This window comes from Colletotrichum jinshuiense, chromosome 3 (genome assembly GCF_051148585.1).
Source record: "Colletotrichum jinshuiense chromosome 3, complete sequence".
In the NCBI taxonomy this organism is placed as follows: Eukaryota; Fungi; Ascomycota; class Sordariomycetes; order Glomerellales; family Glomerellaceae; genus Colletotrichum; species Colletotrichum jinshuiense.
The window spans coordinates 2719006-2954252 of record NC_139310.1 but is presented as its reverse complement, the minus strand read 5'-3'; the positions used below and the strand labels follow the sequence as shown (position 1 = coordinate 2954252).

Below are 235247 nucleotides of genomic sequence, written 5' to 3'. Positions count from 1 at the left end.
CAAGGGTGAAGCGCCGGAGGGCGTTCGGAAGAGACGAAGGTCGAGGGAGCCGGCGAACTAGTCTTGAAACTGTGGGGCTTTGGTGAACGGTTATCTAGTGTCTTTAGCAGGTTCTTTGGCAACACGCAAACGTGCAACGTGCAACACGCAACGTGTGCCCTGGGCTGTGGACAAAGAAACTTTGGCGTGCCTGCAGGCCCCGGCGCCCCGGCAGCTGCTAGTGGGAAAAGGGGTTGGACAGGGACCATGACGGATTAACGACCCAAGAGGCTTCTCGATCGGCGGCAGACTTCATACACGGGTAGCGCTGAGGCGCTTCATGCCCATTCTTCTGTGGCGGTAAGGGGGGCGCTGGTCGAACTGGTCGCCGAGATTGGACGGATGATGCTTTGGGAGTTCCCGCCGTTACTGGACGGGAGCCCAACGGGATGCCTGTATGTGTCTGAGTGGCGTTTGGAAAACCCGGTACTAGCTGGTTCACACGCAAACACCGAGGGGTTTCTGCTGGCAAGGCCTCAAGACCCGGTCGCCTTGTTGAATCGGTTGGGTCTTGAGCGAAGTAATCACGATCTGTCTGTAAGACCGTGATGTGCAATCCCCAACCGACATGATCTCTGGTATGTCCCTTCAAGTCCGGAAACACGGCTCCTTAGTCTTCCAGGCGCCTCTTCACACAATGCCAGTTAATCCACGAGAAACTTGTTTTGTGTGTGTGTGTGTGTGTGTGTGTGTGTGTGTGTGTGTGTGTGTGTGTGTGTGTGTGTGGGAGAAGAAAAGAAAATAACACTAAGGAGAGGGAAAGTCAGGACGATTAGGCCAGGCACCCACGGCTAGAGAGAGTGGAGGGGTCACCGCGAGAGTGTTCCTGCGTATCATGCTCCGCGGACAGAAAGACCGGGAGTCAATGGATGGGACGTATATATCTGCTATACTTTATGGTTTCTGATGCTGCGAGATTCATCCTAACCTAATCTTTGGGTTGAAGGAGTAAGGGTCGGTCGTCGGCCGCATGCAAGTGATTCTGGCTAGTCGCCGATTAGGTAAGGAGCGCGAACGCATTAGGGTGAACGGACTGCTAGCTGGACTGGGTGATGCAGAGCTCCTGTGCTAAAGGACGGAGGCGCAAGGTATCCCGATTGTTGGGCTCAATTGACTTCATGGTTGCGTCTTGCGTTGTATGTTGTGCGTCGTCGACGAGTCTATCGGTTAGACGTCGTGGACGGGACACCAAGACTACCTTGCGTTGTATTGTCGAATGGGCCGCTGTAACTGCCCAGAGCCCCGGTTCTCAGATGGACCAGATAGGCAGGACGCCTGCATAATGAGGCTTCGACTTGGGACCGGTTCCTCCAGTCATATCAAATCAAAAGGGTATTAGATGGGATGGATAGTTTGCCGGGTGCCGTGGTGCTTGTTTCCAAGTGGACACGGAACCTGCAATGGACACCTACTCACCACTTTAAGCAAGGAACTGTACCTTGGATACACACGGCACGGCACATGCCTCGTCCCTGGCCCATGTGTGCTGTTCCTGGTGTCCTCTTCCCTGTTCCTGGTTGCAATTGCCATGCTATACCATGCTACGCTGTGCCATTTGCAAGACGCTCAGTGTAGAGCACAGAGACCAGTGCCGGCCTGCGCAAACCTTGTCGAACTTGAACCTGAACTTCCGGCCCTTGCTTCTCCTGCCCATCCTCGCTGTCGCGTCTTGTTACTGGTTGCGAAGGCGGTTCGACGTTTCAGGGCGGTAAGATGTTCCCAGCAGACTTCTCTTGTTCCTGGGCGCCGTTGCCTTTGTCACCTGCCACTGTCGCATCATTCCACCGCCTGCCTGGGTCGGCTCTGGCCCAAAGTGGTCGCCGTTGCTCGCCGATTCAGAAGCGGCGCTTCTGGTCCGGCCCAGTGGCTCTAGCGCCCCCAATTGGTTTCCAACGCCAGTTCCAGCGTGTTCAGTGCACGTCTCCAAGGACGGCACGGACAGCCGTGAAGTGAGAGCGGCCGCAGGTTATGATCCTACCATACGGGCGCCGCTGCCGTTCTGTCATGGTAATCGACCTGCGGCTCCCTCATTCGCCCACATCTCCCCTGCCTTACCTTGCCTTACCTAAGCACACGTAGGAGATGGTCTCGCGGCAGTTACTGAGGCGATCCACGTCCCTGCTCACGTCCCGTCCGGTCAGTCTTCTCTGCCGGTCGTTACAGACCACAGAGTACATTCAATCCTGACTTCCCGTTCCGGTGACATTGGCCAATCAACGGCAGGCTTTCCTGCCCTGCTGTGCTTCAGACTTCGGATCAGAGGGCTCTCGACCGGGTTCCGATGCTCCCTTGCCTACTACCTCATGTTCCCCTTTTACAGTGCAGAGAGGAAAGTACCTAGAGCCGAGCTGATTTTAGCACATGTACATTGCCTTCGGATTGAGCAACGTTTTGTGTCGCGTCACTGTGGTGGTTCCGTCCCCTTCGTAATGATGTACATGTGCATAGTATCAGTGTCGCCAACTCGCGGCACGAGGTGAGATGGGATGAGATGCGGGTGATGGCTTATTATCCCTACTTTGCGCCACCGATTCGAATCTTCTCCTTCTCCTTTCTCTCTGCCGCCTCTCACTCGGTCGCCACCTTGTTGTGCCTTCACCACTCTTTGTCGACAACCTGCTGAATTCGTCTGTCGATTCAATCAGAGTTGCAAGAAACCCGAACTGCAGCAGTGGAACTTTGTCGCCAATTCGCTTGTCTGGAGCCTTGCGGCCGATTTGCGTCTTCTAATCTCGTCTCGACCCTGGTCGGCATTTGGAAGACCACACAAAGCTTCCCTTCGGCAGCTGCAAGCCAAGGGCATCTCTTACAGACAATCAAATCTCCCTCTCCCGTCATCTCGTCGCCTTTCCCAGCCCAGGCCGCCCCTCAATCATCGAATCCACCAAAGGGCGCTTTCATTGGTGAATCCCAAACGGCCCAAGCCACGTCTACACAGCCAAACAACGGTCGACCCCCGTGCCCCCCCCCCCGTCCTCGCACTTAAGGTACCGCCAACGGGGCTGCCCACTTCTGCCCCTCGTTGCTACATTAGGCACCGTCTCATTCCACTGAGCCAACCAACGACCGGCTAAGGCCCCAGAGTGTCTCTCGGCCACGTCCACCCCGACCCTGATTACCGACAAGGTACAGCGCCAGCAACATACGAGCGGCCATCCGACAGACTGGCTTGAACCGATATTTCGTCTTGACACCTTTCCGCCGCCGCGATTTGACCTTTGTCCATCTTTCTCTTCTGCTAACCACCCCCTCCACAATCCCTCACAATGGCCGCCAGACCCGCGCTCTTCACCCGTGGCCTCTCGAGTCTCTCCCAGAGCACCACAGACCCCAACTCGCCCAGCGTCAGCTCCCCGGCCGACCAGCGTGACGATGCGAAGCGCAATTTTCTGAAGGCCATGCGCCCTTTGCCGACACAACACTACTGGAACGTTTACTTTGACAAGTGAGTGTTTTCCTCGTCTTGCGGTCCCCCAACCCGGGCAACTACGCTTCACCTACCGTCCTATGCGCATTTAGCCACCCAACGAGCCCCCTGAATGAAGCCAGGCCGATCTAACCCGCAACTCTCTACAGGCAAAACAAGGAACAGAAGCCGGGCACCGATGAGGAGTACAAGGTGGAGCTGGAGCAGCTCGGTGCGCAGATAGAGTCCGTCCAGGACTTTTGGAAGTACAACAACAACACCCCCGTCGACCAAATCAAGATGCGCGAGTCCATCTACCTATTCAAGCAGGGCTTCAAGCCCATCTGGGAGGACCGCCGCAACATCAACGGCGGCGCCTGGACCTTCCGCGTGCCCAAGAATATTGGCCCGGATGTCTGGACCCGCGTGCAGCTGCTGGCCATCGGCGAGAAGCTGCAGAGCGTGCTGGACGACAGTAAGGATACCTACACCTGTCATGTGGACAACTACGCGCAGTGAATGCTGACAACCTTCCCCCTCTCCCTGCAGGCGACCAGATCTGCGGTGTCGGCCTCTCCGTCCGCTTCAACTCCCACCTCATCTCCATCTGGCACCGCGACGGCTCCAAGCAAAAGTCCATCGACGCCATCCTCGAGTGCGTCCTTGAGGAGCTCCCCGCCGAGCTGCGCCCCAAGGCCGACAACTACTTTTACAAGCGCCACCAGGACCACGCGGGCTTCAAGGCCCCTCCCGAGCTCCAGGTTGTCATCGACTCGCAAAAAGCGGCCGCCGAGAAGACCAAGGCGACCGCCGCCGCGGGAGGAGCGCCGGCTTAGAGGGCCGATGTCCCACCGCATTCCGCTCCCTTCTAGCAGAGTTCTCCCACCGGGTCTACCTGCCGAGAAGGGGGCCATGCGGCTTGATTCTTTTACTTTATTTTTCTGTTCTTGCACAAAGGAAAATCGATCAGCAGAGACACTGGAGAGAGAGACGCCCCTCCTAGCCATATTACATATACGGGAGAGGATTTGATTGGGGTTTCAGAGGGAGTAGGATAACCCGTCCTATCTCAAAGTCATGACACATGGCACCAAGGGAAAGTCGGAATATGCATATTTCAAGGGCGTTTTATGAGCATGGAATCCAACGGGGGTGATGGAATTCACACACCCACCGTCGACATTTGGGCTGCACCGAGATCAGATAGAATCATTATTGCATGCAGTATTCACCGAAGGCAGGTCCCCTGGGCTTCTAATGTTCTTGAACGCGGCAGCGTCCGCCGGGTTTGCCGTCGCCACTGTGTCGTGAGAGTGGTAGCAAGTAGCATCGACAGAAGCGAGCCCGGGTGCGCGAGCCGTAGAAGAACACGGACGACCGTGCCACGTCACCGAATTCCGTTCCCCTTTGCTTCCGTAACGCCAGGCTCCGTGGGTATAATGCCAGACAAGACCAAATCGCAAAAAAACAAAAAAAAACCTCCCCTCTTTCCCCCTCTCACACTCTGGCAGAAATTGTTGGCCGAAAGGAAACATAGCAAAAAAAAGGGAACAAGGGGATTCGTCGGCAGCCATCACCGCCAAACGCCGGCGCGACGCATGACCTCCTCAAACTCCTCCTTCTTGACCCCCTTGCCGACCCCGGCGCCGCCGTTGGCCTCGAGGACCATGTCCCGGAGCACCTCGTCCTTGATGTCCTCGCGCAGCACGCCCGCGACGCGCTTCAGGTCGGCGATGGTGATGACGTCGCGCGCGCCGGGGGCACCGGCGCCGGCGCCCGTGAAGAGGCGGAACGCCTCCTCGACCTCCCTGCGCCGCTCCTCGCCGCCGCCCTGCTCCCGCTGGTGGTACTTGAGGGCGCAGATGGCGAAGAAGGGCTCGTAGGCGACGAAGCCCTCGGCCTCGGGGTCGAGGATCTCGACGAACTCGGCCTGCTCCTTGCGGGACGACGGCGGGATGCCGAGGGCGACGAGCACGGAGCGCACGTCGGCCGTCGGGATCACGCCCTCCTTGGAGTAGCCGCGCATCGGCTCCGCGAAGAGGGAGAAGGCCTCGCGGATCTCGCGCTCCTCGTGCGCCGAGATGCCGTGCTCCTTTGCGAGCTTGGAGGCGCGCGGGCGGGGGACGTCGGCGGCGGCGCTGGCCGAGGCCGTTGGCGGTTTGCGTTTCGCGGGCTGCGGTTTCGTTGGATTGCCGTCAGTTTTTCTTCTTCTTCTTCTTCTGGGCGACTTTGGAGAGAGAGTTGGGAGGAGGGGGGTGTCTCACCATTATGTGTGTGTGTGTGTGTGGTTTAGAGAATGGTTCTGCTTGCTATTGCTTTTCCTGCTTGCTTGGCCGCGTGCTGCTGCTGTCGGTGGCCGACTTGTGTGTGTCCCCGGCGTAGGACTTTGCGTGTTCACAACCGGTCGGCGATCGCGGAAAGCTGAGGTTGCAGTGCTTCGAGGCGGAGGGATGGGTGGCGTGGGGAGGGGGGAGGGCGCAATGGGCGAGGCAGGCAGTTCGAGGTCGATGACGATGTATGGGTGCGTCGGAGAAACGCAAGGACGCGTTAATGGGTTTTTGGGACCCCGTTCGGTCGCAGCCGCGTGGTGATGGCGGTGGACAGTGCGCGAAAGCACGTGCTAGCACCGAACTAACACGGTCGGTCCTATGGGACCGACCCCATTCGTGGAGTAAGGAAGAGAAAAAAAAAAATGGATTTAAAAAGGTTTTGCAGGCCGCAGAATTCTTAACCTTCCTTCTTACATCTCTTTTATCCTATCATACCATGCTCGCGAACGGCGCCGACGACAACACATCGACGAGGGGAACGCAGAGCGAGCCTCTGGATTATTGACTTCAGAGGCCCCACGGCAATCCTCCAGATCGGATTCCGCTGCAGCCACCTTTCACGATTTGTCGCCGGGCCTGCACGACTTGATCGAGACCAGGCCAACCGCGCCCTTGTCATTTCCCCCCAACGGACGGTGCACCGTGAATTGGCTCCTGAAGCCCCGATCGCTCTCCCAAGTGGCAGGGCCCATGATGCACACCAAAACAAACAAACAAACCCCCATCATCGTCTCTCCGAAAAACCGGACCGAGACCAAACAACAGCTTCTAAAAATGCTAGAGCTTGCCGCTTTCATAAACCCAGAGCGAGCACGTGTGGACAGTGAAGCAAGATTAAACAAACGGGGGCGGTCGCAGGACGGCCGCCTCTTCCCTGGGCTACACCAGCTCGCCCGATCGACCTCGGTCGTCGGGCGCTTTGGGCCTGTTGGGAGACATATCATTGACCTTGACCTTGAGTGTGTGTGTGTACGCGTAGATGTTTGATGTGTTTAAACTCGGGCTGGGCCTCACGATGGACTCTAGCTGAGGACTCTTGAGCATAATCTGCCCTCGCAATGCGAGCACGGCGGGAGCGTCGGCTCGTATGATTTCACGAAGTACGACGTCTTCACGTTCCATGCCACTGAAAATCTGGCATCACCCTGCTCCGCTACCTCTCAAACTCCGCGACACTGTCCCCCCACTTCCTCGCATCAAATTTTCGACTCTGGTGGTGGACTTGGACGTGTCTTGTCAGCTCCGGCCACCCTACGCTGAAATGCTATCGGTCTCGCGTGGAGCAGGAACATTCTTATGCCCTGTTGCGGACCGGCTGGGTACGTACGGGGAGGAAAACTCTGTCACTTACTCACTTGAAGTTGTTCTTCATCTCGCGCAACTTGGCCATCACGGACACCGGGTCGTTCTCGCCCGTGACCTTTTGGATCTCGGGGTCCTGCGCGCAGCGTCAGTCTCTACGCACATAAAAAAAGTCTCTCGCTCGCCGGCACCGCAACTCACCTCAACGCGCATGAAGACGTTGTGTTTCTGTGAAAACCCCCCACGTCAGTCCTAAAGCGTCTCTTGCCTCGAGCGGTGTCCGCGGGGAGGGCCATACCTTCTCGTCGCCAATGGTGAACTTGCCCTGCGTCTCCTTGTTGTTCTCCGCAAAGGCCTGCAGCTTCTGGATGGCATCGTTCTGCAGCACCGACGCCGCGAACTTGACGTTGGACTTGGTGTACTCGTGACCGGGCTGCCTCTTCCGTTAGCATCCGTCATGTCTCCTCTCTCCGTCGCTCGGAGGGCCGTCTGCCAGGACTCACAAATACGAGGGTGTCGTCGGGCAAAGAAGCCAGCGTCTTGTTCAACGCAGTGTGCATCTCCTCGGCATTCCCCTCGAAGAACTTTCCGCAGCCTGGAGAAAGGTCCATCCGTCAGTATCGCCGCATTCAAGTACCTGCCTACCTGGGATGATCGGATTCGTGACGTTGAGGGAAAAAAGGGGGTGACCAACCGCTGATGAAGAGCGTGTCGCCCGTGAAGACAACCTTTTGATCCCCGTCCTGCATGAACCAGCAGATGCTGTCCTGAGTGTGGCACGGCGTGTGGAGGGCCTTGACGGCGATGTTGCCAATCTTGAACGACTCGCCGTGCGCCGGCGTCCTCGTCACGCCCTCGCTGTCCTTGCCGCCGATGATGGGCAGCTTGTCCAGGCCGAGTTCGCCTTGCTGCAGGCTCGCGTCAGCGTCACCGTTTCAACTGAATTGGCGGGCAACCCTGGTGGTCTGGCTTACGAGCTTCTTGTTTCCGCCCGCGTGGTCCCAGTGGCTGGCGATGGGTCAGATATGCGTTGCAACATGAAGCCGTAGGCGGAGGTGGGAAAGGGGGCGCGAGGACTCACTGGTGCGTGTTGACAATGGCCGTGAGGTTGATCTCGCCGCCCTTGATGGCCTTTTGCAGGATGGGAGACACCCTGTGTTCATGGAAATTAGCCATCGATCTCCTCCACAGACTCAAAACAACTCACTCGGGCGGGTTGGCAGGGTCGATGATGACGGCGTCGTTGGTCTTGTCGTCCTTGACCAGGTAGGCGTAGTTGTTACTACTGCCCACCCCTGCAACACGCGACAATCAGCACGATGCTCCCACATCTCCTCAGGAACCTGGGCCGCCTTTGGGGGCTCGCGACGTACACATGGGGATCGACTGGATGTGCATGGCGTTGGTGAATGTAAGCTGCGTTGATGTAAGCCACTCGTTCACTCTTCTTCTTTTCCTCCCCCTCTCAAGGTTCCGCAAACGCCAGGGGGGAGGGAGAAGGGGCAACTCACGGCAGCTGCAACGGTAACGAGTTTCTGTCTCAGTAATGGCCTCCTTGCGATGAGGGTATTCATGAAAGGCAACTATGCATGCGGTGGTTGTGAGAGTCCTCTGCGGTTGAAGCTTGGGGTTGGCCTGCAGCACACCCAGCAAGTAACTGTGACGTTATTACAAATCCGCGGGTTCCCCCCCCTGTTACCCCCCATCCACTCGGTATCGTCATACCTTACCCCACGTGATGCCGTACCTGCCAAGCGGGACCTCCCGCAACATCACCCAGCGATCACCTCACCCCAACAACCACACATCGCAGCGATAGAAAAACGAGGCAAAATCTACTCGGGTGGTATCAAATCGTAGGGTAAATATCGAATGCCGACCTTCGCGGCCGGGGCAAGGTGCCTCACGCTACGCCAATCGGACGCGGCTTCCAAGTGCCCTCGCACTTCGCCCAGCCCGTCCCGCCGCCCTCTTGAGCCTCCTCGGCCTCGAGGTCGTCGTCGACGAGATCCTCTTCTACGTCCCTTGCCTCCGACATGAGGGCGTCCCTCGACCGTGAAATCTCCTCCTTGATGCCGTCCACGTCCCTCCCCACCTCTCCCCCCCGGTCCTCTCCCGCCTCGCCCTTTTGCAGTATCTCCTTTGACAGCCGCAGAGCCCCAAGCCAAACTGCATTATTCGGCGGCGCCTCCGCAACCTGGGACAGCGCGGCGAGCAGCCGGCTCTCACCAAGCTCGTCGACCAGATTCCCCAGGCCAGCCCGCCGTTCCTCGTCGTCGCGCTCCCCCAGAAACGCCACGACGATGTTGCGGTCCGCGGCAGCCGCGGCGATGTCTCCCTGCGCATCGTCGCCGCCGGCCTCGTCCGCCCCCAGGTGCTGCCAGTAGTAGTCCCAGATCCAGACCAGCGCCTTCCGCGCAGCTGACCGCAGCTTCGCAAGGGACGGCAGCGTCTCGTGCGTCGCCTGGTGACGCAGCTCCACAAAGGTCGCCGGCAGCCCGATGGTCTTGGCCACAGAGTACATGCTCAGCTTCCGCTGCTTGTCCTGGTGGCCGTCTAGGAGCCCGGTTACGAACCTAAAAAAGAACAGTGAGCGAGCGAGGCCACCGACGGCACGAAAGATCAGCAAGGACGTGAACGGTAGCAAGGAATCATCCAAGGGACAGAGGGTAGCTGAGACGTAAGACGACTCCGGATGGTTTGGACGAGACACGCCCACCACCCTCACTGGCTCCGACTTCAGCTCCAGGGGGGAGGAGAGAGGATTGGCAGGTCTCGCCTAGGAAGACAGCCCCATAGGAGGTTGCATGCCTCGAGGGGAGGAAATCAAAAACCCGATCCCAGGAACGTCGGTCAGATCATGGTCAAAGTCACACTTGCGACCCGAACGAACTGAGACAAGAGCGAACCAAAGATGGGTTGCCGGGAACTGGGGGCGTGCTGATGTTTGGAGCGGCGTGTATATACGTCTGAGGAGGGCAGATCAGGCGATTGCGCCCTTCATCAGACGGACCGGCTTGCCTGAGTCTCGGGCGGGGACGCCTTCAACGCCCAGTATAGGACAGGGAGGGTGTCGCGGGGAATCAAAAGGGGGGGAGGGGTGTGCATGTCCGAATGGGTCTGCCTGGCAGTGACAAGAATACCAAAGACAGACAGATGTGAGATCCCAAATCCGCCGAAATCCAAAAGTAGAGCGGGAAAGGCACACGGATCCCTGGAGGATTAGAATGTTTCAAAGCCACCCAAGGGGAAGGGAAAGGGAAAAGGGGGGGCGCGCATGAGGAACGGAACGGAAAACGCGCCAAACGAATAGACTTTCTTTCACTGGCACTTGACACTTGGGAAACCAACAGCAGCAGTCCTTCGGCCATCATCCACTTGGACAAAGGGGGGGTGTGCACGAGGGGAGGAGGGCAAATTGAACCAGCACATAAAACAGGAAAAAAGTTAATGGTAATGGTGGTAATAATGATGATAATGAAAAAACCACCGTACCGACTAAAGGCCGCAGCGTACGCCGCACGCACGGCATAGGTGCCGGCGCTGCCCTTGCTCTCCCCGTCGCTCAGGATGGCAGCCGTCAGCAGAGCCGTCGACTCGACCATGTGAGGGCAATTCCCGCGCTGCATCCACATGGACACCCTGGCGACGGCGTGGTGCTGGGCGGCCAGCAGGCCGTCGTTGTGGCTGCTCGAGTAGCTGCTGCCGCTGATGGCGCTCGTGGTGGCCGTCCTGTCGTGGTGGTGCTGCGACGCTGATGCTGACGCTGACGGCGCGGTGGGCGCCGCTCGTATTGGCTGCGACGGTGTTGGTGCTGCTGCTCGCTGGGCCGCGGAAGCGGTACCGGTAGCGGGTGCGGATGCGGGCACTGTAGCTGCGACGCCTGCTGCAGATGCTGAGGCCGCGGGCGGCGGGGCGGCTGGGTAGAACTGCTGGCGAACCTTCAGCAGCTCGCGGCGATCGCGCCATGGCGTCAAAATGTACTGGACCATTTGTCGGTTTGGGCGAGTGTGTTTCTGGCGCGGGTACCTCCCTCTCTTCTATGTCTCCCTATCCCTCTCTCCCACTGTCTCTTCCTCTCTTTGTGCGCTTTGGTGACGGTGGGAGTGTGGGAGTGTGGTGTGTGTGCGCCTGTCTGGCTTTACTGGACCCAGCGTAGGTAGGTTAGGTATCCAGGCAGGCGAGTCGTGCAGGCTGGAAAAAGGTTGTTTCAGGGCGCTCCCAGAAATTCCTTCTCGGTGCTGGCGTGTGCGGCGTATGGGCTTGCGGCTCGATAATTGTTCAGATGGTACGGAACATGACTATTGTCTTGCTCGTCGATGTTTCTCCTGCCCGGCCTCAGGTCCCGTTTATTAGAGGGATAAGCACGGAGGCGTTGGAAAGGAGGATTGAACCAAAAAAAATTGAAAAAAAAGCATGTTAAAAAATTCCCAAGGAAAAAAAAAATCTGGATACCAAAGATATTCCCGACCGAGTAGTAGCGCACCCTTCAGGTCCAGTCAGATACACCGCCAAACAAAACCCGGCCGGACAGACATCTGGGACATCGAAAGCGCCACGCTCGAGCGAGAACACAAATCAGGGGCGGCGCGGCGGCCTGCTTCATTCTACGCGAGCTCGGCTTCGAAAAAGAGAAGACTGTGTTCAGGCACCCTGTGGCTTCCCCCCTCTCCGGTTATTGCACACATCAGACGGACGAGTCGTACCTCTCGGGAAATCCCCCCTCTCCCCATCTTCCCCCAAACTTTTTTTTGGTTCTTTTTGGGAAGGCCACCCTCGCCGTGCATCGTGACATGGCATCGATTCTGTCTCTGATCTCTCCCGGAGACATATCCGTCCCCACCCACGACTCACCCGTTCAGCTGAGATGAATCCTCAAAATCCACAGGCCAAAACGTCCCAAACCATTCTCGCTTTTTGCCCCAAAACACCCGACGGGTAGACCGAGTACCGAAGGAGGGGTTTGGTTGCAATCTTTGGGCTCAACACTACGAGATGAGAAGAAGAAGGGGGGGGGGACGAGGGTCGTGTGCACGTCAATGCAATATCCTGCGTCCCATGAACAGTGACTGAACCCGTGTTCCTTTGCCGTGTTATCGTCAAAGATGCCCTGCGTTGACACTTCCACCCTCTTTTCCGCGACGACCACCTACCCGGTAGGTAGGTCCGCGTTGCGAGGGACCCAGGCTCATGTCACGCCACGCCACACCACCCTGAGACATGCGTCTCTTGTCGATGAGGTAAATGGCTTACTTCCCTTTGAGCCCCTTCGTGATGTGGTCGATGATCTTGGAACTCATCGGCGCGAGGAAGCCCGTCGCCGAGGTATGCCCCCCGGGGGGGATGGGGAGATCACCACCGCACCACGAGAAGGACAGGAATCTTGCCGCCGTCGCCGTGGATCAGACTGATGGCAAGGTCATGCTTGGACGCCTCGGCGCCGGTGGCATCGAGGCGGATGGTGTTGGAGTTCCTGATGCGCGCCCTCGGACAGTTCCCAAGCCGGCTGGAGAGGGTTCTGGCAGGCTGCGTTACTTCCGAAGGGTCAGCTTCATCGAACGTCGGACGGCGGGCTGATGCCCGAGATTGAGACGGACGGCAAGGGAGGGGAGGGTGCTGCCTACCAACCGCAGTGATGGGAATGCCGGCATCGCAGAGGGGACTGATGTCCAGCATCGAACGGCCGGGCCACGAAGCCCCCTCCCCCGGCGCCGAGCAACAAAACACTTATGCCATGACGAGTGATTGGCAGAGATCGATCGACCTCCCAAACCCAGATCACCACCCAAAAGGATGCAACCCAGAGCCCGCGTGGGGTCAGCTGTGCCGGGATGCCATCTCGGAAACCAGACGAGCGCTTCTTGCAATGGGTATCAGTAGCGTGGTGTTTGGTTTGCAGCTTTGCGTCGTACGTTGGTGCGCGCGTGAGTCAATCAAGTCCGACGATTTAACGAGGGGAAGAGGGGGACGGCGAGGGACATATCCTGGCCCAAACCGGGCCCTGGTAATTGCTGTCCCAGCAGCGGCAGCAGCAGCAGCAGCAGCAACAGCATCAAACCTCCCTGCTGGAGCCCTGTGTCCCCTTCACCTCCCAAATGCTGTCGGTTTTGGTGACTCGACAGGGGGCGAGGTAAACATACCCCGAAGCGTCACATCAGTCCATGTTGAGGCATTCAGAAAAAGGGACAACTGAAAAAAAAGGGTGGGAATAAAATAAAATAAAATAAAATAAAACCATAAACTTCAATCAGATGGTGACGCCCTTGTTACCCCCCTCCTCCCTCTCGACATTCCCTCGCAGCGGAAACCAAACACCACCACCAACCGCACGCTTTTCGCTCACACCACACACACCACCCACCACAAACAGAGGCACCCCCCCCACCCAAAAGTAGGAAAGGAAAGCTGGCTGGTTTTTGGGGGTGGTCAGTGAGGTCACCGGCGCGCCAGAATTTTCCAGGGGCCACGGGCGGGGTGTTTCGCGACCTGGCAGGGCTGGGCCAGAACGGCGGGGGGGTTTGGTACATGGTGTGGGGTTGGGGAACCGCTTCGCACCGGATTGGCCGGCTGGCCAGAGTGCGACAGGGGGGAAGGTGAGGAGCAGAAAGAGCACTGGCCCACATGCAGCCACTTGCCATGCTCGACAGGGGTCCTTCTCGGGAGGCTCTTTCTCGCTTATTTTTAGTGTCCGTGTTGACGATTGAACCTCGATCCGCCGCCTCCTGCGTGCAGATACGTCCGCTGGGTGTGAGATGGGGTGGCGATTTGCTCTCGTGAATATCCGCGTCTGTCACGAGAAACTTGGGCGGGAGAGGTAACTCCATGGTTTGGTTATGCTGCGCTAGGTGCGGCTTTGATTATTCTATCTGAACAGTCCTTGCTTGTTGAACTGCTTCTTTGGGACGCTGGGGCCACTTGTTTGGCCCATGCTTCCTCTCTTTTTTGGCGCTTATCCACCCTGGGTATTTTGCCTCTTTTTTTTGGTCGTTTCTCGACCGGTCCCTCCCCGAGTACATGACGGGACTATCTTTTAGTCCCAGAGGCATCCCAATCCCCAAAATTCCACATCGGCGTTGATGTACATCTTGGAAGTCATACATAGTATACAAGTTTCGTCGTAAAAATCATGATCGCTTGCGCTGGTGTTGTACCATATCAGGTTTTCTTTCGTAGTGTCATTACTCTTGGTCCTCGCCATCGGCGTCGTCTTCCTCGTCAGCGTCCTCGTCGTCGCTCTCGGGAGGCTGCCACGACTCCTCGAGCTTCAGTCCCTTGCCGGTGCCTTCCTGAGGGCGACACGGCATGCCGAGCAGAGAGGACATGGCGGACCGGGAGGCGTCAAGTTGAGGGTCGTCTTCATACTTGTCGGGCGCGTCGTAAAGACCCATGCCAACCAAGATCTCGCCCTCCTCTTCCGGCTCGTCGAGAGGCTGGTACGGGATAGTATCCTCGTTGGGCACAATAGGTTGGGGCTGCTGGGCCAGCGGCAGCGTCTCAGGAGTAGGTGGGGAGGTGCTGGTGAAGCCGTCCATTGCGTACGAGCTCCAATGCGTGGAAGTGGATGACGGCGTGAGATCCGGCAAAGTGGTGGGGAGAGAAGGGAAAGGTTCCGCATACCCAGCAAGCTCCGAAGAGACGTAGGCTGGGGGCGCCTGCTGGGGGATGTTCCAACCCTCGACAGGCAGATACGCAGTGGTGTCGTAGGTGCCAAAGGGCAGAGAGAGGGGGGAGAAGGACGCAACGGGCGATGTGTTGCACGAGTATGCGGCTGGTGTTGGCGGGAACTTCTGGTAGGCGTAGTAGCTGTCCGATTCCTGGTATGCTGAGGTGGTAGGGGGGAATGGGTATTGTGCCATGTGCTGGGGAACCGTCATGTTGGGCTGTTGAAGTTGGAAGGTGGAAGGGTGCCAGCTGAGAGGGCGGCTCGGTCTGGGTTGAGTGCCATACTCGGGCATGGCGACGTGGTCCATGGGCTGCTGCCTCCGTCTTGCCAGGTTCCCATCGTTCACCACAGTCCTTCTCCTTGCCTGCAAAGCTGATGACGACCTCGGGCTGTTGTTGGCGCTGGTTGGCTTGACTACACGCATCGAAGTTCCTGTCCGTTGTCCACTTGAGCCCCGGGATAGTCTCCGTGACGCCTGGGAGAGAGCCATTTGCCTTGACAGGTCGTCGAAGAAAGCATCTGTGTGGTAGGTGGTGGGAACAGCCCCGGGGAGGGCGCCTCCCATGAGTGTGGGCATCATGTTGTGGATGTTGTTGTGGGTGATGGAAGAGAAGGGTGTTGTTGTTGTTCTTGTTGTTGATGATGATGATAGTAAGGGGTGGTGAGGGTTGCAAGTTATATGTGTTGGCTAGACGGACTAGACAGAGCAAGATGCGGCGGATGGTGGTGATATACACGATGTGGAAAGGACGGGCTCAACCCGGGCTATGTATGTATGGAAAAAGAGACGTTGCTCCGAAGGGTTCTAAGGGAGTAGCGAGGAGACATGGGTGATACTAGATTGGTATTGAAGAAGGATAAAATCAAACCTTAGCTCCAGCGGAGGAGCAACTACCTACTCACTCGCCATGGGTACGGAGTGGGCCGAGAAAGACAACAAGTAATTAAGACTATGAACGGTTTGGCATGTGTGTACGAAAAGGCTGCGAGCACGGGTTGTGTGCATGGGGATGGGATGTTGATGAGAGGTATCCGCGCAGTGCAGGCGTCCCAGGCGTGGCTGGACAGGGGTGGTACGTACCGCGTCCGTCCCTTTTTGTGCGTGTCTGGGTGCTGGGTGTGTCGTAGGGGCGGCCAGCAGGCTGCGTCATCTGGGTTGGGCAGGGATTCCACAACGGAGCGTCGTGCATTTCGGAGTCGAAGTGGACGAGGCGGCTGCTTCCCTTTGGGTTGTAGGGCCCGGGGGGGAGGGGTCTAGGGGGGAGGGGACCAGAAGGGGGGAAAGCATGGGACGGACTTGTCGATAGCGCTGGTGTGCGAGTGAGCGAGGCGGTGGTGGTAGGTGTGGAGGGCTCGGTTCATTGCTTTGCTTGCTTTGCTCTGCTCTGCTTTGCTTTGCTTTGCTATGGTACGGAGTGGGGGTGGGATGGATGGATGGGGATTGGGAAGGGATGGTCGGCGGTGGATGGTGGATGGGTTGTGGAGCGAGCCAGGTTGCGGTGCCAATTCTACGCCGTGTGTGGTGCCTCCATTGTATGGGTAGCAGGCATGTACAGTTAGCGTGTGCATGTACCTTTGGCAAACTGCCACTGCCACTGCACTTGCGATGCCATGGCGGGATGCAAGGCTCCCAAAGTCGAGAATGCCTGCGCAAAAAGAAGAAGAAAAGAAGAGGTACGTACCAGCCTGGCAGGCGGGTGGGCGGTGGGCAGTGGCAGGACAGGGCAGGCTGGAACAAGCGGGCGACGGGCGGTCAAGGAGTCAAGGAAAGAAAAAAGAACATGGATGGAATGTCAGTGGTCCAAAAAGCCCAAAAGAACCGCTCGGCCCAAGCGCTCACGCCGCCAGGTCGGAGTCTGGAGATGCTACCCCCTGCTTGCGTCTCGTGCAGCAGCGCAGCAGAGCGCCACGGGCAGCCCCAGGGGCCAGATGTTAGAAGGGGTCCAAGGGGAACGACTCTCACCATGCCCTGACCCAGAGGGTGGGTTTAATTGCATTGAGCCGACAAGGTCCAGTCACCTTCCGGCCAGTCGTAGGCCGTCATCGAGAACTAAAGATCCCCGGCAAGCTTAGTTCGAACTGACGGGCCACGCGAGAGGGGGCGTTGTAGTATCAGGCGGCCGGGGATCTAAAGAACCCTAGGGAAGACATCCGCTCTTGGGACCACGAATCCATGACCCGTCATCCCTCCAAGCCCGCCCCTCAAGCCTACCCCCCCACCTAGCACTAGCAGATGGGGATGTGCATCTTGCCTTGCATGCTTTGGTGGTTTCCTCCAAAGTGCCACCCACCTGGAGGCGCACCATACCATGTACTGGCAGTACTGCAATTATGACCATTCTGTGACCGACAGATGGTCTGTCGGGCAGGACGGAAAGTGGAGCCTCCAAGTTGACGACTAAGTGAGCGTCCGAATCTGAGACTAAGGACCAGCATCGTTTGTGAAGACTAGGCAATGGCCCTTTCCATCTCCGCGTATTCACTTGAAGGGAACGCAGAGAAATCAAAATGAAAGAAAGGTTGGCGGTCGTCGGGTGCCGGTATCTGAGCCCTCTTCCCCTCCCCGGCCCGGGCTAAGTGGGTGAAGGACAAAGTACCAAGATAGAAGGGCAAAGAAAAAGCCGATGCCAAAGCACAGACGCAGGATTACCCACGATCTCCATCGGGCTCTTGGTCTCAAGGCACGAAAGAATTTCCAGAGAAGCACGGAGATGGCCCCCGCTCGAAGGAAGTCCCTGGTCACAGGGTACGTATCTTTTCGAGAAACCATGGCGCTTGTTGGCCAGCAGCAACTTTGCGAAGAGCACGGTACGACGCACGCTTCTGTCGGTACTCCCAGGCGAAGGGCGGCCAAGCAGCGATAACCCGCTTCGAGCTCAGTAATATTACACGTCAGAGGAGGCGGAATCCAGTACGTGGTACTGTTTGGACCCATCTATCGACTGCGGCATTGGTGTCGAAACGGGAAGAAATGTAGCTTCTTGTGCGTCGCCCTTCTCATTGACAATGTAGGCGGAACTGTGTCTGGGTGTGCCCTGCGTCCCTGGCCACTCTGGGGGCCATTTTGCTGTATTCGACCTTGCTGAGCGGCAGCTCAAGGTACGAAACGGAACGTTGATTGTTTGCAGGGAAGCCAAACGGGGCGTGCGCAGTGGAGGTGTGAGAGCATCGAATGACAAGCCGCTTTCCAAAAGGATGGTAGGTGGGACGGATGAGAGCGGATCACAGATCTCGACCGGTGTTGGTTTGCAATTCTGCCACACACACCCCCCGCCTGGGAGAGTGTGATTTGCGGAGACTGCGGCGAGAAGCATGTACGTACACACATGCAGCATGTGTGTGAGTCGCGACTTGGGCTGTGGGTTGGTGTGGGTAGCAAGTCGCTTCTCGTCCCTCGGTGGTTTGTGTGTGTGGTGGATGCGGGTAGGATGAGGTTGTGAGTACTACCTTACACTATTTGAGGTCTTTGAAGTGAACGGGCCAAGGTCAAGGGCCGATTAGCAAAGTTGCCGCGAGCTACCTCACATCGTGAGGAGACAAGCGTCGTGTCATGCCGCTGGGCCGACAGCCTAACATAGAAGCTGACCAGTGGGTTGTGGTTTGCTGTCTCGCCTCGCTTACCCGCTCAGACTTGGGAGGTGGCTTTGGGTTGCACCTGCTTCGATGCTGGGGTGGTGCAGAGGGCAATGAATCAAACGGAGGCGGTGGATGCGCATATCCCGGACAAGAATGGAGTAGACGCCGGCCTTGGTAGGAAGTGGATTGTTGGTGATGATGCTTTGGTGATATCCGGATACGCAGGGCTCGTCCACTCCATCGTCCCATGGCGTCCGGCCCAAATCGTGACCATGGCCTAGTCATGCAAGCATACGCTTGAGTCGTAAAAATGAGAGTCATCCGCCATGGAAAGAGAGGTGCGTACACCGGTCGATCAAGGTATCCGTATCGCGAGGCTCGACCAGTGAGGTGTCGAGGCGGCAGGCTTCGTCTTCCATCCACAATTGGTTCCCTCCATAATCAAACCCAGATGAGGCAGGGCGTGGGCAGTCACTGCAGGTCGGTCAGGGAATCGAGATTCTGGGGGGGGCGTTGCTCTGGTCGGAAAGGGCAGATTGCGGCAGGTTGGAATGTGGGAATGCGAAACCTCCGATATGGATCATGGATATGGATGGATGGCTGTGACTGATGTTCACGCGAATAACCGCAGCTGGGCTTGATGGGCCGAGTGACAAAGGAAGTTGGTCAATGGGGGTGGGTGGTTGGGTCTGGCTGCATCCCAGAACTGCGAGACATAGGGGTACCGTATACCCGATGGGTCGGTGGAGAGAGCAGAGCGTAAGATGTACCACGGTACATTCCTCCCTCCGTCTCTTGCTTGTTTTGGCCCCTTCACCATTCAGTTGAACAAGAGTCAGCTGTTACCCAGGATGTGGCTAGCCTGGTCGATGCTCAGTCCCAGCACCCACTGCCATGCTTGAGAGAATTTAAACAGATAATTATGTATGCAGCGTGGGAATAAACCCCGGCAGGGACATTGTAATTAATAACCCCGTAAGCCGACAAAACCCCATAACGGTCAGAGAGAATACCGGTAATAATAAAATAAGAATAAAAATGAGAATCTAAATCAAAAAAGAGCGGAGGACGAGGGAAAGAGAAGGCAAGGCAGGTCGGGGAGGGACAAGGGAAGGAACGAACAGAACAAGCGGGTACTGGGTACCTGTATAAGGGTGGCGTCTGCCGCAAATATTGAGTATGCAGTACCATGACGGTTCCGGAGGGGGCATCATGACCCCATGCCACTTTGGCCTCGGGGATATGCAATTTGCAATCAGCCGAATCCGCAACAATAAATAGCATCGGCCAAGGCCCTTGCTGCGCAGCTTGAGGCGGCATCGCGGCATAGGCAAACTGGGGAGGGCGGTTGGGGAGTAGTGGCCTAGTCCTGACAAAGGAGAGACAAGGCGAGAAACACATGGAGCAAGGTACAATGCTCAAAGCAGGAGGTGGGCGTGAGGGAGGTGAGGGAGCGCTCTAGGACCTAGACAGGGGCCAGTCAAGTCGGGGCACGGGTAGTGTCCTGTGGTTTAGCTGACTTGCCATGATGGTCTAGCGGCCCCAAGATACAAGTTCCACAACGTCGGGCGGGGGGGATATCGAGAAACCACAGACTTGTCCATCCGTTCCCCCTCTGGGCAGAAGACGGGGGAGAAAGAATAATGCGACCGTGACGGTTTGGCGAATGGCCCCCACCCCGTGAACTGAAGGAAAAAGAATGCCTGCCCAATAAGTCAGAGATGGAACAGAAAACACGAGCCGGTCATCTAACCATAACAGGCAACCTGTTGCCAGCTACTCCGGTCTAGCGAAAGAGTGGGATGGAAGGAGGTGAAGGGATGCCTCAAACTCGGAGGGCTAGTGGAGGCATGATGGATTTGGATGGGTTGAAGCCGACCGATCTTCACAACATGGCACTGGGTAGCCCAAGGACGGACTTTACCAAGGTAGGCACGTACCGCCGAGACTCCGCAAAAAAAAAAAAAAAAAAAAGTTAGACAATAGATGGGCGCGGACAACAACAAGTTTCAAGCCAAGGCACAGAGAAGACAAGGTGTCTGCTTCTAAAGCCTGAGATTTCTGGCAAGAACAAGACAGGAAGGCAAAGGCAGCGACATGGGTACCTCAGGCACTACACCATAGCACTATACCAATTTTGGCCACTTACTGGTAGTGCCGACTTCAGCCAACTCGGCACCGCACCATGCAGCACCTCGGGCAAAGTGCACCTCGCCAACTGCATGCCCGTCACTTGCGTATCCATGCCACAGGTGGAGACACCATTCACTCGAGGCGAGCCCGCGATTGGAGCGAATGGACCCGTCCGTACCACCACATCTCAGCATCTTGTCCCAGGCCCCCAGGCCCCAGCACATCATATCTCACTTCAGGTCGGATTCCAACTTCCAGCGCTTCTTCAGCCCCTGTCCACACCTGTCCGCGTCCTCGTTCACGCCCACATTTCAGTTCAGCCCGCCCAGTAGCAGGGTGTCAGGTGCGTATCCGGCTTCCCTCTCAGTTCTGTGGCCCCTTTCCCCCTGAGCTTCCCTTGAGAGGGGTGGGAATGTACCCTTTGATGGTGTGAATAACAGTCAACACCGAGGTCATCACTGACACTTGCAACAACGCCCTGTTCCCTTCACCTTGGCTCCCTGTAAGAAGCAAATATGGGTCTATAACAGCGCTGGAAACTGGGCCGTCGCCGATTTATCAGAGGCCTCGATTAACCCCTGGACAACCTACTCTCCCCCCCCCCCCATCAAAAAAAAAAAAAGGGTTGAAGAGCAGCCCTGTCCAGCTGTCTTGAAGCGAGCGACAATTGAAGGAGTCAAAACCGTCCCACCTCTAGTTCTCATGGAGGACTGGGTAGCGGGGCCGCGTGATTGCCTTTTTTTTCGCATGCCTGGGGTGGCTCTTACTTTACAAGATCGCTGTACAACTCTTTGGTCCACGGAGGATGGTACACCAGCATACCGAGTACTGGATCAGTCCCATCACCGGGTTGTCAAATCCTTAGAGGAAGGCGAAGGCCATGGTGGAAACCACTTATCTCCAACCAAACTACTTTGCAGACTAGCAGCTCAGATGGCGGCAGGCGTCCACCAGCTGGCTGTGCAGATGGTGCGGCCCAGTTTATCGAGTTCCCTGCACAGCCGCCTGCGAGCCTGACAAGCATGATCAACCTCAACATTACTACGTACGAAGCACGCGCTGCATGATCAAGGTCACTTTAGCAGTGTGCCAGGCAGCTTCACGGACATTCCACTACAGGCAAAATCGGCGCTCTAGGTCACTCTAGCTCTTGGATCAGCGTGGCTTCGAGCCTTGTTCCCAAGCAGCTTCTCGAAGCTTGGAGTGGGCAGGTAATCCTTGACGAAAACGAGGGCGGGCCATATCCGCGCAAGGGGACGAGAATCTAATCAAAGGTGTCCAGGGTAGCGGTAAAAGCATAGCGGGGGGAGGGGGGGGCACGCTTCAGCAAAACCATCCCAGGGCAAATTTCCACGTCACTCCTCCCTTTGGGTTGCGACCACTGACTGGGGATCAGCTCCCGCAGGTATCTTGCAGGCTTGCAGCCGTCGTCCTTGGGCAGGCGGTGAATCAAACCAACTCCCATGGGAATGCATAGGAGGAGCAGACTGGCGAGACATGACGGATCAAGATTCAACACCCGAGCCTCGTCGGGTGGTCCCCGCAGCTCATTCGCTCCCCTCCTTTCCGTTCCTGTGCTCCCCTTCTCGGCCACCTCCGCCGCCGCCGGTTTTTTTTTTTTTTTTTTTTTTCATATTTCACCCCCACCATCTTCCATCGGGTGTCCAGCTCCCACGTCCAGAATCCAGTGTTCGTCTCCATACGAATACTTGCCTGCCTGAACCCTCAGGTACCCACCCACTGCTGTGCCAGGGCCTTCCCAACCGCGCTGCGCCTTCTTACCTTGCTGGGTGGGTGGGCGGGCTGGACTGTTCCATTCAGTCACTCAGGTGCTCATCTCCTGGCGTACCGCACCACGAAACCCGTCCGCCGTCATCAAGTCATCAGTCCGTCCAGTCTCACCCACCCAGCCATCGGTCATCCACAGTCCACGTTCGTCGTCGTTAGGAGTACAGTACGTACTTTGCAGAAGGTGGGGACTCGGGCCTTAGCGTGGAGCTTCGTACAGTTGGCCTTCGCGACTACATAGTATTATTGCGCTGCACAACGACGGATGCCTCGCCTCGTCGGGCCCATTCCTCACGTCTCCCTATACTACACTACACCACACAACGCTCCCTCCACCGCCCGTCCATCTTGCAACCCATGAATCCTTGGAGATTGACGCCGCAGACGTGGCCACGACACTCATCACCACGGTCACACTGACCCTAGCCCAAAGCCAATCCGCTTCCTCTCCACTTTTACTGGTTGCAGCCGCCAGCCGGGCTGAAGCTGGAGCATTGCATTTCTTTCCGACCTGATTACCGAAGGCGCATATCCGTACCCGTTTGGCCCCTCTTGCCATGTATGTGCATGCCATGCCATGCCATGTTCTCAAGTCTCGGCCCAGGTCTTGCGAGCGTTGCTGGCCACCTCGGCCTGCCTCTACGCTACGCTGTTATGTATGTACTCTGCGTACCCCACGGCCTTGACACGTCCCTCGGCAGGCGCCATTCGCGGCAACAGCAGCACCACAAGCACCACCACCACCGCCGCCGCCACCACTCTGTGCATGGGCCTTGTACCTGGCAAGCAGGACCACTACTCTGCTCCATCAGGATCAAAGTCGAGTACATTGGACAGCGGGCCAAGGGTCCTCTTCCTCGTGTCCTGCGGCTGCAAATGCTGCAGCGTGCAGTCAGGCTGCACCTGCACCTGCGCATGCACCCACTTTGCCGCAAACTTTTGCAGACTGTAACGAAGAATCAGCCCCCGTTGATTCAACTTTCCCCCCATGCGCATACATCCGCTTGGCGCGGTTTTCGGCTTCTGGGTGGCCCACCGCACGGCACGAGGCCGCGGAGCGCGCACGTGATGCTTTCCTTCCTCCTCTCTCCTTTCGTCCCTCCCCTCGCTTGGCCTCCTTCCATATTCGTTTCATCCTAATGCCAAGGCAAGGTACGGCGAGTAGTACCTTCCCTTCACCGTCGTTGGTGATGACAGATCCCTCCCGTCTCCCGGTTGCAAATCCTTCCCTCATCCACCCCATCAGACGAAATCTTGTCCGCATGTCCGCCGACCAAATGTTGCGGCGACTGTTTCCTGCAGCAACACCACCCGTCGATACTGACTGCAACGCCCCCAAGCTTTACTTCCGCCTCCGTCATTTGCTGTCTCGTCGCCCTCACACCCCTCTTACTCGCATCTTGACCTTGGCTTTCAATGCACCTTAACACAGACATTTGCTGCCAACCATCACAAACGTCACTCAGCCCAACGTTTTGGCTGACGCTGTGTCTTTGCCGAATTTCCATCCGCTTGATTGGCTGCACCAAAATGCCAACAGACTGTGATTCAGAGTTTCGACCCTTTCGTTCATTTCTTCTCCGGATCCTTTGCGCCGTACGGAGCGCCTCATGCCACTTCGTCCCATTCACGCTTCGTCGACTCAGACACCCAGTATCCCTGATCCCGCACACCACTCTCCGCCTCCACGACATAACCTCCGCAACGCAGCTGTTAGTCAGTCAGCACCGGCCTGGCATACCAAAACATGGTCGAACATCAACTTGCTTCTTGTCTATGGCACTGGCGATGCTTGTTGTCCTGCAAACACCCCTGCCTTTCCAAGCTTGCCATCAATCTATGCACGCATCACCGCTGCAACCCATCCGCGTAACCCGTAACCCGTAACTCACACTCAGTTAAATCTGGCCTCCACCGGGTGCACAGCACATTTCGTACCGTGCCAGTTACCGAAGTCGGCCATCCTTCGTTGTGGGCTGGTCCAGGACACGCCCGCTCATTCTCACTGAGTGAGCATATGCACGGGAATTTTGACGGCTTCCCTGCCAACAACAGAATAGGCGTCACCCTGCTCAGTCCCTGCGCCGTCTATCTTACATGCATCTCAGAGGTGGCTGCACATCGCTCGCTCTCCAAGCACCTTTCCAGACATGAAAAACAGCCAAAGTCTGCTCTCGGCTTGGCTTACCAGAGCGGCGCAATGAGCAATCATCCGCCTCCCAAGGGTGAGATTCTGCCGGTCAATGATAACCTCTAAAACCTAGTCTTGTGCGTTGGTGTTCCTCTTCGACAAAGCAACCGGCTTCAACGCATACGATGAGCCCTGGCTGTTTGCGTCGATATACCACCCCAGATACATCAATAACAACCTGCCGCTTACATAGTGACTTTGCCAGTACACCTACCTGCCTTAGCTGGAAGTACTTGGAGGTCATCTGGCTTGCTTATTACGACACGCTGGCGCTATCCATGGGATATTATGCGCCGACTTTTCAGGGCCCGTGACGAGCCAACGGTGCCAGACCACACAACCTTGCACCACTGCAGTGGACATTTGTGCGGAGATGGCTGATCAGTTAGGCCTGACTACCCTTCTGCCACCCCCCTCCCCTCCGATGTCTGCACCACTCCCACCTGGTCGGGCTACGGGGGTACGCTGAGCCTCGGGGTCTTGAAATCTAATGCCACACTCTCCGCCGCCTGCCGCCTAGGACGGCGTGATCTTCGTTAGAAAAGAACCGAGAGAAACAGTCGATCCCTGGAAGGTTCCAGCCCTGCACTTCGGTTTTCTCTCAGACCAAAGCTAACTTGGCCAAGACTTTCCACTCCATTTCATCATTCAGGTCCGCAGTGAAACCTGACTTCGCCAAAGCCTGAGCCCTGCCGCTCCTGGGTCGGAACACACGGCTAATTCCCGTGGGTTGTTGATGGGTGACACAGATGCCCATCTTCCAAGACAAGGCTTCGGCATCTGTCTGGTGCATCAACTTACAACACGACTACCTGGGTCTGCTGGACAATCTTGAAAAGTCTTGACTCACGGGCGAATCACGGATTTTACCCTTGCACAATCCGCACTACCCCTTGGTCATTCTTTGGTGGCATGAAGTTGCCCGAGGCGTAAACGGCAAGCTCTATACCCACTATTCCCATCGCTCCTCAGGATCGAACCCCTTTGCATCGCTGGAAACATGCGTGCCCGACCCGACGTATGGGCGATGATTACTGCTCTTCCACATCATCCCTCGCTATTGCTCAACATTAAGACTGCTGGCCGGCCGAAAGTGCCGGTTTAATAGACATTGGTGGTGGTTCACGGCTGGCATTTGCAAGCGCCTTCGACACACCCGCTCGCCGTATGAAGATGGATCTCAGATGCTCTATACGCCCTGAACAATCGAACCTGGCTGCGACTGCGCCAGAGGACGCGTGGCTGGTTATCAGCTGCTCCAGGTATTCCCAAAGACAAACGCATCGGGCGACACAAATTCAATCAAACACGACAGCACCCATGCTATCGGGCGTCTCGGTGCCCATCTGTCATGATTCGTTGCATCTTCGATGCAAACGACGTGTCGCTCGCCAGTAGGGGACCCTTTACCAGGACGGCCAACTCTGGCGATCCTGTCCCTTGTCAGCGGGAGCCTGTCTGACCACACTTTGTGTTACTCACCGCGAACGAGGGTGTGGCTGGATGGGCAGAATCCAGGCAGCGAAAGCCAAAATTGCTTCCGCAGATTGATCAACCTGCATGTTTCCTCTTGCACGCTGGCGGCGTGCACCGGGGACCGAGTGCCTAACTTATCCTGCTCTAGCTAGCTGCCCGTCTTGGTTCACCAACGCACCAGTGTAGAGAGCGAAAGCTGCGCACGCAGCATCGGCGCGAATTAGACAATATCACGGGTACCCTTGACTGGCCGACCCCGAGCGCAAAGATGGTGTACTTGCCGACTGTTCAGAGAGGTTCCACCTCCACCCCCTAACCCCATTCATCTCATCTTTTCGATACCACAACGCGCTCTCAGTTATGACGCAAATGCAAATCCCCCTGGTATTCTCCGGATGGAAGTATCGGTTGGCCGGCGGGAGGTTTCCCCCCGTCAACTCAACTGCCTCCAAGCCCTCGGCTACCAGTCTTCAACGGACAGCTCTTTCTGATGAAGCGCGGCCACAAAGTACGAGAACGCTGGATGCCGCTTGTTCATGTCCACCATCGTATATACACTACATATCAACCGACATGCACAAAGGCATGTCGGTTTGTTGCTCCAAACGGGGGCATCGGATACACGTTCCCGACGAAACCAGGCCCCACTGACAGGTTGCAAGCCGAATGCTGCAAATCACTGACGTCTGTCAAGCCAGTAGGCCACCGGGCGCGCCCTTTAGGTCTCATCGTTATGCTCTTCTTTTCCTCGAGTCTCTTGAGCTAAATAAAGCCGGTGTCTACGCTCGGCCGGTTGCTTTACGAAGCAGGGTGTAAAGGTGGTGTGGTGTGCCTTGTTTGGCAATCCTTGGAGGAACACTACATGGTAGAGGCAAAGGCAGCAGAGCCGTCAGGGCCTCGGTGAAACCGGGGCCTACCGACAAAAACACTTTAATGCGCATGCTGTCATGCCGGCTAGCCAGGCTCAAAAGTCAGGGATCCTAGACGGCCCTTGGCGGACTAGCCTAGTGAGCAGTCACGTCCATCCTGCGGTCTGCAAGAGATGAGAATGAAACATGGCAGGGAGTGGTGCCTTTGCAAGGTCTCGTAGAGGGTGCACTCGAACCGACCCCGGTCAGTATTGCTCCACCTGACGATCTACTTTACACTACTATACAGAGTGCACCACTACGTACTGTTGACGCGCGGGCCATCCAGAGATCCCCTGACAACTCATTGGGCGCGCTGCATGGATGCGAGGGCTTGATTGAGAGCACCAACCGTCGGGACGATGCAACGGGGGGCACGACGGCAACGTCTTCCACTTTTCTTTCATCAGGTCCTCGGACTCAGACCACGAAAGATAGTACGCGGCTGGGAAAGCTCAACAGACGACGGGCCAATCTCCCTCTCCTTGAGCCCTTTGAGGAATGCCATTGACTTCCACCTCTGCACAAGCGTCCAGCCACGGCACCACTGCAATGGGCATATTGGGTGTCCAGGTTACAAGTGCATCTAGCCCAGGTACGGATAGACAACCCACGCCACCATGCGCGGCAATTGCAGTTGCTCGCGACGATCTAGTCCGACTGAATGCGGGAAACAGTACATTCAAGACACTGGGCGTGATAGGGCCATGGCTTGTCACCAACACGGCCCAGATCCCCCCTGGCCCCAGAGAACCCAACGTGCTGCCGTGTCAGGGATTGGCTCGGAGATGATGAGGCCCCCTGGTCAAAAAGCAGAGAGGTCAGTCACTTGGCGTGGCCCAGCAGTCCTTTGAGGTGTACCAGAAAGGAAAAAAAGCATCCGGTCGGGTGCCACTCCTTAACCAGTGCCATGGACCCAGCACCTCTGGTGTTTTTTTAGCGGATGTCTGTTTGGCCGGGTAATGGCAATCGAGGCGTTCTTTAGAGTGGAGAGGGCTGGGGCCAGGGATGGTCGGGCAGCCGGACTCTCTCCGTCGTGCCTGTCAGCGTCTCACGCTCCTAGACCGTCACATCGTGCACTCCGTCCAGCCCGAGAAGGGAAAATACCTGAAAGGAGATTCTGTTGCAGGATTCTGGCACAGGAGGGCAAAGCATATCGAGACACTCCTCGCCCGCACATCACGCTGCCGCCCGAACAAGGCTTCAGAACAAGGGCATGCCACATGTTGTGTTGACGGCGACAAGAGGGCAAGCGTGTGATTTGACAATGTGCGAGATGCCATCCCATGCTGAAGCCGCCTGGTTGACTGATTTCAAGAGGTACACATTTTGTTTTGGAGTAAGAACTCCGACCATGGCATATTCTAAGGGCCAACTTGAGCAGCCCTGGAAATTGGCACATGAATTCCAAGGCCTAGTTGGAGGCTGGAGCAGCATGATGGATGATTTAGGTGCTCAACAAGTTTAAGCTGCAGATCATGACTCGTCGCAGAGAGAGATGGCATGGCCCTCTCTCGCAGTTCGGACACAAGCAGAGTCACGACCAGATATCCCTGGGGGACTCAGACTCGCTCGCATTCTATTTGTAGGTGGTGGTAGTGGTAGCGGCGCGCCAGTATGTGAAAGGTACCTTACTCCGCACCGCACCTCGCTGGCCGCAGTACTCTGCCGGGGGAGGCATGATACAAAATCAACGGGCGACGACGGGTCGACGACCTGCAGGTAGAGACGACTAGGCAGGGCAATGGAGAATTGGACCTTAGCGATCTCAGTGAGGGCGGGCGGGACGGGTGTCTGAGAGAGGGAGGGGGGTAAAAGGGTGTGGGCGCGCAACGTCGATGAGGCAAGCATGAGGCAGTGAAGGGCGGTGGGGAATGGCTTCTTCTCTAACCTCTCTATGCTCTTCGTACAGTACCTCTCCGCCTTCTCTTCGTCCGGACGTAGGACGCTAACGAGACCAGTCTCACCCTTGCCGGCTGCCGCCGCCGCTAGCAAACGAGCCATCACTGCCTTTGCGTGTCCAATAGGTACCACCATGGCGACTCGTTCTCGCTCGGCATTCACTTTTAGCACACACACCCCGCGCGGACAGACCTCTGCACGCCCCTGCCCAATGTCCTGTCCACCACACTACCAAGTACACTTCGCCGACTGTGGGCGGCAGCGTCGATTTCAACGTACTAGGTAACCACACTTTTGCTGGCCTTGCCTTGCCCTGCCCCCACATCTTCGCTCATCCCGCCTGTGCCTCTCCCCACGAGCGCGCCATGGGGGGTGACATGACGCTGTTACGGATACAACTCACTAGCAACAACCAACGTTACCGTCGGATTTGCTTCCCACCCGCTATGCCACCCATGCCCTCGCTCCAGCACCCAAGCCAAGCCTAGTAGTCGAGGGCACTAAAAGCGGGCGTCCATCGCTCGACGCTCCGGTACCAGATACCCAGCCCACGCGCCATGATCGCTCAGTGTAACCTGGTAGCCGTGACTAGAACATCAATCCAGAGGCGCCGTTGCATTCCACTCGTTTGGTTTTGCTTTTTCCCCTTCTGCTAGGTTCTCTCGATGAGGCGCCTGCCTTGCCGAATGGGGCACTCTATGGACTCTTCCGCACTTCGCGTGACGTCCTTTACAGAGACACCCCCCCTTCCAAGCCATTCTTTCTTCACACCCAGCAACCTGGCCTGTCCGCACCACCTAACACCTGCCATATTACATTACTACTATAGTATCCGTATGGTGCTATGTATGTAGTGTAATATAGTGTGCAGGCTGCGAAGATGGAAACGGCAGTGCCAAGTTTCCCCATACAAACCCCGAGAAAGGCGGCGTGCAGTCCGCCTACCCTGCTTGGTCTTACCTTACAGATGCGGTTGCAGGCTCGGCTTTTTCTCAACTCGCAACCCAGCTTCGTTGGCTCAGAGCCATGTTTCTGAACCTGCAGACGCCTAACATGCGCACTCAAAGCCTCGATCATCCCTTCATGTCATCGCCGTCCCCTCGCTGTCCCGCTCGGCGCCCGCAGCATTGCTTGTTGATGAGGGCAACAGCCAGCGCGCCGCGTGCACAACTGAGCAAGGCTGGTTTGTCAGATTCCTCCGCACCATAACTCTGACGCCCCAGGGCTGCGGACGATTCGCTACACGACATCATTTGGAGTCGCAGAGGATCCGCCATTTTGCCACCAGGCACCGCCCACTGGACCTTGACGATCGACCTCATTTTTTCCCCTCCCCCTGCCGGATGAACAACAACAATATTCGCTCGCTTCCGTCAGGGGCCGCAATTCCGTGGCACCGCTTGCGACGAGGCACCCGTCCATTACCCGTCTCACCTGTTCCTACGAGTTGTCGTCGTTGGGATACGCTCCTCCCGATGATGTATATGCTTTTCTCCCACTGATCTCGACGTCGCTCTAGCCCGTAAGCATGCCGAGTACTGTTCTCTGCTCCCCCGTACGACGTGGTGCACCACTGTCCATAGATACACCTCGCCTCAAGGTCCGTTGCGATCCGCCCAATCGCGCCATAAATGAAGGCGGAATGAGCTGCGGCAAAGAGCCCCAGCCCCTTGCGAGCACCGTTCTATCACGGATGTGAAGATCAAGGGGCTAGCTCACCACCAGCTGCTCCTCCGAGGCATTGCCGCACACATACCCGCTCGATATTCCACACTAACATGTGCAACATGTGGGCGTCACCGTGTTGTGTGTGTGTGTGTGTGTGTGTGTGTGTGTTGATGCTGATGAACAGACTAATGGGCAGAGCCCGCCGGCGGCATCGGCTTCGTCGGATAGCAGAAGAAGCCCGAAACCAGCAAATGCAGCACCTGGACCGTCGACTTACGTGCCTTACCCGCTGCGTCAATTACGCAGAGTGCCTTTATTATACGAATATGCCCGACAGTCAACCCACTCGTTTCGCGACAACTGGCCGCAGCAAATGGGATGGACCAGGGACAAGTGATGGGAGAAGAAGTACGGGAAAGAAGATTGGGACTCGGCCCCACCGCTGGACTGGACTGGTTGGCAGACGGAGCAGGCAAGGCGCAACAACAACAATAAGGCGAGGCTCCTGAGTCGCTGCAGACTCGCGGTCAGGCCATCTCCGTCCGTCGTCTAGACGTCCGTCCGACCATCCGTTCCTTTGGTCAAAAAATTTCCCCTTCTCATTCCCTCACCCATGCTCCGCAGTCGATTCCTCCCAGAGTCACACGAAGAAGTCACATTTGCGACCCCCTTTTTTCCCGATGGAGGACCCCGCTCCATCTTAACAGACCTGGTCTGTTTCTAGCACCAAGTGCTTCATGTCTCGCATATCCACTCTTCCTCTGGTCTGCGCGGTTTTTGCCAGAGAGGCCGCTTGGGTTCTTCTCCGGCAAGATGCATCGCAATGTTGCCAAGCAGGCACTCGCAACCACGTACGGGTGGACTACCCCCCCCCCCCCCCCCCCCCCGCCTCCAAATTGGCCGTCAGAATCGAAATTCCCGCGACAACCCTTCGTTGCAATCCGGCACGCGTCTCATTTGCGGTGTTGCAAAGTCTTTACACTCTCTGTCGGCTGTCCCCCGATTAAGTCTGGGAGCCCATGCACATGCCACTATCAGCTAGCTGCAGGAGGCCTTCCTTAGTATGCAGCCTTGTTCGCCTTTCGTGGGCCCCGCGTGAGGTGCGCCATCGTCGACCTGCATGAGCAGATGCTTCGATGCAGGTTGCCCCGACCTGTCCCCCCTCCTTCTACCCCTTGAGCGAGGTGCGATGAGGGTGAAGGAGACGCGGCACATGCTGGCTGTTGGCACATTGGCATGGCCCGACTCCGCCCGCTCACCAACCACTTTCTGCTTCGTAACAGGTTGTCTCCTCACTTGCCCACCGTGTACACCGCCTATTGCACCCCACAGAGACCCTCCGTCTTTCACTCTTACACAACAGGCGCGACCGCCGAAAGGCGACCCATCGGTCCGCTGGCGGGCGACATTCGGCTTTTTCGCCATGCTCTTCAGCGCGCATGCCCGAATCCTTACGATTGCGGGCACAACATGCCTTGCCCGTTCCTAGTCCACGGCCGAAGCATCCATCTACGGCACCGGGGGGGAACCCGGAGAGCCCGCGGCGACAAGTCTAGCTTCTAACGCCTGGCCTTGACCCGATACGGGCGGCCCACCGCCAGCGCGACTTTGCATGTCATCTCCTAGTCCACCAAACCCCTCCCGCTGGACTTTGAGGGTGGCCAGTTCAACAGCAAAGCCCAACTTGTCGCCTATGCCCCAACGGTCGGCTTGGCAGATCAGTCCGTAGAGCATGCCGGCGACAAACGTGTCTCCCGCACCTACTGAGCTGCAGCCCTTGGTTAGTCAAACCCGCACAAGTTTCCAGAAATGAGCATGGTTTGTATGGGCGGTGTGTTTGGGTGGCCGGGCCAAGAGGGGAATCCATCGGAAAGGGTCTTCTTACTCAACAACACGTTCTACCGGTGTCCTGACGGGACTTTCAAACAGTCGTCCGTCCTTGACTGATAGGCACGATGCTCCATCGGCACCCCAGGTAATCAAGGCCAAGGAGCTGTGTATCTTGCCGTCAGCCCAGTGTTTTCGTCCCGAGAGGCTTCCAGTAGACAACTCACGCTCGCGGCAGGCTTTCATTCTTCAAGCAAGCTTCAGCGGATGTATAGCCGCAGTCCTTAGGTTGTCAGCGGTGTTGCGGCTATGTGTGACCCTGCAAGGGCAGAGCATCATCTCACGCACCTCGGCCCAACTCTTGGAGTAGAAGACCACGTCCGCCTCGGCAGCGAGCTCCCTCAGCCCCGACCGCCCGGGTTTCTCGACCTCGACGCTGACAGTGACACTGTCGTCGCCGTTGTCCAGCACTCGCCTCAGAATCTGAACGCACTCCAGCGTCGTGTCGGGCATCCGCCCCTCGAAATGCCACCACATCCGCCCTCGGCCCCGAAATGACTCTGCGACGCGCAGGAACTCCTGCGCCGTCATCTCGGGGAGGTCGTTGTGGTTGATGATGGTCCGGCTGCCCGTCGCCTCGCTGCGAAGGATGTAGCTGCTCGCCGGCTCTAGGTGGCCCTCACGGAAGAGGCAATGATCAAAGTCGATTGCGGGCACCTCTGCCCCTTGGGCGGCATCCCGTGTCGTCGACGGGAACGAGGAAATGATCTGCGCCGTTGCCTGCGATTGTCGTCCCGGCAGGGGGGAGACGAGGTGCATTTGCATGGGCGGTGTGGCGGGTGAGGATTTAGGAAGATCGCCGAGGAGGAGCTGCTGGAGGACTTCGATCGTGTTGGGGCAGTTCCCTCCTCGGCGGACGCGTAGGCTCGTGGCTCGTAGTTTTGAATCCTCGTCGGGGAAGTGAGGGATGCTGGAAATGCCCTTGTGTTAGTTGGAGGTCTACTTCATGCATACTCGCTTTAACACGGACGGGGCTGCGCCTTGCCTCAGGATTGTGTCGAGGTAGCATGCCCCGAGGAGGACGAGATGCTGCATCCCGCCGTTGTGATGTCCAGGCGCCCCTTTTCCAATCTGTGAAGTTTGTATCCCCCGGCGCAATACCTTGCCGCCCCCTAAAGCGCCTTGACAATCACAGTCACTGGCATACGACGCCCGACAGTGAAAGTTACACGCCAAGATGATCCAGGTCCCGAGTGTAGCAAACCCTCCCCCAACGAAACACTGGTTTTAAACGCTATCGCTTGGGATCCTCGCGCACCGGGCTGCCAAATGGTGATTTTCTTGGTGGGAGTCGTAAGGCGGAGTGAGAAATACGTCATGTCTCCGACGTGCCCTTCATTTTCCGGACGGAGGGGATCCCGACCTGGAAAGGCAGGCGTGGGGAAATGATCGGCCCTTTGTTTCGCCGCAAACACCCACCAGTGCCGCCAGGCCGATGGGCGAGTCTCGACGCCGAGGCCCCTCCCAAGTGAGAAATAATGTATACATAATTTTTTTAGAAAAGAATTTATAACCCTTGATTTGAACTTGAGGGAGGGTGGTATGAGGAAGAAGAGGATGAGGTTGACTCTTATGCTTGAAAATCAAATAAAAGGGGGAGGGGGGGTTGAAATGAAATTATATAAATCCCCCTTTTCATATTAAGTAACTCAGTGAACTCGAGACAATTGTTTTTGTGGCTTCTCCTTCCTTTTACGAAGAGACAACGGAGCTAACTGGGTAGAGTGAGATAAATTTTCCCGTTTACTTCCCGCCTGTTGTTGGCAGTCCCTCTCTTTCTCTTGTTGCTCCTTGACGATTGATTCATCCTCCACCAGAAATAGAAAAAGGGGGGAAGTGAGGGAAGCAAAGGATGACGGCAAGTGTAAGAGGTATGGCCAACGTTTCTTTTGGATCAGAGGGAGGGGAGAAGGCAGATGTGTTCACAGGCTTATAATGCCATGTCCCCTGGGACTGTTGACGACGAGGGGGGGACGAGGAGAAGACCCTCGCGCACTTTGATGTCAGCCTTGGGTTAGTCAGGCTATTGATCTCGAGCCGGCCCGAACTGCGATGAGTCTAAGGAGAGTGACGGACGTCAAGTCTTGTGCCGCGCTTGCTTGGCCTCACTCCTCTCTTGTCAGTCGCCGTGTTGTACCCCGCGCAGGAACCCGGAGCCGGAGGGGCGGGCTGCTCGACGCCCACGGCACGAAATCCACCGGGACGCACTCGTATACCGTACAGCGGGTGTCTGTGAAGCAAAATCCCACGGGGTCTTTTCTCCAGGGTTCAGGTTGTCTCCTCCGCCGCCGAAGCCCGGTTGCTGCATTGTATTGTATTTGGACCCAATGTGGTTCTCACGGTTGGGCGGCCTTGGGATATGGCACGTAGAGGACCGAATCCCCCAAGGGACACCAGTCGAGGAGTTGGGATGAAGACAAGACAGCGACTTGAATGGACCTGGCTGACGGCTCGGCATGTTACAATGGCAACCTCCGCACCCCTCCCAGCCCCCCAAATGACAGCCACAGCAGCAACCGAAGTGCTCCAATGGTTGATGAGAAGGGGCACATATCGATCAAACAGTAGGTTTTGGCACAACCCGACAGCATTGGATGGGCGGGGCGTCCCCGTGACTGCTCTAGTCTAGAATATGCCTATATAGCAACACGCTCGATACAACGACTGTATCTTTAGCTATGCCCCCCACCCCCGTAAGCCTGCCACGGCAGTAGGCCTTTGCAGCTATCGCCAACTCCTGATCCAGCGCAACAAACCAGATTCACGTGAATGGATGTACATATGTGCATCGGATGTGTCTCTGTACCGCATGGTAGTCTCGCTTGAAATTGCACGCTTGATGCTGATGCTCGAGGTCAAGAATGCGAATTACACCAGTTGGAGCTCAGGAGTACTTGGGACACCCCACAGAAAGAAGACTAGGCTGGCCACGAGATATCAAGACATGCACGAGTGGCCCATTAACCAATCCCGCGAAGGCCTCAGACGGACCCCCTCACTCGTCCCTCTCCGGGGCACGAGGCGCCTTGGGGATCAACCACCAACAAACGCCCCCGGCGACAATCAACCCCGTGATGACGGGCTGCAGCACCCCGACACCGGCCTTCTGCGCCACGATGCCCGTCAAGGACGGGAAGAAGGTGGCGCCGGCCTGCGCGAGCACGAACACGAAGCCCAGCGCCGCGGACCGGATCTTCCTCGGGAAGAGCCGGCTCGCAACGCTCACGCCGGCCGGGAAGAACGGGCCCGAGACGAAGCCCATCAGGCCCAGCGCCGCGGCCGACCCGACGATGCTGGGCACCAGCCAGAAGACGAGCTGCAGGGCCAGCAGCAGGACGGTGTAGACGAGGACCATGCGCTGCTCGCCGAGGCGGTGCGTCGGCTCCGCGAGGAGGAGCCGGCCCAGCAGCGTGCCGCCGTAGAAGCCCATGGGCACGTAGCCCATCTTGGAGAGGTCGCCGCCGCGGACGGTGGTGAGGTATTCGACGACCCAGCCTACGAGAGCCGAGTCAGCCGAGAACAAAAAAGAAGCAGGAGAAGAAGAAAAAGGAGAAGAGAGAGGGGCGGGATTTGAACGTACCTCCTGCCGTGAAGGTGGCCCCGAGCTGGAGAAAGTACGCCAGCGAAAGCAGCCACAAGGCCTTGGACTTGACCGTCTCCTTCAGCTCCAGCATGGCAGCCCTGCCCCTTCCACCGGAGCCGGAGTCGCCGCTCCCCTGACGCGTCCCCTTCTGCCAGAGGGAGTCCCTGAAGCCCACGACCACCCCGGCGACGTTGACGAAGGCGATTCCAACGAGGGTGAAGTACACCGCCCGCCAGCTCTGCACCCCGCCCATGGTGCCGCCCTTGGAGGCGATGGACGTGGCAATGAGGGGGCCTTTTACCCAGGTTAGCATACTTTGGTGTCAGGGAGTCGAGGGGGTTGAAGCGGGCGGTAGCGAGAGGGAAGGGGACACCTCACCGACGAGAAGGCCCGCGGCGTAGCTGGCGTGGATGAAGCCGAGCCACCTGTGCGCGAGGCCCACGCTGCTCACAAAGGTGTTGGAATGCGAGTCCTGCAACGCCATGCCCACGGCCTGCACGAAGAAGGAGAGGCAGTACAGGGGGAAGGGCCCCCAGGGCCTCATGCAATGCGAGACGAGCTGCAGGAGGGCGCCGGCGGCGAGGATGAAACCGAGCGGGAAGTACTTTGCGAACATCGGGTTGAAGACGGCGGCGAGGGCCCAGCCGGCGAAGGTGCAGGCATACCTGGGGACACGGAGAGTCAATGGCGTTTACTCTTTTCTTCTTTAACTTTTTACTTCAGTTCTTTTAACTCACACGGCCAGACAAGGGCGTGGAGGACACGAGAGGCGCGAGGGAAGGGGAGTGAGACGGACATGATGGCGACCTCGGCCGTGCCAATGCCGAAGCCCGTCAAGATATACGGGATCAAAGGGCCCAGGGTGCCGTCGTTTACGCCCGAGATGAAGAACGAGTACCCGCTGACGACAATCTTCAGAATCGGTGCCGGGGCCGCGGCCTCCATGTTCTCGGTCGCCGGCGCATCTTGACCGGCGGAGGGCGGGCCGGGCACCGTCTGGCGCAGGTCCCGGAGCTCGTAGCTCTGCGGGGCCGGCGAACGCGGCGCCGCTTCTAGTGTGACGGTCTGGGTCGTAGCCATGGCACAGGTGCTATCTTGTTGTCCGTCTCAATGGACTATTGCAGAGGGAGAGAAACGACACCAAACCATATTTTACAGGCCCCTCCGGCATCTTTATGCGATTCGAAAGTCGCGAGACCTCCCATGTGATGTGCGGAGAGCCGATCGATGTTGGAGTGTTCGGTCCGCTATCCCCGGGGCGCCGTCAGCTGGCCAGGGGTTGATACAACTTCCCCCGAAGTTTACCCAAGTTGCCACCCACCCCCCTCCCAAACAACTTTTAGTACACCCTTCCGCTCGCGAGAGTTGTCGTGCATGGTCCATTGTGTCCCGAGTATCCGATATCAAAGTATCTAAGCTCGGTAGCAATTACGATGCCGTGGGGAACCAATGAATATGGGCGACGAGGTGTTGCCAGCTGAGGAACACTATATCATATCCTCAAACCGACCCCGAGTGGTTCATTATCTAGCAGTCTCGATTCACCAGACGCACAAAGCCACAAGTATTCATATAGACACAGACGTGTCTTTGTATATATTAAACAATGGCCGTAATATATAAACGGCGAAATAGGTATCAATCATGATTGCTTCCGACCGGCCAAGCTCCACCCCGGACCCCCAGACCCAACCGAGTTACCCAAGGCCATAGCTCATTAAAATTTAAAAGATTAGAATTTTATCACCTCTCCCGCCTGTTCGGAGATTCCATTACTTCTTGTACACCGACAAGCGGTTACCGTTGCCGCAGTACTCTGTGCTAGATCCCGTGCAGAGCATACTGCAGTCTGCTGCTGGCGCCTCAAGGGACGTCGTTGGCAACGTGTTCCCACAGTAGCACTCGCCACCGTATTCCGTGCCGAAGTAGTTGTAGCCATCGCAGAATGCCGCGCACACCTCGTTCGTCATCTTATCTGAAGCCGTGCCTTTGAGGTCCAGGGCACGTCCGCCCTGTGCGGGCTCTGTACGGCAGCCTAGGAAAGTGTAATTCCCGACGGTGACCGGCTGGCTGGGACCAATTACTTGTTTGTTGGTTTGGTACAGCGTCAGCCTGTTGCCTCCACCGCAGTATTCGTACTTGTTGCCACTGCAAGTCATACTGCAGTCGGCCAGAGAGGCCTCGGAGCTAGACGAGGCGAGGATATCGCCGCAGTAGCACTCGCTGCTATATTCCGTCCCGAAGTACTTGTAGTCCGAACAGTAAGAAGCGCAGTACTCAAGTGTCATGTTGTCGCCGGAAGCGTAGCTCTTTTGGCCCAAGGCACGCACGCCATTGCCTTCCGTCCAGCAGCCCACCAGGGCGAAGGGTGACACGGTAGGTTTATGTGCTAGCGTGGGAACGGTGCTTGTGGAGCTCGAGGTTGTGGTGGTGCTGGAAGCCACGCTGCTAGTGGAAGAAACAGCGTTGCTGCTCGATGACGGGTGATTGCTGCTAGAGGAAACAATGCTGCTGCTGCTCGTTGATGGGTGCTCCGACGGGGTAGATGACCCTGATGTGCTCGTGGTTGGCGCACTAGAGGAGGTGGGCGATGCATTGTTTGGCGGTACGCTGGAAGTGCTGGTAGGAACCGGAGAGCTGCTAGATGAAGCAGAAGTGCTCAATGACGCGGAGACACTGCTGGATGAGGTTGTGGCAGGTGCAGTCGCTGTGGCCAGGATGGACAGAGAGCTGCTGACTTTGTAGAGCTCCAAGCGGTTACCTTCGCCACAGTACTGGTACGGGTTGCCGGCGCACTTCATGCTGCATTCGCTCAGAGAAACAGACTTGCTGGTGGCATGTAGACTATTGCCACAGTAGCCTATGCACAAGTTAGCGTCATTCCGCCGAGGAGATGTCTATTGTTCACTTACATTCGCGACCATACTCGGTACCGAAATAGGTGTAGTCGGAGCAGAAAGCGGCACACTTGTCGAGAGTCATGTCATCCGCAGCAGTTGATGTGGCTCCCAGAGCGCGGGCGCCGTCACCCTCGGTTTGACAACCCACGAGTGAGAACTTGCCGATGGTGTTGATATGGGCAAGAGTTGCCGTGGGCGCGGCAGTCGAGCTGCTTGTGCGAGTGGCGGTGGTGGAGTACAGTTCGATCCGGTTGCCTGCACCGCAGTACTGCGTCGAATCACCGGAGCATTGCATGTTGCACTCACCCAAAGGTGCAGAAGAGCTGGATGCCGCCAGTGAGTTGCCGCAGTAACACTCACGACCATACTCGGTACCCCAGTAGTCGAAACCGGTGCAGTTCGCCATGCAACTGTCCAAAGTCATTCCGTCGTAGGCGAAAGCGGCGCCGGCGAGAGCTCGGCCACCGGTGCCCTCAGTCTGGCAAGATACGAGTTTGTAACCGCCCATGGTTTCCCTGTGGTAAAGGGTAGCGGTTGGAACTGTGCTGGAGGTTCGAGTCGCCGAAGCCGTCGTTGATGATGCGATCGAGGAAACGGTAACGCTGTTGCAGGTGCCAGCTGCCCCTGACCAGGCTTGGCATGTGCCTCCAATGGGGTCGACCTTCTTGAAAGATTCGGTCATGGCAGAGGCACCCTCCCCACTGATAATGTCCACGGTTGACTGAGCGCTGAGACCGCCCGTAATATTGGCTTTGGCGGAGAAGAAGGTATAGGCGCCATAGCAGTTTCCCTTCGTCATATCGAGAGTCATCTTATCCAGAGAAGGCACCACACTGTTTGTACGCTTTGATTTGTACGTAATCTCCAGCTTGACTGGAAGAGACGCTCGGTCGTTGCGGACTGCGGCCACGAAGGTACCATCGCCGGAGGCCTGTGTCAAGCAGCTCTGGGGCGTCTGGAGAAAGACGCCATCCTGCATAGGGTAGCCATTGCCGTTGTTATCATACAGTGTGCTTGAGCCGTCTTGCTTGGTGACAGTGACAGTGAAGGACGAGATACCGGTGCTGACGGGAATAGTCTGGGAGATGGGGTACCAGGAAAAGCTGTCCTCCAACCCTCTGGTGATACCTGTGACGGTCATGGTGAAGACGCAGCTGCCAGATCCACAGGTGGATCCGCCGTTGCGGTTCTTGTAGTTGATGGTCACACTCGCAACGCCGTTGGTCGATGAGAAATCGGTGGTTCGGACGCGGATGTAGCCTGCGAAAAGGTAGGCCGAGGCCGAGGTGAGAGTGAGCTGCAGCGCGACTGGCTTGACTTGATAGGGCTTGACGGCGTCGGTGAGGGTGACGCTGGGTTGTACGGTATTGATCATCTTCTCAAAGACAGTCTTGCAGACGGATTTGAAGGCAGTAGCGTCGGCCATGGCGCGCATCGTTGCATTGTCGGAGTTGAAGACCACGAAGTCGGAGTTTTTGCCTTTGGCGGTACCAGGCACCCTGACAAGAGGGTTCTTGGTCGTACCGTCGAGATATTCGGTGACAATCTTGCTGTCGAAGGCACCGTTGGTCGAGTCGAGGGGTGCTGAGCCGTTTGTATTGGGGTCGAGAGGGACGATGTCGGAATTATCAGCCGAGTGAACACCGCCGATGGTGTGGCCGCACGCTGTCACCTGAACCATTTCTTGGGGCGTAAAACCCATACGCTCGAACTGGACCCTGAAGATGCTAATGGCGTTTCCAGGCTGCGGAACACCGGTGCCGCCGGCGACGGTTGCATCGACGCGGCCAGTACGGAGCGCAACGGATGGGCCGCCGCAAGACAGCACGGAAGCATACACACCGAGGGCGATTAAATCCGACATGCTGCTTTTGCGAGTCAAATAAGGAGCCATGAAAGTCAATGTCGATGCAAATGCCGGACCGGCATTCTCTCCGCCGACTGAAAGCTCGTATTGCAATGACGCATCCAAGCCTCCGGTGCCTCTGACCGTGTTCGCCGTCGCCATGTCGTGAAAGGCAGTTCTCAGCCACTCGGCAGCATTTTGGCGACCCACACCCGAAGCCTCCTTGGAGCAGGGATAAATGTTATCGGCAAACTTGCGTGCTCTGAAGCTGAAAGACTGATACATGATCTCCTCCAACTCGTCGATTGCCGACGGCCATGTCGGGTCAGCCCGGGCCTGAGAGGCCAGGCCCAGAAGGCCCAGCAATAAAGATGAGTTCACCTTCATGGTGTTGACGTACTGAACCCCGGCCCCAAGGATAGACAGTATAAACAGAGTATGTTAAGGAGTGCAAGCGAGTGACTAGGTCGTCCGCGGACAGACGGGTCGACCTTTGAATTAGGGTACTGGAAAGGCGAATGTGCCTGAAGAGAGTGGAAGGGGCGCGGGTAGAAGATGATACGAGGGAGGGCAGAGAGAGAAGAAGAGAGACGAGATGGCCGCCGGCCATTAGATATGAGAGGCATGGTGCAGGAGACGCCAGGATTACGAGGGACTAGACCAAAGGACCTCGACCTCGAGGGTGCCATGCGGCAACAACTTTGCGCCTACACGTAAGAAAAGACCGGCACGGCGGAACCGTAGGGACCAGGTCGAGAGAACGTGGCACTGACCGCGTGGGATAGCGTCAAGACGGGTGATCTGGGCAATTTGGGCGGGGTCTGGGCAGAGATGGGAAGCCTCCATCGTCAGCCAGGGTAGTAGTCGCCGTGGAAATCTAGCGGGAAAGGAAAAGGCGGAGCAGCTTAAGCTCGGCCCATGGCCATCGTGGATTAGAGAAAGTGTGAGTGAGTGTGAGTGTGTGAGAGAGATACAGAGTAGATGAGAGTGAGTCTTCGTATTTTTTGGTCAAGTCGCCAGGGGGGCAAGTCCTCTCTTCCCCCTTCAGGCTAGCGCAATCCTTTGCATTGGATGAAAGAAGGCACAATGGGCAACGCGACTGTTCTGGTTGGCTGCGGGCATTTTGTGGCTGCTGTCGGTGCCAGCCGCAATGTGGAAATCGTCCAGGGGTATGGGGGGGACGCCCAGGGCCCCCTTCCCCTGAACGACACTGACCTTATCTTACCTTGCGTTGGCTCAAGATACCCCCCCCAACGCGTCAATCAATAAATTGCAACCCCGATCTTTGGGGGGGCCCACGTAGCTGCGAGAGGCACGGGGCCGTGTCCAATTCAGTGATGTTCGCGTCGGGGAGGGACTCTTTCAGGCAGAGTCAGCAACCACTCGCAGAAGGGCGAACATGACTTCTGCCATCTCATTTGCCCGCCTGGCGTGGTCCACCTTGGGCCAGCCCTGCCCTACCGGCGACGAACTATCGATGCCATGTCGACGATGGCGCTTCAGCTGATGCTATGCTGCCGAAGGCCTGCATCTGCTATCTATATCGCAGCTTGCGTAACCCACTCGATATCAAAGTCCTCGACCCATGTGCCTATCTGTACCAACCTGAAGCAGAGGAAAACTCATGCCGAGCCCATGAAGCCTGCTGACGGCATAATCGACGATACTACGGCAGCATCGGCTCTGACGGCATCTAGAGGGAGGGCAACAAAGATCCGTGCCGTGGACTCCAGACCGCGAATGCACGGATACACGCCGAATCCCATCATTCGCCCCCTGCCGCCCAGCCAACAACCCATATCTTCGCCATTTACCGGCCTTGCTGGACAAGTCGACCGCCATTTGCAAATCGTACCCATGTACCAAAGACTAGATATTGATCCTGGTAGGTAGGTATGCCGATTCCTGCCTTGGCGCTCTGTCAGCATACGCTGCATCTCCTCTGCCGCTGTCATCGACCGTGAAAACATCGCCAAGCCGCCCTTGCGTTGTCAAGTACTTTCCGTCCTTTCTCTCCACCCCGAAAAAGCCTCGAACGGGTCAAGCTCGAAAGAATCGCTGCTTGGCCTTTCTGCCCGAGTTGCTGTCAGAAGCAGAATCGGACGAAGCAACAGTCAAATTGCGAGGGGCACGCCGCCGCAGAGGCCGCAGAGGCCATGGCGGCCCAGAGTGGCTTTGGCTAGTGGGATCAACTATTGGTTTTCGTCGCATTAGGGGAAAGGGGCAAAACGTCGTCTACTAGTGACTAGCAAATTGCGCCTCGTGTACTGGGATAGCCACAAACCCAGAGACGCGCGGTTTTCGATTCACCAACGGTCAATCTCCTTCAAGATGCATAGCGGCCGACGGAACAAAGAACAGGTCCTGCTACAATTGAAACCCCCCACAGTCCGATGGCTCGGCCGGGTGATCAAATGTATGGCAAAATGTACGGCAAGGCTGGACAAAGACAAGCCATGCCGTGTCGCTCGGGACAACTGACGGCCAGGGACAAAAGAGGATCCGGCGGCCTGGTTTCACCGTCCAGTCGCACTGGAAACCGATCTTCACACTAGAGGGAAGAGTTTTCGTTCCGAGGTTCTACATTGTGCGGCAAGCTGGTCGGCTCTAGGATACGGAGTGGCCTGACTCCTCAGAGGATGGTGGGGTCATCAGTGCTACCTACCTACCTAAGAGGCTCAGGCAGGTTGGCAGGGTATTGGGCATTCTCGGTCGTACGTCTGACGGCGGCTACTTGTGTCTTCCCATAGACGGGCGACCCATTTTTATGTACAGAGTCTGCCTACAGTACGGCATTCCCCGGGAGCTGCGAAGAAGACCGCCGCTTCGGCTCTTCAGGCTTGGGGTGTCTTCCGAATCCATTGATACCCGGGCTCCGCAATGCCGGCTGCCTAAAACACCGGGACATCGGTGCTCCGCCGTTTCTTGCTCCACTCTGGATTCTCTTCTCGCCCCAACCCCGATCACCCGTACGCGATGCCCGCCCAGGCTCCGAAGAAACGGAAATCCACCAGATGCAAGAAATAAAACATTGATTTATATACGGGATTTCTTCTATCCGTGAGCAACCTGTCCAGCGACTCAGCTTACAAGTCCATCCAAGAGACGTTTGATCCGAGGGGCGTGCTCGGGGAGGCTTCCAATTTACGACATGGCACGTTTGAAGGTGGCAATTGGTCTTGGAAGTAATTTCTTGTACTACAAACAAATATAGTAAGCATCCGCTACTCAACCTGGCAATTAAACTAGTTGAAAAGAGCCTCGCGATCCAGAAGCCCTTGGCGGTTCGACGATCCCGAGCGGCTCGCATGGATGCCAGTGTTTGCAATGTACGAATACAGACAAGCTACTGGGGAAACGCTTCCATAAACGGGACGAAATTACCTTGCGATATACCTATTTCCTACACTGTACCTCGGGCCCTGGTGTCGGATTGAGTTTCTGGTTTCTCTTCCATCGAATCGTCCGATCAGTGACCACTGTCGACTGGCTCTGGTTTGCGGGCTGCGACGCTACCTACCTGACTCGGGAAAAGCACTGGAAACATCCATCACGTATTATGACTGGCTCTTGGAAACGTGCAGCTGTCACTTGAAGTCGGGGCTTAACCGTAACGACAGTGCAACCAGGTTCCAGCCCGAAGCTTGGCACAGGCGGCTTGACCGGGGGCAAGCCTTGACAGCACTCACTCTCTTGAAGGTTTATTTTCTTTTTCTTTCTCTATTTTCCCTTTCATTTCTTTTCACAAGAGAGCTGTTGGTTTCAACTGTTGCCCTATGCTAGGACCCATGTGCTATTAAGCGAGGCCCAGACGTGAATCAATCAATTCCCCGGGGTATGATCCGGGGAGCACCTAGAGAGCCAAGCGGGAACGCTTAGGCCGGAAGAATCTGGAGAAACAATTCTAGACGAAACCTGGCGAGGTGAATGCCAACCTTACGCATCGATTATCTCATGATCGGGACGGACCTTGCAATTGGGCACTAGCCCGCCAATGATCTTCACCGACCCGGACCCAACCATAAAACCGAGACATGCTAGACGACGCGTACACTTTGCGCTGGCCAGACACGGCCCAAACCGGATCCAGCGGGCCGACTCAGTCTCAAATTGAGAATCAGATCCAAGGCTTGACAACACATCTCTGAATGTGGGCAATTATCCAGGACTACCTCAAAGCTCGTCCTCAAAAGACTCGAAGCTGTCAGAAACGACACACAGCTCACGGCATTTGCTGGTGGGCGGCCCACTTCTCGACTATGTTGGACCGACTGCCTAGAGAAGACGTCGTCCAGAGCGGGAAAAAGCCGAAACCGAAAAACCCTGCCACTTTACCTTTGGCTACTTGCAAGTGTGTTCTTGGTTTCCGGCCCTAATTTTTTTCCTTCGGTTCTTGTTTTCAATCTTTAGTCATGAACACCACCCACAGCGTCCCAGCATGGGGCCTGGCCTGTTTGGCTTCCCGTGTGTGCCGTGAGAAGCCCACTCTCGAAGACCTGGCCAGTGGAGTAAAGGCAAATAGGAAGACCCTGGGGCCGCCCGATCCCGATCCATCACCCCGCCCCGCAAAGCCACACTGCACCACCGTGACCGTGCCGAGTCGGTGGAGAAGCCGCACCCTGTCCGGCCCAATCACACCGTCGACTGCCCCTCCAAGATGTCTGACATCATAGCCCACCACCCCCGCCGAGGGCCCATTCAGCCACAACGCTCGTCATCAACCCGCAAACAGAGCCCCATGCCAAGACCTGACGCCCATGCTCCGTCACTCCCATCTGTGCCGTATCAGCTGCCAGAGTTGAAGGAGGAGGGTGAATGAACCGGGTCCGTGAAGAAAGGAACTGGCCAAGAGAAAGACCCTTGGGGCCAGGGTGCACCTTGCCACGATCTACGCAATGCTGGGGGCCCGGCAGACGCAGTTACCGGCAGCGGGAGGCAACCTTTTTTTAGTTTTTTAGTTTTAAGGGTTTGACTTCCCCCCCATTCGCTCACCTCTTGGATCTTCTTCCCGATTCACTCACCCTTCCTGCCGGAACGAACACACACCTTACCCAGGGCTGAACTGGAAGAAAACAAGAAATAAAGACCACGTTCAATCTTTGCTCGGCTTATATCATCGAGCAAGCCCCCCTCACCGAACCCATTAAACAAGCTCGAGTGACAAACAACCACAACTTTGCTCGCCCAACCCACACGCACACGGATACAACGAACACCGTCACCATGGCCGTCGTTCTAAAGTTCTTCCAGTGGTTCATCCGCGGCGTCCAGCTCGGCTCTTCGGTCCTCATTCTCGCAATCTTCTCCTATTTCCTCGCCACCCTCCACAACCACTCCCTACCGATATCCAACTCCATCCGCGCAGTAGAGGGCATCTCGGGCGCCGCGGCGCTCTACACCCTCACGGGCCTCTTGCTCCTCTGCTGTCTCGCCGGCCACTCCTTCGCCTCCTTCATCGCCATCGTCCTCGACGTCGCCTTCATCGGCGCCTTCATCTACGTCGCCGTCGCGAACCGTAACGGCGCGAGCTCCTGCTCCGGCGATGTCAGCACGCCCTTCGGTGATGGCCCCGCCGACGGCGAGCCCACCAACACCGGCAGCGACGGCTGGACCCATCTCCCCAGTCTCCGGACCGCCTGCAAGCTCCAGACCGCATGCTTCGCCGTCTCCATTGTCGCAATGTAAGCTACCCCCTCTCGTTCACACACGTATTCCGTAGAGATATGACGCTAACACCCCCGCCCAGCATCTTCTTCATCATCTCCATCCTGGTAGAGGTCGCTCTTGCCCGCCACCACCGCAAGGAGAAGCGCTTCGGCCCCAGCCCCAAGAACAACTACACCTCGGGCTCGGGCTCCAAGCCCGGCTTCTTCAGCAGCTTCCGCCGCGGCGGCCGCGCCGCCGCCCCCGTGACTAACGACAACGCCCTGCCCATGCACACCAGCCCCGACCAGGTCCGCACCAGCTATGCCACCGAGACCACGGCTGTCGGCCAGGATGGCGGGTACCCCAAGTACGAGGGCGGGTACGGCAACGCCAACAACACCCACGACTACGGATACGGCCACGGCCAGGAGACTGGTACCACCGGCGCCAACGGCACCACCACCACCCAGCCGGGTGGCAACAACTACCACTACAACGACGGTGTCTACGACAGAGTCTAAAACAGTGTTGTAGAGGAGGCCGGATAGGTGGTAAACATGAAACATGAAAAATCCAACCAAAGCAAAATGAAAAATAAAACGAGCAGACGAAGAAGAACAATTAACAACACCCACCCTAATGAAACTGTACAACAAAGGGAACGAGACTGGTCAAGGATGGCAAATATACCCAGGGTTTGGAGGAGTCTAGCATGTCGTCAAAGAGAGTCGACAAAACCTCCCTTTTTTTTTGTTTTTTGTTTTTTTGTGCGAGATCTTTTTTGTAGTCAAGAATTAATCAATTCATCAAATCGGATTGACAGGTACTTTGTCGTTACGAACGTGAGCCGTGGGTGAAAAACAATTATTTCTGCAAAGTTGTCAGCGCAGCGAATGTGGAGCGTTGTTCCAATCGACAAATGCACACGTGGTTGGTCCTTGTTTCAATCATCTCATCGACAGTTTCATTCTTCATTGCGAACAGTGGTATTTTCGTGCACGTCATAACAACGCGTTTCCGCTAAGACTGGCCTCAATGTGGTACATGTATGAGATATGGACCTAGCCAGTCCACGTCTCCCGCTCATCTCGAGTCCCCGTGTCAAGGGCGTGCGCTGCATACAACCCGGCGCTGTCAATAACCTAGACCCGACGCTCGGCCAAGTGTCAGCAACCTCGTCGAAAGTAAACCTTAGGGCAATATCATGGCCATCCGGCCGCCTCGTGTTCCCACTCACTGTTTGCGCCATCGTCGGCCCCGACATCCGCCCAGTTCATATCCAGCTTCTCCAGCTCCCTCGTGAAGAAGTCCTGCTCCTCACGCAGGGCAGCCCGGAGTTCAACGGCAATCTTGTCCGGATGCCTCCGCACATTGAACCAATGCGTCAGGCTGCGCAGTGCCTGCTCCAGCGGTAGCGCCGAGTCGACTTCGGCGTCGACGTCGCTGCCGGCCAGCCACTCGTCGCGCAGCTCGGGCCTACAGTGCAGGTAGACCGCCGTGATGACGCGCATGTTGCTCTGCCGCCACTTACGGCCGCAGTAGGGGACTTGGTTCTTGAACAGCTTCAAGGTGTAGAGTCGGAGTTCCGGCTGAGGAATCTTGAGAGACTTGCGAAGGATGTTGGCAGATTTGTACTGAACCAAGAGGAGGTTTCTGTGGGCCTTGTGTTTGCAAATCTTTTGCATAATTCGCAGGTAGTTGATCAGGGAGAAGAAGTTTCGTCTCGAGAAGTCGGTGATGGGCTCGGCCGGCAGGTCATTGACTGGGTATCCGAGCTCGTCGACTTCGGGTCGCGCCGCAGTCTGCCCCTCAAGCCTGCCATTGCCATCACCGTCGTGAGCAGCGGCCGTGGTCGCTCGGGGCGGCGACCGTCTTCTCTTAATGGGCGGTGGCGCCGCTTCGTCTTCGCTCTCCTCCTCCGGCTCTTCCTCGGCAGGCGGCTTGTCCTTGTGTTTCGAGCGCAGATTGCAGAAGTGGAAGAAGCTAGACGGTCAGCTTTGTCCTGTTTGGCCTTTTGAAGTCCTACGCACCTGTTTTCTAGCCGATCCGTCTTGCTGTCCACGACCTGCTGTACATCCTGATGCGCGAACAGCTTGAGGACCAGCGGAAGGTAGTTGGAATCGAGCAGGAGTTGTGTCATGTACTCGAATTTCAAAACATCTAGTATCCTCGTCAGCAGGCGCCTCGATGTTTCAAATGGTGTTGCTCACGAGAGACTCTGAGCCACTTCAAGAGAAGGAGCAGAATGCCTGTTATGGCCTTCGTGGTGATTTCTCTTGACCGTGCCGCATCCACTTCCTCCGGTGACATCTCAGGAAGCTCAGATGGGCCAGAGACCGCCGAGGATGGGTCCTGGGGCTGCTGTTGTCTGTTAGGTCCAGGGCCGCCGTTGATACCCCCGTTGGCACCCCTGCCGGTCATGCCCGGGTGTTGCTGAGATGCAGCAGGCTGTGACAAGACAGCAGTGACATTCATGAGAATCGGCCGCAAAAGTACGATCACGAGCGACTGTAAATGAGGAAGAGACTCTTTCTGTCAAGAAGTTAGTCAGGTTCTGCCGGTGGCTTGAATATGCTCACGTAGAAGCTTTCAACGGCAAGCAGACGCCGCTTGACCTCGTCGTTCACTTTCTCTGACGAAGGCCCACAGTCGATCTCTGGCTCCCGCATCGTATATTGAGCCGCCCTCCGCTCCTCGGCCCTCGTCTCTGCTTTCAACGCAGCAATTTCCTCTTTCTCTTCGAGGCTCAGTCCATCGAGGTCGAGGTCGTCAATGTCGCTGTCGCTGCCGTCCGTTTCCCATCCTCTCTCAAATTTGAGGAAGCTTTCGCGTTCCTCCCACAACTGCCGTGTGGCGCGTGTCATACGGACTCTCCTTGCAAACAATTCTCCCGCCTCTAAAATCGACGCGGGGATATCACTGCCTTCCCATTTGCGACCAACAAGCTGCTCCTGTAGGCCCGCACCGCCCTTTCCACCGGCACTATTGCTGGTGGCGTCCAGAGGCGGGTACATGAATGGAAAATTCTGGTTCGTCTGGTAGTTCTGCTTCTTTCCGCCTTTGCCGCCGACGCCAGGAGATGGCGGTGGCGAAGGAGCAGGCGTTGCGATGTGCACGGGTTGGTGTAAAATGGAAGCGCCACCGCTTTGTGAGTTGGGCGGTACGGGGATAATCCCATTTGCAGCACTGTTCCTGGTGGGCTGGTTCGGCAGGGGTGGCAGGAGGGTCGTGTTCTCGGGCTCGAGAGGAATCAGGGTTCGCGGCGGGACATATGAGGGATACTTGGAAGTAAGCTCCTGTCTGAACACGTGATAGTCCAGAGGTGACGCTGTGATGATGTCCTTGAACTTTGCATTCGGCGACTCGCTAGTTGCCTTCTTGGCCTCGTCTATTTCTTGGGTGCCACCCATGACCAGGAGAATGGATTTCCAAAGCAGCAAGAAGATCTAGAAAGAATTAGCCCGGACCACCAGCACGCGTCAATAACCGTACCTGGCTTGATGGCATCAGATTACCATCATCCCAACGCAACTTGGCGGTTGCCATGGACATGAAATCGACCAAGCCCGGCTTCAGAGAGACTGGAGACTGTCAGATCGGGTCTTTAGGAGAAGTGGCACGCGGTTCATGCTTACGAAGTTCGGATCTGGTGGCCTCGAGGTCCTTGGGGAAGCTCAGTGCCTCTTGAATGATGATGTACATGATGGTCATCAGGTTGATAAGTTCGTCTTGGGCCTCCTGGGCGCCGCCAGGCTGAACGAGTCGAGGGTCGTCCGACCTAGTCAAATTAGCCCACGACATAGAAACGAATACCACTGCCAAACGTACCAAAAGACGTCAAAGCAAGCCTGCAGGGCTGCCCATACGGTCGCGATGCCATCCAGGGACGTCAAAAATGTAATGCTTGACCTGATAGCTTCTAGCTGCGTCGCACTCGCAGCCGATCTCCGGTCGCCGACGGTGGCAGGAGTTGACGTGTCGCCCCATCGACCTAGCACCAGATACAGCACCTTGCCAATGGAAGCTGAGCGATGAGCGGGGTCCTTGACTTGAAGGCCGTCCATGGCGTCCTGGACGAATCTGGCTCTTGTCCGAGGTTCCGTCTCTTCCCAGCCCGTCTGGATATCGTACTCGTGCTCCCACTGCCACTCGAATGCTCTTTGAGCAGCGTTGAGCCGTACCCACTGCCAAAACTGGTACACAAACCACTCGTCGATCTCCTCATCATGCGACCCCATGTCGTTGTAGACGAAGTCGTAGGCGACGGGTTCCCCACGGCTGAACTCGGCGACAATGCGCCTGAGCTGCATCAGAGAGAGCGAGTCGGTCGGCTGCTGGGATTCGGGGGGCGCAGGAGGCATCGGAGCAGGGGGGGCCGGAGCTGGTGCCGAAACGGGTACGGGATCGGGCGAAGGCGAAGGCGCAGACGAGTTCCTCTGCAGGGCCGGTCGTGACGGAGGCGGAGGGGCCTGGTTGTTCATTTCGGGGCCAATTTCGGTGACGACGGCATCTGCGACGTCGCCAGTCTGGGGCGGCTCCTTTGCGGCGGCTGCGCCATCGTTGGCAGCCCGCGATGACCACAGAGAGTTCATCCTGGAAGGAGGTGGAGGTTGGTCGGAGGGTATATCATGCTCTGAAAGGCTGTTGGGAGACGGGCAGCCTTCGGAAGTGCTTCGTCCGAGGTGGTTAATCGAGCGACATGAGGATACTACGTGTCGAGAACATATGGAATCGCGTTGCGAGGGGCAGGCTCATGGTTGAGCGCGAAAGGAGGTTGAGAGTGACGCGGTGAAGATGCAGCCTCGAGCGGGATGCAGTTTGCGCTGCAGCTTGTGATTGGTTGCAGGGCAGCTGCTTAAGGTGGTTTGGCGGGGTGTGTTAGGTGTGGCTGGAATTAAGACCCCCCAGCTTCAGCCTTCTGGAGTGGACAGCGCTGCCCGTACCCTGATTTTGTGCACAGGTGTTTTAATCTATTACTCTACACATGTTGTCGATTGCCTTATCCTTACAGTACACCAATAAGCATCACGATCTCGCCTTGCAAGGAAACCTTTTGAGCAAGCTCGCCCAAGACCCTGGAATGGTCGTCCCGTGTTTGGAACGTTGAAACGCACGAGGAGCATCAGCCGACGTGGCCCAATGCGTACGATAGACACAGTCTGGATTTCTGAGCAGACGGCCAGTTTTCCCAGAGTCGAAGGTTCCAGTCATGCAGACAGACAGACAGACACCCGCCAACGCAGACACGCAGGGTAGCAGTAGGTACTATGTAGGCATTTCCAGTGCACCTGCTTGAGTGGGGCCCTTGGCCAACACTACCTAGGTAGGTACCTAGAGCGGCAGAAAGATGCCAACGCCCAGACCCGGTTGGCAGTCCTTGAGTGCATCGTCCGGTATTTTGTGGTGCTGCCGAGTACGCACAGTTGCCTTTTGCGGGAGAGACGACGACGTCAGCGACTTGTCACGGGTTCTTCGGGGCCACGAGCAAGCCACAGCGGGCAGACTACTAATCATTCGGTGGATAGCTCGATCCACCCCGGTGAATAAGCACTCAAGTCTGCAATCGTCACTACACTAATACATGGCCCCGCCAGAATTGAAGAAGTCGGAGACTGAAGCTGGGCCGCTCTCACCTCACGTATCTATCTCACGTAAGGGTACCTAATTATCCACAGAACCACCTATTTTGTTACTTTCCCTCCCTTCTCGTCTGTACCACCGTCTTGCAGTAGTCTGGATCCCGCATCCTGGCTCTTACTCATACCATTTAGGTACGGGCCTCGGGAGGTACGCTGCGAGGACGATTGATTACTCTACACGCCCAGTTCTAATTGCCTCGCTGCTACTGAATCCGGAAACTGCACGACACAACTCACATCGTTGACAACCCTCCCAACGAGGGCGAAATTGTGATAGAATTTCGGCCTGCCTTTGCTTTCGTCTCGCATGCTGCGTCTCTCAACTGCAAACTTTTCAAGCATCGGACCTATCTCGCGAGACTGCCCTCGCGCCGTTCGCAAGCACACACTTAGGCGCTTTCGACCTACCCCGCGCCTCGTCGAGGCTTTTCAAACGTACAAGGACTCCTTCGTCGCCGCAACGCCCCTCTGTTTTTGAAGATGGGCGCAGGGAATGCGGACGACGAGAATGTGAAGCATGTTGGCTTCGCGAATGACGAGGACGCTCATTCAAGTGGAAGCGATGACGATTACCAAAAGGCCGTTGAGGTACATGAGCTTGAGCTAGCTGGCTCTCCTATGGGGCGCTTTGCCAAGAGAACTGCTCAATGTTTGCTAACCCACTCTTTAGGTCACCTTCGATCCTGGCAATCCCTATCGCCGTAAGAGTTCTCTGGTAACTTCTGAGACGTCGCGGCCTCTGCCACAGCACCCAAGCAAGAGAACCGAGTGTATCGTACACCAGTTCCTCGAGAGCCAAAGGAAGGCTCGCGACGCTGTTGCCTCCGCTAGCAACCATGGCTCCAGGTCTAACTCGGTATCAAGTGGTACAAAACCCTCCACAGACCACTTTCATCACGGCCATCCCACCTACCAGAGTCCTCGTCGACAATCGGGCGCCAGGGACGTGTCCGGGGAGACGGGTATGTCCAAGACTGTCGAACCCAAAGGGCGCACCGCCAAGCAGAGAGCCTCAGTTCTGGCGGCCGACAGCCCCGAGAACAGTGATGTTGGACAGACTGACGAAAGGTCCTGGCGGACCGAAATCATGAAGTCTGCATCACAGGTCGACCTTGCGCATTCCGAAGACGACGACGAGCTCCATAGCCGGCTCCTCACCAAGAAACAGTTGAGCGAAATGGCTTGGGGCGTCCGCGAGCTTAGTAGACGACTCAGTAGCATGCGCATTAGATTCCGCGTCAAGACCATTTTCCTCCTGACCAAGATTCACGATGCAGACTTAATCATTCGAACCAGGAACTTGACCAAGTGGCTCTTGTCGCATGAGCGGGACGTTGAGTACACCGTCTATGTGGAGCAGAACTTCAGGGGCAACAAAAAGTTCAATGCAGCGGGTATGGTTGATGAGCTTAAGGGGGACGCTGTTGATGCCGGCAGACTGCAAGCCGAGGACAGCAGCGATGGTATCTCCAAGCGCCTTCGGTACTGGGACGAAGACATGTGCAGGAATCGGCCGCACATGTTCGACTTTGTCATCACATTAGGAGGCGACGGTACTGTGCTTTATGCCAGCTGGCTATTCCAGCGCATCGTTCCCCCGGTACTGAGTTTCTCCCTCGGCAGTCTCGGCTTCCTGACAAAATTCGATTTTGAGGAGCACAGAACCATTCTCGAGAGCGCATTCAACAAAGGTGTCACGGTAAGCTTACGCCTGCGTTTTGAGGGAACGATCATGAGGAGCCAAAAGAGGAAGCAGTTGGCCGATATCGAGGAAAGCAGCTCCAGCCAGGACGACGATGGACGGCGGCCCGATCTCGTCGAAGAACTCATAGGCGAGGAGAGGGAAGACGAACACACCCATAAACCGGACGGGACCTTTGAGATCTTGAATGAAATCGTGGTGGACCGTGGCCCAAATCCAAGTAAGCACCCAGTAACACTTCCCTATTGCCTGATCTCGGGCCACTGACCCACGGGACCCGGATAGCAATGTCATACACGGAAATCTTCGGCGACGATGAGCACTTCACTTCCGTCTTGGCGGACGGCATCTGCGTTTCGACCCCAACAGGTTCGACCGCCTATAACCTGGCGGCCGGCGGCTCTCTCTGCCACCCGGAAAACCCTGTCATGCTCGTCACAGCCATCTGCGCCCATACACTCTCTTTCCGCCCAATCATCCTCCCGGATACCATTGTGCTTCGTGTAGGGGTCCCCTATGATGCGAGGACGAACTCATGGGCCAGCTTCGACGGTCGCGAGCGTGTGGAGCTGTTCCCCGGAGATTACGTTACCATTAGCGCAAGCCGGTATCCGTTTGCAAGCGTTCAGGCGCAGGGCCGCCGCAGCGAAGACTGGGTCAACAGCATCAGCGGCAAGCTTGGGTGGAACACGCGGCAGAAGCAGAAGGAATACAAAGAATGGGATAAATAGTTCCGTTCGTCGATGGTGCCAATGAAAGACCAGAAAATACCACCGCACACCCAAAGGAAGGGTTCGGGTAACAGCGTTCCGAATGGCTGTCCGCCGTGCCTGTCAACATCATGAAGTCACGTGGCCATACGTCGCCATCATGGGATGGGCGCTTGGCATATTTCAAATCATGTCTCGTGACCGATCAGGGAGACTGTTACTTTCCATCCCTCCTGGCACTGCAGGTCTGGGCGCCGGCCTCCGGGGACGGTTGACGCGTCTTTGGAACCGCCGACGGTAGCCTTGCAAGGTTCAACTCCCATCATGAGGACTTGGCGCCGAGAAACGAAGATCAGCCAGGTTTACGAACACATCCAAGCCTTCCAGCTAAGCTTCGGGACTACAAAGTGTTTTTGGAGGATGGGGAGTTTGAAGAAGAAACACAAACAAGCATGCTTGGCGGTGTCCGGCCACTCCGTCCGTCCCGAAAAGCTTCGTTGTTGTCGTATCCGGACCAGAAGATTGCAGCTCTACACCTGTTTACACCTACGCACCCGTGTAGAAGACAAGGATGCGTACAAGAAACATAATGATCACGAACCCCCCTTGGGCTGGGTGCGGGAGGTGGATATGAATGGGAACTGTGCGGGAGGGAGGCAGCCTCTTTCCCGCCTCCCTCATCCCCCCCGGGAACGCGGGCAGGCTCAAGCCGTCTTTACGAATAACTTGCAAGGAGAGGCGCGGGTTGATTACTTTCCCTCGGGGATGCACCTCTGGGCAAACCGCGGCAAAGAGGGACGTCCCCCAAAAACGAACCGGCAGGCTAAAACACCGGCCGGTGCTGCCCACCCTGGCCCTACCATACCAAGGGTGACCGACGCAGCGACGCAGCTATTGCCTGCTTGGTTAGCCGCGGGTTGTCTTGGACGCGGGCTGCCCGTCCATCCCACCGCTTGCGGAACCGGGATGGACCCTGGCGTCGCCACGGAAGGAAAAGCTAATTTCCTCCCCATTGGCCTACTTGAGGCGCGGTGGGGGCCGGGGGCGACCAAACAGAGATGCGGCTCTGGGGACTTGCGACGATGCTGCGACGTCCGAGGACGGAGGAGCGGTCCGATGTTGTTGTCGGCGGCAGGGACGAGAGGGAGATGGGGGGTTGGGGGAGGGTCTCACAGCCTATCAAGACAAACTCGGAACTGATCACCATACATGCATGCATGCGCATCAACGGTCTCTTTTAGCTGCAGCGTTTACGCCACTGTGCCTTTTTTCTTCATGCAGGAACGTCCACGCGGACCGGGGGGCCTGGCGATTTCTCGCTTTGGAGGGAACAAAGCATGATTGCCTTTGGTCAATTCTATATTGGATGCTAAGAAAGCGCAGAAGGAAAGGAAAAAGAAAATAATCAAATTGGGGAAATGGGAGGGATAGGGGACTAGGCATAGAGAGATCATAGATATCGAGGTCGCTGGGCAATGGATAATAGAGGTATTTTTTTGAGGTAGAAAAAAAAAGTCAGGTTACACAGTCTCAAACTCGATACGCCCGCCCGTTGTTTTTATAGAAAAAAAAATGGATAATAAATAAAAATGCAACAAAAATCCAAGTCGTTCCACTCTTCGATGATGTTACACGCCGCCGCATGCCGAGGATTTGTCTAAGACGAACGAACAACACCACACCCGCACTCCCGAAATGTTTGATATCATGGCGCAAAAATAGACGCAAATGCGAGCGGGCCCCATGAGGGAGAGCGTGAGGCCGAGTGTGTTTTGATGACTCCCGTCGTCACTCAGCGGAGTTTTGGGTTTGGAGGGGGAGGGGAGGGATTAGGGCTGAGGCCGGGGAGTCGTAGAATGTGAATGAGCAAGAGAAGAAACCATTTGGCTTGCGTGTGTGTTGTCAACTTTTTCTCAATTTTTTTTCTCCTTGCTTCCTTTCTTTTTCTTTTTCTGGAACAAAAAGGCCTGCGGTCCGAGCAGGGAGGGCAGGGCAGAGCAGCATTCATCATCTATTGCTCGTCCTCCAAATCCTCCGCCTCGGTCTCGACAAAGGTCATGGTGACGCCCTCGCCGCTGACGTTGAGGTTGACGGTGTCGATGGCACCACCGACGGCGCGGGTGTTCAGCTCGTCTTCCGCGCGCTTGACGATGCTGTTGGTGGAGGGGGCGCCCAGGGGGGTAGGGTCGCGGGCAACGAGTCTCTCGGGGCTCATCTCAACGCCTGTCCTCGGATGATTAGCACGTATCCTTTCGTTGCCCATGTGATTGCCATTTTTTACTTACCAGCAGGAACGCCGGAGCGGACGTACATGGTGGTGACCTTCGCGCGGCGGCGGGGCTGCTGGGACTCCTCGGAGCGAGCCCTGACCTTCTGCTGAGCAACAATGGTGCCCGCGGGACGCGCAAGGCCCTCGGCCGCCGGCTGCTTGGGAGCGCCCGCGGCACCACCGGCAGCGGCACCAGCACCAGCACCAGCTCCAGCTCCGACATTGGGGTCAACGATCATACCGACGCCAGAGCCTTCTGCGCCAGTGCCAAGCTGGACCTTGGGGCCCTTGGTGAGGGCAGCCTCGGCATACTTCAGGGCGCGGTCGAAGCCGGAGAGGTCTCGCTTCTGGGCCGGAACGCGGGCCCTGGTGAGCTGGACTCGGGGAGCGATCTCCTTGCCCATTCCCTGGAGAGCGGCGATGGCTTGGGCCTAGACGTGGGTGGTGTTATGTTAGCCGATATTGGCCCGATGAAATGCAGATGCCCGGGTCGTGTGCCGCCCACACAGACATGGAACTGCACCAACGTTAAACAGGGTTACTAACCTCGTTGATCTGGTTGTCCGCGGAAGTGGCAGCGACGGGCGTGGCGCCGATCGAGGCAGCGGCAGGCTGCTTCGGGGCAGCAGGAGCGGCAGGAGCGGCAGGGGCGGCCGGGGCGGCCGGAGCGGCGGCCGGCTGGGTAGCAGCACCTTGGGCGGCATTAACAGCCGCACCCTCCAGCACGTTCATCAACTGAGAAACATCGCTTTTACCCCCGAATGAAATTTCACCATCACCCACCACCAAGGCAGGAGAGTAAGCGCCAAGGTTGATGTTCAAGGGGAGGGCGTTGATGTGAGCGGCCAGGCCGGCAAGGGCAAAGATATATCGGTTGACCATCTTGTCGGTTTGTTCGGGAAATCGGTATCTCTTTGTGTAATTCGGATGAGCGGCGTCGAGAAGGAGTGGGGGAATAGTCCACGGGTGTTGACACTAAATAATAGGCGTAAAGTTTTTGTATAATAGAGACACGGCCAGCGGAAGAAGTGAAGAAGACTTTGTGGTCTTTGGAAAGGAAAGAAGAGAACCGAGAAGAGACAGGATACCAGTCGAGCACAGCTAAGGAGGAAGTAGAAGAGAACTGGTGAGAAGGTGCACGAGGTTTAGCTTTCATATATTTCCCCACGAGCCAAGATGAACGAGTAGAGGGCACGACTGGCCACATGCTTGAGACATGGTTGCCAAGTTGCCAAGAGATAGGGTCCCGTAGAAAGCCTCACGTTGGCCGTGGGCCCTCAGACATCAGCAGAGGGGGGTGAGTGCTGTCTGGGGTAGGCTCTCGATCGAGTCGGTACGGAGGCGCAGGGTTGTGCCGTCGGTGAGGTGGGACTGCCCAGTTGGAAGGCTTCGAACAGTGTCCGCAGATGGAGGACTGGGTCGATGGACGACCAACCTAGCTACCAGCCAGCGGGACTGGAGAGGTTGAGTGTGAGGTCCAAGCAGCAACCGAAGCAGTCGAGGCATGAAACGCAGGTGACACCAGAGATAGGCGGCGGGGGCCAATTGGGCATCCCAGGTCGGGATATTCATCTGGACGGTGCCTGCGTGAGAGGGTGCAACGTGAGGGCCATTCGAGACCACGCTTGAGGGAGACCTGACTAGAGAGTCTTGGCATCGTCGCCGTGCCTCTATGCAATGGCCGGGAGATGTCAGGTAGGATGCCAATTTTGGCCCAGAGATCCACGCTCAGATGCTGCCGGTACGGGGGTGGCCCCCCTTGGACGCGCAGCGAGATCCGACTCGGCCCTCTGGCAGTTGGTCCAGGGCCGCGGTACTTCAGGTGTGGGTCAGTCGCTTTTGAGACCATGCCAAGGAATTTCTGCGATGTAAGCTGGGACGTGCACATCAGCGATATTGCCCAGCCTTTCTTAATCCTCCTCGTTCCGATCCGTTGGGACGAAGTAGCGTACGGGCGCGGATTTGAGAGTAGAGAGACTCAGGAGCATCATCTCAGTGCCAAGGGGCAGATTTCGCTCTTGGCGCATGGCGGGTCGCTGTGTGGCCGGTGTCGTCTTCTGTTTGGTAGGCGGCTGCAACATGCTTCCCATCCCTCATCCCCTCCGCCCCCTAGCGAGGGTGCAATAGCCAAGATGCACAAGAGATCTTCCCGCGTATTGGCATTGTAGGATGCAGCGGCGGCTGGAGCACCAAGCCCGCCAAGGGCCATCATCGAGTTCCCGCGGCCGTGTATCGGCGTTTTGGTGTGCGGACAGTGCAGTGACAGCGCCAAACAATGAGTAAGCCGGTCCGTCGGTTTCCCTCCCGAGTCGTGCGAAGCCAAGTAAGCGCACACTAGTACCGGTAGTTGCTGGGATGGCGTTGCTCTAGAACGTTTCCCCAGTTCTTGGTTGCGGCTGGTGGAAAGCCGCCTAGTGGTCAACGGATGGACAAACGCATGACAGTCGTGCCCCGTTGGTTTGCCAATTGTCAAGTGTCAGGAGGAGCCCCAAGAACCCCGTGGGACGGCGCAAAACGAGGGATCCGATTTGCGCCACACAGTTTTTGGGACCGAATGGGTGGGCTGGGATGCAATACAGAGAAAAAAGGGGGGCAAAAGAAAGAGACGACGGACGAGTTCGACTGGCGGAGCAGGGGCGTCTGTGGTCGAGTGCGGTGGTGCTGGATTCTTCCTGGTGCGACACAGTTCCATACCTTCCGCCCGTGTCTGAGACCTCGGGGCTGCGTGATAGTCGCCGTTGTAAGATGCCCACCCTTCCTAGCGCCTGTTTTCCTGCCTCGTTGCTTGGGCTCTGTCGAGTAGCCAATTTTAGCATCGCGAGCCGTCGACATCAGACTAGCCCCTGTTTTCTTAGCGCTGGACCGCAAAGAGTTTGTTTTGCGGTTCTTCGGTTTTGCCCCTGACACACCTTGGTGAGTCTCAATGCATCCTGCAGGGTAGTTACGATATGACTTGAGGCGAACATGCACGTACGCAGTACCTGACGCATCCCGTTTCTGGTGAGGATACTTGCATGTACCAGGGGCGAGCCTGGATGCTTCCGAAGTCGATGAGTGGTCGGTGGTCAAGCCGGTGTCGTCGCTTCTAGGCACCATGCCCGGGAGAAGGTGGGGGGCTCTCTTTTTCGGTTTTGCTGTGAAAAAACGAGTACTGCATTCTGGCCGAGAGCGTGGACGAGAGAGAGAGAGAGAGTTAGTGAGAGGGGAATTAGCATCTTGTGTGTGTGTCTCTCTGGGCTGCAGGTGAAGACTCTACCAACCCCCTCCCATTTTCCGTTCCTAGGTAGTCAAGATTCGGTACCTTGCAGAGAAGTTTCCAAGATTCCTTAGGGCGAGCTTTCATTTGACTAGGCCTGCTGGCAGAAAGTCTAAGTCGCTGCCACCATCTTTAGTGCGCTGTCTGTGATCAACTGTTGCTACTTCTGCCGTGTGGTCCAATGTTAGTGGATGAAAGGGCAAATAAGCCTCGTGCGGGACAGGCGGCGCGGAATGGCAGGTCTTGGGAGTCTTGGTAGGCGCCTGACATCGCAATCAAGCCTTCTGCGTTACTGATTATCCTGCCAGCAGCCCCATTTCTTCACTACGCAACTCCATTTCCTGGGGAAGCCGTCTCTCTCTATCATTGGGCCCGGAGGCCAATGGTCGTGTCAAGGTTCGACCAAGACCATCCATCGGCGCTCTTGGCTGCGTCTGGTCTTGCCATGTCGTCCGCCATCCATGCATGCGACCTCGATCTCGGCCTCACTTTGGGGGCCATAGAAAAACAATACAGACCGGCTGCGGATTTCATCGGATATTTTGTTTCGAGAATCGGGACCTCGCCACACAAGCTTACTTGGCTACACAAACCACCAACTAGGCCTGGCCAGAGTCGCAGTTGAACCCCCTGGACGAGTCCATGCACCATCCACAATCCCTCTCACTTGCAACATCCGCTGTCGACTATTGTTGCCTTTTACAAGTGCCACGCTGGAGGAAGGGGGCGGCTTGACCAACAGGCACCACCACCACTCGGCAAAAACGTATTCTCATATCGGGCAGGGTCTTTCTCAGGGTTGCATCCGCTGTTTTTCCCTTGTATTCTCCTTCTGATATCCCTCACCTTCCCCCCCTTGCTACGCAGAGCCTTCTTGTACCCCTTCAGACGGACGCGGAATTGTCACTTCACCCTGCTGTCACCCAACCCACCACGTTGGTTGCATTCCTCGGTGCCTTCAGGTCAGCCAAGCCGGCCATACGGCTACAGGATGCAACTACAACAATTGTGACGGCAGCAACACGGCGATCAATTGACAATGGAACGGCCGTTGACCAAGACTCGCCACATACTCCGTGCTATAGCTAACGTGCTATTCTCTCGCTCCGGAAATAGACTCCTGACGCCGGTGACCTGAGACGTCCACGAGCCTCCAGCACTAGCTGATTGAACCCTTAGACGAACCCGTCTCTATCGGTGCTCCATTCATGCGTTCGGTCTGGCCAGCAATCCGGAACCCATTGCGAATGTTGGGCCAACTTCTAAAAAAAGATTTTCTTCTTGTGGCGCCATTGTGTGACTGGGGCTGACATGCCAGCACAAAGCTTTGTTCAGGATGATGGATATACCCGCCGTTTCTCAACCGCCGCACCCTCCCTCGTTTTTGTTTGCTGGCTGGGCTGAGATGGTGGTGAGCCAGAGCCGTGCTGTGGGCCCCGTCCCAAAACGCACCCAAAACGGCGAAACATTGCGGGATATCCCCCCCTGGCACTTGCTCGTCGCTAATCGCACACGCCAAGGCCAACCCTCAGACGTGTCAAATGGTCGAGCCGGTCTGGAAAAGAAGGAGGTCATCGTGGATCGTTCTGGAGTCTTGAACTACACGTGGAAGGAAGCCTGACTCGCCTCCGCGTTTCCACCAACGAAGCTGTCACCGCTAGTGCTGCCGCAAGCTGCCGCAGCTGCCCTATATTGCAGTCGGAATATTCCATCGACCGACTTAGAGTCCGCCACAGAGCTCTTGGCGCAGCAGACCTCGCCCCCCCAAACGTCTCCGAACTTGAACGCCCGGGCTTGTGCTTGTCGCTTACCGCACGCTCACCGCGCACACACCGAAACTCACGCTTGAAGGAATCCAGAGACATGTACGCGTCCTGCACCTCAATTACTCGATGAGACGTACCGAGCTGAGCGGATTGCTTGGCCGAGGCGAGGCGTCGAATGAGAAAATGAAGATCCGCCAAGCTTATCTCCTCACTGGCTAGCGCGATTCCCCGTGCCGCCCAGTTGCAGCAGCCGCGTCTCACTGTCGCCTCCCCAGCCGTCGCCGCAGGCAGCCGTCCTGACCCAACGTCAACTCCAACGTCAACGTAATCGTCGGCGCGTTTCTCCATCTGTGGCCTATCTACCTGACTTGGTCTTGGGGGCTGTTTTCTGAATCTTGCCCAATATCGCATTGCTATTATCGTTCTCAATCATGTCGGCGAAGAGCTTCGCCGAGTCAAGCACATTTCCTCGGCCCGCTCACTCGCAGCAGCCGAGGAAATGGACAAGGTCTCTCGTCTTTGCATTCGTCCTCTTCGCCGTTTGGGCGTGGAAACTAAGTGATTGGTTTTACGACCGCAATGCCATCCTTCATTCGAACCCCCAACACTCGTTCCCGATCTTCACCGACTGGGCGGACATCCCGCCCAGCGAGAAGTTGCTTTGGGTGCGCTGCTCCCTCCCTGGCATGATCCCAGCCGGCTACATGTGTGCCCGCTTCACTGTGCCGATGGATTACCAGCGGCCCCTGAATCAGTCATCCGACAATCCCAAGGTCCACGTCGCCATGGTCCTGCTCCCCGCCCCCGGCCACGGCCTGTCAACCGGTCGCTTTTCCGAGTCCCCGCTTCTCCTCAACCCCGGCGGGCCCGGCGGGTCCGGCACCGCCTTCGCTTCCCCGCCCTTTGGCCCCGCTATTCAGGCCGCCGCCGGGGGCAACCTCGACATCATCGGCTTCGACCCTCGTGGCATCGGTGCCACCACGCCCAATGCCGATTGCTTCGTCGACACCAAGCCTGGCGAGGAGCCCTCCATCGGAGCGAAGAACCTCGCCACCATGCACCGGCTCACGTGGACGGTGATGGCCCACGACATTGGCCTGCCCAACACTACCGCCGGCTCCTTGGAACAGTACGCTCAGCGATCCAGGGCCGTATCGAAGCTGTGTCTTCAGAAGGACGGCGATGCGGGCGGCTTCAGGTACATGGCTACGCCGAATGTGGCGGCAGACATGAAGAGCATCATCGACGCCCATGCCGCCTGGCTTGAAGAGAATATCTTCGAGACCGTTCCGCTTGGTGCCGGCGTGCTGTCGCCAAGCGAGGCCGCCCCGCCTTCTACCAAGGGCAAGCTTGTGTACTGGGGCTTCAGCTATGGTACCTTGTTGGGGCAGACCTTTGCGGCCATGTATCGTACGTGACCCCTTCTCCCATTTTTTCTTCACTGGTGACATGGCTAACATCACTCCCATTCCGTAGCCGACTCTGTGGGCCGAATGATACTCGATGGCGTTGTGAACTCCAGATCATACAACGAGCCCGTAAGCGCATCTTTTTATTATTATTGTTTACATCCAGATTGGACCAAAAGCTCACCGTTCAAACAGGAATGGATCTCGGCCATGCAAGACGCAGATGCAGTCCTCGAGAAATTCTTCTACTACTGCCACCTCGCCCAGGATGCATGCGCCCTCTTCCGCGAGGGAGACGACGGCCCAGAGCCCATCAAGGAGCGTTACGAGCAGGTCATGACCAAGCTGCGGGCCGAACCACTCACCGTCGTCTCTGCCTTGGGCCACATGCCCATTGTTCTGTTGGAAGCCGACATCAAGAAGACGCTCTTCACCGCGCTATATTCCCCCGTCAAGATATTCCCTCTGGTAGCTGACTTTTTGAACCGGTTGTATAACGGCGACGACATATCTGATATGGTCATTGCGCCTGACTTGGGCTTCATGTGCGACGCAAAGTTCAAGTTGCTTATTTATCCTGGCGAGAGCTCCTCGGCCATTGGCTGCAGTGACCAGCGGTACAAGGTAGGTCGCAAACATTGGAACGAAGTCGGAGAGACCCCATCGCTGACGAGGCGACCTTTCTGGCAGCGCAACGAGACTTTGGAGGAGGTCTTCGGCAAGGTATACGAGTACACCAAATCGTTCGCGGACGTCGTAAGTTGTACCTGCACTCCAACGTGAGCATACTTGTTCTAAATTACTTGACCAGTGGACGTCCCTCATGATTTCGTGTGAGGACTGGGCCATCGAAGCCAAGTTCCCCAGTCCCGACTGGGACGCGAATCTCCAGGGTTCGGATCCGGTCAATACCTCCTTCCCCATCCTCTTCGCGGGTAACACGCACGACCCCGTCACGCCCCTCTCCTCGGCCCTCAAGATGTCCCAGAACTTTGTCAACGCCAGCGTGTTCGAGCTCGAGGCCGAGGGACACTGCACCCTGGCCGCCGTGTCACTCTGCGCCATCCAGAAGATACAGGATTACCTCCAGAAAGGCATCGTCCCCCCGCAGCCTACTGTTGCGACCGACGGGTCCCTGTCGGGATGGGACAAGTGCAAGAGCAACGAGCGCCCTTGGAAGCCATTCCTGGGCGGTTACGACGGTGCGGCGATGGATAACACCGCCGGTATGCGCGCAGAGGACCTGCATATCTTGCAAGGGTTGAGAGACGTGCATGCGAAGATCGTCGATCGGCTGACACCGCCATTGAAGCTGCGCTTGTATGATGCCTGATTCACGGAGAGGATCAGAAGGAAAGTGCCGGTCTCCGCCGTTCTCGTGCTTGGGAATAAGGGAGCTGCGGCTTGATGCCAGCCGTATTGCCGCTGGCCGAGGCACTTTTGAGTCACATTTTTGCATGTGGATTTGGATACGCATCGCATTGCTGGCTGGATGCAGTTTTCGTGATTCCGCATTCTCGTCAGCAACCGGCGAGTCCAGCGGCTGTTCCTGGTTCCAACCTGGATGGGGAGGGCCGCCCAGAAGGTTCGACTAGACGGAATGGATGATATGAGATCGTAGCATCTCTGTGCGATCAAGGTTTCCCCGCCAAGGTAACTAAGCAGCTAAGGTCGTTGATGGCCAATCTCGATACCTAATGGGTGGAATGATGAATGGGAGTCACTCTGTCTGCGGCCATGTAAGGAATCCCTCCACATTGAGGCTTTTGCCTGGCACTTTGTGATGACGTCTTTCGTCTCGAAGCGTTCTCGTGCGCGGTAGAGACAAAACAAAAGCAAGTCGCCGAAGCCAGATTTTACCCCTCAATCAAGAGACCGAGCGGCGCGCCGAGCGGTCTGCCCATCGGCCGCCAAGGCTTGTGCCAGATGGCCCCGTCCGCGCCGCCGAGCGGGCTTGGAATATCCGCCGATGCGGTCGATGCCCAACTGTAGCATCGATCATCAGGGGCTATGGGAATCGCTGCACGAAAAAGGTTGGAAGGCGGGGCACGCCAGGCGTGCCTTAGCGTCCACGATCGACGCATCGTTCCGCAGTCCGGTGTTGCTTCTCAATGTGTTTCCTGCACGGGCCAGACGAGGGGACGCGTTCCACGTTCCCCCAAGTTTGGAGAAGCAGTTTGTACGTAAATACATGCCTAGCTTGGGGAATGGAAAGCGGCTTGGATCTCATGACCAGGTCCGCCCCCCTGGCAGCAGGAGAGTCGGATAGGCGTCCAAGATGCCAAAGGCGACGATGCTAGGGCTGTCGACAACATTGGCAACGACAAAGACAAAGTTGCCAGCTCAACAAAAGCTTGACGACATAGCTTATGCTTTGGTGGGGGCCGGACGAGACGCCGAGGCTCAGTTCCTGGAGACGCTAGGCCCCGCTGATTGCCACTTACCTTATTGAGTGGGATGCAGATATGATGTAGTCTACGGTATGGACGTCTTGGAACAAGAGGAATGCGCAATTGAGGGGCAGAAGAGGGGTAGAATATGGCCGCTCAATGCCTGCGGCGGCATGATCGCTGGAGCACAAGTTACCTAGCCCCGAGGAAGGGGACCACTGACGTGTTTGTGTATGTCGTTTTGGTGACGTATTTTACGTGGGATGTTTTCGGCTTCTGGAAATGGCATCGCGGAGATGGTACCGAGCGAACCGGGAAGAGGCAAACCTTGCAAGAGCCCACAAGACCAGCAGCTGTTGGTACCGGCGAATATCTGAACGAGTGGACGAGGCCGGAGGAAGTGGGACCTAGCCCTGCCAACGCGAAAAATCGGCATGCTGTGATGTACATATTCTGTCAAACGGGTCGATAGGCAGTTGAGACAATACCACCAGATTGGCCACATCCCATTGAGCGGGAAAGTACCTACTCTGTTGGGAAATTCGTCGGCAGTTTCCTCGCATCGTATTCGTCCGCCTGGGGGCAAAGCTGGCCAACTATGGCCCATCACATGAGACGCAGCGGGGAACACCCCCTTGTCCAGGCCCTTCAGCCGCTCTGCGCCGGAGCAGAACGTCCGAGCGGAAGCTGACAGCGTAATTATGAGACTACGGCTGTTTGTGTGTCGATTGTCGCAGTGGTCGTAAGCCAAGGGAAGGGATCTCGATGGCGTACAGGTGTTGCTTGACGAGAGGGCGAATCGGGCAACGTTATGTCACTACTGGGATTTGCCGGACAGCACAAGTGCACGTTGAAACCCGCATCTTGCCGCATCCAGATGGCGAGGGGCGGGCGCGGACGCGGACGCAACGGACGGGGAGCTAGGACCCCAAAGCTTTAGAGCTCAGCAGTAAGGGCTATCGAGCACTTTGAGCGGTCCAGAACGGTCCCCCCCATACTCATAGCACGGAGCTACTTTTCAATGCCGTCATCATGCGTTTATCACCAATCAGGAGCACGACTATAGTTGTTGCTGCCGTGGTCCCAGAAAGGCCCTTGGCCCGCGTCCACCCGGGGAGGAGATGAGGTCGTGGTCGATGCTTGCTTGGATTGCTTGGATTGCTTGGATTGCTTGGATTGCTTGGATTGCTTGGATTAATTGCTTGCTCTGCTTGTCTTTGCTTTGCTTTCGGCGCGGTGGTCCACTGTGGCTGCCTCCGTGAGGCTGCTTGGCTCCGTGGCAAAAGTGTGGAGGTGCTCCGATGATGGGAGTGCAGTATGGTGTCCCAGAAGGGTGGGGAAGTCATGATGACAAGATCGAGATTTGCAAAAATGCCATCCTCCTGACGGATGTATGGGTTGGCTGGTTGGCTAGCCACCGGGTGCAATCGACAAGCTGACGTATTTTGCCGGCCAGTGTTATGCGATTGTCTGTCCTGTGCAGCGTAGCACGCGAGCCTGCCATTGCCCTTTGCATGTGCCATGTCTTTGCTGCAAACGCGAAGGACCAACTAGGTGGAGACGTGGAATTTTGGCAGCCAAACGTATCCGTACATGGTAAGGTGCCTTACCCCGCCAGCCTGCCTCAGTTGGCCGGGGGCGGGCCACTATGACGTCGGCGTTTGCCCGTTCCTGCCTCAGTGGTTCTCGTGACGTCATTTGCGAGGTAGGAGCTCACCCAGAAGCTCATGCAAGAGCTAGAGCTCGAGCTCCGTTTTGTGGCTGGTGAGACGGTATCCACCCAAAATGCAGTTCCGTATGTGGCCATTTTTTCGTCCTTTCTGGTAGACATGTCCCCCAGGTTCCTGGTCGGTTCCATGCGATCGGAACATAGCTCCCACTAACTGGAGTAACCGCGAAGAAGGCCCAGGCAGAGCCGTAGTCTATGACGCCATTTCTTCAATTCACATGATAGACCCTGAGCGTCTTTGCCAGATGGGGTGAAACTACGCTACAGCCGCGAGTAGGCTAGCCCAGGAGGCAACACACGTGCAGGGAGAGACACACACATTGAGTTCGAGAGGACTAAACGAGGGGGAGGGGCAGAGTGTGGAGGGGCAGAGCCGGGAACGTACTCTCTCTAGTTGTGCCAGGCGGAAGGTACATTCCTTCCCTTGGCTTCTTCTCTGAATGAACTCGGGCAAGGCCAGCGGGCCACGCAGCGCAAGGAAGCCACCACGACCGCAGAAGACAGCCGCCGCCTTCCTTCCTCACGGCTTCGAGCCTGCCCACCACTTCTTATATAAACCTCGTCTTCCCACCACCTCTCCCCGACTTTCTTTTCTCCTCATCACACACAACAAGCAAACAAACAAACCAACTACCAACACAACCACACTCAACCCAACAACCAATAACCCAATCTTCAAAATGGATCAAATCAAGAACGCCGCCAACTACGTCGCTGAGTCCGTTCAGCAGGCTGGTGCCACCGCCTCCAAGGAGACCAACAAGCAGGTCGCCAAGGACGGCAACGTCTCCATCGGCAACCGGTAAGCTATAATCACCATTTCCATATAGTCTTGGATCAGAACTAACATCTCTCTTTACAGTGCCTCCGCTGCCAAGGATGCCGTTGGCGACAAGGTCGACGAGCAGAAGCACGACTTCAAGGGCGAGGGCTACAAGGAGGCTGCCAAGCACTAAATTTCTCCCACGATACCCCAACATTCGGGAGATTCAGCGGAATGGCGTTTGGAATGGGAACGGACATGCAATGAGGCAATGACTACTGGGGATGACTATGGATCTTAATACCTAGAATAGCTCATAATGCCACTGCATTGCCAAACTACTATTTTCCCATGGCTTGTGATTCTATATTAACAGTTTGAACAGGTGTATATTCACTTTATTCATCAATATAGTCATAATAACACTACAGATTTGCAGATACAGCTTCGTCATCTGTAAGTAAATATAAGATTCTGATATCATTATGATGTTACACTATCTTTACAACGTTTATCCTTGCACAAAGCTTCGTGCTCCACCACCCAGATCTAGCGCCGTTCTCCACAACCGGGTTTATTGTCCCGGCGCACGGATCATTAGTTTCAACGTCGCGAATATTCGTGCCCGCAACGCCAGATGATGGATTGAGCCGTAGTGTTCAAATTGTCCATTTGAACTTGAGCACATCAATCCTCCAACTCCAAACTATCAGCAAATAAACTTGCCCGCCATGTCAACCGAATCTTCAACTCTGCCTCCCGACCTGTTCGACCAGACAACCCTCATCTCCCTTGGCGCCACACTCGTCCTCCTCTCCGTCGCCATCGCTGTCTCTCGCCGCGTGCTCCACCCCACGACCTCGACAAGCTACCGCGTACTTTTCATCTGGCACGCTTTCGACGCCCTAATCCACTTCTTTCTCGAGGGCAGCTTCCTGTATCACTGCTTCTTCTCCTACATCCCCATCGCCGACGTCCCCGAGGCAGACCTCGGCGGTTTCCACCCATCGCCCGCCAACTTTCTGGGCCACTCGGACCGCATCAATGGCGTCCAGGCAGGCGGGAATAACCCCTTTGCGCAGCTGTGGATGGTGTATGCGCGGGCTGATAAGAGATGGGCCGGTGCGGACTTGGTATGTTGTCCCGTGGGGAGCTGCAATGGGGGGGGGAATCGTAAGGGACTGGGACTGATTTGAAGTATAGGGCGTGATTTCGCTGGAGCTGTTGACAGTGTTCGGCACCGGGCCTCTGGCCGTCTGGATTTGCTACAGCATTGCCAAGCGCGACCCCAAGGTCAACATCTGGATGATCATCATCGCAACGGCGGAACTCTACGGTGGTGAGTCGACAATGGGTTCTCTGACGTCCGACTTGGGACCGGCGCGACTGACGTGGCCTAGGCTTCATGACTTTTTGCCCCGAGTGGCTGACTGGCAACATCAATCTTGACACCAGCAACTTTATGTACCTGTGGGTGTACCTGGTCTTTTTCAACATGCTGTGGGTCTTCATCCCCCTCTACGCCATCTACGTCGCCTTTGGGGAGATCTCCGCTGCCTTCAAGGCCCAGGGTGCCAAGAAGAACCTATGATCCAGTATGCATTTCGTAATATAGGGAGGATCAAGGTCCCCGTGTACCATATATCCTTGTGAACGTCTTACGAAGACATGGTTCAGTAAGCGGGCTGAGGATGCTCAGTAGCTGTCGTGAAGTCGGGCACCAATATACATTAGGTCGCCTTGACCTTCAGCCAGTGTGCATCAGATGCTGCAGGCACCAGCATGACGGTTAAAATGCTCGAGGGCCAACTGGAAATATCATATCGTGGGGCGGTAAGATAGACAAGAGCAAGATGCCGAGCACGACAAGAGCTTCGAGCACGTCTGAATGCCAAGCCTGTGTCTCATCTACTCGTCAATTCCACCGCTTTATACCACCGCGCAAACTTTCTTCTGCTCAAACAATGTTTTGGATCCTGTCACATGGCTTAGATTGCCGGCTGAGCTTCGAGCTTGAATCTTACTTGGGCCCCCAGCCTCGCCTCACTGTACGGTACTTTGTGACCCCCTTTTTTTGGTCTCATCTAGTTGTTCCGGGCCAGCGATGATTCCTCGTTCTATCCGGGAGTACTGAAACTATACGCTTGGAGTAAAAAGAAACAACAGTAAGGCCACCGAATTATTAAAGAAGTAGGGGGGACCATTGGCAGGTACCAAGACATGTACAGCACGATACAATTCAAGGCTAGATGATGGTACACAGCGATTTGCTGAGTATTGGCTGCATTTGACGCTGTTTTTATGTGAACATTGCTAAATTATTGTGGCATGGTTTATCTCTTAGAAGACGGCTTGATACCCAAACGTCAACACAAGCTAAAATACCGAAATGTATCGCTTGCTTCAGACATGCGGATGATTGTTTCTGTGTATGAATGCAGCATCATTTCCCCCTGTGCTGCTAATGTGACATGATCAATATATGACTACAGGCCTAGTAATTGTAATCAAGCAGTTAAGAATAAAAAGCTCTATTGAATTAGCACTACAAAGGTATATGTATCATTGATCCAACGCCCAGAAGGTGCCCAGAGGTGTAATTGAAGCTGATTCAATAAAGAACAAACCCAGTCATGGCGAAAGCCATAAAAATCAGAATGGAGTGGCCTGCGACAAGAGGCATTATGGACGGGGAGTCAGCGGTTACTATAGTAGTTTGGTTCGATCCCGGGGCAGGAGAAACTCCATTGGAACCGGCATCGGCACCCTTGACCCCAAGCGGCGAGTTCGACACAGCAGTGCCCTGAGTGGCGCCCTCGATCGGGCGTGTGATGGTAGCAGTGACGGGCGTCGGGCCACAAGTCGTACAGACCTCGACATCCCGGGTGAAGCCGAGCGGAACATCGGCGGCGGGGATAGTGGGTTTGGCGGCCACGCCACTGTAAGTCTCTGTGACCGCGTACTCCTGCTTATAGAGCCCGGTGGAGCAGAAGGCGTCGTACGCAGTGGTGTACGAGATGGTCTGGACGCAAGTGTCACAGCCGCAATTCCTGCAGTTCGGTGCCTGAATCTCGACACAGATTGGCGCCCCCGCAGCGGCCGGCCTGCGGATCACCGGCGTAGGTGCACAGTCGTTGAAGACTGGGGGGAGGCCGGTAGCCGTGAAGCACTGGGTAATGGTGGCCGTACGGTACGTCAGAACCACTTGCTGGGTCGCGGCTCTGGTGCCAAAGGAGAGGACAGCCGCCAGGATGGCAGAAGATTGATGCATGATTATACTGGGTAAGGACCGTGTGATTCTGAAAAGAATAAGCAAGAGTGGTAGATACTTTGAGGATAGTTTAATCCGAAGCAGTAATTTAACTCTCCTTTCTTATCAAGGGTTCTCAAATAGGCGTCTTAATAAACAAGCGGAGGGTATGGTATGTGACACACATACCAGTTAAGGCGTGTCATGACAACCAAACCAACTTAGCAACCTTGCATAATTCAGAGTTAAGAATAATTCTGAACCAAGTGATAGAAAACAGACAAGAAATGTCTTAGAGAGACTAGGTGATTGGCTGAGACTTAATTTAGACTGTGACTTTTACAGGGCGCCGTTTCTCGGGGAGCCTGTTAGGAATATAGGTGTAATGTTGTGTATCATAAGTCCAGCCCTCAAGCCTGCTCTTTAAAGGCTCTTTCTCTTTCCTCTCTCTCTACTGAGCGAATTATAAATACAATCGCCCGTTAGTCTTAGTGTCCCTTTCGTTGTTTGAAGTAGTAAATTTTTGAACAGAATGTGCTATTAACAGGCTTTCCTACTCATGTTTAACATTATGGTATCGACCATTAGACGCTTCTCCTTTGTGGGACCCAGCTTCACCAAGCATTCTTACAACGAGTAAAAATCCGTACAGACGAACGTTTGAACAGTTGGCAGTTGAATGCAGGTAGTGATAATCTGGAGGTTTGACGCAATAGCGTGGGCCATATCGACCCCAGCGACCATACCGTGCACTTCCGACGCAAGTACAATACGTGTAACCCTTTTGCTCTATGTGGGGCTGAAGTAGACAGTATCACTAGTGATAGTGAATTCGTTGCTGCTGCTGATAGGTCCTTATGCTAATAGATGACCGCAGTTGACTTAGGACGCCCACAGACGTGGGCGCTGGATTGAAAATGCAAAGCTGGCATTCCTCGACGTCTAGGCAGGCACTGAGTAGCTGGTTGCGAAGTAGTTCGTCAGACATGTAGAGGGCCCCTTGGATCTTGGTGAGCTTGTCAAAAAGTAGCTCGAGGCACTCGGTCTTGGGCTTGTCAGGATTCTCACGAATAATCCGAGTTAACGTCGCATTATGCCACTCGGAGAGATACACGTTGCGAATTTCTTCTGTCTCAAAGTACTGCTTCATGAGGCTGACCATGGTCTGGAAGTCGATTGGAGGGTTGACGTTAACTTCCCATAGGCGGTCAAAGTAAAAGCTCAAGGCTTGATCCTTCAACATGATGGGGAAGACGCCAGCAAAGTGGGATTGTGGAATTCTTGCTTTGTGGCAGCTGTCGCGGAAGATACGCAACTTGTATTCAAGGGCGTCATACATGCCCCCGCCGTACTTCATATCGTCGTTGGCGTACAGGCAATTTAGAAATTCAAGCTGAGTCGGCGAGAGCATGTGGTCTGGAACGGTCTGAGAGACAGTTGGTGGAACAGTTGGTGTGGTAGTAGTAGATGATGAGAGGGAGGTCCGTTGCTGCCACTGGCCTGCAAGAAGCTCCACCACCGTTGGTGGTGGATTCCGTATATTGTCAAGGAAGTCCGGATTTTTGATGTGCTGGTGGAACGTCTTACTCCTTGCTGCGTTTCGTTCAATCTCAGTATCAGACCACAAGCGAAAAGTATCGCGGTTGACGACGTTAAAGATGTTCCTTCCAACACAACTGCCACTTGCTTCAACATAGACGCCATAGGCCAGGAGGTGGTCACGGAACTTCTTGATAATATACGGTGGAGCTGCAAGGAACGTTTCCTCGGGCCAATCTTCGAAGTCGATCTTGAACTCGTACCAAAGGCTGTTGCCTGTAAGGTTTCGTTCTCGATAGCGCTCGATAAAAAAGACGATTACAGAAGCGATTTGCTCTTTTGTATTGTCGTTTGCGGTTGGGTCAAACTTTGCCCACTTGCCCCAAGTTGCTTGATCGACGTAGCTTAGGAACTTCAATGGGATCGGAAAGATCAATCGATCGTCGCTGCTGGTGGAGGAGAAGGACATCGTGAATTTCATAGAGGTACGCTTTAGATCTGACAGACGTGGAAGTCGGTGGAAGGAAGCAAACGGAAGTCGTCCAGCGGTGAGATCTTGTGGGCGTTAGCTAGAAGAGGATGAAATCGGCGATGTGAAGAGAAGAAAGTAGGCGGTGAGTCCGTTCGAGGCGAAAGTTGAATATCGCTGGAAGGGTGGGTCGTAGATGGGCAGGTTGGTCGCTGTCGTAAAGGCCGCTACCAAAGCGGTTGCTGCCGTCGTAGAGCTCGCTGCTGTCGCCGGGAAATTTGGAAGACGAAGAAGGTGAAGGTGAAAAATGTGTAGATGTGAAGATTCTACTCGCGCAAGTGCCGCAAATAACCTCTTTTCTGCGTGATGGACGTTCTGCCAGCTAGTCGGGCTCTGCGGACCCGTTCCTTCTGGAGATTAGAAGGTATGGCGAGATTCCTCAGCAGGCTGGTCGGAACAGATTAGATAAGAGTCGCGATAGCTTCGATAGCACGATTTATTGATTCTGCTTGATTCGGCCGAATGGATGAGGGGAAGCGAGATTGCCGTCTTATCTGTAGAAAAAGAAAGCATTGCTGATTTGCGGTATCGTGAACATCGAATCTCCGAACTCCGCTGCTGCCGCTCTCCGCCGCCGACCACCTGCCCGTATTCTGACCGGGCAATCCGGCAGCTAGATCACCACCATACATAACCAAAAACGCTACTATACAGGCATTTAATTGGGCAAATGTTTCTAGGTATTTCCGCGAAATGGATCTGAATTGCTCTACCCCGACCTTGGCGAAAATGGGGCTAGTTGGCACTCAATGGGATATAAGGGGTTTGGTATTGAAAACTACCTAGGTAGTACTTACACCCAACGAGATTTTGGACCTGGCCCTAGTGCTACAAAGATTCAAATGGTCGGTAACATGGACTCTTGAAGCCGGCACCAGTGAGATGAGGGGGCTTTGTGAGATCGAGTGTTGTAGTGCATCCGAGTCAACACTCCTTAGGCCGTTTTGAAGTTTTATCCTTTGTTAAGGGTGTATGTATAACCTGGCCTCTTCGCGGCCGAATAAAATGTCTCCTGGTCTTGTTAGGCTTGGTGTCCAATACACCACCCACTTGCATGCTTCCAAGCTCCCGTATGCGTAGACAGGATTCGGGGAGCATCTACGATTTACTCTTGGCCCCAGGCCTCGGGCTGGAAACCAAAAGGTAGTTCTTTCTATTATATTGTCATATCGACACCTCCCCTTTTCTAGTACTTCTGTAGGCATCTAACTTGGATTCTGCTACTGGCAAACGAGTTGACTACTCTCTTGTGCAAGCATTTGAATGTTTTCGGGAACCTGAAATTGCTCTCCCGATTGCAATCGTTCTACACTCTTTTGTATGTGACTGTGGGATCTTCTTTCTGTCGGTAGAATCATCTCTTTCTTACTGTTGATTAGTTGCTACCTAGTCGATGTGTAATGTATGTCAGTATAGCCAGTCGATGGCGTGTCTAATACGCCCCCAAAAAGCAATGTTTCATTCCATTTCTAATATCTTAATGTTGTTGACACTTTCGGCATCCGAAAGTTTGGGGGAGTGACAAATAGTCAAAGGATGGTAAAGAATCATCTGAACCAGCATCCTGTTCAGTATCGCCAGTCGTCTGGTGGATGGTCTCGGGAGAGGACAGCGATTCTGAGCCGCTGAGGTTAATTCAACTATTTTCGAAACGAAGTCGAGATTGGACGATTACTAAATGATGTGATATTTGAGTGATTGGACTAATCGCCCTATGAGAATTCAGATATCGGGATCGTCTTCCATCCGGGCGTCGATGGAGCGAAGACCATGGCCCCCAACACCAATTCTGGTACACCTAAAGCTGAGCCCGGCAAGATGGCGGCTAGCCGCCGTTGCAAAAGGCGCCCCGGTATGGAACCGCATGCGAGGTCCAAAATCGGTAAAAGCCTGGAGCGGGACCGGGCGCGGGCCACCGGGACTTTGACGCTTCTACGGCAGCCCAGCCAGAAACGCGTATCGTCGCGGCTCGCTCTCCCGGCAATAATCAGATGTGGCTAATTTTTCGGACGCTTGTGGCGTGCAAAAAAAGCCTGCGAGGCAAGCGATGCAATGGGGCTAGACTCAAAAAATCACTTTTGAGGGCATGCGTGATTGATCTTCGGGCCGTCTGCCTCATTGGCAATCAATATGCGACAACCATACCCGGCGTTATCGTCATGGATAGCACCTTGACTCGCTCAATCCATTGAGACATAGACAAAGCGGATGGGCCCGGTGATATAGTTTGGGGGTTGTGGTAGAGGTGATGTAGATTGGCGACGCGTCAACCACTCAGAGCATTGAGCGAGATATTGTGCGGGGTTCCGTCTTTAGTAGATGTTGGGGAACAGCATAGATTGCGTTTGTTTGATGGCAAGGCCACTCATCTGTTCACCGGAACTTTGCGCCAGCTATATCAAAAGGCATACCCGGCGCAATTCGGGCGGGGAGGGGGGAGGGGAAAAGTTCAAGCCGGCAGACGATGAGGAAACGATCGGGGTATTGCCGAGGAATCTGCAGGCTCAATCTCTAACCGGCGACTTGACTTCTCTGAGTCAGCTGCTCCGATACGGGGCGAAATCCGTTGGCAGTCTATCTCAGCATTGTCTGCGAAAGAGCTTTTCCGCCAAGGCCGCCTCGGAATCCTCTTTACATTGGTCGGCTGTATGGGAGAATTCTAGATAAATTGGTTCCAATATGATCGCGGCGGTGGCGGCGATACCGATTGATCAAGCCCAGTTCTGTGCCGCCATCGCCATTACCATTACCATGGCCGGGCCGTTCTGCCTTTCACGAACGGGACGTGCTCCTGTTGGTGAACTGCCCGGCCAAGCTCGCGCGATGACAGAACTCGAGTAAGCACACCGGCTGTGTATTGTGAGTCAGTTGGTGGCCTCTTTCGTTCTCGCAACCCCATCTGACAGCACTATATATGCTCCATCATCTGATCGAGGAAAAATGGATATTCAAGGACACTGCCGAAAAGAGCCATCTTCCGACGACGAGAAAGATCCGTTGTATAAGCACAGTTTAGTAGAGCGTCTATGCCACCTCCCCAAGGTGGACATCCCGACCGGGGAAGAACATATCATCTCAACTTCCGTTTTGCATCCCCGGCATCTGCCCAGGGACGCCGCGTGTCGCGACGACTGAGTCGCCGCCGGGACAGGCGTGATGATGCGGCTCCCGCAGGCCCAACACTTGCCAGCCAGAGCCCGGACAAGCACCGAGAATGCGTGTCAGGCAAGCTGTAAGATGGGTGCTCGAATCATTCATCGTCCGGTCTCTGCTTTTGATCGTCACTGCACAGCTTACAATGAGGGATAAAATGCACATGAGTGACGACGACAACCTGGGACCCTGAGTCGCTTGATTGGATTGATGAGCTCAATTCTTGAACCATTAGGAAGAGGGGGTTCTGGAAGAGGAGAGCAAAATGAAAGCCCTCCTCCCACTTTCCGGGAGCTGATGGCTGCTGGAGTGGATGTTGAGGCATGCCATGGTGGTTGGGATGAAACACTACGTGGCCAGAATGGTGAATTGTAACCGCTCTCACACTTATTTCAGACGAGTCTATAAACAATCATTGTGGTAAGACATTGGACGAATTGACCGTAAGCTGCGGATTTTAGGAAAAATAACTGTTGGGGGCGAAAATGCAAGGGGACGAGGAGAGGTTTGGAGATAGGACGACAGCCAACATGTCGACTTCCTGGTTCGCCCTCTTCAAGACCCCATTCCACGAGCACTGCTTTGAGGCGTGGACGTGGCAACTCCGCCAAGGAGGTTGTGTTGGTGATCCTCGGTGATAACCCTCGGAGGGCCTTGGAAAAGGCCATCTGTGACGTGGGTCACGACAGACCGAGCCATCCGCTGCAGCTTTTCGCCCTATGAACTCAGCAGCCCTGTTACCGACCACTTAGTGAGGCCCGGAGGAAGCGACAGGCAGCGCCGAGATCCGTTGAATCGAACAACTGGGGTTCTGGAAGCGGTAAGCGAGTTCAGGCGAGACTCGGTTCTGTCCGCTATAATTGGGCATCGTAAGATGGCGACGGCAGAGGGATGGTTGAGATGCCCTGACCTTGGCTGTACGTCAGTCTGAAGGTCTGTTTGATCGGCCGCGAGGACCGGATCAGCAGTCAACGTGGGTCTCCCCGGACGGGCGGGAGGCTGGCGAGCCCAATGATGTGGGAGGGCAGGTCGCAGTAAGGGCCACGAACCAGCGTGGTCCCTCATCTCGGAGCAACCATCTTCCATCGGGGGCATGGTTACCACGCGCACCTTCGCGGTGGGGGCGACGCAGCCAAGATACGGCTCAGGTTTGTGACTAGTGCCAGGCTAGCAACGCCCTCAATATCTGTAGGGTTGACATGTTGGAGATATATTAAAGTGTTTGACGGCCAGTGGCACCATATGCGGGTTGGCGCCATTCTTGTCTTCGGAGGAATATGTCGCACTACTGACTAGTCTATAAGCTTGACTGCCTCGTGTCCGCTACTCCGGGAGTCGGAATGCCGGCAAGTCGACTCTCGATGACTGCTTTCATAGACCTCGGGTAGCGAGTTGGGCGAGCGATAGTGAATGCCATGATCGTCAAAACTGCCACGGACGCGCCATCTTCTCCGGGAGTCTCGTAGCGGAAGCGATGGGATCGCCCTTCCCCGCTCCCAGGCGACGGTGCTCGTGTGTTTCGGTCTCGATGGTTCGCGCAAGGTGCATGCACTTCTCTCCATATGTCGCCGGGCCTGCCAGGCGTCGACTCGCGCTGCCGTCACATTTCGTACGGGGCCAACGAGTCTGACGTGCTGGGCAGATCTGGGCTGGGAGCCGTCAAAGCAGGGCTCCCTAGCCATGAACGGACTAGGCTGATGTAAGTGTGGAGAATAGAAAGTGTCTGTTCGCACCTCAAGAGGGCTGCAAAGGATCCCAACCCCTGCCGTCGACTCCCGTCCGAGCCTCCTTGCAAGCCATCTTAGCTCAGATGACACAGCATCTGCCTCATCGCTCGACAATCTGTGGAAAAGGACGAACTTGATCAACCATGGCCGCGATTCAATTCGCCCATCAAGGGCTTGTCGACTACCAGACGGTCAGGGAAACAGCGATGGCGTATTATCCGTAGCCCTCGCCCCGGGTCCAAAGACGTCTTCGAGGGTGGGAGAATCAGCAACGAATGCCCTGGCACGCCGAGACCCCCTGGCTGAGTAAGACACGTGCAAGACGAAGATAGCTGCTACAGCCCACGCTCCCCGACTGGCAGAAACATCGAGTGAGTAGGGTCGGTGGGCCGGCGCAAGAGGCCTGGGGAGGAACCAGGATCCAATCCCACCCGCTGTGTTGGTCCTTATCCGACTGGCCAGGCGCCTTCGCCCTTCTCCGTTCGCTTCATGACCGCAAAGACTCCCGTGCGGCATAATTTGCAATTGCAGTGCTGACTCGATGCACCGTGGCGCCGACCTGCGCCTCTGGGACAAAGCTGGGCAAAACTCGGATGCCGCGCCGCGCGAGCATTGGCACCTGCGTGCCAGATATAGAATACGGCCGAAGCTTTTGTGCTGATGGGATGAGGCGATTCCCAACCACACCTCGCAAGCTAACAACAGACAACACCAGCACGCCTACCCGTTCCCCTACACACAGAACTGGAATAAAGTAATATTCAAAAGAAGAAGAAAAATTGGATGGAGATGGAGAGACCGGGGACGATTGGGCCAGCAGGCAAGGAGGAGAAGGGAGAAAGAAAGGTTTCGGCATCGCCAACAACCGCCCCTTCCACAATCCCTGCGGCGGTTTGATCCACCGACTCGGCAACGCTACGCTAGTCCCAAAGCAGGCTAGAACAGAAGGTTTTCTCCTAGTGCCCCCCAGATTTGGGGCTCAAGTCCAACGTCAAACCCTGTCACGTTCAACCTCACAAGCAGGGGCTCGGGCATTTTGAGTGACACTGCGAAACCAGGACGTGTTACAGCACTGCTTCACCTCATTGCCACTCAATGCCACACCTCGAGCCCTCAGGTCTCTCGAGTCTCTGCGCCGCGTCCGAACTAGTCGCATTCTGCCGGATCATTGCGACAGACAATTGCACGAAGCCCAGTTCCTCCCCCCCCCCCTTCCCCTCGGCCCCTCCCTCTGGTTCTCGTGTCCTTGAGTGCCTGGCCCGTTGGAGGGTGGGCAAGGGGGCCCAAGAGGCGGACGGCGAGGTATCAGCCCAGCCAAAGTTGGCGGGGTTCTGACAATGGGCAGGGTTGCCATCCCGCGCCGAGCCCTGTCTTGAGCCCTCTCGACGAGGATCAAGACCAGAGAATACGCCGTATCGCGCGGCCCCCTCGAGGCCATCTTCTAACCAGCAACATGCACGTCTTCGAGAGACGTTCGCCCCATCTGAGCCCCTCACTGGCCACCGTCCAGTCGTGGGCCGGGCTGAGGTACAGACTGCGTCTCATTCGCCCAGTCCCCATCGCCCCTCGTCTGGATGGGCCGTCTTCCCATCCTTGTCTGGCCACTCTGGTAGGCCATCCATCGGCCGTGTTACCCTGGCCCAGCGTTGGACTTGGGCCCAATTTAGCGGTTTGGCTAACTCTCCGGACTTCACCTGGCCCGCGCGGGGGCCCTTCCCGAGCCTCTCCCTTGCTCGCCCCCTACTGAGGTGGGACTCTGGCCTATGCCACGCTTCTGTGATCGCCTTTTGACCTCTTCATGCGGCCTTCCCTTCGCCGTCCGACTTTTGGAACTGGTCTTTCCCTCCTCCAGGCCGGTCCCTTTTCTTTCTCTTGAGTGGCTGGTCCTATTGCTCCTTGTTTCTATTCGTAGGTCCCTACTTCGCCTAGTGTCTGTTTCGTCTGGTCCGCCCTCATCGTCCAAGAGCGGCAGTCCATTACAATCCATCCTGTCTTTTCACTTACTCTTTTCACTTGACCATCCCATCCCCACGATCTCCGTCTCCTCTCTTTCCCTCTCTCTCTCTCCATCCTCACACACACCTTCCAACTCTCCTCTCCTTCTTCAACAAGGACGCCTTCGACTGGTCTATGGAATAGATGGTTCGGACGGCGAACTAATATCTGGCACCACTGCGGCTAGACGCCTGCAATCATCTCTTCGACCAGTGCCAGGTGAACAATCGACGAGATGGATAGCTGGGGCTGGACGGATCCCCATGGCGATAACCTGTGGACGCGGGCTGATGCCGACGGCGTAACAACTGGTAGCGTTAATGGTGCGGTGGACTCTTCACTACGGGGGCCTTTCAAGGCCCAGAACGGCTCGACGTCGGCTCTCATCAACCAGTTCCGTTTCCAGGCGGCGAAATCGATCCGAAGCTCGACCATCATCCTCGCCGTCTTCAACGTTATTGCCGCCTTCGCCACCGCAGTTGGAATCTTCTGGGACGGATACGCAACCTCCAAGAGGAACAACCAAAAGTTCAGCTTCAGGTACGCCTAGTGCTATTGATGCGGAGGGGTGAGCTCGACTGACAAGCAGTTCTAGAACACACGGTTTCACCTTCGTAGGACCTGCCGAGTCCTTCCCTTTGGTTCTGTCCGTCGGGATTGTCGTCCAGGGAATTGTATTTGCCGTTGCACAGTCGACTGGACTCGACCACCTTCTTACCCTTGGTTGCACCATCACCTCACAACTGATGCTTCCAGGTATGTACTCGCTGCGCAACCAGAACACTTCGAGCGTTCGCTAACGGAAATACACAGCCGTCTTTATTGTTCCTTACATCCAACTTGTTTTCGCCCTCGAGGTGGCCATTCGGTCTCTGCGAAAGAACCCGTTGCCCCCTCGTGGCAAGTGGAACGTTACGATTTGCCTCGCCATCGTCGGCACCTTTCTACTCATTACTTATCTCGTATCCCTTTTCGTCCGTCCTCCCAACTTCTGCTTCGCCTCGCTCTTCTGGTTCGTCCAGCGATGGAAGGAGGGATGCTTCGTGATCCTCACCCTTATTTCGGCGGCACTGCTCGCCTCGACCATCATCATCTTCCTCAGGCTCCACAACAACATCAGAATCGAAGAAGAGGAACGCGTTGCCGCTTCGAGAATGGTTTACTTCCTGGCCGTCGCCTTCATCTCGACCGTAAGTGCATCGGCCTCATCTCGTACAGGTGCAGAACTGACCCCCACTCCAGACTCTCCTCATCCCCTTCTTCTTCAACCTGTCGTTCGTAGAACAGAGCGGTGCCACTGGACAGGCCCTGACGCTCTCTATGATCGCCTCTGTCGTTGCCAACGTATCAGGCCTAATGACTGGCGGTCTGCACGTATTTCTGCGTTCCAAGACCTTGTCTACCATCGGCCCCCGCCAGAAGTGGGAGTCCGAGCGTAATAAGCTCAAGGCCGGAATCCGTGTCTATAATGGCGACGATGACTACGAAAACCACATGATGAACCCCGTCGGCCGGGCCCAATCTCTTCGGCGGTTGGGCAGCACCGACAACTTGGTGCCGGAGAAGGGGGAGGAGGAACGCATTGAGAGCCCCTCGGGCTCACCCACCTATGCCAACCCTCTGCGATCGAATGCCGTGTGGCAACAGTCGATGCGTTCCCCGTTGAGAGCGCCCGAACCCGTACAGGTCTCCACTTACCAGACGCCAAAGACACATGCCCGCAAGAGATCTTACTCTTTGTTCCCGTCCGAGAACAACGGCAACACCAAGTCGATCACCTTGCTTCCCGCCACCACCTACGCCCCTGGCTCAAGGATTGCAGACGACGACGACATGATGTTCCTCAGACCTCCTCCATCAATCCACCCCCAGGGAATCCGCCATCGTCGCGATTCCTCCCTTGCTTCATCGGCAACTGTGCAGATTGGCCTGCGGCTGTCAAATGTTGACGACATGCCCCCGCTCAACTCGCAGTACTTCCAGAACAATGCCAGCGTGAGCAGCCTCGACTGCCCCCTTGAAAGGGACGCTCAAGATTCAAAGCGCCCTAGTCCTTTGACGCAGGTCGATCGTGCCAGCGACAGTGGCATGTCCGACTCCGAGGAAGACGAAACCTTGGTGTCGTCCCCCGTCCGACCCGAGAAGGATGTGCGCATGAAGACTCTGCCCTCCGTCCCGAAGCTTGCAATGCCCAGGCAGTCGCAGCTGAAGGACCGAGAGTCGGAGCAGCTTACACTAAGCCCGGCTGTCTACCGCCCTGAGAGTCCTCAAAAGACGAGGGTGACCAGCCCCCAGGGCGTTGGGTTCAACAACCCGGCGCAGCGAAAGAAGGCGCCTTTTAAATGCCTCAAGCAGAATTGCCAATGCGATGGTCAACATGACAAGCGCGACTGGATCTAAAGCAACCCAGCGCACACTGTACCACGCCCGGCAATGTCTTTATTGCTCGGAAAGCGACAAAATAGACGTGCTATCTACACCCAGCGGTAAAAGCGTTTGGTCCGACCTTTCGGTCACAGGACGGAGTTGACGGCGAACTGCATTTTCACTTCTTATATTTACTATTTTATTGGACGGCGTTTCATTTGCGGAGATACCTGTATGACAGATAATGTCTACATATTGTTTGTTTTTCTTTATATCTCTGTCGATGTGTCCTCGCGACGCATCATGTAAAATCTGTAGCAGGGGGGGCGGGCCGTGTGGAAGGGCTTTCATTGGAAGGCATGGGTGCCTAGGAATGAAGGCCTGGACAGTTTTAGACTCGGAGATGGAAATGACGGCATGAACTAGTTACGAGACGGACATTTTGAACAGTGCAGAGGGCGAAAGCCACGAGATGGAGATGGGGGGGTGTTAAGACTACCTTTCAGAAGACATGATAGCTCAATGGATCACAGAGCTCATAAAGAGCTTAAACAAGCAGCAAAAACGGCCCTATCTACCTTTTGTGTGATGCGCAGAAACCCGTCAAGCAAAGTGCGGCAGTGTCATGTGATGTTTGTGCAACCCGGTTGAATTTATTCATCGTCATCTCATCTGCTCTTCTGCTTGTCCGCCTCGACGCGTCTCTCCTCCCACTTGTCCCAGCCAGCTTGGCACGGGTCCTCTTCCACCACAAGATCCCGGAACCTGAACAGCCGCGCGATGGGCGTCTGCAAGCCCCAGTTCAGGAGCCCAAAGTCCCTCGCAGCAGCCGTGACGATGAACCAGCCCACAGCGCTCACCGTGCCGGCCAGGCACCCTACCAAGACCTGCTTGACGGTGTGGTAGTTGAGGTATATCCGGCTCCACGCCACGGCAGCGCCGATGACAAGCGCGCCCACACTGACTACGACACGCTCGATGAGCGAGTAGGGCCGGTGGTGCCGCCGCGCGGGCGAGGGCCGGTGCCTGACCAGCAGAAACAGGGCGAGGAAGACGGACCAGTAGGCGACGAACTGGGCGTGGGAGCTGGGCATGCCGTAGCCCTTGCCGTGGATGCGGCGGGGACGCTCCTCCTTGATGAGCCGCTTGAGGGCGAAGTTCATGGCCTCGCATCCCAGCTGGCCGGCGAACATGAGGGCAATCTCGGCCTCGCGGGTGGACCAGATCAGGGTCACGTAGACGATGCAGAGGGCTTGCGGGAGCAGGGCGAGCCATGCGCAAAGGAGGGAGAGGTAGTCATCGGGGTCCTGGATTCAAAAAATGTCTGTTAGCCGTCTGCGAGCGTGGGGGTGATGGTGATGCGGGCGGAGGTGGTCTCACATAGTAGACGTGTGTGAGGGAGAGAGAGGCTAGAGGTCTCGTGTCTTGGTCCATAACTTCGGCTTCAGAGCTTCGGCTGCATTCCCGGCCTCGGCTCAAGTTCGATGGCAGTCACTCTGGGAGACGTAGGGTTTTAAAGGACTCGAGAAGAAAATTCTCCATGTGCTTCGGCAAAGGGAGATGGTTGAGCGCGAAGCAAGCTAGATTCCGACTCTTCCCAGGGGGCTGGTAAAGTTCGAGCTGATGTCGCGGATCGTGGTGCACAGCACCCTAGAAATGTCAAAGTGTTGTGCTGGCGCACCGGGCTTCCAGCTACTTCTTCTCCGTATTTGCATAACTACGTCAGGTTGCATAGCTACCAGCTCAGGCCAATCGTGAGCTCCGCATTCTGTGGCTTGTGGCTTAGTCTGGACCCTTGCCGGTTCGTCTCTCTTTCGTCAGCCGGCAAGAGCTAACTAAACAACACCCCCCCCCCCTCTCTTTTTTTCTTTGCCCCGCGATCCGTCGCGGCAAAGAGTCATCATTTCATTGTTAAGTTTCCGGCCAGCAGTTTTTGAACCGGACTCTTGGAGTTGCGATATTCGCATTCTCACTGAACCCCTACCCTTTTGCCCGAGAGACCAATATGGTCCTACCATAGCCAGTCGCACTTCTCGCGGGTTCCGCGACCGTCTCCATTATTCTGAATAAATACCACAACCGTTTGCGACTCGCCACTAGTTCCTCGCTGCTCTTCTCAAGATCCATCTCCATGCCCGTCGCTAATCCATAGGAGCGCGAAACTTTCTCAAACCCCGACCCTCCCGATAGCGTCAAGGGGCTCTGATTACTTTTTGTTTTTATTTTTTTGGGCGTCGGAAAGCATGAAATACGCCCTCGTCACCCGGTAGCCATGGACGCCGACAGCGATGACCCGCGCCGCGACGAGCTCAGCGCTCTGCAGGCCATCTTCCCCGAAATCGAGCCCGATGACAAGAACCCGTTTTGCTTCACCATCGAGCTCCCAGTGCATCCCGCAAATCCCGTGACCGTCGCGTTTCCGGCTGCTTCCAACGCCGACGTACCTGCCGCCTCCCAGCTCCCGGGCATCGAGCCCCGGGTCGACTCCCATGAGCTCTCCCATCTCCCCGCCGTCGCCGTCCGCATAGACCTGCCCAAGGGCTACCCTTCGGAGAAGCCGCCCAGAGTTAGCATTTCAACATCGCCGCCGTGGCTGTCCAAGGTTGTTACCACAAAGTTGGAGGATGACGGCCCGCGATTATGGGAGGAGATGGGCCGCGATATGGTCGCCTTCACGTACATCGACCACGTGCAGCAGGCCGCGGACGACGTGTTTGGCATGGTTGACGGAACCGGCGCGCTGGAGATCGACCCTTTGCACAAAATAGCCATATTGGACTACGACATTGAGGCAGCCCGGGCCTCTTTTGAAAAGGAGACGTTTGACTGCGGCGTCTGTCTAGGTATGCGGTTCTTCTTGCGCACGGCCAAACGAACAAAACTGCTAACCCGGCATGCAGACCCCAAGAAAGGCTCAGTGTGTCACAAGATGCTCGATTGCGGGCACATCTTCTGCACCCAGTGCTTGCAGGAATTCTACAACAATGCCATTACGGAAGGAGACCTGGCAACCGTCCGCTGCCTGGCTCCGAACTGTTCCAAGGACCGCGCCGAAAAGGGATCAAGCTCGGGCAAGGGCAAGAAGCGAAAGGTCAAAACATCCGTCAGTCCCAGTGAACTGCTGCAGATGGGCCTGTCCCAAGAAATGGTGACACGTTACGTGACGCTCAAGTACAAGAACGAGCTCGAGTCCGACAAGAACACAATCTACTGCCCCCGATCCTGGTGCAACGGCGCTGCGAGGTCGAAGAAGCACAGGAAACCAGAGGGCTTGGAGGCCGTCGGTGAGAGTTCGGGCGAGGACACGGACGAGGAGGAGAACGGCGCCGAGGGGCAGAACGGCGCAAACGGCAAGCAAAAGTCGATAAAGGGCTTTGACGTCGGGGATCTCCTGGCCATCTGCGAAGACTGCGGCCTTGCCTTTTGCAGCCGCTGCTACCAGTCATGGCACGGCGAGTTCTTCCGCTGCACTCCCAAGCGAGACAAGGGCGAGATTTCGGCCGAGGAGCAGGCCTCGATCGACTATATCAACCTACACACAACACCGTGCCCTACGTGCGGCGTACCGGCGCAGAAGACCCACGGATGCAACCACATGATCTGCTTCCGGTGCGCCTCACACTTTTGTTATTTATGTTCTGCCTGGCTTGACCCCAGGAACCCTTACGCCCACTTCAACGAGCAGCCCAACGGCAAGTTCACGTCCTGCTACATGCGCCTGTGGGAGCTCGAAGGCGGAGACGGCGATAACGTCGACAACGGCTTCGCCGGCGGCCAGCGGCAGGCGCAAAACGCAGATCCCGAGCCCGTCGAGGTTATCGACCTGGTCCCCGAGATCGAGGAGCCAGACGACAGCGATTCGGAAACGGAGGCGAACGACGGCGCCCAGGAAGCGCGCCCCCCGGCGGGTGGCTTTGCGAGAGAGGGACCCCTTGTTCTACGAATAGGGGCCGAGCCAGTTCCTCGGGGCGGCCGAGGAGGAGCAGGAGCAGGAGCAGCCCATGGCCCTATTCCGCCCGCAGCGCCGCCAGCGCCAGCACCTCCGGCGAGAAGAGGAGGGCCTCCCATGCGAGGTGGCCGTGGCGGACGCGGTAACAGGGGCGCGGACGCTCGGGGTGGTCGGCGGCAGAACCAACAGAGGAATCAGGCACAACGGGTGCCCGTGGTCGGCGGCGGAAACGGGCAGAACGGTCACGGCGGTGCCGGGGCCGATGGCGGCGAGCTCGACGCGCAACAGGAAGCTTGGATCAGGCACTTTGTCCAGATGGCTCTAATTGATCAGGAAGGTGATAGCGACGACGAATGACCTTTAGCTCAGCTGGATGACAGTCAGCTTGGTATGATCCAAGGACATGAAGGGAGGAGAGAGGGGGGGCTAGGGACCTGAGGCGTCCGCCCGAACTCTAGACATGGACGAAACGATGATGACCAGAGAAGCGAAATGAATACAACACGTTATAGAGCTTGGTTGGATACTGCATAACGCATCGTGACAATGCCGCATCGGCTGTGGGACGCACGTCGCACAGCATCGAGCCCGGCCGGCCCAGCCAAACAATCCGCGACCCTTGCCGCCGCGCCTCTCCCCCCCCGTCCCCTTCCTCTCTCCCCCTATTTCTCAACAACGGTAGTTCATTTCCAAAAGGCCAAAGAATTTCATGGGCACCACAAACCCCCCCCCCTCCCCATCGCGCCGGGGGACGACGGAGTGCCCCGGAACCGCGATCTCTGGTCTTCAACCTCCGCCCCCTCCAATCTGCTCTCTCCTGAACTGATTGCGTCGTTTTACAGAGACCACGATCCCGCCGTGGCGTAAAGCGACGATCAAGGACGACGACGACGACGCCGCGCGCGCGGAGACGGTCCCTTTTCGTCCCCTGCCTGGCGGGCACTGCACTCCAGCTCGGAGCCAGAGCCCCCGGCCGAACAATGAAAGTCCTGTCCGCGGCGGCGGCCGCCGCCTCGCTTCTTCCCACTCGCGCGGCATCCGGCAATGGCATCCCGCCTGCCGTTTGGCAATACCATCAGGCCGGGCAAGCCGCACGCTGCCAAAGGGGAGGAGACGAGATTGTGCGCGTTGGGGAAGGGGGCGGGACGATATGGCGAGGCCATGGAGACGCAGAAGTCGGGGCCGCGATGGAGGGGGGCGCCTCTGTTCGTGGTCCAGTAGGTCCCACGCCGCTCATATGAACAGATGGAGAGAGGGAGGGAGAGATAGAAGAGATAGATAGAGAAAGAGGATTCCCCCGTCTCTCTCTCTCTCGCTGATCATCAGGATAACTTCCGTCCGCCCATGCTTGACGTCGCAGTTCGTTGCCACCACGCACACATGCATCCCATATCTATCCTACTCGCGCGCGCATATGATGGATGGGCCCCAAAGAAAACTCGCCGTATCCCCTCTCGAGCCCGTCCTCCTTGAACTCTGCTCCCCCTGGTTCATCCTCCCCGCCTTGTGGTCCGGAGGATTGTCTTGACATGACAACCACGCAGGGTGCAGAGCAAACAGCGAGAACGTCGAGGCGGGCAGAGAAAGAGGCATCCCCTCCTGGAATGCTACGAGAGAACGGCTGCTTACCTCTGCCCAAGATGGCGCTTTCACCTCGAAAGCAGCGGACGGGGCGGACGGAGGCGGACGGGCGGGCAGCGGGCTAGCTGTTGTCGTGTCTAGGAGGAAACTCGGAGGGGGGTTGCCTGCCGCCCGCCCGCCCCCCTCCCAACTCCCCCTTCATGAAGCGTCAGGCTAGCTAGTCGCCCTAGCTAGCGTTCTTGCCAGGCTGTTCTGTTTGCGCATAATGCTGCAGCCCATCGCCAGTGGCATGCTCATTTGCGAGAAGACGCAGAACCCAATGCAGATCAGAGCGATGGCCAAGGGGGGGGGAGAGGGGGGCTCTCGCCAAAAGACATGGCAACCCGCCGCCACCCAGTAAAGAAACATCCGAAGTCTAGCCCTGCTGTACTAACACAGTTCGCTACAGTACACTGTGAACACCGTTGCAGAACCAAGGAAGGGGCGTGGGCAGGAGGGGATTGGGAGGTGGGAGAAGGGGAGGGGGGGTACAAGCCCAAGTGAGAGAGGTCCAAGATCCAAAGTCATACTATAGAGCGCAAGGTTCCTAGGTCCAAGGCAGGAAAACCATGAAGCAGGGACAGATGCTACTAGGAATTCTTGCAGGGCAGAGGATGTGGAGGAAGGGGGGGTGGCGGGTGTGTAGCCCATCAAGCTCTGATCGGCCGCTGCGTGTGCAACCCGCAAACACACCCTCTCTGCCAGATTTGAACAGTGGCGTGCAGAAATGATGGCTCTTCATTCCGGCAGCCGCTACTGCTACATACGTAAGGAAAAAACTATCGGCTGGAGTAAGTTAAAGGAATTCTTTTTTAGAGCCGACTAGAGCCTACGTATCACGCACGCCTCGAGATTTCTCGGTGTTTCGGCCCCGTGCGGCGGTGACCGTCTGTCTCCCGCCTGGCTCTTTTACGCCTACCCTCTCCTTACTTCTTCGGGCTATTACTACTCATGGATCATGGACCCGGGGAAGTCTGAACCGGATGAGGATCAGGCACGTAGACGACGCGGACGAGGAAGTGGAGAAGGGGTCCAAGTGCCGTAAGTTCTGTGCAGTCATGGAAGGAACCCACGTCGCAATATTGCTAATAGGCTCTCGCCAGATTCACACTTTTTCCCGGCTTTGCTCAAGGCAGGTGGAGTGTGGCCAAGAGCGGGCGAGGCAATAATAGGTAGCATAGAAGTGGAGGATGAGAGAAAGTAAAAGCTCCGTACGCATAGTACGCACGCCCGCGAGACGACTGACGACGGCGGCGTCGCAGCGTCCAGTGTTGTGGACACAAACACCAAACACTCGGATAACACGAATAGAAGTCCAGCCAGACGCCCGACCAGCTATTGCGGGCAGAGGGTAAGGGATGAGGGGGGGAAAGGTCTCCTGGGCTTGCGACTATAGCTCCACTTTTTACTTCGGAGAGAACATTGCGATTCAATGCGACTCTGCTGAATGGAGGAGGGTGGGAGGGTTTCAAGAGCACCTTGCTCTGACAGTCGCGCGAGTCGACCCGGCATGAGAAGCTGAGGCCCGATCGCCATAATCGTACGAAAGCTGCCCAGATGTCACCTTTCCGTGATACGTTTGTCGTCACTTTGGTTTCTGTCGATGACAGTCGTTGACGACGCAGATCGACGTAGTGATCGAGGCGGGGAGGAGCTTGCGGCATGGATCTAGGGGTTGATAGACACAAGGGCCTCGAGGACGGCGCCGGATGGACGGCGACGACGAAACAGAACACGACACCACTAACCCGTCTGTCCTTGTTGCCTTGGTCGGGGGACGAACGAGGCGAATCCGGTCACCCTGCCAGCACGCGGTCTGCCACGTACCGTAGCACTTGACCTGCTTTGCCGCACCGCCGATGGCAGCTACGTATGCTTGGTTGCCCATCGATGATACTTAAGCATATGTGTACGTGCTCCCGAAAGTTGACTTGCCCATGCCCCGTCTTGAGGCAGCGCCGTATGACTGCGGCCGCAGATTGTTGCAACGCCAGCTAGGTAGGTGCCTGCGGTATGTCTCAAGCAGGGCCTTGGGGTGGACAAAAGGACCGGAGTGGCAGGTGATGGCTCGACTGGGCCAGGCATAAGACGGCACTCGAGCCGGGGAATACTCTCCAGCCTGGAGGAGACCTGGGATCGGGAGCGTGGCGGGCGCTCTGTGTCGTCTCGGTCAATACCAGGCCACCCGTGGTCGCCTGCTGGCCGGAACAATGCTCTGCTCTCGCGGATGAACGCTGAAATCGTGGAGGCCATCGAACCAGCGCCGGGAGAATTATACAGATTTCGAGGGCTTAGGAGCGATGTTATCACCATAGAACCTCTGCGGAAGACCTCGAACCTCCACTGCAAGCCTGCCCTTGAATGCGACCCTGTTGATCGCTAACTCCTAAGCCGTAGTTCGGAGGTCAACACAGGAGACAGGCGACAGGCGGTAGGGCAGTGTAGGAACCGCTCGAGTGGGGTTAGGATTGCACTAAAGACGCCACGATCAGAAGCAGCCGCACTTTGTTTCTACTGTCAACCTCTCCCCAAGGAGCTACGCTGGACGAGGAGGGCCGAATATACCAATTGGCTAAGAAGATTGGTCGGAAAAATGCAAGGCTTTGTATTCGGCCCTTCCAGGCTAAATCGAGGTCGCTGAAAGAAAGAGGGGGGGGATCACGGTGCCGGTCAAGTTCCCCCATGCCTTGCTCCTAGTCCTCGACCGGGGGGAACGGGGATCAGAATGCAGAAACAAGCAATGGCCGGGGCCGGGAAACAAAAGCTCCCTGAAGCTCTCGCAAAAACAATCTCATCTCGGGATCTCGCAAAAGGAGATGATGCGAGCGGGACAAAGGGGGGTTAGCGGATGGGCATTGTGGGTTGGATAATTCGCGTTGCGCGTTGCGGGGTACATATTCCATCCAGCATGGACTCGAGAAACAAATCGCGTGTTTTGTTTCCCACCACCTTGTTGCATTTGCCGATAGGCGTCCAAGGCTCTTCCACACCCACTTGGCAGGTCCGAAGTTGTCGTCCGTCTAAATTTTCAATATTCCCCATCGGCCAATATCCGCACCCTCAGAATGGTTCGTTTGTGCATGATCGGCAGGTCGGAAATTTCGTAGTTCGCAAGGGGCACTACATAGCCTCAATAGTTGTTGCGGAATTTTTTTTTCCCCTGCAAAGGAACGGAGATGACGGCGCCTAGGGGAGCCGAATATTTCCAATCGTAAAGCAAGTTTTAAACAAAGCCGTTTAAAGATAGGGCTGCACCGCCACACGTCGACAGCGATGATAATTGTTTCTGCTCTATAGTCGGTCGGGTAATAAGAATATTGCGACCAACTTCGGCTGAGACTTCCTTGTTGCGCTTTCGCCCTGCTGTGCTCATGTAGGCAATCTCGGGTGATACTGCAGCATCGATCGTCATTTTCCGAGGCTGGCACTCCACCATTATCACTGGGGGCATGTTTAATGGTCGTCAGAGTATTGCCGTCGGTGCATTTGCCTCGTGATCGAAGGTGTAGGTAGGATGGCCTCGGTCGCCGTGCCTGTGCTCCATGTGCTTGAAGGCCCCGACCGATACATGCGTTAATGTTTGGGTGATTTGGTCTGAACTCTGCGGCAGGGTTCAACCCTCCCCGGTAAAGAGAATGAGATCAAAACATAGCCAGAGCAGCAAGCGCGCCAGTGCGAGGCCCCTGCGAGCGACTGGAGGTATTCATCGGTCGTCCAGCCAAACATCGCCGACTGCAGAGAATGTGCTAGCCCCGGACCATATGTAGGTTGTTCGGGCCAAGTGCTTCTCTAGGCCCTGAGGGCGTTTCTGACCGTCTTAATCATTTGTCAGTCATATACACCCCAGCTTACTTTCGGAACGCGAGGCCGATTTGGAAGGCCAATCGGCGCGGCGGTTGCAATTGCTGAACGGTCAAATCTTTCGCTGGCTGCACTGCGGCACTCCGCTCAGGCCTCCCTGGGCATGTCGGCGCCAAGTCCGACATGCTATCCGGCACACGCGCCACAAGATCGCTTCCATCTTCTGACCCAGATGCTCGCTTGCGACGCCTCGGGTTCGATCGCGATTGCGAGTCAACAACCGGCCCCTTTCCTGCCTGGGACAATAATGGCTTCCGGAATTGGACCCATACACGAACTGTATGCTGGGCGCAAAAAGAAGCAGGGCTTGCCATGCTGCGCTTCTCACGGGATATTCCTATCGCGCTTGTTGTCGAGTTCGTCTGATATGCGGCCAGACTGCTCGGGTGTTGCATGCAATTCATCGGCAAAACCTTCCCTGAAAGAGGCGCGACCTAACGGACGACTGACGACAAACTAAACTTTCCCGACAAGCCCACACGTGCGGCGGCTTGCGCCCGTCAGTGCGCCTGTGACGACTGACCTGCGAGTCAACGGCGGTGTCAATTGGGGGTAAGGGGCCGTTAACATTTGCCGGGGGGATCAGCGCCGGGGCCGTGATGGTTGGCCGTGCTGACTCAACACTGACAACCTTCATCTATCGGCCCATCACTTGAAGATTGGGCATTCAGAGCCAGGGTGCGCCGGACATCTCCTGGGGGACTTTACTAAACCTGGAATTTGTTGGCCAATCCAGCGAGGCGATGAGGCGGCAACTTTCTTGGGCCTTGAGGGTGTGAATTTCGGGAGATGGGGGAGGAAAAGTATGCGTTTCTCAATCGAGCAGCAGATTCCTTACCGGGACGGGGATCACCGTCCCAAAGGAGTCTGTTGTACCGGAAACGTGCCTCGAAGGAGCTTAGATTCTAGTGGAGGTCAGATTAATCTGTTCATGGCCGGAGAAATGTGGATGACAATTGCAGGGGGCGGCCCTCTTCGGTAAAGACGGTTTGCAACTGTGACAAGGTCCAGACAAGATGCTTGGCTAAGAGAATCAGGGGAGGGGAGTCTTGCGCCATTCTTGTGTCCCCCATTCCCATCCCCCCCCCCAAGTCCCCTGAGCATGTTTCTTGCTTGTTTAGGTGTGAGATGGCGTGTATGTCGCCTAGCAATGGCACCAAGAGCCGACTGCCGCGCGAGAGTGAGCCATGGCCCTTGAGGCTCTCATCCTGTCCCCGCCCGTCCCTGTGGCTCTCAGGTTGTTGCTCTGTCGATCCATCAAAGTCACATGGCTTGTTGGTGCTTGTCTCCAGGCTCCATGCCGTTGGAGCGACCCAAGTCGGAGAATTCATGGCCTTGGACTCTTGACATGTTGGGTTGCAACATGAAATCCATAAATTGTAGAGAGCCGACTGCCTGGAGCCGATTCTTTGTGCCTCGTAGCTGCCGAAAATGTTTCATTCCCTGGTACTTGACGGTCTAAGCCCCTGGGTTTGCGACTACCAACTAGTCATGACCCAGGGCCGTTGAAGGCGGTTGGGGTTGTGCAAGTTGCCGTGACATGCGGTGCGGCTCGAAAATAATGAATGCATGTTTTGTTCAACTGGCAAGTAGTGCATCGGCATAATGTAGGCGTTGTGAATGCTTTGGTAATAAGGGGGGACTATTCAGAGTTGGAGGGATATAATAGATTGCGCATATAGCCCCTAGCTCGCTGTATATTGCCATGGGTGAGAAGGGATAATCTCAGTCCGCAGTACTCTGCACACGCAAACAAGAGCTGCAAGCTGTCGTTTCCTCAAAATCCTCGACCACTCGTGTAACAATAATAGGGGCTTGGCATTTGGCCCATGAATTGCCGTACCGAACGGCGACCCCGTAGTGCAGGGGACGATTTCGAGGCCGGTGTTGGCCGAGTCTCTAATTGTGGCTGTTGATGGTTTTGTTGTTTATCTGATGTAAATTCGTGTTTCCCATGCCTACACAGCCCGGTTGAGCCCTGTCAAGTGTTTCGATCTCGAAACACAGACCACCACCAAATCAGTCACTAATCGGGAGGGTCTCAACAGCGCCATCGAGTGCCGTGGTCCCCCATTTGAGAACCATCTCCACCATCCTAGAAAGATGACGAGAACTCTGGGCAACGGTCGGCAGTAGTTAGTCGGGTCGGCCAATCAGAGGTGCATTGAGCAGCAAGAGAACCAAGGCGTGACAGGGCCCGTAAGGACTGTTAGGGGCCTCAAGGTGGACGGACAAGGACGGGGGTTAGTCGGACAAGCCACCTGCACAAGGAACCCGCCTTGACGAGAGGCGTGACGGGCCCCGTGCCCGCGCGATCTCACAAGAAATTCGCCGTGAGCCCCTTGGACCCCCCGGACCGTTACATCTAGCAAGGGATGCTTCCGCAACGAACGTTGGTCTGTGACGAAGTCTGCGACCTGGACGGGGCGCTCTATAGGTGAGGCGCGTCAAAAATAGCGCCAAGTTGTACCATCTCCAGACAAGGTCCGTGGAGCGCGGATTGGATTTGAAGGATCCGCGAAGTCTTGCAAGAGACCGATAATACCAGGGGAGGAGAAGCTCAGCGTCTGAAGCCCTGACACATGACTGGGTGAGCGGGTAGTATACGGCAGTCAGGTGGTAGACACCGTGAATTTCGGTGGTGTACCTCTAGACGCTTCTCTAGCGGCGGTACAGGAGCAACCGTGATCGACCTTGTAGCCGCGCCGCCGGGGACTGCCAGTAAAGGTCGTTTCCAACTGAGGGAACTCGTACGACTATCATCTTGCAGGATCCCAATGGAGCTTTTCGTAGAGGTACTTGGATAGTTCAGGTAGTCGTCACCATGGTTTGTCCGTTGCCAGGTTCGGTAACGGAGATTGAGAGGCGATTTTTATTCCGGAGCGTGTGGGTTTACAAAGTGGTTCCTTAAAAGCGAATACATAAGCCTTTTCCGACTTGCTTGCCCACAGGCATACGCCTTAATGCCGCGTGCTGGTAGCTGCAAAGGAGACGGGAGGAAGACCGAGTTTGTACCTGCCCATCTTCTCCTGCCGGCCGGTCGGGTGAGCTCTCGGCAGCAGATGGATTCAATTGCACCTCATGGCTTCCTCTGGTAATCTATCGAGGGCTTCGGGAATGGATGGGTGTTGCAGACACCACTCCAAAGGTGCGGTCTGTGACAGCGAAGCGAGGTGGTCTGAAGTGGACGTGGTTCCATCGTGCTAGTCGACAGTGCGTTTATTAGCGCCGTCACTTGCATGCATAGCTCAACGGCTTGGATTGTCAGTGCAGAGAGCGCAGACCAGCAGTGCCCACACTGACTGACACCTGCTGTCAGGTACTGACTGTCACTTGTTGAGGGGCGTGAGGGGTGCCATCCTGCTTGTGTGCTGGGGCCATGTCGAAGAATTGAGAGAATAGAAGCTTGGATGGAAGTGGGTTAGCAATTCGAGGCAAAGAGACGGGCATTGGCCTTGGTTGAACGGATGAAGAGATGCGCAAGGTTTTGGAGAAGAGCGCGTTGCCGCGGCAAAGCAACCCAAAATTTACATAAGGTAAGACATGAGGACGGGGCAGGGGATGGCATGACAAGGCATCGCAGTCGGGAGGTGTGATGTGAAGTGTAGTAACGAAGCTTGGAGACGAGGCCGTGGTGATTTGCTTGACTGGTCTACCTTGACTTAGCCTTGGAATTGGGGTTGCTGTACCATGGGACTCGAAGGCGCAGAAGAGCAGGGAAGCTAATATGGTAGGGCGTATGGATAAGGATACAAAGACTAGGGAGAAGGAGCCGAATGCAACGGCGCTGGCGACGGTCGCGATTAAGTTTGTTTTGGGTCGGTCCAAACGGAGGAGGGAGCAGGCGTACCTGAGAAGGAAACACTGGCGTTTGTCCCCTCTATCCTCTCTGGCCCAAGTAGTTGTGGGGGACGTGGAGAAGGTGACGGTGATGTGCCCTCGATGAGGTGACTTGCGTGGGTTGTTGACGAGGGTCACGGACGACGGGGGTCTGCGTGCCGGTCCAGGGTCCTGATCATGATGTCGAAGTTCCCGGCTGCAAAAGGGGGGGGGGGTTGGAATGGAGGGGAGCGGCAGGAGAAAAGGAGGAGTTGTTCTGCGTGGTAAAGAGGAGCCACGGTCCACAGAGGTTGCTGTCAGTAGTCGATAGTGCGGTGCAACGGCAGGGAGGTACGTAGTTGCGCAGATGTCGGAAGCAAGAGATGGCCGAGTTGGTTGCTAAGTAAAGTAAGAAGAGGGTCCATCAGTTTAAAGTGGACAGAAGAAAACCGACGAGAGAACTGGAGAATCCCATTGACCATTGACAAGAGACGTGGGAGCGGACAGGCGTCAAGTGGAAGGACCACGATGACGGCAGGCATGGGCCATGCCATTGCCATCCAGAGTCCACGGTGGATTTAGGCACGGCCAGAGGAGGGGAGGGGGCACGGCAAAGCACTTGCCAGCCAGTCCAGCGCAGGTGCAAGACTGCAAGAGCAACAGCCAATGGAAGGACCACCTGAGCAGAAAAGAGCAGGAGCATGGGCGAGAAGCAGAGCAGGAGCAGCCTTTCTTTCCCTTCTCATGGAGCAAGGGGCAGGAGGTGGGGTAGGCAGGAGGACCCGTGCAAGGCCAGGGGACGGACTCTGAGGTACGTACCTGGCTGGGCAGAAATGTGAATGTGGGAGACAGGGCACGACGCGGACGGGGCAACAAACAGGAGAAAGTGGGAGGTGGGGCCTGGGCCATAGGGAATGGGCGACGCTGATTGCTTAACTTGGTGACGGGATTGAATCAGTCCCCCGGCTCTTAAGGCACCTTTAGCCTGGGCAACCCTGCCTGGTATAATTTTGAGTTTTCCGTTAGGCGGCGCAGGTTAACAACGATCCCTCACACGGTGGGGGGCACTGTATTTCTCCAGCGAGAGCCTGCAAGCAACCCACTGGGCGACGGGGACATGGCCCTAAACAAGAGGGTCGAAGCGCTGCTGGAGTCTCTGGCATGCTGGATTAGGCGCTGGAAAACTTGCAGACCTTGTCCGGACGCGCATGGAGACCTGGGTAAGGGTCGGTGAGGAAGAGGCCATAGTGGTGGTGGGTGGTGGGTGGTGGTACACGGGGGGAGCACGACCGTTGTGGACGGGGGACGGGACGGGGGATGAGAGGACACGAGGTTGGCACGAGGCATCAACGATGGAGAGTGCCCTCATTAACCAGGCTCCAAAATGGGAAACATGGGAACGTCTTCCTCCGGTCGCCGGGGCGGTACATTGGTTCTTTCCCCGTCTTTTCCCCCGACCCCCCGATGGAGCAAGGGCAAGAGCCATCAGCCGTGAGCTAGGTATGACATGAGGTGGGTGAGGTGAACCAAGAGCAGGACCGAAGCCTGCACGGGAAGGAGAGAGAGAGGGGCTAGTATGAGAGAGAGTTGGGAGGTGCAGGTGCAGACGCAGGTGTCAGTGTCAGTCAGTGTCGGTGTCAGTCAAGGCATCTCTTTCTTTCTATCGTCCTTTCTTCCCATTGATCCCGAGGCCCCTGCCCCCAAGATAAAGTATGGCAGGAAGTTAGGTAGGCAGGTGTTCTGACCAGAGCTCTTGCAAGGTTGCTCGTGTGTTGACCGTTTCTTGCTCTTGCTATTCTGTCTGGTCTTGTTGTTGCTCTGGGAATTTTGTTTTCATTCTTTTCCCTTCTGTCTTGGGCTTGCCACGGACCGGACTGTTCCGTTTCTCTCGACTTTGACCTTGACCTTGACCTTGCAGGACCACGAGCATAAGCATGAGCCTAAGCATGGCCCTGATTACGGCCTTGCCGCAACTTGGAACCCGGCCTTTACCTGAGGCGCGCCTTTTCTTTACTTATATTGCCAGGCGAATATCTGTATAAGCTGTGTCCGTCTCTTATTCTTCTCCCTGGACGACTCAGCGCGCCCTCGAGGTCTGTTCCTTGTCGACTTATGTAAAGGCCCGACTCCAAACTGCGAATTTCTTGGAACAGCGAAATTTGGTATTGAAAGTATTGCCATCGGGGAACCCGCACCTCATCATCCGTAAGCAGCACCGGATTGTATAGCATCAGCGGATATGACTTACCCAACCCTGGATTAATATGTATCGGCCTATTGGTATTGGGCAATTCGATATGAAGCCCGCAAGGTAGCAAAGCACCTTCCCAGAAGATGCTTAGACGGTGTACGTGAGCTACCCGAGCCATCTTAGCCCAAGGCCTTGCAAGTCTTGCCTCCCGCCTCGTGTCCGCTTCTTGCCTCCACCTTCCGAGCTGTCCCCTCGTGCCCCTCAAATCCGTCGGACGACTCTCCGATCGCATCTCGCTCGGGAGGCGGCGCGAGCGACTCTTCCCTTTCCGCATCAGCATGCAGGCAATCGCATCGGTCGTCCTGCTTATCCCTCGGCACCCGTCTGCGTCTGATAATGGCTGCTTTCATAGGTTCGCAGCGCAGTCAGTTGCTTGGCCCATGTGGCCACCGCTCCGGCCAGACCCCAGCCCGCCGACGCTTCTCAACAGCTACATTCGGCCGCCTCTGCAGCCGTGGCTCGAAGCTTCTGCGACTACTGCAGCTACTGCATCCTCTCTGCATGCACCCGGCCGTGATCCCCTCCCTCGCGCCCCCAGCACCAAGGCCGTGACCGAGACCAAGAAGCAGACAAAGTCCAGGCCGGGATCCACCTCGAAGGCGCGCCGTTGTTGGCGACTGCATAGTGCCTTGAATACTCTGTACCTTGCCTTGCCTCTCGATGAGGTGCCGTGAGGTCAGGAAGGCAGGCGGTCAGCCGCCATCACCCACCCGCCCCGGCCCTCCACCATACAACGGCCTCCTCATCCATGTCGGTACATCAAAGCAGCTCAGGTACCTTGCACAACCGTCCAAAAGCCTGCGAATAGGAACACGGGACACCCTCCTTGCCTTGCCTTGACTGTTGCTGCTTGTGCATCTGCTGCTGCCACTGCCTCTTGTTCCTGTACTGCTACGCTACGTTGCCTCAATTTCGAGAGGCAATCGAAGCTCCTCGGGAGCCGCTGCTACTGTCCCCGGAGCTATGCGTGATAAAGCTCTCCCGTCAGAACAGCCAGACCAATGCCGAATGTGTTTATTCAGGGCGGCCTTTTTCATTTCTTTCCCATGATCCCTTCCCCGTCTCGCCTTGCCCGTGACGACCTTTTCCCGTTGATTGCCCCAATGCATGGTAGCTAAAGATTACGCGTTTCTCCAGTTTTGATTGATGAGCCGGGCTGCCTCTTTTTCTCCTCTGTCCCAGGGACCCCTTTCTTCGTTTGGGAGGGGAGCCAGGCATCCGAGCGCCCAATCTCGCCTTCCAGACGAACGCTCGAGAGAAAAGAAGGGAGGGGAGAGAAACAACCACGAGCAATCGCCATCTCGGATATTCCACGCACAATTGTCGAGTACCTTGGCAGCGCCGCGGCAGCACGATGCCAAAGGTGCGATGCGACTGGTTCGTGGGATTCTGGACACGGCACCTCGACTTGCGTGTGGGTTGCGCACCTGCGCGGGCGGCGGGACTACGGGGCCTGCGGTACGTACTGCCCCGTCACAGCCCGGGTTCCATCAACTGCCATGATGAGGACCGACCCTAAACCCTGCGCTTTTTGCGGACCCCTGGCCCGGGTGCGGGCACAGACTGCTAGCTTCCCTTTCAGGAACTCGTCCCACGAACATGCCTGGACACCTCCGCATTTGTGCCTCGCTGTTTTTTTCCCTCTCCATTTCGAATTGTGTTTTCCCTCCTTCTCGCCCCATTTTTCTCCTGTGGCTGGTCGGTTGCCACTCTTTCACTTCGTCTCTGTTCTTGATGGACGACGTTGTCTCCAGTCGGTCAACCATGAACCCTCACTTTGTCGCAATATCATAACAGCCCGCGCAAGAGCCGGACACGAGGGGGGAAAGGAGGAGCCAGGAGATTACGCCTGGCCCGTAAGGTCACTAGCGCCCATGTATGTAAGTCATAACGGATCCCCATATGAGTCTAATCATGCGCAGTGAGGCCTTGAGAGATGCAACCGCCAGCATCGCGAGTCGTGGGACGCATTCGATGCCATGGCATCTTGACCGACCGGCTCAATTACCTTCCTCTTCCTTCCGATGTCCAGGACCTCTCTGGTCTCATCCTCGGTCTGCGTTTTCCATCCACACCCCTCTCGACCGACTCAACCGGCATGTGCTAGCTGGGGTGCGTCTTGTCCATAAGAGAGTCATGACACTTGACGGCAGAGCCCGAAGGAAAAAACAAAAAAACAAACCAAACCAGAGTTGTGACGCCTGAATGCTTGAACGAACCGCGCCGTTGCCAGTCTTGCTTTTTGGGGGACCACCCCTCCCCTCCCCTCCATCGCCGAACAACGGCGAAAAAAATAGCAGAGACACTGCCTCTTGTCTGACCAGTCGGCCAGCAAAAGCCTCAGTCAGGCGCCTGTGTCTATTATATTAACGCTCTCCTAATATTGCCTGTCCACTCCACCATACCCGGACAGGGATGTCTGAACTGGATGTGTGCCCCAAGCGTGTTCAACTCGGCCCCTGGTCTCTAGCAATCTCGTGAACCGATTCTCCCCTCCCCCCCTCCTCTCCCACACCCCCTAGCCCACACACCTTTCCGTTTTCTGCCCTTCATTGGCATCTCTGCCCAACGGCCTTCTAGAAAAATTGCGGGTCGGTGGCCTACGAGAGCCGTCGGAGGATTCTCTGTCTAGTCTTCTCATCGACCTACCCCCTCCTAGACCCCTGGGCATTTCGCCATGGATCTTCTATTGGTCAAGGTGAGGGGATTGGGGCCTTCCCAGCCCGCGATTTCTCCTCGAGATGGCCCCCCAGTGCCTCCGTACGATCCATGCCAGGTTCTTCTCCGTCCCTCCATCTCGACGGAGCTACTTACCGCACATGCTACCCTGCTCACCAGGGTCAGTAGTGCCAACCCTGAAGGCTTGCCGTTAACTCTCTTCCATGACTTTTGCTGCTAGCGATGTCAGTTTGTGCAAGGGGCTCGCTCTCGCCTCCGGCAGAAGCGGGGGGGTGCGTTGAGAGAGAATGAGAGAACGGAAAGGAAAGAGGGGGGGGAGAGACCGTATCTGCGTGTGTGTCTGCGATGCGAGAGAGGAGTGAGAGAAAGAGAGAGAGAGAGAGACAGAGTAGAAAGAGAGAGAGAGAGAGCGAGTGTGCGTGTGTGTGTCTGTGTGCGTACGGGTGTGTGTGTATGTGTGTGTGTGTGTGTGTGTGTGTCCAACTGGGGCTATTCGACCCGCGTGTGTCTGATACCTACGTAGCCTGTCCTGAGTTTATGTGTGGGTGCGGGTATGGATATGTATGTAGACTGGTTCTCTGTATGTAGGTATGGGCGAATAGGCGTGTGTGGTGCGCTGTTTCCGTCCCGGAGCTCACCCTCTTCACCTGCTGTCATGTATGCAATTTCATAACCCAGAGCTACTGCACTCGAACTCCCTGGACCTGGCTGGTATCCTGAACTGTGCTCGTTTGCTCTTATCAAACCGTTTCAGTGCTGCCCCTCGCCCTGGACCTCGACTTGTCTCCTCTCCCCGTCCCCTTCCCCATAACGCCGCCTTCTAAGAAGGGTATTTCCCTAAACCTGGTCGCCGCTCTGCAGGGCGCATCCATACTCCATCTTCGTAGCTCCATTGCGTGCCTTGTTCTTCCGCTCACCAGATCGCCCGCTGCTCCCTTCTCCTTCCCAGTATGGTTGCATGCACTGACCGTCCTGTCCAAGAAACCCCCCGTTGCGTTGTACTCGTGACCTTGCATTCGCCGCTGCCGCTGAAGACACAAGTCGGTGCCAGCATAGGAGCATTCCGCAAGCCATCGACTCGACTCGACACAAACTCGACCTTGGCTGGCCTCCCCCAGCCCTGCCCCATCAGAGTATCCACCCCAGGACAGTGCCGAAGATTTCATCAGACACCCCCCTCCAGCATCTACCGTCTCCTGCTACCCATCCACCCCATCAGATACAAGTATACAACTCTCCCTGCAACCTTAAACATGATTGTCCGCCGTTGAACTTCAACTTCATCTCTGCATCTTCTGCATCTTTCGGGTCTTCGCCATCACTGCGCTCGCCAACAACAAACCAAAAGCAGTTGCACTTCCATCATCTCACAGCTTGCCCCTTGGCCAAGACGACGGACACCATACATGCCTTGTTGATCACCCAGCAAGGGCCGCATATCTATCTTTGTGTGAAGGAGAGGCGCGCTTGGGTCTGCAACAGGACTGCGGCGCTCTAGAAAGGCATGCTCTAATGTCAACCACGGTGACCTACCCCGTCATGGCAGAGCTGAAAGAGCCGGCGCATTCCAATCTTTGGTCCAACTATGGAAGCCCTGTCCAAATGTCGTCTCGATTCAATAACAGCCTCGATTCCGGCCTCGGAGGCCACTCCGCCAACTCGCCACACGCGGGACGCCCAAGAAGCACCCACCCGAGTGTAGACCATGGATCTTACCCCTACGGTCGCTACCCACAGGACGAGTCGGATGCGTACGACAGACACGCGCATTCCAGCCTGACATCCCACCACAGCTTTCCCAACCTCAAGAGGCCCTACTCGCAGACCGAACAGCCTCCTTACCAGGAGATTGTTCAGGATCTGAGGGACGATGGCTCCAAATTAACCGTCAACCATGACCACAAGTTGCTGTCGTTCAAGAGGGTGCAGGACAAGCACACGATTCTCGATCAGCATGGCCGGATGCAGCAGTTGGAGCTGTCCGCGCAGCTTCACGGCATGTTCTTCCTTTCCGAGATGCCCGCCAACACCACCGACGGCTCAATCCTTCAGCCTGAGCTGACCTGCTACCGACGAAACCTCTTTCAGATCAGCGGCTCTCTGATCACCCCACGAGGCCAGCTCTCGGTCGTCACCGAGACGGGCGAGACAGTCCCTGTCAGCAACACTGACGTGACCATCTCTGCGATCGAGTCGGTCGACGGCCACCCCGTCCGACTCATCGTCATTCCCTGGAAGACCCCGCCACCCAACTCTCCGGAGATCACTCAAACTCCTGACCAAGAGCCGGCATCGCTCCCTTTGATCCCTTTCCAAGACGACGGGTCGGATGCCGACGGGGAGTACGCTGTGTACCCTATCGGATGGCGCCGGTTGCAGTTTAGAATGTGAGTAACCCTCGCGCACTTGCTGGTGGGGGTGGACTTGGACTAACTTGACGAAGCGCAACAGCAAACAACGGGCGGCGGAAGGAGCTCCAGCAACACTTTGTTCTTCACCTCAAGGTAGTGGCGACTTTGGCCAACGGCAGCAAGATAGTGCTTACCGAGTCGACAACTGCGCCCATCGTTGTACGTGGACGCAGCCCTCGCAACTTCCAGGCGAGAAAGGAGATCCCCCTGTTGGGATCCAGCGCTGGATCGAGGGGCCAAGCTTTGGTAGAAACCGGACTGGGGATTGTGGCAGGGCCGTTGGCAGCCAAGCCGCAAGAAGCCAAAGCAAGAGGATTGGACATCCAAATGCCTCGGTCCGCGTTCACTTTCAACGCGGGAGGTCCTAAGATGCCAGGCGCTCCTATGGGAGCCATGAGATCCAAGTAAGTTGTCTCTCCAGCTCTCCCCTTTTCACACTCAAGCCAATCACTTGATTGGAAGGATGAATATTGCCCGACGAGCCTCGACGACAACAACCCAAAGCACACTCGCTAACAAATGGCAGTTCGTATCCCACTTGGACTTCTTCGAACCCTGTGTCGATGTCGCAGCTGCCTCCATCAGGTGCGGGAAGCTACCCGGCGACCACAATGGGGGCAGAACCCTACCACAAAGTTCCCCTGTCGGGCGGAACAAGCTTCAGCGGAGAGCCCCAAGACATGCCCTTGCAAACGTCGATGCCATCGGTCCAGCTTTCGTTGGTGGCGAACGACCAGCAGCAGCCTCCCGTCAGGACGCAGTACGCCTACGTACAGAACACCACTGCCCCGCCGTCCCTGTCTGTGTCGGCAACCGCGATGGCAACGAGCTCGGACAACGCGCTGAACGTGCCGAGGTATGTCGACAGCCACCGGCCGGCCAAGAGCCCTAGGCACGCAAGCCAGCCGTCGATTGGTTCCATCGCCCACCACGAGGCCTCTCCCGAATACCGATACGGCTCCTCATACGGGGCGGTCGGCAACAACCCCAGCGACCTTGCGCCACCATCCTACAAGGCGGAGCCTTCCGCGTCGCACTCCGGCCCCCCTCGAGACTACTACCCGCCTGCGAGCTCCTGGACAACAACAGCCGGCGAGACCGCTTCAACGGTGGCATATGCCAGCAGCGAGGGAAGGCAATACGCCTTCCATGACCAATACTCGAGCGGGGGCTCTGCGTCCACGCAGAAGCAGGAGCACGGCCCTACCCCGCCAGCTCCTGCGGCATACAGCAGCGCCCACCGGGGTTCTTTTGACGGCATGAACCATTATTCCTGGAATACTAATTAGCTGCGCGAATAATATTTGGCTGCTGGGTCATGCCATATGTCTCCGAATTCGAGGAACCATAATAAGTCCGGGGTTACCTGCACCTAGGCCGAGAGAAACATGACTTGGGCCAAAGCTGTTTCCGGCCTGGTGACAACCCCGACCGTGTACCAATATACCTTCGATTCAAGGCCAGAGGAGCGATTGCGGTTCGGGTTTGATTTTAGGCTCGTCCAGTGGGAACGAGGTTTCTTTTCTGATGCCCTGCCGAAGCGTGGACTTCAAATCGCCTGGGCCCTCGCAGACCACGGTGAAGGACGCCGACCTTCACGGGCGGCGAAGCTCCTTACGCTCGGCATTGGCATGTTTTTATGTTTCATGACAACCGGATCCGAGCATAATTTGGGCAGGCGCAGCGACGAGATGGTCGAGATCGGCGTCAAGAGACGGGCGTTGTCTGGTGGCTGGGCTTCACGATACCACAAGGAGGATAGTACTGACATCGGATGCAAAGGTATCCGAGGGGGGAGAGGGGGAGGTGATAACTGGGAGGGGAGCCTGGGATAGCTCAGCCTTGAGGATAGGATGACGTCCGGCTTGGGAAGGTTTTGGCAAAGAGCCTCATCCCGTCCGAGCGGTTAAGCCCCGCCACTCAGTCCCAAGAAGGGCAATGAGTTTGGCCGATAAACCTGGGACGAAACCCAGCCCATCGGTAACTCTAACGGGGCAACTCTAGTCGAGTGGTGTTTGGCTGCCGCAACGGCGGTGAAGAATTGGTGGTTGGTTTTTGTTTGTTGGTCGACTGTCTTCTCGGCGGTGCCAACGTCCACACAAAGTGCGGCGTTCCTTTTGTGCGCAAATTTCCCGACATTGGATGAAGTTTTGGTTAGTTAGAGATGGAGGAAATACAGGGACAAAGTGAGAGAGAGAGACGAGAAAATAGGCCAGAAAATGCGCAAGCAAGCAAATAGGCAGTGAATAAGCATCCATTCCAGCCCCAACCCACATGGCTCACCGTTCCGATGGGGATCCAATCTCGTATTTGGTTGTCAAGTTGTACGTGAGGACGGGTACGGGCACACGGGTTATTTATGATTTGTTTGTTGGTACGCACTCATAAGCCCAGCATGCGCAACACACCCACTCACACACACGCATAAGGTGAAGTCCATTTAGGCTTGGCTGGGTTTCCTGTTGTCTGACCATCTCTTCCATCAAGCTATCGCCGCAGCGGCGTCACATTTCCGCCTTGGTGTCCCACACACACGCACACACACTTGCACGTTTCCATGTACGCCCGTCCAGCCGGGTTTCCAATAGCGTGTCGGAGCTAGTGTTGTGTTGGCGTTGGCGGCTGCACGGCTGCAACGAAGATCATCTTGTTTTGTCTCGCCCTGTCCCTTCTTGCATGTTGCATGTTGCATGAGGGAGAAGGGCGAAGCAGGCGGGAGGAAACGTCACGATGGTCACGGTGTTATTGGCCCAGTGCTACCCTTCCCCGATCCTTCGGCGGTTGGGAAACCCACTTGGGCCCATACGTTTTGACGTTCAGAGGGGGGGAACTATTGAGGGCCGGAGAGGAAGAGCTGGTTTTAGTTGGAGTCGCATTGGCAAGCCAGACCAGTAGAGGGCGGATTGGCAAGCCACCAACGGACCCTCACGCAACCCCGAGTGAGCGGGATGCCCGTTTCGGGCTTTCGACAGGGTAGGAATACTACCGCCGGGCGTGGGATCGAGGTGTACACGGTATGTATGGACGCGGCACGTAAACCAGCAGGTTGTTAGGGGAGGAGGAGGAGGAACAAGAAAGAGGAGATTAGGGGGGGTGAAGGGAGAGAGGGAGGGGGAGGAGAATCCCGAGTGGCTGGATAGGATCCGTCAATGATGATGATCACCCAAGAGGGAACCCCCTCCCCCCTCCCCTCCCAGAAATGAGGTTTGGGATAGCGGACTGCCCACGTTGTTTGGATCCCGGCGGCCCGTTTCCACACCCCCTCGCATCCCCTTGCCTTCCCACATTCTCTGCCCAACTCCACACCTCCATGATTGCTTTCGTTGGGAGCTGGCGCCGAGGACGCGGGATGCCAAGTTTGGCATTGAGGCAGTATTTAACAATAATGAAAACTCGGGCGTCGGGGGGAGGGGGCGCATTTGACTAACGAGTTACCAACCGGACGGAGCCACACCGTCGAGACGGAGCTGGACAGATAAACGCCCGAGTTGGAGTTGCAGTGCAGGTATTGATTGACAGGTTGACAACGAAATGGAGGGTGGGAGGGCAATGAGGGGGGAGTGAACCATTTGGGAACCCGGCTGGACGGCAAGAGAGGCCTCTGGCTCTTATCGGCCGGCAAGATCACATTAGTTGTCCGCCATCCATTCCATTTCCCACCATGATTCAGGTGGGTAATTACGTGGAAAGACAAGTTCCGCTACATCGAGGGGCAGACTGCCGCAGGCACTCTTGCACTGGTGACATTCTTTTCGTGGGCGACCTACGTAGCGGCGTGATAAGATAAGGCTCGACGCTCCCACTTTTAGCGAGCGAAAAATCTCAATCGGAACCCTTTCGCACCGCCGACCGCCGCCCGCCGCCCCCGATTTTAGCGGTCGGGGGAAATTCCGCAGCCAGGCGCACCTCGTTGCCGCCTCTCCCCCCCAAGCGCCAGAAACTCCACAAGCACGGCCGTCTTGCGAATTGCCAACGCCGATTTCTTGCGGCGGAAAACCAACGATCGAAAATACGAGCGTGCAGATTGCGACGGGTCTTTGCGCAATCCACCACGACCACGACGACCACTCCGGAACGTCGAGGACAACCGGCGACACACAATGTTTGAGCTCCCGGACGCAAAGAGGTGAAGCTCGCAGCCTCCGATCCTGTCTTGGCCTGTCCCGCAAAGCTGACCGACGCATCACCACAGAGTCCGGCGAGAAGACCTCGAGGCCTCGTCGGAGGACGAGGCGGCGGGCCATGGCGACCAGCAGGATGCGGAGCTCCTCGCGAAGCTCCACGCCCGCATGGCAGGCATGCTCGACCTGAGCAGCACCCAGACCGCGCCTGCGGCGACAAAAGGCAGCGCGCCGACGACAGAAGACCCGAGCCCCGAGGCCAAGGACGCAGACGACGGGCCCGAAGAGTTTGAGTTCCGGCTGTTCACCACGACGGACCCGGCGACCAAGATCGCGCTGGTCGACGAGGACGAGCTTGCGATGCAGGGCGACGGTGACATGCTGCGGAAGAGGCCCATGTCGTACTACATCGCCGAGGCGCCGACCTCGGAGGAGAAGGCGGAGTTCGCCTTCGCGGCGGTGTCGGGCGAGGACGTGCTGGGGCGCGCGCAGCAGCGGTGGTGGGGGATGGAGATGCCGTGGCGGGTGACGCGGGTCACGGCGGGGGCGCCCAAGAAGGGCGCGAAGCCGACACAGGAGGACGGCGAGGAGGCGGGCGCCGCGGCGAGGAGGAGACGGCCCGGGAAGAAGAAGCGCGTGGCGCTGCGGATGAAGGAGCGCGAGAGGAAGAAGAAGTCCGAGGAGCAGGAGAAGGCCAAGATGGGCAAGGAGGAGGCGCTCAAGGAGAAGAAGAAGAGGCTCAACCGGCTGAAGAAGCTGAGGAAGCGCGCCAAGGCGAAGGAAGGGAAGAAGGGAGAGGATGGCGCGGACGGGGGAGATTCTGGGTCCGACTCTGGCGAGGGTGACGAGTGAGCTGCCCTGCCTGCTGCAATTTGTCGGTAAACTACTATTGGTGAGATGATTTGCGTGCGGCAGCTGAGAAAATCTCGTCGGGATTCGATCGGGATGGGGGTTTCAGCTGTTAATGCGAGAAAAAGGGAGTTGGAGCGCGGCTTTGAGAGACGGCGAGGCCGGGGCGAATAGCCTCATCTGAGCCTAGATGCATTCGACTTTGGGTTATCAGGTCCATTGAGAGAAGCATGCTTATACATGTCTTGCCCCTTTCCATCCGTGATGCCACTCACATTGACAGGCACCTAGGACGGAAGCGCGGGGTTTCGCTGACGGACCTCCGCTTTTGATCTCACGACTCGATACTCGGAATCACAAGCTGATGCTGTCTGGAAATTTCTCAGGGGCTGTACAATTGAAAACATTGTGTGTTCTAACATCGTGCGCAGCCTAGCGATCTCATCAGGGGAGGCAAGAGATCCCGGTTTCTAGCTCGGGGCTCGATCATGTTTCTTGCATCGACGAGAACGTCAACTGAAGCAACTCAATTTATTTTCATATATAAATAATGGCGCTCTCGGAACATAATTCACCACAATTGTTCATTTGTATTTGGCCCCGGGATGCTCTCGCAGCTCAATCCCCCATGACGTGCAAGACCTCGACATGCCACAGCCAGTCATCTCCCGCCTATTAGCAGCACTCAAGGGAGGCAACGCGACCTCACGTGAATGGCTCGCGTAGTGGGGACCGATGGCAGCACTGACATACCGGCCCGCCAATGGACGTAAGAAGCTCCAGCAGAGCTCCCCCGTCCCCTTGGCCGAAAAGGAATCCCGGCAGCAAAAAAATTTCGAGGACTCTGGCTCCCATCGGACGATACCTACCTACCTCCCCCATACCCTCCTCCACCACCACAAGCCGTTGTCGACGACGAGCATCTCACTGTCCATCTCGTCTCTGTCCCTTCTTCTCTCCTTCTTCTGTACTATTTAATATTCGCAGCCAAACACACAATGTCCGCCTCTCTCAGATCTGTTGCGCCGTTCCTGCGGACGGCGCGCGCCTCGCTGCGCCAGGGCAACGTTAGCCCCCTTCAGGCCGCCCTGAAGAGACAGAACGTCTCCCCCATCCTCAACGTCTACCGCACATACGCCGTCTACGAGCGTTCAAAGCCTCACGTCAACATTGGTAAGGGCATCCGCCGGCGGCTGCAACGGATGATGTGGCTAACCAGAGCGTCGGATAGGTACTATTGGCCACGTTGATCACGGAAAGGTACACATCGAGACTTGCATCGGCGCCGTTGCGCGATAAAGGCTAACCGTCTCCAGACCACCCTTTCCGCCGCCATCACCAAGAGACAAGCAGACAAGGGCCTTGCCAACTTCCTCGAGTATGGTGCCATTGACAAGGCTCCTGAGGAGCGCAAGCGTGGTATCACCATTTCCACCGCCCACATCGAGTACTCGACCGACAACCGCCACTACTCCCACGTCGACTGCCCCGGTCACGCCGATTACATCAAGAACATGATTACCGGTGCCGCCAACATGGACGGTGCCATCATCGTCGTCGCCGCCTCCGATGGTCAGATGCCCCAGACCCGTGAGCACTTGCTGCTCGCCCGCCAGGTCGGTGTCCAGAAGATTGTCGTCTTCGTCAACAAGGTCGACGCCATTGACGACCCCGAGATGTTGGAGCTCGTCGAGATGGAGATGCGCGAGCTTCTGAGCACCTACGGCTTCGAGGGTGACGAGACCCCCGTCATCATGGGTTCCGCCCTCATGGCCCTCCAGAACCAGAGAAACGAGATTGGTGTCGACAAGATCGACGAGCTGCTCAAGGCCGTCGACGAGTGGATCCCCACCCCTACCCGTGACCTGGAGAAGCCCTTCCTCATGTCCGTCGAGGACGTCTTCTCCATCTCCGGCCGTGGTACCGTCGTCAGCGGCCGTGTCGAGCGTGGTCTCCTGAAGAAGGACACCGAGATCGAGATCGTCGGCAAGGGCGACGAGATCATCAAGTCCAAGGTCACCGACATCGAGACCTTCAAGAAGTCCTGCGACGAGTCCCGTGCCGGTGACAACTCCGGTCTCCTCCTCCGTGGTGTCAAGCGTGAGGACATCCGCCGCGGTATGGTCGTCTGCAAGCCCGGTACCGTCAAGGCCCACTCCAGCTTCCTCGTCTCCCTCTACGTCCTCTCCAAGGAGGAGGGTGGTCGCCACACCGGCTTCCACGAGAACTACAAGCCCCAGATGTACCTCCGCACTGCCGACGAGTCCGTCACCCTTACCTTCCCTGAGGGCACCGAGGACCCCAAGAACAAGATGATCATGCCCGGTGACAACGTCGAGATGGTCGCCACCCTGCACCACCCCAGTGCCGTCGAGGTCGGCCAGCGCTTCAACGTCCGTGAGGGCGGTCGCACTGTCGCCACCGGTCTCATCACCCGTATCCTGAAATAAGGGGCTCCCGCCGAAGAAATTGGCCTTCAAACCCCTGAGTTGGCACACTCAGCACACTGCTTCCCAGATATGACATGGGAACGACACCGGAACCCGGATGGGGAGGAAAATTTGGGATTGTACAAAAGGAGTTGGCTGCTTCACGATTTCATGTACAACTGACCCAGAGTTTTTCCGCTTTGAGCCCTCGTGCTCGTGTATATTGTCGGGTCTTGGGCTCAAAGATCTCCGCTCTACTTCACACCCTTGTCTTGAATCATGTACTTTTAGACGATGGACAATAGAACAACAACAAAGTGCTTTGTGCCACATGAACATCATCATATTATATCGCTTCTGCTCATTGTACGTGCCATTGAAACGCTAAGTGAACCTCGAGTCATCTTCACATCCCCTGGACTCATGGATGGAGGTGGCTTGCTTGCGTGGGGGTTGCTAGGCGTCGCGCGATCTCACGAACTAATGGACGTCGCGCTGTTACGCGCGGCTGAGTCTTGGCTTGAATGTAGGCCCCAAAAATAGGATGGTGGTAGGTTCAATGTCGTGGTATTCGTCTATCCTCGACGGATGTCCGACGGAGTGCACTTATTCTTCCGTTAAGCCAGCCATAAGAACTCCATGCCCTTGGAAGCCTCCCTCTGTCTGAATGCATTTTCCACGGGCCGTCATGCCCAACCACCTTCAAGTCCCATCCTTCGTCTCGAATCTCGACGTTTAGCGGTACTGTTTCGCGCCTCCGATTAGCGATCGCGCTCCCTGTGGCCCGGGTCTCCTCCCCCCGTCGGGGGGATCGTAAATCGCATACCTTGTTGAAGCCGATGTCCTTGGCCTTCTCACGGAAGCACTGACGGCAGAGGTTGAGGTCGTACTTGCGGATAAGACCGGCCGTGTGCTTGCAAACTCGGCTGGAGAGAGAAGGGGGAAAATGTCAGCACTTCGTTCCCCACGCTTTCCCAGTATCCAAAAAAAACTCGTTTCCACCCAGAAGGAGGGGGGGGGTATTTTGTCCGTACCAGCTGCGAGAGCCCTTGCCGTAGTTGCGGGGGCGGGAGTTCCAGACAGACTCGTGAGACATGATGTCGGTTGTCGAGGGGGCGGTGTCGTCGAGAGGGTGTCGGCGAAGAACTCGAGATGGGTTGACTGGGTGGTAGTTTGACGCTTTTCGCTCGCGACGGAAATTTTGTGTGGGATGCGATTTTTGGACGGGGCTTGGTCATTGGAGGGTCTGCCAGCCCCAGCTAGGCGAAAGGAAGAGGCCCGTGCTGAGTAATCACGTGATCCGTCCGGTGCTTTCTGATAAGGATACGATAAGACTTAGCGCCAGAGGTACCCTTGTCGATTTGGCCGTGGGAAACCGCCACTTTGCTGGAGACAAGGGGCCAAGCTCTTCTGTGACGTTAGGAGCCGACCCGACCTGCAAAGTGGCTTCTTTATCAACACCTGGAACAGCTGATTTCAAAGCATCTCGGCTTACACCACCAGCATCCTCAACTGCTGTATTCTTTCAGCAGCTTGCTATTCAACCGCGTCGCCAAGGCTATCAACAACCCTTTTCTAATTATCCTTATTTGAGCCGATCAAACAACAATGGTTGTCCTCAAGAGCTTCGTGCTCGGCGCTTTGGCAGCCACCGTTGCCGCCAAGTCTGCCGTGCTTGACCTCATTCCCTCCAACTTTGATGAGGTCGTCCTCAAGTCTGGCAAGCCCACCCTCGTCGAGTTCTTCGCCCCCTGGTGCGGCCACTGCAAGACCCTTGCCCCCGTGTACGAGGAGCTCGCCAGCGCTTTCGAGTTCTCCAAGGACGTACAGATCGCAAAGGTGGACGCCGACGCCGAGAGAGACCTGGGCAAGAGATTCGGGGTTCAGGGATTCCCTACTCTCAAGTTCTTCGACGGCAAGAGCGACAAGCCCGCCGACTACAATGGCGGTCGTGACCTCGAGAGCCTGAGCAACTTCATCACCGACAAGACCAGCGTCAGGCCCCGCAAGAAGTACACACCGCCCAGCGCGGTCAACATGCTCTCCGACGAGACCTTCAACGCCATCATCGGCAGCGACAAGGCCCTTTTTGTTGCCTTCACTGCTCCTTGGTGCGGACGTGCGTATTCACCGTCACATATGCTTTGTTCCAGTTCGCCGGCGCTAACCATGTTGTGCAACAGACTGCAAGACCCTCGCCCCCGTCTGGGAGACTTTGGCCCAGGACTTCTCTCTTGACGAGGGTGTCGTGATTGGCAAGATCGATGTCGAGGCCGAGAACAGCAAGGCCACTGCCGGTGCCCAGGGCGTCTCTTCCTACCCGACCATCAAGTTCTTCCCCAAGGGCTCCAAGGAGGGCGAGATCTACTCCGGCGGCCGCAGCGAGGAGGACTTTGTCAAGTTCGTCAACGAGAAGACCGGCACTAACCGCACCCCCGGCGGCGGTCTCAACGCCATTGCTGGCACCATTGCTGCCCTTGACAAGATCGTTGCCAAGTTCACCGGAGGTGCCAGCCTCTCGGACGCTGCCGCCGAGGCCAAGAAGGAGGCCGAGACTCTTAAGGAGCAGGCCCAGTACAAGTACGCCGAGTACTACGTTCGTGTCTTCGACAAGCTGAGCAAGAGCGACGGCTACGCCCAGAAGGAGCTCACCCGCCTGGACGGCATCCTCTCCAAGGGCGGTCTTGCCCCCACCAAGCGTGACGAGATCACCAGCAAGACCAACATCCTTCGCAAGTTCCTCGAGAAGGTCGAGGAGAAGGTCGCTGGCGAGAAGGAGGAGTTGTAGAGAATTCCATCAACTAATTTTCGGATGCATCTCGAACTCTGGGTATAGGTGTATAGGGGTATAGGGGGTTGAAAAAGCAACATGCAACTGGGCGGTTCAGCTCAAGTTGATGATTTGGTAGCCTAGGATACCGACGATGAATTGACAACGACAATTATACTCAAACCTGCCCTTGAATCTTGAACCCGGTCATCAAATTTAGCTATAGTGAAGTCCTATAAACCCTGAACGCCATTGGCACGCGGACCGCGTTGCCTCCCAATACCTGCGACTGAAGCCCGTAGCTAAGAGGACTTTGACGAGCCCGCGTCCTTCTCCTTGTTGGCCAGCAAAGCCGCCTCCAGGTTGTCCAGGCGGCGAGACATCTCATCCACTGCATGCAAGTATTAGCATTCACGCCTCGGAGAAGATCTCCCCGTCCTTGGTCGGGGCTTACTCTTTGCAAATATCTCACTGGACACTCCAGCAAACTTGTTAGAGATGGTGTTCAGGAGCTCCTCAACGGCGGCATTGACGTCGGTCTTGGGGTCTTCCGAGGCCTACACGTCGCACAGAGTCAGTCCCCGGCGGTCAACATTGGTGAGATCTGCAGTTGAATGTGCGCAGGCACGATGTTGCGGTGGCAGGCCGTTGGGTTGGAGGGCGTGTTTCACTCACGCCAGACTGGTTTGCGCTCGAGTCGGGGTTGTTAGAGGCCATATTCAATGAAGGTTTGCTGGAGTCGCTGACGATCTGGTGTTGATTTTCGGTGAGTTTGGACAAAGTTAAACGTGCACGGAATGGTCGAGGTCGAGTTGTCGCTCCGGGATTGACTTCGGACTCGATTGTGTGAATGCTCGTTGTGTAACGATTACGGCGGCGAAATGATGGCGGGGTACTGTTGCGCGCCGTTGCTTCCAACAATCACTTCAGATCTCGCGGTCGGGTACCTGAGGGGAGCACCAAGGCCAAACATCCGGCGAGGCAGGGAGTTGCCGCAGCGCTAACAGCGGAGAGTCCAACTGGCCAACAGCGAGGTGCAGCGCCTCGGTGGAGCCGGCCGAAGGGGCCTCTTGGAAGCTCTGGGTGCCCCGGAATGCTTTGCCTGCCGCGTCGGTCCGCTTTCAGCACTTTAAGCCCACTTCAGCTAATGCCGTCATCCGCCTTCAAACATCTTTCGGCTTTCAACGTTCATCCGTACATTCTCATCCTCGTCCTCGTCCTCGTCCTCCCTCCGTCGTAAGATAGATTTGACGAAACAAACAGCGAATCGACAAGCACTTGCCACCAACACCATCCGCCGGCCAGTGCAGCATAACGATGGCCACGAGCTAAGAGGCACCAGGCACGTCGGCCAACATGCCCTACCCTCACGAAGACCCGCGCCTCGTCGTCATCGGCCTCGCCCTCATCGGCGTCCTCTGGATCCTCCTAGCTCCCGGTAATGGCGGCGCGTCCCTCTTCTCTGCCTCTGACCTGGCAATCCAGCGCCTCCAGAGGCACCAGTACGCGCTCGGCCTACTGAATACGTCGGAATGGGCCGATTTCTCCCCCCGCCAGAACGGCACGTCCACCGAACCTTTGCCTAGATCTCTCAACCTCACCGGTTTCCGCGCCGAGGACGGGTTTGCTTGGGACGACCTGGAACATTTCCAAGAGCGCTGTCTGGAGTGGAGTCACAATGCGATACCTCCCGTCGGGGGAGTGAACCTGTGGGATATAGGAGAAGGCGAGGCCGTTTGGCAGAACGCCACGGGCGCCGTCAAGGGGACCTGGGTGCGCAGGGAGACGATCTCGAAGCGGGAATGGACCAGCTACAACCTGAGCGCGATCACGCCGAGCTTGCATTGGAGCGGCTCGCAGTCGGAGTGGGCTAGAAACATCACAGGCAACGAGGGCAGGATCTTGTTGGACCTGGTCGATACCGGTAAACACGGGAGAGAGATTGTATACCAGGGCGTTGTCGAGGACGGTGTTGCCGCATCTGGAGGTAAGGTTCGCAGTGCCAAGGCCTCTCTTAATATTGAGGACGTCAATGGCAGCGGCATCAACTGGGAAATGAGGCTGCACGGCGTTCACTGGCCACGTCAGGGGGCTCTGCTGCTAACCACGACGAGCGAGAAGTTCGACGGCATCTTTGGCCTCCCCCACCTCACGCCTAGCTCCGACTTCTTCCAGTCGAGCCAGCGGCTTCTCAACGACACCCTCGCCGAGGTGTTGCGGAGGAAAGAGAAGGAGGTGTTCAACGACGGCGTCATGCCATGGACGTCGGATCTGTCCAACCCTCCGGATACCCTCAATCCGGCACCCCATTGCGAATATGTAATGTATGCCCAGGTACACCCCCCGGACAGGACCCGCTTGAACATGAAGGGCTTTCACCCAAGCAGAGAAGGCATGGCGAGGATCATCAGCGACATTGAGCAGGAGCTCCGGTTTCCAGATGGGGCCCCCATACGAGGCGTTCCAGAACTGCAGCTGTCCGCAGTCATCTGGTCGCCTGACTGTGCCTTCTTTCTCGAGACAAAGGGGCCACCGGACTTCGCGTCCGTTGACGGGCAACACCTGCAGGGCATGAAAACGGAAATCATCTACTACAAAATCAGGGTTTGGATCCTTGCTTTTGCTGGCGTGATTCTTACCCAGGCGCTGCTGCTGAAGCATCAGATGAAGGAATCGGCAACGCCATCGACCATGGGTCGCATTAGCTACTCGACCATCAGCATGATGGTCATGGTGGATGGCGGCATCTTCGCCGCCGCGTCCATGTGGGCGTTGGACGCCAGCATTACGTATCTGGAGTCCCTCTCGCTCCTCTTTGCCGCGTTCCTGTCCATGTCCATGGGCGGCTTCTTTCTGGCAGAAATCCACAAGGTGCAGGAGCCGGAGAACAGGAGACGGGCCGAGAGAGAGCAAAACTCCAACAATGACACGCCGCGCACGCAAGCGACGCCTGCGCAGAGCATCGATGGGGACTCGCTTCCGCGGCCCGCCACCGCAGGGTCTCGCAGGAGAGCCCCCTCGCCCCCGATCATTGTGCCTTTCGACCAGGACATTGACGCGGAGATAGCGGACGTCGCCAGTGGCGCCGCAGCCGTCCAGACAGCGGGCACCGGAGCAGGCGGCGGCAATCGCGTCGGGTCCGAGGTCACCTTCCAGGCGGTCATCTTCCGCTTCGCCATGATAGTGTCCCTCATTCTCCTCGTCTCCATCGCGTCTACCTCCTGGTACCCGCGAGTGCGCAACTTCTTCGTCAACAGCGTGGCCATGGCGTACTTCTCGTTCTGGGTACCTCAGATCTACCGCAACATTCTGCGAAACTGCCGGCGCGCGCTGACCTGGCGCTTCGTGATCGGCCAATCGATCCTGCGGCTGCTTCCGTTCGCCTACTTCTACGTGTACGAGGACAACTTCCTCTTTGCCGAGACGGACCGTCGAGCCTTCCTCGTATTCTGCACCTGGCTCTGGATCCAGCTTTGGATCCTCGCCTTCCAGTTCGCCCTGGGCCCGCGCTTCGGCATCCCAAAGAGCTGGACCCCGGACGCGTGGGACTACCATCCCGTCTTGCGCGAGGACGGCGTCGAGGCCGGCGGGCTGCCGATTGGCCTCCTTTCCGAGCCCGGCTCGCCGTCGCTGGACCGGGTCAGGTCGGGCGAAGACAAGGACAAGAGGAGCAGCAACATACGGGCGATCGACTGCGCCATCTGCCGCGAGGTGCTCGAGGTGCCCGTCATGCGGGCCGGGGAGGAAGACCCCACCGCCGGCGGCGTCGTGGGCGTCTTCACGCGTCGGAATTACATGGTGACGCCGTGCCGGCACATCTTCCACAGCGCCTGTCTGGAGGGGTGGATGCGGTTCAGGCTGCAGTGTCCGATTTGTAGGGAAGAGTTGCCCCCCCTGTAACAGTATTGTAGCTCCCCCCAAATGATAGACTTGATACCAAAGTACGATGAGTATATGATAGACGCACCCCGTCGAGCATCGGGCTTCTTTCTCGTGTGCCTCTCGGTGAGACGTGGCATCGAGTGGACGGGCATGGCCGGGTCGCCGGATCGCTGTCACCTAGTCGTCTTTGAGCCGGCCACGGCATCGACGTGCATTATTCCCGTCAACTGGGGCTCGAATCACGAATAGCCACACACGTACATACATACATACATACATACATGCCTCCACATGCAACGCACATCGATTTGCTAAGCAGCCCTGACATGATGATTTCCCCGGCCCAATCGGTCCCTCCCCCCCTTCCCTCTCCCCTGGGCACAGCTAGCCACAGACCCCGACGTAGCGATTGCGCACCTCTCTCTTTCTCTCTCTCTCTCTTTCTGTCTTTCTCTGGTTTTTTTTCTTCTCCCACCATCCCCTTCCCCCCCCCGGCGACGGCGCACACTGCATGTTTCAAAGGCAGCCCGGTCCAAGGTTTGCGTACCTGCAGCCAAGGCACCTCGAAAGCCACCGATTCACTGATTCATCCACTCATTCACATGGGAAACTCGAGGGCGTCGCGTTCTGTTGGCATGTGGCATGTGGCATGAGGAGGCACACGCGGAGATAAGAAGCGGTGCATGCTGTGTCTCCTCCCCCGGAGATGAACCTCAACCCCCGGGCCCGCTGTGCCGCTTCGTGGCTCGCTTCTTTTTTTCATGTTTGTCACGAAAGATTAAGCAGCCCCCCAACCCAACCCAACCCAACTCAACCCAAAGGGACATCGGCCTCGGCTGCTGGGATTAGACCGCGCCGACTCCGACTCCGATGTCCCAGCCTTATCCTCTCACGCAGAAGGCTTGCTGTGGCTGAACGGACCGGCAACTCAAAGGAAGGCTGCGACATGCCCCTGGCCGGTCCTGGCTCTGCGCCCATGCGGCACGGTAGGAACGACCTTCTAAACTCATCTCGTTTCCCCTGCCTCCTGCACACTTCCAATCACATCTCGCTTAGGATGCCAACTTCGACGTCATGTCAGATACGTGCAGACCCTTCTCTTTACCTCGTCACCGGTAATCTCCGAATTAGCTCCAGGAGAGGGAGGCAGCTGTTGCGGGTTTGGCAACTGTGAGCAGCCTGGGCTCGTTTGGCAAACAACGGAGTGCGCCTGCCTAAAACTCGTCGCGTTGTTCCCCAGTATCGTGGTTGGAATCATGCCGTGGAAAGCGCGCCATGAGCATCCTGCCGGGTGATGGCTGCCGAGAGGCTCCGGTGCGACCTTGGGACATCGCGGGCTTCCAGCACGGCGTTTCGCGGTGGGGCCCAGGAGCTAGCCCCCGCCCCGGGAATTCGGGACGGATTTCGGGGTAATCCGATCAACGAATGATCGAATGCAAGTGACTCCCGGACTGACGTGCCGCACCATCAGCGTCATGGGCCGCAGCCGAGCCGGGGGGTGAGGGGAGGGGTATCACGAGGTCGAGACGTCAGTCCCTGGTCTTCTCGACGTGTTCGTTTCCCAGGCATCTTTTGAAGAGCGGGCCCGTAAGGCAAGAGAGGCTGTGCCAGACGTTGTGACTAGCCCGCCGGTTTGCTTGTGACGCAAGGTAATTGGCCAGTGGGTGTGCTCGATCATCTTCGTGGGGTTCTCCACGATGGGCATACCCGCCAGTCAGATGTTTGGGCGTATCCAGATACTCGGTCGCCATGTCATTGCCGTGTAATGTATGAGGTTGTGTTGGCTAGCGTGCCGAATTTCAAGAAAGGCCCGAGAAGGGGGTTGGACGGTCGTTCAGTGGGACCAGCATCAAATGTGGTGTGGTGGCCCCTGGTAGCAGTAAGCACAGCCTGCCATCCTGTGGAACTTTGGGGCAGTGACGATGCCAGCGCTTTTTTGCTTCTTTTCTGACATGCATCTTAGCTGCATTGGCCTGTCTTGCGGGATTGGCCTGTTGCTTCTCCCTAATTTCGCAGTGCTAGAAAGTGGGACAAGGCATTTCGCGAGGCAGGACGCCCATGCCGCTTGACCACCCTTAGACTCGGAGCTCGCGATGTCGGTACCTGGCAGAAAGGATTACCAGACAGCTGCGGTCGCTGATGCATCAAACCCACGATGCAGGTGTTGGTGTATGGGGTCTCGTCCCCAGAGAACTCCCTACCTACCCCACGTCAATTATCGCCAACGGACATGTCCGAGAGACATATGATGCCTAATGACGTTCAGGCCAAGGGGGGGCAGCGAACTCGAGCCACGGCGACGTTCCTCAAGCAACCACATCTAACAATTGCCGGGATGCTCACATATTCCAATCGCCAGACATAATCGGCCGTGCTCGCAGGTGCTTGGCGTTGGGCCATCGAGACCGCAGAGCAATGAGATACCAGAGGGAGGCATGTAACTGGCGCGGTCCACGGTCTGGCTATCGTACCAAGCATTCGAGAAAGTCTCACTCCCCCAAAATAAGGAAGCGGTCCGCAAATGTCTCAGACTATTGTCGGAGGTCTTGGAATTGAACCATGTGTCCGGAACCGGTAGCATGTCCGCAGTGTCGGGGCCCTTGGTTGGAGTCAACAGACTTGCATCCCTCCCGTGCCAACGCAGCAGGCGAATGCGTGTTGAAGGCGGCACGATACGTGTGCGAGGGATCCGGTGAGCCACCAATTGGCGCCTGTTCCAAAGTGAAGGGACAGTCAAACGGAGCTTCACGTCCCAGACCCTTGAAGGGGCTGGTGAGCTGCCAAGAGTACTCTATTGGACGTCAGAGGGCGGCGTCGCGATGGGCGACTGGCATGAGATCATGAGATGGGCTATCAAGCAGCCCGGATCCAATCAGGCGGTGGAGCCCATGGGCGATAGGGCTGAAGACGATGCAGAGAAGGTGTGCGTAGATGCAGCGAAGGTCGCGGTGGAAAGAGGTCGATGCAGTCAATCACACAAAGAGACATGGCCTCCCTCCACCTAGGGCAGCAGTACGTGACCGATAGCTGGTAGCTGGTGGCTGAGCTGAGCGGGAGGCACTAAGGCAGACGAAATGCAGGCGCACCCGAGGAGGCTCAGGCGGTGTTATTGGATGCGGGAGAGAGGCCGCCCTGGTCAAAAGCCCTGGAAACATGTTCCTTCCCTTGACGACGCAGGACCCTTCTGATGGTCTCTCGCGCCGTAGGGCTGAGATGGGGGGTGGTAGGGAGATTGTTGCGAGGGGCTCGCATGGGGTGATGACTGATGAATGCGTTTGATTCCAGCGGAAGCGGGCCGGTAGGATGGGATTGCATGTGGCGCAGCTGACACGGCGGAAGCGGTGAACAAGGCCGAGACACTTCAAGCCCTGGCCGACAGACCATTCCTCGGGCGAGCAACAGATGAAATATGAAGAGGTGATGTAGTGGGACTTGGCGATACTTGGAATTGAACACCCGCCCGGCCCATGGCTACGAGAGGCACTTCCCAAAACAACGGCCGCAACAGGTAGTGAAGTCTCCGTGGGCACTCGGGAGTTGGCGTCCATGTGAGACCCGGGGGGGCTTCCTGATTGAGGTCTGCCCCGGCGTATTGAATGTTGCAAGTGAACACAATACAGTCTTGTGTAATCTGTACCCGAGAGCACGGTGTGAAACTCTGGCGAACAGAGACTGGGCATCGGCAGGTGGCAGGCAAGTTGACACTCGAGCTCCCGGTTGTGGATTTGGATTTGCAGCCCGGGGGTGGGGGGTGGTTCTCGCCCGAGTTCAGCAAGAACGGAGAGCCAAGGGCAGTTGCGGGTTATCAAGAAGGCCGTCGCCTAAAGGACCTGCTTGGTTCCTCCGAGGCTGGAGCGACTCGTCTGGCACAACGCCGTCTAAACGGGCCGCTCGGGTCCGTTTACCGTTTACCTGCGAGCCGTCCTGGTCGAGTAGCTCTGCCAATGGCGATACGAAGGAAAGATGCAGATACAATGCTGCCATCTGCATGCTCTTGCATGCCAAGGCTGAACTAGGCTACTCTAGTAACTTTCTTGTCCTTAAAGTACGTAGTAGTTACAAGGATCGGTCAATCAATGAGAGCAAGCGAGCCCTTGGCCATCCTCCACAGACAAGGCCCATATTCGCAAGCGGTACAGGGCTAGGAGGGCAAAAGCCAATTTCTGCTGGTTTCTCGGGTGTTTTCTTGGTATACGAGAAAAGTCGCAAAGAGGTGATGGTGGAGAGGAACGACGGTTCGCAGGCCGTTATCCATGGGGTACCCATACTTTCCTGCTTTATCCAGGGTTCAGTCACGATAACGCTGCTCTCATATGGGGCCCTTTGAACCGCGAACGACTCTGCCTCCATTACCGATGCTTCCTTTAGCTTCCCCCCGAGAAAATCCAAGGCTGTGCCGTTGTAATTGTGTTGTCAAATGACGATTGTATCGCAACATGCCTCTTCAGGAAACAACCCCGCCTGGTACGACTTGCTCGCTGTATAACGACGTTGCATTCGCTTTAAGAAACTCAACTCCCCTCCCCCAATCCCCCGCAGACGTCGTTTTTGCCATGGCGAGCACGACGGCGGAATTATTACCAAGAATGTGCCGATGGCATCATCGAGATCCGACAGAGACTTGTACATAGCGCAAACATGAACGCTTTTTCTTTTCGTTTCACTTCTGTGTAAACCCTCGTTAGGATAGTAGTAAACCGTTGGTGGACGCGTCGTTCCTGGCGCTCGGCCTCCGGGCTCTGGCCGCCGGCGGCCCGAGCGCCGCGCCGGACGAGGTCATCATCGGCGAGTACGCTGTGAGCCTGAATCCCGAACTCCAACCGTCAGGGGTACGGCTCGCAGCCACAGTAGGGGGCACGGCAAGCATGTCGCGGGCGTCGTAGGGTCTCAATCCTACGGCGCGGTGAAGAAGGCGGCGATTACAGATGCGAAGGCTCCTACTGGGTTTGTACGTGCCTGGTACATGTAGCCTGTCTAAAGAACCATTAATAAATGGTGACGACTCGACCCCATCGCGCCGCCAGGGTTTCGGTTCTGTTGCAACGGTTCTTGGCGGATACAACTGGGCCCTCGACGACAATACGGAAACCCCCTGGCCTGGCCGCCTTGCAGAGTCTGTCGTCGGCTTGAGCCTCGGCAAGAGAGGATGACTTCAATGTGCGCCAGTTTCCAGAGACTCCCCCCCACCCCGGTTGTTGTTGTTGTTGGCGAATCTGTCCTAGGTCTTCCCGTCGGCAACATTACCTCCGCTCTTGACGAGGCGGTCAACGCAGCGTACGACCTGGGTGTGATACCCGTGGTGTTGGTCGGCAGCTTGAACCAGGATGCCCGTCGGCGATCGCCTACGAGAGCGGAGCACGCGGTGGCGGTAGCAGCCGCAGGCTGGAACCGAAGCCGCGCATCTTGTTCCAGCCTCGGGTCCCTCGTCGACATCTCTGCGGCCGGGAGCCCGCGACCGAATCTCTCGAGCCTCGACAGCTGGACGGCCACGCTGCCCGGCACGTCCAATGCCGCCCCCCACATCACCGGCCTCATGGCGCACCTGAGGGCTAAGGAGGACCTCGGCACGCCGGACGTAGGTAGTGTTTGCTGTGGTGGGGGGCCCTCAGGGCACTGCGGACCTGGTGGCCATCAGCGGCGCTGCTTCCGCCAAAAGTGTCGTATCCCGCAGAGCTAAGGGAGTGGTGGTGTAATTAGGCCAGGGGGGAGGGGAGGGGGGCATCTGCCAAATGTGGAGTTTGGCTTGGATAAAGGGCCACGAGAGAGGTACAGTGCTGGCGGAAATCACCCGCATTTGGTGAAGAGGCTTCGGTGGGAACCCTTCCATCGGCTTCGTGCAGCGCTCGCTCCCTCCTCTTCTTGGAGGAGGTCTCGGGACAAAGCCATATGCGGCCGTTTCTTTACTTTGTTTCAACAAAGTACAATTGCAGATGCACAGGTCACGTTTGGCAGTCTACCAAAGTCTACATACCTAGAGACGGTATTACATCCGTCTACCCTGTTTCCGACGACTCATGCAACAGCCATGCGGCGATGGATTGGCGCTCTTGCCTCTTACTAGGCTACAATATTGATTTGGTAATATGGCTTTATTTAGAGAGTCGGGCTTTGTAAGCCCGTCCGTGGACGGGGTTGGTCTGTTGCTGATAGCGAGCGGCGCGCATCTGCCATCTACAGCACAGACGCACCCACTGAAGGGTTGCCGTCTGGCGGCAGCAGCGGCGGCCGCCGTCACCCACTGTCATCCGCAGGGCCACTGGACTGACTGACTGACGGGTGGGAGGACTGGCTGGGCCGAGACCTGGACCGCCAGAGGAATATTGCGAAGGGAAGGGAAGGGGCCCCGCCCAACAACCCAGAGATGTGCACGTGTGTGTCGGCGGGTCCACCATGATTGCGGTGCCCCATGTCCATCTCCACTTGCCGTTTCCCTCGCACCCCTGGTTCAGGAAGCAGCATATGCGAATTGTGACGATGCTCTCTGCCCATCGCCTGCAGGGCTTAGCCGCCCACCAAACCCACCACCACCACCTGCACGTACTATGTGCGGCACAGCCACAAAAAGAAAGCAAAAAACCAAGCATTGCAGCGTGCCGCTACGTCGTTGGACAACCATGATTCGAGGAGTGGTGGAAGGCGTGGCCGGGTCCAAGACATGCGGGAAAAACGTAAACCAGGGAGGCCGATATGAAGGGATCGGGCAAGTGTGGGACAGTGACGGCAGAGACACGGGCAGATAGAGACGGAGGGAGGGAGAGGGAAAGCGGGAGAAGGAGTGGGGATGCAAAGCTAGACATCTGTGAGGGCAAGCGAGCGAGAGACTGCGAGAGAGAGAGAGAGAGAGGGACAAAGAGAAAGGGAAGCAGGCGGGCCATGATGCGTGTGCAGACAGGCGTATCTGCACATGTCGTACCGAGTACTGTACGTGCATAGAGTACGTAGTATCTATGCCCTTACAATGTGGTCGGCGAGGATGCGCACCAGTATCGTGAGGTACCACTGGCAGTACCTATTTTTCTCATCCCCGCCTACATAGTACTGGCAACTGCAAATGCAGCAAATGCAGATTCAAATGTCGCGTCAATGCCGTAAGTAGTGTAGCTTGCTGAAATCTGTAGTAGGGTTACGTAAGGTTGTTCGCATCGCTCTTGTCCAAAAGATCTCGTCGTGTTGGCTGCAGCTTCCCACCCCCCCTCCGCCTCTGATAGTCACATTGCTTCTCTGTTTTCCGTCCATCTCCCCTCTTCTGGCCGAGAAAGCAAATGTACCATTGAACGGCTCTTCGAACAGTCGGTCGCACAGAAAGCAAAGCACGGCGACGAGAGCGGAAGGACTTGGCCTCACCAATTGGGATAGGTCGACCGCCAATATCAATGGCCAGGCACTTGATCCCTGCACCCCGTGTACTTCATCTGGGGCCAGCAGGTACTAGCCGATGGTCAAAAAACGGGTCATGACTGTGGAGGACGGCCGATGTCGCGTTGCACAGAATATGTGCGACAGGGAAATCCCTTCTTGTGAGAGTCAACTTCCCCTCGTGTGCATCTCCCGTCTGGCAATCCAGAGAGGGTACACTACTGCGTGTCGCCAGACTCAACGGCCACCAAGTCACATACAGATAGATACCTGATTTGCCCGAAGTGGTTCTAGTTGGCTGGCTGGCTTGAGGCCAAGCCGCGGCACGGTACGGACATTGTACACAGTACAGGCGGGCGGCCCAGACGCCTTGTCTTGGCTGCCCTGGAGGACTTCATCCAAAATGTTTGCTTCGTTCTGGTGTTCCCCCTTGTCTCTTTTTGCCCACCACCTACGACAACACAGTACGTTACCTTGGGGCATGCCAGTCTCCCGACCCCCGATCCCCGACCTCGTCTCCATCGTGCCCCCGTCCTCTTCCCCCTTCTCCTGCTCTTGGCCAGCTTGGTGTGGTCTCCCATCTATCTGTTGGACGCTGTGTTGTCGACACGCATTTGTGCTCTCCGCAACATCATTTTGCGCCCATTATCACCACTGCCTCGCCCGGGGCCCTGATTCCACATCATCCCCCAACCCTCACATTCGAGCATTTACCTATACTTGCGCCTTCATCGCCATCACGAGCTGCATCGCCAGATAGCCGGCCACCGTGACCCGTCCGCAGCAGTTTGATACTCCCCACGTCAGCCCCCCCTCCCTCCTCCGGTACATGCCAAACCGGCGCTGGAGGTCTGCATGCAGTGCAGTGCAGCGCAGTGCAGCGCAGCGCAGCGACGTCTTCCCAGTTCCTGCCTATAAACTGTGGGCGTTTCCCTCCACCATCACCGCCGCACCGCACCACTCCACACCACACCACTGTCGAAAAATCATCCCGGTTCGAGTCTGCCTCTTGTTCTGCTCGGTGCAGCCCCCTCTAGCCTCACAGGCCTCCGCATCGCGACTTGTCCCATCGGTTGGCTTCTTTTGCGGACCTCAGTCTCCCCTACTCGGCTCGCCCTCGCCCCTGGTCCCTGTGCACACCAAGCTACTGCTTGCTGCCCCATCCACGGCCAGTGGCTTGTATGTAGCGTCAAGACGCTAGCTACGGATGCCCAGGTCCACGCCCACACACCATCCGCCAGCCCTATATTACTCCATCCTCCGTCTCTGGCGGCCCCCAACCCTCTTCCCGCCGTGAACCTTCCAACAGGCCCTGTCATTGCATTGCGCATTGCACCAGCAATCCGACCCAAGAGCATTATAACACCCCAGTCGAGTCGGCATACAATCGCCAACATTGTTCCCAGCTTGCTTGGCCTTCGATCGACACCCCCGAGAATCCTCTTACCGACTATTGTGGCCCGTCCCCCGCCTGCTTTCTTCTTCGCGTTTACATACACTACTTTAGTCATATAAGTGAGTGCTAAGCAGACCCGTACCGAGGGATTACCCCCGTCTCTCAGCAGATCGCCCCTCCGCCGGACCTGTTCCCCGAATCTACACTAGGCTTGCCTGGTCTAACCGCCGACTTCACAGACCACCCGTCATCGCGCCGACCCTTACTTAGCCTGCCCTGGGTACCCTCTCCGCCCTTGTCTTCTACCCCCTAGAGCTTCGCGTCCCCTGTGTTCCGTCCAATTTTTCTTGCACCGATCCTTCAGCTCCGTCGACGCCAGCAGCACCTTTGCTGTGACAGAAAGCGCAACAACTTGAGCGATCAAAAAGCCACGGGCGATGAATGCGCGTGCGTTATCGCCTCGGCCATAGACTTCGACCCCTCACACCTCGACAATGTCGCCCTACAGCCCCGCCGATTCCAACTCGGCACCCACAGCCAACTCGGCCAGTCCCGCCTCTTCCGACTCTCAGCAGAAACCCAAGCGGGCGAGGACCAGCAAACCGAAAGTCAAGACAGGATGTAACAACTGCAAGTACGTGATGTGCCCTCGCCGCGATTCTGTGCCAGTCAGAGCCTAATGTGCCTCTCGTAGACAACGGCGCATCAAGTGCGACGAGAAACGCCCCTCATGCTCCCAGTGTGTCCGCTCCAAGAAGATCTGCACCGGCTATCCGCCTCCCAGCCGCAGCGCACGACCTCACGAGGTCCTCGCTATTGCCCCGAAGCCCCTGGCCGCCCAGAACGGCTCAGCACCCGCGCGGTCCTCAATCGAATTGCCCCCCAGGAGGACCCAAAAGCTACAGGCTCGCCGTATGACACCCCCGCAGACCCCGAATATCGCTTCTTCCATCACCATGTACCGCCTCGGTGACAATCTTCAGCTGTCCCCGCAAGAAGGTCTCTACTTTCAACTGTTCCGCTCCCACACAGCAAGCGAGCTGTCCGGCTACTTCGACTCGGTCTTCTGGACTCGGACGGTCCTGCAGGAATGTCACTCTGAGAATGCCATTCGCCACGCCGTCGTTGCGCTCGGGGCTCTGTACAAGACCCTTGAGCAGACCTGCGAGTCACCGCCGAGTTCGCCTTCCGATGCGATGAGCGTCATGGATGGGGCGTACCGGCACTGGGAAGTTGCAGTGAAGCAGTACTCGGAAGCCATCAATGCACTCGTTCATCTCCACAGGGACCAGGAGTCGCATCGGACCCTGCTCATGGCCAGTGTTCTCCTCGCTTGCTTCGATTCCTTTGTTGGCGATCACAAGCAGGCAATCCGACAGATCCAGACCGGCGTCGGCCTGCTGGAGAAGCTCCGCGCCGAGCGGAGGAGGTCCTTTTTACCCGTGCCAGAGGAGCCCGTCGAACAGGAGCTCGTAACCATGTTCACCAGGCTCGCAATCCAAGCCAAGTCGTACGACATGGCATTCCACTTTCCCGAACCCTACGTGATTCGGCTCACTCCCCAAAACCCCGAGTTCCCTCAGTCGCCACCGTCAGACGCCGGTAGCTCGCCGGCATCCATAAGCTCATCCTCGATGCCGGAGCAGTTCTTTAACTTGATGGAGGCACGCATCGCCTGGGACAGGCTTCTCGAGAAGATGCTTCGCTTCACCGAGACCTTGTTCGTTTACCAGAAATCGACTGGCGCAAACGGGCCAATGGGCATCCTTCCGAAGTCGATGAAGCAGTATGGTATGAGCTTCAAGGGACAGCTGGACGCCTGGTCAGAGGCATTTGAATACCTCCTCGAATCCCGCACCGCCCCTGGCGTCAGTCATCAGGAAAAGGCGGGTATTGCCGTGCTGAAGATGTTCCAAATCATGAGCCAAATTCTGTTTCTCATGACGTATAGCGACAACGAGTCGCAGTTCGACTTTTTCCAACCCCACTTCAAGGCCATTGTGGACTACGCCTCGGAGGTGGTGGGCGACGAAGAGAGGCGAGCGGCTGCCAAGAGGTGTCCCGACCCGAATCAGTGCCCCCATCGGCACAATCACACCCCAGATATCTTTGGTGGCCACGAGTACAACACGTATCACATCAAGCCCAGCTTCAGCGCCGACCTGGGCATTGTACCACCCTTGTTCGTGGTCGCTACGAAATGCCGTCACCCCGTTATCCGACGACAGGCTATTCAGCTTTTGAGAAGCAGCGCCCGCCGAGAAGGCATGTGGGATAGTGAGCTCACAGCACGCATCGGACAATGGGTCGCGACGATTGAGGAAGAAGAGGACAAGCCGTCGTCGCCCGATCTGCGAACAAATCACACCAACGGCAACGCGAGACATTCGTCGGTCGATTTTGGCGAAAACGTTCCGCTGGGGCCCGGTGGCAACGCTCGTTGGGATGCTCGTCGGGAGGACGGCATCATGGGTGGCCACATCAAGTCAAAACGGTCTGTCCCAGAGGAAAAGCGCGTCATGGTCCGGGCGGTGGACTTCGACCTCAGGGCTAGGTTCGCCAACTTGCAGGTCGGCACCCGTGGCATCATAACTGGCGTGCCAGACATGCGGTCCCGCGTTACTCAGATAACGTGGTAGTCAAGCCTGCATGAAGGAACGGCCGTCGTGGCGTTTTGGGAGAGGCATTTCTACTTGCTTCTGCGTACTTCGCTTCTTTGATATACCCCGGCGATTTGCAAAAGTACAGAGGCTGCTGGCTCTTTTTGGATTTCCCCCTCTCCACTTCCCCATTCACCCACTACTACGGTCTACATCAAAATTCACGAATTACGATCTGAGGAAATCTTTGCGAAGCGCTGTCGGCAACTGGCGGATAGATGGCCGGGACGGAGGAGTATTTTGACTGGCTGGCTGGCCAGTCTAGCTTTGACGCAAGGCGACCATTGTCGCTCCTCCGGGGGGAGGAGGTACTGCATTTCAGAGGAGTTGTATGGCTGTGAAAAACAAGGGATCAAAACCTGGACTGCGCAAGCAATAATAGTCAATCTCATTTGGGTAATAGTAACGACGCCATAGGCGATAGGATGGCTTGTACGAGACAGCAAATTCACTACTACTTCAACTGGGTGGCCCTGTTTTCAAGCGACGTACGTCTTTGACATCCACAACTGCATGTATCTGTGGGCGCGCACAACCCGTGGCTGCCGTATGCCCGGAAGTGCTGCGGGCTTCTATGGAGGGTAGCACAGGCTCTCAACATCTCTCCGCTCAGTGGAGGGCTGACGTGACAGTCCCGTCTTCTCGAGCACCCACCCGGCTTGGCCTTGCAGAGTGGGTGGTCCGGGGCGGGTTCCGGCGCACAGGGGCGGTAGCCGGCTGACCATGTCGAATCCCACTGCAGTTGATTTACCACTAGCCAGTCTTCCACGCGGCTCCTCCTTCGTCGCTCGCCGTCGTTGGGGCAAAATTCTATCCTCGCTTGACTGAAGCGATGCGGCTTGCTGCAGAAACGTAGTGGAGTGCTTTGCGTTTTGCCTCAACGCGCACACGGAAATGTCAAAATGTCCCGAACCGCCCCCTCCCCCGTGCCGGGACAGTAGCTGGATATCCGGCCCCGCACGCGAAAACCGTCGTCGCGGAATTGATACACATTACGCCTTACGCCGCCCGAAACCGACCTGCAGAATTTCTTCCGACTGAGGGGAATTGCAGGGACGTCGCCTCAGCCGGCATCGGGTCCGGACGACAGTGGGTCCGATCCGGTACCGATGGGTCACGTGGTTCCAGTTTACTCCGGAGATAGGTCGGGGCTGGTCCCGGCGCCGGGTCCCGAGACGCGCGCCCACTTGCGCTTTCTTCAGCTTGCCACATCACTCTCTTCACCGTCCGCGAATATGCGTATACTTCTGTATTAAGCCTCCATTGATTTTTGATCTTGTTTGTTTGTTTTGTTTTATTCTAACATGAACATGATCATTCCCCGACGCTGGGGAGGGCCATTCGGCTTTTGCCCGACGAACTTCGGATCGTCCGGCAGAACGCCGACTTATTGGAAGGGGAGAGACACGAACTGGCCGGATCAAAGATTTTATTACCAGCGGGCTTTCAAGACGCTTCCGAACAGCACCTGCGGTCAATTTTTTTAACCTCCACGAGAAACAGGAGCGAATAAGACATCCCCCGTTTGCAGGACGGTGGCAGGCGTCTCCCGGCAACGAAACTGCCGGGATCTTGCCGGCAGAGCCAGGGCATGGTGACATGCCGCGAGCGAGAGAGGCGGGCGATGCAACAAACAACATCCCTCCTCCCCTCCCCTCCCCCCCCTCGGGAGAGTGTCGCGGGCGAGGGCCAATGGGACCGCAATCATCCCGGGACCTGGAGATTGAGCAATCTCGACGCAAATAGTGCCGTCTTGTCTTATTTAGACGCGTCCGAGCCAGACCGCCCCGCCAGTTTGTTTACACTACTTTGTCCTTCACCGTGGCTAAAAGGCAGAGCGGGGCGGCATGTGATTTTTACGCATACGGCACGGATTCGGGTGACGGCACTTGCCTTGGCCACCTGCTGTGCCTACCCGGGTAATGATTATCGGGGCAAACAGTCTGAAGTTCATCCGTGAGACTGGTGAGAAGCTGTCTAGAGCAGCCGAGAGCAGCCTGGGACTTGGGTGGGAAGGGGGAAAGGCCTCGTACGTACATAGAATATGGAGAGGGGTAAACAACAACACGGCATGGAGAAAAACAATGGAAGCTGGTGAGTTGGAGGGGAGATGAACTTGGCCCCTCTGTGGATCGTGGTTATTTCTTGTTATTGGGATAGGAGGGGGAAAAAAGTAACTTGGGGAAGGATGAAGAAGAAGGAGATGAAAAAAATAAAAATAAAAAACCCCCCCTCAAAAAAACAACACGATGGGGTGTGTGTGTGTGTATGTGAGCGTGTTAGTGGCGGGCTGCAGAGATTGAAGAGAAGCTGCATGACAAAAGTTGACAGCGGTTTCCCAGCCTAGCGGTGCGGATACCGAACATTTGCCGCTTTTAGCTTGGGAGGCGATGGAAAATCTTCGTTCGGGCCCCGTCCGAGCTGGCAAGACGCCGACGATCTAGAAGGCACCAGTTGGAAATTGAATGTGGGGGACGGGGAGGAGTCTGTTTTTCTGCTTGGGATTTTCCGAACCTTGGATGATGGCGGCTGTGGCTCCAGGCGTGGGTTCCACCGCAGACGGAGGCTTGATGGGACCCCGCCAAGTGGTCCCTCCTTCCATTTGTCGTAGGACCCTTGAATTTCTTCAGCGACGAGCGGGAGCTTAACAGAACGTGGTTCAGACGCCGCGCAAGAGACGCCATGATTCGGAGCGGGCGGTGTTAGTGAGAAGCACAACGTTCCAGGCATGCCAGGGGCAGCGGCTCCCGGTGAGCGAACGAGTGCTTTGACACTTGAGAGACATTCCTGATTGGGTTTGGGGGACTTAAAGGCCGCAGAAAGAATTTAAATAAAAATAATAAAAAACACCCCCAACCCATGCACCAGGGCGAACAGCAAGTCACTGCCCCGCCAAAATTCTCCGTCTGGTTGCCAATTGTTGCTCCAATGTGATGCTACTGCTTGCCTTCTGCAGGCTCGATTGGACTGGCGCAGACCAGGCTTCTGAAAAGTTCGAGATCAACAGGGACGTGGGGACGATCCAATGACATCAGTCACCGCTACTCACCCAATGTACCATTGAGCTGGCACAGGCAGCCCGCAGCTTGCGCAAGTTTGGAAATTTTTGCCAATTTTTTTTCTCCCTCCCCCTCTGTTTGTATCCTTCCTGTCTGGGCCAGTCAGTCGGTCCCCCATGTACACGGCACCACAGTTCGTTCCCCTTTGGATCCTCTTCACAGATTTTTTTTTTCATGTCCCCTCCCCCCTCCCCCTCCTCCTCAAGTAGTAAAATAAAAATAATAAAAAACAAGTTGTAAAGATTTGCTAAGCAGTACAAGCCTCGTAACGCATATTTAAGAAGCCTCCCCTTGGTGAGGCGACCCCTCGCTCTTGTTGTTGTTCTTCCATCTTTTGCGATTCCAAGCTAAATTCAACCCCGCCATTTAATCAGTACCCCGCCACGAAGACGTGAACTCTCGGAAACTTTTCTGAGATTCCTTTCTTCGACTTAATCACTTTTTTCACAACCCCATTCCAAGCTTTCGCTAGCTTTTTTTAAAACACATAACCGCCAAAATGGTTGAGATGGTTGAGACTGGCGTCACCTACGAGGAGCTCGCCGACCTCGAGCGCGAGTTCGAGCAGGTTGAGAATGAAATCGGTACGTTTTGTCACCGCCGTCGCCCTTTCCTTCCCTCGCCCGTCTCCCTTCCCCCGCTTCACTGCCCCTCCAACCGCACAGGAAGAAGATGAAAAAAAACCTCTCCAAATTGCTAACGAATTCGTCCAGTCCGCAAGCAGTACGAGCTCTCCAAGCCTCTGTACGAGAAGCGCGCGGCCGTCGTCTCCAAGATCCCCAACTTCTGGGCCCTCGTCTTCGAGCAGTCCCCGCCCGAGGTTGACGAGTACATCCAGCCCTCCGACGCCGCCCTGCTGCTGTCCTCCCTCAAGAACGTCTCCGTCTCGCGCCCCGAGCTGGAGAACGGCCAGAACGGCGACCCCCGCAGTCTGACCATCCGCTTCGAGTTCGACGACAACGAGTACTTTGAGAACAAGGTCATTGAGAAGACCTTCTGGTTCCGCCACTCCAAGAACTACACCGGCCTCGTCTCCGAGCCCGTCGACATCAAGTGGAAGGACGGCAAGGACCTGACCGAGGGCCTCCTCTCCCAGGCCAAGAAGGTCTGGGACCAGGGCCCCATCACCCCCGGCAAGCTGACCGCCGAGGCCGAGGCCCTCCGCACCAAGATCGAGGAGACCGGCCTCGGTGGCGTTTCCTTCTTCAGCTTCTTCGGCTACGTCGGCAAGCGCATCTCCCCCGAGGAGAGCACCTCCACCCTCGCCAAGGAGCTTGAGGAACTCCGCCTCCGCAAGGAGGGCAAGAAGACCTCCGAGGAGGAGGAGGATGACGACGAGGACGATGCCGAGTTCGAGCTCGAGATCTTCCCCGACGGCGACGACGTTGCCGTCGCCATCGCCACGGACCTCTGGCCCGAGGCCCTCCACTACTTCAGTAAGTTCCTCCGCTCGCACAACGACAATGACGGAGACTTACTGTCGATGATAGCGCAAGCGCAGGAGGCGGCTGAGCTCTCGGACGCCGACTTCGAGTCCGACGACGAGGACGACGAGGATGAGGACGAGGAGATGGGCGAGGCCGGCGAGACCACCCCCAACAAGAAGAGGAAGCACTAGACGATGACATGATGATGAACGTTTTTCCTTTTCTCTAGACAACAACCTGGTGATACCAATGATCATCCCTTAATGAAGGGGAACTCAAAAATTCAAAAAGTTTTCCGTTTGTATTCAACCACTGTTCACTACCAATGCTGCTATTGATGTTGCCCCTTGATGAACGTGACCGCCCCCTTGGTGCGAATGAAGGCCGAGATACCCCCCTTGTGCTTTCTGTGAGCTTCTCTCATCTTTTCATTCACGGGTGGTGGGGGTGGTGAAGATGATGATGCGTTATCCTGCCACCAGTATACCCCTCTGGCCGATGTCCTATCTGGCCGTGCCAGGGGCTCAACTTGGCGGCCCCATGGGCCGCTGGCCGCTCGATGTGGTAATAGTGGTTACCTTGCACCTCGTGAGTAGCGGTCCCGATCGAGTCCTTGGGCCCCTGCTACTCTGAGCCAGACCTCTCGTGCACTGAGGTCGTAGCCAACTCACCGGGCTACTGCTGCGGGGCCGCCGCGTGGCGCTTTCTGCGCATCAGTAACACTGCGAGGCCAACTGCAACAGCAACTGCGAGGGCGAGGCCGGCAACGCCACCAACACCGCCGCCTACGGTTGCGCCGACGGGCGTGTGGGATCCTTGGGACTCCTGCGCTTCGGAGTTTTGGCTGGGCTGGTCGAATCGGGCTGTCCACTAGGGGTGGGATCTGAGTTGGCGTTGCATGTTGCTTTGGGTCGATCTCTTGTCCCCACCACCATCACCACCAACACCACGCCGGGGTTCAACTCACATTTCCGCAAACAAGACCTTGGCCTCGTTACTCGACCAACTATGATATTCCAGACCTCCTTGGCTGTACCACTGTTTAACCACATCGGGCGACCCATGCGTCGGGGCCTGCGCGTCATACCCGTCCGCCCACCGCATCTGCGTCATGTCAAAAACGTCGAGCCTAGGCCTCCAGTGGCCCCAGTCAGTGGGTGACTTTGGGGAACAGAGATTCCCATCCGCGCCCCCCGGATGGAGAACATCTGGGCGGCCGCCCGCCACGACGCAGGCGTGGTCCCGCCCTACGGGTGGACGACCCGGCCGCCCTGGAGAAGACGGAAGGCAGGGAGGCCCAGGACGCAGGACCTCATCGGAGGATATGCTGGTCTGGGTGCCCATGCCGCCGCAGAGGAAGCTGAGTAACGCACCGGCATTAGCTCGCGCCAGGGGTTCGCGGCGGGCATGGGACGACACTCGGACGACACTTACATCTCGTACGAGTTGTTGGGCCTGGAGACGCCCACCGCGCGGAAGTGCTTCCGTCTCGTTGGCCGGGACCCTGTTGTTTGTTGGGTGTGCCATTTGTCGGCTGAGTAAGTGGCAAGTGTCACTGTTTCATCTCGAAGCAGCCGTTGGGAAAGGGGGGTATCGGTATTGTTGGGATCATACAATGCCATCTCGTCAAAGTCCATATCTGTCCAGCCATTCCAGGATATCGCATTAGGCCCCGGGCTTCCACCCAAGAATAGAAACAGGCCGCCAGGCCCGAAGGGCACGAACTGTGCGGAGCCCCCGATCAGGGTCCCCGTGGCCGCCGAATTCGGTCGTGGGCGTGTTCTTAAACTCCCTAAAGGCCATGTTGTATGAGATGAGCCCTGGGGGCGCAAGATATCCACTTCTGGAGACGGACATGTCGGTCTACGAGTTTGCAAAACCGCCAAAAAATGGTATTCCGCGCCTTTGCTCTGGGCGAAGGATGGCTCTATCGAGCGGACGAATGGCGTAAAAGCCACCGCATTGGCCGGCGTCAATTACGACCAGGACCCGCCGCTGCTGCCATCTGCCTTGAGGCGTCGGATCTCATTCAGCGGCGGCTAGGAAGAGTAGGACATCACGCCACCTAAGATCTAGAGCGAGTCCGGGGAGTAATCGCGTCAGATGGCTTGCTTGTTGAACTTGGGGTGGTCCTTGGGCGTAGATGTCACCATGACGGCCAAGTTGCTCATGATGATTTGATGGTTATGGAGATTGTAGAGTTGACTGCAGGACATTACAGTCAGAGCCATGTTCCAATGAAGGGGGTGCTTATGAGAGAGCCATTACGTCCCGGCGGCCCACGAGGGCTTATCAACGGCGGACCCGTTCATCCCGTTGTAGAGCTGGAAGGCCTCACCGCCGGCTATGTACATGTAGTCACTGATTACAACAGCCGACGAGGTTGGGGTCAGGAATCTCGGGCTGGACGACACATTAAAGAGACGTCTATAGAATTTTATGGGGAAGCTCGCCGAAGAAAGTCGGATGCGGATAAGGCATCATCACGCAGTATGAGTCTCGTTGTCCCAAATATGCCCAAGCACTGCGCCCAAGCTGCCAACCAGGGCGAAAGGAAAAGGGTCGAATGACACATTGATGAGGGATCCCGCAGTTACGATGTACCATGAGTGGGCACGGAGATGTAGGGTTTTAGGAGTATGAGTCAGATGTATAAAGGTGTGATTGGTGAATGGACCGAACGAGTTTCTTCCCTCGTACGAAAGGAAGTGGTGTCACCTCGAGCGACCTTCAACCCCCACAGGCAGCGTCAGGGTTGCGTGTTCTGCACGTGTCTGCCTTGACTATGAATTTGGTGCAACTCGTCCTAGAGAGCTTGATAACTGTGCTTGTTTTCTTCAGTGTCACATTCTGGGCCTCTTTGGGGCAATACCTGAAGCCTATTAGCAGAAACAGTAGTCAGGGGGTTGCCAGCAAACAGAAGTGAGTGTCTTGCCTCAGCCTCGAGCCAAGGGTGTTGTTACAGCTTCATTCGGGCATAGGAGGCACAGTATACCGCTCCAGGCGAGTCTATATGAGCGTGCCGTTACGATCCTGTCATTTAGGGCTGCAACTGGCGACACGCACAAGGTATCCCAATATAGACGTAATAAGACTCCCGGCATCGACCAGCAAGCTTGGTCCTATCGATTCTTTGTTCCCGCATTTCCAGGTGTGAAATTATCTGCAACGCGTTCGCTCTATCTTAGTCTCCACGTCTTTTGAAGATTCGAGACTACAAGTCAGTTGATTTAAGTGTCTAGCCATGTGTTTCATTACTTTTGTCTATCGTCCGGGTTAGGGTAGTTCGACATAGAGAGAATGAAAAAGGAAGCAAGAAGGGTGCAAAGTGAATCAACCATATTAACCCCCATGTGGGAATGTTTCGTCGTTTGGCAAAGAAAATCAAACAGGTAAACGAAGTTGTTGATAATCATCAAAGCAGGCAAAGCTAACGAATGTTTACCCCTACTGCCTTAATTCTGACAGTGAATTGGGACGATATACACTGCTCCTACTTCGTACTACGTCGAACCTGTCACTCATGAGCGATGGCCTGCTTTTTAGTCATACTTTCATACCCAAAATGACGCAGGTATCTTGCTCCGACTCGGAATGTATTATTTACGGCCCACGTAGGTTCTTCACTGCTTCGTAAGCTTGGTCGGCCTTCGCGCTGAGCCTTCAAGGCCGAGTATCCATCGCCACCTCTCCACAGCTAGAGCTCCACTAGTCCCCGCAGTATAGAAGTGGTACGCAGACTCCAAGCTTGGCTTTAGCATAGAATTGCAACCTCTCAATTCGATCAACTTAGACCTTCTTTATCGGTCTAGCCTTGCAGGTATATTTATGGTCCTCGGAGCGGGCGGCTCAACTTTCGCGCAAGAAGCTGTTCGGGCCGGCGCCGTTGCTGTAGCGGACTCGCATTGAGCGGCGGGGATATCGGCCGGAAGTCGTTGCAGTCTTGATTGGATCTATACGTAATTACCTGTCGCCCGCCTCCAAAAGCACCGAGTAAAGGATTGCATATGCATGATACTCAATTCGCACTGAGCGTACCATTGCCCTCTGTATTCGGGAGACGCACAGGAGTGGTAGTGCCATGCACGCCAAATCTGCATCGTTGTGATGACGTCAAAAGTCTGGGGAAGTGATGGATTAGGGTTTAGCGACAGGCATCTCAGACCCCACGCTGCTCCGCGGGCAATCATCCACCCATCTTACCCGCATCTAGCCACCCTATGGGATGTCGTCCGATTCTCATCACCATTCGCTCTCGCGCTTTCGTGTGCGCCTCATTTGTAAGCCGGTGGTGGCCATGCTTGCGGACGGTCTCATGCCTGTGGTGCTTAATTAGTTTCCGCCACGGCCTGCACCGCCGCGATGTCATTCCAATGTTTCTCCCTAGGTAAAATGAGGTTCTCACTCGCCTCTAGAAGAATCCCAAAGCACATCACCATCAGTGGAAAACGCACTTATTCGTTCAACCAAACGAGAACCATCAACATGGCGACTGCACACAATATCAAGATCCCGGTGACGAATACGGGACTGTGGAAATTCAATCAACAGGACGCATCGGCGAACAAAGCCTCTGAGCTTCTGCAAAGGGACCTGGAGGTGCGGCTGAACCGCTGGCAGACCCCCCTCACAGTATGAGTAGCATGCTAAACGCTGTAACAGAAACATCACGTCTTCTTCAATCAAGACGGATTCCACAACCACGTGAGCTTATTTGAAAACAATTGAATGGAACACGGCACCTCTAATCATGAATCAGATCCCTCATCATGTACTGGCTCTCTTCGGTACCGGCGCGGGCCCAGATGCCATCCAAAAGGCATACAAGGAGAACGAAAGCTATCAGAGACCGGCGCAAAGCTCACACAACGACATTGCAGATGACCTGAAAGACTGGGAAAAGGCGAAGAAGTATCTGGGCAAGGAGAAGCACTACTCGGATTTTCTCCTTTTCTACCAGCGCGAGATCGAGAGGTTGGGCTGGGAGAAGGTTCTCAACGAGTACCTTTTCAAGGGCGACGAGCGGGCGGAAGACATGTTCCAGCGCATGTTCGCCGGCTTCCTGCACCCAATCATCCAACTCATGTACGGCGTCGAGTGGGAGCAGCCGGCCATCGTCGCCGAGGGCCTGGCGCAGGCCGCCGTCCACAAGAACCAACTCAAGGACTTTTTCGAAGCAACGGAGAAGCGCGCCAACGAGACTGCGAAGACGCCAATGCCGCAGATCGCGGATCTCATCGAGGAGATCCGCCAGGACCAGAAGCTCGCCAACGCGGCGGAGATGAAGGACTCGAACAAGATCTTCGACGGCGTCTTTGCGCGCGCGCACGAGGAGATGCTCAGGATTGCGAGCAAGGTGAAGATTCGTCCCGAGGAACTGGACGAAAGGACGGCGGAGATGTTCCACAACTCTTTCTACGTTGCCGGCGGCGCAGCCCTTCGCCCGGGCAAAGAGGCCAAGTGGGACTTCTTCTTCATGTGAGTGCCCCGAGCCTGTGGCCGAGGCTGGAAGGGCAAACCACTGACGCGTGGGCAGCCATCATACGAACTCGGCGCCCATCTTCCTCAGTTTCAACTCCAAGCCATGGATATCGGCGGAAAACAAGGCCCGCATGCTCGAATACAAGATCCGCATGGATCTCGTCCAGTATGCGGCTCGCGGCTGCCCGGCACTCAGCGTGGACGAAATCAAGTCATACAGACCAAAGGACAAGGACCAGGGCAAAGCTCTGGTCTCCAAGCCCACCGGTAAGTTTCTCACCGGGAGTTTTGAACAGGAAGACTGACCATGCAGACCTCCTCCCGAGGTTCCACAACATCCCGGACGACGGCCATACCATCAAGGTGGTTCGGGCCCTTGGGATCTGCCACGACCTGTCCGCCAAGTACGGCGAAAAGCCCTGGATCAAGATCAGGGGCGATGACGAGTGGCTCAACCTCTACTACATGCTCTTAGATGGGACGGAGCACGCCGAGATGAGATGGGTACGCGCGGCCGGCTTCGAAGAGGCATGGAAGGTAAGCGGAACGCCAAGCAGCGGAACGCCAAGCTATGTCACTAATACCTCCTAGGATGTGCCTGCTCGCGACTGACTAGCCGGTGAGGCGAAGGGTTCGAGGCTTTAATGTGAAAGGGATGACGAGCCGAGTCCATTCAAGGCATGTAAATTAGTGTGAGACGCTAGGAGGCGCGAGGCAGGTTGACAAAACGGGGTATACATTGTAATAATATCTAGTCCAGCCCAATCCACCCATCCTCATCAGAGTCGCCCTGGCCCTCGTCAGCGTCTCCAACAGCCAGCGTCTTGGCAGGAGCGTCAAACGCGGCCAGGTCCAGCATTTTTACACCGTTTGTCTCCTGCTCGCTGGCCTGGCCGAGCAGGTAGTCGACCATGTACACGTTGTCGTCCGCGAGCCTCCTGATCTCGTCGCGCATCCTGGAGACCGCCCTCGCCACGATTCTCAGCTCCACATCCACCTTGCCCCTGTGCTGGGTGAGCCAAGCGCCGTGCTTGTCCACCAGCGCCTTGACCCAGAGAAGGCAGAACTCGATGTGCGGCGTCTCTTCCGTCTGGGCTGCGACGAAGCGCAGCAACCTGGGAACGTAGACGATGGGCATATCCCCGACGACGAGTGCGATATCTGTGTGCGGTATTGACAGGAAGACGCGCTTGATGAGGCCAGCCTCGTTGAGGCGGAAGGCCATCACCAGAGCCTTGAGGTAGTCCTTCTCGTTCTCGAGAACGGCGAGCGTGGACGCGGGAGTGATCTCCATGTTGAGATCAAAGGGGTCGAACTGCAGCAGGTTGTCGAGGCTGTAGATGAGCAGACCTTCCGTGGACGCGGCGCAGAAGGCGGTGCCGGTGGGCGAGAAGGCCACGCCCGACACGCGGACGTCCGGAAGCTTTTTCCTCGCAGAGGGGTCGCCGCGCTTGGAGCCCGGCAACGTGTTGTCTCTCCTGTCCTCGGGATCCGAGGCGTCGCCTTGGTCGTCGATCAAGCCATCAGGACCGGCCTCGGTAAGGAGCTTGCTGTTGAGGAACTCTTGCGTGCCGGACAGAGACAGGTTGACGCTGACCGTGTACTTCTTCAGGAGAACCATTGTGTGAACCGAGTACAAGCAGATGTACTTGCTGTTGCCACCGGCAAGCAGGCAGCTTCCGTCTGTGCTATATCTGATCGTGTTGAAGCTCTTCGTTCCTGAAACGTTGGCAGCCGTCCTCCGGTCAGTGATCTTACGCCCGCCAGACACGTCGCGGCGGCCGTCCAGTCCGGACACCTGCTCCGCATCCGTGATCGACCAGAAAGACAACTGGCCGTCAAGCGTTGAGATGGCCAGCTGCAACGAGTCGGGCCGCACGGCGATGTCGAGAACGTCAGCCTGAAGCTGCAGAGGCTCGCTGGTTTGTGTTCTGTTGAAGATGGACCATACTCTTGCGGTACGGTCCCAGCTACCACTGATGAGAGAGTCTCCGTTTGGTGTGAAGGCCAGCGCCGAGACAGGTCCCTCGTGTCCAGTAAGCTGATCCAAGAGCTGTCCAGTTTGCACAGACCAGATGTGAATGTCAAAGGAGTCCAGAGATCCGGCGGCGACGACCTCGCCACTAGGGTCGACAGCCATGCATGACCAGGATAGTCTGGTCGGCGCAGTGAATGTCCTGAAGTTTCTGTATCTGATGAGATCCCACGCTCTTACTGAACCGTCCAGACTGGATGTAAAGAGGACGTTGCCCTTTTTCGAAAACTCGCAGGCCGTGACACCGCTCGTGTGCTCCGTAAAGGTAACAATACAGAACCCAGACTCAACGTCCCACACCTTGATCTTGCCGTCGTCGGCGATCGTGACGATCCGCTGTCCGTCGGGCGAGTAGACCAGGTGGTTCATGGAGTCAAAGTGGCCTTGCTGCTTCAGGATGTACGACTCGGACTGCCACTCCCACACCAACAGTTGCCCGAGCTTGGATGCGCCGAATGCCAACCACTCTCCGGTCTTGTTGATTGTCACAAAGTCAATCTCGTTTTGCGAGATGTTCAACGTGTGGATCATGTTGAAGTCGGGCATTTCGTACAGGCCAAAGGTACCGTTGGAAAAGCCGGCGACAAGGAGATTGGACTCGGCGTGGAAGGTTGCACACCGAACATGCGCGTTGTTCTGCATGAAGTAGTGCCGATCGACAATTCTCCAGCGCATGTCGTCCTCGTCGACATCGACCATCTCGTCCTCGTCTCGGACCGGCTTTCCAACGTACTTCCAGTCAAATACAGCACCGTCCTTGCTCACGGTGTAAATAGTCTCTTGGTCGTCGGAGAACCAGGCGCCGACCACGGCTTGCTTGTGGCCCGAGAGCACTGTCGGGACGAAGCCCTCCTCCTGATCCAAGCTCCATATCCTCGCGGTCAAGTCCTTGGAAGTGCTAAGGAAGAAGCGCGAGTCGCTGGACCACTCAATGCTCCGCACATCGTCAAAATGTTGGGTGTGTGTGTGGTATTTTACGAATGGGGCGAACTCGAGCTCGCCCTCGGCATTCGCGTCTGGTGTCGATGGGACATGCCAGACCTCGATTTTTCTACCCAAGCCTACGGCGAAATGACGTCCAGAGGGAGAGAAGGAGAGGGCGGTGACGGAGGAGCGGAACGAGAATCGGTATATGGCGATTCGGCGGAGGACGTTGGTCAAGATAGCCTGGCCGTCTTCGTCGATGGACAGCAGCAGGTTTCCTCGAGGAGTAAGGCCGATTCGCGAAATGTTCTTTCGATGCGCAAAGGGCAGAGTGTGTGACTTGTTGCTTCAAGGGCAAGTTAGCAAACTAAACTCTCCGTCGCCGTAGTTTTGCAGGACTGGACATACTTCACAAGGTCGAAGACAGTGACCCTGTTCCCCACGGGCGAGAAGAGATGGGTTCCATCTGGGCTGAAGAGCAGATTGCCCTGGCAGTATACTGTGCCGAGCAAGTTGGAGAACTAAAAACCGATCCCGTAGTTAGAAATGAATGCGCCCAAGGGGAAAAAGAGCGAGACGTACCTTGAAATCGGTCTTCATTGTCAATTGGCACCCATTTCCTCACCTTGACGCTACGGAAATTCTCTCCAAAATTCTTATCGATTGAAGGTCTGGAAATTTTTGGCGGGGTCGGGGAATCATTCATCCTAATCTCCGTGCTTTAGTCCAGTTTTGGTAAGGCTCGTTGCTGCTGAATGTGCCAGGGGGAAAAAGGGACTGATTGGCAGGAAAAGGGGGTCCTCATTAGTCCCCTGCGACCTGCCCAATGAATGTGCACCAGTCAACCCCAGAAGGCCGTAAGGGAAATTTGGAGGTGGCACCTTTCGATTCCCCTGAAGCACAAGCTCAAACCTCCCCAACTCAACCGTCAACACGCCCACATCACAACCACTCCACGAAAACAATCGCGTGTTCAATTGCGATACTTGCGGCCGACCAGCTGTCCACAGGCATCAACACAGTCTTTTGAGTTGCTCAGTCACCAATACCGCCCAAAATGGCTCCTGCCGCCGCCGAGAGCGCTTCACCGATTGGTATCGCCAACCTCCCTAACCAGCGACACAAGATTGTCGCTAAGCGAGGTGCTGCCTTCACTATTATGGTGAGTTGACGGTTTTTTTTTTGTTGCAATTTAACCCAGGGTATGTCTGGCAAGGAAAGGCTAACGAGGAACACCAGGTTGCGGGCGAGTCTGGCCTGGGAAAGACTACCTTCATCAACACTCTGTTCTCTACGACCATCAAGAACTATGCCGACCACAAGCGTCGACACCAGAAGCAGGTCGACAAGACCGTCGAGATCGAGATCACCAAGGCTGAGTTGGAGGAGAAGTTCTTCAAGGGTAAGGCCCCGTTCGGATGTCCATCGTCTGTATCATTCGATTGACTCGGCTTATAGTCCGCCTGACTGTTATCGATACCCCCGGTTTCGGCGACTATGTCAACAACCGCGACTCGTGGATGCCCATCATCGAGTTCCTCGACGACCAGCATGAATCCTACATGCTCCAGGAGCAGCAGCCTCGCCGCCAGGACAAGATCGATCTCCGTGTCCACACCTGCTTGTACTTCATCCGCCCCACCGGTCACACCCTGAAGCCCCTCGACATTGAGGTCATGAAGAGACTCTGCTCGAGAGTGAACTTGATTCCAGTCATCGCCAAGGCTGATACTCTTAGCCCTGCGGACTTGGCCAGGTTCAAGCAGCGCGTAAGTGACAGAATTTAAGCCGTGTAAAAGCCAAACGCTAATATTATACTCCTACAGATTCGTGCTGTCATCGAGGCCCAGAGCATCAAGATCTACCAGCCCCCCGTTGAGGAGGATGACGAGCCTGCTGCCCAGCACGCCCGCAGCTTGATGGCTGCTATGCCCTTTGCCGTCATCGGTTCCGAGAAGGACGTCAAGACGGGCGATGGCCGCATTGTCAAGGGCCGTCAGTACTCTTGGGGTGTTGCCGAGGTTGAGAACGAGGACCACTGTGACTTCAAGAAGCTCCGATCGATCCTCATCCGCACCCACATGCTCGACCTCATTCACACCACTGAGGAGCTTCACTATGAGGCCTACCGCGCCCAGCAAATGGAGACCCGCAAGTTCGGCGAGGCCCGCCCCCGGAAGTTGGACAACCCCAAGTTCAAGGAGGAGGAGGAGGCGCTGCGCAAGCGCTTTACCGAGCAGGTCAAGATCGAGGAGCAGCGCTTCCGCCAGTGGGAGCAGAAGCTCATTGCCGAGCGCGACCGCCTCAACAAGGATCTCGAGCAGACCCACGCCCAGATCAAGCAGCTGGAAACCGAGCTGGAGCAGATGCAAGGAAGTGCCGTCCGCAGTCACGGTCGCCGCTAAGGCTATTCGGACGTGAGGGTTTCCCTCGGTTTTTGAGCGGTTTATTACTGGGCAAATTGGTGCTTGCTGGATTCTCGACACTTACTTCTTCTCTTACCATTCGGGGATCAGAGGCACCAAGACACTGCAATATCCTCATCTTCTCGCCGCTTCATAATGGATATGCTAGTTCTTAGCCATTCTCAATGGGGCCGACTCATTGGTTGATTGCGTCGATACTAGCATGAGTTTCACCGCAAGTCGAAAAAAAAAAGAAAAGCAACATGTCTCTGGACATGGTACGAGATGGACGTCGCGTTCGGAGCTTTCTTCTTCCAATACCTGTTACCCCCCTTTTTTTTCTCATTTAGTTATCCCCTGTTTCTTAGTCACGATGTAATCCAGCTCACCTTTTCATGATACCAAAATTAATGAGAAAGGCGTCTATAATCCTAAATGTTTCATGCGTGTTCGTAACGAAGTGCTAGCTGTGTGCCCGTCTTACAATATCCCATCTTCGTTCCCGTTGGTATCTTAATATTTGCGCCGCCGCCTTGTCCCACATGGTTTGATTCTATACTATATGGCATCCATGGTGGCCCTAGTAGTCAGTTGTTCGTTCTTGTTGCCCAGCTTCGAGATTTGAAGAAAGGCGTCTACGCCGTAGCCCTCGAGGCTATGCAGCTCCAGGTTACCGGCCCAGTACTCGGCATAGACTCTGCTTAGGGGGAGCCCCATGCCCAACCGCAAATTGGGCGGCCGGCTGGTCATGGACGACAGAGAGCTCGCGTAGTTGGGGGTCTTCAGATCCGCGCGCCCCAGCTCGTCCGAGACGTGCAGCTCCTGCATGGTGGCAGCCAGCTTGGGCACCCGGCCCAAGTTCTCCAGCCGACGCTGGCTCTGCGGTCCCTTGCTGAACGACCAGAGGTACGGCAATTCCTCCCTCGGGATGCCCCCGCCTTGGTCGGAGATCCTGATAATAACGTGTTGCTGTGCCTCGCAGATGGTCACCTCGATGGGCGGGACCGGCGCGTCCTTGTCCTTACTCTGTTGCTGCCGTTCTATGACGGCCTGGACGGAGTTGCGGAGCAGCTCGCCGATGATATACTCGAGGTGGCTGAGGATGTAGGGGAAGCTCGCCTCCAGATGGCCCTCGACCTTGATCTCGGGGACTACTACGTCTTGGCCATATGTCGAGCGAGCAAGGCTCGTGACGGCGCGCGTACAGCGCTCGATGACGTCCTTGGCGATGCACTTGATGAAGACCTCGCCTATGAACTCGGACTCGGACAGCTTCGCACCCGGTGAAAACCATGGGGAGTGGTACGTCTCTGTCAGGGCCAGGTGTTGCTCGGCGATGACTCTACGGGATATTCTCTGATGTTTGCATTAGAGCTACAGAAGCGAGCGACGGGCTGACGGGCCGGCGACGGGACTTACAGATCTCAGAATGGTGTTCATGAACTTGTCAAGGTCCTTGGCATCCATGCGGCCTCTGCTTTCTAAGATGCCCATGGATAGCTTGGGGATCACTGTGAGATGCGCCTTTAGCATCCCACTGATTTTATGACAGAATTTCTCGTTGTCCTCCAGCGTCTTGATCTCCTTGATCTTACGAAATGTTTCAAAGGCATTATTGTATAGTTCGTAGACCTCTTTTATGTGGGGGTTCGTAACTACGACGTAGGGCAGTTGTTGCATATCTCGGATGCGATGCGCTATCCTATGGCGACGATGACAGTCAGTTCTAGACCGCTTTCAGGACTAAGAAAAAAAACCGATGCGACGCGGAGGGGTGACGCTACCGGGCTGGCAGCTCAGTTCGAACATAGTTCGCAGAGCTCAAAAGCCGTGACTCGGTAAGGGAGCGGCCGAAAACCATGAGCTGTCGCAAGCTGATCGGGCGGGCTTCTTTTACGACCCATCTGGGCAGCGATGATTCTTGTTTAGCATGTGACAATACGCATAGGTTTCGCAGGGCGGGAGGCGCACTCGTCCAGGACCGATACCGGTCTCCAGTTGGAACTGCTCATCGAACGCCATGGCGACGGCGACGGCGAGGCGCCGAGATCACGCAGCGTCCCAGCCGTGGGCCGCGGTGCCCTTCTCGAGGTTGATGTCAATCCGCATCGTCTACTGGCATTCCGCAATGCGATGGAAACCATGCCGTCGATTCCATGCGAGGGGTGGTGAGAAAGTGTGAGTGTGAGACCAAGGTGTCGAGGAGCAAAAGTTTTGCGGCGGGTGGGAGCTGCGGGAGGGAGAGGCGAAGGGATATATGAGCGAATTTCGGGGATTCGCGCCGGTTGGGCAGCTGTTGAAGCTCTCTCGAGGAGTGACCGGTCGACAGATTGGATGACTCTCGCAGCAAGAACGGCTGGCGGTTGCTACCTCGCAGGGTCTGGAACTAACTACCCCACACTGCGGAATCGGCGCACCATGCTGCGGACTGCCGTAACGGGCAACCCTGGCTCCCTCCACAGTCTCCAGCGCCATTCAGACGTGGTGTGATTGGGCCCCTGCGTCTCCCGCCTGCCAAGTTGCGAGCCAGATTTCCCTGGATGAGAGACCTCGGTCAGCATCAAGTGGACGAGGAGGTCATGCTTGGGCGCATGCGGTTTTTTGAAATGGTTCGCAGTTCGCGGGAAAATAGGCACTTTCCCTGCATCTGCGCCTTTGCCACCGTGGCCGGCACAGAAGAGGGGTCAAAGGCAAACCAACAACAGCAATCTACATTGAGCTGATAACTAACTAGGCTTTAGACTCTAGAATACCCACAATCCAACTTGACGTCGAACCATCGTGTTTTGAAGGTGCTGGCATGAGACCTTACAGGAGGGAGTTTGGTTGCTAGGTATGCACTTGTTCCCAGGTTTACATCAGCAGCCGTGGTTTCGACCAGTGAAAAAAACAAAAAAACAAAAAATCGAGGGCTCAACTAGGCTTCCAAGAGCCCATTATGGGCAGATGTTTGTTTTGTTGTGACAGGGCTCAACCTTGCGCTGCGACAAAGCCGCAACAACAAACACAAGTCCCGCAATCTTTGTAGAGTAGTGCTGTCAGATGTCGCTCAATGAGGCCGATTTCTTACGGATCACACCACCGGCCAGAAGGAAAGATTGCAGGAGAGCGGCTGGGACAGTCTCTGGGCGCGGTACGAATGACAGGACTGAGGGTGTGGTGTGGTATTAATGCCTCGGAAGCTCTACTCGCCTGTGTCGCCAATCAAGTCACAGTATGGGGTTGGGTGTCACCACCGGGCCAGTTGACAGGTTTGAGCGCGGTTCGCGGTTCGCCGTTGGCCATCGCAGTGTTCTGTGGGGTATCTAGGAACGGTATGTACGATGGCTGGCTCTCTTCGGTTCAGTTGGTGCGGTTGAATTCCCGCTTGTGTCATCAAGCTTGCGTATCCTCTTGAGCAGATGGCAGCCAAAACGCAAGCCTGGGGTTGGTGTTTCTACTGTAGGCGCTCCGGAAGAATCCACAGTCTCCCGGCCATGGAACTAACCGCTGTCTGCTATCGGTGTTAAGGAACCGAGCACACACCTAAAGTGCAACTTCATTTCCCAAAGCATTGGTATCAGCCGAATTGGAATTGGGTTGGCAGTGACAGCCGTTGCGCCAAATTACCTTGGACCAGAAGCAGGCAGTGCTCCCTAGTCAGGGAGTGGCAACACGATTCGTCCGCGCATCTTATCAGCCTGGCTCTTACGGTGTGCTAGGACATGTCTGCAAGGCGGGGCATCATTTTCATCGGATACGTTGAACATCAAGTATGTATTTATTTTAGTCCATCGGAATCCCTTTCGTACGGAAAATGTCCAGTTGTCCGGAGCCCAAGTAGCTCGGTTTGGTCTCCATGCCAGATGTCTGGATCTAGGTTTCAGGCTAGGCAGGAAGCCAGCCGGATACTTATAATAACACCTGTTTCTTTGCCTGTTTGAAGTTTTCAGTCTTGTTTGCTGTGCTGCTTGATGTCATGGGTGCCATACAAGGCTAAAAGAACGAGACCCATCAGCTGTTTAAAGGCAGATGCCATCACCAGTGCTAGGTCTCGGGAACACAGGTGAGATGGCACGGGTGAGATGGCACAGGGAGGTGAAGGGCGTGGCTTGCAGAGGTGAAAGGAATGAACCAGCTCAGTTGGCGGTCACGGCAACGTCATTGGAGGGAGGTGGGGGTGTACACCCCAATGGGAGGAGGGGACAAGCAAGTGCAGCATGTCCCACACAGCAACTATGGTTGCACTAATGAAAGCAGGTGCAGTGCCTGACATAGTATAGTACAGCACACGCAAGCCCACCTAGCCCCAGCTGGCCGGGCATAAAAAGGTGCTGGGTTCTTCATAGCGGGGCTTGCCATCGAAACAGATTCATGTGATATCCACTTTTGCTAAGGTCCAAGCCCCATTAATGCAGCCTGCACTAACACACGATACTTTGCCTGAAGCCCCGCCGCCCGCCAATCCTCCCCCCATTGTGCTGTTTCTCACCTCAGAGGCCCCCATCCAGTCACTGTCCGCCCGGCCGGCTGTCTGTCTGGTCACTGCTGCACTGCGCCTCACCTCTCCAACTATTTTCTCCACGACGGCTGGATTTGCCTGCACTGCTTGTTGCATTACACTGCTCTGCACTCGCCTTCACTGGACGTGGACAGGCGGCTGACTGTTGACTTTCAATTGACTGCCTCGTGCCCACCACCCCCCCGAGGCTCGACCCCCCTCCATTTGTGCAGCACCTGTACTGTACCTTGCCTTTACCGACCCGACTACCTCACCTTACATACGCCTCTAGGTTCTGCTCCTGCTCGGGCCTGCCCACCTCCACCTTCTTGGCCTTGCCTTTCCTTCATGCAAGTTCTCTACTTGCCTCACCAACTTTTGCTACCTTCCATCCTCAAGGCACCATTGCTCGTTGCACCCACAGTTTTTGGGTCCTAAACGTAGCCTGCCGCTTCAGCTTTCACCACCTGCCGCTTGTCTGCCTCTGCGGCTCCTACTTCGTCATCGAAGCAGCACTGGCGCAAATCGTCTTTTTGCTGCAGTTTCCTGGTCCTGGCACTGGCACTGGCATCGGCACTCGCAGCATTTTCTTTCACGCCACTTGCGGTAGACCATGGTAAGCCACCTCACGGGAGCGACTGCCCCTCTGCCGGCACACGCTCTCGCCCTCTTTGAGATTCTTCGTCACCGCATCCTCAACCTCACCTCGCTTTGCGGCCGCCTCGCCCTGCTTTTCCATTACCCCACCACCATCTAGCTTAGCCAAGCTCTCTGCTGCTGTGGCCTCTACCTCTCTACCTCTACCTACGCATTCCTTCTCTCCGTCGCCCTTCTCTACTACCGCGCCAGCATAGCGTGACCTTGGCTAATTCTATTCACTACCGTCGCAGAGCTACAACGATATAAACTCGCCGAACGAGATGGTGGTGGACACCGACGAATACGTCGGCGTCGCCGACTCGGAGAAGGAGCCGATTGCCATCATCAACCCAGACAACCTCGACAATGAGGCCGAACAGCTGCAGGACCTGCCTCTGGCAAACGACTGTAAGAGACTGCCAAACCCTCCCCAGACCATACCCCCGGCTAACTCGGGACAGTCGATGCCATGAAGGATGTCATCTTCCCACATCTCCACGAAGAGCCCGGCGTGGTCGAAGATGTGGTCAACACATGGACGGTCGAGGCTTGGAGGTCAATGTCGAAGAAGGAACACGGTCCCGTATTCCAGGCCGGTGGCTACCCATGGTAACCTTCATCCCGCTCGTCGGCCGCACTCGGCGGTCGGTGACATACGACCTTGCTTACATTCTCTCCAGGCGCATTCTTCTGTTCCCACACGGCAACAATGTCGACCAGTGCTCCATTTACCTTGAACATGGATTCGAGCCGACGAACATACCCGAGAACTGGAGCTGCTGCGTGCAGTTCGCCCTCGTCCTGTGGAACCCGAATGACCCGAGCCTATATACCCACCACACCGCTCACCATCGATTCACCAAGGAGGAGTCTGACTGGGGGTTCACCAGGTTCCTCGAGCTCAGAAAGATGTTCAATGTGCCTTGGGAAGGCGGAAGCCGACCGCTGTGCGAGAACGAGACCGCCAACATCACGGCCTACCTCCGCATTGTCGAAGACGAGACGGGCGTCCTCTGGCACAACTTCAACAACTACGACTCGAAGAAGGAAACGGGCTATGTTGGCCTGCGCAACCAAGGCGCCACTTGCTATCTCAACTCTCTCCTTCAGTCCTTGTATTTTACCAACGCTTTCCGAAAAGTACAGCTGCGCCGACCCCCCCTACGCAAGCGACGTGACGAAGTGCTAACCTGCCGCAGGCCATTTACGAAATCCCCACACAGCAGGATGAGAGCATGGGCAACAGCGCATACACCTTGCAACGCCTCTTTTACCAACTGCAGACCTCCGAGGCGGCCGTTGGCACCAACGAGCTGACCAAGTCCTTTGGCTGGGAAACACGACACATTTTCGAGCAACAGGACGTCCAGGAATTGTCGCGGAAGCTGATGGAGCGCATGGAGGAGAAGATGAAGGGCACACCAGCTGAACTCGTACTCCCCCAGATGTTCAGCGGTAAGATAAAGACTTACATCTCTTGCGTCAACGTCGACTACGAATCCAGCCGCATCGAAGACTTTTGGGACATTCAGCTCAACGTTAGTGGCAACAAGAACCTCTTGGAAAGTTTCAAGGACTATGTTCAGGTCGAGAAAATGGACGGCGAGAACCAATACTATGCCGGCGACGAGTTTAAGCTGCAGGATGCCAACAAGGGTGTCATCTTTCAAAGTTTCCCCAACGTTCTGCACTTGCAGCTGAAGCGGTTCGAGTACGACATCCAACGAGACACGATGATGAAGATCAACGACCGATACGAGTTTCCCGAGTTTTTCGATGCGGCGCCGTACCTGTCCGAGGACGCTGACAAGTCGCAATCATGGACGTACCAACTTCACGGCGTCCTTGTCCACAGCGGTGATCTGAACGCCGGCCACTACTATGCATTCCTCAAGCCCGAAAAGGACGGTTGGTTCTACAAGTATGATGATGATAAGGTCACCAGGGCCACGATGCGCGAAGTGCTCGAAGAGAACTTCGGCGGAGAGTACAAAACGCACCCTGCCAACCACCTTCGGGCACCTCTCCAGAAGAAGACGCCGGTTGTGCGCCAGAACAGCGCCTACATGCTGGTCTACATCCGCCAGTCGCGTCTGGACGACATCCTTTGCCCCGTTACCAAAGACGATATCCCCATCCATCTGCGATCGAAAATTGAGGAGGAGACTGCTCTCAGAGATTTGAAGCGCAGGGAGAAGGAGGAGCAGCATCTCTACATCGGCGTCAAGGTCATTACTGAGCAAACCTTCAAGAACCACGGAGGCACAGACCTCACCTCGTTCGACACCGACCAACCCGAAGCCGACGATGCGCCTCGCTCATACCGCGTGCTGCGTTCCTCGACAATGGAGGAGCTTGTGGCGACCATTGCGAAGGATCTCGAACAGGATCCTCGCAAAGTGCGACTCTGGATCATGGTTAACCGTCAGAACAAAACGATCCGCCCCGACCAACCGATCATGGATCTGCGACCAACCGTCGAGGAATGTTTCCAACGGGCGGCAGCACACCGAGATCAGTTTTTGAGAGTGTGGGCTGAGGTTGCGGAGGAGACGACACCCGAAGGCGAGGCGGTCTGGCCGACTTACCAAGGGCAGCTGAACGGCGTGGTTGTGAAGAACGACCTCATTCTGCTTTTCCTCAAGCACTTCGACGTCGACGCGCAGGCTCTCAACGGCATCGGCCATGTCTACATCAGCAAGGAGAAAAAGGTTGAGGATTTGGTCCCGACCATTATGAAGAAGATGGGCTGGGGCGACAAGCTGCCGTCGGACGAGAAGATTTCTCTCTGGGAGGTGAGCACATTGATCTGCATATGCGGCGTCTCCCACCAGGCCTTACTGACTCTCCATAGGAAATCAAGCCGACCATGATTGAGGCCCTGAAGGCCAAGCAGTCTCTGAAGGCCGCAGAGCTGCAGGATGGTGACATCATTTGCTTCCAACGGACGACAGAGCGTAAGGGTGATAGAAATATCCTTGAGAAGCGCCTGGGTCTGGGCGACAAGCAAACGCCGGAAGAACCATCAAAGAAGGCAGACCACTTCGAAGACGCGCGAGAGTATTACGACTTCCTCCACAACAAGAAGACCGTAAAGTTCCACGCGCACCCCACCCGTTGCAACGCCGAGAAATACCCTCCGTTCGAGCTCGTCCTGAACTCCAAGATCAGCTACGATGTGCTTGCGGAGCGCGTTGCTGACAGAATAGGCGTTCCGCCCACCCACATCCGCTTCTGGACCGTCAACTCGGCCACCGGCAACCCCAAGACGACGGTCAAGCGCGGAGTCAACCAAAGTCTGCAACTCATTCTCAACCCCTCTGGATACAACCAATTGAGCACAAGTCAACGAACAGACGCCTTCTACTTCGAAGTTTTGGACATGAGCTTGGCTGAGCTGGACACTAAGAAGAGCGTTAAGATCACTTGGCTTAGCGAGGGCATCACGAAAGAGGTGAGCTGCGGTGTGCTTGGCATCAAAGTTGCGCGTTACTAATCAGAACTAGGAACACTTTGACCTTCTCGTCGCGAAGAACGGCAACATCGAGGACCTCATTCAAGTTTTGGTCAAGAAAGCCGGCATTCCTGATGAGGCCGAGGGGGGCCGAATCCGAGTGTACGAAACTAGCAGTCATAAGTTCTACCGCGAACTCGCGCGCGAGTACCCGGTCATCAGCATGAATGACTACACCAATGTCTTCGCGGAGCGAGTTCCCGAAGAGGAGCTGAACGAGGACGAGTCGAGCAACTTTATCCAGGTTTTCCATTTCCAGAACGAGCCGAGCAGGGTGCACGGCGTACCGTTCAAGTTCATCCTCGTTGAGGTACGTGCCGTGATTGTCAACATTCCAAAGAGGACACGCTAACATCGGCCAGGGTGAGAAATTCGCGGATACCAAGAAGCGTCTGGAAAAGCGAACCGGTCTGAAGGGCAAGAGCTTTGAGAAGATCAAGTTTGCAGTGGTTAAGAGGTCCCACTTCTCAAAGCCACAGTACTTGAACGACGGTAAGGTCTCCAAAAGCCATCGAGGTCCTGCGTTGCTAACTCCCGGTCAGACGACGAGCTGTGGAACGTTGCTACGAACGATGATGATTATCTCGGCCTCGACCATGTTGACCGGACGAGAACCCTGAGGAACGGCGTTGGTGACCTGTTTTTGCGGTAATTCCAGGCCGCTACGTTTCGCCAGCCTTGGATGCACAGGGGACAGGTTGAGAGGTTTTAGATTTTTTATCCGACGCTGCATCCAGAACCGCTATTTGTACACGGCGGTGACATTGGGGACGGGCATGAAGTTTCACGGTTCTTGGGTCTACGGCGGGCAGGTTTGGTCTCGACTCTTACTCTTCATGACAACAAAAGGCATTCCCATGACAGGCCAAACGAGGATCGCTGCTTGCCCATTACCCTTGTGCTCTCACGATAGAGAACAGACTTTCAGGTAGCACACTTTTAAGAGAGATGTAAAGATTTAAAATGGGATCAAACCCAGCTGGCTGCAGATATTGCGTCGATACGTCAATGGGATACGTGGAGATGTGACCAGCGGTGGCGATGTTCATATTTATTGCCGAGAAACACCGTAATGGAATCACCAAATTCCACCGAAACCGGTTAGAGAGGCCCCGGAGAAGACGCGGCATTAAGCCCCACTAGAGGTCGGGGTGGGCCGCTCGGCGGTCGGTCGGACCCAAGGGTAGCACGTGCCTCCATATCGACTGATAAGATAACAAGAAAATTCCATTCTTTTTACGCGTCCAGGGACCGGTACACCTGCATAGTTACAGGGCGGTCTTTTCTGGCAGAAATATTCCAAGCTCCGTCAGCTCCCGCGAACTCTTTCCTTTGCGCGTCGCAAATCGCATCATTGAGCCAAAGCCCTCCACTGCTACCTGTCCCACACCCCTCCGCCCCCGTCCCCCTCCTCCATCTAAACGCCTCCCGGCAAAAAATAAATAAACGATGGCTTTCCCCGGCGGCGATCAGATGCCCCCGCAAGCGCCGCAAGGCGACGTCGCAGGCGCCATGGGACCTCCGGACCCTCAGATGAAGGCGGTACGTCGCAGAAGAAACCCACGAGCCCGCCGCTGCCGCTGCCGCCACCTCGGCGGCAGTGCGCGGGAGCTCGGCCGGAGTAGGAAGAATACGTTGCTAACGAGACGGCCAATCAGATGACCAACTTTATGGAGAACTGCTTCACCAAGAGCATCATGTCCGGTGTCATGGGTTTCGGTATGGGTGGATTGTTCGGCATGTTCATGGCATCTGTAAGTTGCTCGTCCCCCCACCTCATTCCCCCTCTGAGTAGAAGGAGAGAGAAGGAGATGGGGAAGAGGAATCCAAAAATAGGGGGAGAACAGTAACTGACTTATCTCCTTCCCTTTTGTGCAGATGTCCTACGACACCCCCTTCCACACGGCGACGGTCGCCGGCCAGACGACGACAACGCCCATCTCGGACCTGCCGCTGCGGCAGCAGCTCAAGGTGGGCTTCAAGGACATGGGCACGCGGTCGTACGGCATGGCCAAGAACTTTGGAAAGGTGGGCGCGCTGTTCGCGGGCATCGAGTGCGGCATCGAGGGCCTGCGGGCCAAGAACGACCTGAGCAACGGCGTCGCGGCGGGGTGCCTCACGGGCGGCATCCTGGCCAAGAACGCCGGCCCGCAGGCCGCGCTGGGCGGGTGCGTCGCGTTTGCGGCCTTCAGCGCCGCCATCGATGCGTACATGCGGCAGCCTAAGGACGAGTAGGCGCGGATGGGTGGAGAGCGGCGAGCGGTGTACGAAAAAAGGAGAAGCAATAGGGGGTTGGCGGTGAGGGAAGGGCATACAGAGGCCTTTGGAGTGACCCCGGATAGGGGAAAGCATTTCTGGGCCGGCTGGGCCCTCTCCGAGTCGAGGGGTGAACCACAAAACCACCTCTTGCAGTAGGACCAACACACACGCACGCAAGTTCTGTACAAAAGGAGATGGGGGCAAGCTATTTTTGTTTTTTTTTGCATTGCACGGCGTTACGGACCGGGGAGCGGCCCCCGTCTCGGGATTTGGGGCTGCCCCCGGAGGGGGATATATAGACCACAATCTCTCCACTTCTGGTATGGTTTGTGACAGAGGTAGAGGCAGAGGCAGAGGCGGATGAGGAGAGGAGATCGGGGATACAGAGGGGGGCTTCTGTTGTAGAATCACGCATGTACACATACAACTCTCTCTACCTACCTACTACGTCGGCTGACGGGCGGCGGGGAGCCGTCCCCTGCGCGGGTTTTCAGTCACGACGCGGCGCCCCCGCCTCGCCCTCCACCCGTCCCCGTCTTCAGCCGAAAATAAAATTGTAATATAGACGGACCGAAACTTTTCTGGAGCATGAAGAGTACTCGGCCGTTGACGCCCAACACTCACTTCTCAGACTAACCGTGAATCGTTCTCAATCGCCCTCGCCCGTTTAGTCGAAAGAAACGAGAATCTCAACCGTAAACTTTTATTTCGTAGAAGAGAAAAAAAACCTTCAATAATCGTGAAATGTCCTTCTCCCGACGAGAATCAAAATCAAAGTAAAGGCTCGCTGGCTCTATGAAGTCAAAATTCATGGATCGGTCCGTAGCGATCCTAGCCACACCGGTTCCTGCCTTGGTGGCAACCTTTGTTCATCTCATGTCATATACACAGCCCTGTCCTTCTCATTTCCCAAAAACCCTGTCCTTTTCTCCGTCTAGCTCTACGACCAAGATAGAATAAAAAATTTAGAAACGAAAAAGAAAAGGGGCTTACGAGGCCGTGTAAAAGTTGAAGGCCCCGAATTCCCAGTACGCCGTCTTGAAGGCGTCCGGGTTGTTGGCCTGGAAGTCGGAGCAGCTCGTCCCTCCGCATCCCGAATCGGCGTACTTGGCCTCGACGAGCGAGCCGCACACGTCAATGTTGATGATGAGCGACTGGTTCTTGAAGTGCGAGCTCATGTCGCACGCCGTGTTGGGGAAGTCGGCCATGGCGGTGCCCCAGCCGCTCGGGTCGGGCGCCTTGTTGGTGATGTCGGACGGCACGGAGCTCCGCGCGAACTGCCACACCCGAATCCCCTCGTCGCGCCACTCCATCGCCATGTACCCGCCGCCGCCGTCGTTGAAGCTCGTGCCGTACGTCGACTCGGTGCCCTCGACGCCGCACCCGGCGTTGCCGTTTGTCGAGTTCTTGCAGTCCGTCTGCAGCGTCGTGCCTGTCTGCTTGCGCTTCACGTCCATCGTGCAGCCCGAGGTCGTGTGCAGCGTCATCGCGTTGCCGTCGGTGCCCTGGTTGATGGCCTCCATCACGTCAATCTCGCCGGCGTCGGGCCAGTTGTTGGGGTCGGAGAACCACAGGGCCGGCCAGCTCGCGCAGCCGTAAGGGGTGTGCTTCACGTCAAAGATGAAGAGGCCCTTGTCGTACTGCGTCTTGGACTCGACGCGGACGGAGAACCGGCCCGTCGAGGCGTCGGGGGTCGAGGTGTTGCCGGTGGTGTGGTCAACCCTCAAGATGGCCGTGTCCGAGGTGGCGTAGGTGAGGTTCTTTCACGAGCTGCACTCAGCTGGTGTTTCTGGACATTAAAAAAGACGGGAGATATGTACCCTGGTTGCGGCCTCAGCGCTGCCGACGTAGTGCACCATTCCCCCCGCTGTCCGGCCCGGTTAGTATACTGCGCCAGGCAGTTGATTGCGAACGAGACACACTTGGATCATATGTGTTGAAGTAGTCAAACTTGTCGAAGAAGTCCTCTCCAGAGTCTGGTCATCATCAGCCGGGGGCTCGTGCGACGGGGGACGACCCTGAGCACGGTTCCGTACATGTGTCACTCAGCGTGTATGACAGCTTCGAGTAGTCGGGGTACTTGTTCTTGTTGTTCTGCGTGACGACGACGGCAACGACGATGACAATGATAACGACGACGGCGCCTCCGACACCCGCCCAGATGCGCTTCGTCCATCCTCGCGGATCCCACCACGCCATCTTCTGGCCGAGGCGCTCGTTGGAAAATCCGTAGTCGCCCATATTGTCGTTATAATCAAAGTCTTTCATGGAATCGGGATACGGAGAAAATGCCATGGGCCAGTCTGGGGTCTTTATCTCGTCTCGGAAAAGTGGGTGGACTAACACCTTTGGCGGCACGACCAGAATCTCCGCAAAGGGTGTCTTGCCATTATTGGGCAATACGGTAAAGGTGCCTGGCTGCGCCACGAAGACGCCTGCAGGAGGTCGCTGGCCGGGCCATGTCACGGCAGCGCCAGTCTTCGGTGCCGGGGTGGGGGTGGGAAGCAGCGGCTCTAGATCGAGGGCGATGGCTCTTGATCTGCGCTTTGGTCTGGGAATGACAGGCTTCGGACCCTTCCAGTACTCAAACGGAGTGTAGCCGAGCGAAGTAGTTGGCCCCAGATTTGGAACCATCTTCTCCAAGCTGATACGCCCCCCGATTTAGCAGAGTGACGACTACGCCTATCATACGTGGTATGTACGCGTATGCGGGTGGACCACAAAACCCGGTCCAATTGCGACTAGCGGAGCAGAGGTAGCCCGACTTGGTCTGCAGGGTATTGCAATGCGTTTTTCCCCCCTTTCAGAGTGACGAATGCAAGTGTAGGGCGCGGATTCTTCGTATTATTGTGCCAACCTCGGGCTAATGTGGCGTGGTGTGCTGATTTACGAACGGTTGCTCCAGGGGCAAGGCGAGGGCCAGTTCAGTTGGTAGAGCCGGCGTGTGAAAAAGCGGCGCAGTCCTCTCAGAGGGTATGAAGTGAAATTAAAGAGAGATATTAAAAGGAAGGTAGTAGCAAACGCCAAGGGCAGCCGACAGACGATAGGGAAGAGATGAAGGAAGAAAGAGAGGGAGGGCAGGAGTGTCCCGGCCAGAGAGGTGGGAAACCTGGAGAAATAAGCATCGATCGTGGTTCCTCATGAACAGCTTCGGCGACAAGGCCGGCGAGACATGATACATCATGCTGCTCGACGTCCAACTGCCAACTGCCAACTTTGGCATTTGAACTCTAGAGGTGCGTCCGAGCTATGGAGGATCCCCTGGAATCACATAAGTCAGGGGTTGGGTATAGGAAACAAGAGAACGATTGGCACTTCCACCTCATGCCAAGTGCGGGCTCGGATGCACATGGATGACGGCGCCGAAGGAGGCGGCAGATGCTAGCAAACAGGGCAAAGCAAGGGCGGGTCCGACTCAGACCTGAGGTGCATCGCAAAAGTCAAGTTCTGTCAATGCTGTCTCTGATGGCTGGCCGGTGCGTCCGGGGATGTGGTGTCTGGGAAGATTCTTGCTGTTCATGCTCTGGGGGCGGAGGCACCACTCGGGCATGAAGGAAGTGCCAAAAGGGAACGACGACGGAACATCTGAAGTGGGCGCGCAGTGTGCCGTCGCGACTTGCAGGGTCGAGGAGACGAGAAACATTGATGGGACGGATGGGTTGGGCCAGGGTCATCGGCACTGCGTCCAGAGTTCAGAGTCAGAGTTAGTTAGTCAGGGTCAGAATCCAGAACAGGGCTCAGCAGAGAGCAGCTGATGGGGACCAGATGCCAGGCAAGGGGGAAGATGGGTTGAACGAATGCGAGCGAGTTCAAACCACCGCCCTCGGCTCTCAAACGGCGTCTTGTCTTGATTTTCGGCGATGTTGGCAGGTGTCTGCAGCAAAAAGAAATAATCCAAAGTCACAGGATAAAGAAAGGGTGAGGTTGATGTCGGACGAAGCAGCCGCCTCTAGTCGGCCAACACTAACACTTCGCTCCGCCTCCTCTTCATAGCGGCTGGGGGCATCTGGCGGCGGGAGGCTGCCCGCCTTGGCCGCGCGTACCGTATCAGAGAAGGGGCACGGCTTGGGGGATCGAGTACTCGCACTCGCACTAAAGGGCTTGGCAGCAGAAGCCAAGTTGGACGCCCTGATGCCCTGAAGTGCATTGGCTTTGCTGGGGAATGCAATACCTCGAAAGCACTGCCTGGCATAATGCACACTCCCCGATTAGACAATCCGATCTCTTTTCCTGCGTTATGCTTCGGCCGAGATGGGGCCCGGTTACTGTAAAGGCCAACCCTCTCGTGTTGATTTGTGCTTTAACGTGCTCGGAATCCTAACCGTGTTCGATGTGTTTCCCTATGCAATCAGCAACTCAATGGAAATGGGCATGACTGACGTAATCGACAACTTCCACCGAGTCGCATTGGAACTGCTTGTGAACAGGACGAGAAAGCATAGATACGAGCCTGACACTTTGCGTTTGTGTGTGTGCGTTGTGCGTGTTTGGTACGATAACCCCTTGCAGACTCGTGTCGTTGGATCAGAAAAGTGTACCGATTTGCCGTATAAAAATAAGTTACTCTCGTGGAACTCACGATGCTTCAAATACCAACTCTCTTCGCACCTCCGTTCTTCTCCTTCTCCACCCCTCCCCACCGCCCTTTTTCAAGCAGCAATCATCGCATTGTCATCGCATCACAACGTCCCCGGCACTGACTGGCCCCTTGGCTAAAGGTATGGCAAGTCCCCGGCTCAGAGCTTAACCAAAAAAACGTTCGCTGCAACTGTTTCAACAACCCATCAACCAAGGCTATGGGTCCATAAATATAGGCCCGAACGTCCAATGCCTTCCAGCTCCCATGTTTCCCACCCTGCCTGATCTTCCGTCTCAACTTTTCCTTCCCACACCATCCCTTGCTTGCTCCGCCCGATGTCTTCAAAATTCCTGCTCTCGAACAAGAGCGCCAATAGCAGCCCGCGGCGGGCCCCTTGGCGACCTCGACTGTCACGTCGCCGACACGCACTCTGACAACTTTTACCGACCCCAAGCCTGTCAAAGCCAGCCGTCGCCCGTATGCCAAATGTCCGCCTCGTCCGGTTCTCGGCCTTGGCTTGGTGGGCGTACAGGCAGAGGAACCAAGACCGCATGAATCTCGAGCCTCTGAAACCGTGAGCGTCGCTGCGAATTCACGAGTCGGTTGTCAGCTCTCACGGCCTGCCCTGAAAAGCTGCCGAGACTACGCAATCATCCGAAATATTCCCATGAACTTCGCACCAACTTCTGTACAGAGCTCGTCGAATTACTTTTCTGCATTATGCCCTGCATTGCAATACCTGAGCGTTTGCATTCTTGTTTGTTGCGCTGTTTCTAATGCCATGGATGGAGTCGCCATCTCGATGCCAGCCAAAAGCCCCGCCCCGTCTTGCAACGAACCTAACCTTCCCAGTGTCGGATGGGGCTCTTTAGTCTTCGTCCTCCTCTACTCGAGCCCGCTTTGGCTGCCTGGAGTCCTCGTCGTTAAGTCCGTATCCTCTCTTGGTCGACGAACTCTGCTCTACCTCGGATAAAAATTTGTCAACGTTGAAAGGGTCACCCGCATCCTTTTCAAACTGAACAGGGCCCTCTCTTGCCTGTGTGATAAACCTGTCAGCGTGACTCTTCGCTTTCATCCGAGCTGTTGTGCTTACCTCGACATCCTCTGTGCCCTTGAACGTCCCTCTGCCGAGAGCCTCGCCGAATCGGCTGGTCTTCTGGATCTTGGCCATCTCCTTGTCACCCGCGGCCTCGTCTTCTTCGTCGTCCGCATTGGCACGCGGCCGGTATATGCTGCTGATGGCGTCTTGCGCCGCAAAAAGCGGCTTGTCGTAGTGGTTGTCCTCGTTGAACCCACTGTCGAAGCCGCTAGTCTGGTTAAACAGTCTCGAGTCGTACATGGTCTCCTTGGACTGGGTGGGTTTCGCGAGGCCGAGCGCAATCTTTTCCGAGATGTCTCGGTTTTGCTCTCTCGCCATGACTTGAACCCTCCTCTCGGCTCCCATGCGTGACTGCCGAAGCTTCCTTTCCTCTTCGCGCATCCTCTCCTTCCTTGCCTTTTCTCTTTCCCGGATCTCGGAGTCCTCTGAACCCTCGGAGTCTTCCGAGTCGGAGCCGCTGTAGCTGCCTGACCGTGACCGCGATCGCGACCTCGAGTCTCGTCTGCCGGCGCCCGCCCGCTCTTCGCGAGCCTTTTGGGCCAGCATTCTGAGGTTCTCCTCCTTTTGTGCCTTCTCCTTGTCTGCCAGACGCTGCTGCATAAGGGCGCGCTGCTTGACTTCTTCGCGAGCGTGCCTATCTGCGACGTACAACGCCTCGGAAAACTGAGCAAACTTGTCGTTGATGGCCACGTCTTGAAGGCCGCGGCCGTCGGCTGCTAGTCTCTTATCCAGAGGTACAGTAAAGCCCTTGGGGTTCTTCCAGTTGGAGACCGGCGGGGGGATGCGCCAGTCCTCTTGGTCCTTGGCCGTCAACTTCCGTGGCGGCGACCTCAAGACTGGAGGAGGTGGGCTCGGCGGTCCGCGAGGAATCTTCTTGTGCTTGAACTTGGGGGGCTCCATCGGGTCTCTTTGTCTCTCGACAATCTTCATGATACGGTCTTGCTTCTTGGAGCTGTCCCCCATCTGATTCGCCGGCGTGTATCGCACGAAGGTGGGATCCTTGCGCTGCCCAACGCTGAGAGTTTTCGGCTTCTGGGCGGCGACGGCGCCGCTGACCAGCGCTGCCAGAGCATTCTTCGTCTTTTCCGCGGTCGCTTCCACCTCGTCTTGACTCGGCCGGCTCAAATCAATCTCGCCCGCGTCGGCGCGCTGGCGAAGGGGGATCAGATCCTTGAACGAAGTGTGGACGATTCGGGTTTCGTTGTGGCCCTGACGCGCAATGGCGCCGTAGTCAAGCTTGCCTTCGCCGTCGACCTGGATGGCAAGCGCGTTGCTCGTTGTCGCGGACTTCTTCCCCATATCTAGCGGATACTGGGCAATCGGGATCTCGGGAAACGCGCCGCCGTCTCCAAAGTCCTCGGGCCCTCGCGGTCGCCATCCCGATCGCTGTTGGTACGGAGGAGGGCCGGATCTCTTCAGCACGATCTGCGTCTCGTCCAGCTGGCCCGCTCCGACGATACGCGGACCGCGTTGTTGTGCGCGCGAGGGAATCTCTTCATCTTCGCCGGTGTATTTGGGTTTCGGGAGGGCCGACGCCAGAGATGCCGCGATCGAGGCCATGATGGATAGCTGCTTGGTGAAGCTGTGTTTGGATAGAATTTGGGAAATGTCACCTTGAAATTCGCAAGGCAGGTTATGCGCCTGTTCCGTTCCGGCTTAGCGCGGAGCTCAAAGCGGGTCCCGCGAAAATACCAGTACGTACCTCTACGCCTTCTCGCAGCCGCGACTTTCGCACTGACTTAGCTTCTTAGTGCTGGCCCAATCTGAACTTGGATTGGCAACATCAAGGGGAACCACACTGTAAGCATAACCGAGCCTTCGCATCTTTTGCCCATCCCCTCCACAAACCCATAGCCTCTCAATTTGTCTGGACGATCAATCCAACACTCTACGGGCTTTTGACATAATGTTGTCGAGCTTCTTAGCAGCTGACGAGACTCAATTCGTACACGTTACGGGGTCATCCCACACGCCAACATGAGCAGTCAACCCGTCCTCCATCTATTTTGTAGCGGGCAGAGATGGGACAAGGCTGATATTCTGGCGCAGAAGCGTAGTCACTTTTCCTCGGCATCACATTGTTCGTTCCATAAGTTGAAAGTCCCAGTATTGTATGTATATTAGGAAGTAAAAACTCGCTATTCTGATGCATCGTGAGATCGTCTAATGATCATCTACGTTTTAGGATATAGTTGGTACACAACACCGGCCACTCTATGTACAGCGGCAATATATACAGCGAAGCTAAAAGACACCAGACTTGGTATCGTAGACGGTCCAATTACAAAACAACTCCCTACTGCTTGCGGCACAACTTGCTGTTCTGGGAGGGCAGGTTACCCAGGATCATCTCCGACATCTCCCAGTTCTCAGAGCCGACACCGTTCTGGGCGTAGAAGACGTCGTTGGGGTCGTACTTCTTCTTGAGCTGGAGAGCCTTCTCGTACTTGGTACCCCAGAAAGCCTGGGTGAAGTTGGGCTCGATGTAGTCCGACTCGGACATGTACGCACCAGCACCGGGGGAAACGTCACGCCAGCGCTGGGTCCAGTCGAAGGTGAGCTTGTCGCTAGCGGCCTTGATGACGGACTCCTCGGCGGTAGGGTCCCAGAAGGTGGCGCTGATGCAGTGCATAACAGTCTCACGCCATGCCGGGTTAACGGCATTGTCAGGGTAGCCGGTCTTGGGCGCAGCCATCATGTTGAAGGCAACGATGTAGCCACCATCCTCGACGACGTACTTGATGGCATCGAAGGTGGCGTTGAGCTTGGCCTCGTCCTCCCAGTTAGACTTGGGGAAGAGACGGCTGGCCTGGCGGATGGCGTTCGATCCCCAGGGCTCCAAGGGGAAAGAGTTGGCCCAAGCATCATAAAAGTTGTCATACTCGGTGAAAACGGGCTCGACGTTGACGCCGATCTCGGCCCACTTGGCGAACAGGGGTGCGGTAATCTCACGAAGCTGAGCCTCGGTCATGTTGGGAGCAAGCCAAGGACCCATGTCAGTGGCGTACGTGCCGCCCAGGTTCTGGATACGGAAGTATCCGTAGTGGGCGTTGTCAACGGCGTACTCGATGAAGCCATCGAAGTAGTAGCGGAGGGCGGCCCAGAACTGGTCGTTGGTGATGTTGCCACCGGAGGAGAAGGCGTATGTCAAGGTGGTGACCTTGAGCTTGGGGTGCACCTTGACGACGGCAGAGGTGACGACACCGTACGTCGAGCCACCGCCACCGCGGATAGCCCAGAACAGGTCAGGGTTCGAAGACTCGCTGGCAGTCACGAAGCGGCCATCGGCAGTGACGACTTCGAAGGAAAGGACATTGTCGGCAGCCATGCCGTACAGGCCACTCAGCGGGCTGTGTCCGCCACCCTGAACATAGCCTCCCATGACACCCACGGTCTGGCCCTCTCCACCAACAGCAGTAACGCCGTACCTGTTGGCGGCCTCGTAGATCTCGAAGGCCTGGACACCAGCGCCGAGCTTGAAGGCAGGTCCGTTGTACGAGCCCTGCTTGTAGGTCTTGAAGAACTCAATGTTCTTGAACTTGTGGGTCCAGATGGACAGAGCGCCAGCACCGGTAGACTTGGCACCGAAGTCGTGGCCGGTGTTCTTGACGACGAGGCGGAGGTTGAGGTTGCGGGCGAAGTTGACAGCCAGCTGGACGTGGGCGACGGTGGTGGCCTCGACAACGTACGAAGGCAGGCCGCCAACCTTGCAGCTGGTCTCGCCGACGTTGATCGAAGGGGGGACGCAGTTCAGTCCCTCGAAGAGGATGGCGTTGATGGCCGTGGGGTCGGCGGTGTGGTAGTACGAGCCGTTGACCCAGTTGGCGGTCAAGAAGTCGCACTTGGCCTGGTCAAAGTTGCCAAAGTCATCGTAGCACACCGAGGCCTCGGGGATGGTCTTGGTAAGAGCACCACCGAGCAGGAGGTCGAAGATGTTCCAGACCAGACCGATGGGGTACAGGAAGTCTCCGGGATACGTCTTGCATCGGCCAAAGATGGATCGCTTCTCAACAGAAGAAGACGAGTCCTCGAAACCGAACAGAGAGATGTTGGACAGCTCAAGGGCGGTGAGGTTGGCGAGAACAGCATCAGTCAGCTGGACCTTCTCCTGCTCGAAGAGACCCGCGGCGGTGCTGGCGACAGAGACGTCAGCGACCTCGGCGGCCGGGGCAACGGTCGAGGCGTTGGCAGCTAGAGAATTGGTTGGTCAGTCAAGGCAGAGAGGAAAAGTGCCGATTTCGAGGCGCACTCACCAACTTCCTCGCCGTCGACATTGATGGTCTGGGCCGCAACCAAGTGGCCGACGGACAGCAGAGCCGCCGTGAACAAAGAACGCGTCGAAGACATGGTTGCCACGTGGAATCAGACGCGAGTGATGCTGCTGATGGACGGATGGGGAGAGAAGGTCGATCACAGAGTCGGGGAGAGGCGCTTCAAATATATGTAAAACCTGCCAAAGTCGATGGTCGCCAACAGCGGCAGCGGGGGTGGCGGCGTGGAGACGGAGATGAGCTATGGACCGTTGGACGGCTAGACGGCGGCAGGACAACCCGGAGCAGTGGGCACAACACAACCAACACGGAAATGGGCTCGCTATGCCAACTACGGAATCGAACGATGGGACAGCGAGGATAGTGGCGGGCAGTGGGGGCTGAATGGCAATAGTGCTGTTCTACGACCGGGAGGTATTACCTTAATACGGGTTGTCGTAGGGCAAAGCATCCACGGCCGAGAAGCAATGTTTGCAGGGCTCTTCCAAAACCATACCTCTCACAGAAACCAGACGAGGGTCAAAGACGAAGAGGGTTAACTATCGACGGGCGAGGCCCCCAAAGCAACAGATAGCGGCGGGTACGCCGCAGGCATCTTCCGCCAGGGCCCCAGAATGATCAGAGTGTCTGATTGCGGGCATTGAGCAATGCCCGCAGAGACCCTCCGAGAGGGAGATGAACAATGCTTACGGATACCTCGTGGGAAATGATGGGTCGGGGGGTGGGAGGTAAGAAGGAGAGCAGAATCCAGAGGCGAGGTTGCAGTGCCCAGCGCCCAGGACCGTTGTGATGGCAGAGTCTTACAAGCCCAGACAAGCAGAGAGAACAAGGAGGAGGGCATACGCCAGATCTGGTGACCCTCGCTCTCCCCCCATCGACGGCTCCACCAACGACGTGCAGCTTCATCTCCACTTATGGTCGGTACGGGCAAGGGTTCAGTACAGACAGACGCCCGTTGAGTGGCTGGACGTTGACTGTCGGGGCCTGGAGCTTGAAGCCTTGGCCGCTGAGATGGCAGGCCCGGCACCCCAGGGGGGCAACAGTCCCAACCCTTGCATGTCGCTACAGTCTCGGCCGACTTCTGGGGCTTCTGGGAGAGGTGGAGAGGATGCTCTGGCCGGTGCGAGGTGCCCGGTCAGTCGGTTCCTCGGTTTGCTCGCCGGCCGCGGCGTCAGTGCGCTGGAGGGCGGCCGGTGGAGTAAGTCCAGCTTTGGAAATTCGCACCCGAATGCGTCGTATCGAAGGTTGGTGGGCAAGATATCAGCTGATGCTGGACACTGGATGAACCGTCTGTGCTTCGTAGTAGGTGTGCAGAGAGAGTGTGTGTGTTCGACCGAGTCAAGCTATTCCGAGCGGCGCTGGGCCGGTCAGGTTTTCCTGCTTTTTTCGCGCAAGACTTGTTGGTTCTGCAACACACATTTCTTTTTCCTTCCTCTTCCTACTCCACGAGGTCCACTTGGTCGTTTTGTTATTCGCCTCCCGATCCACAGGGCCAACACTAACTAGCAATGCCAACCAGGTATCTACTCGCCTACACTACGTGACTACGGACTAGTGTATAGTATGGGAGATTTGCATACGCAATATATTCTTCGTTGCAGGGGTGATGATCACTTGCCCACGGTATCCCGGCCATTTGCCAGATGCGGCCTCTAGCAAGCATGGTGGCATGGTTCTGGCGGCCTTACCCAAAGTCCCCGAATCCTTTTCGCACGACACACACAGCACAGCCCGCTGGGAGACGAGGCACCCTGTGACCAAGGCATCACCACTCCCTGCTGGAGAAAGATACGGCCAGGTGGGAATCGCACTAGCGATTCAGTCGTGTCCCAAGGGGAGGCGAGGCGGGTCGCCTGCTGTCTTGAGAATGGGATTGTCCATGTTGCGGGCGCGAACCGGCTGTTTCGTTTTGCTCCAGTTGTACGGATATACGCAGTAGGTTTTATGAAAGAGCGCGTCATCCCTTTTCTCCTTGGGATGAAAGCTTAAGCCTGTCCCGACTACACTGCATCCACGAGTTACGTTTCGGCTGTGCCCACTTGCCGAACCCAAGCTCCTGACCACAGAAAAGCTTAGTGAGCGTCTGTCTCGACGACACGACACCACACCTCTGTTGTCTGGTATGCGTTGTTGTGGGCAGGGACAAGGAAGGATTCGAGAACGATAGTTCTTCAGCGAGGTAGCATCGACTGCAGGCCGAAACCCCTCTTCTCTCACGCTAATTACCCAGTCGTCGCACTCCTCCTGCACGTCGGTTGGCCGGCATGGGAAAGACTGACCCGGGTGCTGCAAACCCCTGTCCCGCGCATGATGGATAAGGAGCGTATGGTTACACGCGTGCTAATTTCTGCCTCAGTGGGCTTGCAAATCCTGTCGGACCATCGGGCGCCGCACATGTCCCCGCGGGAGTGGCCATCCAGTCCAGTGCAAAGGCCAACCGATCGGCCTCATCGTTTGCCCGGTTGGGGTTTCGGGTGGGCTATGGGTTCGAAACCTTTTATCTTCTCTGGGGTAATGGGCGGTGCTGCCGCAATAGAGTTGTCGATGCACTGACTTACTTGGTTGTGCTACACGCCCAGGCCCTCACTCGAGCCACAAAACGAGAAGGAAAACAAAGTTGCGTCAAGCCCGATTTGACGTCCAACTTGAGGTGCACTTGGCAGCCGCTGCGGCGAACCAGAAAGAAGGCTAATGGTGTGACAGCACGGCAGTCGCTTAATTTCCGACTGCCCGACAAGACCTGCATCGTATTTTTCTGCGTGTCAACGTGGGAGACATGGTCTCTACTCAAGCGTTGGCGCAATCGGCGGCGGCGTGACCAGCACTTTTGCACACATGAAATTTTCCGAGAGGAAATTCGCGAGAGACACTCGAATATGGCACGACCGCCGACCCTGTTTGAGTTGAACCAGCCCTCCCCCATTTCCACCAATCTCGGGCTCGCTCATCGCCCTTCCATCCTTCGATTTCGGTAATGTCGACGAGTACGGCGAAACCCCCTATTCGTCTTGTGCGTTGCGGTGCGATATGCCCTGGGCAGGAACTCTCGTCGCTGGCCGCAGCTGCGCTAGTGATAGCCACTAGTGTGGAATGGGTTTCACCTGGTCCGAACCTGCTGCGGAACCCCGGTGTACCTGCGTCCCGGGATCCGGCCTGGAAACGTGGGTTATCGGCCATACTTCCACCAAGGTATCCGCATGTGTGCAGTCCGGATTATACGAGTACAGGATCCATGTACACCTACCTGAAGCCCCCGGCTTGGCCCCACGAATGACTGGACTACAGCCCTCGCTCGCCAGATGGGATGGCGCCCGCGATCGAAATACAACCCTCGGGCCTCCGCCCTGCAGGCCGCCTGCAGAGACAGTTAATTTGTTGCCATCCTCCAGGCAGCACATAACAGATACAGAGATGGCCAGATGCGAAGTGATTCGGCTTCTTTTCCTTGTTAGGAATGTCGGCATCCCGCATACTCACGCCCCCCCTCCTCCCCCCCTCCTCCTCAAGCTGGATAACTTGACCCCCAATCTTTCAAGTAAGCTTGTTGACGGGAACTCACAGACATGAGGCCATTTCCCACCCATTGGCAGCTGTCAAAGCAGAGCAGAGGGGGAAGAGTGGGATGGACGGGACGGTTCCTCCCTTCTTTACGCCACTGGTGTTCAGTAGTTTCAACGGCTGCAAGTGCTCTCTCTCTCACTCACACAAACACACACACTTTTTCTCTCGTGGGAGGAAGAGCGAGTCTTCTTCCACGCCACGATGCGCCGATAGATCGACGCCAGAATGTGTGGAGGAAGCCCAAACTTCTGGGTCTGCTCTCCTTCATCCACGCAGGGCTGGGCCGCCCTCTTTCGCCTGCTGCTCGGGTCAAGGACATAACTCTCGTCCGAGTGAACGGAATCCTTGCCAAAATGCATAGCAGGGGGTGTATGTCCGTGGTGTAGGGTTACCACCGCCACCACGTCCTCCCGAGCTCCAGTTCTTCCATGGCCACACCCACATGAGTGGTACAGGAGCTGTTTTGGAAACCGGCGCCACAGCTCGTTGTGCAGAGGTAGAGGTCACCGAGGGACCTGCCTCTACAGCCGCTATTCCGTTTCTCTTCCCTCCGTCCCTGTCGATGCAAGAGTGCGAGGGAAGGTTGACCTTTCCTGTTAGATCTTTGCCAATCTCTCTCCCCGTACAAGCCAGCAGCATCGTTCCCGTCCCATTACGAGAAAGGGTCTTCCCCTTCTAGCATCCTGCAGGCTCTCGCGCTAGAGGCGATGGCATATAGAACCTTCTCTTGTCCCCAACCTATCTTCTTGAACCGTTTTCCGCGCCCCCGTGTTAAGTAGCCGACCCCACCGCTAGTCAACCAAGGCTCTCTTGAGCGTGGAAAAACATCACCTCTCTTGACGCAAGAAGACGACGACAACCGACCGACCGGCGGTCGAGGGAGACTCCAACATGTCACAGGCCATCGCGGCTTTGGTTCACGCGGCGCAGTTGAATCTGCAGAGTGAGGAGGATGTTACTACTAGAGTGCCCGTGTCGCTGCCGCCCATCTCCAACGACTATGAATACCCGTACTCGTCTCTTCAGCACATCGGGTTCTTTATACTCTTCTTCTTCCCCGCCATCGCCCTCATGGTGGTTCTCCTGCGGGTTTACAGTCGAGTCAGTACGAAGCAGTTTGGCTGGGGTGAGTGATCCGCAAAATCTGACTTGTCAGAGAGAGGCCCCGACACGGGTCGATCCCTTTCCAGATCGAAAAGATGGCTAACAGGCGTCCCGACAGACGATGGCTTGATTTGTTTTGCAATGGTAAGCTTGTGCCTCGATTTCAATGTCCGTTGGGGGCGTTTGCTGATCGTGTCGCTTATAGGCAGAGTCCATCGCCGAGACGGTGGCATCGTACTATGGCATGCGATATGCGTTCCTCGGCGTCCATGTCTACGATATCCCGCTGGAGGCTGACAGCCGGCTGGGTAGCCTGTGGAACTACATCCTCCAGCTCCTGTACAATCCTATTCTGGCACTAGTCAAGACGTCAGTGTTGATGTTTTTGCTGCGGCTGAGCGGCCAGAAAAGGTCGATCCGATATACAATCATCGGGCTCAACGTCTTCAACATTGCACTCATGATTGCAATCTTCGTCACCGTCATCTTTCAGTGCCAGCCCATCAGCTACTTCTGGGAGAAGGCGGGCCGTAACCCCCCGACGGAGGGGTCGTGCATCGACATGCCGGCCTTCTACGTTAGCACCGCCTCGTTGACAATCTTTACCGACGTCCTGGCCCTGGCCCTACCTTTCTGGATCTTCCTCGGGCTCAAGATGCCTACGAGGGTGAAGATGGCTCTTCTTGCCGTCTTCGCTTTGGGCGCTGTGTAAGTCAACCCCGCTTGGTATCACCAAACGCTCTGGATTGTTTCGTTTTTGCTCACGCCCGCCCTAGCGTCACCGTCATCAGCATCCTCCGCCTCGTCTGGCTGATCGAGGTCTCGTACCACCTCAACCTCGAGGACCCGACGTACGACATCCGCTTCACCTACTCGGCCGCCGAGACGAACCTCGCCATCATCACGGCCTCGGCACCGGCGCTGCGAGGCCTGTTCCTGCGCTGGTTCCCCAAGTTCTTCGCCTCCCTCAAGAGCTCCTCCAACGGCCGCTACGGCTACGGACACAGCGGAGACCCGACCAAGAACAACACAAAGTCGCGCACGACGGCGACGGCGACGCGCGGCCGCCCGACGACGCACCACGCCGACACGTTCCAGCTCAAGAGCATGAAGGGCCGGTCCGAGATCCGGTCGCACTCGCCGACGACGAGCGAGGAGGAGATCATGACGTACGACGGCATCATGCGCACCACCGAGGTCAACATTGTCTACGACGACAAACGGGACTCCACGCCCAAGGGCGGAAGGGACACGGATCGGGACAGGGACGCGCAGAGCAGCCGAAGCAATTACGACGCAAAGCTATATTCGACCACCAGCACGGGAAGCTTCTAAGCCGAAAATATGATTATAAGCATTTTATTTTAGAGCGGGCGCTCCTTTTGTCTGGTTTCTTGACGCCTGCCTCCCTTTTATTCGTTTTGTTTTCTTTTTTTCTTTACGATTTTTTCTTCCGTGTTGCCCTGTCTCCTTTTTTATTGATTTTCTATTTATATGATGATTCGATACACATGTACAGATGGACACAGACACACACACATAGCGACAAAAGCGTTGTTGGTTGATATTGGGCCGGATGTGGGGAAGTTGCTCACGAGCAACCCGAAAAAGACCAGAGAGGAAATACACACACGCGACCCCTTCGCCGGGGGTTCGCATGTATTAGAACGCAGTGTGGTATTATAGCGGCCGGATGTCACCATGGTCCCAAGTAAATAGAAATCCGGAGAGAGGAGCCGACGATACCCCACCCCTCGAAACGGGGCAATCTACGCGACACTTGGGCAAAACCCATCGTCCATCCCCACGGCATCAAACAGCCGTGGGCTCGTTTTTAAAACCAAGTGCACTCCCGTATCCGCATCTTAATTTACCGCGAGCCACGTCGAAGGGCACGAAGAATAAGGGCGTTTCACGATGGGCTATATTAGCACCCGCGCAGGTTATCCGCTGTGGATTCGCCGGGCGATGAATAAAAAGGGGGGAAGGGTGCGTGTGTATACAGTATGTGTGTGCGCGTGCTCTCGTGCAGCTATTGGCTGGCTCCGTGGCTCTGTGGCTGCATGCCACTTTCAAATTTGACATCATCCCGCCCACCTCGTGAACGGCGGGCGTTCGCCAGTGTGCAGTGCATCAACTTGCAAACTCGGCCCCGAGTCGCACAAGTACGGACGGTTCGTAAATTGCCTTGATCAATTGCCGGGGGGCAACGAGTCCATTCGGGGCGGAGAAATCTGGGTGGCAGTGGAAGAGAGTAATTCCAGCGATACGTACCACGCAAGGCGGGTGAGTCGGGGGGCGGTGCGCTATTTTCCACCGAGCCGGATTGCACCCCCGAATCATTTTTTTTCTCTTGTTGGTGCTTCGTAAGGCCCCCTATGTAACTCTATGGTAACGATTGCAACCACCCCGGGTCTGGGGACGGTGCGGCGGCTGAACGAGATGCTCGCCCAGGGTGGCCCGGCGTCCAGGATCTTCTGCCTCCCCTGGCCCAAAGTCCTTCCCTTTGGTTCTCGGGGGAAAATTTGCTCATGCTCCTTTCGTCGGGGGGCCCACCGCGCAAGCTTTGCTCGAGAGAGGATGGCTCTGTTGATCCTGTGCGCCTTGGCGAGGCCCTCCCTGTGCATTCCACACATGCTTCGAGATAAGGCGCCCTAACCTCGAGCAGATCCTTGGCAGCCTGGAAATCCGCAGACCGCAGAGGGAGGGGCCTGGCAGCGTACTATGTGAACTATGTGAGCACTCTGGATTCGGCGGCGGGTGACGGGGAGCGTGGATCGTTTTGTGCGATAGAGGCGCCGGGCCAGATTATCCGCTCTTGGCGGTCCCAGTTCGCTCGGAACTTCCGTACTCGACGAAGAAATGGAAGCGTTCTGGATTGGCCATGCATATGTCCGGACAATTTTTCGGTAGAAGGTGAACGGGAAGTAACGGTGCCCTGGACGCAATATCCTACGCTCATTAAAGGGGGCCTGGCAACGGCTGCAGAACCCTACAAGGACGCCGATATCGTGAGTCGCCCATGACTCGACCTGCTAGATACACAGAGAATTACGGATTCCCAGCCCCCAACCAAATGGACCATAGGTCCCTGGCGAGCCTGCGAACAAATTCGTTGTGCACAGTTAATTCACGTGTCGCTAAAAGTGCCGAGTTCCGTCGGTCGCTCTGCGAGAGTGTGTGGATGGGATGTTCCGCCGCTGCATATTTGTTGAGCGACGTCAAATTGGTACAATTCCAGAAGTCAGCTTGCCCTCCTTGGGCGATCGACCTGTGCTGGAACGTAGCCCCTGGCTGGGATACACAAGCCGTGGCTTGGCTAGATAGGGATAGGAATATCGCGGTTCCAAACGAGCTCGTCGGAACTATCCATGCTGCCGCCGCGTTTCTTCGACATGTTCAACTGAAAGTCAAATGGTCGCGTGCCCTTGCTCTGCGATGCTTGGCTTCCCTACCAAGCCGTGAGAGGGACGGAAGAAGCTCGGGTATACGTGACCTGTTGTGCCTTACCGGATATTTCGTATGCATTGGGTGAGCATGATGTAACTATCCGAAAGCTGGCCCAATTGAGTTCCCGTACACGGAGGAAACCCCCACCGCGGGGTAGCTGAGGCGAGAGCTTTGCAGTATCGTATCTTAGCAAGATTCATCCGTAACAGTGTTGGTAGTACGCCTGCATTTTCCCGCCATTGTCTGAAGAACCCCCCATCCCACACCCAGTATCCCTGAATTCCTTGATAAATCGCATCGAGAATCAAACGCCTCCGAAAATGGCGGGCAAGGACGTCATTGTCACCGGTGCGACTGGTCTCCTCGGAAGACAGGTTGCGAGAGCTTTCGATCTCCGAAGTTGGAACGTCAAGGGTACCGGATACTCCCGTGCCGATGGAGTCTCCGTGTTCAAGGTCGACCTGGGAAACACCTCGGAAGTCGAGAGGTTCCTTGACGAATCCAAGTAGGTCGGCTCCTGTCCGTACTGAGTAGTAGACAATGACTAATAGGCCGTTCTAGGCCGCAAGCAGTTGTACACTGTGTGTCTCAACCCTTGGTTTTTTTTTCTTGATCTTTATTATTGGACATATTGACTTATTGGCAATGGCCAACAGGCGCGGCGCAGAGATTCCCTGACAAGGTAGACAGCGACCCAGATGCCGCCAGAGCTCTCAATGTCGCTGCCACCAAGTCGCTTGCAAACCTTTGTGCTGCTCGATCCGTGCTGCTCATCTATATTTCCACCGACTACGTCTTCTCCGGAAAGCCCGGTGAAGCTCCTTACGAGGCCGATGCCCAGACAGGACCTACCAATCTCTATGGCCAGACTAAGCTGGACGGAGAGCACGCCGTTTTAGATGAGTACAAGGCGGCCGGCCGCGAAGGCCTCGGTCTTGTCCTTCGAGTTCCTGTTCTTTACGGAAAGGCGGAGACGCCGGCTGAGAGTGCCACGAACGTTCTCATGGACACCTTGTGGAAGACACAGGATGGCAAGTCTCAGGTGAAGATGGACCACTGGGCCATCCGATACCCCACGAATACTGAAGATGTCGGGCGCGTCTGCCACGGTATGCATGCATGGCCCTTCAGAGTCTCAGATGCAGTGGCTAACAGAGCGCTAGATATCGCCGTAAAATACCTCGGGGTCAGTGATCGAAGCTCGCTGCCCAAGGTTCTTCAGTTCTCCAGCGAGGACAAGATGACGAAGTACGAGATCTGCCAGAAGTTCGCAGACATCATGGATCTGTCCATGGATGGCATCATAGCAAACACTGAAGGAAACGACCCGAACGCGAGTGTTCAGCGTCCGTATGACTGCCATCTCAGCACCAGAGCCCTTAAGGACCTGGGCATCGATGTGTCCACGAGCGACTTCATCGGCTGGTGGAGACGCGAGGTGCACGCTTTCCGACATTAATCTGGATCAGTGCCATCGCGCGTATTTGAACCGATGATTTTGGCAGTCTAGAGATGCCTGAAACATAGCATATATAGCAGAAAGACTGACTGTCAAGTACCGAGAAGAGGCTATCATGTTTGCGGGCATGGTGTGCTCTCTGCTGCTTTTCTTGGCACAGGCTGCAAATTCAGCAATGCAATTATGCGTTTCGTGCTGGTGAAGACTTCTCAGACCCAGGTCGTACGTACACGTCGGTTCTAGGCAAGCAATCCGTTGAGTTTGGTCAGATGGATCGTAATCAGCTAAGGGGGGAGGCGGGCGGTATGGTACTGAGAGCTCAGGAACGGAGCCATTCCAAATTACGAATTGATCTCTGGAACTGAAATGCATCTCGTCACACGCCCGTGGGGCCTTTGTACAGACAGCCGTCGCGTCGCTCGTCCTAGAAGAGGGTAAACACAACACGTCCAAGTCGGATGTCGGGATCCTGGGCGGAATGCAGTGTCGAAGAGCAAACGATGGCACAATTGAAGGGTGCAAATTAAACATGGCGGACTGGCATTCGGCACACGGGGTGCAGTCGCGCCTCATTGTGCTGCATGCCTCGACAGGTCATGGCTCTGGACCGACGCGTTTGTGAATAGGTGGCCCTTTTCCTGTCAGAGAAATGTGCGGTTTGGAGAGATGTAAAAGCCTCCCTTACCGCCTGTCCTGGCGGACCTGACTTATGGGAAAGAAGCCTCGCCACTTTTTTTCCTTTCTTTTCCCCCCTCGCCTTTCCTTACCCCTGATTTTGCATCCTGTCGTGCGACACGACAATCGACTAATTATCTCCTTGCTTGTTTCCAGTGCTGCGATTGCGGCTATCCTAATCTAATCAGTGCTTTTGTCGAGGATTTTCTAGCCGGGAACCGAGAGAGACAGTTTGGTCCTGCCCTATCTCAACGTCGTTATCTATCACTTGCATGATCTGCAGGGTCCTGGGCCAAAAACTGCAGAGAGACGCAAAATAACGTTCAAGTGTTCCCTGCTTGGCTGGGGGATCAGCGGACTGGGCCGCCGCCGCCGCTACCATCGACGCCATCGGGCCAGGATCTGTGGGGGAATCTTGTTTGCCTGGCGCCTCTCCAGCTCCTATCGCCTCGGCCGACACGATCGAATTCGAGAATTAGTACCGAATTACCATCAAGTCGACGCATAATTTGATTGAGCCACTCCGTGCTTTGACGGGAACACACAAACTGCGCAATGGAAGGGAATCCGCGCATTAGCAGGATCATGTCGGCAGGCCCAGGGCCACCGAAATCTCCTGCGCCGCACCCACCCCGACGGGGCCACAGCGTTACCGCCGGGAGGCTGCCCCGGTACATGAGTTTGCGGGAGCACAAGAGTGTACTGGACTTCGGCCGAGACTGGCGGGACTGGGATGTGGACGTTTTCCGGGATGACGAGACAATGTCGAATGCCACGACGGATACGGAAATGGCGACAAGCATTGGCGATTGCATTGGCATTGCCGTTGACGAGGAGGATGACGACGCGCAAATGACGCAACGGCGGCATCAGCAGCAGCAGCAGCCGCAACAGCAACAGCAACAGCACACACCGCCGTCACCGACAAGGAGAAGAAGCTACACCGCTCCGTTCCAATCGGCACCGCAAATACAGCTGGACGCACAATCGCCATCGCAATGGGAATGGCCCGATCTGATGGCCGCCATTAGCAACGTTGCCTCCAGCGAAGGGTCCCCCATCAGCCGTGGAAATGGCGCAGGGTTGGCAGATGGGGCTGGCGCAGGTGCAGGTGCTGCAAATGTCGTCCCAGCACCCCCAGATTCCCCTGTTCGCTTCAGCTACCCCAACCGACGGCGTCCCAAGACCGCCCCCAATGCAGCCGACAGCCCCCTGTATGGTCGGTTTCCTTGCTCTTTTTCTCCCACACACAGGCCCCCAAGTGAACCGGGCTCCCTTTTCTCCCTAGCGCGGACCCCTTCCGGATCCAGGTCCCCAGCCACAGGGGTTTCCTCCACTAAGACCCCTTTAAATTCCCTTGGCCTGCAGCCCGCCCCATCTGCAGGATCAGCGTTATTACCACCAGCGTCAGCCGCTGATGCAGCACCACACAATGCACCAACGCCAGCGCCAGGAGGTGCGCCTGGAACGGCGCCGGTTGCTGCACCATTCCCACCAGACGCACAGGCACCGGCACGCGACCTACGACCTCCTGTCCCTGCTTTGCGGCCTCGTTCGCACAACCCCGTTTTGATTTCTTCACGCTCATCATGCGCCGACGTTAAGCTCTCTGCCAGAGCCGACCACGCTCGTTCCCAAATCATCACCAAACTCGCCTCTCAACCGCCCCCCAACGACGACGTCGTCCGGTCCGCCCAGTGGGAGTATCACCTAGCCCGCGGAGAGGAACAGCACCACCCCTGGCACCACCGACAAACCGAGGCCGAAGAGAAAGAGAAGGAGAAGGAGAAAGAAAAGGAGGGAGAGGAAGACGAAGAGGACCGTCGTCGTCGCAAGGAGCAAGAAGAGGACGACGCCGCCCACTGGGCCCAAGAACTTACTCGTCTCGAGGAGGAGACCGACCGCATCTTGGAAGAACAAAAGAGGAAGGACCTTGTCCGACTGCAGGCTCAATTGGCTGCCGTTCCCGACCCCCCGCCCCGGATTCGAAGTCCCATCGTCGACAAGTTCACCTTTTTCCTCAGGAAAAGTCGCAAGTCCGACCCTGCCAGCCTCGCCAAGTCCCCGTCTACATACTTCCAGCCTCTTTCTGCGCCCGACATGGACCCTTCACGCTTCATCCAGGCTGGCGGCGGCGGCATCGTCCCCCAGACCGACGCTCCGACCTCTGCAAGCAATGCTGGAGAACGAGTAAGTCTTGGCCGACCCAACCCATTCTTCCCCCCAATGAGCCTGTGCTGATCCCGTCACCAGCGAGTCACGGTGCGCTGTCTGCAGTCGTCAATCAGTCTCCCCGTAACACCGGATACGACACCAAGTGAAATTCTGTACTCGTCTGCCAATCTCATGACCCAGGACATCAACCCGAAAACCAGTGTCGTTGTCGAGTGCTATTTTGCCTTCGGGCTTGAGAGGCGCCTTCGGCGCTACGAGCGTGTCAGAGATGTCATGAACTCCTGGGATCGCGATACTCAACATTGTCTCCTCATCGTCCCGGGTGATTCTGTCGACAAGAACGTCGACTTGAACCTCGAATGTGTACCCCGCACCCTTGATCCGCCCACTGGCTTTGTCAACCTCGCGCTATACCACTCTCAACGTCCAGGAAAATGGAGTAAGCGCTACATCAACTTCCTGGAAAACGGACAAGTATTTGCCGCAAAGAAGAAGGATGCCAAACTGTCAGACAAGGACGCCAATTCACTCTGCCATATCTCGGATTTCGACCTCTACTCAGTAACCGAGAAAGACATATTGAAGCAGATCAAATCCCCAAAGAAGAACTGCTTTGCCGTCAAAAGTCAGCAAAAATTAAGTGTATTCCAAAACACCGAAAACTTTGTCCACTTCTTCGCCACGGACGATATTCGGCTCGCGGAAGACTTCCAAAAAGTCATTCATGGGTGGCGCAGCTGGTACTTGGCCAACAAGAAGGTCGATCTGACCAAGAATAAAAAGTACCATCACAGCGGCAGTGACCATTCCGCATCAACCATTGGCATTGCAAGGAGCAGCCCCACGCACCGACTCAAGGCGTCCGTTGATGAGACGCCCTACACCATCGGAACATTCTCTCCGCTCCTGGACATGGATAGGTTCGAGAAGCCAATGGATGATTTTGGTCAAGACTCTGCGGCGGCTGCCCGACCGGCGGACCAGCTCTCCGTGCCCAAGCACAAGGTCGTCTCCCGGTCACGGACCGCGCCCAACCTGCCATCATCACAGCCTGTCGCGAAGAAACACATTGACCTTTTCGGCAAGGACCAGGAGTTCAGGGCCGGTGGGCTGCTGGGCCGCGCCTACGAAGGGCGCAAGCAACAGGCAGAGAAGTCTGTCGAGGAGCAGCAACATCATACACCAGAAAGCCCATTCACGGGCGGGCAGTCCCTGCTGAACAAATTCTCGGACCCCGATAGGCAGTTACCAGAGAGAAGAGGTACAGTGCGGGCATCCCGCTCGGCAGCAGAGACAACGCCACAGCCGCGGAGCCGGTCGCGTCCGCCCGGCTTACGCCATCTCCTACCGTCCCGGCCGAGAACATCGGACGGGCCTGTTCAGGGGAAACGAGAGATGCCGCAGCCTCTCGTTGACCTGACACCTAGAGTTCCCGACCTACCCGCAGCCTGGCGAGACGCCCAAGGCCGCGGGATCAAGGCGCCCAATGGCACGCCTCTGATTCAGATGGCGACGGGCTGGGAAAACCAGCCAGACACTGTCATGGGACCACAGTTGCCAACAGTCACACGCATGGGCACCGCAAAAGCGTACCCTCCACAGCGTATGGCATCGCAGTCTGCCACTTCAAGACCGCGAAGCCGCTCCTCGGCAGGGGCAGCTCCTGTCCGCCGCGTTGTTTCCAACGAGCAGCCTCCCCTGCCATCGGTGCCGAAACTATCATCGAAACATGATGACGAGGACGTTCCCTTGATCAACTTTGTAGAGCGTGAAAGAGGTCGCGACACGAGACCCGGCGTATCACAAGGCGTTGGCCGGAGTGGTACCGTCAGGCACTAGAAGGCTGACAACCCCACCTCATTTGATGGAAGGGTTCTGTGTCTCGGTGTCGTGGAAAACACAGAAAAAGAAAGAAAAAGGAAGAAGAAAAAAAACTGGTAAAAAGTAAAATCTAAAAATGATGGGGTTTAATGGAACAGGAAGATGCAGAGCCTCGAGAGACAAAAGGAGAGCAGTGCACGCGAATTAGGCGTAATGGGGGACCATTTGACATGTAAGATACCCGGTTGTCGACGATATATGTCAAGTCACGCGAGCAAAAAAATCAAGGGGTGGGAAAACCTGGAAATCTAGTTGGGAATATTCTCTTTGTTAGTTAATATGGATATGCATGAATCTAACGGTCTATTGTCGTTGTCATCATCATCAATCAATTGGACTCAGGTATCTCTTTTCGTTGTCTTCGATGCCACAGGCAAACCACCCGCCCAGGCCAGGATGATGCCGCCACATTAGGTATTTACTTGCTGCGCTTGTAGATCTTGGCCAGGAAGGCGTCGAAGATGCCCTTCTTGAGACCCTCGCTCTCGTCAATGTTGTTGATCATGTCCTTGATCTCGTTGGCGCGCTTCTCCTCGAACTCCTCGAAGCGCTGCTTCAGCTTCATGTCGTCGAACAGCTTCTTGATGACGGCCTCCTTCTCCTTGTCCTTCTGGCCGTAGTTCTCTTCAAGGATCTTCCTTTGCTCCGGGGTGGCGATCTGCAGGGCCTGGTTGACGAGCCAGCTGCACTTGTTGTCCATGATGTCGGTGCCGATCTTGCCAATGTGCTCGGGCAGGCCAAAGTTGTCGAGGTAGTCGTCCTGGATCTGGAAGTACTCACCCAGGGGGATGAGGATGTCCTCGGCCTGCTTCAGGTTCTTGGGGGTGGCGATGTTGAGGCAGTGGAGGGCAAGGGCGACGGGCAGGTAGAAGGAGTAGTAGGCCGTCTTGTAGATGACGATGAACTGGTACTTCTCCATGCTGAAGTTGTCAAGGTTGACCTGCTCCTCGGGGGCGGTGAGGAGGTCGCACAGCTGGCCGAGCTCGGTCTGGAAGGTGACCTCGTGGAAGAGCTCGAGCAGGTCGACGTAGCTGGCGTGCTCGCGGAAGAACTTGCGCAGCAGGGTGTAGATGGCGGCCTCGAGCATGAAGGCGTCGTTGATGGCGACCATGCCGACGCCGTCCTGGCGGTACCAGCAGGGCTTGCCGCGGCGCGTGATGCTGCTGTCCATGATGTCGTCCGAAACGAGGAAGAAGGCCTGCAGGAGCTCCGTCATCCAGCCGAGCGTGGCGGCCTGGAAGTATTCCTCCTCGTTCAGGGGCTTGCCGAGGAGAAGCGACACGGAGTCGGGGACGGACATGCCGCGGTTACATTTTCCGCCGAGGGTGTTGATCTCGAGACTCTGTTGGGGCGCAAAAATTTGAACAGTCAATCTTGGGTATTCTCCCCCTATTTTCCATACGACACAGCTCAAGCACGCACACACCGATGTCGGTGGTGGTGATGGCGGTCTTATGGTTGGTGTAGCAGCATGCTTGCCTTCTTGTACCACGCCAGCTCCTCCTTGGGGAGCTTGTACTTTTGCGCCTGCTCGACGAGGACCTCCTCGAGCTTGGGGAAGACGGATTCGAACTCGGCGAGAGTCGTTTTCTTTGCCATCTTGTCTGATGTGCCGGGTCGGTGGGGCTATGGCTGAATGAGCTATGAGGCGTTCGCGGGTCAGCAAACGAATGCGTAGAGTCTAGGGTGAAAGCGGCGAGGGAAAACTGGCTCTGGGGAAGACAAGGAGACGGGGAGGACGAACAATGGGGGATGGGATGTAGCGAAATTTCCGCAGTGTTATCGCAATGGAAATTAATGCGCCGGTGTCAATTTGTTTTACACCGAAAGTGCGGGCAGATACGTACAAGTGTACCCCTCATCCGATCTTCAGGCACGGTTTTGGCAGGCGGTGGGAGGTTTTCCAATGGTTTCCCCTGGTCCCAAATAAGCGGGGACTAAGGGATGGCAGGCGCCCCAGGCGCCAACAGTTCCCCCAATCGACTCCCCGTCTTGGGCGATTCCTAGTGGCCGCTCACCCTGGCGAGGGGCAAGCGGTCAGGCACGCCTTGGGCTAGCGTCGTCGCGCCCAGCGCGTGGTGGGAACTTGTGGATTGTTTTCTGCCGTTAAGCCTTACTACGTCAGGTAAAAGAAATACAATACTTACATCGCCAACTCAACCAACCTTGATACTATTCCCGACCCATCCTCGCATACGCGGCGCAGACGTAATTCTTGTTCAGACAAAGAGACCGTCTGCACATTGCTTGGCCGCCTACACGCTGCGAACGCGCGCGACGGTAAACGAGCAACCAACCCACTTGTTTGGCACCCCGGCCGAGGATGCGCAGAGATGTCACTCAATGAGACCGAGCTGTCGCAGCTCCGAGAGTCCCTCCAAGATGCAGTCGTGAAGTGCTCCGAGCGGTGTCTGTACTCATCTGCAAAATGGCAAGCTCCGCACCCGTCCATCGAGTGGATCATCCGCGCAAGACTCTTTGGCTGACCTGATCCAGGGCAGCTGAGCTCCTTAACGCGATTCCCGAACCTTCGAACGATGCCAACATTGGCAATGCCGACAGCCGATACGTCCCGACGGTCTTGACGCCGAATGCCGACCCAGAAGAGGCTCTTTTAGAGGCCAGGGAAATCAACAAATACCTGCTGGCCAAAGCCCTGTTCGACTCGAGGGAGTTTGACCGCTGCGCCGCCGTCTTCCTCCCTGACGCTGTGCTGTCCGGCGTTTTAAGTTCCAAGCCGGAGAGTGCGTCGGGGACACCCAAGGGGAAAGGAAAATCGAGAGGGGAAACCAACACGGCGAGGGGCATCGGCGGTAGCGAACTGCCCAGGCTCAGCCAGAAGAGCTTGTTCCTGGCCCTATACGCGAAGTTCATGTCCGGAGAGAAGCGCAAGGATGAGGACTCCGAGATGGTCATGGGCCCGCAAGATCTCGGAAACGTCATCAACAAGCAGCTGAACACCGTCAGCCGGTTTCTCAGCAATTGGTTCGACGAGCGGACGACTGATGACGGCGAGGTCGTTGGCAGCCAAGGCTGGTTGGAATACCTGTGAGCAGACACGACGTCGCCCGTGGTTGCGTGCAGCTATTGACTATAGAAAAGGTACGGCATGATCCTCGCAAAGGAGAAAAACGAAGACAAAGCGATGGACTACTTCGTGCGAAGCGTCCACTTGTACCCCATGAATTGGGGCTGCTGGCTAGAGATGACCCAGCTCATCTCTCGAGTCGACGATGTAAGATCTTCAGCTAACCCGACGTGACGATAACTTCCAGGCAGCTAATGACTTTTGTTTTTTCTTGATAGTTGAGCCGCATAGCAGAGCATCTCCCGCAAAACATCGTCTCCTTCATCTGGCATCTTTTCACCTCACTCGAGCTCTACCAGGCAACCCCGGAACTCGCCAACTCCCTGGACTCGCTAATCAACATTTTCCCCAACTCATCCTTCCTCCTCACCTGCAACGCCATGCTGTCGTACCACTCAAAAGATTTGGTCGCAGCCGAACAGCATTTTAGTCGTTTGTTGTCGCTGCACCCCCACAGGCTCGACTCGCTGGATCACTACTCCAACATCCTCTACGTCATGAACCTGAGGCCGAAGCTCGCATTCCTTGCGCATCTATGCTCGAGTATCGACAAGTTCCGACCAGAGTCCTGCGTGGTGGTAGGCAACTACTATTCCTTGCTGTCGATGCACGAGAAAGCAGTTCAATACTTCCGCCGAGCCTTGACCCTCGACCGAACTTGCCTCTCTGCATGGACGCTGATGGGACACGAGTACGTGGAGTTGAAGAACACGCATGCGGCAATTGAATCATACCGTCGCGCGGTCGACGTCAACCGCCGAGATTATCGGGCCTGGTACGGTCTTGGCCAGACGTACGAAATGTTGGAGATGCATACCTACAGTCTCTGGTACTACAAAAAAGCAGCCGGCCTGAGGCCGTGGGACGGCAAGATGTGGTTGGCCGTCGGCTCATGCCTGCAAAAAATGGGCCGCGACCATGACGGCATCAAAGCTCTGAAGCGAGCCCTGCTAGCAGACGCATACTACGATGTTGGAAGCAGCTTTGGAAGCGGGGGGGATTTCCTCAACGGCCGTGGTGCCACTGGCCACCTTGACCCAGAGCTACTCTTCCAGATTGCAAGCATGTACGACCAACTCGGCGAGGAGGAAGAGTCAAAGGCCTACATGGAGCTATGCCTCGCGCAAGAGGGCGGGGAAGCCGCCGACAACGCATTGGGCGAGTCAATCGCGATACACAATGATTCCCCGGGCGCTTCTGACGACGAAGGGAATGGAGACGGCGCAAGGGAAGGCGGAAACGAGGGGACGGGCGTGACTGCTTCGACAAGCAGGGCTCGTATGTGGCTCGCGAAGCACGCCATGCGAACGGCAGATTTCACGACAGCTAACCGCCTGGGAACTGAACTGACGCAAGATGGCTTCGAGGTGGAGGAGGCCAAGGCCTTGGTGAGAGAAGCCAGAGCTCGAATGCGGAATGCCGAGGTGGGACTCACTCCTTGATTCATTTTCGGTGATCAAGACGTGAGATCTGGCAGAGCTGCCCGGGCAGTTGTGGCCCAAATGAAGTGCAGGGCGGTTTAGCATCGTCGGTGTCGGCAAAAAGGTTACGGGCACGTATCTACATCAGCCGACCCCAACGACTGGCGAACCATGTTCTGGTATCCCTATTACACAGGATTTCGAACGAAGAAGCCTAGGTCTGTCCAATAAGGCAGAGGTCCTCGTATCGGTCCGGATTGAAATGGCCGCCATACCCAGACGGCGAATGCCCTGCCTGGGGGTAACGCCACCGCAGGGGGGCGGTTATCAAGGCAGTGAGGCGATTGAGGGGTCATGAATATCGTTGCAGTACCGGAGTTTGTTGGAACACATCGGCTTTCGATCATGACAGGCGTCCGGTAGGGGAAAAGGGGAGCGCAAAGTAACTCCGGTCTTGGTACCAAGCATTCGGGAATATAGTAATGAGATATCACACGTTCCTTGGGCTTGAATTTTTATTCTGTTATTTTGTTCCAACTCGGCGCACTCTCGCGACCTCGGTCGACCTAGCTGCCATGCTCAACGGCTGATATATAGCACAGATGGATGGGACCACAAATAAGTAACAAGGTGGTCAACTTTACCTTGGGTAGGACAGATCTCTGTGCACACACACGCGCATGCGGGGACCAGGTCCGGCGAGCTCTCGACGCAGCGTCGCATGCCCACCCCACCCCCCACCCCCGGCGGCGCACCCCGCCTCCGCACTCGCCTTGGCTCGCAACTCTCCCGGGCGGCCGTGCGATGGGATCGCCAGTTCCGGCCAACCACTGGACGATGCAACGTTCCCCCGTTCAAGCGACATCACGTGGCCGCGGGGAGCCGACCGACTGGCGGTTCACCCGTGCCACGAGGACGAAGGCGACTCACCGACTTCTGCCGCCCTGCGAGATCAAGTGACGCAGAAAAAAAAAGGGAAAGAAAGAGAGAGAGTGAGAAAAAAACCACAACCCACCCCCCACCCCAGGAATACGAGATCCCAACGCATCGTTTCCGCTCATTCGTCCACGACGATGACCCCCCCTGTCTTTTTTGTTTTTCGTACACGAGCGAACGTCTAGTTCGACGAACCACACGCTTGGCTCGTGGCAGGGACCTCTCACCTCTAGGCGTCCAACCTCCCTCCAGGTAAGCCCACCGGGCCACACCCAACCCACGGAGCTAGTCTGTCTCTCTTTGGGCTTATCGGCGGCAGCCGGCTGGGCAAGCGAGGCGGGAAAGAGGATGGGACGGGTGAAAAGGCTATGCGAACCACGCAATTTGCATCCGTAATAGAGAGATGGGGAGAAGAGATAAGGCGGGCGAGAGCCTCTCTGGAGGAGAGGGGTTCGGACAGGGTTGCATTAGGCACTGAAGAAGCTGCGGCACGTTTTGCTGGCCTAACGGGATTCGAATACGAACAGGTAGGTAGGTAGCTGCATGGCGGAGAACCGACCTCGTTAAAACTGGCGACTCAATATTTCGGTTCCTCTCGGCGGGGGGGGGGGGGGGGGGAGAGTGTTGAGGGTTTATTTCTCGTTGTTGCTGGTGGGTAGCAAGTGGCCTTCCCGTGGCGGTCGACCCTCCTCGCCCGGCGCAGCAGCGAAATCTTTTACCGGCCCTGGTTTGTATGGTACGCTACGTTGGGTTTTGGTTGGGTGGTTCGGAGGTGGAGGAGGAGGAGGCGAGCGAGGCGAGGTTTGGATATGTTATGCGGTCAGCTGCAACAGACAATATTGGGCTTGGCGCTTGCGATGATAGATAACACTGTGCCATTGATGGTTGGTTTGTTTTCGACTACAATTTTTTTTTCTCTCCATTTTACTTCTGTCACTCAGTCAACGGCATTATCAGATCCACACGGCCGAGGCATAAAAAAAGTGACTGTTGTCTCGGGCAATATCCAAGGATCGTTTTGGTGAAGCTCCCCGCCGAGCAACCCCCGTTTGTATTATTATCATGGGTTGTAGTAGTAGTAATGACCGTACGTGTGTGTGTTCTCGTGTGTGTTCGTATGTGTGTGTTCCAACATGGCAAAACTCCGATTCCTCCCCCCTCCATACTCCTGTAGATGGTCCCTCCCCCAAGTTTCCGAGATATATCAAACATAAAAATGCCATTTGGTATCCATGTAATAAAATAAAAAAAAGGCTCATCCGGTTAACCCACTTTTGCCGGCCGTGTAAAGGAAGGTGTAGAATATATATAAAAGTCGTTTCGCTAGATTTTGAAAGCCAGAACTACCCTCTCCGGGGCCCTGGAAGCCAGGGCCCGCCATTACAATGCATAATAGAAATTAGATTAGTAGCGCGAAGAATCCGGCGACGACGATGGCACCCGCGCTGGCACCCAGCTTCCCGGCTGCGTTGGGGGAGACCACGACGGGCCGGGTGGTTGAAGGGCCGACGGGCGTGTTGGTGGGTAGGTGAGTGACGGGGGTGGTGCTGCCGATGATGGTCTCCGGGGGAGGCGTGACGACGATGACGGTCGTCGAGGTGCCGTTGTGGTGGTGGCTGGGCTTGGGAGGATGGCCCGTCGGCCCAGGAGGCTTGGGGGTGTGCGCAACGGACGTGGTGTTGTGGTAGGTTGGCTTAGGGGGCGGGAGGGTCTTGGTGGTCTTGATAGTCTTGATGGTCGTGCTGAGCTCCGGCGGCGGCAACGTTGTGTTCGCGTGTGGCGGGTAGATCGTCTTGGTCGTGGTGTACGTAGGAGGCCTGTGGGTGGTGATGGTGCAAGGGCAGTCTAGTTTTGTGTTAGTCATGTTTGCCTAAGACCGGGCGATGGCATCAACTTACTCGTGATGGTGAGAGTGGTCGCCGTTGTTGCCGTGTAAGTGACGTTCTGGTGGACGAACGTGGTGGGAGACTGTGGCAGGGTCAGTTTCATGAACCGCTTATTGGAACATCTCTGACAGGGAGAACTTACAGGACAGTACGTCTCGTAGGCCGTGGTCACCACCGTGGTGTAGACGGTGTGGGCATCGGTCTCCCAGGCTTGGGCAAAAGCCAAGAGCCCGGCGGCGGGCAGCAGCTGTGAAAACTTCATGCTGGAGTGAAAGCGAGTGTTGCTGGTGTAAGCGAGAGTCGTTTGCCAAAGGCACGTGGTAAAGCGACGGGAATGTGTAGACGTAGGCCGAAGCTACTGCTTGATTATCGATGGGTCTGGGAAGTGCACAAGAGCCAGCCAAGCCAGGCGGGCCCCTCGCCTTTTGTATCGCGGAGGCGGGGTGCGTTTCTGCGCGGATAGATTCATCGTGGAGAGGGCCTTGGGACCGATGCTTACACAGCCAGGGATATTTGCCTCGCCGTATAAGCTAAGCTAGGTGGTTGGGAATGGGGGTCTTGGGCAGTCGGGCGTGCCGCTACCCTCCATGCCGAACTCGATTCTCGAGGCCTCGATAACGATGCGGAACGGGTGTCGACTGATGACTGTACGCACCATGCAGGCGGTGCGCGCCGCCGTGCCAGATGTAGCCAAGAGGCAGGAATGTGACTCTCTACCGACGGGGTGGACGACCACGATACGAGGCGGCCTCGCCCTACCAGGCCGTGTCTGGAATGGTGCCATCGATTTGGCTCGCATGACAGCAGAGAGGGGTTGACTATTTGGGTATTCGACGCGCTTTCCTATTGGGCCGGTCACTTTATTGATTTCGTTTTGGGCAAGTGACTATTTCATGGCAGGGGTCGAGCCGTGGCAGTTCGTGTCGTCGACCACAGCATTTCTAGGCCTGAATCCGCATGGCGGCAAGGCGGAAAACCGACGCATAGATGTCGCTTTGGAAGATGACGCGAGAAACTGTGACCAAAAAGGCCATCACGATGGTTCAAGGAAGAGTGAAATGCAACACCGACGACACGATGCCTCGTGTCCGCCGACCATTGAGCTCGCTGAGAGAAGTCGCTTGACTCTAAGTTGGCATTCGACTCTGGCTCGCCGGTCCGGCGAAAAGCCGCGAGCTTGGAAGGATACCAAATTGAGAAAACGAGCAGGGCTTGGTCGGTGAGGCTCGTGTTCGGGGCCTTTTGACCATCCACGAGCTACTCGCGGGGCGGAGTGACTAACACGACACGCCACTGCTTATGGATTTAGAAGAGACACCGCCTACTGTCAGCGGCATGGCCGTCGACTTTGTGAGCGACCGCCGGTTTTCCCACCCAAACCCACGAGAATCTTCCAGGAAAAACTCGGCTCGCGTAAGACATAACTTGAGCGAGTTGCTCGCTAGCGACCATACACCCCAGAGCAATGGTGTCCGAACGGTGCACACCGAATTCCGCCCGCTCTCGGCTGAGTATGACGCGACTAACAGAAGCAGACCACCAAGGGAGAGAATGTGCAGGAAGGATGCGTGAAAGGTCGAGGTGCCATACAACGTAGCTTTCCAGTCGTTTCAACAAGCGCCCGTTACTTGCTGCAGCTACAGCAGCTCTGCCGCTTGGCATGCTACATTCCATAAAAACTTCTCGACGTTCAGGTGTTGCAGCAGTCGTCTTCCAATATATTGCGCAGTTACATGGTGTCGCGCCCGACTGATACCTCGAACACCAGCAAGATTTGGTAAGCAAGGGATCATCAAAAACACCCGGAGCCCAGTCCGACGACAGACATAGGCAATCTGGGGGTTGTCTGAGATATCAGACAGAGTCCGAAAGACAAGCACCATAAAAAATAAAACTAAAAAATTAAAGAAAAGAAAGGAAATAAGGGCCAACGCAAATAAGCGCTGACAGCAATTGTGGGCATGGCGCACGCACACGTTCGTTGCATTTAACGCCTTAAATTGAGGATGGTTCATCAGAAACCAGAGAAATCTCCACCAAAAGACAGTGGAGGGACGATGGAGAGTCGTTGTCCTAAAGCCGTGGAAGCCCTACAGTCGATGCAACTGTGAGTGGCCGGATGAAATGACTGTCTTTGCTCCAGATTTCCTTTTGCCGGTCAGCAAAAGCCTCGGGCAGACCTCGGTCGGAACACCTTCGCCATTGCAACGGCAGTGACGCGCGCGCGGTGGGTGGGAGGCGAACCATCCACAACCAAGACGACCCAAAAGAAAAGGTTTTCTTCCCCGTCATCCGTTTTGCCGAAAAGCTTGCCAGGCCGGCTTGCCCAACGTATCCGGCAAAAACTTGGTACACAATGTGGGCACACTACGCGGGGGAAGAGGAGGGTTTCGCTCCAGATGATGGGACATAGGGCAGAGGGCGGGGAGTTGATGGGCACGATGAGGTCAGTGCCGGTCATCGGCCTCTTCTCGCCGAGCCAGTTTAGTTGGCTCGGCCAGCCTTCATTGTTTCCAAGACTGATGGATTGGTGATGGTGATGGTGATGGTGCTGGGGCAACCCCGAAGCCAGCCAGATTGCGGTGGTCCACCGGCAAAATGTGACGACAACACTAGTGGGGAAGCAGGTTGGCACTGGTGGTGGCCAACTGGCAGTGGTGGTGTGTGAGGGAATTCCGCCAGCAGGTGCAGGGCTAGCCAGTCGGCGAATGGCTGATGAATCAATGACAAGCGGGAAGCGGGACGCAAACGGAAGGCAAGGCACGGATGCCACTATAGTATACCGAGTCTATACATAGCAGGGTGCTGGTGAAAAAAAAAAGGTTGAAAACCGGGATGAACGAAAGCCCTCCCCGAGCTCCGTGACCCGTCCCCTCGACGGTTCCTGCAGTGGGAAGCAGGTCCGCAGAGGCAATGGGCCCCGTTCTCGCCCGGACCTGCTTTCCTTTTGGGGTTGGGCTGGCCCTTGACGGAGGTACGTACCGCCGTGCCTTGGAAGGCCGCCGTGGCGTCCACGGATTACGCAGTGTGGCAGTCAACAAGGCGTAGCCGTTCGTTCACCCGGGATACCAGGACTTGTCAGAGTATCCGGTACGTATGCCCTCGGCACAGCGCTGGCAGCGCAGCAGCCTTGGTCGGCCCGGAAAGTGAGCGCTGATCAGTGGACCCGGCTGTGGCCAGAACGGCCCCGTCCCAATGATCATCTCAACGGGCCGCCAAGGACATGCGCCATGCCATGCAACCATTGAGCATTGAGCAGACAACAGTAACAATGGGCAGCAAAAGCTTGCTCATATCCATCCCAGGAGGAAGCACGTGTGTCTGAGACCAACTTGGGTAAAGATGCCCAGTGGATTATTGACACAGATAGGAGGGATTGGCAGCACATCTCTCACCTTAAACTGTACCTTAGATAGCAGTTTAAACCGCATACCTTGCAGCCCTACAAACGGTGCCGAATCTTTGCTTCTTGCCCCCCTTAAGGACGCAATCTGATTCTTGCGCTCTCTGAACCCCTCACTGTGCCAACGCCGCCCGTTCGCAATACGTAAGAGAGCTCGGTGAAACTCGCGTTGTTTCCTGCATGGCAACCGACGGACTGTTGGCCCGGCCTAAGATGCGCTGCGCGCAGTGTTGCGGCCCCTACAAAACTAAAGTAGTTTGGATGACTCAGGCAGAGTACAGTCCTAGCAGGAAGTTTTCCGAAAGAAAAAAAAAAAAACCCCCTCTTTGCCTGAGGGACCAGGCATATGAGGGTTATGCAGGCACAGACGGCGGCACAGACGGGACTGGTCTGGGCCTGCGTGGATAAACTTGTTCCTCGCCAGGCAGGTAATGGGGCAGTGTCCGGGGAACTCCGTTCAGTACTGGATACGGGGATGCGCTGGAAATTGTTAGCCAGCACACCAAGTCCTCCACACTTCATCTATCGCAATTGGGAACTCGACTCAGTGTCTGTACCGGATCCCTACAGTGCTTAGGGCACCGCGCACTCGGGCTGCGATCGACAGGTACAACCCACTCCACTCCCCCTTCACACCCTCTTCCTCTCGTGTCTTGTTTCCGGTTCCAACTTCACGCCATGGCCCAAGTCGACTCCTGGAGTTGAACCGAACCACCCTCCTCCCCGATTCGCCCGCCGAGGTCAAGCCCTCCGTTTTGCCGTTTCTTCCTTGAAGTTTTCCCCCTCTCGCCCCTCCTTGACACTCTCTGGGCGTCCCTCGCCAAGTTTTTCTTTGTGGTAACGATTCGTCGGGTACTATGATATGGAGTCTGCCCAGGGACCGAGAGGCATTTTTCCCGCGTCGGGGCATCTTCTCCCTCGCAGAGGCCCGGAAGGATTATTGAATCGAGATGGGTGCACTTCTGATGCCGTGTCACTAGGCTGACGTGACGGCGACGCTATGTTTCCTTTTTCCTGCTGAGTGAGCCTTGGCCTTCTGCTCCAGTGAGCGTCCGTTCTGCACTCTTTCTGCGTCCATGGCGAGGCCGTCGTCTTATCTTCTCCGGCATCGACTCGACTGGCTGCAGTCGTCTGGTTTTTTCCCGCTCCGTCACCTGCATCTCGTCACATTGATCGGCCGACTCTTGTCATTCTCCTAGTACAGACGAACCAGTGCGGCGGGAACTGCTACCACGTTCTGCCGCCTCGGCGTTCACCCAAATGGCATAGCCAGGACGGCTCTCCCGCGCACTCCCTTCCACCTTCCGTCCGGCTGCTCAGCCCGGCGTCCCAAGTGCAGGGGACTTTTCGGTAGTGACCGGCATATCTTTCCCAATCGTCCCAGCTGCCCGAGGCTCGCCCAAGGAGCTAGCGCTCTAGGGCAAGGGGTGGGGAGGGTCCGACTCGGACCAAGGAACGCCCCCGTCATGGGCCATAATGGCCTTGTCTGGCTACGAATCATGAGCCGCCGCGGCGCTAATTTGCCTGCTGGGGATCCAAGCTGCCTCGAATCGCCTTCCACGACGACTCTTCTCTCCGACCTGTCAGGGCACGCCACGCGGAGTTGGCTCTTAGTGCCAGGTACCAGGCACAAACAACATCAAGCCGGCCAATGACGCTCACCAGAGACGACCAGAACGCTCATGCATCTGCGCCTGCATCTGCAGCTAAAAAAACCAGAACCCGCACCAAGGGCCGTCGTCCGCGCTCCTGTTGCCAGCGCTCACCCGCAGACGTCCAGTACGTACACGTGGTAGATACCTGCGCTATGTTTGTGCCCAGCCCGTGGGCGCCAGTTGGCGCTAGGTACCCGTTCGTCATTGCCGCGTCGCTTCCTGAGAGCCGTGTCCTGGGCAGCGCTAGATCCCGAGGGAGGATGCCCTGGCGCTACCAACGAAAAGGAACTTCAGACACAGCCTGGAAGTCCAGGAGCCTGCGCAGACAGGCACCCTGCTAATAGTTGGACGAAAGGAGGAGCCATTAGAGATTGTTCTGAACACATTTGGGCGGCTGCCCCTTGTTCCAGTTCCAAACACTCTCCCTGAGCCATTCGACTAGAACAGCGAGATGAGGTGCCTCACCCTGACTAGTGGTGTCGAGCCGAGAAGGATGGTACCTCCTGCTGGCCCAGACCGAAAACTCTGAGCCTGGGTCGAGGCCATTATTTCACGGACACGTCCAATCATGGTGGGCAAGTTACAACGGCATGTACAAGTTACAAACATTACGCCCAAGTATCCCAGCCCACTCTCCGATGGAGGCTGCTCCTTGTACCTCTGGGAAACACCCTCGGGCTGATGTCTCCACTGCGGTATTCAACGTTGCCAGCTCCGCTCCCCACCACCACCTCATGAGCAAAGCCCATTCCCCCATCCTTTCGTTGACATGTGTATAAGTATGGTCATGTTCCCATGAGGCCTTCCTTCCCTTCCCCGGTTTTGATTCCCCATCCCGTATTACCATCCTTCAGTGGCCGAGCCTCACACTTTGTCTTTCCAGACAGCCTCATTCCTTTCATTCACACAGCTTTTCACTCCTTTCTGAAAGCACTCAAACACCCAACGGCCCCGGCCCGTTCAACCACTTCGCACCAAAACCAAGCTCGAGTCTCTACACTCAAATCACCCATCCCGGGCATTTGTTCTAAAGGTTAGCCAGCGGCTTATCAAAGAACCACCTTCAAACATCTTGAACCTGCACTACCGTTGTTGACAACGTTTGCGGGACCTTTTCAAACTCACCTTTCAACTCAATCCACCTCGGGCACTTACACAAAACCAAACCCCCACCGCAATTCAAAATGCAGTTCAACCTTCTTGCTCTCCTCGGCTCGGCCGCCCTCGTCGCCGCCAACACCGTCACCTTCAAGTCCCTGGACGACGTCTCGCGCACCGTCCACTTCACCCCCAACGCCGGCCTTGCCTCCGTTGATTCCGTCGAGGTCCCCGCCAACGGCGAGATCGTTGTCGACATGCCCATTGGCTGGATCGGAAACTGGTACTCCGTCTCTGAGGGCGCCGACAACGTTGCTGGTATGCTCGGTGAGGTTGCCTTCAACGGCTGGAACGGCCTGACCTACTTTGACGTCTCTGCCATTGTCGACCCCACCGACCACAACGGTGTTAAGAAGATGTGGCCCGCCAAGGGAACCGACCCCATCTCCGGCTGCGACTTCTTCCCCTGCAACAACGCCTACTACCTCCCCGACGATGTCCAGACCAAGGTCACCACCGAGACTGACCTTATCTGCACCCTTGGCAACAACGGCGTCGTCTCCCGTGACGTCGATGACCACCACGAGTCCCCCAGCTACAAGCGCGACTTCGTCGCCGGCAAGCACTCCAACTAAGCTAGGCGGAGCACCCCTTGCACCTTTTCTTTCTTTCTCCAAGATATAAAGGATGCCGCGGCGCCGGATTACCAACCCGGTCCGCCTCTCGCGCTGTGCGCTACGACTTCATGACCACCCCTTTCACGATGAGAACGAGCCCTCAAAAAGTTCAGCATCATCTGTTTTTTCCGATATACAAAAAAGATACCCCATCACATTGCGCGGCTACGCGGGTGGGCTAGCGGGGAGGAGGCGATTTTTTGGGATATAGAGTTCTTGTTCAAGTTTTTTTTTTCAGACGAGCCGGGCGTACGGATACGTTCAAGAGAGATCGGAGCAAATGGAGCAATCTAGGCGTTTCCCCTCTGCCACCCCCTTCCCGGCGAGAGAGGCCCATCTGTTACTGCAACAGGCCGAGAGATCTTCACTGTTTTTGGGCAGGAAATGATCGAGGCTCTGGGTCTCGTTTCTTTGGCTTCACGGCTACGGGGGATATGTTTCATCTCATTCTCGTGAGATGGGGCTTCCCCCCGGGGTCGTTGAAGCAACACTTTCTTGTCGCTCCTTTGCAAAGACGATTTACCTTTTTCCTGGGGAGAGAGAACTTTGTGTCTTACACAACTTCTTGTACTTAGTAGGGTGCAAAGCTTCATAACCATAAAAAACATAAAACCGTTTTTGAGCGTCACAACTCCTTTTTCCCGCACGGTTCATTGCTGATGTTATTATTTGTCGCTTGACTATTTCGTTGCCGGGTTCCATCTCGTGTATGTTGATTACTAGTTGAAATGAAGGGTGGTTCCAACTTTTGTGTAGGACCCTCCCCGTTGCCGGGATGGCACGACCGAGTCTGTGCTATGGGCTGTGTTGTGTTGTTAACTTTGAGGAGCACACTAGGGGAGGGGGGGGAGTTGAGTGCGTGCACGGAAGAGCTTGAGCCCTTCGCCTCGAAACAGAAACAAGCCCCTGCCCGACCCCCCTCACCATTCAGCTCCCTCCCCCCCTACCGGGAGTGGAATACAACGTCCGATTGTCCACGGCCTTGGTTTTTTTTTTTCGCTTCCTTTTCGTTTCCGTCCCATCTCTTGGGACGAACCAGCTGAACCAATCCTCCCGCCCCCCCCTCTCGGGTTGCAAATTGGGGATGGTGATGGTGGGGGGGCCGTTTCATGACCGCCGGCGTCGACACAGCGTCGCACCACCTCCACCTTGGTCGGGGTCCTTTGGGTGAGAGGAGGGAGATGGTGGGGGATTGAGTTGGTTGGAAACCAAACCAAACCACCTACGTTGGCCCCCCCCCCTTGGAAGGGGGTCGAGGCAACGTCAGCAGCCAAAGCCACCGCCGCCAACGCAGTCGTCATCCTTTTTATTCCTTTCTTCTCTTTCCCTACTCATTTATTCGGGGTTATTTATTTAAGTTATTCTAGGCTTACATGCATGCGCGCCATCCTACTCGTGCCATTGATACCATGACACGGGGGCGGAGGATCTCTGGGCTAACCTGCAAATCGCACCTCTCCCGGCTGCACGTAGCCGTCCGCCGTGAGCTCCCCGGTGGCGTGGCCCGTCGGGAGTCGAGCTTGACCTCGTCGCCCTTTGACTGGACGGGGAGGACGTATGCGACCACCCGCCCCGCGTTCCCCCCCCTCCCCAGCTGCTTAAAGCCTTTTCTAGCCCTGCAGGTTTCGTGTCGCGCCGCGAGGGGATTCACACGCAGGAGTGAGCAACTCGAGCCGAGCCGGATCGGGCAAAAGTCGACGGCAAACGGGGGCATGCGATGCAAAGCAGTCACTCTCAAAGACGTACAAACTTGAATTGACTGCATCTCTCTTCTAGCGCCCGGTAAATGCTGGTACTATCCCATATGGCACGCTCACTTCGCCGTCCGCTTAAACTACATCACGACGCTTGCTTGGGCTCCTCCTCACCTGCTGGTGGGGACTCCGTCTTCCCCGAATCCTCTGCGCTCTGTCTGCTTCCCGGCTCGGCCGTCGAGTTTGACGCCGAAGCCGTCGTCTCCGACCCCCCGTTGGTCTGCTTTTCGGTTGGTGGTGATGTGGTGGTCTTGATCTCCTTGGAGTTGATGATGTTTTTCAAGTAATCACCGGTGTCGCGAAACCCGTCAAGCTTGCCCAGCTTGGTTATAAAGTAGTCCACGTCTCGCAGCATCCTAGTCCATATGTTAGCAAAATGTCTCGAGTTTTCCGAGTGTGAGAACACCATACCCATCCCGACCAGTGTCTGTCTTCGGGTCTGCGGCTTGGAAAACCCTGCCGAACTGGTCCTTATAGCTTGCGAAGACGGGCCCCATAATCATCTGTACCGACGTTTCCGGCAGGTGCTTGGTCAACACCCTATGGAGAGTCGTGGTTTCCTTGGCCAACGTCTCCATGTATGCATGCGTCGACTGGCTCTTGTCGCCATCCCAGTCAATCGTCTTCATAGACTTCGAGTGCTGCGAAGCGCGGCCGCTCATAATCTCGACCAACTTGTCGTATATACTGTTCTGATGCTCCTGGAACAGGCGCCTGACCTTGTCGAACTCTCCCATCAGACCAGTTACGCCGGCCCCAGAGCCGGCGTGCCGGCGCACAAACTCTCGGATGTGAGGTATCAGGGTTACGATGAAGGACAGCGCTTGGGATGCCAGGGCCAAATGCCTCGTCGTGATGTTTTTGAGGCCAGCGGACCGGGTGGCACCCGCGCCGAGGATGAGCTGTGTGCAGCGGGAGTTGAAGAGCTGCAGGTATGTGATGAGCGAAGTGGCGACGTCGGTGGCCATGGACGGAATGCCACCAATGAGATGCAGGAAATGCGAAATGCCCTCGAGGCATAATATCGCCGACTTTGGGAGCAAGAACGTCTCGCTCTCGATTTCAGCCGTACGCGCCTTTTCTTTCCCGGTGCCGTTCGTCTCGGGGGGAGTTGCCGCAACCCCGTTCGTTCCCTCAGGTTCAGAGTAGTCTTCCCAGATTCTGGATCCCTCCGACCACGCTGCAGCATCCTTTGTGCTGCTCTCGAGCACCAGGTCAAGAAGGGCCCTGTCTTTCTCGTCGAAGTCTTTGGCGCTCCATTGATCGGATTCCATGCCTTGAGCAAGTTTCTGTTTCTCCGCGTCGCCGTGCTGCTGCACAAATTCCTTGATGTGGCCGTTGACCAAAGTCTTTAGGGCCGTGCCGCTGCGTCCCGAGATCGCCTCGCATTCGTTGGCGAAAAACAGGTTCAGTGTGAAGTATCTCAGGAACCAGGACAGGGTCAGATGTGTGCTTTGCTCCGATCGCACCTTCAAGACCTTCAGGATCTTGTCTTGCGCCACGTCGACGGCTTGCCCGACCAAATTGGCGATATCCATCGCCTTGTGAATCTCTTCTTGAACCTCAAAACTGGGAGAGTCATCGAACCGAGGGAACTCCCGGTCAAAAGGCGTCGGGCTAGCAAGCGGCGATCGGATCGGCGGAGACTTGAGGCCGGCAGCAGTGGCTTCCTCCGTCAAACAGCTCGCAACGTCAAGAAGAACTTTGACCTGCGTGGTAAGCCGACGGAGCGTTTCAGTGACGCCAATATATATGGACTTCAGCAGGTCTTCGGCATCCTTAGAGTCGAGTGCTCGAAGGTTTCTCGCCAGGATAGATGACTTCTCCTGGTTCGAGAGATGTCTTCCGCCGCTTATGGTCGAAGCCGACATCATGGATTCGTTGTCGTCATCGTTGGAGCTAGGCAGTGGCCTTCGAATGAGGTTCCGAACTTCGCGCAGGACAGCCTCTCGGTAAGCCGAAATCGCCGTGGCAATGTGCTGGGCCCGATGAAGGCCCAGCAGATTTGGCATGACCGCCTTGCGCAACTCTTGCGTGGAGCCGAGATAAGCCGGAAACGCGGACGATTCTCTCGTAGTGCCTCCCCTGGCTCGCAACGATGAGCTGCCCCAGCGAAGGAGAACATCGCGGCTCTTAACAGACTCGACGTGTCTCCGCAGGTCTGCGAGCAGCAAGCTTTGGAGCTTGGACTCGTAAGCTTTACCAATGCGAGACCGCAACTGCTGCAGGTCGTCATTCACGCTTCGCAGAGCAGTTGCCCCCCTCAAGTCTCTCAGTCGTTCCAGGGGGAGTACGGGAGGCTCGGCTTCGGCAGATTCGTCGTGCTCTCCGGCTATGAGGAGCTCTAGAGCATCTATGCTGCTCAAAGCCGTGTCGACTTCGCCAGCATCAACTAGCGACTCGCAGGATGCAACACCCTCGACAATATGCCGAAGCTGAAGAACCGCATCGTTGAGGGCTTGCACGTTTTCCCTCCGTCGGCGCTTCTGCACTATGTTTATGCCTTTTGTGGCAATTTCCTCGTCCAGGGCCTCGAGCTCTTTCCGGAGTGCTTTGATTCGGTCTACCGATTCTGCAGCCTCGGAATGCAATTCCCGTAATGAGCCTAGGGCGGTGAAGAAGGTTGTGGATGCAGTCGATATGGAATTGATCAAGTGAACCTCGATGGTGTCCATGTACCAAGATAGTTTCTCCTGCAGGATGGCATTGGTCGCCAGTGCTTTCCTCGGGGCCATGACGTTCCCATAGTTGCCGGCCTTGTCATCGGCGCTTCCTGGCGCAGGTGGCACGACCTCCGATCGCTCGCTAACAACATCGAAAGTCCTTGGGTTTTCTAGGTGGAAGTCCTCGTCGAAGTAGACGTTGGGTATCGTTGATAGTGGCGGCGGGCCATGCCCGCCCTTTCGACCGAAACCCGAGCTGGATCTTCGTAGTGGCCCTGGGCCTTCCAAAGAGGATATCGACGCGATGGATGCAGTGGATGATTTTCGTCTAGGAGGCTGCCGACCTGCGGGCTTCAGGTGGCTCTCGTCAATCGAGTCCCCGAAATCGTCGTTTTTGCTCGACCTCCGACCCGAGGAACCAGGTCTTTCATCTTCTTGTTCTTTTACTCGCCGAAGCTGTTCGTAAAGGGCACCAACTTGCGACAAGTACGGCTTGAACTCTGCCGGATCGACGTGAGGAATGTTTGTCAGAGTGACAGGAGGAATATCGCGAGCGGTAGGAGGCTTGTGCGCACTGGACGCAGGCGCAGAGGTATGGGGTTGTAGACCCGTCCGGACAATGGGCGGCTGCAGCAAGGTTGATATAGCTGGCGACTTGTCAGCACAGAAACTCGCGTCCCCCGAGACGGACCAGTACCATTTTGTCCGGATTCCAGCACCGCATTTGCCCAGCTGGCGGATGATGTATCGAGCGACCCGCCAATTGAGTGTATGGAACTCGCAGTTGAACCTCGTCTTGTGGTATGGTATGGATGGGCCTGTCCTGGTCTGGTAGCTGTTAGCGCGATCTTTGGCCGACGGAAGGCCAGGTAAGGTTGCTGACCTGTGGAATGGAAACTCGGTGCGCGTTGCCGGTGGAGATAATGATGATATCGTGTCCATCGACTTGCGTGCGTTCGGAGAGGAGGAATACATGGTGCAAGATAATGGCCCCAGGTGGGAACAGCTCGGTGCTGAGTCTGGGCCTCGAACGCTTGCTTAGAGTCGCAGGAAAGTCGATAGCTATCTAGATTGGTCGACGGCCACGTAGCCAGACTACCGGGGTATCATTGCTGGAAAGTCGCGTCAAAGTTGGAATTCAGAAACGATGGCTTGCAACAATCATGACCGGTCAAGCCCAATAATGGAAACCCAGTAGATTACGGTATGTCTTTGAGCAGCTTCGCCTTACTGAGCCACGTTCCGAGATCAGATCCCCCAGGGGCTACCTGTATGATGCTCCGGGGAATGCTACAGCTGATCCGAGGATATGCCGCCTCACGTGAAGATAAGATACTACTATAACCTTATCCGTCCAGCGGTCGAGGACAAGCAGGTACGTATCCATTTAACTATGCCGTTTTTGGCAAGGTGAGCCAAACACACGCTAAGCTGCAACCACTCTACGCGTGTCGCGTCCGCCGAAAAGGGGCGCGTTCTCTAATTAGTTCCCCTGCGCAACTGACAGCCCCTCCTTGCACCCACATTTTCCATCTGAATCCTCAGGTGCAGCATCCCTCCGTCAACAACCGCTGGTCAACTTGTCGCAATCGCAAACATGGATCGCCAATCGGTGTACTCGACTCACGTTTATGAGCCAAGCTTTGGCCAAAACGAGGATACCCGGATCCAGGTACAGACCCAGCTGGAGAACTTTGTCCTCCACTTCAGGCACGACAACGACTATGTCTACAGGTGAGCCTGCTGCTGGCACATACTTGACTGCGCATCTTCTGACCGCTTGGATAGGAATCAACTCAAGGAAAATGCTTTGCTCAAGAAGTACTACTGCGATGTCGACATAACCGATCTGATCAACTACAATGAGGAGCTGGCGCATAGACTGGTGACGGAGCCTGCCGAGATCATCCCCTTGGTAGGTCTTGGGCTACACAAATCCGTCCTTGACGATGTACTGACATGAATGGCAACAGTTTGAGGCTGCCCTCAAGAAATGCACCCACCGAATTGTCTTCCCTCAACAGACGAAAGTCGACTTGCCGGAACACCAGCTTCTGCTTCACTCCAACGCCGAAGATGTATCGATCCGCAACCTAGACTCCATGACGATTGCTCGTCTCGTTAGAGTGCCAGGAATCGTCATTGGCGCCTCTGTCATGTCATCGAAAGCCACAGAGTTGGCCATTCAGTGCCGCAATTGCGCACATTCGTCCACTATCCCCGTGCTGGGAGGCTTCACCGGAGTCACACTACCCAGACAATGCGGCAGGCAGAGGGTGGCGAACGACCCTACCCCCAAATGCCCTCTCGACCCGTACTTCGTGCTTCACGAGAAATCGAGATTCGTCGACCAACAGATTATCAAGCTGCAAGAGGCACCAGATCAGGTTCCCGTTGGCGAGCTCCCGAGACATGTCCTCATTTCGGCAGATCGCTATCTGACCAACCGCGTGGTCCCCGGCTCGAGATGTACGGTTATGGGCATCTTCTCGATCTATCAGAACAAGGCCTCCAAGAATTCGTCTAATGGTGGCGCGGTGGCCATCCGTACTCCTTACTTGAGGGCGGCGGGCATTCAAACAGATATCGACCAGACCGCACGAGGCCAGGCTATATTCTCCGACGAAGAGGAGCAAGAGTTCCTCGAGATGAGCAGGCGGCCAGACCTGTACAGCGTCATGGCGGACTGCATAGCCCCATCCATCTACGGAAACCGCGACATCAAGAAGGCCATTCTGTGCTTGCTTCTCGGTGGTTCCAAGAAAATCCTACCTGACGGCATGAAGCTCCGTGGAGACATCAACGTATTGCTTCTTGGCGATCCCGGTACCGCCAAATCGCAACTCCTGAAGTTTGTGGAGAAGTGTGCGCCCATAGCCATCTACACATCCGGTAAAGGCTCTTCGGCGGCCGGTCTTACAGCTTCTGTACAGCGCGATCAGTCGACTCGCGAATTCTACCTAGAGGGAGGTGCCATGGTTCTCGCCGATGGTGGTGTTGTCTGCATTGACGAGTTCGACAAGATGCGTGACGAGGACCGTGTAGCCATCCACGAGGCCATGGAACAGCAAACCATCTCTATTGCCAAGGCTGGCATCACCACGATTCTCAACGCGAGAACTTCAGTGCTAGCCGCAGCCAATCCAATTTTCGGCCGTTACGACGATATGAAAACCCCGGGCGAGAACATTGACTTCCAGACCACCATCCTGTCACGTTTCGACATGATCTTCATCGTCAAGGATGAGCACACGAGGGAGAAGGACGAGAGAATAGCAAGGCACGTCATGGGCATCCACATGGGTGGCCGGGGCGTGGAAGAGCAGGTCGAGTCCGAGATTCCCGTGGACAAGATGAAGAGATACCTCAGCTACTGCAAGTCGTAAGTGTTCCAAGTTCCGTTCCCGGTATGGAGCCCAACTGACAACGGTATTTAGGCGAATGGCCCCTCGTCTCAGTCCTGAGGCAGCTGAGAAGCTCTCGTCCCACTTCGTGTCCATCAGAAGACAGGTCCATGCGGCCGAGATGGAAGCCAACACACGATCCTCCATTCCGATTACCGTTCGTCAACTTGAGGCCATTGTCCGTATTACTGAGTCGCTAGCCAAGCTGAGCTTGTCCCCGATTGCAACTGAGGAGCACGTAGACGAGGCCATTAGACTTTTCCTTTGCTCCACAATGGATGCCGTCAACCAAGGCAGCAACCAGGGAAGCAAGGAGCTCAACGAGGAAGTCAACAGATTAGAAACAGAGCTCAAGCGGCGTCTCGCGGTTGGATGGGGCACAAGCCTGGCAAGCCTGAGGCGCGAAATGGTTGAGCAGAAGGGTTACAGCGAGCAAGCCCTCAACAGGACATTGATGATCATGCAAAGGAGGGATACTATCATGTTCCGAAACCAAGGAGCGCAGGTGTACAGAAATGCGATATGAGAGAGGTCGGGGCGATGTATAGCACTTTCAGAACGGCTCACTTGCGGGCGGGGTGAACTTTGAGGATTATTGCAGCAGCATGCTGCTCATGAAAGAAATGATAATACCAAGCCTTTGTATCCGTGTTTTCAGCTGTGCGCCATACCAGTCAACATGCGTGCGGTATGGAACAAAGGTTAGTGGACCTGACTGGCAACCTTAGCCGTGACCATCGGACGAACTTGAGCGGCCGTATGTCTTGGGTTGGAGTATATCAAGTCTTGGCGCCTTTTTAACTTTGCGATCCAGGTTTTTTGCAACGTCGCTTCTTGAAATGTAAAGGCAGAGTCGTCGTAGCATCACAATATATACAAGGTGCTCTCGGCAATAGAAACAAGCAACAATCGATGTAAAGAAGGTGTTTCGTTTAAGATGAAAAGCAGTGCTTTCAGAAGCACCGAAAGCAACGTGGATCTGATTGACGAGGAAATATTAGCCACATGGCACGGAAGATTTTGCGCGTTTCCAGAGCCATAAGCCAGAGTGATTCAGACATGCCAGGTTTCCGCAGGCTCAACCTGGTCAAGGCAATGAGCAAAACGGCCACCGCACTCGCGGCTGAGCATTCGGTTTACCAGATGTTTGGTGGTCATCCGCATCTCCAAGGGATCAATTGACATGAGTATCTATGCAGCGTACCTCTAATTAATGGCAAGCTAGTTTTGCTGATAGAACAGCTCCCAGCAACAGCAATCCAGGACCGCTATTCTGTCACATGCATGCGGCGCCTGCCGACTTCATCTCAATTCAATCCCACCGAGGTATGTCCAAACTTGCTTCAGGTGATCATCGCATCATGGTAGCCGCACGAGGGGCCCTCGCTGACGATTGTTTTAAACAAGGGCATTATAGTCAATCTCGACACATCCTTAGGAATCGTCAGCAGCGTAGGTGATGTAAAATCGTGGCAGGCTGGCGATGATTTGAATAGGTGGTCTTGGTTGTTGAAGAAGAGAGAAATTTTGAAAGCCGCTCGCGGCCTCGCGGTTTAAAAATTGCCAGAGCGTGGCCCATCCTGCTGAGTGGGGTATTGCCACGTCACGTGGTTGGCCGCTGCCGACGGCCTGATCCAGCCACGCCACCCCTTTGGGGGACTCCCTGGGCGCCCTTCCTCCAGCCAGCAGCCAGGTCCCGGTGATCGGGTGTCGGGTGTCGGGCACGGTTGGCATGGTTTCCTGGACAATTCACTGGGCAGGGCCTCCTCCCATTCGACGTTAGGCGGTGCCGTGCCTGGCTTTGGCTCCGGTCCCAGAACAGCAGACACGCAGGCTCCCACTCCCGCGGCAAACTGCCACGCCCACTCCCCCCCCCTCGGGTCCTCACACCTCACACACCTCCTCGTCTTCCCTCTCCGAACTCACCCAGCCAGTGCCAGTCCCAGTGCCAGCCAGCGCAGCCCACGGCCTAGTCCAGGCGGCCACCCCCGTTAAGCGAGCAAATTGCCTCGCTCATGTGCCCGCCCCCTTCACTCTACCCAGCGCCATTCAGACTTCACTTCCTTCAACTCCACCACGACCCGACGGCCAAAACACAGCACTAACCGACCAGACCTTCGACAGCCGCCCATCGCCGTCGGATTCCTTTCGCTACGAGTGCACTTGCTGGATTTTGGTCTCAGGAAAATTTTTATCCACAGAAGGCGGCCACGATCGACGGTCATTTGGAGAGTGGTGCATGACGCTGCATCGGGGGATTGAGAGCCGTTGGCGGTTTGGCGCGACTCGCCACAACAACCCCCTCATCCTCTGATCTCGCCCAGAGCGATCCTCTTCATCGAGCGCATCGTGAATTTTGCCGGAAAGGAGTCTTTACGGCATTATTCAGACGAGGTGGTGATTTTTCCCCCGCCTTCCGACCCGGAGACACCCTGTAGCGACCTTTCCATCCCTCGTATTCCGACGTTTTCTTACTCTCACCCAACCACAACGGCAACTGCCGTGACAACAACGACGACGACGACGACGAATAGACGATCAAGGACCCATTTCAACGGCGACGCCAACATGTCTTTCCATCCTCGAACCCCTCAGAGCCCATCGCAGTTTTCTCCTGGCACTTCCGACCCTTCGTCGAGCATGAACAGCTCGTTCCCCTCCACGACCACAACTCTGCCGACCCCAGCACACAGCGTCAACGGGAGCGCATCGCAGCCCTCCGACATGTCTCAGGACATCATCATGGGTGACGACTCACCCCACAAGCGCAAACGCACGCTCGAAGATTCGGGTGATCGAGAGCAGAAGAAAGTCCACATCGAGGATAGCAAAACTGGTATCGAGGCACTCCACCTGGATGTCGGAGAGAAATACCTACTTTGCCAAACTCGTAAGGCTCCCTTCACAGACCCTTGTGTCCATGGCAGGCTGTCTTGCCAGGCTCCCTTTCCCATGACGTATCTAGTTTTTTGAGCTGGTTTCGTATCGAACATCATTCGTTAACCCTGAGCTAAATAGCGCACCACGAGAGACTGCCGCGAATCACGGAAGATCTCTTCGAGATGTTCAACTTGACGGGCATTGCTGCCGAAGTCGCTCGCGAAAAGCCCAACGGTGAGAAGAACGCTCTACGGAAGACCTACAAGGGTCAGATCAAGAAACTCGGAATCCTCGGCCGCTTCGATTCCGTCGCCCAAGACTGGGATGCTCCCGGGGAAAGGAAGGATGGCGACGGCGCCGAGAAGAAGAGGGAGGTTTACCACGGCTTCAGGGAGCTGCTGGAGATCCCTGATGCAGAGTATTGGAACTCGCGGCAGGACATGATCACCAGCGGACTGTCGGGTACCGTCAAATCGTTGATAAACAGAGCGACGACGATGGCCAAGGGGCCGATTCCTGTCAAGGATTGGGACGGCTCCGTGCTCGGGGATCTCACCCCGGGCAGCGCAGACTTGAAACAGGGTCTTGCGGGCAAGGCGACAGCGCCGGGCACGCCCGCCGCAACGACGCCCAACCCGTTCGCGCGTAAGCAGCAGCAACAAGCACCTGCGGGCGCGGTTCGCCCGCAGCGAACGACGAAGAAGCGAGGCTACGGCGAGAACAGCTTTGAGGGCTACGGAGAGGGCTTCCCCGACGACGGCTACTCCACGGGAGATGGCGACGACAGGGGAGGCCAAAAACGACGGAAGAAGGTTGGTGACACTTCGCCGAGGCCGCCTTTATCTGTGATCTGAGATCTGACTCGCCACAGGATGGCGGTAACGGCCAAGCGTTCCCAAACACGATGCGTCCGCAAGGCTACGGCTCAAGCGCCGTGGGCGCCTAGCAGCCGCCCTCGTCGACGAAGGCCAAGCGACGCAATGCCGGCTCTTAGGGCAAGGGTGGTCTTCTTGTTCCCGGCCCCACGGGCTTTACAAGAGTGTCGGAGACCCCGAAAGGGTGTCGATTGGGTTGCAGGTCACCACCCACGGCCAACGGCCAACGAGCAGCACGATGAAAATTGAGGCTAGCGGGGTTGAAGCCCCGCCATGGGTCGATGAGAAGCACCGCATTGAAAGTTACGGGGGGTTACGAGCAATGCTGCTCGTTTTTATTTGATGATTTCCACTTCCAGCAGGGCGTTCGGGGGGACTCTCTTATCATTACTATTAACTTTTTTGTTTTGATTGGTTTTTTTTTTCTCTCTCTCTCACGCATTCAGTCAAGGTTGGGCAACGAAATATGACCGACTGATGGATTGGGGAGGGGAGGGAAGGGGGGGGGCAAAAAAAGAATACCACGCGGTTAGGCATCTTAAAGGCTGCTACGAGGGGACGGGTCACGAGGGGACTGATCATTCTTAACCACGACCAAACCATTCACACCGGACGCAACACAAAAAAAAGAATTACCCAGGCTGGGTCGTTGTAGCACTAACACAAGTAATTTCAATAGAAAAGGCATGAGAAGCCTACACATGTTCGGTCGGGGAGGGTTCACCTCTTTTTTGCGTGGCTCGCCATGGATGCCTTTTTCTTGTTTGTTCGCTCGTGATATCCAAGCCTGTCCTACCCCCCCCAAAGGCTGTATGAATTATATACGTGTATGTATTGTGTTGTCTGGTCTGCACGGCAATCATGCCGGAGATACCTAAGCTGGGGGTCCTGTTTGCCCTCTTCATAACCAGTTCTCGGTTGGAGTTTCCACCCGGGCCGCCAACCTGGCTTTCCTGATTTACGACATTTCCACTATAGCCCTCACAGATAGGTCTTCCTGGACCCATCCCAGTATGCGGTCTCCCACGTCCCCAATAAGCCCGTCATACTGCGGCCCCTGCAGGAACAGCCCGCAATGGGCGCCGACCTCGTCCATGCCCTCCATGTAGACGGGAACCCACGTCTCGTCTCGCCTGCCGTTGACCTTGCGGGGGAGCGTGCAGAACTTGCGCTCCTTCTTGGGCTTGCCCGGGTCCGCCGCCGTCGTCCTGGTGGCCCCCGTCCGCGTCGTGGCTATGGATGCGGCCGACGAAGCCGTGGCAGCCGGCAGCGTGCTGGCCGGCGCCGGCACAGGCGTCGCGGCCGCGGCCGCACCCAAAACCGTTGCCGCCATCTGGGCTTCGGCGTCGGCCTCGGTCTTCTGCTGTTTCTCTGGGGTTTCTCCTGCCAACCTCTGGGCCTCCCGCTCCATTCTCTGAGCCTCCTCGGCTAGTCTCCGGGTTTCCCCATCTTGTCTCTGGGCTTCATCCGTCTGTCTCTTCTGGGAAGCCTCCTCCTCCTGCCTCTTCCGCTGCTCCTCTTTCTGGAGCCTCTGAGCCTCCTTCTCGAGCTTCTGAGCCTCCCTTTGGGCTTCCTTCTCCGCCTTTTTGCGGCGCTTCTCGACCAGTTTCTGGCGCTCTTTGATTGCCTTCTCTCGGCTCTTGACTGCGTTCTCGTACGCCTTCTGGGCCCGTTTCCCTTCCTTCTCCGCCTGTTTTCGAGCATCCTTGTCCGTGTATTTGTCGAGGTCCGGAGGCGAAGGTTGTTCGGGCAGGTCGGGGATAGGGGGAAGTTCTGGTTCTTCTGGTACGTCACCGCTCGGGGCCGCTTCGTGGCTTTCTCCTTTGCCGCCATCCTCGTCTTTGGGGGGCTCGCCAGAATCGATATCACTATTTGACTTTTCCTTTCCCTTGCCCTTGGGTTCGAGTGCCTCCTTGGACATGCCGTGTTCATGTGACTCGGCTGATTCTGAGAATTCTGTAGACTTGTGGCCGAACCTGGCCTGCTGTTCTTCGTGAAGCGTCGACAGCTTTTCGTCTACGTCCTCCATTGGGATCGGCTCCAGGAGTTGCATCATCTCACCGTCGTCAGAGTTCTCGACGGAGATCCGGGGTGTCGACACCTGCGGCGATAGGTGGGGGCCAACATCAAGAGTGCTCGTGGGGACGGAGGCAAAGGTTGATTCGGGAGACCCCAACTCTGGAGATCTCAGCTCGGGGGACCGAAGCTCGGGAGATTGTGGTGACTTTGGCGATTTGGGCTTTTTAGGTCTGCCTGTGCTCAACGTGTAGTAATTGACAAACCGCACCCTGACGGGAGTCGGCCGGTTCACATTGTTCCCGTAGTTGTTGTCGTCGCCCAAGTGCTGCAGCGGATCAACACTCTCCATGGCGCGGAGTTTGTTGTAACGAGCGTTCAGGCCAGGATAATCCGCCAGACAGCCGCCGTATTCCAGATGTGACATGACGTGGTTCTTGGTAGCGTCCCAAATACCCTCGCCGCTGTGCTTCTTGGCAAAATGACCCAGCCGCCTTATGAACGGGCGGTCTTTCAGATTCAAATCATTGAAAAAAGGCGGGTTGAAGAAGGGATCCGGTTTCTGCGGCGGGCCGTTCGAGGAAGACAACGAAGCAGTGTTACTTTGGCTGTACGAGAGCTCTGCACCCACTGAGCTCGTTGTTTCCAGGGTGTACATGGATGGGTTAGGACTGGCCATCGCCGAATTGGATGGGGTAAGGTGAGTTGACGATGACTCGGGCTGGTTAGAGCTATTCTCGGTTGGCGATGCCGGTCGGAACAAGCTGGAAATCCCGGCGACAATGATGCCGGGATGAAGGCCAAGGAAGGGCGAGTCAAGAGAAATGGTACCAAGTATGCGATGCTTGTAGGGATGGCGTCTATACGGGTGACGGTTTGGCTGCGGGCAGTGTCAGTCTGGGTCATGGACATGGTGTGCCAGTTTGTGAACCATACCATCATGGCAACCTCTGCTGCAAGCAGGCCACCCATTGAGTGGCCGATAAGAATCACATCAGTAGACTCGGACTCATGGGGCTCCAGCCACTGGCTGAAGTTGTCCCGAGCCACGTCGATGGCCTTATAAGTCTTGTATCGGGGGTAGATTTTGGAGTGGACCACATGGGTCTCGGCAATGGCCTCCTTTAGGTGGTTGTGGACATGAGCAGGGAAGGACCTGAACGATGACTCGTTGCCGTAAAAGCCATGAATGTAAATAATCAGCAACGTCCGGCGAGTGACACCGGCGCGGTCCTTGATGGATGGAGCGAGTGACTGAGACGAAGACGATCTAGGGTCGGCTACACGCCACTTGGAATCCAAGACTCCTAAGCTATCATTCGAGGCCGGGGGGAAGCCCGAAGACGGGCCGACGCCGGACCCCCCATAGCCGGCCGTCGGTGCGGGCGGGTACAGGGAAGAAGACGTGGACCCAAAGTCAACGGAGCCGGAGGCGGAGACGGAGTAGGGTGGCGGTGGTGCCGACGAGGACGAGGACGCTTCGTACGGGTATCCAGCCATGACGTCAGGCCTTGCGGGAACCCCAGCAAAGCGTGAGGCGTAAAGTGAGGAGAGGGGTAGGTCGAGAGGGGAAAGAGCGCGACTTTGAGTCAAGGCAGACGAGAATGCTTGGAGTTGGGAGCCTCAGGTGCGATGCGGTGCGGTACAGCGGAAAGAAGGCTGGATCCGATCTAGGTCGTCCAGATATAGGGACGTTTGAATAGGCAAGGCCTTGGAGCTGCTCAAGACTTATTCATGGCAGACGGGCATTGGGGGGAAAAGACTGCTGTGGTTTGTCATGGCCCTGCTTGCTGCAAGAATCTGGCCCAGGCGTGCGTGATAAGGTAGCTTCGCCATGTAGTGTAGGTAACGTACGGTAGGGACCCGTTGCGAGGTACGTATTTGTTGCGAAGTATACGCGGAAAGCGAAACGCGGACGCTGGATTATTGCGCCGCTGCTGCGCCCAGTTTTCCAGGCGGACAGGGCACCTGCAACTACTGTACAAAGAGACTGAGGAACTCGGCAGCCCCAGGTGCCACAGCCACTCGACTTAGTCAGGGCAGGTGCTAGCTAGCCACCAGCCACCAATCGACGGATAGCGTAGACACTTGCTTCAGTTACTGATTGGAGGGTGGAATACCACCAACGCAACTACAGCGCACTCGGCTGCGGTTGGCTGATGCCGCGGGCATTACCAAGGAGAATGACGACATGCTCTGCTCTGGCCACGACACCGGTCCTCGGGTGAACACGTGTGTTGAGCTGTTGTTGTCGTGCGATGCCGCTTGACCAACTCGACCCGATTTGCGCGGCTCCAAAGCTGGCGGCGTTCACCACACACTACCTATGCCGTCCGTTTGTTGCCTTGGCCAGCGGCGCCGCTCAAATGAACCGCAACTTTGACGTAAATTGGAAGAGGTACACAGCCTGCCGAGGCCAAGCCAGAGTGTCCTGGCTGTCCCTGACTAAACCCTTCCGTTCCACTGCTATCCACCCGGGAGGGCTGTGCTGTTGAGGGCCTGTGGCCGAGACGCGTCGTGGTTTTCAGCTCGCGGGAGGCGCCGTTATTGCAGCTGTCGACGATCCATCCACCTTGCCAGATAAAACAGTTAATTGCTATATACTTAGGTTGAGGATGAACGGCGGCCGCATAGCCGTCCCCCATGTCAGTCGTCACAGCCCGGCCGCCCAGACACATACCCTCTAGAAATCTCCGTTTCAACTTCCTAGGTCGAACCTTGCCCATGCTGGTGCGACGCTGCGCAAACTGTATCTGTGCTCAATGGCTTTGTGGTGCATCCTCAAGTCGACGGAAAGCAACGACAGTCCGTACGACACGTGCATCATGTTGACCAACACGCGGCGCAAATCACCACGCCCGTTGCGCAACCCGTAGTCATTACCCGGATACAGCACGCACGTTATTGAGTTTGATTTGAAAGCCTACCCTTGACGTCGGTTCCTCTAAAAATCAGGTTCGCCCGCGACCCGTTCTGATTGCGTTGCATCAACAGTCGCGGCGGTTTTGCTCGATTTGGGAGGGGGGACGGGGGGAGCTGGGAGATTGCACAGATTAGATTGGAGACCCGTTGCCGTTGTTGTTGCCCACTCGAAGCTCTGGGGGTTTGTTCGACGATCTTCGTGCTACATCATGCCAAGGAAAGGAAGAGAAGAAGAAAAAAACCCAGATGGCGCCGGCAGTTACGACAAGAACCGGCGCCAGTCCTCGTCTTCAGGTGAGCAAGGAAGCGGGACGGGGAACGGACGCCCCCCCCTCCCTCGACGGAACCTCACGGCATCGGCATCTTGTAAGTGACGCGGCGACCTACCAGCCTGCAAACACACTACCAAGACAAGGAAGATCCGACCCTCTGTGAGCCAGATTGATACGGGCTATTCGTCGTAGCTGACCGTCGTCTTGGGAACGAGTGCAGAACCCGTCAGATGAGTCTGTGCAGTGTTGGGCAAACGTGCTCTTCGCTCTTCAATGTGTTGTGCACTTTTGACGGATACCCATGCGCTACACAGCAGCTGCACAGCATTTTTAGCAGGGCAGTCTCCTCCGACTTTGTCGGCAACCCGGGCTGCAAGCCATCCATTCTCTTCCCGCCCAACCATAGTGGCCCCACAGCCCCCATCGGGGGTTAGAGGAGGAATTACGTATGGTCGTGGAGCCCACAACACCCTGGTTTTGCTTGGGCAAATGGCCAGTACTCGGACAATATTACACATATGTTATTGCTGCTGGGAAAGCCTGCTCAAGGAGCCCCCAAGAACGCAAAGATGCTTTGGGCGTCTCAGGACTCGGAGGGCCACCCGAGACGAACCGAGTCACTTTACCTTAAACTCGCCATAATACGTGTAGTATGGCTCCAACGGGGAAGAAGCCGACCAGATCGTGGACCCGTTGCTTGCAAAGACCCATCGTTAGCGAGGCAGTGAAAGGCGGCGGGGGCTCCAAAGGCCGGCGCCAGCAGCATTTCACTGGGCCCGCCTCCGAGACGGGTAAGGAAAGGGGAGGGAGGGGGGCTCCCCAGTGTTTGTTTCGTCGGAACCGAAATTCGTCCCATGATCGCCGAGCCTGCCAAGCTGCACCCGTCCTGCCAGCAGGGCGGCGACTTGCCGTGCACTAGGTAGGGGGGATCGGGAGATGGATATCGAGCCCCTCCGTTCGATATCATCCATCTGTCAATGGGCATCTAGCGACGGCCCCGACAGAGAACCATTGCGGCCGGTGTCGAGAACGGCTTTGGCAGCCCTGGGAGTGGTTGTCCCGGCAAGGGCAAACGTGTGTTCCCCAAGGCTGCACATTGCCACGGGATACACCTTGTTAGCTTGGGAAGATGCATGCACAACCGATAATATTCATTTCGTATAAGTGCGGGTATGTGCTCTTGCAGCGTTTCTCGGCGGCGGGCTGTTGCCCTGGGCTCCCCCTCGTCTTAATACCTTACGATATTATGCGTTTTGGGGGGGCCATCCGCTCCTTCTTGTCCACACGTTCGCCCGGGCATGGCTGCAAAGCCCCACGACTCCACGAGCGCCTCCAAGGCATGGGACTTGTCAGGCCCGGGGAGGTGAGCCAGGGTAAGATGGGTCGGTCAAACGCAGGTACCGCGCACTGTACCGCAAGAGTTGCAACGCTCGCACTCACCTCACTCGCAAGGCAATCGTCAACCAGCCGTTCGACGGATTGTTTGGTTCTGCACTTATGCCCCTCGCATGCCGGCTGCAGACAGAATACGAGGCGTGGACCTCTGACGGACCATGGTACGGAACCTTGACGTCTAGGTAACGCCACGCTCCCTCCTTTCCACAACGCCCTCCGAGTCGAGTCCTCCATAAACAATGCATTGTCGGCCCTTCAAAGAGAGGTCACCAACGTGGACAAGCCCGTCACCCCGTCGCACAGCCGGCAAAAGGGTCGCAGCGAGCGCGAAGGTGGTGTAGACGACATGGCGAGACTCGAGAGCTGCATGGCATGATTCCTAGCAGATGTTGCTCCTCCTTCTCCCCGCCAAAGCATTTTGTCTGGACAAAAATAACCTTCTTTTGCGTTTTGGGAATAGTGTTCCTTTTTCTTCCTCGTCCGTGGAGATGGTTGGCTCGTATTCCCTTACGTGCCCGCGAGCTACCCCCTTGGCCCGGGTTCTCCAAAGGCCTCAAGTTAAGTCCCTTTGGGAGGGACCCCGATGAGTCTTGACCGGCCGGTGCAAAAAGTCCACAGGCAGGTTGGAGAATGTTGGTCAAGTGGAGTGTGTCCTTGGCTTCGTAACGCTGCAGAGTCGTTGATGGTTCACTCTCCCAGGCAGGCTGTCAATCGAAGCGGACATTCTGTCTTGTTCCATCGCCCTGGGGAACATTTCCCATGCATGTACCCCTGGGCCTTTCTCGGGCGTTGGGATACCTCGTCATTTCGGGCTGCCGCCATGGTCCCGTAGGCGAAACCAACGGTGCCGATTGACTCTCAGAAACAAAACGTCTACCCACGGACCGGCATAAAAATAAAAATGGAAAAAAAAAGAGAGAGAGAGAGAGAGGCACATACCCTCTCCCTCTGTCCCGTACTGCCATTCAAGCCCTTCCATTTCTAGCCTGTGCCCAAGTGTCTGTCCCTTAGTCAGACCTCCGTCCCGTGCATCATCTCATTTCGTCCCATAGTGCGCGCTGCCAACTCTGATTGCTGGATGCAGGCCCTATTCCGTTGGGGGTCCCATCCAGACCCTCCATCTCACTGCATCTCAGTTGTGCCTGCCCACATCCAGTCGTTTGCTTCTCAGGTTGAAAGCCAATAATAATAACAATGGACATCGACGTAGCGCCGTATGGCTCTACTGTGCAACCATCCAGCGTAAGCCGTCCTTCCCCTCCCCTCCCCTCCCCTGGCAAGCACAGACGCAGGCACCAGAACACCATGCCAATGAGGTTGGGTGGGCACCACCCCTGTCCCTGGCCCATGGTCCCCGTCCCTGGTCCCCCTCCCCGTGATAGTGGACAGTGGAACTGCTCACTGCAACTTTGCAGGCCTCTGGTTGGCCAATGGGGCTCGACGTCCTCCAGCTAGCAGCCACCCGTCCATATCAAGCGAGATTATCGAAATCTTGCCATCTGCGCGAGACTGCATGTGGCCCCCCCCAATCCCCCGGGACGTCGATGTGAAGTGGGCGTCGAAGCGCTCAATCAACGCTGCACTCTTGTTTTCTAGCCGTTTGTTTCTCTCACTTTTTTTTTTTAATTACTTTCCGGCCCCCGATGCTTATTATCATCGAGCCTGCTGCTCACTCCACTCCCAGGTGCCCTTTTCCTCTTTCCTCTCCTCTCCCCCCCTCCTGCCAACGCCGCCATGCCATCGTCCTGACCCATCGGCCATGAGAACTGGCAGATGCAAGGGAGACAAAGGATCTCGCTCACGGACAACGAGAAACGGCCGACACGATTCCACGGCCCCTTTTCGCATCGTTTCGCACCCGCAACCGAAAGAAAGAGTGTTGGGAAGCGTCTGTTGATTTGGAACAAGGGGATTTGCATTCGCGGCCCGCTGCAGGACACCAGCAGACGATGCCATTCATCGACACGGCCATGATAACGCCAAGAATGGAATTCGAATAGATCGACAGCTCCCACCCAAACACCCTGCTCCAGCACCAGTCACTCGTTACCGTGTTCTATCTTTATTTCTGCTCGCCTGGCCTAGAAGCAGCAGCAGCTTGATTCGCCTCCCTCGGAGTTTTTTTTTTGACCAAAATTCCACACCAACCAGACCGGGTAGTAGCTCAGCCTACCGCCCACGCCACTCCATCAACGCGATGACTAAATTACCACGCGGGTCTTCACTCCCTCAGGCCCGCTCATACCACCACAATCATTACCATCTACACAACAAACGCGCCGCCGCACCTGAGAATGCCCGGCACCACCATCGCCAACTCGACGACGCCGAACCCAGCCCCAGTCCCAGCCCCGAGGCCCAATCCAGCACCACTGCGCCGAGAGTCGTCGTCCAGACCGTCTCCGTCATTCAAATAGTCGATGCCTCTGGGGCCCCCATCGAAGTGCAGACTCACTACCCGACACCCGCAACCGTGGATGCCGAAACGACATCCAGCGCCGCCTTTGACTTGTCAATTGCAGCGGTCCCCTCGGCGTCGTCGACCGATGGCTCGTCGTCGTCCGAGTCTGCGAACACAGCGATACTGTCCATTGCTGCGGTGCCGACACCCTCATCTACGGATTCTTCCGCCAGTCAAGTTATTCCCTTGACGTCCGATCTTTCATCTTCACTACCGCTGTCCTCAGCGACACCGTCATATTCAACGTTGAGTGCTACGTCAAACTCAACAATTTGTGCGCTCCCCCATCTCGTTGCTCTCTTCGTAGGATGACGCAGCTGACCAGCATGTAGCATTCCTTACCTCGTCAAATTCTTCTTCAACATCAGTCTTTACCACAACAACTAGTTTATCGACAAGCGTAACGTCCTCAATACTTACATCGCTTTCTTCGACCTCCGATTGGGCTTCGGCATCCGACTCCAGCGAGCTGAGCAGTTCTGCATTTACGACCGCCTCATCGTCGGCCCTTTCTGCAGAGCCGACAGCATCCGCAGATGGAACCGCTGGCGGCGTGGGAGGTGGCGCAGCAGGTCAACCAGCACCCACATCAACACCAACGTCAACATCGGATGGTTCTAGCAGCAACGGCTCGCCTACACCCACGGGAACAGTCGTAGGCAGTGTTGTGGGGAGCATAGCTGGCGTGGCTTTCCTGGTGGTGTTGGTCTTCTTTGCCCTCCGATGGAAAAAGCAATCCGGCGGACGATTCCGGCTCAGCGACCCTAATGCGACTGGCAAACGGGGTATTCTCAACGGCTCTGGCGGCCCCGACGGCAGCAACAGCGGCGGAATGATCCAGCGGTCCTTGTCGTATGGTCCAACAGCCGCGGCCGGCGCAACGGCGGCGGCGGCCGTCAAGCCCCCATCCAGAAGGGCCAGCGAGCCTTCGGAGACGGGCGAGAGAGGCTTCGTCAGAGTCGCCGGCAGGAAACTGCCGTCAGTGCTGCAAGCCGGGGGGGATGGTTACACAGACCCCCGCGAAGGCACCGCAAACGACGACGAGTCGGTCTACTACCGCGATTCCCAAGCCTTTTTCGAGCCCAACGGACAGACGCGCCTCGCGCTTGGTTCGCCTATGAGACCCGTTAGTGGCGTCGTGGTCCTCAAAGAGTCGCCGGCCCGAACGCCAGTGACGGAATCGGCTCCGTTTCCGGATACCAGGTCAACGTTTTTCCCGTTACAGCCCCCGGCACGGGACCCCGTTGGCCGAAGCTTAACGTCGCAGGACGGGTCGCGGGGTTCCCGGGGCTCGGCCTCCAGGTTCACAGAAGACATGTGAACCCCTCTTCTTTCTCTTCCACCTTTACTTGGAGCCAGCCCCGCCGGCTCCAACGTACTTTGACCCACACTGTACATTCTCACCATCATTCGACGATAATTATTAGTATCTATCCGGGGCGGAGGGGTTCTTGTTTCTTCTTTTCTTTTTCGTCAACATTTTCATTTTTTTTTTGCCCCTCTCTCTACGACGGCATATGGGATTGGCGTTGAGTTTGGCACGTCTGATATGAGCCCGCGACCAGCAGGGCGGGAACGAGGCGAATCCCACGTGGGGGATCTGGGATCAGATGTGCGCGTGCCGGCTTTGGACCGCAACAAAACCACGGGTCATACGCAGCGGGAAATTCGGGTCCGGCAAGCGTTGGCTTGCATGTAAATAGCAGATCGCCTTGAGGAGAAGGGAGTTGGGCTGAGCAACCTTCAGCCAAGAAGGAAAGACTCCATCTACCCTTTGCTACGAATTATGTCCTGCCTGGTTCATGCGCAGTATTGTCCTTGACCCTCACCATTTTGTCCCACTGTCCCTCTCCATTTCCTTTTTTTGCATGGGCCCTTATGTGACGAAGCTTGTTACCTTGGCTGGGGGGTTTCTGGTCCTGTTCCTGCATTGCCGGTCACTTTGATGGCCCTTTGCTGCGCCGTGTGATTCCTCCGGTCGGACGGGAGTGATGTTCGCAAGGGGACGATGTAGCAGACGAACCCGGATGGGTAGGGGGGACAAGGGAAAGGGGGGCATGGTTGGGGCGGTGGTGCAAGATTTTTTTTCTGCTCGTGACGCGATGATGCTCAAACCGGCCTTCGGCCCCCGTCACATCGGGCTGCCTCTCGCAAAGCTCGGAAAGGTCGCAACCTGCAACCGGGACCCTGAGTTCGTGGGGGAGGGGAGATGAAAAAAGGAGGAGGAGGGGAGGGGGCGGGTGGTGTGAATGTGACCCAGAGGTTCAGTCGGGGGACGTATATGCCGTTCGTCGAGGGGGTGGGGAAAGAGCCGAGTCGGCCGACCTCGTCCCTCGTCGCGGGAGCCTCATCGTCTCGACCAAGAGGCGGGGCGGGGGTGGGCGCGCGTGTGTGTGGGCGAACGCATTGGCGAGCCACCCGGGTCAAGTTGAGTTTGCGGGTTTGTTGGTTCGGTTTTAAGAAGTGGAAGGGGATGGGGAAGAGGAAGAAGAAGAACAGGAAGAATAGCTGGGGTGGGTAGAGTTGGGGGGGTGGTCTTTCTTGAGACACACTTGAAACGGTGGGATAGGAATGATCGTACACTTCGCCCCCCCATATCCTCTCTTTTCCTTTCGGTTCCTGGTCCGCTTGGACCCTGCGTGACAAATTCCTGCTGCCCTGCTGCTGCCACAGCTACTGCTGCGCTCAGTTGCGTTGTGTTGGGTTTCTTTTGTCTGCTCGTGTGCTGACTGCACTGAGCGAGGTCTCGACCTTTCGTCACCACTGTTTTGTGGAGACATTGTCGTTGGAGCTCATACAGTCGGGCGGGTGTCTCATCTATCAGGCGTTTATCGGTGTGTTTACCGTCCAATCTGCAAACACGGGACGAAACATCCTTTTCTAAATTTGCCGGTGTACATGCAGCACAGCACGCGGTAGATTCTGAAGAAGAAGAAAAGCCCTCCGTCCATCTAGAACAGGGTACTGAAGGTGGCAGTCTCCGCAAACGGCTGAAAGCTAACATGTTGATAATCTGCTGTAAGCGCTTGGGGGGGGGGCCGATAGAACGACTGCATTTGCGATGAACCTGGTTTTGGGCTTTCCAAGCCTGGTCCGTTCCGCCGCCCGTTCCTTTTCCGCGACACTTGTCAGACCTCATCGGACAGTGACACTTGCTGCTTCATAAGGTGCGCAGTCTGTGTGCCTCTCTGTGCTGAAGCTCGTCGGGCCACAGCATGAAAGAGACTGAAGCTCCCAGCGGGAACCGCCTTCGCCCCTTCGGGTGCCAATCACTTTCGACCGCCTCATCTCCACAACTTTTTCTGCGGCACCTTCATCATGGAGGGGCAGCCGTCCGAAGGCCAGATGCACGGCACCGATGGCTTATGCTTCCGTCTAGGGAGGGGTGCCCTGCTTAGATGGATTTCGAGAAGCTTTGCATGTCACGGGCCCTCGGCGCAATAGATCACGGCGGTCGGTGGAACTCTGAGAGCGAACGAGCAAGATGCGGGGCGAGGTCTCGATCAGCCTACATGTGTGAGTTGGCTAGACATCTCGACCTGTAGCTGAGAGGACGATGGAAAACTCGCAACGTCGCTGTTGCCAACCTGTTGTCACGTATGCATGTGCGCGGAACCTCTCTCAAGGGCCGATGTCGACAACCCCTCGTCCGCGGCGGGTTGGGCTGTGGACGGTGGTTGGAGCCAAGGTACCCACACCGGCAGGCTCGGATCGAACAAGCCACACACCCCAGACTGAAAGTTGGCCTCGCCTTGATTCCCGAAAATGCAAAGAGACCTCGCATTTCGATCGACGGGGGAGAGGTGCCAATAAGCTGTTACCATAGCTTCGGCAGGCCAGAGGCGAGGAAAAAGAATGTGATTAAAACTGTTACCGTATGGTGGCGTCAATGCCGCGGAGCCCACGAACTGAAGTGCTTTTTGTAACAGGCTCAGGCCGGCGAGCAGCTATGTGCAAGGTCTGGCACTCATCGAGTTGAATGCACTTACTCGTCGATGCTTGACTGAACCTGCGCTTGTGCCTGGCACATCAAGCAATCCTTGTCCCAAGGTCATCCCGAGCTGCGGTGACGAGTCCGAGCCCCTAAGCGTCGCCCATCAGAGGAATTAGAGGTAACCCTAAGTGCCTGGCCAGATGATGCCAAGGAGCCTCTTTCGTGGGTAGGCAGGCAGGCAGGCAGGCAGGCAGGCCATTCCGCTGTATCTGCTCCATCATGCTGGTCGAAGACAGACACCTTCGTGTCAGGGACGGTTGCGCGCATTCGGAACGCCGCGACGTTTACTCCCATGTATGCAAGTGGGAGATTGCCCAAGGCATTCGTAGATGCACCGCAGAACGCGCCGCACGGATGACGGACGGGGCCTGTCAAGCTGGTGTGGGTGACGTGATTCGTCGCGAAGCACTTCCTGCACATGTTGCCGCGCCAGGGTCGCAGACTGACAGAGAGAATGACCGGGGGTGCTGTAGGGGGGTGAACAAGACTGAGACACAAAAGAGAGAAAGAGAAGGGGGGAAAACCCACCGCGGAACATCAATAGGGTTGTATGGATACGCTTGGAGGTAACCGACCATAGTGGGAGGGGGGGAACGATGAGAAATGGAATCCGAAGGCGGCCACGGCACCAGGCACTTCACAGCCCTCCTCTCTTCTTACGTGATGACTTTCCGTTGTCGTCCGAGTGCCACCCCATGATTCGTGAGACATTGCCAGTCCAGTGGCCAACAATAAGCACTGGTGGACGAATCGGACTTGGGACGAGAAGACAACTCATGGCGTGAGAAGGCTTTCGCTCGTAGCGTGCACTACCGGTACCTATAATGATAAGCACTGCTATCCACCGCCCAGTACTGCTGCCGAAATGGGTCCAATGGTCGGTTGAGCAGCAGCTGAGAGAGTGTGAGAAACAAACCCAAAATAGAAAAGGTAGCTTTTGGCGTGGGAAAACGTGGCAAAGAAGTAGACTCTTGGGCTACATGAATGATGAGATGTGGGTGCAAGGTACCGAGTCTCACAGGTAGGTACTCGGTATTGTGAGGCCCTCCCCATCCCCCCCGTCTCTTGCCATTCAGATCCTTGCCTCTCTTTCGCTCCCTCTGCTCCCTGTGGAGCCCGCCCCTTCCAGTCCTCCGGGCCGGTGCATCCCCATAGCATCCCCCCCCTCATGCTCCCTGCCCACCTCTGGTGGAAAGTGCCCAAGCCCCTCCATGACAGCAACGTCCACAGTGAAGCAGCCCAGAGCAGCGAAACAAGACAAGCTAGCCCCCGTCAGCTACGCCCCGCTGACCAATGCCACTGCAAGAACACTGACGGACGAGTCTGCAACTCTGTAACGCTTCTTGCCCCCCCCAAGCCGTCCACCAGGCCAGGAGGTATCCGTAGCTGGAGGTCATTATGTGACACCTCCATGCTCTTTCGTGTATCGCCTTTTTACACTACTCCCTCCGTCCCATCATTTCCACCCATTCTCTTCCCTCTTTCTTTCCTCCTTTCTCTGAGCTACCTTCCAGGCGTCTGAACGCGATACCCCTTCTCCCGTCGTCCCCGGGTCGATACATCCAACAGCAAACCCCACGCAGCTGCACATCACTAACGATCCCTTACCCTCTGAATTTCGCAGCTCAACGAATACTCCACCAGAGCCTAGACCGGACCGAAAACGAAAGCTCCGGACCCTCGCTCATTGTTGGCCCACGACGGATACTGCCACCAACCTCATACCCTTCTCGCCAACGGGATCCATCCTTCTCGGCGTTAAGGAGTCGACCAAGCCACCGCTTTACCGAGCGAATAGCAGAAGAAGCATCCACCATCTGCCGCTGCGCTAGCTATCCCGCGCTCCCTGCTTGCAAATACCGTGACAGACCGGTTATTTTAGGCCCTTTCGTCTTTTCCTCAACCCCCCAACGTCTTCCTCCGCACTTTGACACCTCTAGTCTGGTCGCGCGCACCTCGGTTTGACCAGTTCCACCACCTCGCCACTTTCCCGCGCCCTCCGGAAGCCTCAGCCTTCTCGCACCGTCCCATTGATACCACGAGTGCGATCCTCGGTGAGGACCGACCAGCTTGTCCGCCATGGACCATATGGGCTTCCAGATGCCCCATTTGGGGGCGCCACCCCCGATGATGAACCAGCCGCCGCAGATCTTCGGAGCTTATACCGCCGACGGCCTTCCCGTTCAGCACATGCCGCCTGATCTCGCCGCCCACATGTTCGGCGACCCCTCGACACTACTCGACGACGCGAACGAGGCGAAGAGGAGGAGAATCGCGAGGGTAAGAGCATCAAGCGGCCTCTCGGCGGCCTCTTCCCCCGTCTAGGACAAGAGAATGCTTACACGGTTTGCGCGCAGGCTTGTGACATGTGCAGGAAGAAGAAAATCAAGTGCGACGGCAAGCTACCCGCCTGCAGCCACTGTATAAACTACAAGACGGATTGCGTCTTCACGCAAGTCGAGAAGAAGCGCAACCCGCCAAAAGGGTAGGCCAAATCCTAGATGTCTACCCCCTCCGCAGCCTTCCGACTAACAGAACTGCAGAGCCAAGTACATTGAAGGGCTCGAGAACCGTCTAGGGCGCATGGAAAACCTTCTTAGACTCTCAGGTTCGTGTTGCCCACAGCACACAGCTCCGGACCAGGCTAATCAGTCGCGTAGGCCTTCTCGGCGAAGACGACGATGCTGACACGGATCTCGGCACTCTCGAGAAGCGGCTCGCTGAGAAACAACAGCAGTCAAGACAGGCTTCCCAAGCTGCGTCCAACCCAACTTCTCCATCCCAAGCAACGTCGGGGCAGAATGAGAATATGTCGACGCCGCATAGTGCCATAACTTCCCCCGAGCCAACCAAGGACGCACAGAAAGAAGCCAAGGACGGAGACAAGCGCAAGGCATCCGTATCTGAAGAGAAGGACAACGAGGAGGTCGAGGCACTCTCCGAGCTCATGTGCTCTCTGGTCACGAACCAAAGCGGCGAGACCCGGTATATCGGTTCTTCCTCCGGCTTTTCCATCTTTTCTCCCAAGGGTATCCAATGGGTCAACGAAAAGACGGGCGACAACTCCTTTCAAGCAATGATTTCCGAGGTATCGATCGACGACCACAAGTGGACTGCCTGGAAGCCCGAGGTTTTCAGCGACCTCTTCCGCCGCCCAGTCTTTCGGCCTTTGCCTCCGAAGGCGGAGGCTCTGTCGCTGCTAAAAGACTTCTTTGAAAACTTCAACTGCATGTTCCCCCTGTTCCACCAACCTACTTTCATGCACTTGGTTGAGCGGCAGTATTCCGACGATCCGTATGAGGGCACAGGCTGGTGGGCGAGTCTGAATTGCGCGTTGGCTTTTGCCCACCGCCTGCGCGTTATGAGCAACCTCGTGCCGCAAGAGGAAGACGAGAAGGCGTGGGGCTACATCAAGAACGCCTTGGGAACTTTTGCCGAGCTTACGATGCGGAATACCGACTTGTTGAGTGTGCAAGCCCTGCTCGGGATGGCGCTGTTCATGCAGGGAACCCCGAACCCCCAGCCCACGTTTCTCCTTGTCGCCACGGCTATTCGTCTCGCCCACACCATTGGCCTGCACAAGCGAGGGACCGGCTTTAACCTCAACCCCATTGAAATCGAGCAGCGGAAGCGAGTTTTCTGGATCGCGTACATGCTGGACAAGGACCTGTGTCTTCGAGCAGGCCGGCCACCAGCGCAGGATGACGACGATATGAATGTGGAACTCCCTGACGCCAATCCTGATGATAACATTGGCAACATTCCACTGGCCGACGGCAAGGGAAAGATGAACTTGTTCAGAGTTATGTGTGAGTTTGCGTGTATCGAGAGCAAGGTTTACTCCCGACTCTATTCGACCAAGGCCACCAAGCAATCGAGCGGCGAACTCCTGAACACCATTGGAGAACTGGACCAGGAGCTTGAGGAGTGGAAGGACAGTCTCCCCATCGACTTCAGACCCGAGCATGAGATCCAAGCGTCGCATACGCCCCTCATCCTGCACGTGGTCATGCTTCATCTGACGTACTACAACTGCCTGACGACAATCCATCGCATGTCAGTTCATCACGGATATTGGACAAGCCGATTGTCCAACTATGCTATCCAGGGACTCAACGCCAAACCCCTGAACCCACGCGTCTTCTCATCTGCAGCACTCTGCACTGCGGCCGCCCGAGCGTCAATATCGCTTTTGAAGTACATGCCGCAAGGTGACTCGGCAAGTGTCTGGTATGTGGAAAATCGGTGCCATCTTTTGCTGGTTTATCTAATTTTGTATCGTTTACAGGCTCATTTTGTATTTCCCGGTATCGGCGTTGATGACGCTGTTTGGCAATATCCTGCAGAATCCCATGGATCCGAGGGCCAAGTCAGATACACGGTTGATGAATCTCGTTGTCAACTTCTTGTCAATGCTAGGTCAAGAGGCCGAGACCGGCGGAGTCCACCGCATGTTGGGTGTATGCTCCGAGTTTGAAAGAATAGCCAAACTCGTCATCGAAAAGGCGGAGAAGGACCAGCAATCTCGCAGAAAACGAAAGAGCGACGCCGCTCCAAAGCCGTCAGCAAGCCCTGCCGCATCGACACACACACCTCGGCCTGCGTCCGTGACAACGCCAACCCCTCATTCCGTCACAGCTGCGTCAAGGTCTTCGACGACGAACGGACAACTTTCTCCTGATTTCAACGGCGAAGCTAACCGCAGGAGGCACGGCTTCAGTCCCATGACGACAACCTCGATGCGAGAGCCATCGCCGGCTCTTCCGTCGGCTGGCTGGCCGCAAGAGTTCAATATCCCGGACCAGTCGAACTACGGCAATTTGACAGAAATGACGGGATTTGGCGACCCCAATAGCGTACGCTCTCCCCCTATGAACATGGGCGCGCCGTTCCAGCAGCCGCTCCTACCCCAGGACCTGTTCGCGCTTCCTATGACGCTGGACTGGGACTGGGCTGAAATGAGTGGCGGCGCATACCCGACTGTGGAGAACGGCAACGTTGGATGATTCCCCAAACGACGCTCTAGAGTGTTTGAGGCGCCGAGACAGATGAGTGGATGAGCAACCGCGCCGGAAAGCAAGCGGCTGGACAGGAATCCTGGTTGCATAATGTGCATATGAGACGAATCACGAACCATGAACGCGTGTACTAGTAATTGGCCTGCTTGAGGCGGGGAGTCGCTCTGTGTACGGCTTCCAAGTATGGGGGGAGACCAGCACACTGCGTCGTGTACTGCCATAGAGTGGCGGAACATAGGTGTAATATTGATCAGAACGCATCGGATAACTGCGTTGTCGTGTTAATAGTACCTGGTGCAGCTAGCTGTGAAGATGGGTTACAGCAACTCAAATGCCAACTCAAGAATAGCCCGCTGCGAACAATGAGCGAGTATCCCGAAGCCCATTCCCCACGTACACACATGAGCTGTAGTGACGGTGTACGTAACCGGAGAGGAGCCTGGAGCATAATAGCACCCATGCGGAAACCCTTCAGACCCTCCCGGCGGCGGACTTCTGGTGGCAGTGGGCACGGTTCAGGTAGAAGTGTCATTCATTATCGGAGTTTGCGGCGGAAAGGGTCTATTCTATCCGAGCCTGGAGAGGCGGCCAGAGTGGACTCGCGCCACTCTGTGGACGGAGTTTAACAGTCACGTGCACCGCTAAAATCTCGGCCTGCGATGGGGCCCGACATGAACTCATCACTATGGGAGCTTTTGCCATCGTACAGTCATCCCGGGAGAGCCTGGCCCAATTACCAAGCACACATCACCAAATTATTCTGCCTCCGTCGTAACTACTGCGGTTGGTGTTCTCAATACCCAGCACAAAGCCATTGACTGTTTTCCTTCTCATCCCCGCCCAACGCCCGTTCACAACCAGCAGGGCGCCCCAATGAGATAATACATCGCTACACGCGGTGAACACTTCTTCTCGGCTCCGGTCGTCCCGCCTCGTCACCTCAGACACATCATACAATGGCAAGGTTTCTACGCCAGTCGGCGCAGCTCGCGCGAGCTGTCAGACTCGCGCAGCAGCCGATCACACGAATGCGATTCCAACCGTCAAGAATAGCACGACTCGGCCCGCAAGCTCCGCTAGCATGCTATCGATCGCGATTCTACTCGACAAACGGCCCGCAGCCCCCGAAGAACGACAATGACCCCAACGAAAAGAAGCCCGAAGAAGAGCAAGACCCGGAGAAGCTTCGCGCGGCCAAGGAGGAGCAAATACGAAAGGAATGGCCCCTGCCCGAGGGGTGGGTGTACCTCAACGAGGAGGAGCTCGGGATGTTGCTGAAGATGGCCGAGAACGACAGGCTGCCGCGGTTCCAGAAAGACTTCTTCATCAAGAGCGTGGAGGAGATGAAGCTTCTGGGAGCCCCCAAGGAAATGCGGGAGCTCCTGGCAACGCTGAAGGAGCGCAAGCTGAAGATGACTGTTACCGACATCGCCAAGATCCTCCGTGTCTCGACACAAGTCGCAAAGAGGTTTTCCGACTACGAAGCGACGGTGTTGATGCGCGAAGAACAGGACCCGAACAAGGAGAAGCAGGACGGCGCGAAGGAATCCGAGCAGGGCAAGCAGAAGGAGGGGCGAAACTCCAACTCCGAGTCTAACGAGGGCGGTTCCGGCGGCGGACTTGGCGGCAAGAGATGGATCTTTGGCATGCTCAGCACCGGCGACCTGATTGTGGCCGCCATCGTGTGGGTGGTGGTTCTGCCCTTCTTCGAATCCATGATCTTTGGTCAGGAGAAGGAGATCACATGGCAAGAGCTGCGGAGGAACTTTTTGGACAAGGGACTCGTCAACAAGCTCGTGGTCATCAAGAACCCCGGCCGTGTTCGCGTCGAGCTGAACCGGGAGGGCGTGCAGTCGGTGTACGGCGGCAACGAGGGTATCAACCCCAACGTGCAGTACTACTTCTCCATCGGTTCGGTGGAGATGTTCGAGAAGCAGCTCGAGGACGCCCAGAACGAACTCGGCATCCCGACGGCGGATCGCATTCCTGTCAGCTACGCCAGCGAGGGCGGCATCATGCCCCTGGTCTACGCCTTTGGTCCCACCCTTCTCCTCGTCGGCCTGCTGTATTACACCACGAAGCAAATGGGTGGACGCGGAGGCAACCAGATGTTTGGGTTTGGCAAGAGCAAGGCTAAGAGGTTCAACCACGAGACGGCGATCAAAGTCAAGTTCAGCGACGTTGCTGGCATGGACGAGGCCAAGACGGAGATCATGGAGTTCGTCAGCTTCCTGAAGACTCCCGAGCGCTTCGAGAGGTTAGGCGCCAAGATCCCCCGCGGTGCCATCCTGGCCGGACCCCCTGGAACCGGTAAGACGCTGCTTGCCAAGGCCACAGCCGGCGAGTCCGGCGTGCCCTTCTTCAGCGTCAGCGGTTCCGAGTTCGTCGAGATGTTTGTCGGTGTCGGTCCCTCCAGAGTACGAGATCTCTTCGCAACGGCTCGCAAGAACGCCCCGTGCATCATCTTCATCGATGAGATCGACGCCATTGGTCGGTCGAGACAGGAGGGTAACCGCATGGGCGGCAACGACGAGCGCGAGGCCACCCTGAACCAGATTCTGACTGAGATGGACGGTTTCAACACACAGGAGCAGGTGGTTGTGCTCGCTGGCACCAACAGAGCCGACATTCTGGACAAGGCTCTGATGCGTCCCGGTCGTTTCGATAGACACATCTTCATCGATCGGCCGACGATGAAGGGCCGCCAGGACATCTTCAAGGTGCACTTGGGCAAGGTCGTTACCAAGGAGGACATGGACCACCTCACGGGCCGTTTGGCTACGCTGACTCCCGGCTTCTCCGGCGCCGACATTGCCAACGCCGTCAACGAAGCTGCTCTTGTCGGTAAGTTCCCCCAAATGCCCCCGAGACTCAACGAGATGCTAACGTTTTGCAAGCTGCCCGAGCCAACGCCGAGTCTGTGGAGATGATTCATTTCGAGCAGGCCATTGAGCGTGTTATTGGAGGCCTTGAGCGCAAGTCTCTTGTCCTCAACCCCGAGGAGAAGCGGACAGTGGCCTACCACGAGGCCGGCCATGCCATCTGTGGCTGGTTCCTCAAGCACGCCGACCCTCTCCTCAAGGTCTCGATTATTCCCCGCGGACAGGGTGCGCTAGGCTACGCCCAGTACCTTCCCGCGGGAGATGCCTACCTCATGACGGTTCAGCAGCTCATGGACCGCATGGCCATGACGCTGGGCGGACGGATATCGGAGGAGTTGCACTTCCCGACTGTGACGACGGGTGCCAGCGACGACTTCCGCAAGGTTACCCACATGGCCCGCAAGATGGTCACCCAATGGGGCATGTCGGAGAAGGTCGGCCCCCTGCACTTTGACGACGACCCGAACACCCTGCAGAAGCCCTTCGCCGAAGCCACGGCGCAGGCCATCGACGCGGAGGTTTCCAGGATCGTGGATGAGGCGTACAAGCAGTGCAAGGAACTGCTGACGGAGAAGAAGCACGAGGTCGGCATCGTGGCGGAGGAGCTCTTGAAGAAGGAGATGCTGACGCGCGACGACCTGGTTCGTCTTCTCGGACCCAGGCCCTTCGGCGACAACCAGGAGTTTGAGAAGTACTTTGGAGGCCAAGGACAGAAGAGCGCGCCGCCGCCGTTCCCCACGGAGGAGGTGGATAGCCCTCCCGAGCAACCCCCCGTGCCCCCTACGCCGACATTCAAGAGCCTGGAAGACGCGTCGAGGAGATGAAGCAGCGGATGAGATGCTGATGCGCGTGGTTCGATGGACTTGCCTCGGGCTGTTCCCTGGGGATGGATTCTCCCTCTACATGAGGCCTCATCACTGGGGGAGGATATCGCCATCATTCCTCACGGGGGCTTGGACCAGCGCGGGCAATGTATTTTTCTAAAAACAATGCTCTCAACTCTGCTTTCGTGGCGGCTGTTTTACTAGTAGATGCATCACCATTGGGGGGGCCCGGAGTAGACGGACTTCATATGTACTTGTAGGATTGTAGATACATCTCTAGCTTGGCTCTTAAAAATACCGAATGCCCTTCAGAGGGAATCAAGCAGACGGGAACATGACGCGAGTTCATTACTGTGAGGGAACTATAGACACGACGTGTGGTATAGAACGACACCATCAACGCTTGGCGTAAGGACGTGGAGGGCGCCGGCCCGCGTGACCTATGGTAGTGTGGCCGACGAAAGTCTAAAGGGGCGGGCACAGAGAAAAGAGCTCGGGAAAGCAACGGACAGATTCTTGGGAGTCGAGACGCGAGGGAGCCCGGGGCGAAAAACCTTGCCGGTCTTGTTTTAGCTGGCCCGGGCGGGAGAACGCCCAAGCCCAGCCATAACCAGATCGTGGCCGTCTGGTGTGTCATTCGTCCCGTCTAACGTCGAGTCCGTCGTGAAATCATGAGGCACTAATCAGTACACACGAAATCAAGAAGAGGGAGGGGGAAATCTCTGGCATCGTTGGGAACCGGATCGCAGTGCACACTCTCTGTAGGCGAGTTCACAGTTGTTACTACTTTGTTGAAGTGCAAGAACTCTCTGCCCGGGCAGAATTTTTGGGGGGCGGCCAGTAATCTCGCCCAATTCCCGGGCTCCAAGACCGGGGTGTCGGGGGTGGTGGTGGTGGGAGAACGTCTCAACGTAATCGGAGACAGTATATGCACGTGGCGATTTACGAGCTGACTCGGGGAGGCGGTGACGGTGGGAGCGGGAGGCGACCGCCGCCCGCGGAGGGGGGAGGAGCCCAGGGGGGGGATATTCGGCCTTCCGTCGTCATGACTTGGCCTTTCTTAGCTGTGCCGTGTATCGCTTTAATCGAGTCCGGGTACGACTGCGACGGGAAATCCATGTTTCTTCTACCGCACATCCTGCTATCATTTCCTCTTCTTCGCCTTCGTTTTGAAGGCGGTTGGTTAGTTGCTTCAGTGAAGATCCAGCCGGGCGGGGCCGGGTCGTCGTCTGACTTGTGAGCCAATCCAGATCAAGCACCTTTTTTGGCTGCAAAATCATCTCCCAGGTTACACTCGCTCTCTTTTTTTCCCTTTTCATTGCCCTGGGTATTTTTTCTCTCTCTCGCTATCTTCGCCATTGGGCCGCGGCGGGTCTGCTCGAGGCAAGTACCTTGCCTTAGCCTTTTCATTTACAGATCTTAAATACAACCACACCAGCCCGCCCACTTGGCGGCCGGGGCCACACTCAGTCGAGGAGACAAAACCCAGGAGCCGGGTATCGATTACTTTATTAGAGGGTGTGTGCTCGCTCTTGTCGACATGACATGACCACACGCTTGCCTATACTTGCATTTTGTTAAACCCCCGTCGGCCTTTTTTTTGGGTTTGTTTTTTTGGGCCTTGCTTTTGTTTGGTCATTATAGACTTTCACTGTGTCCGTTTACACAACATCGCTCCCCGTCATAAGCACTGGGCCTGCTGCGGCCGACCGACATTGTCTGCGTCTACCTGTATAGGTTCTCGCCGACAAGAAACGGCAACTTGCCTAACATCCCCCCCCCCCTTTCCCAAATCAACCATGACACCCAACGTCGACGAAAAGTCCGTCATGCCGGCGCAGCCCCCTCCCCCCGGCCGGGACACCAGCCGGGGCGACGGCGGCGGCCGTCGCAGTTCTCGCGGCGCCGGTTGGTGGAAGGTGCAGTTGTTCCGCGGCATGGTCAACGACATCCGCCGCCGGGCGCCCTTTTACGTCAGCGACTGGGTTGACGCGTGGGATTATCGCGTGGTGCCGGCTACGATCTACATGTATTTCGCAAAGTGAGTAGTCCCCGTTTCGCCGTTGCCGTCTTCTTCTTTGGCCGGCGCGCACTCCGTGCTACTTGTTGTCCCCCAACATGAGAAGTTGGGAGACGCCGGGTATCCTGGCTAACCTAGCCGCCCTCGAGCTGCGGTTCTGATCAAAGACTAACAACAGGCGCCTCGCCCGTCTTGTAGTATTTTGCCCGCCCTGGCCTTCTCCCTCGACATGTTTACGAGCACAGGCTCGACGTACGGCGTCAACGAGGTCCTGCTGGCCTCCGTCCTCGGCGCCGTCGTCTTTTCCCTGCTGGCGTGTCAGCCCCTGGTCATTGTCGGTGTGACCGGCCCCATCACCGTCTTCAACTACACCGTGTACGACATCATGAAGCCGACCGGTGTCAACTACCTGGCCTTCATGTGCTGGATCGGCATGTAAGTGGTCATCGGCATCATCCCCCCTTCCGGTCTGGCGTTGACTTACACGCGCGCGGGCACATAGATGGTCGCTCGTATTCCATTGGATCTTGGCCGTCACCAACTCATGCAACTGGCTACGTTATGTCACGCGCTTCCCCTGCGACATCTTTGGCTTCTACGTGGCCTTCATCTACCTCCAAAAGGGGATCCAGGTGCTCGAGAGGCTGGGAGACGCCGAGCCCTTCTACCTCTCCGTCGTCGCCGCGCTGCTTGTCTTCATGGTCGCCTACCTCTGCGCCGGCGTTGGCGGGAGCGGCCTGTTCCACCACCACGTGCGCGTCTTCCTCAAGGACTACGGCACCCCGCTCACCCTCGTCTTCTTCACCGGCTTCGTCCACATCGGCAGGATGAAGCCCGTTCATCTGGAGGTGCTCCCCACCGGCATCGCCTTCATGCCGACGGCCGACCGAAGCTGGCTCGTCGACTTCTGGAACATCAGCGTCGGCGACGTGTTCCTGGCCATCCCGTTCGCCATTCTGCTAACCATCTTGTTCTGGTTTGACCACAACGGTAAGCGTTCCTTCCTCGTCCTCCAACCCGACACTCTCTAGAGAACACCTGGGATCTGACGCGGGCGGAATGCAGTCTCGTCCCTCATCGCGCAAGGAACAGAGTTCCCGCTCAAGAAGCCGGCCGGGTTCCACTGGGACCTCTTCTTGCTCGGCCTGACGACCGGCGTCGCCGGCATCCTGGGCCTGCCCTTCCCCAACGGCCTCATCCCCCAGGCCCCGTTCCACACCGAGTCGCTGACGGTCAGGAAGTCGCACGCGGAGACGGACGAGAAGGGCGAGTTCAAGGGCAGCCACGTCACCAAGGCCTCCCACGTCGTCGAGCAGCGCGTCTCCAACCTGGCCCAGGGGCTCCTGACCCTCGGCACCATGACGGGACCCCTCCTCGTCGTCCTCCACCTGATACCCCACGGCGTGCTGGCGGGCCTCTTCTTCGTCATGGGCGTCCAGGCGCTCGAGGGGAACGGCATCACCACCAAGATCCTCTTCCTCCTCCGGGACAAGACGCTGACCCCGCCGGGGCACCCTCTGAAGCAGATCCGGCGCCGCCGGGCCATCTGGGAGTTCGTCGCCATCGAGCTCGTCGGCTTCGGCGCCACCTTCGCCATCACGCAGACCGTCGCCGCCGTCGGCTTCCCCGTGTTCATCATGCTCCTCATCCCCATCCGCGCCTGGCTGTTACCGCGCTGGTTCTCGCCCGAGGAGCTGGGCGCGCTCGACGAGCCGACGGCGTCGCCCTTCACCATGGAGAGCGCCGGCGGGGTGCGCGACGCCACGGATTCGAGCGACGACTCGGACGGGACGCGCGTGTCTGGCGATAGCGACAGGGAGAACCGCGCCGGCAGGCAGGCGTCGGGGACTAGCGACGGCGTCTTGGCGTCGGCCGAGGCGCCGGGGAGGAGTCGAGAAGACGTGGCGGAGCTGGGGCAGTCTCGAAGCTTGGAGAGTGCCGGCAGGACCACGAGAAGGGGGGGACACGCCGCGACAGCGGACTAGCCGCTTGAGCGCGGATTTCTATCAAGAGGACGAGCCAAGAGCAAGAAGCCTGCGGGTAGAGGTCCGAAGTAGCGTAAAGAGATAATGCTAAGCAGAATCCAACGACTTGCATCAAGACATAATAGCCCGGCAGTGTGCCCTCGATGGTCCGGTGTCACTGTAGCATATCGGATGCGCAGCGATTGATGCGACGGAGTACAAGAGGACATCTCCAGCACACGACTGGACATCGAACCTAACTCTCGTGCTGTTCTCTCGGGAAGGGGGGGCTCTAGTGCCACGGACGAAGCTATCTCGACCCTACAGAGCCGTGGCCGTATGCACGAACACTGCGCAGCTCATTCCCGCGCTGCCCCGACAGCTCCGCCAGCGATTTACCCACCCGGACCAAAGCCATGAGCTGTTTTGGACGGCGAGTTGTCGTAGTATCCGAGGTAGCCATTTCCCCTCACCTACCGGCGCGGGCTAGCAACTCAAGCACAGGGCCGGCCAGCGTGTCCCCCCGTTTAGGCAAAATACGTCCCCACCTGGGAAGAAGTTCGTGTAAATGGTAAGCGGGCAGCACAGCAGCCGTCCGTCGCAGCAAGGACAGGGAGCAACTCCCGGTACTGGAACGGATCGCCATCTTTGACGACGACTTGGAGGTCGCCTGACGACTCCAACATGGAAAACCTCGTCGGGCGGGGGGAAACGGTGCGGGAAAAGCGCGTTGGCCGGCGGAGGCCGAGACGGGACGTTGGAATTAAGGATGCGGCGATGGTCAATGCGCACCGCCGCCACCCACCGACCGCGCTTCTGCCGCTCCTTGTCCCGCCAACTCCCCCCCCATATCCCGTGTCCAACCTCACCTGTGCGGGCTTCTGCGGTTCGAACCTCGCCAGCCAGCCACCCTGGGGTCCCCCGCCAAAAGTCGGGTTCCGAGGCGCGGGGAACATCTACCGTCGTGCATCGCGCCTGACGACCAAGGGCCCACGCGTAGCTACCATGCGCTGCGTCCCTCGTCCCCAGACGCGACCATCGTTTGCCAGATCGGGCGCCACTTGCTTCCGCCCCCGGGCTGGAAGCCGAAGCAAGGAAGATCACATCGGAGAGAATCATCAACAGCCGGGCCTTTTTTTTTTATTACTCTGTCTCTCTCCCACGGGAGAACCAGATTCGAGTCTTGACCGGTTCCACACCCCCCGGGCCAATTTCTCTCGATACAACCCCCCCATCACCGAGAGCTTACAATTTCAAGCAAGTTCCGCCATTGGTCCGGCCCGGACTAGACCTTGTCGAATATGCAAATCCGGGGGGTGCGCCGCTGATGGGTGGTCTCGTTAGGCTCATCGGCAACCTCCTCCGCCAGAACGTCGGTTCCTCCGGTACCAAACAAGTCTGCACATGGGTTCGGTCTCGATCGTCACCCTCATGAGACCATCTCAGACGGCCAGCAAAAGGTGCCCATGTCGACTTCGCCTATGCACGGGTGGTGTTTTTTTCCCTCTTTCTTTCTTCTCTTCTCGCTCCTTGCATACCCCGCATCATACAGCACGATGTCACCCGTATCAGCAGGAAGCGTGGTGGTTGGCATCCAAGGCCCGGACTCCACCTATCACGCAGGCTGCGTCCGCCGTCGGCCGTCTGCCTCCGGGTACACACATTAAGCCAAGCGTCTTCTGACGACAACCCTCGCCCCGATCTGACGCCTCGGGAACTAATCGCCTTAACTCAGCCCGTGTGCGAGCCCCCCCTCTCTGCCCTGGCGATGGCCTCGCTGGCTCGATAAGCCGTGGCACCATGCATGTCTTTCCCACCATCCTCCCCAGTGGCACCTCGGTAAGCTTTCTATGTCACCTCGACCGTCGCTGCCGACAATAACCATGCGTCTGCTGTTGCCTCGAGTTGGCTCGCTGACCCGGCCAACCCACATGGATGGCGGCCAGCAAGCTCTCCCCTCCCCCCTCTCGAGTGGGAAAATCCGGGGGTCACAACGCATCTTACCATTCTCCCATGGTTTCTTAACGGACGGTACGGCTCTGCGAGCTGTCTGCTCGGTACCCTTGGTGCTTAACCTTTTTGATGCGATGCTCCCATCATTTATCCAGCTCTCGGGCTGGGGTGAAAGGTCGGGCGCGCTTTCTACCGCCGTCCAAGTGGAAATCACCGTGTTACCCTCGAGCTCGAGGGGGCGTGTCCCCTGGCACAGGGCTCGAATCTTGTTCCGTGGTGCCACGCTCTGGGCGCTGATCTATGTGCAACCCTTTCGACGGTATGAGCCGAGACAGCAGGCGTGGGAAGAAGCTTTCCTTTTTTGCCCTCATAGTTACGTTCCGTCTCGCGGCACAAGTCGCAACCCCCTGCCCAAACGATCTACTACGGCCTGCCGCAGAATGTCTCTTCTCCTCGTCTTCCTCCGTTATCAGCCTATTTTTGTGCAACTCATGAGACCTCGGGATCTTGTTCGGAATCGTCATTCGACACATGCATCATCGGCTCTGGACCTCATGTCTCTGTGTCACGACCTCGCACGCAAAAGAGGCCGCAGTGCCAAGGGGAGGGTTTACAAAAACCACGCCACGCAGGTCTTGCAGCGTGCCGTGGCCGCCGTGTATGCCCTGGAGGGATGCGGATCCGTACGACACTGGGCGCCGCCAGAGGCAGCACTCCCGAGAGTCGGCCTTGCTTCCTTTGGTCGACGAGGGGCGACGGAAGCGAGGGGGCGGCGGTTGCGTAACTTTGGCCCCGTGGCCCCGCTGATGCTGCCGCCGTGGCTCGTCGATTTGCAAGGTAACAGCCGTCCACCAAGTCTTGTTTTTTCCCCTTCTCCTTGCCTTGTCACGTTCCGGCCGAGGCAGGACCCATGCCATGATGCCAGTGTTCCATTGCGGAACGCAAGCCGGATGGATGGTGGTTGGATGGAAGTGAAGGAGAGGAGATGACCTGTTTCCGCAAGGGACTGATTTGCAATTCTCTTCTCGCGGCGGATTGTTCGCCTGCGTCAGGGGGGTTGTCTCGAGAAGTCTGTAGACTGTGACGTGCCAAAAGTACCACGGCTGATGTCTGGATGGGCGGGCGGAATCATGTGAAGAGCCCGATCACGTCGATCCGTCGGGGGGACGGGCGAGATAGCACGATTCTTGCCCAGGACGTCGACGACAACAACGATCCCCCCTCCCCTCCTTCCCCTAGGCGAGCTGAGCTTACAAGCTTACAGGTCTGTGGTTCGGGTCCTGGTCCTGGTCCTGGGCCGATCGGTTGCATCGTGTCTGCTCCTGCCCTCTCTCCCTTCCCCTCCCCTCTTCCCTTTGGCTTCTTTTCTTCTTTGCCTATTCTGCAGAACCGGCGAAGCAAGGATCAAACTGCGTCACACCCGCTGCGCAGCATCCTCGAGCCTTTTCGCCTGAGGGGATATGAGGGGATGGGGGGTGCGTTTTGACGGAGAGAAAGAGAGAGAGAGAGAGGGACAGGCCTCGATGCTCGACGCTGCAAACAACCCCCCCTTCTTCCTTGGAGGTCCATGTACACCCACCTAGGTACCTACCTACCTACCTACCCACCCCCCTTGGGGCCGGCTGCCACATGGTGCAGCCACGGCCAACGCAGTCCCCGCGACCGCCGCGGGGGCGAGCCTGCCCGCCTTCCTTCCTTTCTTTCTTCTTGTGCGCGATCCAGCAGAAGCTGTCTTGCATTTTGTCTTGTTTTGAATCCTCTTGATCTTTCTGGTTTGGTTGCCCCCCTCCCCCTCCCCTTCCCGCCCGGGGCCAGGGCCGCCGAAATGAACCCCCCCGGGGGGGTGGGGGATAAGACGAGACGAGGTCGTGGACGGGACCAACCACGTCGAGGGACGTCAACACTTTCGGCCGGCCCGCCACACCCCCCCTTCCTCCCCACCAACAGTCTCGGCGTCGAGGCAGCGGAGGAGGCGCCGCGGCCCAAACCGTCTCTATCTCTCTGCCTCTGCCTCTGCCTCTGTCTGTGAAGATACGTGACACGAGACCCGAGGCTTCTGTGGGTTGAAAAAACAGGAAACTGGGCAACATCAAGGGGGACCGGCCATTAAGTCAGTCAGTCACTGGTACACGGCGCCGGGGCACTGCTACGAATCGTCTCGTGATGCGTGAAATGTGTTCCAGAGCAGCTTCGCTGCCGTGGTTTGTGATTCATTTCACTAAGCTAAAAAATCATAAATAATAAAAAATAATGATAAAATTCCCTGGAGCACACAGTGACTACAGCAGAGCAAGAAGCCCCAATTGCCATGGCACGAGCCGAACTCTTTCCTCAATGGTCGCCTCAGCGACTCCGACGTAAATGCATGGGTATGAGCGGCCCGGCGAAAGACGGATTGACCGCCGTCGCCGCCCCTCCCCAGCTTCGTTTTCGTCTCGAATATTTGCTTTTCCGTATCCCCTGTGACATGGCCACAAACCTCCTTTAACCCGCCCGCACACGCACGCCCCTTCACTGCATACGTAATGAACCCACGCGAAGTCAAGCGAGCCGCACCGGCAGACAAGATAAGATGGAAGAATTGGAATGGTATATCATGTATATACTAAATCATGGTCTTTAAATTTCCGCCATGCATATAAAATAAACAAAACAGCACAAGACAAGAATACGTTTGGGGTATTATCCGAACAAGAGACGACCGAAAACCTGACCCATCCTGGGACGAAGAGAAAGGAAGAGGAGGAAGAAAGGATCCCATGTACATCTTGGGATGAAATGTGAAGAGAAAAAAAATCCCGTAACCAAATGATATGTGC

General features: G+C 56.5%; 57 protein-coding genes across 57 annotated transcripts; 31 read left to right on the top strand and 26 right to left on the bottom strand.

Moving 5' to 3' along the window:
• Positions 1-3305: 3305 nt before the first annotated feature.
• EsH8_III_000820 (translation initiation factor eIF 4e-like domain-containing protein) lies at positions 3306-4281 on the top strand (the record flags this gene model as incomplete). Its single annotated transcript, XM_083262545.1, has 3 exons — positions 3306-3484; positions 3616-3920; positions 3995-4281. The coding sequence occupies 3 exons, from the start codon at positions 3306-3308 to the stop codon at positions 4279-4281; spliced, it is 771 nt and encodes a 256-aa protein (XP_083123032.1).
• A 737-nt stretch (positions 4282-5018) lies between these two features.
• On the bottom strand, positions 5019-5712 carry EsH8_III_000819 (uncharacterized protein; the record flags this gene model as incomplete). The annotated part of the gene is made up of 2 exons (XM_083262544.1): positions 5019-5618; positions 5710-5712. 2 exons carry the CDS (start codon positions 5710-5712, stop codon positions 5019-5021), a joined length of 603 nt encoding a protein of 200 aa, XP_083123031.1.
• Positions 5713-7126: 1414 nt separating this feature from the next.
• On the bottom strand, positions 7127-8651 carry EsH8_III_000818 (uncharacterized protein; the record flags this gene model as incomplete). The annotated part of the gene is made up of 10 exons (XM_083262543.1): positions 7127-7213; positions 7279-7305; positions 7376-7510; positions 7581-7672; positions 7772-7985; positions 8052-8085; positions 8159-8230; positions 8285-8372; positions 8451-8493; positions 8589-8651. The coding sequence occupies 10 exons, from the start codon at positions 8649-8651 to the stop codon at positions 7127-7129; spliced, it is 855 nt and encodes a 284-aa protein (XP_083123030.1).
• Positions 8652-8980: 329 nt separating this feature from the next.
• On the bottom strand, positions 8981-11069 carry EsH8_III_000817 (ribosomal biogenesis LAS1 family protein; the record flags this gene model as incomplete). Its single annotated transcript, XM_083262542.1, has 2 exons — positions 8981-9653; positions 10573-11069. 2 exons carry the CDS (start codon positions 11067-11069, stop codon positions 8981-8983), a joined length of 1170 nt encoding a protein of 389 aa, XP_083123029.1.
• Positions 11070-12429: 1360 nt separating this feature from the next.
• On the bottom strand, positions 12430-12753 carry EsH8_III_000816 (uncharacterized protein; the record flags this gene model as incomplete). Its single annotated transcript, XM_083262541.1, has 2 exons — positions 12430-12650; positions 12702-12753. The coding sequence occupies 2 exons, from the start codon at positions 12751-12753 to the stop codon at positions 12430-12432; spliced, it is 273 nt and encodes a 90-aa protein (XP_083123028.1).
• Positions 12754-14255: 1502 nt separating this feature from the next.
• On the bottom strand, positions 14256-15320 carry EsH8_III_000815 (uncharacterized protein; the record flags this gene model as incomplete). The annotated part of the gene is made up of 1 exon (XM_083262540.1): positions 14256-15320. One exon carries the CDS (start codon positions 15318-15320, stop codon positions 14256-14258), a length of 1065 nt encoding a protein of 354 aa, XP_083123027.1.
• A 16571-nt stretch (positions 15321-31891) lies between these two features.
• Positions 31892-33304, bottom strand: EsH8_III_000814 (Ribokinase-like protein; the record flags this gene model as incomplete). The annotated part of the gene is made up of 5 exons (XM_083262539.1): positions 31892-32150; positions 32268-32375; positions 32437-32492; positions 32558-33179; positions 33255-33304. 5 exons carry the CDS (start codon positions 33302-33304, stop codon positions 31892-31894), a joined length of 1095 nt encoding a protein of 364 aa, XP_083123026.1.
• Positions 33305-35264: 1960 nt separating this feature from the next.
• On the bottom strand, positions 35265-36468 carry EsH8_III_000813 (MFS transporter; the record flags this gene model as incomplete). The annotated part of the gene is made up of 3 exons (XM_083262538.1): positions 35265-35764; positions 35850-36146; positions 36231-36468. The coding sequence occupies 3 exons, from the start codon at positions 36466-36468 to the stop codon at positions 35265-35267; spliced, it is 1035 nt and encodes a 344-aa protein (XP_083123025.1).
• Positions 36469-36566: 98 nt separating this feature from the next.
• On the bottom strand, positions 36567-36932 carry EsH8_III_000812 (uncharacterized protein; the record flags this gene model as incomplete). The annotated part of the gene is made up of 1 exon (XM_083262537.1): positions 36567-36932. The coding sequence occupies one exon, from the start codon at positions 36930-36932 to the stop codon at positions 36567-36569; it is 366 nt and encodes a 121-aa protein (XP_083123024.1).
• A 692-nt stretch (positions 36933-37624) lies between these two features.
• EsH8_III_000811 (uncharacterized protein) lies at positions 37625-40985 on the bottom strand (the record flags this gene model as incomplete). The annotated part of the gene is made up of 2 exons (XM_083262536.1): positions 37625-38712; positions 38765-40985. 2 exons carry the CDS (start codon positions 40983-40985, stop codon positions 37625-37627), a joined length of 3309 nt encoding a protein of 1102 aa, XP_083123023.1.
• A 4836-nt stretch (positions 40986-45821) lies between these two features.
• Positions 45822-46765, top strand: EsH8_III_000810 (uncharacterized protein; the record flags this gene model as incomplete). The annotated part of the gene is made up of 2 exons (XM_083262535.1): positions 45822-46279; positions 46345-46765. The coding sequence occupies 2 exons, from the start codon at positions 45822-45824 to the stop codon at positions 46763-46765; spliced, it is 879 nt and encodes a 292-aa protein (XP_083123022.1).
• A 613-nt stretch (positions 46766-47378) lies between these two features.
• EsH8_III_000809 (FAR11/STRIP family protein) lies at positions 47379-50836 on the bottom strand (the record flags this gene model as incomplete). The annotated part of the gene is made up of 8 exons (XM_083262534.1): positions 47379-47386; positions 47482-48227; positions 48275-48404; positions 48455-48776; positions 48824-49690; positions 49737-49825; positions 49880-50022; positions 50073-50836. 8 exons carry the CDS (start codon positions 50834-50836, stop codon positions 47379-47381), a joined length of 3069 nt encoding a protein of 1022 aa, XP_083123021.1.
• Positions 50837-52363: 1527 nt separating this feature from the next.
• EsH8_III_000808 (ATP-NAD kinase-like domain-containing protein) lies at positions 52364-54316 on the top strand (the record flags this gene model as incomplete). Its single annotated transcript, XM_083262533.1, has 3 exons — positions 52364-52471; positions 52554-53805; positions 53871-54316. The coding sequence occupies 3 exons, from the start codon at positions 52364-52366 to the stop codon at positions 54314-54316; spliced, it is 1806 nt and encodes a 601-aa protein (XP_083123020.1).
• Positions 54317-56306: 1990 nt separating this feature from the next.
• EsH8_III_000807 (uncharacterized protein) lies at positions 56307-57446 on the bottom strand (the record flags this gene model as incomplete). Its single annotated transcript, XM_083262532.1, has 3 exons — positions 56307-56518; positions 56581-56995; positions 57111-57446. 3 exons carry the CDS (start codon positions 57444-57446, stop codon positions 56307-56309), a joined length of 963 nt encoding a protein of 320 aa, XP_083123019.1.
• A 4571-nt stretch (positions 57447-62017) lies between these two features.
• EsH8_III_000806 (alpha/beta hydrolase) lies at positions 62018-64328 on the top strand (the record flags this gene model as incomplete). The annotated part of the gene is made up of 5 exons (XM_083262531.1): positions 62018-62996; positions 63063-63124; positions 63191-63619; positions 63686-63751; positions 63807-64328. 5 exons carry the CDS (start codon positions 62018-62020, stop codon positions 64326-64328), a joined length of 2058 nt encoding a protein of 685 aa, XP_083123018.1.
• A 3466-nt stretch (positions 64329-67794) lies between these two features.
• EsH8_III_000805 (glucose-repressible protein Grg1) lies at positions 67795-68070 on the top strand (the record flags this gene model as incomplete). Its single annotated transcript, XM_083262530.1, has 2 exons — positions 67795-67916; positions 67977-68070. 2 exons carry the CDS (start codon positions 67795-67797, stop codon positions 68068-68070), a joined length of 216 nt encoding a protein of 71 aa, XP_083123017.1.
• A 538-nt stretch (positions 68071-68608) lies between these two features.
• Positions 68609-69468, top strand: EsH8_III_000804 (Emopamil-binding protein; the record flags this gene model as incomplete). The annotated part of the gene is made up of 3 exons (XM_083262529.1): positions 68609-69010; positions 69081-69216; positions 69278-69468. 3 exons carry the CDS (start codon positions 68609-68611, stop codon positions 69466-69468), a joined length of 729 nt encoding a protein of 242 aa, XP_083123016.1.
• A 1020-nt stretch (positions 69469-70488) lies between these two features.
• On the bottom strand, positions 70489-71148 carry EsH8_III_000803 (uncharacterized protein; the record flags this gene model as incomplete). Its single annotated transcript, XM_083262528.1, has 1 exon — positions 70489-71148. One exon carries the CDS (start codon positions 71146-71148, stop codon positions 70489-70491), a length of 660 nt encoding a protein of 219 aa, XP_083123015.1.
• A 796-nt stretch (positions 71149-71944) lies between these two features.
• Positions 71945-73135, bottom strand: EsH8_III_000802 (uncharacterized protein; the record flags this gene model as incomplete). Its single annotated transcript, XM_083262527.1, has 1 exon — positions 71945-73135. The coding sequence occupies one exon, from the start codon at positions 73133-73135 to the stop codon at positions 71945-71947; it is 1191 nt and encodes a 396-aa protein (XP_083123014.1).
• Positions 73136-80305: 7170 nt separating this feature from the next.
• On the top strand, positions 80306-82470 carry EsH8_III_000801 (uncharacterized protein; the record flags this gene model as incomplete). The annotated part of the gene is made up of 4 exons (XM_083262526.1): positions 80306-80610; positions 80666-80826; positions 80884-81260; positions 81313-82470. 4 exons carry the CDS (start codon positions 80306-80308, stop codon positions 82468-82470), a joined length of 2001 nt encoding a protein of 666 aa, XP_083123013.1.
• Positions 82471-83105: 635 nt separating this feature from the next.
• EsH8_III_000800 (dolichyldiphosphatase) lies at positions 83106-83871 on the bottom strand (the record flags this gene model as incomplete). Its single annotated transcript, XM_083262525.1, has 2 exons — positions 83106-83744; positions 83818-83871. 2 exons carry the CDS (start codon positions 83869-83871, stop codon positions 83106-83108), a joined length of 693 nt encoding a protein of 230 aa, XP_083123012.1.
• Positions 83872-84709: 838 nt separating this feature from the next.
• On the top strand, positions 84710-86743 carry EsH8_III_000799 (uncharacterized protein; the record flags this gene model as incomplete). The annotated part of the gene is made up of 2 exons (XM_083262524.1): positions 84710-85280; positions 85338-86743. 2 exons carry the CDS (start codon positions 84710-84712, stop codon positions 86741-86743), a joined length of 1977 nt encoding a protein of 658 aa, XP_083123011.1.
• Positions 86744-102128: 15385 nt separating this feature from the next.
• On the top strand, positions 102129-104316 carry EsH8_III_000798 (NDT80/PhoG-like DNA-binding family protein; the record flags this gene model as incomplete). Its single annotated transcript, XM_083262523.1, has 3 exons — positions 102129-103003; positions 103060-103431; positions 103554-104316. 3 exons carry the CDS (start codon positions 102129-102131, stop codon positions 104314-104316), a joined length of 2010 nt encoding a protein of 669 aa, XP_083123010.1.
• Positions 104317-107127: 2811 nt separating this feature from the next.
• On the top strand, positions 107128-108000 carry EsH8_III_000797 (DUF2011 domain-containing protein; the record flags this gene model as incomplete). Its single annotated transcript, XM_083262522.1, has 2 exons — positions 107128-107153; positions 107220-108000. 2 exons carry the CDS (start codon positions 107128-107130, stop codon positions 107998-108000), a joined length of 807 nt encoding a protein of 268 aa, XP_083123009.1.
• Positions 108001-108995: 995 nt separating this feature from the next.
• On the top strand, positions 108996-110447 carry EsH8_III_000796 (translation elongation factor Tu; the record flags this gene model as incomplete). Its single annotated transcript, XM_083262521.1, has 3 exons — positions 108996-109170; positions 109229-109257; positions 109314-110447. 3 exons carry the CDS (start codon positions 108996-108998, stop codon positions 110445-110447), a joined length of 1338 nt encoding a protein of 445 aa, XP_083123008.1.
• A 714-nt stretch (positions 110448-111161) lies between these two features.
• EsH8_III_000795 (40S ribosomal protein uS14) lies at positions 111162-111522 on the bottom strand (the record flags this gene model as incomplete). The annotated part of the gene is made up of 3 exons (XM_083262520.1): positions 111162-111170; positions 111253-111352; positions 111461-111522. 3 exons carry the CDS (start codon positions 111520-111522, stop codon positions 111162-111164), a joined length of 171 nt encoding a protein of 56 aa, XP_083123007.1.
• A 512-nt stretch (positions 111523-112034) lies between these two features.
• EsH8_III_000794 (thioredoxin-like protein) lies at positions 112035-113214 on the top strand (the record flags this gene model as incomplete). Its single annotated transcript, XM_083262519.1, has 2 exons — positions 112035-112545; positions 112610-113214. The coding sequence occupies 2 exons, from the start codon at positions 112035-112037 to the stop codon at positions 113212-113214; spliced, it is 1116 nt and encodes a 371-aa protein (XP_083123006.1).
• Positions 113215-113498: 284 nt separating this feature from the next.
• On the bottom strand, positions 113499-113913 carry EsH8_III_000793 (heat shock factor binding protein 1-domain-containing protein; the record flags this gene model as incomplete). The annotated part of the gene is made up of 3 exons (XM_083262518.1): positions 113499-113587; positions 113651-113753; positions 113872-113913. 3 exons carry the CDS (start codon positions 113911-113913, stop codon positions 113499-113501), a joined length of 234 nt encoding a protein of 77 aa, XP_083123005.1.
• Positions 113914-114552: 639 nt separating this feature from the next.
• On the top strand, positions 114553-117096 carry EsH8_III_000792 (uncharacterized protein; the record flags this gene model as incomplete). Its single annotated transcript, XM_083262517.1, has 1 exon — positions 114553-117096. One exon carries the CDS (start codon positions 114553-114555, stop codon positions 117094-117096), a length of 2544 nt encoding a protein of 847 aa, XP_083123004.1.
• Positions 117097-121495: 4399 nt separating this feature from the next.
• EsH8_III_000791 (uncharacterized protein) lies at positions 121496-122755 on the top strand (the record flags this gene model as incomplete). The annotated part of the gene is made up of 3 exons (XM_083262516.1): positions 121496-121542; positions 121772-121900; positions 122245-122755. 3 exons carry the CDS (start codon positions 121496-121498, stop codon positions 122753-122755), a joined length of 687 nt encoding a protein of 228 aa, XP_083123003.1.
• Positions 122756-126324: 3569 nt separating this feature from the next.
• Positions 126325-128469, top strand: EsH8_III_000790 (uncharacterized protein; the record flags this gene model as incomplete). Its single annotated transcript, XM_083262515.1, has 2 exons — positions 126325-126464; positions 126525-128469. The coding sequence occupies 2 exons, from the start codon at positions 126325-126327 to the stop codon at positions 128467-128469; spliced, it is 2085 nt and encodes a 694-aa protein (XP_083123002.1).
• Positions 128470-132048: 3579 nt separating this feature from the next.
• Positions 132049-133167, top strand: EsH8_III_000789 (nucleosome assembly protein; the record flags this gene model as incomplete). The annotated part of the gene is made up of 3 exons (XM_083262514.1): positions 132049-132133; positions 132263-132985; positions 133040-133167. The coding sequence occupies 3 exons, from the start codon at positions 132049-132051 to the stop codon at positions 133165-133167; spliced, it is 936 nt and encodes a 311-aa protein (XP_083123001.1).
• A 484-nt stretch (positions 133168-133651) lies between these two features.
• On the bottom strand, positions 133652-134833 carry EsH8_III_000788 (uncharacterized protein; the record flags this gene model as incomplete). Its single annotated transcript, XM_083262513.1, has 4 exons — positions 133652-133820; positions 133944-134336; positions 134411-134510; positions 134698-134833. 4 exons carry the CDS (start codon positions 134831-134833, stop codon positions 133652-133654), a joined length of 798 nt encoding a protein of 265 aa, XP_083123000.1.
• Positions 134834-137461: 2628 nt separating this feature from the next.
• EsH8_III_000787 (questin oxidase family protein) lies at positions 137462-139069 on the top strand (the record flags this gene model as incomplete). Its single annotated transcript, XM_083262512.1, has 6 exons — positions 137462-137575; positions 137639-137680; positions 137736-138454; positions 138513-138724; positions 138771-138994; positions 139049-139069. 6 exons carry the CDS (start codon positions 137462-137464, stop codon positions 139067-139069), a joined length of 1332 nt encoding a protein of 443 aa, XP_083122999.1.
• Positions 139070-139208: 139 nt separating this feature from the next.
• EsH8_III_000786 (snoRNA-binding rRNA-processing protein PWP2) lies at positions 139209-142016 on the bottom strand (the record flags this gene model as incomplete). Its single annotated transcript, XM_083262511.1, has 3 exons — positions 139209-141762; positions 141825-141937; positions 141999-142016. 3 exons carry the CDS (start codon positions 142014-142016, stop codon positions 139209-139211), a joined length of 2685 nt encoding a protein of 894 aa, XP_083122998.1.
• A 457-nt stretch (positions 142017-142473) lies between these two features.
• Positions 142474-143821, top strand: EsH8_III_000785 (septin CDC12; the record flags this gene model as incomplete). Its single annotated transcript, XM_083262510.1, has 4 exons — positions 142474-142578; positions 142656-142818; positions 142875-143185; positions 143243-143821. 4 exons carry the CDS (start codon positions 142474-142476, stop codon positions 143819-143821), a joined length of 1158 nt encoding a protein of 385 aa, XP_083122997.1.
• Positions 143822-144379: 558 nt separating this feature from the next.
• On the bottom strand, positions 144380-145501 carry EsH8_III_000784 (protein kinase PKP2; the record flags this gene model as incomplete). Its single annotated transcript, XM_083262509.1, has 2 exons — positions 144380-145177; positions 145241-145501. 2 exons carry the CDS (start codon positions 145499-145501, stop codon positions 144380-144382), a joined length of 1059 nt encoding a protein of 352 aa, XP_083122996.1.
• Positions 145502-148914: 3413 nt separating this feature from the next.
• EsH8_III_000783 (ubiquitin-specific protease UBP15) lies at positions 148915-153106 on the top strand (the record flags this gene model as incomplete). The annotated part of the gene is made up of 9 exons (XM_083262508.1): positions 148915-148917; positions 149192-149348; positions 149402-149549; positions 149621-150080; positions 150140-151735; positions 151795-152394; positions 152447-152764; positions 152817-152946; positions 152997-153106. The coding sequence occupies 9 exons, from the start codon at positions 148915-148917 to the stop codon at positions 153104-153106; spliced, it is 3522 nt and encodes a 1173-aa protein (XP_083122995.1).
• An 821-nt stretch (positions 153107-153927) lies between these two features.
• On the top strand, positions 153928-154689 carry EsH8_III_000782 (translocation channel protein TIM22; the record flags this gene model as incomplete). The annotated part of the gene is made up of 3 exons (XM_083262507.1): positions 153928-153996; positions 154113-154208; positions 154333-154689. The coding sequence occupies 3 exons, from the start codon at positions 153928-153930 to the stop codon at positions 154687-154689; spliced, it is 522 nt and encodes a 173-aa protein (XP_083122994.1).
• Positions 154690-155702: 1013 nt separating this feature from the next.
• Positions 155703-157347, bottom strand: EsH8_III_000781 (concanavalin A-like lectin/glucanase domain-containing protein; the record flags this gene model as incomplete). Its single annotated transcript, XM_083262506.1, has 4 exons — positions 155703-156473; positions 156534-156580; positions 156636-156689; positions 156750-157347. 4 exons carry the CDS (start codon positions 157345-157347, stop codon positions 155703-155705), a joined length of 1470 nt encoding a protein of 489 aa, XP_083122993.1.
• Positions 157348-160160: 2813 nt separating this feature from the next.
• On the bottom strand, positions 160161-161951 carry EsH8_III_000780 (SKIP/SNW domain-containing protein; the record flags this gene model as incomplete). The annotated part of the gene is made up of 2 exons (XM_083262505.1): positions 160161-160328; positions 160386-161951. The coding sequence occupies 2 exons, from the start codon at positions 161949-161951 to the stop codon at positions 160161-160163; spliced, it is 1734 nt and encodes a 577-aa protein (XP_083122992.1).
• A 736-nt stretch (positions 161952-162687) lies between these two features.
• On the bottom strand, positions 162688-164738 carry EsH8_III_000779 (FAD-binding oxidoreductase; the record flags this gene model as incomplete). The annotated part of the gene is made up of 2 exons (XM_083262504.1): positions 162688-164582; positions 164645-164738. 2 exons carry the CDS (start codon positions 164736-164738, stop codon positions 162688-162690), a joined length of 1989 nt encoding a protein of 662 aa, XP_083122991.1.
• A 4376-nt stretch (positions 164739-169114) lies between these two features.
• EsH8_III_000778 (uncharacterized protein) lies at positions 169115-170662 on the top strand (the record flags this gene model as incomplete). The annotated part of the gene is made up of 4 exons (XM_083262503.1): positions 169115-169349; positions 169446-169471; positions 169533-170035; positions 170104-170662. The coding sequence occupies 4 exons, from the start codon at positions 169115-169117 to the stop codon at positions 170660-170662; spliced, it is 1323 nt and encodes a 440-aa protein (XP_083122990.1).
• Positions 170663-173097: 2435 nt separating this feature from the next.
• Positions 173098-174236, top strand: EsH8_III_000777 (dTDP-4-dehydrorhamnose reductase family protein; the record flags this gene model as incomplete). The annotated part of the gene is made up of 4 exons (XM_083262502.1): positions 173098-173282; positions 173339-173358; positions 173434-173886; positions 173941-174236. The coding sequence occupies 4 exons, from the start codon at positions 173098-173100 to the stop codon at positions 174234-174236; spliced, it is 954 nt and encodes a 317-aa protein (XP_083122989.1).
• Positions 174237-175466: 1230 nt separating this feature from the next.
• Positions 175467-178925, top strand: EsH8_III_000776 (uncharacterized protein; the record flags this gene model as incomplete). The annotated part of the gene is made up of 2 exons (XM_083262501.1): positions 175467-177101; positions 177165-178925. The coding sequence occupies 2 exons, from the start codon at positions 175467-175469 to the stop codon at positions 178923-178925; spliced, it is 3396 nt and encodes a 1131-aa protein (XP_083122988.1).
• Positions 178926-179385: 460 nt separating this feature from the next.
• Positions 179386-180566, bottom strand: EsH8_III_000775 (bifunctional (2E,6E)-farnesyl diphosphate synthase/dimethylallyltranstransferase; the record flags this gene model as incomplete). Its single annotated transcript, XM_083262500.1, has 2 exons — positions 179386-180309; positions 180447-180566. 2 exons carry the CDS (start codon positions 180564-180566, stop codon positions 179386-179388), a joined length of 1044 nt encoding a protein of 347 aa, XP_083122987.1.
• A 734-nt stretch (positions 180567-181300) lies between these two features.
• On the top strand, positions 181301-183497 carry EsH8_III_000774 (anaphase promoting complex subunit CDC23; the record flags this gene model as incomplete). The annotated part of the gene is made up of 4 exons (XM_083262499.1): positions 181301-181398; positions 181464-182015; positions 182070-182202; positions 182274-183497. The coding sequence occupies 4 exons, from the start codon at positions 181301-181303 to the stop codon at positions 183495-183497; spliced, it is 2007 nt and encodes a 668-aa protein (XP_083122986.1).
• A 2314-nt stretch (positions 183498-185811) lies between these two features.
• Positions 185812-186560, bottom strand: EsH8_III_000773 (uncharacterized protein; the record flags this gene model as incomplete). Its single annotated transcript, XM_083262498.1, has 3 exons — positions 185812-186257; positions 186311-186380; positions 186441-186560. 3 exons carry the CDS (start codon positions 186558-186560, stop codon positions 185812-185814), a joined length of 636 nt encoding a protein of 211 aa, XP_083122985.1.
• Positions 186561-192540: 5980 nt separating this feature from the next.
• On the top strand, positions 192541-193089 carry EsH8_III_000772 (uncharacterized protein; the record flags this gene model as incomplete). Its single annotated transcript, XM_083262497.1, has 1 exon — positions 192541-193089. One exon carries the CDS (start codon positions 192541-192543, stop codon positions 193087-193089), a length of 549 nt encoding a protein of 182 aa, XP_083122984.1.
• A 1881-nt stretch (positions 193090-194970) lies between these two features.
• Positions 194971-198523, bottom strand: EsH8_III_000771 (Vps54-like protein-domain-containing protein; the record flags this gene model as incomplete). Its single annotated transcript, XM_083262496.1, has 4 exons — positions 194971-195241; positions 195297-198195; positions 198246-198376; positions 198432-198523. The coding sequence occupies 4 exons, from the start codon at positions 198521-198523 to the stop codon at positions 194971-194973; spliced, it is 3393 nt and encodes a 1130-aa protein (XP_083122983.1).
• Positions 198524-199145: 622 nt separating this feature from the next.
• EsH8_III_000770 (MCM DNA helicase complex subunit MCM5) lies at positions 199146-201478 on the top strand (the record flags this gene model as incomplete). Its single annotated transcript, XM_083262495.1, has 4 exons — positions 199146-199282; positions 199337-199463; positions 199522-200930; positions 200986-201478. 4 exons carry the CDS (start codon positions 199146-199148, stop codon positions 201476-201478), a joined length of 2166 nt encoding a protein of 721 aa, XP_083122982.1.
• A 2042-nt stretch (positions 201479-203520) lies between these two features.
• EsH8_III_000769 (Rox3 mediator complex subunit-domain-containing protein) lies at positions 203521-204778 on the top strand (the record flags this gene model as incomplete). Its single annotated transcript, XM_083262494.1, has 3 exons — positions 203521-203842; positions 203971-204644; positions 204704-204778. The coding sequence occupies 3 exons, from the start codon at positions 203521-203523 to the stop codon at positions 204776-204778; spliced, it is 1071 nt and encodes a 356-aa protein (XP_083122981.1).
• An 887-nt stretch (positions 204779-205665) lies between these two features.
• Positions 205666-208223, bottom strand: EsH8_III_000768 (uncharacterized protein; the record flags this gene model as incomplete). The annotated part of the gene is made up of 2 exons (XM_083262493.1): positions 205666-207603; positions 207660-208223. The coding sequence occupies 2 exons, from the start codon at positions 208221-208223 to the stop codon at positions 205666-205668; spliced, it is 2502 nt and encodes an 833-aa protein (XP_083122980.1).
• A 5286-nt stretch (positions 208224-213509) lies between these two features.
• EsH8_III_000767 (uncharacterized protein) lies at positions 213510-215094 on the top strand (the record flags this gene model as incomplete). The annotated part of the gene is made up of 2 exons (XM_083262492.1): positions 213510-214047; positions 214106-215094. The coding sequence occupies 2 exons, from the start codon at positions 213510-213512 to the stop codon at positions 215092-215094; spliced, it is 1527 nt and encodes a 508-aa protein (XP_083122979.1).
• A 4752-nt stretch (positions 215095-219846) lies between these two features.
• Positions 219847-222773, top strand: EsH8_III_000766 (transcription factor domain-containing protein; the record flags this gene model as incomplete). The annotated part of the gene is made up of 5 exons (XM_083262491.1): positions 219847-220047; positions 220125-220252; positions 220311-220375; positions 220428-221997; positions 222056-222773. The coding sequence occupies 5 exons, from the start codon at positions 219847-219849 to the stop codon at positions 222771-222773; spliced, it is 2682 nt and encodes an 893-aa protein (XP_083122978.1).
• A 968-nt stretch (positions 222774-223741) lies between these two features.
• EsH8_III_000765 (peptidase family M41-domain-containing protein) lies at positions 223742-226491 on the top strand (the record flags this gene model as incomplete). The annotated part of the gene is made up of 2 exons (XM_083262490.1): positions 223742-225629; positions 225683-226491. 2 exons carry the CDS (start codon positions 223742-223744, stop codon positions 226489-226491), a joined length of 2697 nt encoding a protein of 898 aa, XP_083122977.1.
• A 1799-nt stretch (positions 226492-228290) lies between these two features.
• On the top strand, positions 228291-230496 carry EsH8_III_000764 (HCO3 transporter family-domain-containing protein; the record flags this gene model as incomplete). The annotated part of the gene is made up of 4 exons (XM_083262489.1): positions 228291-228532; positions 228710-228946; positions 229014-229501; positions 229577-230496. 4 exons carry the CDS (start codon positions 228291-228293, stop codon positions 230494-230496), a joined length of 1887 nt encoding a protein of 628 aa, XP_083122976.1.
• Between the last annotated feature and the right edge of the window lie 4751 nt (positions 230497-235247).